The 288,358-nt window shown below is 33.2% G+C and overlaps 3 protein-coding genes and 2 long non-coding RNA genes across 7 annotated transcripts; 4 read left to right on the forward strand and 1 right to left on the reverse strand.

The window, feature by feature from the left end:
• Positions 1-19,059: 19,059 nt before the first annotated feature.
• Positions 19,060-20,855, forward strand: LOC126878773 (uncharacterized). The gene is made up of 2 exons (XR_007695776.1): positions 19,060-19,411; positions 19,867-20,855. It is a non-coding gene; the product is annotated as an uncharacterized LOC126878773 (long non-coding RNA).
• Positions 20,856-28,212: 7,357 nt separating this feature from the next.
• LOC126878772 (uncharacterized) lies at positions 28,213-30,173 on the forward strand. The gene is made up of 2 exons (XR_007695775.1): positions 28,213-28,730; positions 29,186-30,173. It is a non-coding gene; the product is annotated as an uncharacterized LOC126878772 (long non-coding RNA).
• A 12,564-nt stretch (positions 30,174-42,737) lies between these two features.
• Positions 42,738-52,190, forward strand: LOC126891830 (uncharacterized). Its single transcript, XM_050661139.1, has 2 exons — positions 42,738-45,552; positions 52,171-52,190. Exons 1-2 carry the CDS (start codon positions 42,738-42,740, stop codon positions 52,188-52,190), a joined length of 2,835 nt encoding a protein of 944 aa, XP_050517096.1.
• Positions 52,191-54,121: 1,931 nt separating this feature from the next.
• Positions 54,122-220,980, reverse strand: LOC126878774 (monocarboxylate transporter 3). 3 transcript variants are annotated; one of them, XM_050641670.1, is made up of 6 exons: positions 220,793-220,980; positions 80,217-80,557; positions 77,464-77,644; positions 64,195-64,420; positions 62,984-63,882; positions 54,122-57,582 (listed from the first exon to the last, which is right to left on the reverse strand). In XM_050641670.1, exons 2-6 carry the CDS (start codon positions 80,544-80,546, stop codon positions 57,305-57,307), a joined length of 1,914 nt encoding a protein of 637 aa, XP_050497627.1. In that variant the 5' UTR covers positions 80,547-80,557; positions 220,793-220,980; the 3' UTR covers positions 54,122-57,304. The 3 variants fall into 3 exon arrangements, with proteins under 3 accessions (XP_050497627.1, XP_050497628.1, XP_050497626.1); XM_050641671.1 differs by lacking the exon at positions 220,793-220,980 and adding an exon at positions 144,728-144,918; XM_050641669.1 differs by lacking the exon at positions 220,793-220,980 and adding an exon at positions 89,977-90,151.
• Positions 105,304-209,188, forward strand: LOC126878775 (uncharacterized). Its single transcript, XM_050641672.1, has 2 exons — positions 105,304-105,411; positions 208,502-209,188. The coding sequence occupies exon 2, from the start codon at positions 208,538-208,540 to the stop codon at positions 209,126-209,128; it is 591 nt and encodes a 196-aa protein (XP_050497629.1). The 5' UTR covers positions 105,304-105,411; positions 208,502-208,537; the 3' UTR covers positions 209,129-209,188.
• Positions 220,981-288,358: the final 67,378 nt, after the last annotated feature.

The following is a 288,358-nucleotide window of genomic DNA, read 5'->3' on the forward strand; positions in this document are numbered from 1 at the left end:
ACATAAAAAAACTTGAGTAAGTCCATCTGAATTAAGGAAGCCGTTGTACCCCCCTGGCCACAGGACTAGTTGCACCAACAAATAAACGATTGATTTTTTGATTTAGATTGCCCGTTTATTTTAAAATATAATAATTGTCAAAAAACTGTCAATTAAAAACAGAAATTTGGCAAATACCCAAGTAGATGGAGGCCAATAAACTGAAGAAGAAGAAGAAGAAAACAGAAATTTTAATGATTCTCCCGAAAAATATTAAATTTTTTACCATCAAATATAATAACAGAACACTTTTCTTTTCTTTCGAAAAAGGTTAAAATTTAATATTTTTTGGGAGAATCGTTAAAATTTCTGTTTTTAATTTGACAGTTTTTTGACAATTATATTTTAAAATAAACGGACAATCCAAATCAATCGTTTATTTGTTGGTGCAACTGGACATTAGAAAATTTTAAATACACTTAAAAAATTGAGTTAAAATTAGGTATGCCATCATAGGCGACTTTCCCCTACATCAAAGTCTAAGATCTTCGAGACAGATACAATTAAGGAAAAATACTGAACATAACAACGAAGATAATTAAAAATTAATTTTACGACAACATTTATTAAACGCAAGTTGTGTTATTACGAGATTATTAGCTTTTAAATAAAAGGTAAGAAGGACACATCATAATGTCCCCAATGAAGATATATTTGAGAATAATTCATAACAACATAATATTATGTACGTAGTACGTACTTGAATCAAAGTAGATCATATCAAAATTTTCATTGAGGGACAATTCAGGCAACGCCAAGGCACATTTCATATTTACAAGTTTAAAAATATGTAGAAATGTGCACAAATATACATTTTATTCCAATAAAAATACAACAACAATATTTGACAATATACAGTGTGTCAATTTGAAAAGGTACCACCCTTGGTCCCAAAAATATCCAAAAATATGCTAGAACACGTCAAATTTATTTATGACGGTGACATTTTGTAGACCAGTTTTCAACTAGATTACATCAACTCTCTAGTGAGGGCGGACACAACTCCCAAAATCTTTAATGGAAAAGGAGTTTGAGTGATACCTCCTTTAAAAGGTCGTTAACTACCTTTTGCAAAATATCACATACATTATTTCTTGTCAGTAGGTACTTTTGGAAAAATTTTGGTCTCAATACTCCAAAAAAAAGTTCTGACCTCAATACCTACTTATATCTTTACGGTTATACTTGATTTTTTCAAAAATACTCCAAAAAAATACTAAAAATACTATAATACTCCAAAACAAATTCAAGTTAAAGTTCAATACTCCAAAAATAATTTTGAAGATCTGAATTCAATATCTACTTAACATCTTTACGATTTTTCTTGATTTTTCCAAAAGTACTGAAAAGAAATATAATATAAATATGTAGTATTTTTGAAAATTTAGTTGAAAGACTTTTAAAATGAGGTATCACTCAACCGCCCCCTCCTTTCCATTAAAGATTTTATGGTCTCCGACTCCGCTAGAGGGTTGGTGCAATTTAGTTGAAAACTAATCTACAAAATGTCCCCTTCACACATAAATTTTACGTTTTTTTGCATATTTTTAGATTTTCAAAACAAATTCAAGTTAAAGTTCAATACTCCAAAAATAATTTTGAAGTTCTGAATTCAATACTTAATATCTTTACGGCTTTGTTCTTGATTTTTCCAAAAGTACTGAAAAGAAATATAATATACACAAGCAAGCAAGCAATTTGATTTGACCCGACCTGTGGGAGATGTCCACCCTATCGAAAAAGTACATTCGGGTAATCCATTGGGGCGATGTGTTTTGACCCGAGTAAAAACAGGCATCACCCCACCTCGCTCCAATGCCCCAGGCCATCCCTTTCCCCCCACAGCACGCTGATGCGCGATGGGGGCACAACTATCGTAGCCAAATGCTCTTCACAATGGAATCCTGGGTAATAAGATTCCAATGTGGTGCCCTAATCGAATTCAAAACTAGGCCAGCGTGAAGCGCTCTCTGCCTTTATCTTCTAATTACTTATCAGCAGAACAAAAATTGCTTGCTTGGGCCTTAAGTCATTGTACCAAGCCCCACTGAGCTCAGTCCAATGGCTTGGTGCTCAAGTATTTTTTTGTTTTTATGTTTTTCATATTTTTTTGGTGGCTTGCACCTTTTTTGGTTTTTTATATTTTTTTGATGGCTTGCGCCTTTTTCTTCTATTTTTTTATGGGCTGACTTTACCTAATCGTGGTGTTGGACCTACGCTTGGGTTACGTGTTTCTTCGGCACTTGGTGTTTCGAGCTACTATTTTTTATTTTTACTTCTTTATCACTTTACTTTCACTTTCACTTTATTCTTTGAGTCTTTCTTTATTTACTTTATTTATTTCACTTTATTTTCTTTACTTTATTCCACTATTTGCTGTTTAGAACGTTTGTGCTTCCATCGGTGAAAAGCGTCATACCCTAGCATCTCTCGCAGTATGGGGCTTGGGTGGTGCTCCAGCTCCGCGAATTTGACCCTTGCCTTGTCTGTCATCATTTCGGTGACTCTCACCTGTTGTAGCTCTCTGAACAGAAATCTTTCTGCAACGTACCTCAGGACTTTGGCTGCATCTCTTAGGTTACTGTTGTGAACCGCTTGAATCTTCTTTTTGTGTGTTTTGCATACTTGTCCCCATGCGAGAGATGCGTATGTTAGTACCGGTAATATTATGCTGTTTATTAATCTTAACCTCGTTTTTAGTCTTAATTTACTTTTCCTGCCTGTTAGTCCTCTTAATGTTGCTCTCGCCATGTTGGCCTTCTGGACTGTGGCTTCTACATGTTTTTGGAAGGTTAATCCCTTATCCATGATGACTCCCAGGTATTTGGCTTCATCTTTCCACTCGATGGGGTTGTTCTGCACCGTCAGTTGTTCTTCTGGCTGTTGTCTTCCTTTCTTGTATAGTACCGCTTGCGTCTCTTCGGAGTTGACGGCTATCTTCCACTTTATACTCCATTTCTCGATGTCTTATCACGCTGTTTGCAGGTTGGTCACTGCTATATCTACGTTTCTACATTTGGCCGCTATCGCTATGTAATGAGGTATCACTCAACCGCCCCCTCCTTTCCATTAAAGATTTTGGGGTCTCCGCCTCCGCTAGAGGGTTGGTGCAATTTAGTTGAAAACTAATCTACAAAATGTCCCCTTCACACATAAATATTACGTTTTTTTGCATATTTTTAGATTTTCTATAGGGCCCAAATTATAGAAGGTGGTACCTTTTCAAATTGACACACTGTGAATATTTATTGAATAAAATAAAAAAAGTATAAACGATTTTTCTTCTTGTTGTATTAGGCATTGGGCCTGTTCTTGTGTGATTGTAAGATTGTAGTCGCATTTCTAACTATATACAGAGTCTGTTGATTGAGATGCCTTAGAATCGTGTTTGAACTAGTCTCTCACTATCAGAGATCTCTCATTTGGTAATTTACTCTTTGCCTCAAGTTTAGCTTAACTCAGCTTATAGATAGGCAGGTTTACGTCTAACGTAGGTTGCACCATAATTTTCGATTCTTATCGATCCAATCCACATGGCAATCCATTGTGACAAGCTGAATATGGATCCAAGACTCGATGGTGCAACGCGTATGTTTTGTAAGCTGAGCTTAAGCGCTTGTCCATATGCAGGCGGTTACGCCGCGATTTACCAGTATAAACGCTGGTAAACTGGCGGTTGCATGTGTACGATGTTGAGCGGTTACATTTGTTTCTATGTTAACTTGAACCGCGGCGGTTGGGTTTTTCAAGTAAGGGCTTGTTTATATGCAGGCGGTTTGCCAACGTCGACTGAGCGGTTTACCTGTTTTCCCCCTGTTTTTCTTGGTATTAGGATGAAACTTCAAAGGCGGCATTAGGGTGAGATCAAGTAAAACAGGTAAACCGCGCAGTCGACGTTGGCAAACCGCTCACATATGGACAAGCCCTAACTGTGGCGTCAACGTTGGCAAACCGCCCTTATATGCACGAGCGCTAAGACACGTTTAAGCTTAAAATCTGTTGGTACAACCAGGCATCAATGTTTTCCCATCAACAGACCTAAAGGTGAGATCAAAGGACCTAATTTATGACGTTCTTAGTATTCTTCTTGTTTGTGCTGTATATACATTCAGTTCTGTCGCATATACCTACCATTATTGGTCTTACACATGATTTATATATTATACGTACTTGTCCATATATTCTCATATCCTTACTGTTCCAGATGCTATCCTTAGATATTTTGATAATATATAAACTGCTTTATTTGCTTGTTTTCTTACACTCTTTTTAAGACTGCCGTAGCTGAATAAGTATTCCTATAGACACCACTAAAATCATCTTAGATATTGTACATATTGTATGTACTAAGAGAGTGATAGGAAATAAAAAAAAACATCAAAGAAAAGAGATTTGGTGTAATGAAGAATTTAAACAAGCGATAGATAAAAGAAATGAACTATACGTCTGATACTTCTTTTCGTCAAGATATAAGAAATTTGACCTGACGCTGGTGGGATGTCCCTACCGCTTTAGTATCATAATAAATAGTTGACGTTACTAATCCCTCAATTGTCTTTGCGACGGGTGGCAATAGTTTTGGAATAGCTACTAGGGCCGTACTTTGTATTATTTACAGAACTGACTCGTTACCTATCAATGCAAATAAATTATTAAAATTAAAATTTCTAGACAATGTATTAAAAATTTTGTTAACTGTAGACGAATTCGTTTAGTCAACTGAAATTAACTTGCTTGGAATCAATTACAAACGATCACAAACAATTTTTATGTCCAATGCGCTCATTACGTGAATTTTATGGAGTTAGATTATAATGTGTTTTATATCGTTTTCACTTTAAACAAAATGGACTTCCGATAATGCAGCTTTCTATCTTTAAATAAAAAAATTAAAGAATCATTAGAAAGAGCATTAGTTAAAGATAAGATATACCTTTAATTATTATTCTATAGCTTTACACATAATTCTCGTGCTTATAGGTATTTAGGTAAAATTAAGTATCATTTATTTATCCAGAAAACATACATTATGGAACATTATGAAAGGGGGGCAAACATATTTAAGTTTGACATTTGCACATTCAGGCAGTTATTTTCTTGCATTTAGATAGAAGGTTAGATCGCGAGTATTCAAGTAAAATGTCTGAAGTCGGTGAAGCTAGTGCTAAGTGTAAAATACATGTACATTTATCTGATGATGCCAAAGAAATTATTAGGAATGTTTATCAAACTGTGAAAGAAGATAATCCAAATCCAGAAGACGGTAAATTCCTCATCAAGACAACATCTCGACTGACAAGGATGCCATATACAACAGTGTGGAAAATTGTTACGAATAGAATTCAACCTCGTAAAAAGCGGAGTGATTTTTCTACACATAAAGCAGTAAATGAAGAAGATGCCGAGGTAATTAGAAGAGCAATTTACAATTAATATTCAAAGAACCTAGTTCCAACGCTTAGTATGATCTACGATCAACTTGTTAAAGACTATTCCATTACGTATTCGAATTCAACTTCATCTCAAGATTTTTGAATCACATTGGTTTTCGATACAAGAAAATTAATAAGCGATCATCAATAATGGATTCTCCTCGTCTAATTAAATGGAGAAATGAATACTTGGATGCTATATCTAAATTTAGAGATGAAGGAAGACCGATATTTTATCTAGATGAAACATGGTTCGATACCCACGATACTGCTCAAAAAGGTTGGACAGACGATTCTATTAAATGTGCACCCAATTATCCAATTAATAGAGGTCAGTGAATAATTATTCTGAACATTGGATCCAAAAATGGCTGGCTTGGAGGGGAAAGTTTTTTACTATCGGCAAAAAACATTAAAGATTCAAAGCTGGACTACCATGCAAATATGACGAGTAGCTTGTTTAAAGAATGGTTTGAAAAGAAGGTGTTGCCAAATTTGCCTCCAAAAAGTGTAATTGTAATGGATAACGCAACGTATCACAGCGAACAAATTAGAAAAATCCCCGGTGTAGGTTCGACAAAAAACAGATATCTGATTTTTTGTATGACAATGATTTGTACTTTGAAGAAACATATACAAAAAAAGAAATGTTGGAAGTTCTTCACACAAAAGTGTTTGAGAAACAATTTGTTATAGACGAATTAGCCAAACGTGATGGTCATAATGTATTGCGATTACCTCCTTACTACTGTGTCTTCAACCCCATTGAATTAATCTGGAGCCAACTTAAGGAAAGTTTACGGCGAAACAACTGCTGTCCCAAATTTAGTAGCGAATCGGTGTCACATGTTGTAGAAGAAATAAAAAAGATTTCCCCAACACTGTGGCAAAATTGTGTTTCACATGTTATAAAAACGGAAGATCATTACAGAACATTAACCTCACATATTAAACCAATAATTATAACATTAGATAACGATTCTAGTGAAGATGACAGCGATAGTGACATAGAGTTGTAATTTGTATTTATTTTTTTCCGTCTAAACTTCAAATTTTATTTTTCTATGTTATTTTCTGTTATTTTTTATTATGTTATCTTTTTAATTCTGATTTTTGCTACCACTCTTTTAATCTTTTATTGTTATTATCATTAATTTCCTTAATTTCTTTAATTTGTTCATTTCTCTTATTTCATTGTACATAATAATATACCTATAACTACATAGATATAAATACGTAATAAATATAATGATATGATATTTAAATTTATATTTATTATTCCAACCCCATTAAAATATTATATCTACTTGAAGACTTGAATTTTTTTTTTGTTAAGGGGATGGGTACGAACTTTCGGCTTTAAGCCGTTACGTTATTACCGAGGGCCAAAAGTCCCTGAAAACTTCTATAATGTTTATTTTAATTAGTTACAGGGGTGAAAAACTAAGAGAAAATTTAGTGTGATTTTTAATTTCAAATATCTCATTCAAAAGAAACTTTTAATTCATTCCAAGGGACTTTCGGCCCTCGGTAATAAAGTAATTTTTCATTCTGCGTTTAAATTTTTCAAAAATACTTACATATTAGTTTTCTCAGGATTCGAAAAAAATGATTACATTTAAAACACATTGAAAATTTTGACAGGCGTCAAAATTTTGCATTTGTTCCTTTCCCCTTAATTTTAGCGAATCCGCTCCTGGAGGGTTTGTTGTTTGTTATTATGATACTAAATCGGTAGGGACATCCCACCAGCGCCAGGCCAAATTTCTTATATCTTGACGCGAAGATACCTAGCCTCACCGCCCGACGGTGCCACTATCATAAGAGAAATCTACTATAATGTAACACATTTTGAGACAGCAGGCATCTCAAAAGAAGACGTGAGTCAAATCCTGTATGAAATTTTGAGCATGACAAAGCAACCATAGGGACCACTTCAGAGCAATGTTTGACGCTGTTTAAGAGTAATCCAAAGAGTTTCTACGTTGTTTCTTAACCATCGGATCGTAAACACGGATACACTGGTACACTCCTGAGACCATGAAACAGTCAAAACAGTGGACATCACCCGAGAAACGTGCTCCGAAGAAGGCGAAGACGCAAATAAACGGCTATCTGCCAGAAAGGTGATGGCCATCATTTTCTGGGATTTACAAAATGTGATCTACATCAACTACCTGGAGTAGCTCAAAGCGGTCACAGGTCTCTACTATGTCAACTTATTGGGCCGATCAGACTCCGAATTGCAGAAAAACGCCATCCCCATGATGACTTAACTGCTCGAGTTGGGCTACTGCTTTTTCGTCCATCGTGTTCTCCTTATTTGGCCCTGTGTGACTTTTTTTGGTCTCCAGTAAAAACATGACACAACCAGCACATATTAGTATTTGGCTCTGAGCTTCGCTGGTGTCGCTCCTAGCGGTTACTAATTCAACTTTTACCGGTAATTTTTAAATTTATTATTTAATTGTTATCGCTTAATATTTACAACGCAAAAAAGTAATTAAATTGTAATCGATTTTTTTAAGATTTTTCTAATCATTTTGACGTTCTATTGATAAAATATCAATTTCTTACTTCGGATACTTTGACAATAATCGTGTAGATGGCGCTAAGATTATAATAGATTATTTATAATTAGATATTACGGAACATTAAAAAAACTTAAATTCAGTATTTAAAACTTAAGTATATTTAAGGTAAAAGTATATACCACAGCTTTGACCAACTAATATTGTTTATAATTAATGTTTTTAATTTTAATTTTAAATTAATCACTTTGACATTTATGTCAAATTTCCAGTAAACGTTTACAAACTTGTCACTACTGGCGTTCGCGAATTTGTAAATATCCCCTCTACGTACGAGCTCACAGCGTATAAACTACATTCAAATTTAAAAAGTATCAAGTTCCAAATACTTGGGAACTTTAATAAACAAAACTGGAGACCAAAACAATGAAATAAAAAGAAGTATCGAAATTGTAAGCTATTGATTATGTTCAAAATAAGAGAGCTAAAAGGAACTACAACGTTAATGGGATTTTATTGTCTCATATGGCCAATGGACCTCTATAATTAAAAAAACCGCGGAGTGCTACCATTTAAATAGGTGCGTTATTGAGAAAGGGGCGAATTAGTCCCTAGGCTCAGGGTGAATTAGGGTGAGTTCTATGCACTTTTGGTACAAACACAGGAAAATTGTTCCAAGTTAAATTTTCTATTGAAATATCACATTTTAGAGTTAAAAATATTTGTTTTACAAAAATATATTCAAAAGAAAAGCAAGAAAAAAACACCAAAGAAAGCAATTTTGTTTTTTGTCCCATAACTTTTTTCCTCGGGGATATAGGTATAGGTATTGCTTCAAAGAAAAATAACTTCAGTCCTTTCTCTTTAAAATAATGTTCAGTAGAAGTCACTAAGATTTACATTTTCCGAAATAGGATTTTTCAAAGTTCGCCGCTCACAGCATTTTTAGGGCCATTTCCCCCATTATTTCGCAAACATTGTTCTGTAACTTTTTTCTACGCATTTCTAGGTATATGTAATGGTACATTTAATAGTCAATTCCCTTTAAATGGTCTATTGTATAAGGTTGTGCGACTATTTTTAAGCAAGTTATGCTTTTTCAAGGCTTTATACTTTTGATGATTTTTGATATTTTTTATGATTATTGTTTAAATTTCTTCTTATGACTTTTTTTCTTGTACATTTAAACATATACATTGTGCAATAAAAAAGCTTATTTCCTTTACTTTAAAATGGTGTATTGCAAAAAATTCTAGGACTATTTTAAACAAGATATCCGTAGAATATCAAAGAGTATCCGTAATTTGAAAAAAATTTAAATTTTTTAATTTTTTTCAATTAGAAGAATATAGTTGCATATTATAACATAATTTTTAATTCCAAATAACTTTTCTTAATAACGCTTTTCGATATTATGTAATATAAAGGTACTTCACTCTTGAGCGAAATTCATATATTTAACGTACATCGTACACTATTGATAAAATGTTATTTATATCTGATGATTGCATCTCAGGTTTTAGATTATGCAGAGCATTTTATAAAGAATAATTTTTTTTTATAAAGTTAATAATAAAAATGTTCGCATATGGTTCCAGCTTACTGGAACCTGTGGCATGTGTATTGTGTATACATATGTCACATTTTGAGAACGTATATCTTGTTTAAAAATAGTCCTAGAATTTCTTATAATACACCATTTTAAAATAAAGAAAATAGGCTTTTTTTATTGCACAATGTCAATGTATATACCTAAATATACAATAAAAAAGTTATAATGAGAAATTTAAAAATAATCGAAAAATATATCAAAAATCATTAAAAGTATGCAATTTTCAAAAACCATATCTTGCTTAAAAATAGTCATACAGCCTTTTACAAGAGATGATTTTAAAGGTAATTGACTTTTCTTCCTAATAAATATCCATTGCATATACCTAAAGCTCCGTAGAAAAAACAGAACAATGTTTGCGAAGTAATAGGGGAAATGACGCAAAAATGCTGTGAGTAGCGAAGTTTTAAAAACCATATTTTGGAAACTATAAACTATAGAGATTTCTACCAAACACCATTTTAAAGAGGAACCGGAGGAACGATGGGAAGTTTTTTTTCTGTAAAGCAATACCTATATCTATATCCCCATGGGAAAAAATTATGGGGCGAAAAACAAAATTGCTATCTTTCTTGTTGTTTTCTTGCTTTTCTTTTGAATATATTTTTGCAAAACAAAATATTTTTTACTTCGAAATATGACATTTCAATAGTAAATTTATCCTGGAACTATTTTCATGTAGACGTGTTTGTACCAACAGTGCATAGAACTCACCCTAATTCGCCCTGTGCCTAGGGACTAATTCACTCCTTTCTCAAAAACGCACCACTTTAAATGATAGCACTCCGCGGTTTTTTCATATCTAGAGGTCCATTAACTATATTAAACAATAAAACCCCGTTAACGTTGTAGTTCCTTTCTATAATACATAATCAATAGCCTATTGCCACTTTCATAGAGATGAGAAAATTCTTCTGCAACATGGATATAGGCATCCCTCTCCGATTAAGGATGCTAAGATGCTACGTATTTAACACCTTATTATACGTTGTAGGTGTAGAGGCCTGGAGTTTAAACAGAACAACATACAAAATAACGACAGTTTCGAGATATGGTACTACCGTCGAATGCTGAAGATAAGTTGGGTTAAAAGAGTGACCCTGAAGTAATACGAAGGATAGGAAAAGACCCAAAAATTTTGATAACGATGAAACGAAGAAAACTTGAATATTTGGTCACCTGATGAGAGGACATAAATACGCATTACTTCAAAATATAATGCAAGGAAAAATAGAAGGGAAACGGAATCCAGGCCGTAGAAGAATGACATGGTTGCGGAATTTGAGAGAGTGGTTTGGCTGCACCACTAATGAACTTTTTAGGTCAGATGTAAACAAGGTCAGGATAGCCTTGATGATATCCAATCTCCGATAGGAGTGGCACAAGAAGAAGACGACTTTCTTTGTTTCCAAACTTAAGAAAGTCACTCTCCGGGCAGAAATTCGAAAGAGGAGATCATCGCCGCCACGAACGACCGAACGACTTTGCAGTCCTCGAGAAAACGTATTTTTCAGACGGATTAGAGAAGTTGGAGCCTCGTTGGGTCAAGTGTATGAAGCTAAAAGGAGACATGTTCCGAAATAAGTCGTTAGTTTTCCAAAAAATCTCGTTTTTATTTTGTAGACTAAGTACTTATCTGACCGCCCTAGTATGTCTCAGATGATGTATTAAATGTTTGTACCATTCGCTGTAGGTTATCTCCGTTATAATCAGGATTGCATCGTCTGTATAACAAATGATTTTTATTTGTAGTCTGTATCTAGTTTGTATCTAACTTGATCCAGCTTGTATCCTTGCACTGGCTTTTAAATTATTTCTTCTATGATTTTGTCCTTTATTAAGTTGAAAACTAATGTTCTAACTCTATCTCCCTACCGGTTCCCGAGCTAATATCTACTTCCGATGAAAGCTGATTCTTGATTAAATTTAATTTACGTTTTATTGTTAGTATTAGGGCCGGTTGTTCGAAAGCTGAAAGCTGAAACAATGATCATTATCAAATATTTAATTACTGTCCCCAACTGTCAATGTCAACTTTGTTTGGGTTGCTGAAAACATAATATGAAATTACTTAATCAATTATGTTAATAATTGTTATGTTAATTGAGTAACTAATCTCATAATTTTAATCAATTATGTTTTCAGCAACCCAATAAAAGTTGACATTGACAGTTTTGGTGACAGTAATTAAATATTTGATAGTGATCATTGTTGATTAGCGTTCGAACAACCGGCCCTGAATGTTTTTATTGATCTTTATTACCATCCTATCGTTGATAACTTCATCGCAAATGCCGGTCAACTTTGACCGGTTAACCGGTTATATCTCAGGAACCACTCATCGCAAGTAAACTTTTTTTTGCTTTAAAATAAGCGTCCTGCCACGTCCTTTCCAATACCGTTTTCTTAATTTAATTTAATCTCATAGTTGCCGAGATATTCTATTTGTTTATGAGCCAAAAAATTGTTTGAAACTTGGAAACATTCTTAAGGCCGCTCAAATAGTCCAATTTCAATTCCTTAAAGTACAGTTTGTCAAATATACGATGATATTTGGGGGTATTCAGGCGCGGATCTAGAAATTCATAATAGGTGGGGCTAGACTTACCTCAAATTCAAATATTATATTTTCCAGATTTAGTCATACGACTCACACTTACTCTAAGGATAAAATACACTATATAATCCAGATACCTACGGTATCAAAAGGATTGATAGACAATTCACGACTATTAATCTCACTGGTCGTTCTTTACCATAAAGATTAATCTTTCTACCATCAATGGGTAGGTAACCATGGATTATCTAGTAAAATACAAATTTTTATATCTTTATGGTATCGAAAATTTGAAACGTGACTTTTCATGAGATAAGGTTTATACCCGGTGTAATGTATTTGCATTTTAAAATATCATTTTTGTTATTCTTTGAATTGAGAAAAATATATCCGATGTTTATGATTCCACCGGTACCCAAGCAAATGCGCCTGCAGATTATTTTTCATGGAAGGGTGTTTTATTAGTTTTTATGGCTTCTTTCGATTCTTTGGAAGCGGTTGTCGTGTAATTTAGTGTTGTACTGATGGCTTAAAGTTTAGAGTTAACAGAAAAAAATTATAAATAATAAAAAAATACTTATAGACTAAATACAATAGGGGGGTCCATGGACCCGTTGACTTCAACCCCCCCCCCTGTATCCGCGCCTGGGCGTATTGATATTAGGCTCCACCTACGATGCGCAGTCAACAGAAACACAATTCACCCAATGCGTCCCCACTTCTTTTTCTACGCAAGTGGACAAAATCGCCATGTATCAATGTATATTTGGCAAGCTGTACGGTAGATGGTTTAGACAGTGAATGGCTTTTATACGAAAATCATAGTTATTCTTGGGTATCATAATTATTATTATGGTTATTGTCCGTAAATTGATAATTAACAATTAAGCTAAACTATTCGTTTAATTTCCACCGGCTTCTGGAAATATAACCTATATCTACTAAAAAAAGCCTTTATGTCACCAAGTGATTGAATTATTGATAAATAATTACTTACCTAAAATTTTAGTTGAAAATAAAAGATTTGGTTGGAAAAACCCGGATTTTCCGAGAAAAATTTTTGTCAAAGCAAATTTGAAGAAAAAAAATATTTAAAAAAATATCTCATAAATATGCAGAATTAAATTACGGTGAATTTTTATTGTGGTCTTTTGGTGTATGGATAAAATCTTCGGAGGTACAGCGCAATAATTGAAAAAACACGATTTCGGAGAGCTAATTTGTTTATAGAAAAAATAACACATTATCTGTGGACTTTGCATACCTATATTATTAATATATACAGTCATAGGATTCGATTCCGGTAAATAACTTTTCCTTGTTTTTTTCCTAATTTGCCCAGAGTACAAGTAGTCACTTAAAAATTACTAAAACGCGAAATCAAAATAGCGAAGCCCAATAAAATATAGTCTTTAGCAAATTGTCATAGGTTAAGATACCAATTCTTTAATCGCTCAATGCGATAGGCTTTTATATGTTCAACAAATAACTAACTTCTATTATAGAGCAGTAACCGTGGTCAAGATAGATCAATAATTTTTTTTTCAAATTTTATTACAGACAACCGAAAACATAAAAGTGAACAAATACAACAAAAGATTGAAGATAACAAGAGACTCAAAGTTCTTACAGAAAATTAACAAATGGAAAGAAAGAAATAATGAAGTTAAATACCTATATATACAGAATTATACAAAATTCAAAAAAGAGGAGATTTTCAAAAGAAAAAATTCAGGTAGACAAAACCATGATGAGCAACTAATAGAAAAGTGAGAAAATTCAGGAAACAGATTAATCAACTTATGCCTGCACCAAAGTGAAACACCTTCTAGATGGTAGTGCACTTACATGTATTGGATTATAAAACAATCCATCGAGGACAAATGTGAAGAAAAAAATAATGAAGTTAAATATATATACAGAATTATACAAAATTCAAAAAACCATGATGAGCAACTAATAGGAAAGTGAGAAAATTCAGGAAACAGATTAATCAACTTATGCCTGCACCAAAGTGAAACACCTACTAGATGGTAGTGCACTTACATGTATTGGATTATACAAAAATCCATCGAGGACAAATGGCAATAAAGAAATAACGAAGTTAAATATATATACAGAATTATACAAAATTCAAAAAACCATGATGAGCAACTAATAGGAAAGTGAGAAAATTCAGGAAACAGATTAATCAACGTATGCCTGCACCAAAGTGAAACACCTACTAGATGGTAGTGCACTTACATGATTTGATTATACAAACATCCATCGAGAACAAATGCCAAGAAAGAAATAACGAAGTTAAATATATATTATATATATATATATATATATATATATATATATATATATATATATATATATATATATATATATAACTAACTTTAACTGTAATTTTTAATAACTTTGACTTTAATTTTGAGATCTGATATTACTAATTTATGCATTTTATAAACAATTTGGTCTTATTAATTTTTTAAAATTTCACTAAATAGTATCAAAAGAAAAATATTTATAACATTCTAAATCAACGTTTTTTACATTACTATCAGTTTTTTTTTTCTTACTAATAATTATAACTTCAAATTTGCTTATATCTTTATATCATTATTTTCTACACTGTTAACTAACTTCTTTCCCAATCTATCGAGTTATTAAAGTAGTCTAACTACATTTGATTAATGTCTTTTTGACATATTTCAAAATTAATTTACGTTTACAATTTATATTTTTTAGAAAGAATTTTTATGGTTTTTTTATAAGTATGTTAGTTATTTTGTAAACCACGAACAGTAAGTTTTTATTTTTCTAGTTTTCATCTAAATTTAAACATTTGTATTTTTAGATTGTCTTGATAAAGGAAATAAATTGTCCGAAAGCTCGACAAAAGTTCAACTTTTAATCAGCCCAAAACACATTGACTGCATTCCCCAAAATTATTCATTTATATATATATATATATATATATATATATATATATATATATATATATATTGTTATATTTCTATTTGATATGAAAATTAAATTTTGATAATTATAAACAGAGTTCAATTTAATATAAAATATTTTCAATTTTCTCAACCACGGGTATATAAATTTAGAACAACCTGTATACAACAAATTGTTATATTTAATTTTAAGAAGTGATTAGAATAAGCGTACGAAACTCGGAACAATGTGCTTAGATAAACAAAGTGAATGACGCGTACCATTATCGTTCTTCTCGGAAGGTCGATCATTAGCCTATGCTAAATAAAACTCAGTGAAATAGATGATGGTTCATTATCGTTTTTCGCGGAAGGTTTCGATCATTAGCCTATGCTAAATAAGACTCATTTGAAAGAGAGAATAGGTCATTAAAATTTGTAAATAGTTAGAAAGTATTTTAGAATGGGAATTAAATATTTTCTTTTGAAATCCATTAAGCATATTTAGAAAGATTAAAAATTGGTTTTGAGGAATATTACGAATGAGAGTTGGTGGTGGAAGATTGATTTGTGAATCTGGAAGGGATATTTAGAAAGTAGGGGAATGGATGACAAAGTGAGATCAGAATGTTTTGAGCTGTCGAGAAGTGAAGTCGAGTAGTAGACGGTAGTGTTCGAGGAGTGAGATAGCCGGTGTAGTTCCGTGAGTGTGGAGTATCTATCGTGGAACGAGAAGTAGGCCAGGTCGAGAGTAAAAGAACCTCCTTGAGCCCAGAGTGTCCCGGTAGCTGATAGCAGTTTCGAAAAAGGTAGAACACAGCATCACGACAAAAGCAGGAACGAGAGCTATTCGAGCTAGTTTTTCAAAGGAGAACATCACTGGAAGCCAGGACGAGGTTTGATCGCAGCCAAGGATAGCAGGAAAGGGTTTTGTGTGAGGACATTTTCAGTTCACCAGGAAAAGGTCAGTCTCATTTGTTTGGACATGAATGTATGGGTTTTTCGTATTAAATTCCACATAAAAAATTGAATAACATAATCAATAATATCAGAAAAGCTTCATCAAACTTAAATAGAGTTGTTCCTAATAACTCCTAATAGTTAAATGTTAATAAAAACTTTCAATTGAAAACCAAAAGGAAATAAGATTCCCATTTGTAAATGTTATGTTTAAGAATAATAAGAAACAGCAAATATTAAGCATTGATTGCCTTTTAAATAAAATAAAAAATATTTTGATTATAATTGTAACCCATATGTGTATTTTTTTTTACTCTTTTCTTTTCTATCCCGATTAGGAACCATTAAGAAATATTTAGAAGCCACGGAAGTAAGTAATTAATTTATAATTCGCCCTGAGATTGAAAACATATTGATATGTGATCTGGTTAATTAATTGGATTAGTATTAATACATTGATTAAATTAAGTAACATATAAGAATATTATCTCATATCAATAATCAAGATCACATCAACTGTCGTCCAACGTGGAAAGCATTGTAAAGTATTTCTAGTGGCAAATTTGAAGGATAGAAAGAGTAAAGCCGGTATTTGAAAATTTATATGCCTGTGGTAAAAAGTGAGATACTTACATTTGATAACATAAAATTTTAGATCTCTTTAGGTACAAATTTTACATAACTGATTTAATATTTTATTTTTACGATATTTACATTTGATATATTTATTGACAATTTATAATATTTGGGTAAAAAAAAAGTCGTATTGGTAACATACTAGTAAAATTTCATATTTGGCGGGGATAATACTTCTTGAAAACAAATGTCTGTGACAAGAAGCCAAAGCAAGGATAACAAAAAACAAAAAGAACATTCAGACCAAGAAGATATTTTAGACACGACAATCATGGCATCAGAACAGCAAGAATTATCAGGAATAGATAAACTATTACAACTGATGCAACTCCAGTCACAAAAACTGGATGACAATCAAAGAGAAACAAAACAAGCAATGGATGAAGCAAAAAGGACGATGGATGAAAATCAACGTGAAACGAAACAAGCCATGGAAGAAACATCAAAGAAAATGGATAAAGTGGATCAAAAAATGGATGAAACACAGCAAAAAATGGATGACAATCAAAAAGAAACAAAACAAGCAATAGAAGAGAACAATAAGAAAATAGAGGAACGCATAGAAAAGTATGAAAAGGAAATAAAAGGATGTTTGACAACAATGAAAAACGAGATAGAACAGCAAGAAATGAAAATTAAAGATCACATGCAAGAACAAGAAATAAAAATGAAGGAGTTAACGAATTGCCAGAAAAAAGAAATGGAAAGTTTGGAAAACAAGTTGGAAAATGCTATTCAAGTAGACAGAGAAGAAGTGGAAAAAAGAATCACAGAAATAGAAAAACAAGTCACGGAAAACAGGACGCAACAGAATGTCGGAGAAAGAAGAGAAATGGTTATACATAGCACAGATGACGTGAAGATAAGGTTTGGCGGGGATGTAAGAAGATTACACCCAGTGCCGTTCATAAATAGCCTGAAAAAGAAAATACAGCACATCGGAAATTTCGATACAGCAAAAGAAACTATCAGAAACCATCTCAAATATGAAGCAAGCCTATGGTTCGATAGTAAAGAAGAAGAATTCGGCAATTGGCAACAATTTGAACAAAAATTTTTGAATTATTTCTGGGGAAAGGTCCAACAATTGGAAATTAACAAGGAATTGCAAAATGGGAAATACAATGATAGGATGGGTGTATCAGAAAGGACATATGCTTTGCAAATTTACAATAATGCAAAACATTTACAATATAATTACTCATCGGAACAATTAGTCGAACTGATTGCAAGACATTTCGAGGAAACGCTGGAAGACCATATCACATTGCAAAATTACAAAGACATAGATAGTTTATGCCAATTCCTACAAATAAGAGAATCACGTCTAAGAGAAAGAAAATCAAGAAGGTCGCGAGAAGATTACAGGCCCCGAGAAACACAAGATTACCGAGATAGAAATCAAAATAGGAGGGACTATACAAGACGAGATTTTAATCCCAGAAGGGAAAACGAAAATAGAGACAACGGAAGAGGAAATTATGAACAAAGAAATAGGCAATGGAATGAGGACAGAAATCGAGAATACCAGAATAGAAACACCACACGCTCAAATCAAGAAAACAGAAATAATGGTAGACAAAATGAACAGGGATATCGAGAAAACCGAAACAGATCCGACAGACCAAGAGAAAATAGAAGAAAAGTAAATAATACCCAGACAGATGAATATGACGGAGAGAGACATTATGACGAAAATATAAACAACGATGAGCAACCGGCGTCTTTTCACGACGGCGCTCACTAAAAACCAAAAATCAAACAGGAATCTTTTGTCACCCCAAGGAGTTTATTAAATTGGCAGGAAACAACGAAAAGAAAAATGGAGTTAATTTAAAATTTGTGGATGGATTTATCAACGAGAAACCAATTAAAATTATGATAGACACTGGATCTGAAATAACATTGGTCAACAGAAAACTAATAGAAGAAGTTAACTTAACAAATTTAATTTATAAAATACCTAGGGTAAATTTAGTGGGCGCAAACAAACGGACATTGGCAACTATAAATGAAGGCATACGAGTAATGGTACGACTGGGCAAGAATATGTATGCACTACAATGTGTAATAATGCCGAACATGTCACATGACATGATAGTAGGAGTGGACGAATTGGCAGAAAAACATGTAGTGATAGATTTTAAAAATAATACGATGAAACTAACAGAAGAAAAAGAAAAAGAACAGGACAAGGAACATGAGAAACAAAATACGGACGAATCAGGTAAAGAACAAACAGTGGAAATGAATTTGGCAGCGAAGCAAGGACAAAGAAGAAAAAGGAGAAAAGGTCAGAAAAAGATAAAAGAAAATGAAACCTGTGGCTCCTCAAAAGAAGAGTTGAGCCTGTAGCGACCACGCTACTAATTAAATTACTTTAATTAAAATTGGATTAAAATATACCCCTCTACAAAATCCTTGGGTGACGCCCGCGAAGATCCAACTACGATTTTTCGGTGCACAGGCGCGCCAATAGAAAGAAAATCGATGATTGTCGATTTCTAGTTTAGTTGGTCACGAACTCACAAAGAGGCAACACATCGTCATTACTTAGGTGACGGAGTTTGGGCAAAATTGGGAAAATATATAACTAAAAGACCTCGAACATCAGCCAATAACCCATACTAATAAAAATCAAGCAGTAGTTATATCTGGAGACTTATTTACAAGAAAGGAAAAAGGTTATAATACCGCCGATGTGTTGCTTTGCTCAAGTGAGTATATTGATATATTTCTCTTTATTTCTTCATTATAAAATCAAATTCACCATCCTAGATATCTCGTTCGTTATCTGTAGATATTAATTTCAGTTAAGAAATAATTTAAATGTCACATTATAAGTTATATTGCGGTAAGGATATTCATTTCCATTTGCAAAGGAACAGTCAAGGCCATATGTTTTAGTGCTAAAGTTAAATTCCAATTTCTCATTAGACTTTTCGCTCTAGGTTTTTTTGAGGTAATAATATAAAAAAGTTTTAACGAATATCAGACATGTCATGCGCATGTCCCTGCCATGTCTGATTTGATGATTTGAATTAGTTTCAGTTTGACATGACATATGTATACCTAACCTGAGTTTTTTGTTTTGGTTTCCAGTGCAGTGACCCTGTGCTGTCTACACATAGTGTTATAAATAATGTAATTAAATTGATAAAATTTATTTTAGATTCCGTCCCGTAGCTACTTGTCACATAGACACTTAGCCTAGTCAATTTATATAGATTGTATCATCATTTAATGTGCCATCATATAAATATGTGCCAGTTATTGTAAGCAGCTAGGGTATGGGTTACCCCTAGAGTTACTTTTGATTGGATTGGATAGTACCTATTTCACAACATCCAGGATTGGATTTATCACCACAGCAGCCCACTAGTTTTTGCCGTGCCAAGAGGAAATTCATTCCTATCTGGACCTTTTTAAATAGGACTTGTGGTTAAGATAAGTTGTTTAATCTTATTATTTACATATTTTGGGTACTCTATAGTTGCTTGCACTGTAAACTTCTTGTATGCATACAATTGAGGTAAACTAGGTACATATTTCTTGATAGATAGGGTTTTAGGTCGTTGGTTTTTTTTTTAATTTAATAGAAGTAGTAGTTTCCAATAAATAAAATTAGGTCTTGTTCAATAATCATTATAAATAAAAATTGTAGCTTAAAAATTTGATCGGGAAGGGGTCGTTAAAGGTTTGTCGCGGATTTCAAATAGGGAATATGTCTTGTAGGTTTTTACATTGTATATAAAGAGTAACTGACCAACTCATTTATACAACTCATTTATATCACTCATTTATATAACTCATTTATATAACTCATTATATATTTACTTATTAGTGTTTTTGCTAGGTGAGATCTTTATTATTTTTGGTAACCGTAGCGTTCTTGTTGTGGATCTCACTCTAGCGTAGTTCAATTTAGGAAATAATTACTAACTTTTTAGTTGTAAGGACTTAGTGCTATTCTGACGGACTTTTGCTTTGGATTTTGATTTTAATACCTTTGCTTGGCCAGTGATAGTGGATAATTGCTTGTTAAGTGGCCTTTGCGGTCCTATTTGATCTTCTCCCCATCCACTATCACTGTTATCACGTTGCGTTATATGTAAATTGTTAGTATTTAACATTTATTATTAATATATTTGTATGTATTAAGGTTGGTGTTTTATTTCAGTCTGTATTACCAGTATATAACATAGCAAGACAAGATCAGTATTTAGTATTTTGTATTTCAGGTGGTTGTAACCAGTGTCATAGAGTTCCCATTGTTCATTACTTCAAAATCTCGAACCTGTCCAACTTCTTGGTTCTGAGAGCCGAGTTGTTCGTTCGAGTTGGCGCCCTTTTTTCTTCTTCTTTCTTTGTTGTAACTCGATATTATTTTATCTCTAGCATTCTTATCTATTTTCCTTCCATTTTTGTATTAACAGTCTCATTTCCTTCCTAGTTACTATCATTTCATTACCAAATTTTCTTCTCATATCTCTAAAGCCAATATTCGGTGTATGGAAGCTAGCCCGAATACTCATACTTGAGATTTAGTGTCTCTCTGCCCTTTTGATTTTTTTTCCTTCTGAGCTAAGCCCCTCTTCTTTTGTCTTAAATCTCTTATCATTTATTTTACCCATCTTTATTCAGTTCTTCTCTTCAAAAATCTCTATACCCAGAGTATAGAGGTTTCAATTGGCGCCCAACGTGGGGCTTCTTTTACATTTCTGGCTTTAAAAATATTTTCTTTAATTTTTGGTTTTTATCTTGGTGATTTCAGTGATTGGGTTTGGTAGATTTTCACTTTGACGTTGAGTTTTGTACTTCAATTTGGTTTTTTTTTGGAGATTATCTTATATCTATATCTTGTATAAACTTGTTTTGTCATAGTATACTGTGTTGACTGAATAAATCGCTTTGTTTTGATTGGTTAAAGAACTATTTTGGTATTAATAATAAATTAAATTAAAATTAAAAATTTAAATATCTTAAATTTAACAATCTCATCGATGTTTACAAGTCCGGAGTAGCATTAATAGTGAATCACTACCTTGAATTAAAAGTATTATTCAATTTTAGGTTTATCGGGAGTGTAGCAGTACATTTCATCGGATTTCACGACTGGACCAAACAAATAAACATTGCTGGTATAGGTATCGACTCAGAACATTAACTTGAGGACAGAGAGTAAGTGAAACTTTACCTACTTACATTTTATCTCATTCTCGTGTTTACTTCCCAGTGGTGTGTAATGGCATCTTTTAAGGCAGAACATCTGTCAACCCCTGAATTGGATTACGAGTTGAAAATTCGTCAGTTAGCTGATCCATCGCTAACTACTGATAGGGCTAAAGTGATCGTTTTGACAGGTGCGTTAAAGCAAGCTTCAGCAAATCGGAGTCATGCTGTTCTGTCAGCTTTCCAACTAAATTTTAGTGATGAGGTCCGTGAAATAGAAGCTACCCTTGCAGATTTGAAGACCCAAATTAGCTCTTTTGTTGGCTCCCATAGTGATGTTTTATATGGTCGCTTGACTTCCCGTTTAGGTCATGTTTCAGGTAGGGTTCATTTGTTAGAGTCAGTAACCGAGGAAGAGGATGCCATCAAGAAGTCTCTTAACTTCAAGATACTTAATCTGGAAGGAGAACTTGAGTTTAAAGTAACTCCACAGGCTCACTCCACTCCTCATAACCCTAGTGTTTCGGTTAATTCATTTCCTTTCTTTAAGTCAGCTCCACTTCATAAATGGGGTGTACATTTTTCTGGTGGTTCGAATGAAAATGTTGTTAGTTTCTTAGAGAAAATAGAATGTCTGCGTCTAGCGCGTGGGAACAGTGAAGATGAGTGCTTTTCATCAGCAGGTGATCTTTTTAAGGATTCAGCCTTTACTTGGTACCTCAATAATCGAGGTAGTTTTACTTCATGGCAAGAGTTAGTTGCCAAACTTAAGTCTGATTTTCTTCCTTACAACTATGAAGACAACTTATTAGACGAAATTAAATCCCGGAAACAAGCTCCCCAGGAGAAAGTCACCATCTTCATCAATGAAGTTGTCAGTTTGTGTAAACGTTTGGAAGTCCCTCTTTCTGAGTCCCATATAGTGAGAATCATTAAGAAAAATTTGTTGCCGTCTTATCATCCTAGTCTGGCACTCACTGACATTCTCTCGATTGCTGACCTTACAGAAAAATGTAAGAGGTTAGAAGAAGTTTTGTCATGGTCTTCTGAACCTATATCTAGTGTCCCTAGTCGGTCAAGCGTTAGAAACAACGAATCTTCCTATTCTGGTAGGCCAAATTATTCCCGGTCTGGTAATGTCTCCACTTTTAACTCCAGAATTACCTGTTGGAATTGTCGTCAGCCAGGACATGGGTATTTTGACTGTTCTGAACCGAGAGGGTTGTTTTGCTATGGGTGTGGACATCAAGGAGTCCGTAAGTTTGAGTGCGAATTCTGTTCGGGAAACGACAGAAGGGGTGGGTCGTCTCCCCTGGCTCCCACTCCTCATCAAAATACAGGGAATACCCTAGAAAATCCTCAAAACCCAGGAAGCAGTTTCTCGAGTCAGGAGGCCCATGCCTCAACCACCCAAACATCCCAACCTCCACCGAAAGACAAAAGACCACGGAACGGCAGATACCAACCGAAAAGAGGACGTTAGTTGACCATGTCCTTTGTGATTCTTCTGTAGTTTCTTCAAGTAATCCCTTATCTTCCCTCATTGATATTGACATTAATTCATTATTAGTTAGAAAAAACAAGGATAATCGTCCATACCTTGAAATATCTATCTTAGGACATTCTTGTTTAGCTTTACTGGACACAGGGTCCAATATCTCTATTTTAGGTTCTTTAGGTCTGGAATTTCTCCAGAATTCTAATGTTAAGATAGGAATGGATGAGAGTTTGCAAGTGACTACAGCTGATGGTCAGGTCAAACCAATTTTAGGTCAGTTCACAACTGAGATTTCTGTTAGTTCATGTAAAAGTATGATTACATTTTTTGTTATACCTTCTGTTAAGAATTCAGTTATCCTAGGGATGGATTTTCTGAAAACTTTTAATAGTGAATTGAATTTTTCTGAATTTTCGTTATCTGTCTCTTCTTTTAATATCTCTTGCGTTGATGCAGGTAAAGATATGAGTAGACTTAATGCTCAGGAGTTAGAGCAGTTGAATAATGTCATCAGATCCTTCTCTTCTATCTCTTCGAAGAATCAGTTAGGCAGAACTCATCTCATCGAACATCACATTGATGTGGGTTCGTCTAAGCCCTTCAGACAATACCAGTATCCATTGCCTCAAGCCTGGCATGAGAGCTTAGTTAAGGAGGTGGATGAAATGCTTAAGCTTGGTATTATCGAGCGGAGCTCGTCTAGCTTTTGTAGTCCCTTATGGATGACAAAGAAGAAGGATGGGACTTTTCGTGTCTGTTTTGACGGACGTAAACTTAACCGCATTACGATGAATAGGGATGCCTATCCTATACCTCGTATAGATATCATCCTCACTAAGCTACAAAATGCTAAATACATTTCATCCATCGACCTAAAGAAGGCATTCCTACAGATCCCATTAAGCGAAGAGAGTAAGAAACTTACGGCTTTTGCAGTAAGTGGCAAAGGATTGTACCAGTTTACTACAATGCCTTTTGGTCTGGTGTCTGCTCCCCAGACTATGTGTAGATTAATGGATTTGGTAATAGGTCCTGCTTTAGATCCCTATTGTCAATATTATCTTGATGATATTCTAGTCATTACTCCTGATTTCGACACTCATATCTCTGTATTGCAACAGTTGTTTCAGCGTCTCAAAGATGCAAATTTGACTATTAACTTAGATAAAAGCAGCTTTTGTCGTGATTCTATTAAGTTTTTAGGATATGTTGTAGATTCTCATGGCTTACATACTGACCCTGACAAGGTGTCAGCTATTCGTGATTTTCCTGTGCCTAAAAATACCACCCAGGTCCGTCGATTGTTAGGAATGGTGGGCTATTATAAAAAGTTTGTTAAGTCTTATTCTACCTTGTTGTCCCCTATCACTGATTTGCTTCAAAATAGGAAAAAGGGACAAAACATTGCGTGGACTCCTGAAGCTAATGAAGCTTTCATTAAAATCAAGGAGGCTCTCACCAACTCCCCAGTTATGGTAGCCCCAGATTTCACTAAGCCTTTCTATTTGATGACTGATTGTTCAAACACAGCATCTGGTGGTGTACTCTATCAAATTGTCGATGGAGAGGAACACCCTATAGCCTATACAAGCAGGAAATTAAACAAAGTCCAGAAAAATTATACTACAACCGAAAAAGAGTTGTTAGCTATAATTACGGGTATTGAACATTTCAGATATTTTCTGGAAGGTCGTTCGTTTACGGTCATAACTGACCATAGTAGTTTGGTGTGGTTACAGAGTATGAAGAACCCATCTCCTCGTTTGGCTAGGTGGATTTTAAAATTGGCACAATATGATTATAAAATTGTTCATCGTAAAGCTGCAGGTGTAGTAGTCGCTGATGCACTATCGAGAACTTTTGATATTAACTTGTTAGATTTATCTACTTTACAACCAGATGACTGGTATCGAAAAATGTTGTATGATGTCCAGAATGTTCCAGGTAAATTTCCTGATTTTAAAGTTGAGCATGGTGTGTTGTATAAACATGTGTTAAGTTCTATGGATGCCCTTACTGGAATGTCGGAATGGAAGATAGTCGTTCCAACAGCAAATAGAGCAGAGGTTTTGGCCACTTTTCATGACCATCCTACTGCAGCTCATTTTGGCTTCTACAAAACTTACTGTCGTATATCTGAACTGTATTACTGGCCGAAGATGCGTCAGACTATTCGTAGTTATCTCGCCCGATGCAAAATTTGTGCTACGTGTAAGTCGACAAATCTTCCCCAACCAGGTTTAATGGGTAGTTATCGACGGATTGATTTTCCATTCCAACTTATATCTTTGGATCTTATTGGTCCTTATCCTAGGTCGTATAAAGGTGCTCAATATGCCTTAGTAGTTGTTGATTACTTTACAAAATTTCCTTTGGTGCATACTATGTCTAAAGCAACTACTTCAGCCATTATCAAGTATCTAGAGAATGAAGTTTTCCTAATTTATGGTGTTCCACAGATCGTGTCTTGCGATAATGGACCCCAGTTCACAGCCAAGGCTTTTCGTGATCTCATGTCTAAATATAATGTACAAAAGATCTGGTACAATGCGAACTATCATCCTCAAATTAATCATACTGAAAGAGTAAACAAATCTATCGTTACTGCTTTAAGATCATATTCATTTCCTGATCAGAGAGCTTGGGATACTCATATCCACTCTATAGTACAAGCTATCAAGACTTCTTCTCACGAAATAACCAAATGTCCTCCATCATACTTAATGTTTGGTCGTCATGTTCCTCTTTCTGGTGATTATTTTGGTAAAATCTCAGAAAATGCCACTAATTTTCCTGCAATATCAGATAAGTTACACCGCTTAGAAGATATTCAGCATCTTCCTGACATATATGTGGATGTTCGCAAACGTTTGAAAGCATCTTATGACAGAAATAAGTGCCGTTATGACCTGAGAAAGCGAGCCTTATCGTTCAGAGTCGGAGATTCCGTTTTGAAGAAAAATTTTGTCAAGTCAGATAAAGTGAATTTCCAATCTGCCAAGTTGTGTCAAAAATACATACCTTGCACTGTTATTAAGGTTATCTCTCCTTTGATTTATGAGTTGAAGGAAACTTCCACCGGCAGGAAACTAGGAAGGTTTCATGTCAAAGATTTACTTGAGGATAAGACTGTAGGTCCACATAACTTGTCTGACAATTCAGATGGTTCATCTTCAGATGAAGATTAAATTGTGAGGGCCAGTTTGTTATTTATGATCTGTTTATCTATTTTGTTTACCTGGTTAACATCTGGTGTTATGCCTTTTATCTTATTTTATCTTATATTATCTTATCTTAATGTTGGTTAATATCTTAGTTTATGGACTTGTTCATTTTGCTGTTGGTTGTCTCTTGAAAGTCCAAACTATATATCATAGGAGTGCAGGATGGATAATGGAAATTTTCCCCATCTTGAATTCTGGGTTAAATAGATATTTATAGGGATAGTTAGGAAACCGTTTCTATAATATTTTCTTTGATTGACGGTTGCATGAGCTCGTGGACCATGGCCATAAAGCTTATGCATTCACTTACTTACTGTGTCAGGGTTTAGCGTGGGTTCAGGACTGATCACCCTGGACTTGGGCACTTCACTTGGCTCAAAAATATATTAATATCTATAAGTTGTTCCTAGAGTATCTCTTAGGTTGAAATTAGAATGTGTCATGTAGAATTGGATCGTTCTGATATTCAGCAGTAAGTCAGTCTGTTTAACTTGGTTGTCATCTCCTATGCTGTTATCTTTTAAATGATTTGAGTTTTAACATATCTTATTACCGTAAGTTTGGTTACCTGTCTCTACCACTTGCTTGGATTAGTGGCTGTGAGTATGTGAGTTACCTTATTTGTCTCCCTACTGAGCATTATGTTAGTAGATGTTCTTCTGCCTTAAATATGAAAAGGTAGATGTGAGTTTATCTTTACCTTTAGTTTGAGTTTATCTCGTACCTTTACCTTGATGAGTTTATCTCTTATCTATATCTTGATTGAATGTATATCTTATCTTTATCTTGATTATTTTAAAGTCCTAAGAATCTGTCCTTCTCTGTTCTTGTCGTGAATATAGAATTGGATCACGTCAATAGTACAGTTTAGGTATTACAGTTAGGATTTTTATTACCTTTTACCTTTGTGCATACCACGAGTAGATGTGGGCTTGCAATTATCTCTTTTACCTTTTAGCATACCCTATACTATGCGTATAGTGCGCTTGCTAGTATCTTTACCTAGATTGTGTCTTCCTATCGCTACGAAAGCAAGTAGACGTTATGAATTATCTTTTACCTTGAGTTTTAGATGTTGATATCCGGAACCATATCATATATGTTTAGGTTTGTAGTAATGTAGTTTTAACTGGTCCTAATGAATTAGTCCCTCATTGAATTCTGGGGTGATTAATAGAATTTGTTCGCTCTAGTGTCAATGTTGGGTAAAGTTAATAGGATGCGTTTAGGTTAATTGTTGTTTATGGTTCTTAGTTATATTGTGTTAAGGGTTGTTAATACACACCTGTAATTTAGTTTTAATCATGGGTTTACTCACACTTGAGAATGTAGATAGTAAGTAGTGTTAAGAGTTAACTTACTCTATAAGGTTGTATAATTATATTTAGAATGTTAGTGATTAACGCGTAATTATTTGTTTTTCTCTATCTTTGGTTTTACTAAATTAAAGTAAATTATCTTGTTGAATAACTTATGTCAGTCAGTTACGTATGTCGGTTAGTTACACATCCCTTCTATGTTCTATACTTTCTGCAAGTACCATTAAAGATATCTCGCGTGGCCTCTATACTGTCTGTATGACTTCGTCCTGATTTTTGTTCTGTCTCCTCAGCAAATAGTATGGCGGTTGAGCCTACCATAATTATGGTTTTGTACCACAACGTTTCTCCTTTACCGTGTCCATCCTCAGGTTCGCCTAGCGTCAGTTAGTTCTGGAAAATAAAAAAAAAGGAAACTTGTAGAGTTTTCCTTTTTTTGCTGGAGAAGAGGGAGAATGTAGCGACCACGCTACTAATTAAATTACTTTAATTAAAATTGGATTAAAATATACCCCTCTACAAAATCCTTGGGTGACGCCCGCGAAGATCCAACTACGATTTTTCGGTGCACAGGCGCGCCAATAGAAAGAAAATCGATGATTGTCGATTTCTAGTTTAGTTGGTCACGAACTCACAAAGAGGCAACACATCGTCATTACTTAGGTGACGGAGTTTGGGCAAAATTGGGAAAATATATAACTAAAAGACCTCGAACATCAGCCAATAACCCATACTAATAAAAATCAAGCAGTAGTTATATCTGGAGACTTATTTACAAGAAAGGAAAAAGGTTATAATACCGCCGATGTGTTGCTTTGCTCAAGTGAGTATATTGATATATTTCTCTTTATTTCTTCATTATAAAATCAAATTCACCATCCTAGATATCTCGTTCGTTATCTGTAGATATTAATTTCAGTTAAGAAATAATTTAAATGTCACATTATAAGTTATATTACGGTAAGGATATTCATTTCCATTTGCAAAGGAACAGTCAAGGCCATATGTTTTAGTGCTAAAGTTAAATTCCAATTTCTCATTAGACTTTTTGCTCTAGGTTTTTTTGAGGTAATAATATAAAAAAGTTTTAACGAATATCAGACATGTCATGCGCATGTCCCTGCCATGTCTGATTTGATGATTTGAATTAGTTTCAGTTTGACATGACATATGTATACCTAACCTGAGTTTTTTGTTTTGGTTTCCAGTGCAGTGACCCTGTGCTGTCTACACATAGTGTTATAAATAATGTAATTAAATTGATAAAATTTATTTTAGATTCCGTCCCGTAGCTACTTGTCACATAGACACTTAGCCTAGTCAATTTATATAGATTGTATCATCATTTAATGTGCCATCATATAAATATGTGCCAGTTATTGTAAGCAGCTAGGGTATGGGTTACCCCTAGAGTTACTTTTGATTGGATTGGATAGTACCTATTTCACAACATCCAGGATTGGATTTATCACCACAGCAGCCCACTAGTTTTTGCCGTGCCAAGAGGAAATTCATTCCTATCTGGACCTTTTTAAATAGGACTTGTGGTTAAGATAAGTTGTTTAATCTTATTATTTACATATTTTGGGTACTCTATAGTTGCTTGCACTGTAAACTTCTTGTATGCATACAATTGAGGTAAACTAGGTACATATTTCTTGATAGATAGGGTTTTAGGTCGTTGGTTTTTTTTTAATTTAATAGAAGTAGTAGTTTCCAATAAATAAAATTAGGTCTTGTTCAATAATCATTATAAATAAAAATTGTAGCTTAAAAATTTGATCGGGAAGGGGTCGTTAAAGGTTTGTCGCGGATTTCAAATAGGGAATATGTCTTGTAGGTTTTTACATTGTATATAAAGAGTAACTGACCAACTCATTTATACAACTCATTTATATCACTCATTTATATAACTCATTTATATAACTCATTATATATTTACTTATTAGTGTTTTTGCTAGGTGAGATCTTTATTATTTTTGGTAACCGTAGCGTTCTTGTTGTGGATCTCACTCTAGCGTAGTTCAATTTAGGAAATAATTACTAACTTTTTAGTTGTAAGGACTTAGTGCTATTCTGACGGACTTTTGCTTTGGATTTTGATTTTAATACCTTTGCTTGGCCAGTGATAGTGGATAATTGCTTGTTAAGTGGCCTTTGCGGTCCTATTTGATCTTCTCCCCATCCACTATCACTGTTATCACGTTGCGTTATATGTAAATTGTTAGTATTTAACATTTATTATTAATATATTTGTATGTATTAAGGTTGGTGTTTTATTTCAGTCTGTATTACCAGTATATAACATAGCAAGACAAGATCAGTATTTAGTGTTTTGTATTTCAGGTGGTTGTAACCAGTGTCATAGAGTTCCCATTGTTCATTACTTCAAAATCTCGAACCTGTCCAACTTCTTGGTTCTGAGAGCCGAGTTGTTCGTTCGAGTTGGCGCCCTTTTTTCTTCTTCTTTCTTTGTTGTAACTCGATATTATTTTATCTCTAGCATTCTTATCTATTTTCCTTCCATTTTTGTATTAACAGTCTCATTTCCTTCCTAGTTACTATCATTTCATTACCAAATTTTCTTCTCATATCTCTAAAGCCAATATTCGGTGTATGGAAGCTAGCCCGAATACTCATACTTGAGATTTAGTGTCTCTCTGCCCTTTTGATTTTTTTTCCTTCTGAGCTAAGCCCCTCTTCTTTTGTCTTAAATCTCTTATCATTTATTTTACCCATCTTTATTCAGTTCTTCTCTTCAAAAATCTCTATACCCAGAGTATAGAGGTTTCAAGCCCAGAAGAAAAAAATTTGAGAGTATCAGAAACAAAGGAAACCTGGGATTCCTCAAAAGAAGAGACGGGCTCAGGAGAAGAAGAAATAAAGCTAAAAAATGAAAGTGAAAAGAATATGATTGAAACAGTGGTATTTGAAGAGGAGGTATATGCAAACGAGGATGCAGAATGCACGGTAAACATGTGTGAAGAATCTGAGAAAAAAGACAGAAAATTGATATGTGGAGAAGGGAAAGAAAAAGAATTGCGGTTGATGTTAAGACACTACGAAAATTTGATCAATGAGGAAAACAGAGTGGCTAAAAAGTACGAACATTCATTTGAGGTGAAAAACTTGGGAAATTTTCGATCAAAGACTTACCCGATTCCATACAAGTATCGACAAGAGGTGAAAGAAGAAATAAATAAAATGTTGGAAGATCAAATCATCGAAAGATGTGATTCACCGTATGTTAACCCGATTGTGATAGTAAAGAAAAGCAGTGGAGAATTGAGATTATGTTTAGATGCCAGGAATATCAACCAGCACACTGTATCACAATATGAATCACCTCTAAACATCGAGGCCATTTTTGGAAGAATCACCGGGTCACACATATTTTCGAAAATTGACTTAAAACACAGTTTTTGGTTGATACCGTTAGCTGAAAAGTGTAGAAACTACACCGCTTTTTCTATAGATGGTATTGTCTACCGGTTTAAGGTAGTGCCGTTTGGATTGCAGAGTGCTTGTGCTGCACTCGTCCGAGCTCTACATACCATTTTGAATCGCCACGAAGATTTCATAGTTCATTATATCGATGATTTATTAATTTTTTCACAAGATACTCAGAGTCATCTGAAACACATAGAAATAATTCTGGAAGAATTGGACACAGCGGGATTGAAATTAAACATTGAAAAATGTCAATTTTTTTAAAAAGAAGTCATTTATTTGGGTTTTCAATTGGACACCAAAACAGTAAGATTATCCGAAGACAGAGTCAAGCTCATAGATGAATACCCAAGACCAAGGAATTTGAAAACATTGAGAGGTTTTCTTGGCACGATTAATTATTTTAAAAAACTGATTCCCGATTTGAGCCAAAAGGAAATCCCTCTGATAAAGTTGCTTAAAAAAGGAATAAAATGGAATTGGAAAGAAGAACAGGAGGAAGCTTTCGAAACATTAAAACGAGAATTCGCAAAAGGAACGAAAATATACCACCCCATTTACAATTTACCTTTTATACTCCGAACTGATGCGTCCATACAAAAATTTGCAGGAGTTCTGTCTCAAATACAAAACGACCAAGAAGTGCCGATATGTTTTATATCGCGAGTGACTAAAACACATGAGAGAAAATATAGTGTTACAGAATTGGAGTTTGCCAGTGTACTATATTGCGTAAACAAATTGAGGTTTTACTTATTGGGAGCAAAATTCACAATCGAAACAGACCATGCAGCTTTAGTACATATCATGAAGAATAGATTAGTAAATAATAGAGTACATAGAGGCATTCTATTATTACAGGAGTATGATTTTGAGTTCCGATATATAAAAGGAAAAGACAACATAATAGCCGACGCTCTAACACGGGATGAGGACACGGGAAAAAAGGAAACAATTACTCTACAGGTGGGACTAAATAGATTAATACAAGAAGAAGGGATATATTCGTTAAATGAGATAAGGACAAACCAAGAAGACCTAGAGGAAAGAGAGAAAAGAAGAGCGGAAGTAGAAAATGACATATATTTTAAGAGAATAGACGGAAAGGAACTATATTTAGTGACACAGACATTGGCCGAAAAGATAATAAAGAAATTACATGAGGACAATGGGCATATCGGTAGCAGAAAAGTTTGGCTCGTTTTTAGGGAAAATTACATCAGCCGACAGGATTACCGCATTGCAAAGGAAATTACCCAGAAGTGCGATGTATGTCAAAAATATAAGAGTCGGAATTTCAAAAACGAAAATGTTGCCAAAAATATTGAAGCCCGAAACAAACTAGACATTGTAGCAATAGATATGTTAAGCGATCTAATTATGACCACTAAAAGGAACAAACATATTCTGGTAATGGTGGATGTGTTTTCAAAATACGTAAAATTATATAGTTGCCGCACCACAAAGGGGGAGGAGATATTAAGAAAAATCGACAATTTTATAGCCATAGTAGGAACACCAAAAAAGATTCTACTGGACAATGCAACGTATTTCCGAAATGATCGTTTCAAGGGACAACTTCGAGAACGAGGAATAGAGACAAATTTTGTCAGCATCAGGCATCCACAGAGTAATCCTTCGGAACGATTCATACAGGAAGTGACGAAATTTCTTCGCATTGCAACAGATGGTCAACATCGCCATTGGGACAGGAAAATGGCGGAAATAGAAAGGTATCTAAATACAATTCCGAGCACAGTAACAAAAGAGACCCCAGAATACATCATGAAGGGTGTATTGCCGATAAGGCCATGGGAAGACCAAGAGCCAAAAGAATATCAACAGGTGATTGAAACCGTACAGAGAAGATTACGGCGAAGCAACGAAAAATATATCCAAAGACAGGAACAAAATAGAAAAAGAAGACCAGTGACTTTCCAAAAGGGTGAAAAAGTACTCGTGAGGGCATTACGAGTATCAAATCTTCCTGGGGGCATTTGCGCAAAGTTGATGCCTGTTTTCGAAGGCCCGTACATCGTGAATAATGAAAATGGGATAAATAGTTATGAGTTGAGGCACAGGAACTCGGAAAAGATCCGAGGAATTTATAATATTCACGATGTATACAAATATCACGAATAAAAGACAGAATTACATGAAGTAGATAGTAAGTTAGGATATAAGACGTAGATTAAAGTAAGGAAATATACAGGGAGTTGGTTTTGCCTCGAGAAAATTTATTTAAAAATGCAGATAAATTTTATCAAATACAAGGCGGGGATTTGTTATATTTCTATTTGATATGAAAATTAAATTTTGATAATTATAAACAGAGTTCAATTTAATATAAAATATTTTCAATTTTCTCAACCACGGGTATATAAATTTAGAACAACCTGTATACAACAAATTGTTATATTTAATTTTAAGAAGTGATTAGAATAAGCGTACGAAACTCGGAACAATGTGCTTAGATAAACAAAGTGAATGACGCGTACCATTATCGTTCTTCTCGGAAGGTCGATCATTAGCCTATGCTAAATAAAACTCAGTGAAATAGATGATAGTTCATTATCGTTTTTCGCGGAAGGTTTCGATCATTAGCCTATGCTAAATAAGACTCATTTGAAAGAGAGAATAGGTCATTAAAATTTGTAAATAGTTAGAAAGTATTTTAGAATGGGAATTAAATATTTTCTTTTGAAATCCATTAAGCATATTTAGAAAGATTAAAAATTGGTTTTGAGGAATATTACGAATGAGAGTTGGTGGTGGAAGATTGATTTGTGAATCTGGAAGGGATATTTAGAAAGTAGGGGAATGGATGACAAAGTGAGATCAGAATGTTTTGAGCTGTCGAGAAGTGAAGTCGAGTAGTAGACGGTAGTGTTCGAGGAGTGAGATAGCCGGTGTAGTTCCGTGAGTGTGGAGTATCTATCGTGGAACGAGAAGTAGGCCAGGTCGAGAGTAAAAGAACCTCCTTGAGCCCAGAGTGTCCCGGTAGCTGATAGCAGTTTCGAAAAAGGTAGAACACAGCATCACGACAAAAGCAGGAACGAGAGCTATTCGAGCTAGTTTTTCAAAGGAGAACATCACTGGAAGCCAGGACGAGGTTTGATCGCAGCCAAGGATAGCAGGAAAGGGTTTTGTGTGAGGACATTTTCAGTTCACCAGGAAAAGGTCAGTCTCATTTGTTTGGACATGAATGTATGGGTTTTTCGTATTAAATTCCACATAAAAAATTGAATAACATAATCAATAATATCAGAAAAGCTTCATCAAACTTAAATAGAGTTGTTCCTAATAACTCCTAATAGTTAAATGTTAATAAAAACTTTCAATTGAAAACCAAAAGGAAATAAGATTCCCATTTGTAAATGTTATGTTTAAGAATAATAAGAAATAGCAAATATTAAGCATTGATTGCCTTTTAAATAAAATAAAAAATATTTTGATTATAATTGTAACCCATATGTGTATTTTTTTTACTCTTTTCTTTTCTATCCCGATTAGGAACCATTAAGAAATATTTAGAAGCCACGGAAGTAAGTAATTAATTTATAATTCGCCCTGAGATTGAAAACATATTGATATGTGATCTGGTTAATTAATTGGATTAGTATTAATACATTGATTAAATTAAGTAACATATAAGAATATTATCTCATATCAATAATCAAGATCACATCAATATATATATATATATATATATATAAAATAGATGAAATAGAGAATGTGGAAAAATCCCCTTACGAACAATTCACACATCCACCATTTCGGGCTGGGAAAAATTTTTCGAATAGAATCAAAGATCCAAACACCAGTTCTTAGAAATGTGTTTCGCCCTCTTCAACCTCTCTGGGCTCGTCGGTAAAGACAAGAGGTTGAATATCTTTAGACACATTCTAATCAAAAAACAACATTCGAGACCTAGACATAGAAGGTGCGTAAGTCTACGGCAAATCCGACAATGACAGTCTCAAGTTTTAATTCCCTAATTACTTAAAGTAAAATATATGTTTAAAAACATAAGATGTAGATCTTTGAAACACACTCAGTGAACCAAAGATCCAAGGTTATTGGTTCAACGACCACTCGTACGAAATCAAATAGATGAAATAGAGAATGTGGAAAAATCCCCTTACGAACAATTCACACATCCACCATTTCGGGCTGGGAAAAATTTTTCGAATAGAATCAAAGATCCAAACACCAGTTCTTAGAAATGTGTTTCGCCCTCTTCAACCTCTCTGGGCTCGTCGGTAAAGACAAGAGGTTGAATATCTTTAGACACATTCTAATCAAAAAACAACATTCGAGACCTAGACATAGAAGGTGCGTAAGTCTACGGCAAATCCGACAATGACAGTCTCAAGTTTTAATTCCCTAATTACTTAAAGTAAAATATATGTTTAAAAACATAAGATGTAGATCTTTGAAACACACTCAGTGAACCAAAGATCCAAGGTTATTGGTTCAACGACCACTCGTACGAAATCAAATAGATGAAATAGAGAATGTGGAAAAATCCCCTTACGAACAATTCACACATCCACCATTTCGGGCTGGGAAAAATTTTTCGAATAGAATCAAAGATCCAAACACCAGTTCTTAGAAATGTGTTTCGCCCTCTTCAACCTCTCTGGGCTCGTCGGTAAAGACAAGAGGTTGAATATCTTTAGACACATTCTAATCAAAAAACAACATTCGAGACCTAGACATAGAAGGTGCGTAAGTCTACGGCAAATCCGACAATGACAGTCTCAAGTTTTAATTCCCTAATTACTTAAAGTAAAATATATGTTTAAAAACATAAGATGTAGATCTTTGAAACACACTCAGTGAACCAAAGATCCAAGGTTATTGGTTCAACGACCACTCGTACGAAATCAAATAGATGAAATAGAGAATGTGGAAAAATCCCCTTACGAACAATTCACACATCCACCATTTCGGGCTGGGAAAAATTTTTCGAATAGAATCAAAGATCCAAACACCAGTTCTTAGAAATGTGTTTCGCCCTCTTCAACCTCTCTGGGCTCGTCGGTAAAGACAAGAGGTTGAATATCTTTAGACACATTCTAATCAAAAAACAACATTCGAGACCTAGACATAGAAGGTGCGTAAGTCTACGGCAAATCCGACAATGACAGTCTCAAGTTTTAATTCCCTAATTACTTAAAGTAAAATATATGTTTAAAAACATAAGATGTAGATCTTTGAAACACACTCAGTGAACCAAAGATCCAAGGTTATTGGTTCAACGACCACTCGTACGAAATCAAATAGATGAAATAGAGAATGTGGAAAAATCCCCTTACGAACAATTCACACATCCACCATTTCGGGCTGGGAAAAATTTTTCGAATAGAATCAAAGATCCAAACACCAGTTCTTAGAAATGTGTTTCGCCCTCTTCAACCTCTCTGGGCTCGTCGGTAAAGACAAGAGGTTGAATATCTTTAGACACATTCTAATCAAAAAACAACATTCGAGATTTATTATAAATTAAACATATATTTTACTTTAAGTAATTAGGGAATTAAAACTTGAGACTGTCATTGTCGGATTTGCCGTAGACTTACGCACCTTCTATGTCTAGGTCTCGAATGTTGTTTTTTGATTAGAATGTGTCTAAAGATATTCAACCTCTTGTCTTTACCGACGAGCCCAGAGAGGTTGAAGAGGGCGAAACACATTTCTAAGAACTGGTGTTTGGATCTTTGATTCTATTCGAAAAAATTTTCCCAGCCCGAAATGGTGGATGTGTGAATTGTTCGTAAGGGGATTTTTCCACATTCTCTATTTCATCTATTTGATTTCGTACGAGTGGTCGTTGAACCAATAACCTTGGATCTTTGGTTCACTGAGTGTGTTTCAAAGATCTACATCTTATGTTTTTAAACATATATATTACTTTAAGTAATTAGGGAATTAAAACTTGAGACTGTCATTGTCGGATTTGCCGTAGACTTACGCACCTTCTATGTCTAGGTCTCGAATGTTGTTTTTTGATTAGAATGTGTCTAAAGATATTCAACCTCTTGTCTTTACCGACGAGCCCAGAGAGGTTGAAGAGGGCGAAACACATTTCTAAGAACTGGTGTTTGGATCTTTGATTCTATTCAAAAAATTTTTCCCAGCCCGAAATGGTGGATGTGTGAATTGTTCGTAAGGGGATTTTTCCACATTCTCTATTTCATCTATTTGATTTCGTACGAGTGGTCGTTGAACCAATAACCTTGGATCTTTGGTTCACTGAGTGTGTTTCAAAGATCTACATCTTATGTTTTTAAACATATATTTTACTTTAAGTAATTAGGGAATTAAAACTTGAGACTGTCATTGTCGGATTTGCCGTAGACTTACGCACCTTCTATGTCTAGGTCTCGAATGTTGTTTTTTGATTAGAATGTGTCTAAAGATATTCAACCTCTTGTCTTTACCGACGAGCCCAGAGAGGTTGAAGAGGGCGAAACACATTTCTAAGAACTGGTGTTTGGATCTTTGATTCTATTCGAAAAATTTTTCCCAGCCCGAAATGGTGGATGTGTGAATTGTTCGTAAGGGGATTTTTCCACATTCTCTATTTCATCTATTTGATTTCGTACGAGTGGTCGTTGAACCAATAACCTTGGATCTTTGGTTCACTGAGTGTGTTTCAAAGATCTACATCTTATGTTTTTAAACATATATTTTACTTTAAGTAATTAGGGAATTAAAACTTGAGACTGTCATTGTCGGATTTGCCGTAGACTTACGCACCTTCTATGTCTAGGTCTCGAATGTTGTTTTTTGATTAGAATGTGTCTAAAGATATTCAACCTCTTGTCTTTACCGACGAGCCCAGAGAGGTTGAAGAGGGCGAAACACATTTCTAAGAACTGGTGTTTGGATCTTTGATTCTATTCGAAAAAAATTTTTCCCAGCCCGAAATGGTGGATGTGTGAATTGTTCGTAAGGGGATTTTTCCACATTCTCTATTTCATCTATTTGATTTCGTACGAGTGGTCGTTGAACCAATAACCTTGGATCTTTGGTTCACTGAGTGTGTTTCAAAGATCTACATCTTATGTTTTTATATATATATATATATATATATATATATATATATATATATATATATATATATATATATATATATACAGAATTATACAAAATTCAAAAAACCATGATGAGCAACTAATAGGAAAATGAGAAAATTCAGGAAAAATAGGTATTAGTCAACTTATGCCTGCACCAAAGTGAAACACCTACTAGGTAGTAGTGCACTCATATGTATTGGATTATAAAAAAAATCCATCGAGGACAAACGACCATTGGTCCCTCTTTTCGTAGACTTTCGGGAAGCATTCGATGCGACAGAAATTAACAGCGTAATGAGAGCGTTAGAGGAAAGTCGTACAGATTATTGGCACGTCAAACGGATCGCGAACATATTCAACAATGCAACCAAGACCTTACGACTACACAAAGATACAAAATGTATTAAAATCAAAAGAGGAAGGGAGGCACGTTGTCTCTCAAACTTGGACTGGGACGCAAAAGGAATAAATGTCGACGCAAAAGGAATCAATTACATGACATACTTGGTATACGAAGCGAAAATCCAAAAGTCGACTACAACGAAATAGTCATCAAATCCAAATTGCCAGGGACAATGAAATTGCCGAACTGCAAAGAAAAATCAAAAATCCCTTTAACATGGGCCGCACATGGAGCTCTATCAGACATCTTCAAGAGCAATATGCCAAATTATTTGAAAAAGAAGACGTTCGACCAATGTGTGCTTCCAGTCATGACTTTCCAATGTGCCGAAACACTTTCCAAGGCAGCATGACAGCAACCAAGCTCAGAGTGTAATACATTGTGTAGACCACGAAGTGGTTTTGGTCATAGTCATAATTTATTATTATCATAATAATAATATTATCATAGAATCATAAATTTGATCATAATTTATTATTTTGAGTTAAACTTTCTGTACCTATTACATCTACAAATAATAATTATTATCTATTGAAAATTTATTGGTCATAAACTTATATTTTCAACAATTTTAATAGGAAAATTATCAAAGCTAATAGTCATCATTTTTTTATTTTGAGTTAAATTTTACGTATTAAATCTAAAAAACAACCAATTATTATTTACTGCATAATTATTGTTTATAAACTTTGTAAGAGAAGACATAAATGCATGGATGGGTGACAAAACGGAAACAGGAGTGGAACGAACACATTAGTAGAATGGCAGAGGATAGGATAGTGCGAATAGCACGAAATAAATCACCAAATGGACGAAGAAGTATTGGCAGACCAAGAAAAGGATGGTGCGATAACTTAAACAATCTAGGAGGCTAATATTGAAGAAGAAACAGGCTTTAAAGCCTATATACAAGAAGGAAGAAGAAGAAGAAGAAACTTTGTAAGATTGATGGGAAGTAAAGTAAAAACAGTTCACTTCAATTCAAATATATTTTGGTGAGATATATGTTGATGTAAAACAATTGAGCATTGACAATAAAAGAAAATGCAGAATAGCTGCCGGACAAGCGGTAAAAAAAAATAATACCGGTCATTGAGTCATTGACATTACCACATTCATTATCTATTTTCTGTTAGGTTAAGTTAGCCGCTGAACTGTCACTTGTTAGTTTAAAGGCGCATTCACACATTCTTCTTGCTACATACTCCCTGTGTGGATCACCAAACCGAACCGGGTGTTATATAACAAAACAAGCAAGAAGGATCTACAGGTCCAAAAAGTGGCGTTTTTTGACAGGGCACTCGCGAGATCGATGCACTTCCGAAACTGGTGTACAAGATACACTATTGTTAGTCTTCATAATGATATCTGGATTCGCAGCGGGCGTTGTAGTAGTCTAGCAGTGTGGATCTGAAATTATAACTGAGTTCAAACCTTCGACCGTAGATGGACTTTGTTTTAGACGTCCGAGATGTCGAATGGGATGCTCCGCTCTTGAAAGAGGCGCATCAGGATCAGTGACAATTTAACTCTAAAAATTATATAAAGTCCATTTCTGCGGGGTGCAATCTTTGAAGTTATACCCGCTTTTGCTTTACTCAATACAAGGCTCTATACCAATACTAAATCTGGTAGTTGTAATGTGTAATCTTGACGTTTACTCTCAGCATATTTTTTCCTAATATATTGTTGGCTCTCATGAGTTTATTTGGCTTGACACAAGATACCAGCTAGTAAATGTAAGTAAGGCGTAACCTGAAGTACGAAGTTATCACTTTCAATTAGAGCTCGAAAATCTCGTTGAACATTATCTGGGGTACGTAGTTCCCGTCCGAAGATAAGATAAGCAGATGCAAAACAAGTAGACTGTCAAACATAGAAAAACGGATAAAGAGTAGCTTTTCATTTTATAGCTCAGAGAAATAAGGAAAAAAATATCCTGTTGGTGACACAACCCCCTCCAGGCCGAAACCAAATTTTTTAAGTAGTATGGACATCTATAATAATAACCTATAATATGTTTCCTGCAGCCGATTTTGATGATATACATAGTTATAAACAAATGAAAATCAAAAAACGGTAAATTTTCGCTTTTTTCGTCTATTACCAAAAAGTTAAGCATTTTAAACAAATTTGAGAGTCAGAAACTCATAAATCGTATAAAAAACTTCAATATGACGTTCGCTGAATATATCTGTCCTTATTGGTTGCTTAGAAAATTTCAAAATAAATCATAAATTTTGAGTGTTTATAAATATTCATAACTTATGTAAAAATTAACTTAGAATCTTCTTATTACACGGAATGCTGAGACTTCTGGTGCTTAAATCATACCCTAAATTTCAAAGCGATTGGTAAAACAGTTTAAAAGTTATTTAATTTGTTTTTCCCAAATTAATATAAGTCAGAAAATGATAAAGTTACAGTAATACTTTGGATAGTTTATGAAAGGAAAAGATTTACACTATTAATTTAATTTAAAAAAAATGACCAAAATTAATTCTAAATATTGCAAAATTATTTTGCAAGAACATGCGAATTCAAAAAAAGGGGGGCTAACTTCGTCCCTAATTGTCTAGGACAATTGTTTTTCTTTCTAAATGTGTATAAAAATTCATTCTTTTCAAATATGAAAAAATAATTTTTCTACGGGTAACGGCTAAAAAGTTATTCTAATTGTTTATAAGTAGGCAAAAAATCGACATGTTTTGCAAAATAAGTTTACACTGTTTAAAATTACTTTTTGTCATTTTCTTTTAATTAAGTTAATAGTATAAATGTTCTTCTTTCATAAACTGTCCGAAGTATTTCTGTAACCTCATAATTTTCTGACTTATAGTGTTGCGAAAAGAATGAATTTGGGATAAACAAATTAAATAACTTTAAAACTATTTTACCAATTGCTTTGAAATTTAGGGTATAATTTAAGCACTAGAACTCTCAGCATTTCGTGTAATAAGAAGGTTCTAAGTTAATTTTTACATAAGTTATAAATATTTCTGAAAACTCAAAATTTATGATTTATTTTGCAATATTCTAAGCAACCAATAAGGATAACCGTATTCAGCGAACGCCATTATTGAAGTTTTTTATACGACATGTGATCTTCTCACTCTCAAATTTGTTTAAAATGCTTAACTTTTTGATAGTAGACGAAAAAAGCGAAAATTTACCGTTTTTTATGTTCATTTGATTATAACTATGTATATCATCAAAATCGTCTGCAGGAAACATATAGGTTATTAGTATAGATCTCCATACTACTCAAAAAATTTGGTTTCAGCCTGGAGGGGGATGTGTCACGAGTAAAATCTTATTTCTCTGGACTATTCAGCTATTACGGTCAGTTGAAGTCAATATAGGCAATTGTCGAGTCATTATAAAATATGGCAGTGTCCTTGTTTAAAAGATATTTCTGCTTTATACATACGGCGAGCCATATGGTTTGTTTTTCGTTGTTTTAAGGTGAAGGGATGATGGGCGTACTAGCCAGCCCACTTGAGATTAAAACCTATGATATGAATGTATTGCAGTTTTAAGGAATGTGTAGATATTGGATATTATGTTTTTAAGTCAGTCGAGTTTGTAACATTCTTCGGATAACATCCAAATAAAAACTTTATTTTAAGCCACACTTGCGTATTTTTAATAGAGGTAATTTTCTGTGATCGAAAGTTATTTTCTATAATTTAATTTCGAACCAGGGATCTTTGCGTGAAGTAACTCGTGGACATCCCTACGTAACATTTTGGCGACCGTGACAGGACTTAGATATATACGGGTGTGCTTAAAAGTTAGTTGTTTCTGCGTATTTAGTGTACACTTTTTTCCGGCGAATAAATTCGTTTGTCGTGAGGCTCGGCCGAAGTTGTTACCCTTGTAAGCGAGAAATATGGCATTAGAATTAGAAACAAAACGCCGAACAGTGCTTCGTACTGCTTTTACGACAGCTGCTAATGTTTTGAACAATTTGTTATCTGAAACGGTGGACACTCGACCCTGGCAACAAATTAGTGTACAGTGGGAACTGTTACAAGTTAAGTACAATGAGCTTTGCGTCGTGGAAAGTGCGGTGTTTGAAGCTATGATCGAAAAGGCTTCCGAGGCAGAATTAATCAGTGAGATGGAGGCAAAGGATAGATACAGCACACGCTACTATGAACTGAAGTACAAATGCGAAGACAGACCCAGTTTAGTAAGTTCAGAGTCATCAATAAAAGGTAAGCGCAGTTTTAAATTACCTCCAATCGAATTCAAGAAATATTCTGGGGACTTGATAGATTGGCTTCCATTTTGGTCGCAGTTCAAAGTAGTGCATGATGATCCATCGATTGATTTAAACGACAAAATAGCTTATTTGAGACAAGCCACTGTAGACGGTAGTAAGGCCAGACGTTTAGTAGAGAGTTTTCCTGCAGTAGCCGATAATTACTCAAAAATTATAAAGAGTTTGAAGTCTAGGTTTGGCAGAGAGGATCTCCAGATTGAAGTATATATTAGGGAGCTCTTAAAGTTAATTTTGAGTCGAGTTTCTAGTAGTTCTTGTAATGTTTCTGCACTATATGATATGATAGAGAGTCAACTTCGTTCACTTGAGACCTTAGGCATAACTGCTGACAAATATGCGGCAATATTGTATCCCCTTATTGAGTCATGTTTACCGGAGGATATGATCAGACTATGGCATAGATCTTCACAGTTTTTAAGGCCTTCTGGTTCCGTATCCATGCACAATGTCGAAGAATCTGCAGAAGTTTCAACTTTGGAGACAAGATTAAGTGGGCTAATGAGTTTTCTACAAAATGAAGTTCAAAATGAACAAAAAATTAATTTAGCAACGGAAGGTTTTGGTTTATCGACTGAAAATAAATGTAAATCCAATAACCTGGTTGAAAAGAAGAATATAAAATCACCAAAGCAAGGAACTGATCAGCCATCAGCGACCGCTGCTGGGTTGGTAAATTATGAGGTTGACAGGTGTATTTTTTGCGAAGGACAGCATGACAGTATCAATTGTTTTAAAGCACAAAAATTGTCTATGAAACAGAAACGACGAACATTGTCAGAGAAGAAAGCCTGTTTTCGATGTTTGAAGGTTCGACATTCTTCGAAGAAGTGTAGAGCACGTTTGAATTGTATTTTGTGTTGTAAATCCCATGTTGTTTTGATGTGTCCTGATTTACCTGTTAACAAAATTCATACATCGACCTCAAGTATCAGCCGCTCGGAAGAAAATATTATTGAGGATCAGACGCTTGCGAATTTGAATAATACACAGGTTTTTTTACAAACTCTGCGAGTAAACATAAGAAGTGCACATGGTACTAAACAAGTAAGGGCACTTATTGACACTGGATCGCAGAGAACATATATTTTACAGCGTACCGCACAAGAAATGGGTTTTTCTGCTAAAGGAACGGAAAATATCGTACATACGTTATTTGGTGGTAAAAGTACTTCTGAACAACGACATAAATTATATAAGGTAACTGCGAGTGAAGGAGCTTACTCTTGTTCATTTGATGCCTTAGATCAACCAAAAATTTGTGCAGATGTCTCTCCTGTTTATCACGGCCCTTGGGTTGAGGAACTTAGTGACATGAATATTTCGCTCAGCGATGTCGGACATATAGCACCAATTGAGATTTTGTTAGGAGCTGATGTTGTAGGCAAATTGTATACAGGGAGGAAATATCAGTTACAGTGTGGTCTTGTAGCAGTTGAAACTTTGTTAGGTTGGACTCTTATGGGCAAGGTGCCGGCAGTTGCTTCTAATTTCAGCACATCTATGATGTCGATTGCGTTGTTTGTTGATAGTTCTTCTGTGGCGAAACTCTGGGAGCTTGATATTATTGGGATAACCAATCCTGTAGAAAAATTGACACGAGAGGTGGCGGCCAAGGAGACTAAGAATTTTTTCTATGAGACTATCCGATGTGACAACGAAGGTAGGTATGAGGTTATGTTACCTTGGTTGAACAAGCATCCTTTAATTTCAGATAATTTAGTTGTCGCTAGAAGAAGGTTAGATACTACTTTAAATAAGTTGAAAAAGTCCAATTTGTTTGAATCGTATAATTTAATATTCAATGAGTGGTTGAACGAGGGTGTGATCGAAATAGTAAATAATCCGGAAGAGAATAATTGTGTGCACTATTTGCCTCACAGGCCCGTTATTAAAAATACTAGCGAAACCACGAAAATTAGGCCAGTCTTTGATGCATCATCTCATGAACAGGGTCGTCCTTCTTTGAACCAGTGTTTAGAGGTAGGGCCTAATCTTATTGAACTTATTCCTTCTGTGTTATTACGGTTTAGACAACAAAAAATAGGTGTTGTGTCGGATATTCGAAAGGCTTTTCTTCAAATTTCTGTACATTCGAAGGACAGAGATTTTTTGAGGTTCCTATGGGTAAACAATGAAGGAAATGAATTTGTATTTCGACATAGGAGAGTTGTTTTTGGAGTCAACTGTAGTCCATTTCTTCTGGGTGCTACTATAGAATTTCATTTGATAAAGGCGCTGGAAAAGTGTTGTAATGATATGCCGTACTCTAAAAATACAATTGAAAGGCTTATGATTGGGTTCTATGTAGATAATTGTGTGACTAGTGTTACTGATGAGAATGAGTTGAGAAAGTTCGTATCAGAAGCAACTGCCATCATGGAGGAAGATAAGATGGATTTGAGAGGGTGGGAGTCTTCTGGTAGTACAAAAACAGTTGTCCCTGTTCTTGGTCTTCTCTGGGACTCCTCAAGAGACACACTAAAAATCAATGGTGAAATTTTTCAGGGAGTGGTCGGAAAAGAACCCATAACTAAGAGACTGATGCTTTCTGTAGCTCAGAGTATATTTGACCCTATTGGTTTTACCTGTCCAGTATCTCTGTTCCCTAAACTGTTGCTGCAGAAACTTTGGGAAAAGCGCCTGGGATGGGATGCACCAGTCGAGAATGACATGGCTGAGAAATTTTGTCAATGGGTTACTCATCTTCCTGAACTGTCGAGTATTGAGATTCCACGTTGGATCCAGGCTGGGCCCATTGAAGCTGACCATTGGAGTTTGCACACCTTTTCAGATGCAAGTAAGAAAGCTTATGCAGCCGTAGTGTTTTTGAGAGTTCTTCGGAATGATGGTGTTTCGATTTTTCTTGTAGCAGCTAAGAGTCGTGTGGCTCCTTTGAAGAAGATTTCTATACCTAGATTGGAACTGTTGGCAGCCACTATTGGTACTAGACTTTATCAGTCGGTCAAAAGACAATTTTCTCAGCATGTTGAGTCTTATTTTTGGAGTGATTCCACTACGGTTCTTTTTTGGATTCAACGTAAGGATGACTGGTCTGTTTTTGTTTTTAATAGAGTTCAGGAGATTAGAAATTTAGCCAATGCTGAGTGTTGGAAATATGTGCCTGGTTCTCTCAAACCTGCCGATCTTCCATCAAGAGGCTGTGGTGTTCGGCAATTGTTTGAATCTCGATGGTGGGAAGGCCCGGAATGGTTGTACAGAAACGAATATTATTGGCCCCAACAACAAGTAGAGGTTGATGAAGAAGAAGTCGGCACTGAGAAAAAGAAAAAAGCCATTTCGTCACTATTGAATATGACGTCCGACGATTGGCACCTGCATTACTTTTCTCAGTACACAAAACTGTTAAGAATGATGGCTTGGACGCTACGATTTTGTTACAATACGAGAAATTCAAATAGAAAACTTACCGGCGAATTGGTCGCGGAGGAAATCGACAAAGCCGAAATGTTTGTGTTGAAGTTAGTGCAGAAAGAAGCGTTCGGTTCAGATACGAAACGAATTTCCTCGCTAAACACGTTTGTTGATGAATTTGGACTTATACGTTTAAAAACTCGCGTTACCGAGAGAATTGACACGGAAGATTTTCGTCTGCCTATCTTACTTCCGGGTGAACATTTTGTAGTGCGCAAGTTGATTTTGAGCTTACACAAAAACTCTTGTCACGTTGGTACACAGGGACTGCTTAGTTTGCTCCGCGAAAAATATTGGACTTTAGGGGGTAGACGGATTGTGCGGTCCATTTTAAAAGAATGTGGTGTGTGCAAGAGACAAGATGGGAAATCGTTCGAAGTACAAACGCCTTCATTGCCGGCCGATAGAGCTCGAGATGCTGCAGTGTTTGAGATTTCCGGGGTGGACTTAGCTGGGCCACTTTACTTGAAATCGAGCGATAAGGCATGGATTTGTTTGTTCACTTGTGCCGTTTATCGCGCAGTTCATCTGGAACTCGTTACCTCCTTGTCAACAAATGCATTTATTCAAGCTTTCCGTCGCTTTGTTGCAAGGCGTGGACGCCCGAGAACGGTTTATAGTGACAATGGAACGAATTTTACGGGACTTGAGAACGCGCTTAAGCAATTGGACTGGAACATGATCGCGGAATATAGTTCCACACAACGTATTAAGTGGCGTTTCAACCTCCCTACAGCTGCATGGTGGGGTGGATTTTGGGAGCGATTAATAGGTATTGTGAAAGGACTTTTGCAAAAAGTTTTGGGTCGAGCGTCTCTCAATTATGAAGACTTTTTGACATTGTTGTGTGATTGTGAGAGTATAGTCAACTCGCGGCCGTTGACGTATATTTCGGATGATCCTACTGAGTTAGTCACGTTGACGCATGTATGTTTTTACGTGAGCAAGTCAGTTACGAATTGCCGGATTGTGATTTGCTAGAGCAGAATTCTCTCACACGCAAAATACGCCGTTTGCAAGAGTTGAGAAATCATTTGCGAAAAAGATTTCGTGCTGAATATCTGGCTCAACTCAAAGCGGGAACGAAGAAGACGAAAGTTTCTAAAGTGTCTATCGGGGATGTAGTTTTAGTAGGCAACGAAAACATCAAGCGTCTTCAGTGGCCTTTAGGAAAAGTTATTGAACTTTTACCCGGTAGAGATAATCAGGTGCGATTAGTTCGTCTTGCGACGGCACAAGGCCAACTTCTGAGACCGTTGCAAAGGCTTTACCCAGTGGAAGTCGTGGAGGCAGTTACTGCTGGCGAGAATATCCAGGGTATTACCCTACGGGATGCGGCTCCAGAGACAGTGCCTCACGAGAACGGTTGTCAGCTCCAGGCTGAGGACGAATCAAGTGAAATAAGTGCGGGAGTGACAAAAAGCAGAGCACCCGATTTAAATGAAAGATGTACGCGAAGTGGCCGGGTAGTTAAAACTCCTGTAAGATTCAAGTGACATTTTCTTGACTTGATTTTTTCATGACTCTGTTTGTTTTTGATATATTTTACTTTTCACTTTATTTGATATTTTATTGTAATTTTTCGTGACTCTCTGTATTTTTTGAGAAATTTTGTCAAATTCCCCAAGGTGGGAGAATGTCGAGTCATTATAAAATATGGCAGTGTCCTTGTTTAAAAGATATTTCTGCTTTATACATACGCCGGGCCATATGGTTTGTTTTTCGTTGTTTTAAGGTGAAGGGATGATGGGCGTACTAGCCAGCCCACTTGAGATTAAAACCTATGATAAGAATGTATTGCAGTTTTAAGGAATGTGTAGATATTGGATATTATGTTTTTAAGTCAGTCGAGTTTGTAACATTCTTCGGATAACATCCAAATAAAAACTTTATTTTAAGCCACACTTGCGTATTTTTAATAGAGGTAATTTTCTGTGATCGAAAGTTATTTTCTATAATTTAATTTCGAACCAGGGATCTTTGCGTGAAGTAACTCGTGGACATCCCTACGTAACAGCAATTGTGTTTTCTGGTCACGGTTCTTGGGATCAACAGGATTTGCAACAGAGTGATAAACGGTAATCAGACTCTGACTAAAGCTTGAGCTACATGTAGCATGATATCACTGATGAACTGTACTCCAGTATCGCTGATAATTTTCCTGGGAATTCCAAATCGTAACTGAACCTCATCAATAAGGCATCTGGCACAAGATTCAGAAGTCACATCCTTAAAGGGAAACATCTCCGTCGATCTAGTGGAGGTGTCTTCAACAATAAAAATCCAACTTTCACCAATTGGCGTCTCTGGTAGTCGACCAAAAAGGTCAATAGCAATAGTTTCAAAGCGCTGACTTTAAAACTGAGGTTTGAAGTAATCCCGCGGGTAGATTAGTTGCTTTGTACCTGGAAAATCGATAAATTTTGACACATAATCTGTTGACACACATAATTTTCTGTAAGGTGCGCTCTAAATAGACGCTCTTAGGATTTAAAAATTAGTATTTTGTATAACACCAGCAGAAAAATGCTCATTTTGGCGCTTTTAAACAGGGTGGCCTGCCTGTTCTCGCCGGCCCTGGTGAGGGATATCAGAGCTGTATAAAATTTAAGGAATCGAATGGTTTATTGTGTAACAGAAAGATTCCAATGAACATGAAAGGACATCTATAGGACCAACTGTACGGAACTAAATGTTAGGTAGGCAGTTAAAAACAAAGAGGAACAATGAACCTATTAAACATGAACAAGTATTAACAATCCATGAACAAGTAATAAAAAGAATAAAATTAAGAATGGATGTATTAGGCAAATATATGGGTGGTTCCAATTGATACAAATACGAGAGAGTATAGGGTATAAGTCAGGATGGTCAAGGCATGTTAAACATCGTGATGCTACTTACCCAATATAAAGAATTACGGATTTTATGTTTCTAGAAGGAGCAGGGAAGAAAGACCAAATAACACCTGTATGAATTGCTTAAACAAGCACCTCGGTAAAAGGTATTGATATTTATATGATCCAAAATAGCGACTTATGAAAGTAAGATTCCATGAAAGTACGATTATTAATTAGAAGTAGATTAGTTGAAGGTTACGTTAAGAGAACCCAATATTCAGCTCTAGAAAAAGAAGAATGTACCTTCCGTATGTCATTCATCATAATCCAGCCTTCTGCATCCAAAGTTGAACATAAGCTTCTCCTAATTTCTTCAAGTTCTGTCGGTCTTGGGCTTTCTGCAACCAATTCCCAGCAACCCTTTTGACGTCGCCCGTCCATCCGTCCGACTGTAGGTTGTCTACATATACTTCTTCTGTCTGGTCGTGGTCTCCACACTGTAATTTTTTGGATCCACCTCCCGTCCTTCATTCTGGCTACATGTCCCGCCCATTTCCATTTCAGCCATGCTATTCGCTCTATGACATCTGTGACGCCTATCCTTCTTCTTATTTCCTCGTTCCTAACCCTGTCTCTGAGAGTCAGTCAAGTAGTGACCGTTCCATTTTTCTTTGGACCATTCTAAGTTTGGTTGCTATGGCCTGGGTTAACGATAGTGTTTCGGCGCCGTAAGTCATGACTGAAAGCACACATTGGTCGAATGTCTTCTTTTTCAGATAATTTGGTATGCTGTTCTTGACGATGTCTGATAGAGTTACATATGCGCATAGATATAATAACAAGTAGATTGGGCAAGTATCTATTTCTCTCTACCGGCGCTTAGCTTTCTCTCTCTAGCATATGATGGACGTCGCCTCTGTGTCTGTGTCGTTCCATTACTCCCACCTCTTGATAGATACTCTCACACTCGTACGACAGACAAAGATAGCTAGACCACCGTACTTGATATTGACGTTACACCCCGATGCATTGAGTGGCTTATCCCAATTTGGATTTCATGTCCCAAGTGTTTATATTTATGGACATATTTATGGACCAATGATATTTCGTTGAAGTTGACTTTTGAATTTTGGACTTTTAATATTTTTACTTAAGCCATTACCTTGTAAATGTTATTATGTAATACTTATAAAGTCCAGACTGTGTATTAAAAAATTTTGGCACTTCTTCATCAAGTGAAGAAGTGCCTTAATTCTGTCTTACTCCTTAACATTGAAAAGAATCTATATCTTCTCACCAGCTATAATAAACTTCCACAATTATTTTCCCTGGCAACAAGAAATTTGAAGACACAAGTGCATGAAGGGTCTATGTGACAAATTTTTCAAAACATGTTTTTATGTTAAAAGTAAGTTGTTCGAACCTAAAAATCTTTCAAACAAGCCAAACACGTTTTAAAATTAATATTTTCTAAGTTACTAGAGTATAAAGGATTTATGTACACAGTAAATTTTAAAATGTAAGTTCATAAAGGATCTATGTACACTTAGATACAATATACAATAATATACAATAAATTTTTGAAGTTATACTTCTTTACGCGCGATATAAGGGTGAATTTTAATAGGATTAAAACCTTTGATCCCGGCGCAGTCGCATTACAACTTTGTTCTGATTGGATGTTCAAATGACATGACAAAAATTATCCAATATGGCAGCTGTGGGACTGTGGTTTGGTTATGTATGGTTGTTGCGTTTTAAAATTTGTAGGAAGAGAAACAACAAACAAAAAGTTAGTTAATGGTTATACTGCCTTTTTAAATAGTTTTCATATTATATTTTTGAACTTATTAACATAGAAGAGATGATTGTTGCATGCCAATGTGAAAGCCCATCAAACTGTGACTAGTATGAGTGCCAGTGGCGTGCTGGCCATATAAATGAATCGGTGCAATCACCGAGAGGCCGCGGCCTCTTGAGGCCGGTCAAATAGGTTTTAGCACAAAAAATTTAAGATGTAACAAAAAAAATATTTTTTAATTTCGAAAACAATTATTTACATAAATTATTGCTATATAAATTATATTGTACATAAATTATTGCTACAGATAATATTTATTTTCATACATACAAGTAGTATATTTATGATTTTACAATTTTCTTCAAACATCTAAATCTAAAATATGTACTCTGCAGAATAAAAAATGGAAAAACGTCTTGCAAATTTTTGACCGAATTATTGGAAGTATCGAAAAACGATTTGTCTTGGTCATGACGATTTGATCAAGACAAATCATTTTATGATAATATAAGCACTCTACATCTTAGAAATTTTGATAAAATGAAAAATGGTATATGTACCTTTAACGTCATTTAAATCATTTACTGAAAAATTAAAAAAACATTATCATATCATATTATCTGCGACTGCAATTAGAGAAGAACTTCTGGATTTTCTGATAAATTGATTGTATTAAAAAATAGGATTTTGCAAAATACTGAAATTATTTAGTGATGAATATGTTCAGTCTACAGAAAATATGAAGGATGATATTATTAATCTAAGTGATAATGAGCATGAAGTAACACATGAAAGTGTTGTTAATATCGTGAAAATTCACCTCCGTGTGGTACTAAAAATTGTAAAGATTGTATAGCTTGCTGTTACGCTGTTTTGCATAAGTAAAACGTATATTAGTGTGCTTATCCAAATTTAAATATAGTACAAATATTGTACATATATAAGCATTTATTCACTCTTTTAGTGACACAAGTATCTTGCTAAAAAAGCTTGTAAACGTTGAAATACATAAAAAATTTATGCTAATAGTTATAGAAAAAAAGTATTAGCTTTGTATGAGCTTAAAAATGATGAAATAACGTACGGATTTGCTCAAAGATCTATTTTAATGCGGAAATTATTGATCGAGAGCTATGTAACTATTTTATAAAATAATTGCAAAATAATGTTTAGATTATTGCGTTTAAGTGTTATTTTAAATATTGTTAAATTAAAGTATTTGCACTATACTTGAATTTGTACTATCTTGTATTATTGATTTACTAAAATTCAACTAAAAAATTCTCAAAACAGAAGGTAAAATGAGGATGGGAGGCCGCTTTTCTATAAAATCACCGGGCCGCTTGAAACGTTCCAGCACGCCACTGATGAGTGCCGCAAAATTACTGATAAAAAACCTATTAGCTCGAAGGCGTAGAGAACTGTGGATAACAACAATCAACCGGGACGATCTACGATCTGGCTTATTCAAAGCTAAAGAATCTTACACTGGTAAGTGTTTTAAAAATAGTTGATCAAATTTTGTTATGATATTGCACGATGCAAGTGATTGCGAAATTTATTAGTCGTTATACGGGCTCTGATTGGCTGTTGAAATGATCTGTCAATAAAAAATAATTGTTCAATGTGAAGGTAAACAAATGTATTAGTTTTATTGTTGTGAGGACAGAAACAAAGAAGTTTATAATTGTAGCGATTTTTAAATAGTTTTTAAAGCAACAGGTACGTAATAATTGTAAATGTATCATAGGTACCTACCTATTTGAACCTACCAAAATACATAGTACCTATGTAATACTTTTATTTACATAATTTGATTACCATCAAAATTTCTATCAATATTCACCTAATATATTGTTTTCTTACTCTATGTTTTGTTGTATTTTTTCAATTCTAAATCATTTCAATTCAAAATCAAAATTATTTGATTTACATAATTCAAAAATGTCAAAAGTTTAATCCGTTTAGTTAGTCGATCTTCGCACATAATGACACACTGTCTCCGTGGCGAAGCGTTTAATGCGAGTGAACCCCAATACAACGCCAATACCAGCCGCGCTGGTAAGTTGGTTCGAATCCCAAAGAAACTTTTATTTTTTTATTTTTTTTATACATTTTATGATTGTAAGTATATTTATTATATAATTTTATTTTCAGAAAATACGTATTTAGTTAAAAAAATTTCCGACAATTAATGTTCAGAAATCATTTGTGGCATTTTTAATGTGTTTGTGTGTTTTATTCTTTTATTATTTTAATTTTTGGCACTGTTTTAATAAAAATGTTTGAGAAGTAGTAAGTATAAATTAGTTTAATATTTAAATAAAATATAAATAAAAAGTATATTAATTTCGTTTATAATCATGTAATAGAAGTATAACTTCTTACGTGCGTACAAAGTACACACACATTCTTTTTTTTTAAGTTTTTTTTAGTGTTAATAAATATATTAGTTTTAGGACTACCATTTTTCTCAATGACTTGCAAATGTCACATAGACCCTTCATGCACTTGTGTCTTCATTTATAAAAACCTTTCATACCTTTACATGGCGATTTTAAGTTTACATTTTCTCTTTTATGCTACCATATTTTCTTGAAAGTGTTCAAGTTCTGCTCCATACGTAAACACTGACCCGATTAGTATTTTTAGACGGCCAGTTCCATTGTTCTGGAGAATTTTGAGGCAATTTGTCTTCTCAGAACACTTATTGCCAAGAAATATTCTTCTTTTAATTTAGTCGGTCGCGTTGTCACTAATAACGGTCTAAAATATTATTAATTTAGAACTTTAGTTTATTTTCTTTGTGCTATTAGGTTCCGATTGCAGTTAAATAATCTTTGTAAATACTCCAGGTTGTCTGAAAGCCAAGTGTATCTGTAACTTCAAATTATAAAGGAAACAAACAAGATCCATTGATTTCCACATGTTTTATATTTTTTACATAAATAAAAAACAAAATATATAAAAACGTTATATAATACTTGCAAAAACTTTCATTTTTGTTTTTGAATTAAGAGGTAAACATCTACAAAAATATATTCCTCAATGTTTTTAATTTTTTACAATATTACCGATATTCGATTTATCACAATATGTTCAGCCAATTCCAGAACATATGGAAATTATACTAAAAAATCGTTTTATAAAAAAGTACCCATTTCATTCTCATGGGGATTTTTCGATACGATATAATGAGTTTAATGAGAGTAAAGTAGAAGCTTACAATTTTGCCTTAAAAGCTCGTTTTACAAAATTTTCTTCTGTTGCCCTATCGGTACAAATAAATGCTATTATAGTCTTGTCAATGTTAAAAAAAAACATTATAAAAAGTTATTAAATGTTACGTTTATTTTATTTCAACACAAACTTAACATTATTGTAATTCATTGCGACTGAATATAAACACTTTTGGTTTTTACATATAATAAAAAATTGAATTTTTTTGAGCTAATAAGTAATTGGGAAAGTTTGCGTTCGAGTAATATGCGGTAATTGAGGTAAAATATCTTGGTATTCATTTGGACAGAAGTCTCACATGGAGGAAACATATCTGGACCAAGAGAAAGCAACTAGGTCTCCAATTCAGAAATGTGTATTGGTTAATGGGCCGTTCATCAAGACTATCTCTGGATAATAAATTGCTGCTCTATAAGGCAATACTTATGCCAATCTGGACATATGGGTTGGAACTATGGGGAACAGCCAGTCACTCCAACATCGAAATCATCCAACGCTTCCAATCAAAAACCCTCAGAACCATCACTAATGCACCTTGGTACATCAACAACAGAATTATTCATCGAGACCTTAAAACTGATACGGTACAAGAAGTCATCACAAAACGTAGCGCTGCTTACATTGCCAAGTTGGAGGATCATGAAAACCAGTTTGCACTTAACCTCCTAGACAATTCCCAAGAACAGCGTAGGTTAAAGAGGTTCAAACCATTGGACTTACCATTTAGAGTAAACTTTTAAACTAATGAGTTAGTAGTTATGAAATGTAATTATTTTGTACAGAACTTTATAAAAATTGTACTTTGATTTTGCCAGTGGGTAAAATCTTTCTTGTCCCTAGTCAATGTAATTACTTTTGTTTATTGTTGACACTCAACAGATTGCAAAATAAATTTAAATAAATAATAAAAAAAAAGTAATATGCGTTTTTGACAACAATGCAAAATACAGATTAGGTGTGTTTATGTTTTGTATTGACTTGTCTAAGCTTAATTGATTTTTTAATGGTGTAATAGTTTTAATAATAATAGAATCTACCCTGAACTACCAATGCTATTGCTATAGCTACTGCTATTAAGTCCCACAATGTTCAGATGATTCAGAGACTTCATATTTCATAAACTTCTACCGTTACTCATAAAGGTCACAGATTTGCGAGGTACAAGATAGTTTACATAAATATATAATATTTAAACAAATATTAACATATAAATAAGAGTTATTAGCCAAAAAGTATATTCCAGTTGATCGAACAGAATGCGAATTTCAAATTCTTTCAGAAGTGTATATTTCAAACTCTTCCATTTAGCTTCTCAATATTTTTGTGAACCTGTAGGTACCAGGTATCGTAAGAATATGTGAATATTTAATATTCATCAAACCAAGATGATTGTATTGAAAAGAAGTGAATATAAAGAATTATAATGAGCTTCTAGAGTCTAGAGTGTCTAGATGAGATAAAAACATTGTATTGATAACAGTGGTATAAGGGTATAATGGACTAAGGGTTGGCGGTCACAAGTCATGAAGTATTCAGAAAAGCAAAAAAGTAAAGAATAGGTATAATAAAAATACAAATAGTTTGTCTATGCCAGAACTAATTGAGCTAGTCGGATGCTAGTTCAGGTTTATCCAGTATTTCTTAATATAATATGATATCACTACGCGTAATTAAAGAAAGTTGGTAAAACACAGTTTCATGTCATACACCTCCATCTGCATCACCTACTACATCTTCCGATTATTACCGAAGAACTCACAACTCTTGTTATCTTTAAATCTGGGCCTGTTGTATTCAACACATGTTAAACTATTTTGTACTTATATTGTTGATCAATATTTAGGAATAGTAAAATAATATACCTATCACATAAAATTTGACGCAACTGATGTCTTATTACGAAGAAACTACATGTTAAAGAAACTGGTGCGAAATCCAAAATTTTCAAAGTATACCAATTCTGTATACTGAAAGACGCCTGATTTAGAAAAAGTTGCACAGAACTCGATAAATATGAAAAATCAGTCTATTTCAAACAATCAGTCCATTTCTTAGAAAATATACTTTTTCATTAATAACCATCTTTCTATATAATTTCGAGCAAAATAGTCAATAAACAAATAAAAATTGATAACAAAAATTAGGAATATAAGTATCTAAGTAATAAATATTTAAATATTTACGAACTACATTGTGGGGTTTAATAAAATACCATTTATCCAACAGAGGAAAATTTCCAAATCTGTTAATATTTGTACAAACGGCGATTTTAAAAGTCTTATCATTAATATGTACAATTTATATAAACAAAGACAACGATTGTCCTACTTAAATTTAGCCTATATAATCTATATGTACATTATACGTCTCATACTGCTCACCGAGAAGCGAAAAATTCGCATAGAATCTTATAAATTTTTCTCTTTAGTAGTTAAGTACAAAAATTTTAATTGAACGTTGTATTATGTTATTCTCCTAATCAATGATAATCTTTGCATGGTTTATTTCTGTTCACAATCAGTATTTTATTCCTTTACTACCTTGGCCAGCTGCTACTATATTCCATTCATTAACTTTCTACTTTTTTCCATAAAATCCAAATATTTATAGAATTAATACTTTTTTATCTGCACTATTGTAATCTCACTGGTGATGCATTCTCAGTACTATTCAATATTTCCTTATTAGTACCAATTTATTTGGAGGCAAAAACGAGTAGTATCATTCAAACCCAGTACTAGATTGCATGCGAGTTTTTCTACCTCGAAAGATACTCTATGCATACGACAATAATTTAATCATTCATCTTTCTCTAACAGAAAGTTCTCAATATCCTAAAACTACTATAAAAATAAATATCAAACTAGCGAAGACTTAGTTTCTAGATGTCGTCGTTTTTCCCATGTATTAATCCAATTAAGAGGATAACACAAAATAGCGGAGAACAAAATGAGTCCTCCTGAGAAATAGAAACAAGCGTCAATGCTTCCAGTGGCTTTCATGAAGGTACCCGCTAAAGGAGCACCCATAATTGCTGCAATTCCTTGGAACATCAGCAGAAGTCCAAAGGCGTTGGTGAGTTTTTCGAGACCAAGAAGGTCCACTACTACTACCGATCGAATAGCTGCGAAACTTGCTGAAAAAAAAACAAATATTTTTAGAATTTAGAATTATTGTAATAAGTTTGATATAGTGTATGTATACAGTATAATAAAGCACCAGTTCCGGATATGATAACAGCAGAAATGTTCAAAGCTATAGAAGAAATCGGCGTAAAATTACTTCATCTACTCTGTAACCAAATATGGCATTCCAAACAATGGCTTGAAGACTGGACAATAACGACAATACATAAAAAACGAAGCTTCCATAAATACGACAATTATAGAACTATTTCTCTTATATCACATGTCACTAAGATAATGCTACACATAGTCAATGAGACACTGAAAACATTCCTTCAAAGAGAAATTCCCCAAGAGCAAACTAGATTTACCAAAGGTAGAGGCACTAGAGAACACCTGTTGAATCTAAGATAGATAATCGAAAAATCTAGGGAATTCAATATTCCACTGTACATTTATGCTTTATAAATTACAGTAAAACGTTCGATAGGGTCAAGTGGAGACACATGATTAATATTAAAAGAAGTATAGTCGGTTCGCTAAACTCAGACACAACTGGCTATAGTTGATTTTTTAACCAAGAGGAGTAAACTAAAAAGACAGATTTACACCCAAGAAAGTTACTAGAAAAGTCACCAAATTCATCTTCTTTTTTCGTTGATCATATCAGCTTTCAATGATAATCCTTACATATTATTCGCAAAATTAAATTCCAACAGAGGGTGCTCAAAATTTCAAAGATGGACGACAACGCTAGGAAAACAATTCATTTTGTCATTTGAATTCACAGTTCTAAAACGTTAAATTAAAATCATTTACAGGAGCGTTTTTCCAAAGTAACCACTAAGTTTTGCAACTAAGACATCTTATAAGTTAAAGACGACTCAAAATTATGTTTAATCTGTATGCATTCATTAAAATTTGATGCTAACTACTGATTTGTTTTTACCTTTTTTTCATAAAAAAAATCTGGCCCCCGATAATCGCACAGCCTTCTAAAAATTATTAATCTATCTTAGGATTTCTAATTTTGTTTTTAATTTAATTAATAGGTGCATTACAGTTTATTTTACACCGACAGATAACAATTTTTAATTAAATAAAAACTGGAAACTTGGAAACTAAGTAGGTGAATTTATTTTATAATAATTGTGTTCTGGAAATTACAAAGTGGTCGGGATATTTTTCATAACAATGTACATTCTATGTACAGAATATATACTACATTTTATTCATTTATTTAATTTTGCAGTCGCTTAAACATTAAAAAATACTACGTTTAATACAAACGTTAAATTAACAAAATGTGTGATTTGGCATTGGTTAATTTAGGTCATTACGTAGAGTATAATAGGAATGAATACTGAGGAACACTGCAATAGTTTCTTTAAGTCGAAATTATTGTTAATTACAACATAAACTGACCGCAAATATGTACACAAGTTAATGGCAAAGTCAATGTTTTCCTTGAGTTGATGCTTTTCAATTTCGCCACCAGGCGTCGCCCACTTTGCGGTTCCTCGCCAATATTATACTAACACATCGCTAAAGAGTTCTAAAAACATCTGTTTTTATATAAAAGTAGACTAAAAATCAAAAAATTAAAGGAAGAATGCAGAAAACACAAAAAATCGCCGATATATTTAATTAACCTATAAAATGACAGAAGTGCCAAAATTTCATAAATGTCATTGGTGTCAAAATTTAATAACAGTGGAGTAAACTTGCGGTTGGACCAATTAGAAACAAGCATTACGGTGCGGTAAATTTGAATCACTCCTCTTGGTTAAAAAACAAACAATAGTGATTTTAGTAAGTAATTTTGCCAATTTGGTAAAATTGGCAAAAAAATAATTACTAAATAGTTAATATTTACTAAAGAGTTAGTAATTTTGCCAATTTTGGCAAAATTGACCAAAATAAAAATAATTCCTACTACAATCACTAGCCAGTTGTGTCCGAGTTTAGCGAACCGACTATACCTAGGCGTACCACAACACCTAATTTCGCTCATAACTGAACTACACGAACACACTACTGAATCAGTTAAAGTGCTTGACACACTTTTAAACGAGTTTAATTCAGAATGGGGTTATGTTTAGGAGATCACACAGCGCCCTTCTTGCAAATAGTCCAGCAGAGCTGATTGATCTTGACTGGTCGAAAACTAAAGTCAAATATTTGTTCTGCAATTAAACTTACCAAAGACAAAGCTTGCAAATAGTCCAGCAGAGCTGATTGATCTTGACTGGTCGAAAACTAAAGTCAAATATTTGTTCTGCAATTAAACTTACCAAAGACAAAGATCATAGACTACATAACAATTATTTACATTTAACCACGATTGACCAGTTTGAGGTTGTGAGCTCCTGCTTATATCTGGGATCATTGATCACAAACACAGGGTCATTACAGGAAGAGATTAAACGTAGATGTGATCTAGCAAAAGTTGCCACAGCAAAAATAACCACAATATGGAAAGACTGTCAAATTTCAAGATCGTTAAAGATGAGATTGATCAACTGCTGAATATTCCCGTTACTGACCTACGGATGTGAATCTTGGGCCCTGAGATAATGGGAAAGAAGATAGATGCCACTGAAATGTTCTGTTGTAGACGAATGCTACGAATTCCTTAGACCGATAAATAATTTAATTCAACTTTCCAGTAAAGTCCATCTCCAACAATTAAAATACTTTGGACATGTTATGAGAGCAAACACAGAAAGCATGGAAAGACTCATTATACAAGAAAAGGTGAAAGGCCGAAGATCAAGAGGAAGATCCCCAGCAAGATGGATCGATCAAATTACGGGAATATGCAAAAGACCTATGCCTGAGAAAAAAGAAATGACCAGAGACAGAGATCTTTGGAGACGGACGGCATCACGTCGACCACTACACTCCCTCCGGGGAGTCAGAATTGAAGAGAGATATCTACTGTATCTACAGTACTGTATAGTATCGTGAAGAAAGCTGCAAAGCTATCGTGAAATAGTCCAGAGAAATAAGATTTTTCTCGTGACACATCCCCCTCCAGGCCGAAACCAAATTTTTTGAGTAGCATGGACATCTATATTATTAACCTATATGTTTCCTGCAGCCGATTTTGATGATATACATAGTTATAAACAAATGAAGATCGAAAAACGGTAAATTATCGCTTTTTTCGTCTATTACCAAAAATTTAAGCACTTTAAACAAATTTGAGAGTAAGAAACTCATAAATCGTATAAAAAACTTCAATATGGCATTCGCTGAATATGTCCATCCTTATTGGTTGCTTAGAAAATTGCAAAATAAATCATAAATTTTGAGTTTTTATAAATATTCATAACTTAGGTAAAAATTAACTTAGAATCTTCTTATTACACGGAATGCCGATACTTCTTGTACTTAAATTACATTTTAAATTTCAAAGCAATTGGTCAAATAGTTTAAGTTATTTAATTTGTTTTTCCCAAATTCTTTTTTTTTTTGCAACACTATAAGTCAGAAGATTACGAGGTTACAATAATACTTCAGACAGTTTATGAAAGAAGAACATTTATACTATTACGTTAATTAAAAATAAATAACAAAAAATAATTTTAAACAGTGTAAAATTATTTTGCAAAAACATGTCGATTTTTTGCTTACTTATAAACAATTAGAATAACTTTTTAACCGTTACCCGTAGAAAAATTATTTTTTCACATTTAAAAAGACTGAATTTTTATACACATTTAGAAAGAAAAACAACTGTTCTAGGACATTTAGGGACAAAGTTAGCCCCCCATTTTTTTAATTCACATGTTTTTGCAAAATTATTTTGCAATATTTATAATTATTTTTTGTCATTTTTTTTTAAATTAAATAAATACTGTAAATTTTCTTCTTTCATAAACTATCCAAAATATTACTGTAACTTCATCATTTTCTGACTTACAGTGTTGCAAAAAAAATTAATTTTGAATAAACAAATTAAATAACTTTTAAACTATTTGACCAATTGCTTTGAAATTTAGGATATAATTTAAGCACCATAAGTCTCAGCATTCCGTGTAATAAGAAGGTTCTAAGTTAATTTTTACATAAGTTATGAATATTTATAAAAACTCAAAATTTATGATTTATTTGGCAATTTTCTAAGTAACCAATAAGGATAGACATATTCAGCGAACGCCATATTGAAGTTTTTTATACGGTTTATGAGTTTATTACTCTCAAATTTGTTTAAAATGCCCAATTTTTTAGTAATAGACGAAAAAAGCGAAAATTTACCGTTTTTTGATCTTCATTTGTTTATAACTATGTATATCATCAAAATCGGCTGCAGGAAACATATAGGTTATTATTATAGATGACCATATTACTCGAAAAATTTGGTTTCGGCCTGGAGGGGGTTGTGTCACCAACACGATATTTTTTTCCCTTATTTCTCTGAACTAAAAGGAGAAGATTTAAATAGCTGTTGTCACTAGTAAATCAAATCAAATATAAAACCTCCAAAATATGCAATAAATCTAGATTACCGAAGCTTATGTAACTATTATCAAGTATATACTAATGCAACGCTAATACTAAACGCATGTTCCAACCTTTGTGGTGCAGTTGTTACACTGAGAAAAAAATCAGCCATACTTTTGGGAAAAGTTAATGATAAATAATAAAATTAACCAATAAAACTTACTAATTAATTGTAAGTAGGGTCTAATCTAATTAATAATGATTATTAAGTAAAGCACAATCCTTATGGAAATTAGGTCCCAGTGGGTTTACTTCGTACTTTAAGAAAATACTCTTTTAAGCATACTGATAAAAAGTTCTCACGTGCACATCTCGATTCATATGGAGGATTTTCAAGATATAGAGGCACAAACTCGGAAAATTATAAGATTTACTGGGTATTCCAATTCCCTGAGTTACTGGTTATCTGGCAACATGTAGAAGTTTGGATCAACGAAAAGTAGGTCCTACTAGTAGTCTAGGATTTTTTCCTGGCTATCCAATGGCGACCTTTACTTTGACCGTGACCTTCAACGGACCTCATCTTCTAGAGTTTCGAGAGTTACCGGCATTAAATTGATATAAACAGATTACTCATGGGTTTTTGGGATCGCTAACCAGTACCGGCGCTAGGGTATAAAACGCCTGCCTGCAACACTAGCATGGGCGCCCTTCGGCTTTTTTGGTTTGGCGCCCGCCTGCAGTACATCCCTTGCAGGCCCGTTATCGCCGGCCCTCTAAACACGAATATGCCATCAGAATTGACCTCTGGAGCACGTGGTGGCCCGGGCCACTGCAAGTGACGTCATCTTCTAGAGTTTCGATGGTTCTCGGCATTTAATTGATGCAAATGAATTACTGGAGGGTTTTTTGAGGTCGCTAAACAAAAATATGCCCTAATATTAATATATTCAATATACTTACATATCGCAAGTCCAAATACGACGCAATAAGTGAATTGGTATTCTCTGGTCAAAGATAATCCACTGAATATTGTAGCCAGTCCGCCTACTGTTAACGCAATATTTGTAATTACCAGAGCGTTTGCCTTAGGGAGTGAGGTTAGCAGTCCATAAAACATTCTACCGACAGTATTGGCTATACCGATGGAAGAAACTAGCCATACTGCGTTTTCGATACCGGCATTTTTGGCTCTGTCGACCAAGAACATATAAGGCACGAAGAATCCCATCATTGTAAAGAAACCTCCTACGGCTAAAACTATAAATGTGGGTGACTGGAACAGGCTCAGATCTAACATCGTAGCTAGGACTCTTCGGAAAGCTTCTGGGCAAAGCATACACTTATGGGTTTTTTCTTCTTCGATATCGTTTTTAGTGGGTGCTCTAGTAACCGATAAATTGTATTCTACGGACGTTTGCGAAGTGTATTGAGGTAGATGTTTTAGGCTTTGATTAAAGAAAATGTCTTCTCTGTAGAGAGGACGAGTAACTTCGGATGGTTTGTCTACAGATCTCATTCGCTTCAACTTGTGGAGATGTGATACTTGCAGTTTTCCTTCAGTCTTACTTCTCTCTCTGGTCCAAGCCAAATGGGGTGTTTGCTTGGACGTAACGGTACCGTTTGGAACACAGATAGTGTGGTAGACATCTGACACTCTTGGATAGACGGAGTTGTTGTTTACACCTAATAGTCTTGGAATTGACGATTGATGATCGACTACAGATCCTGCGTCTGAGCCTCGTTTCATCATCCTCATGGCTAGTTCCAACTTTTGCTGAGCTACAACGGGTACTTTGAACTCTGGTTCCGGTTGGTTAAGAGGTTCAGTGGCAGAATCGATCTTCATAGCTTTCAGGGGCCTGTAAAAATATAAATATTTAGTAAGTGCAATTGCTACAATGTTAAATAATTAAAATAAATTAGATATCAGGTCTCTACTGGACAAATTACCCAATAAAAAGTAATGACACATGTAATGCAAATTAAGGAATTAAAGAAGAAAAATAGCGAAAATAAAACTATGATTCCAGTAGGAGTATAAAGTATCGAATTATGGATAATTATTCTCATACAATACAAATGTGATAAATATTAAAGAAACACAGGCAATAGACCTAGATTTAAAGCTCAACAATTATAATACATACTAAGGTTTTATTAAATTCTATCACCTGTATAAAATCCCAGATAAGGCACATATTAAAATCAAAGCAGCATGAACCAACATTGCTCCTCTCCAACCGAACTTAGTGATCACAATGTCTGTCATTGGAGCGTAGACAAATGTTCCTATTCCAGATCCACACACAGCAATTCCTGTCGCTAATCCTCTCCATCTTTCGAAATAGAATCCCAGGATTATTATAGACGGAGCATAGATGAAACCAAAACCAATACCTAAAAACAACCGTGATTAAGTATAAAGGTCAACTATGATATCTTTATGTTTAAAAATATAAAATTTGTGGATATTATAGGTAATACCATTGTAATACATAATAAACAATCAAGTAAACCCATAGTTACCGACAGTATGTGTTCAGTCGTACCTGTTTTGTGCAGTTTTGCAAAATCTGCATAGTATTCTGTAAACTTTAAAGATTTTACAGATACGATACCTGAGGAGCAGTTTTTAATGAGAACAACTAAGAGTTTTGTGAAGCTCTAAGAGTTTTTGCGCAGAAGGCTGTTATAAACTTTTTGCTTGTCTTTGTCCTGGAATATTTTCCCGGAAGACCAAAAATTAAGTTCCTTTGTTGTGTTTCGCCCGTTATTAAGAAACTTTTTGCAGTCTAAGTCATTACTAATTTATAATTTATATACCTACTTTAGAGTCTTCACTGTAGCTTGACTGTCATATTGGACAAATTAGAACAAGGAATGTTTTGGATAAATTGGAGCGTGTTCTAGCAGCATTAGTAAAGTAAAAATAAAGCTATTAGTATTTAGTATTCTGGTTTTAGAATTATTAACTCCTATTTCTACTTATTCTTTTGTTTTCGAATATCAGCATAACAAATTAGAGTCTTGCTGCTCTTTGGTGTGAGTTCAAAAAAGTGTTTCCTAGGCATAATATATGTGAGCGTATTGATGAATATGGTTGTTGCAAGGTTTAAAATCTCCAGATTTTCAGTAAGTTCGCCAGATTTTCTATACAACTCCTTACAAACGAGTCTAGTTTGTTTAAATCTCTGTTAGTTTCTTTTGCTACGTTATTTTGTTCCATAATCCAGAGATGGAAGCCCAAGGAAGTAGAACAAGAGGAAGGCCCCGTAAAAGATGAATAGACGACGTAGAGGGGGACAGGGGATGTTAAAACCATGAACATCAGGCAGTGACGAAGGAAAGTATCCGACAGGGCAGAATGAAAGAACATTGTTAAACAGGCCAGGACTCACAAAGGGTTATAGCGCCATTAGAAGAAGAAGAAGAATCAACGCAGCATCTCTCTAAGAGACCTTTTAATTTTTTCCTGATCTGGGTACCGCTGTAATTATTGTTTCTATGTTGGTTGTCATTTGCATAACTTTTTGTTTTTTTGATCTAAATACTTTTTTCTCTTTCCTAGTGTAGTTCAATACATTACAATTACAATGCGTACAATACATAAAGGTAAGTCCAGTAAAAAATATGAAATAAAGAAATAAGAAAAATACAGTTATAAATGTAATTAAAATGTTAGAAATACCTAAATGGACCTGGGTACAAATGTGATGAGACAAGGAGATAAAGAATGGATTGAACAAATTATATGTATAACGGAAATTAAAGCATATATCACGAAGTATTGGAAGACTCCGCAAACTATGTAGGTATATTAGGAGTAATGGGGAAAGACTATTACTAATAAAACGCATATCAATAAGATAGTAAAGAAAATTAAAAAAATATATTCGTACTTATCCTTAAAAGTATCATAAGTAAATTAAAATTTTACATTTTCCAATTACTTGGAGGCCAATGTGGGGGCCAAACTCTAGTACATATAAACAAACAAGTCTGGCACGGATTGCCAAGATTATTACTCGAGAGAATCAGAAGCTAGTAAAAACACGCGATTAGAAAATTTTCAAAATACTTTATTGTGACCAACCTACAACTTTACAGAAAATGTTCAATTTTCTAATATTAGCTCGAGGACTATTTTGACTAATACACTATTTATTTATTTTTATATTACATTTCCCGAATTCGCAACTAATGAACGTTTGTATGTCATGAGGAACATCTTATACAGGGTGTAACAAAAAGACAGGTCATAAATTAAACCAAATATGGGAGGTATTTGCTTTCAAACAACACGCTGTTAAGGTGGGTTGGTGAATTTTTAATTCAGCCGCTCATTGTGAGTACCGCCGCTGTTTGAAGCCGCCCGCTTCGGGTCAGACGCTTCTAGGTTTGTGATCTTATACTATCCTTAAAATCAAGGGTTGCCAACTCCGCAATCATCGCCGTACCGAAAGTATTCTTCGTCGCCTTAGATACCGTTTTGGACTTCATCCGTGATCCTGGACAAGAGACCCTTAGCAGGTGCTAGCTTCCCGGGTCAAGAAGCTGCTAAAATCTGCGGAAGGCAGGGATTGATTCACTTTCCTTGATAGGACTGTCAAGTAGAATTCAAGGGACTTCAAAAGAGTTCCTACCTGCTACCTATAATCAAATATTCTGGGACCAAAAATAGTTCGATTGAACCTAACTTCTTCTCTTCTCGATGTGCCTATCCGTGACGAATGTTGGCGATCATCATGGCAATATTTATTTTATCTGCAGCAGCGCGGAAAAGCTGCACAGATGTTGTGTTGAACCAGGTTTTTAGGTTCTTCATTCATTTCGCATGTATCCTAAGTATTCTAACTTTCGAGATTTGATGGTGGCCAGTACCTCTCGGTTCTTCTTCATTCTTCTGAGGATCTCCTCATTTGTGACTCGGTCAGTCCACGGGTCCACAAATGTGAACATATAAAAATATAGTCCTTTGAAGTTACATAATGAAAATCTAATTTTCCAATATATCGAAAACTATTAGAGATTTTTTTTTGAAAATGGACATGTGGCATTATTATGGCAGGAACATCTTAAAAAATAAGAGTGAAATTTGGGCACCCCATAAAAATGTTATGGGGGTTTTACAATTTAGGCCGTTATTAATCAAAATTCATAGTGGGCGCAATGATATGAAGTGATTATAATTTAGAGACGAATGTATTCATGTAAATTTTATTGCATTTGTGTCACATTACATTATCCAAAGATGTGTGCGATGTCCTTTACTAGACAGTTGGACTGATATTAGCGAACAGAGTAGGTATATCACCCAAATTGACAACCGGATAAGCCGATAAGCCATCCTTTAGTAACAGTAGTTGACTTCGGTTAGGCAGCTGAAATCTCAATTCCAGTAATAAATAGACTTTTCAGAAATAAAATTCATGAAATAAAACCCGCATTAGATAACATGTTGTTATCAGTAAATAAATATTTGGCAAGTATGTTTGTATTTACTAATCGCTTGTAGAACGATATTACAGTATTATACATTATTAGCACGTTTGTATGCTGTCTTAATACACCCACTGTTGTTTTATTGCAATTAAAGTAGTCAGTCTTGAACATGATACGTAACATTCATTAACATGAAATGCACAGTGATTGTTATTGAACCTTAACGAAAACTACCAGATAAGGACCAACGGTACCTGATACCACCACCTAGAGATAACCACCTATACATGTGAACTCGCATATTTATGTTAACAATCATAAAATCCAAGTCAATGTTTAAATTTTTTTCGTAAGAGCGAGTTGACACGATCCAAGTGTACTTGTATTCTAACTTACACCAAGTGCACTTGTACAAGTGTACTTGGACTAAGTTGGTTGGCACGGTTAAATGACTTGGATGTCAAATAACCAGATGGAAATGATTGTGGAAGGTGTTCGAGCGGTTACTGATATGTTGGTACATGAACTTGAAGTCTAGATAAAAGGAATAAAAAAAGGAAAAAGAAAGGAAAATCGATTTCAAACCACCCTATACTGGGCGCATTAATTTCTTCAGTTGCGCACCTGTTGTAGTTGATGCTTTAAGTTGATTCGTTGTAGGGTCGCACTTCTATCATCCCTATTTTTATATTCTTTTATTTTTATATTCCATAATGCTTCATCAGCTTCGTATAGCTTCATAAATCTAAAGCTCTCCCTTTCAGACCATTTCCTTTTTGTAATTACATCTCGTTTTAGATTTTCCGACAACGACGCCATTTTAATTTTACACTTTGACACTACTTGCATCCAAGAAAGTTGGCCAGCGTCCTAGTTAACTTGGATAGAAGCTGTTGATACAAGTGAACTTAGTTGAGGAATAGGTTTTCCTATAGGTGGGAACATTTCCTATAGGACTATAGGACTAATAGGATCGTGTCAACCCGCCTTTTAGGAAGCAATGTTTATGTAACAGTACAATGGATTTGGTTTGGTTTTATTCCATTTAATGATACTCTTCTTATTGTGCCTATCCCTTCCAGAAGTTAGCGATTATCATGGATATTTTTACTTTCTTTATCGCAGCGCGAAATTGCTCAGTGGTACTTAGTTGTGTCATACCATTTCACCTAGGATATACGTCTTATTGCTGGTCGCCCTTTGTCCTTTATCTTTTCTTCGAGAATTAATTGGAGAATTCCGTTAGGTTTTTACTGTACCACATTCTGCGCAAGACTTCTGCATTGGTAACTTGGTCAACTCATGATATACAGAGGATGTGTCTATAAGATCACATCACGAAAGGCACGAGCCGATTTATAGTTGCCAAAGTAAATGTACATGCATCCATTCCATTAGAACAAACAGTAAATATAAGAAACATTTAAGTAGACGGCATTTTGTTTTTAGTGATCTCTTTCGGTCCTTGAAAATGGATATCATCATGACAAATACCATTTTTCTATTTATTCTTTATTGTTTAATTTCTGTTGAATAATCCCATTGGCTATTATACCATGCTTGATTCTTTCGATATTCTGTTGAATAATATATTAGATCGACGTTTAGAATTAGACGTTTACTAATAATTAGTGTAGCGTGATTAGTGTAATTACTTCTAATTACAATAAAACCAGCGGTTCGTAATTTATATACGACTTTATTTTTATTTATACAAGTTTACTTTACAAACTTTAGCTTAAGACTAACTCTATTCACAAAAATTATGCCTTATATATCCTAGTCGTTATTCTCGATCATTCCGGGCTAAGCCAGCTCTTCGACTATCGTGTGACCTTCCAACAACCGCGCATCGGTTCCACGTATAGCGTGCTTCGCTCTAGACTTTTCTCGGCTTACGCCTTGCGGCTGGTGACTCATTGTTTTGCTACATTGCTCCCCTCTTAAGATCTGAGCGTCCCGATCAGCAACTCTAGATGAAGGCCCAGGATGGCGGAATCTACACGACTCTCCAGCTTTGCATACACCCTTCAAGAAGAAATAACAGTCTACTGTCTTTGAAGGACCCGACATCTTCGGGTTCATGCAACACACAGTAATTCGTACGCCAGTTTCTCTGAAGACCACTTCAAGCATGCTTCTCACAATCTTCCAATCCAGATTTTGTACTGCATGGCCTATTTTTGGTAAAGCCAAATCTTTGATGTCATAATTACACACGATTTTCTTCAAATTACATAGAGCACGCCATATGTTCTCATAGCTTGGCGTGTCCGTATAAGACTTCCTGGTCACCATATACAGCAAAGATCGAGGACCATCTTCCAATCGCAGTACTCTTCCAATTTTAGGCTGCTGATTTCGTAACTCGTCCAGGCGGCCGAACTTTCTATTGAATACGGACGAGATTCCTTTAGTCATCTCGAGGTCTTGGGCAACACAGTGGCTAGAGAGACGTTTTCTGGAACACCAAACAGATCTTGCTGAACTTCTGTGGTCACGCCGAATCTAGCACTCTTTCTTTCTGCGTAATTTGACATAAATTCCTTAAAACTTGGCTGTGCGGCATCTTTCATTTCCTGTTGGAGGACTCGGGCTTCTTCTGTTTCATTGGAGCCAGCATATGGTGCAAGACGATTTATGTGAATAACTTTTGTTTTACCGTTTGGCAACTTCTTAATTCTGTATATTACGTCATTTATTTTCTTCTTAACTTCATACGGACCTTCCCATTGTCTTTGCAGTTTAGGACACAGGCCTCGACGACGTTGTGGATTATAAAGCCAGACAAGATCACCTACTTCGAAGCTTTCATTCTTGCAGCGAGAATCATATTGATCTTTCATTCTGTCACTGGCTATCTGGATGTGTTGTCGGGCAAGTTCATGAATGTTGTTCATTCGTAACTTCAGGCGGTCTACGTATTCTTCGCCTGCAACATATTCCTCGGAAGGTCTGCAGCCAAACTCTAGGTTGCAGGGCAAACGAACTTCACGACCCAACATCAGGCAGGTTGGTGTTTGACCTGTAGTTTCATTCACGGCCGAGCGGTAGGCCATCAGGAATAAATGAATGTGTTGGTCCCAATCTCGCTGATGTTCAGATACAACTTTGGACAAGTGTTTACCCATCGTTCGGTTCATCCTCTCGACCATTCCATCTGATTGAGGATGCAGGGGTGTTGTTCTGGTCTTATTGGCACCAATCAATTTACAAACGTTTTGGAAAAGAGCTGACTCAAAGTTTCGCCCTTGGTCGGAGTGGATCTCCAAGGGAACACCAAATCGGCTGAAGAATTCTTCAACAAGTACCTCTGCAACGGTAGCAGCTTCTTGATTCGGTAATGCATAGGCCTCGGTCCATTTCGTAAAATAGTCCATGGCTACCAGAATGTATTTATTTCCAGCATCGGTTTCTGGAAATGGACCTGCAATGTCGATTGCTACTCTTTCCATAGGACTTCCAACATTATACTGTCTCATGGGTGCTCTCTTTTTACCAACTGGACCATTACCGGATGCACACAGTTCACATTTCCGGCACCATCTTCTTACATCATCTTTACAGTTCACCCAATAGAACCGTTCTCGAACCTTTTGCAGAGTCTTCGTAATACCAAAGTGTCCACCTGATGTACCGTCATGCAACTGACGCAATACTTCTGACACTTTACTTTTAGGTACAATCAACTGAAGCTTAGATTCTATACCATCATCGTTCTCAAAGGTTCTGTACAGAAGATCATCTTTTAGTATCAGGCAATTCCATTGGCTCCAGTAGGCCTTGACTTCCGGACTACATGCACTAATGTTTTGCCAACTAGGTCTCTCACCTCGACGCATCCAATCCAATACTCTTTTTATACATGGATCGTCTTCTTGGGCTTCTTGTAACTGTTGTGGCTGCCATTGCTCATTAACGACGGTGGTTCGTCTCACGGGGCAAAATCGTTCCTCTAATTTGGCTCAGTGATTACAATTTGCACTGCATGGTCGTCTCGAAAGGGCATCAGCATTTGAATGAACTCTTCCGGCCCTGTGTTCTATCTCATAATCATATTCTTGAAGTCGTTCCAACCATCTTGCCATCTGGCCCTCTGGATTACGGAATTGTATGAGCCATTTTAGAGCAGCGTGATCTGTTCGAAGAAGGAACTTTCTGCCGTACAAGTATTTATGGAAATGTTCGCAAGCCTTCACTACACCCAGCAGTTCTCTTCTGGTAACGCAATAGTTTCTTTCTGGTTTCGACAGGACTTTGCTGAAATAAGCGATGACTTTTTCCTGTCCATCCTGGATTTGTGAGAGAACAGCTCCTATGGCACTGTTGCTAGCATCGGTATCCAAAACAAATTTTCCTGCCTGTCCCGGGTAGCTTAATATCGGTGCACTGATCAGAGCCCTTTGTAGTTGTTCGAAAGCTTTTTGACACTCCTCACTCCATGTATATTCTTTGCCCTCCTCCGTCAACTTTGTTAGGGGCTTGGAGATATTGGCAAATCCTTTGACAAATCGTCGGTAATATGTACATAGGCCAAGGAAACTTCTAATTTCATGTTTATCTTTTGGTACTGGCCAATCTTTAATTGCATCAATCTTTTCAGGATCAGCTGTTACACCATTACTCGATACAATATGTCCTAAGTACTTAACTTCTCGTCGAAACATGTGACATTTCTTCGGACTTAACTTCAAGTTCGCTGCCCTCAATCGTTGAAAGACGTCTATTAGATTCTTGGCATGTTCATCAAAGGACCTTCCAACCACAATTACATCATCCAAGTAAACCAGGCATGTTTTCCATGTTAGACCTCTTAAAACTGCCTCCATTAATCTTTCAAATGTGGCAGGGGCATTACATAAACCAAACGGCATAGCCGTAAACTGCCAAAGCCCTGATCCTATCGAAAATGCGGTTTTCTCCCGATCGGCTGGCTCCATGTCTACTTGCCAATATCCACTTTTTAAATCGAGTGTGGAAAACCAACGAGAACCGGAGAGAGTATCCAATGTATCGTCTATTCTGGGCAAAGGATAACTATCTTTTTTTGTTACCGCATTGAGCTGGCGGTAGTCGATACAAAAACGCGTTGAACCATCTTTCTTCTTTACCAGAACTACTGGTGATGTCCATGGACTGTTCGATGGTTCAATTACCCCTTGTTTGTCCATATCCTTGATAATCTCTTCGGCTTCATCTCTTTTCGCAAATGGAAGTCGTCTAGGCCGTTGTCTGATTGGCTGAGCGTCTCCGGTATTTATTTTATGCGTTACTATGCTTGTTTTTCCCTTATCCTTCCTGTCAATAGCAAAAACATCTTGATACTCTATCAGCATAGATGTCACTTTTTCCGTTCGTTCATGATCAAGATCTTGGCATCTTTCAATGATCATCTCAACAAGCTCCTTTGGATACTTCGCCTTCGATGATTTCTCATTGGTATTCACAGAGCAAATTGAAGCCACGGGAACACACTGCCCGATCAAAGCTCCTCTACTTAACTTGATAGCAGTTTCCCTTAAATTCATAACTCTTACAGGGATCACATCTCGAACTTTTACCAAAGTTTTCGCCGTTAGGAACTCGACATTATCCACATCTTCGAACATCCTTAAACTTCCCTCTCGGCAGTGTCCATCAAGCATGGTCATCAGAATTTTCTCACTATTACCGGGTATGGTTACGTCGCATGTAGTAAGTAAGCGGATGACATCTTCTTTGTCGTCGTGAAAGGGCAACTCTTCACCATTGATCTTGAGAACTCCATTTTGAACATCCAATATTGCCCCCACTTTCCTTAGTACGTCCATCCCCAATATGAATTCGTCGGAGATCTCGGCAATTAATACTTGATGTTCAACTGTGGTCTGGCCAATGGATACTGACATATTAGCCTCGCCATATGTATTAATTAGCTCACCAGTCGCTGTTCTAAGCTTTACTGTTGCAGGTGATAATTTATTATGGTCTCGTACTACATCTGGACGTGCGATAGTTCTCGTTGCACCTGTATCCACCAAAAATGATCTACATCTATTACTGATACGACCTTCGATGTATAAGTTGTGGATTCCACCGGAGGACGTAAGGTTGACAGTTACTATGGGGGCTCTAGTTCTCGAGGTCGGCAGTTGCCCCTTGGTGTCGACCCGCTCTAGTTTTCCGACGGCTGTACGATCTTCTTACAATTACGACGAATGTGGCCTACGTCTCCACAATTCCAACATCTAGGCTCGCGTCTCTTTGGCATCTGATTACTTAATACTCTCCGTATCATTTCCTCCAGACGTTCATCGTTGTGTTCGTCACTTTCTTCAATGGTTCTTACTCTATGGCCTCGTGAAGTTTGACTAGCCGTTTCGTGTTCCAATGCAATAGCAAGTGCTTCATCTAAAACTTTCGGTCTTGCTAGTCGTAAAGCTTTCTGTAGTTCATTATCTTTCAGCCCATTGACGAAGGTATCTACTGCAATTTCTTCTAAAACGCTGTCTGGCACCTCTGGATAAGCCAACCGCACCACACGAGCCACATCTGCTTCAAATTCTTGCAGATTCTCACTTGCTCGTTGACTTCTACTTCGCAGTTGTGCTTTGTATACTTGTTGTAGATGGGCATCTCCATAGCGTTTTTCTAGACGAGTGAACAAGGTCTGGTAACAATTTTCTTGACCCTTGGGAATTGACCTTAATATATCTGCAGCATCACCTCGTAAAGCAGCAGTCAAGGAAACAGCCTTTTCTTGTTCGGTCCAATGATTGGCGGTCGCAATAGCTTCAAACTGTCTAAGATATATGGACCAAGAGGACTTTCCATCAAATGGTGGTAATTTTAATCTCATATTATGCGACGTTTCGTCTCTCGGTAGTTCATCTTTCACTAAAGGATCTAACGTTGCTGCATTAACTGATGGTTGTACTTTTGTATCGGTTATCCTGCTCTCTAGCTGTTTGATCTTTTCTTCTACGGTCTATACACTTTTCTGCATCTTATCGAATGTTCTAGAAACTTCTTCAAATTTCTCATTGTTCTGTTTACAAACTTCTTCTAGTTTTTCGTTGTTTTGCCTACAGACCTCTTTAATTATTTGAGAAGTCTCATCGAATCTTTTAGCAACATTTTCGAATTTCTCGTCGCTTTTTCTACTAACTTCTTCAAGTTTCTCGTCGCTTCTTCTACTAACTTCTTCAAGTTTCTCGTCGCTTTTTCTACTAACTTCTTCAAGTTTCTCGTCGCTTCTTCTACTAACTTCTTCAAGTTTCTCGTCGCTTCTTCTAGAAGTTTCATCGATCGTTTCAGAAACAGTTTTTAATTTCGATAAGATTACTTGTTCTGCTGACTGGAAGTGGAACGTCTTTGGGTCTTCTCCGTTCTTCGTGAGGACATCCTCGAGTCGTGCTTGTAGGACTATCTTGAGCCCACTGCTGTCCAGATCCCGTTCCTCGAGCTGTTCACGGAGCTGTTTTACTGTAAGTTCTTGTAGCAACATCTTTGGTCGGCACACACGTACTTTCCAAAATGTCTTTTAACAGTCTTTCCGAATACCGAACAATCAACGCACTTTAACTATTCCCGACGAATAAAGTCCAAAAGTATTTTAAAGTCTTTCCGAATACCGAACAATTAACGCACTCCGGTTATTCCCGACGAATAAAGTTCAAAAATCTTTTAAAGTCTCTCTGTAATTCACTTATTTATATCGCACTAAGTTAACCCCACACCTGACACCAACTGTAGCGTGATTAGTGTAATTACTTCTAATTACAATAAAACCAGCGGTTCGTAATTTATATACGACTTTATTTTTATTTATACAAGTTTACTTTACAAACTTTAGCTTAAGACTAACTCTATTCACAAAAATTATGCCTTATATATCCTAGTCGTTATTCTCGATCATTCCGGGCTAAGCCAGCTCTCCGACTATCGTGTGACCTTCCAACAACCGCGCATCGGTTCCACGTATAGCGTGCTTCGCTCTAGACTTTTCTCGGCTTACGCCTTGCGGCTGGTGACTCATTGTTTTGCTACATTAGTAATAATAAAATAATTATTATTGTGATAAAGTCTTGTAGTGCGGCCGATATGTGAAACTATTGCACATTTAATGATACAAGCATATAATTTGGACCACATATACTACACATATAAAGGATCAAATTAAGATATGAGGCCATCTCAGATTTTGCCTTTTACACAAATGGCGGGCATTCAAAATACATATGTGTTTAATAGTACCATAACTTTTGAACGAAAAGTCCGATTTTAACCAAATTTGGTATATAGGTTCTCTTTTTGATTTAAAAGATGGATATGGTGAACCAGAAGAATCGGTTTACCAGAAGTTGTGTTTTTACTGGTTGTTTATGTAGAAATATGTTTTTTTTTTTCAATTTTTCCCCCTGTATATATTAATTTTTCAAAATGGTAATACCGCAATTGAAAAGGGTGTAAAAATATTTTGTAAAAAATATTTTGAACTTTTTAGTTATGTTAATTACCATTTAATAAATGCATAACGTATCTTTACATGTACCTATGTGTGGCAGATTCGTGCAAATATTATAAGAATTATTGTGCATTTAATGGTAGAAGCACATAATTTGGACCACGTATACTACACCCATCAAGGTTCAAATTTAGATATAACTCCATCTCAGATTTTACCTTTTACAAAAATTGCGTGCATTCAAAATGGCGACTGTACATATGGGACTAATAGCACGATAACTTTTGAACGAAAAGTCCGACGTCAACCAAATTTGGTATATAGGTTATTTTTTTGATGTGTAAGACCAAGGTCTTGAACCAGAAGAGTCGATTAACAAGAAGTTGTGTTTTTCCTAATTTTTATGTAAAACATGTTGTTTTTTTACTAATTCTTTCACCCTGTATGTATTAATTTTTCAAAAAGTTAATATCGGCGTTGAAAAGAGTGTAAAAGTATTTTTTAGGAAATATTTTGAACTCTTTAGTTATGTTAATTACCAATTAATAAATGCATAACCTATCTTCATATGTACCTACGAACCCATGTGCGGCAGATTCGTGCAAATAATATAAGAATTATTGTGCATTTAATGGTAAAAGCATATAATATGGACCAGACACACTCACACTACACATACAAAGATTCAAATTTAGATATGAGGCCATCTCAGATTTTGTCTTTTACAAAAATGGCGGGCATTTAAAGTGAATTTGCCGCACATAGGTACATGTGAAGATATGATATGCATTTATTAAATGGTAACTAACATAACTAAAAATTTCAAAATCTTTCCTAAAAAATATTTTTACACTCTCTTCAATGGCGGTATTAACTTTTTGAAAACTTAATATATACAGGGTGAAAGGATTGAAAAAAAAAACAACATATTTTTACATAAAAAACAGTAAAAACACAGCTTCTGGTAAACCGATTCTTCCAGTTCACGACATTGATCTTGTAAATCACAAAAAGAACCTATGTACCAAATTTGGTTGAAATCTGACTTTTCATTCAAAAGATATCGTACTATTAGTCACATATGTATAGTCGCCCATTTTGAATGACCGCCATTTTTGTAAAAGGCAAAATCTGAGATGGCCTCATATCTAAATTTGAACCTTTATATGTACAGTACATGTGGACCAAATTATATGCTTGTATCATTAAATGTGCAATTCTTATAATATGTGCACGAATCTGCCGCACTATTGATCTTATTTATTGCCGATGTTTGTTTGTTAATAGTTCTTTGTTGCCCTCTTCCAGAGCTTTCCTAGAGTCGTACCTACTTCTTGCTCGTATCCTCCTCATATACTCCTCGCTCTTTTGCGATTTGATCAGTTAACTGATTTTCTATTTTGATTTTTGCTGGAACATGTTGACTAAGTCCTGTTTACATTTTAAATCCGTTATTATTTTTGTTTTATGTTTATCTTAAAAAAAACTTCCCGAAACATTAGCCGAACTTCTTCAGTTTGTAATTTATTAAGAATCACAATAAGAAGCTTACCTCCTATAACACCGTAGAGCACACAAAGGTAAGTAACACTGGTAGCAAAGTAGCAGAGGGCAAATGCTGCAGCACTAAGAAGACCGCCAAATATCACTACGATTCGGAATCCATATCTATTTGCAATTGCACTTACAAACGGTCCAGCTATTAGATAAAATCCAGACATCAATGATCCAACCTAAAAGAGAAAATAGTATATCAAATGATCAGTAAAAGATCCTATATATAGGTATATTAGAGCAGTATATTAATACTGCTTAATACAGACCGAGTAGCAATGTAGCTGAAAAGATTTAATCGGAAAGCAAATTATTGTGATCACTAAAAGTCAATAATTTTCACCATCTTCTAATTTTAATTTGTGATACAAAAATTTTGTATTGTTGAAAAAACAAAATTTTAGTGTTAAAGCAAATACTAATAGGGTGTGTGACAACTCCAACTAACGATAGAGCAAGAAAAAATACTATGTACATATTTAGAAGTAGTAATGTATGTATGTATTGAAATATTGAAGAGAAACTGTTCATTGAAAGCTGCCAAACACCAGAACCTTCGGCATAGACCACATTAATATAATGAGGGTGATGAATAATGGAACAATCTGTTGAATGGAATACACCCCTTTTCATGGTTTTGTTGATTTCGAGCGTGCCTTTGACAGCTTATCTCGTTGTGCTATATGAGAAATTTTACAGCTTAGAAACATCCCCCATAAAATAATTTTCATTACAAAGTTACTGTACAAAGGTGAAATGCAGCGTGACACACAATGAGACCAACAGTGACGAATTTAACGTACTTACGTCAGACAGGGATGAGTGCTTTCTCCGTTTCTTTTGGAGAGGCTATGTTCTCTCTCTCTCTCTCTCCAAACTAGACTCCAGCACAAGAAGGATACAATGGACTTTAACCACACGCATAAGCGATCTAGAATACGCCGAGGATATCTGCCTATTAGGACAAAGGTTTCAAGATGTTGCTGAACAATTGAAAACACTTTCCACTGAAGGCAATAAAATAAGTTTTGTAAATCAATATTAATAATACCAAATCCATGAGAATAAATGCAAGAAACAACATACTATTTACTATTAACAACATACAAATTGAAAATGAGGAAAACTAGGTACAGAAGAAGATATTCGTATGAGGATACAAAAAGGTCAACAAGCAGTCAGCATGATTACTAGACTTAGGCAAATATGCAAATTGCATATTTTGCATATTATGCATAAGAGAAGGAAAAATATCCAATTTTGCATATTTTTATATAAATGTGCATAAAGTGCATATCATTTGAAATGTTGGTTGTACTATATATTTTTTTATATTCATGTAACAAATAGCTTTGAAATCTCAATATTTAATTTTATTTTATAATCTCTTGGTATTCAAATTTTTGGTATCGGAACTAATAAAAGATAGCGGCTTATACATAATTTTGTCACGTTTTGTCCTTGATACGAGGGTTCCAAAATCTGCCAGTTTATATCACTAGGGAAAAATTTTTAGTTTGATGCTCTTTTTCACTAAGCCGTGAACAACTGTGTTCAGTGTCATTGATAAAATCAAACTATAGTTTCGTTCAGAAAACTATTATCCAATTGGATTCCTCGAAATTAACATTGTTAGACAGTACAGTTTTAATAAAAAAAATTTGAATCATTGTGTCAAAACGTTAAAAGTAATAAATATCAGAAAGAAAACTATCCAAACATTTTCCAACAACCATGGAAAAAATCAGTGTTTACCAGGTTCTTTCTGAAGTGGTTCAAGTAGTAGCTTGGGCATTTTCCGAACCACTTAATTTAGAGCCAACTATTATGGTGAATTTGAAAAATGCCCCAGTTACATCAGTTGATGTCGAAAGAAGTTTTTCTATGTACTCAGATAGAAGCCATATGTTTCTGTTAGAAAAAAAAGAGCATTTGATTATTTTGTTGTTACCACAATTCGAAATAATATCGTTTAGTTGTTAAAATACTCTTAAATATTTAATTACATGAGCTTAGTTTATAAAATACATAATGTTAATTAATACAACATGTGAAGATATTTTAAATATTTTTGTAAATTAAAAAGTGTTGTAAATATTTTTTTCTTACATGCATATTTTCTAGATAAACTTGCATATTTTTGAATAAAATACTGCATATTTATGCGCAAGTTTCATATCTTTTTATTTGCATATTTGGCTAAGTCTAATGATTACCATTGCTTGGAGGTCTGGCCAGTATACCACAAAGACAAAGATCCAAACATTCCTGTCAAATATCATAACTGTTCTACTATACGGATGTGAAACCTGGAAAGTGACAAAAACCCTTACATACAAACTGTAGAACTAAAGAATTGTTCGCATTTTCTGGCCTAACATCATCAGAAACGAAGATCTGCTACACCTGACCGAACAAAAGAGGGAGAAAATGAAATAAAGTCCAGACAGTGGCGTTGGACCGGTTACACATTCCGAAAAGATAGCTCCAGTATTGTAAAGACTGTCCTAGAGAGGAATCCTAAGGAAAAAGAAAGAGAGGTCGCTCAGCACAAACTTGGAGAAGATCCATCATGGACGAGGTAAGAGGTCAAGGAAAGTCTTGAAATGCGGTGAAGGCCTTAGCGCAAAATAGAACTCTATGGCGCGTTTTCACTGAAGCTATATGCTCTACTTAGAAGTTCAAGAACCTTCATTTCAGATCAGCTTCAAAAATTTAATAGAAATGCTAAAAACTTTCAATCTTACTTACCAGTGTCACATCAGCAGGATCAGCATCGAATTCTTTACTAATTATTTTAAGGAATGTTCCAAAAGAGAAAATGGTCCCGTCGACTATTAAATTACACATAAACGATCCTAAAACTACCAGCCACCCCCATCCGCCATCCGGAGGTATGACTATATCTGGCTGACTAGAGACTTCATTATTTAGGGGATCTTTTTCATTGTCATCTATCACAGTTTCATTTTTATCAACTCCGTTAAATTTGCACTTCTTTGTGTCTTTCTGTTCTTCTGGGCATATTTTTTGATATCCAGATTTGGATTTGTCGGAAGCTTCTGTAGTTGCAACAGGCATTTTGAAAATATCTGGAAGAAAAAAAAATAATCAATATTCCATTTAAATGCATCAGAAAGCCGAAAATCAGACACAAATCAGTTATTGGTTAGATGGGTATGTAATAAACGCAATATTATGCAAGAAATATATTTACTGTTTAATAAAAATCAGCTCCAAACAAACAATACAGAGACGATTGTTAGGTTCTTTGACAAACTTGTTTCGCATTGAGAAGCAACAACTTCAAAGAGTACACATGATAAAGATTCAGTATTACAAAGTACCTTCTGAAATTCCTGGGTGAAAATGATCAACGTTTTAATTTTTTAGTACTTTCCACTCTCAATGAAATGTATAACAACATTCCATTAAACAGTATTTATAATTTTACTACAAATTCTGTTATTCCTTTATATAGTACATAATTTTGCATATAAACACTGTTCTCAAGGCGTTTGGTTTAGTTATTTAGTCTACATCATCTTTTGGTGTATTAATACCATATAGTCTAAGAGCTAGTGAACCCTCCGACTAACTGTCTTCCTGTAAGGCTAGAAATTTGTATAGTGATAATTCATAGCACACCCAGGCTAAAAACCATGACCTGGCAGGCATCAGCCCTGCACGTGTATCTACCAGGTGAATCGAAAAGTGCATAGTTTAGGGGTAAAATAAACTTTCTCCTGTAAGGTTTAAATTTCAGTATGTGTTTGAGTAAGTCATTTAGAAGAAATGTGTACAATGACAGGCGATTCTGAACAGCATAAGACCTTGCCAGGCGAGGAAAAAGATTAGAGTTTTTTCCTAAAATTATTTTTTTTGCATCGTTTAAATTTTTTTTATATTTTTTGTATCATTCCAAACAGAAAAGGTCTTTAGGGATTTTTCTCTTACTTTCATAGTATTTGACATATAAGCGATTAAAAAGTTTAAAAATTGCGAAATTGGCCATTTTTAACCCTGAATCGGACATTTAATTGAAAATTTCAATGGTGCCATGGTAGGCGGATATTCTTTAAACATCGTTTGATGAAATTCCGAAGAGTTTTTTGCAATAAAATATCGAAAACCCCTTTGTTTTTTAATAGCTAATCAAGCGGGCGCGACACTGTAGTATAAGTAAGGAAGTTTGAGTTTGCATAAATTCATTATCTCGAGAATGGGCAAATTTGAAGAGATATCCTCAGACAGATCGATTTTTATTTTTAAATTAGGACTTTTTGGCATATATATAATACTAGTGCCGTCATCCATCTGGGCGTGATGACGCAATCGATGATTTTTTTGAATGGGAGTAGGGGTCGTGTGATAGCTCATTTGAAAGGTTATTTAATTCTCTATTCAGTAATATAAAAGTTAACATCATTATTTATAAAGTGTGTGCAAAAAATTTTTCTTTTTTTTTGTGTAAATTAATTCAATAATTTTTTTTGTACACACTGCATAAATAATTATGTTAATGTTTATATTACTGAATAGAGAATTAAATAACCTATCAATTGAGCTATCACACAATCCCTACTCTCATTTAAAAAAATCGTCGATTACGTCATCATCACGCCCAGATGGATGACGTCACTAGTATTACATATATGCCAAAAAGTCCTAATTTAAAAATAAAAATCGTCCTCACTTATACTACAATGTCGCGTCGGCGCCGGCTTGATTAGCAATTAAAAAACAAAGGGGTTTTCGATATTGTATTGCAAAAAGCTCTTTGGGATTTCATCAATCGATGTTTAAAGAATATCCGCCTACCTTGGCAACATTAAAATTTTCAGTTGAATGTCCGATTCAGGGTTAAAAATGGCCGATTTCGCAATTTTTCAATTTTTTAATTGCTTATATGTCAAAAACTATTAACCTAAGAGAAAAGTCACTGAAGACCTTTTCTGTTTGGAATGATTCAAAAAACCTAAAAAAACTTTATTCGATGCAAACAAAATAATTTTAGAAAAAAACCCTAATCTTTCCCCTCGCCTGGCAAGGTCTTATGCTGTTCAGAATCGCCTGTCTTTGTACACATTTCTTCTAAATGACTTACTCAAGCACATATGTACTTAAATTTAAAACTTACAGGAGAAAGTTTATTTTACCCCCTAAACTATGCACTTTTCGATTCACCTGGTAGATACACGTGCACGGCTGATCCCTGCCAGGTCATGGTTTTTAGCCTTGGTGTGCTATGAATTATCACTAGAAAAATTTCTAGCCTTACAGGAAGACCGTTAGACTAGCTCTTAGACTAATAGTGAAACTAACAGATACTTATTAAATATTCACTTTGAAATTTGAAGGAAAATATTATGATAATATATAACGTTATGGTCCAGGGTCTGGCTCACAATGATCTCTGTAAAAAAGAAAACAAGTAGGAGGTCTAAATGATATTCATATGACTCTTCTTCTTCTTCGGGTGTCCTGTCCGCTGCGAACTTTGCCTAGAAAATGGCAACTCTGGTCCTGGTCTTACGGTACATCTGAATAGTTCGACCTACGTGAGCCCGACCCATTTGTGCAAATTTTGGAGCCACGAGGGTCTCCACATGCCCGGCTTGCGCCTGCTGTCGATTTTTCCCTGGATAATCAAATATCTATGTTAGTGACACATATTGGTCACGATGTCAAGATGACCGATCCAAGATTAGAAAATGTATACCTAATTTAACTAGTCGTTGTTTTAGAAAGAAGAGACAAATCCTTGCTTATGATGAGGTTTTTCGTATTGTTAAATGTTGATCTAGTTCGTTTTATTATCGCCTTAATTTCTATGGCCTGTTCCCACTTTGCATTTACGTTGGTGCCAAGGTATAGGTATGCGTCATTCCACGAATATACGACTCTCTTGGATTATTGCGACAACGAATATTTTAGTGTACAACATATAAGAAAGTACGAAAGTAAATGGCTCTAATAATTATTCCAATAAAGAGCAATGTACTTTTCAATTTACTTTCATTCTTCTTATTTTACACAGCAAAATATTCGTTGTCGAAATAATCCAAGAGGGTCGTATATTCGTGGAATAGGGTATACATGCTCAATTAGCATGTTGGTTTTCCGTAACTACCGATTTGTTTTTTTTTGTTTATCAGCATCCATGTTGTCTTTTTGAAGTTAAGAATGATTGCATTAACCCATTACCTGTTTTAATTCATCTATGCTATTGGCAAGAATCAACGTGTCATCGGAATGTTGTTCGTAACGCTTTGTTTATTTTTATACGCTGTATTGTCTTTTCCATACATTTTTTAAATATTTGCTTGAAGTAGATATTAAAGAGGAGTGGCGATAAGAAGACCCCTGTTGGACACGTCACACCGCACCTTTGATCTCTACACTTTTAGTATGTTCAATGCCTATGTTTACGCTTTACGTTTAGACGAAAGAACCTGGAGATCGAAAACTCCGTCTAAAGTTCCAAGTGCTTTCCAAGTAGTTTCCAAACGCTTTAGTGATGTGATTGAATAAGCTTGGCATTTGTTTTCTCGGGATTGTACAAAATGTCAATTATATTCAGTCCTCCGAGATTTTTTCGCTATTAATGTTAAAAAAGCAATTGTTGATGAAAGAGTTTAAGTCTTAAGAGAGATTATACAAATTGTTCAAATGACATTAATAGACGAATTAATTTTGCCTACCCAGCAGTTCAATGATATAAAAAGTTGTCAAATCGAAGCACAAAAATCAGTACAATTCGAATAACTTAGATAAAACTGGACGTTTTATTCTTAAGATGATTTAAAAACTCGTGTCCGAAGACGCTTTTCGCTCTTCACATTTTCGTTGATCTTTTTCTGATTAATTCCCTGTATTTGTTTTCTCGTGTCTTTTCATACAAATTCCTTCTTATCCAAATCAAAAATATCATTCCCTTTCTTGGAATATATCTTCCAATTTTCTTAAATCTGCAATGCAATGAAGTAAGAAGTAACTAGGTAATTTGTCATATCATCGGTCCGCAATAAGAATGACGTAACTGCAAAAAACCAAATTTCTTTAGGAGGGTAAAAAACGATATTTAATTATTTAAAATATGGATTAACTGAGGAGTAATCGTCCAGGAGCATGGATATGGCGTTTATTCTTACAATGATGGCTTTTATTTTTATCCCTATTGGTTCGAATTTCATTACTTATCTTAATCTAATCCTCCCATTTTCAACCCATTTTACAGTTGCGTCATTCTTCATCTAAAATTTTTGAAATATTTAAAATAGTGATTAAATAAAGAGTATCCGTCCGGAGCATCAGTATATGACCTTTATTCTTACAATGATGGCTTTTAGTTTCATCCCTATTGATTCGAATTTCATTATCTTAATTTAATCCCCCCATTTTCAACCCTATCTACAGTTGCGTCATTCTTGACCTAAAAATTTTTTGTACAAAAAAACTATTTGTAAATATTTAGTAAGCCGTTTATTCTTGCACCGATGGCTTTTATTTTCATCCCTATTGGTCCGAATTTCATTATCTTAATTTAGTCTCCCATTTTCAACCCTATTTACAGTTACGTCATTATTCATCTGAAACAAGGTCTAAAATGGTGCGTATTTCAATAACGACGCAACTACCCTGTAGTGGCTACAGAACTGTAACTTATAGTTACAGTTCTGTCGTTTTTGTATCATCTTTGAACAGTATTTTAGAAGTTAATTACGCAATAAACAGGAATTGACAAAATTTGCAGTTACGTCCTTATTCCGGACCGGCGATATTATGTTTAGTTTAAAAAATATATATTGTTTTTCTTTACATAATAGTGTAAGAAGTTATCTAAAAACTATGTAAGTAAGTGTTTATTTTTTATGTTAAACTATGTAAGCAAGAATAAACTACGAATTAACGATTTATTTTGAAAGAAATCAAAGTGCAGTACGATTTTCTTATAAGTTCAGGAATTATTTTCGTATATGTCTTAATAAATTGATAAGGTATTTGTTATGTATATCGAAAATTATCTTTTCTATAGTGGTCACCAAAATTTTACAACATGACCTTGACTTGTGGTAAATATTTAAGGAAAATTTTAAAACATTGATTTAAAATAGAAATAGATCACTGGCGAAGCGTCCATGTAACCACTGTTACCATTGGTAACAGTTAAAAATCTTGCAAATAAATATTTTATGACTACTATGAAATAATTCCATTTATATTTTTGACCAACAGAAATATTTATTAATAGGTACATAGTACCTAATTCAGTAAAGCCAACTAGACGCACGAAAATATTGACTGGATTACATAATATGTGAATCCGTTGCACACTATTATACTTTGTTTCCACTTCTAGTTCTGGTAACGAAGGATGATTCTAGCTATCGCTCGGGACTGGCTTGTTTCTGAAAATTTTGAAGGAGCGACGCCTCCAGTATTGTAACCATTTTTTAATTTGGTAACGTTAGTTTAGTAGCTATTACAGATTATAGTGTGCGTGCATTTGAACATGGAAAAGTGTTGCTGCGTAATCGATCAACTACTTGAAAAGTCATTCTCCTTGTATATTTTTTTATATATAGGTAATTTTGAAGAAAAAAAAATGAAATTATTGAAAAAAGAAGACTTAAAATATAAATACTAGTTTTCAAAATATGTCCTGTTTCCTACTTGTTCATTTTTATGTTAATTTTATGGTAGAATAATCTGTTTAGTTTGTTTATTATTTATTGTTATACCTGTTACATAATACAATATAATTTGGGAATAGTGATTTGTTTAATTTTATCCCACAGGATTGAAAACAAAAACTTATATTTGGGAGGTTCAAAATAATTTTTTTTAAAAGATTTTTTTACATCTAGTTTTGGTAACACTTTAGAAAAAGTCACGCGTCGCCACTGAAATAGATATACAATATTAAAATTTTCTAATAAGTTGAAACTCGAAATCATCAAAAGAGTAGAATATGTATTAGAAAATGTACTTGTTGTTGAAAGACCTTATAATAAAAAATAAAAATCGGAATAGTGAAACAATAATTTTTAAGAGTCAGTCATTCCACAGAAATTTTCAATAAAAATGAGTTTTGTCCAAAATTACAACTGGTAGGTGCCCAGTAGATGCCCTGTAGCGTAGAAACACTGGTATTAAAAGAATGATAATAATATAATAAAATAAAGTAAAATTGCAATAGTCTGCCTTATGAGACCACTCAAAAATTTAAAATTATTTAAATACATACCATCAGTAATGGTAGTTACTGTAAAGAGGAAAAATATTCACCAATGACCACAAAGAAAAAGAAGGTGACATGACAACTACCTATTAAGTTACCTATCTACTAAGTAACTAAGAATTACAAATTGAAATTAAAATCAAGGTTTTTGAGGTTTGAAACTCATAAAAATTTACCTTACGCTTGTATGCAGCTACCACTGATTCAACTAAAACTTTTACAAAGGCACATACAACATAACATAACAGCAAAGAACTGAAGGGCTTCTGAAAGCTAAAATAACAATAAAATATTTTACCTGTCTCGCTGTCTCTTCTACGAATTTGCCGATCATAAAACATTAAAGTATTGGACAGAGGGCTAAGATAAGATAGATCAACCTATAAATTTCAATAAAGTCGACAAGTGGAAGAAACATTTTTTCCGGTATGTTATAAAGGTATGTAATTTTATTTATTTACCTAAATGATTTAGGTACACATAACTGAAACCAAAACGATCTTTTGATTTAGCAAATAAATTATATACATACATACAAAGAAATCAAATATGCCTACTTATATACAGGGTGTTTCATTAATAATTGGAAATATTTTGACTTATAGATTTCTGGGCTCAAAATATTAAGATTTAACGTTAACCTTTTTTATTAATCACCTAGTCCGAAAATGCTTCCTAAGGGAGATAGAGTTCTTTGATGAAGTATGTTTTTTTAAATAGCTCTAGAACGTTTCTATTTAGAAAAACGAAAACTGGTATCTACGTCTATTTAAGCTTCCAGAGATAAATCGATTCCATAAATGGCGAATTTCTAGTACCGGTCATAGGTGTCGCTTTTGTGTAAAGCAAGGGTTATTTATCGCAAACTTTTTTGTCTTTAACTTTTAGGCATTTTTGACACCGGATTATTAAATTGTGAGGTATTATAATACTAAAAGGTGCTCTTGCTTTAAATCAGTAGGATACACTGTGTTCTAAAAAAAATCGATTTGAAAATTTTTCGTTATTGAATTTGAACAAAATTTGAAAAAAAATTTTCAAAAAAACTGTGTATTTTACCGACTTTTGCTGAGAGCAAAAAATAAATATGTCGTTCTTTACTCCATGTCTTGAATTCTTTGTGTAACATTGGTTGAGCGGTTGTAAGAGTAACTTTTAGTACTGGAATACATCATAATTTAATAATCTAGTGTCAAAAATTCTTAAAAATTAAAGACACAAAAAATAATGCTATAAAATAATTGTTGACCTACCCAAAACGGACGCATATGACCGGTACTACAAATTCACAATTGATGAAATCGATTCATCTTTAAAAAATAAGTAAACGTACCAGTTTTCGTTTTTCTACATAGTTTTTTTTTGGACATTTTTTTTATAAATTTAAAAAACGCGAAATTTTCAAATCGAGTTTTCTAGAAAATTATGTATTCTATCTTCTATCGATTTAACGCAAGAATACCTTTTAGTACTAGAATACCTCACAAATTAATAATCCAGTGTCAAAAGTTAAATACAAAAAAAGCTTTGTTTTCGTTTTTCTACATAGTTTTTTTTGGAATTTTTTTTTATAAATTTAAAAAACGCGAAATTTTCAAATCGAGTTTTCTAGAAAATTATGTATTCTATCTTCTATCGATTTAACGCAAGAGTACCTTTTAGTACTAGAATACCTCACAATTTAATAATCCAGTGTCAAAAGTTAGATACAAAAAAGCTTTTAAAATAACCGTAGCGGTATCCAAAACGGCCGTCTAATAATTCGCAATTTATGGAATCAATTTATCTCTGGAAGATAAATAGGCGTACCAGTTTTCGTTTTAATAAAAAAAAACTGTTACAGGACGCCATCTTCAAAGAGCTATAGGTCCCCTAGATAGAAGCATTTTCGAACTAGATGATTTGGGTTAAACCTTAACATTTTGAGCCCGGGAATCTACAGTTAAAATATTTCCAATTATTAATGAAACACTTTGTATATGAATAAATTTAATTGTTTGGCAGTACGATATAATAATGAAAGTCCGTATTACGGCCAGAAAATAGGAAGCAAACAGGGATAGATTAACTGTAGATAAAAATGGCAATCAAAACAAAATGAAAGAAATTATACATTTAAGGAATAAATTATTGTAAACCAAACATTGCGTAGAAAATAGAAAAGGAGGAAGGGTTAATTTGTTTATCATTCTATTTTATTGATCATTTAAATAATATCCAAAATCCAAAATATACCTATCTCTTTCTGATTATTCTGATTATGAAATTCTAATGGAGGTGTAATAATTAATAAGAATAATGAATAATGTGTAATATGAATAATGCATAATTATCCACATTAGTTGATATGAACATAACAGAAAGCAAAGAACAGATATGATAAACAAAATCACTTCACAGTCTGCGTCTGCCCTGCCGTGCCAACTGCCAGAAACAGAAATAGTCGCAGATCGCAGAACCAGGAGGCAAAACTGATCAGTGATCAGTCCTTTGGCATTACCATATCTCTGGGAGATATGGTAATGCCAGGATATTGGTTTAATTAATGCTAGGCTATTCTTGTTAGGTAAGCAAGTACAGTAGAACGTCGATCAACCGAACGACCGCTTATCCGAAAATGTGTGTAAAAACTCGATTGAAAATGCCTAAACGAAAGCGTATTGTCCTTAGATTAACGAAACCGTTTCGTTAATCTAAGGCCTAAGGTATTGTCCTTTCTATGAAATTTTTTAATGCTATAAAAATCTTCATTTTGTTGCAAATACAGCACTTTTTTGTTTAATTTCTATCCTATTTGTCACTAAAGATATGTAAATAAGGCTTTCATTCGAATATGGATAAATAATATTACTATATCAATACAGTTCGATTATCCGAAAAAATCGATTTTCCGAACACCTCTGTCCCCCAATTAGTTCGGATAATCGACGTTCTACTGTAATACCTACCTTTCATGAGAATGGGCGGATTTAGCTAATAAATTAACTAAGTGTTGATACCGACTTAAATAAAGTAGAAATTTTTTTTAAATATCAGTTGGCAGTACTCCTTATTACAAAAAGTGAATTATAACATAAGTAGGTAATAATACATATATGTATCAGCATGTATTAAGGCCAAACTAACAACACCACAAAAAAATTAGCCACCGTTAGTTTTCAAATTGTGTAGGATACAAACTGTTTGTAAGCCGTAAGTCAAAATTATTATAGGATAACAACAGAATGGAAAATAATACATAGGTAACAGTTAAAAAATTAAACTTACACTTAATTTGAAATAAACCACTTAATTTGAATAAATTCGCTTCTAGCACGTGTTTAAAGCTCGTGTAATCCGAACTAGAATATTATCACTTAAACGCTAAACAAAATTCATCCCAAACTATCTATCAATTCGCGAACTATTTTGTTTAACACCGTACCGTAGACTAAATTTATTAACAAAATGTGATATGGCAACGTAATACCCGCCATAAATTAAAAATAGATTGATTCAGAAAAATGGATATAGTCAATATTTTTATTTCTTGCATCAGCTTTTACGTGCGGTAATTACGAGATTTTATGCTATTGTAGTTATGTTTTAGGCAACTTATTGTAACCATTTGCATTGCCAAGGCCGCGTTGGCAATGGTCATTTATTCACTTAATTACGATAATAAAAGTGATATTTTATATAATCTATTGTAATTGTGGAATTACTCTAATGTAAGTATTATTGGTTATGTTTTATTATATTCTAATCTTAAGTAAAACAGCAATGAGATTAAAGTATTAGTCGGCGCACACAGTGGAGGCGGTTTCCGCTAGCAGGCAACGCTAGCGGGACCCGCTTTTAAACGTTTTCAAAAAGAATGCACGTCTTTAAATGTACACGAACATAGTCAAAGCAGGTCCGCGCGGTCCAACCGCCTCAACCCGCCTGACCGCTTTTACTAGAATGAGAATTTAGTTTTTTTCCGCGTGGTTTTAATGTTTACTGCAATGATAATTTAGTTTATTCGCTCTTTTATAATAAGAATTAATAGTTCTCCATGGATTAATTTTATGAATAATTGTACATTATAATAAACAAAAGTAATAAAGTCAATCTTATTGAAACCGTAATTTTGTGTGACTTAGGTATTTCTAAAACCATTCCAGTATTAACTATTAACTAAATCAGTACTTGAAAAATAAATTTACAACAAAACTACTTACCTCAATGTTATAACAAGCCTTTCTTCCGGAAGGATAGCCTGCTTATGTAAATTACACCAGTTTTTAATTAAACTATACTCCTTCTTCTTCTTAAAGTGACTATCCGTTCCGGATGTTGGCGATCATCATGGCTATCTTGACTTTGTCTACCGCAGCGCGGAACAGTTCAGTGGTAGTGGTATTATACCACTTTTGTAAATTTTGAAGCCAGGAAATGCGTCTTCTTCCCGGTCCTCTTTTACCATTTACATACCTTCCCTTGGAGAATCAGTTGGAGAAGGCCGTAACGTTCTTGATTTCTCATTACATGTCCTAGATATTCTAATTTTTTTGTTTTGATGGTTATGAGAAATTCACACTCTTTCCCCATTCTACGCAGGAATTCCACGTTAGTAATTCGGTCAACGCAGGATATACGTAAGATGCTCCTATAACACCACATTTCGAAAGCTTCGAGCCGATTCATAGGTGTAACAGTTAGTGTCCAAGCTTCCATTCCGTAGAGCAAAACTGTGAATATATAGCATTTCAACAGACGGTATTTTGTTTTTAATGATATGTCTCGACTGTTGAAAATGGGTCTCATTCTAAAGTATGCTGCTTTCGCTTTTATTATTCGCTGTTTAATTTCTGATTAGTCCCATTCGCTATTTAAATTCGTACCCAGATATGTATATTCTCAACTCTTTCGATATTCTGTTGGTTGACTGTAAGTTGAGCGTTTAATATTGTTTTTAACGATACTCCACTTTCTCCAAAATATATTTAAAAGTCTCTTGAGTCATTCTCATATACTGGAAGAATCGTTCATTATCTTTTAATTTTTGAAATAGATGATGATATTCTCCATAAATTAATCTTTCTCGATTAATAGGATGTACATCAACTCTCTTTCTTTTCAGTTTAGTCAAAACAGAATCTAAAGCAATTATATCATCATCGGAAGACGACATTTTGCTACAAGTAGTAGACGCAACTGCCAGATTTGAACGATCTCTCTCGCTTTTACCCGTCTTCACTGTGTTACCATACCCGCGCGCGAGAACCGCGCGGTTTGCCCGCTAGCGGAAACCGCTTTCACTATGTGTGCCGCCTTACGGCCAACCGGTCATAATCCGCGATTTTTGTGAACTGTTATAATACCTATATTATTGTATGTATATTATGCAACGAGAATTTAATTATGGTCATTATAATGCGAGTATGACGGATACGACGCGAGCCGCAACGCGGCGTGTTTCATATAGAATACGAGCATCATAATGACAATTAAATACAAGTTGTATATATGATTTTTCTATGGATGCTATACAATGTGCCACATCTCTCACTACTTACATACATTCAAAATGAAACATTTCTCACACAGTGAGAAAAGTCGACCATTGCCGGATTTCCATATACATGATCGCCGTTTCCATGGTAACATGCACAATACAAACACAATTATTTTGTCAAACAAAATGTGTTGAAGCAAAACTTACCAAAAATTACCCTTTAAAACTGTTCAAATATAACTGAATTATAGTTTAAAATAAATAAAGTATACATATAAATGTTAAAAATATTAAATACCTACATATTCCTAAAAGCACCTAAATTATTTAATTTTGAAGTTTGAACTGTTGACAAAAACGCATCCATAGAAAAAGTACAGTGTACAATACGTGATAAAATGACATATTTTCCATCGCTTGATTTGCGGCACTCGTGAGAAATATGTCTTTTTCTCTCTTGTTGTACAATATACTATTTTCTATGATCATTCACAACAAAAAAATATATTCAAATTAATTTATTTTGTGACACAAACAAATTAAGTAGTTACATGATTACAAATTATTTTGTTGATAGGACATTTATATTTTGAATATTACAATTATTAAAATGAATTTGAGGTTAAATTTTCAAAATCTCTATCGTAGCAAAGTCTATGCATCATTTGACTTCAAAGGTGACACATGCTCGTTGCGCATGTGTCACCTTTGAAACCAATCCTCTACTCGCGATTCTAGTGTTTAAAAATCTGTACGGTAATAATGAAAATCTGTATCATGCCTATTATGATACAATATGTATTAAAGTGTGAGATAAGAAAAAAGTAATAAAAAAGGTTTCATGAGTTTTCCTGGAAAAGTGCTTCCTTTTTCGGATATTTCACGTTGAAATATTCGATTTTGAATTTGACGACTAAGAAAGTATTTTTCATGAGCTGTAACTTTCCTTTCACTGAGTCTATAGATTTCGTGAATACATACACTATTTTTTCGTTTTTTTTTGTAAGCTACATTTTTGTTAATAATATTTTTTTCGATAAAATACTTTTAAAGTTATCTGTAAAAACCGCCTGAATGCGTTTTTTTTTTTTGTTGAAAAATAAACATTTTCAACCGTAAATAACTCAAAAAGTATCGACTTCGTTAAAAAAAACTCTATACCTAAACAAAAGTTGCTTAGAATTAGTCAATTTATTCATTTCCTGACTTATTTTAAACTATGTTTTTTCACCCTCAAGTAAAAGTAACCAACGGCATAAGTCCAACTTTGAAGTGTAGAATAAATAGAACCTAATCCCAAATTTTCATATAATTCCGTGGTTATCTCCATTTTTATCACCATTTACTGGGTTAAAACGGTAATTTATATTATGAATGAATGGGAATTTTCCACTTTAGAAATTGTTATCAACACACAAAACATTAATTTTATTATTAACAGAAGCTGCAAAGAAGGACTTGTTATCTCCTCTTGAAAACCGAATAATCCCACCGAATTAAGATTATCTTTATCATTATCTACCTTCAAATACCTGGTTGTTATATTAATATAAATGGATTCCGAAGTTGAATAATATTTGTTTCAGTTTTAATAATTAAATACTCTTCCGCCAAACTTCAAGGAGTAATATCAATATCGCAAAAGCTAACATTACAGGACGTAGGTACAACAGATACATCTTCTTGCATTACTATTCAAAACTTTATTGATGAAAATGTCTTAAAACATCAGAAATAGATATAAAAAAGTCAGTCATATCTACTAAATAACATCGAAAAGTTAAGAATTTGCGAAAGTTTTTAGCCTTCTGATAGATAAATTTGTGATATTACAAAGAAATAATTTTAATACAGCGATGAAATAATAAAAGTGTTAATTAACATAAATGTACAGATGTATTTACTTATTTGAGAGAAATATGTTAATGTTTTTTACCGGAGAATATTTTGATGACGTAAAAAATCCAGTGGAATTCCTTAGCCACTTCATATATATGAGAATTCTAAATTATGTTTGACGTGCATAAAAATATAACAACTGCATGAATGTTGTTATTATTATTCTAATTCTAGGAACTCTTTAGAAGGTTTCTTGCATTAAAAAGTTCATGTGGTTTGATATTCCTTCAATTTGTGATTCATTTGTGTTATTAATCTTTTCTAAAATTCATTTGAGAGAGCTCTTTATTCTTTATTGCCCAACCAGTTTACCATTAACCATTCTAAATCCCTAAAAGACAGTATCTTCCAACTTCCAGTGTTCTAATAGGATTGATCTGCAATTTGTAGCAATTTTAAATTGCGAAAAAGGGAACGCCACTGTTCGTAGTTGTAACTTTACTTACAACCTGTCTACACTAAAAAGTCTTGGGAAGATGAAATGCTATTTTTAGAAAATTGTGCCGTTGCCGTCACAAAATCATTTAATACCAATACTTAAACAGAAGAATGCATCGTTCTTCCCCAGTAGGGGAAGATGGGGCAACATAACTAAACAATCATATTGGCCAGTTAGATCGAATCGTTTCTGCTAGACTGCAAAGGCTTACTTTTTATTGTGTTAAGAAACATTATTTTCCTGATATTCGATATTTTCGTGATATTTGGAGAATTCTTCAGATATTTTATTTAAAAACTGCTGGTGAAAAAAAATACGGGAGCTAGACCAAAATAATAGTAGTAAGAACTACTCTAAAATTTACAGGTGAAAATCATAAAAACGTTTAAGTAGAATCGATATACAGTGGAACGTCGATAACTCAGATTAATCGAGACCATGGCCGATCCGGGTTATCGAAAATCCGGGTTAGCCGGAGAATATAGTAAAAATTAATAAAATACGGTATACTTACAGATAAACTCAGTTATAATTGAAATACGACTGTACTTCTTCTTCTTAAGGTGCCGAGACCGCTTGTCGATCGTTGGCTCTCATGTTGCGCAGCATATTAATAATCATTGTCTTATTTACAGCCGCACGAAATAGTTCAGTGCTAGTTTTCCCAAACCATTGGCGTAGGTTTTTAAGCCAAGAAGTTGTACGGCGGCCCACACTTCTTTTTCCCATTATTTTACCTTGCATGACAAGGTGAAGTATGTCATATTTTTCTGGGTGACGCATTATATGACCAAAGTATTCCAATTTGCGCCTTTTAACCGTGTTCACTACTTCGCAACTTTTATTCAAACGTTGCAAAACCCTTTCGTTTGTGACTCTTTCTACCAAACTGATCTTCAGAATACGGCGGTAGACCCACATTTCAAATGCTTCTAGGTTTTTTAAAAGCGATTCTGTCAGTGTCCATGCTTCAACCCCGTAAAGTAGTACTGGGAATATATAACATCGGACCATTCTTATCCGAAGTTCCAAATTTAGATCATGACTGCACAGGATTTTCTTAAATTTCATAAAACTTGTTCTTGCTTTGGCAATTCTACTTTTTATTTCTGTACTAGGGTTCCAGCTTTCATTAATATGAGTACCCAGATATACAAGATTACTTACTCGTTCAATTGAGTCATTACCGATTGTTACGTTATAGTTATTATTATTTACGGCTGCCTGTTTACTAATAACCATAAACTTTGTTTTTCTTGCGTTGAGTTTGAGTCCATATATCGCGCAGAATGCCACCATTCGATTCAATAACGCTTGAAGATGTTCAATTGATCCAGTCAGCAACAAGGTGTCATCTGCGTATCTGATATTGTTCATAAGCATACCATTAATGAGTATTCCCTCTTTTGCGTTTTCCAAGACTTCATTTAAGATTGTTTCAGCGTAAAGATTAAACAACATTGGTGACAATATACAGCCTTGTCGAACTCCGCGCTTGATTTTTACTTCTTCAGAGCACTGATTCGCAACCCTAATACATGCAGCCTGGCCCCAATACAAATTTGCGATTATTCTAATGTCCCTACCGTCCAGACCGGTAGTTTTGAGAATATGTAGCATTTTTTTATGGCGAACTTTATCAAAGGCCTTTTCAAAATCAATCGCGCACATGAAAACGTCATGATTTACATCTCTGCATCTCTGAATTAAAACTTGGGTTGCGAATAGTGCATCACGCGTTCCAAGGCCACAGCGAAAACCGAATTGAGTACTTGAGATTCTTTCCTCAATTTTTCTATATGTTCTTTGATGAATGATTCTAAGAAACGTTTTCAATACATGACTCATTAGGCTGATGGTGCGATAGTCGCTGCATTTTGTGGCTCTGTGTTTTTTTGGTAGTACAACAAATGAGGATTTAAGCCAATCTTTAGGAATTTTTCCGCTTTCATAGATTAAGTTGAACAATTTCGTAAGTATCTTAATGCCCTCGACACCTAAAAGCTTTAGTGTTTCTACGTAAATCCCATCTGGTCCGATCGACTTCCCGTTTTTTGCGTTCTTTATAGCGTATTGCACTTCTTCCTTAGATATTGGAGGACCGCTTATGTCATTTAGCGTTTCTAGTTCGCTTCTTTCATCATCGAATAATTCCTTTATATATTCTGTCCATCGTATTAGTTGACCTTCGATATCGATTATAATTTTTCCGTTTTTATCTTCGATTAGTGGAGGATTACATTTTTTATTCAGTCCAGCAACTTCTTTCAGTTTTTTGTGCATATTGAATGCGTCATAGATACGCTCGTAGTTCTCAATTTCTTTACATTGTTGTTTATGCCACTCTGATTTAGCTGATCTTATTTTTCTTCGAATCATCTGTTTAGCTTTTTGTATTCTGTCAGATTAGCATTCTTATATTTTCTTCTTGCATCCATTAAATTCAATATATCTTCTGTCATCCACTGTTGCTTATTCCTACGCTGATTTTCCATTAGATGGTCTTCTTGGACTTTTTCCAATGTTTCTTTGCATGACTCCCATAATTGTTCTTCTGAATTTTTATTTCCCAATTTCTGAAACTGATCTTCTAATTTATCGGTTACTATTTCTTTCACTTCCGCATTTGAAAGTTTATCTTTGCTGATCCTAGGAAATATTTTGGGTTTTTTAATCTTTTTAAATTTAAGTAATACTTTAGCTGCTAGTAAGTTGTGGTTGGAGGGTACATCCGCTCCTGGATATGTTTTGGAGGACAAGATAGCATTTCTATATCTTTTTGATATACAGATATAATCAATTTGATTTCTTACTATTCTTCCGTAAGTGTCCATAGGAGATTTCCAGGTGTAAAGTCGTCGCTTAGGCAAGTCAAAAAAAGTGTTGGAAATTACTAATTGTTTTTCTACACAAAATCTAATCATTCTATCTCCACGGTCGTTTCTCGTTCCTAAACCAAACTTGCCAACGACATCTTCTTCACTACCTCTTCCAACCTTGGCATTGAAATCCCCCAATACAATGTTTATATCTTGGCTTCCTGTGAGTGATAATAAATAGTCTAGATCTGAATAAAAGCTTTCGACAACTTCATCGTCATATTGTTGTGTAGGTGCATATACCTGAATGATGTTTAAGTCTGTACGATTTGTTTTTATTTGTAACATTATTAACCTATCTGAGTATAGCACGATATTTTTTACTGATTTTGCGACATTTTGTTCTAAAATAAATGCCACACCATTTCTATGTTGCGGACCTTCTTCACCAGAGTAGTAAATTTCATAATTAACGACTGTACTAGGTACACATAATACGGTCACAATCGGAACGATGTTATGTTATTTAAGAACAGTGGAGACTAAGACCATTGTTTAAAAAATAATTTTTTAAATAGTCTTTTAGTCTTTTTAAACAATACTAAGACAGTTTGAAATAAATAAAGGAATAACAGGTGCCTGTTGTTTCCGATAATCCGAAAAAATGAACGCCGCCGTGTGCCATGAGTCATTTTTACTATCGTATAGTTCAAATTACACAAATACCCATTATCCCTCAAATATTACATTACATGCATTTTTATTGTTGAAATGTTTGTCTGATGAAAGTCGGTCCGGGTTAGCCGGACTTCCGGGTTATCGGGGGCCGACTTATCGGGGTTTCACTGTACTAACATTAGATTCCCAAAAGTGGTTGCCACTGTTCTTTGCGTCATTTTCAGAAAAAATAAACGCCTTTGTACGTATGTTTCGACTTACCGGACTCTGTGAATCGGCGAAACAATTGAAAGCTCTACAATCATTCAGTGGTGTATCTGTGAGTTGTTAGTTAGGTACTGGAAATATCAGTTAGTTAAGAGTTTTCACGATTATTTCATTCATAGGAGATTCTGACCAATAGAAAGCTACAGAAATCTGAATTAAACCGATAATTTTTGATAATCTCCCGTCGTTAAGTATATTACGCCTTATGCCCTTCGTTGCTACGAAAAAATACATTCAGTGACATTAATGACAATTAATGTTTTAAAAATTATAAAAGTGATGACTTTCAATCGTCAAATATTTATAAAAATGGTGTGTTTAATGGTACTTACATAAATAAATTACAATAAAATTTTGGTTTTGAACAGTTTTATTCATGAAATAATCGCAAAAAATGCACTCGACCTCTGAAATTAATATAGAATTTTTGCTCTCGTGACACTTTGACATAATTTCACTCGCCTTCGGCTCGTGAAATTAAAACTGTCAAAGTGTCACTCGGGAAAAATTCAATAATTTCAGAGCTCTTGTGCAATTACTACTGATAATTGGCGTTTGTCGTAGATCAGGGCTTAAGAATGATTTTAAGTCGGTAGTTTAGATCTATTAGATGGATTGTACCTAGTGATACAGCTTGAAGAGCTACAGTATATTAAAAATGAATACGACGCAGGGATCCTGAGGAAAGATAAAATTAGATGAACAGTGCCTTCCTTTTGATATAATTGACATCATACAAGCGGGATAATTATAAAAAAAGTAGGCTAATAGTTACAAAATATGTTTATTATTTGTGTCCATAACTGCAATTATTATTGATTATCGCCTATAATGCGCGCACTAACTGACCTGGGGCAGCACAAACACCAATGAAAGAGTTGAGTTATTGCTACAGTTTTTATGGAATAGGATTTAGACATACCTACTAAATGTAGGAATCAAACCAACTGTGGTAACTTCACAACAAAAGGAGGGAATTTTATGTAATATTAGCCACGACTCACGTGGCTAGAACTTTAAAAAAATGGCATAATGGAATGTGTAAGATGAGTTGTCTTGTTTAGACCATCGACACATATGTTTTGAAATAACAGGTGATGAGCCTATCAAAAAACTTATCATGACCCTCGTTATCGTAAACACACTAGGAGGCAAATTAAACAGACCCGGAACATTGTTTAGACAGTGCTTAAAAGAGTATAAGGAATCCACTGGACCTAGACATGGTTTCCAACCAATTTCAAGAGGTTATTATGCTAAAGGAACCAGCCGATAGAATAAATAACTAAAAGAGTGGTGGCTATGTTAATGGTAACCATACGAACTCATAGAAAAATGAAAAATTCAAAGACCTGCTTGAATTGGAATCACAGGAACTCTGAGGGGTACACCAACAGCAGCTATGAGGGCACTACTAGACGTTCCTTCTTTGCACATCGTTACAAGGGGGAGTTCCTTCCCTCGGCCCTTGTGACCATATGGTACCCAAATACAGGCCTAAAGTTACCTTTTTTAAGTAGAAATATGTTCATGAGAGCTATGAGGTAGAGGAAACACAACTCAGTCTTCACAGTTATTCCTGGTAAAAAGACGGATCTAAAACTGCAGAAGGTTAGTTATTTATTTATAACACCCCACACTGGTAGGTGTGGGGTGTGGGTGTATTCAGTAGTAGTGGACATGTTAACATTTCCTTTCCATGAGGAAAAGACACCTATAAAATCTAGGCAGATATTGATGCTATCTTGCAGTGTGCAAGAGAAATTACTATGGGTGTTCAAGCGACCATGGCCGTTTTTAGAAGCCCAAGATAGACTCTAGGCTAATGTGAGAATGCCAAGAAGAATTCGACAAACTGTCGTAACGTAACAGTGTCACACTGGGATGAGTAGCAAGTCGCCAGGGAATACACAGCTACAGAATACTTCTGTTCCGGAACTGGTCGTAGAAATGAGAAGGAATGGTTCCAAAGACAGTTTAATTCTTACTGGGAAAGTATGCCTGGCCAAGCACATGGCAAAACGTATAATGGTTGGTTCATTGTCGCCCAAAAAAATTTAATAAGCCACCTACCAATACAAGATGATAAAATAATTTAAAGCTCACTATGCATTTCTACAAGGTTTCAAGCTCTTCTTTTTGAAATTGTATTTTTACTAGTATAACCTGTTTTTATTTTACTTAAAACGTGGGTTAACTACTAATATATTGAGTATGGAAATATAAATATTTATGTGCATCTTAAGGCAATTTATTCTAGTTTTTCCAGTGTTTACATCAATATGTGTAATAATTAATGTTAATAGATGGGTATGTTAGAACAAAGAAGTATTAATGCATAGTAATGTTATAACAAAGAAATATAATTGATATCGGGACATTTAATATGTAATTTGTTCTACAATTAGTTTGTTACCATTTTTTAGTACAACTAATCAATTCTTATATCTTTATATATTCCATATATAATCATACCTATATTCAATCTGTAAAGTGAAGAGAAATAGCAAATCTTCATACGGACATATGGACTTCATTGCTTAAAATGGCAATTTCGCAGAACATATAAGTACGTACAAATCCAAAAACCTTTTCGCCGAAGAGACGAAATATGAAGAGAGAAGGGAGATTACACTACAAACATAGAACACACTACATGAATAGGGGTCTGGGGTAGTCAATCAATCGTTAAGGTGAGCACGTCAACATTACGACTGAGCAACGGCGCCTTCGAGACACAAAGTATATTAGTGTCCCAAGCCTAGTTTTGAGTAAATAATTATGTCAAATAATTATGGCCATTCAAATTGCAATTGAATCCAAATGATCCAAAAAATCTAAATAATATCTGCCAGGGCCAATTTTTTTTTAATTCATAAAAAAGTCATTTTTTATTTATTAATTAATTATAGTCGGAACAAAATTATATCGGGCACTCATTGTTTTTTATAATAATTGTTTTTTTCCTAAATTATTACTGTTCCTTAAAATTAAGAGCTTACCCCATAGCGTCTCTTATCTAATCTAACAAGATAGTGCACTATTCTAGCATACACACTAACGCGCACAAGCACTATGCTCTGCTTTTCACCTATCACTTAAACTAGTTCATAAAGCTTTGTCCTCTTCAGTCTTCTAACTTGCCCAGTGGTATCGAGGAGCTGGATCGCCTCAATATTCTCGTGCATATGAAGTCGTTGCTCGTGACTTCCTGCCATCTTCTTTATGATTGTATCCACAGTTTCCATTCCTAGGTCCTTATGGAGATCACTGTTTGTAACATACCATGGAGCATCTACAATATTTCTTAGTATTTTGTTTTGGAATCTTTGTATTACTGTTATATTACTTGGTCTAGTACACCCCCATAGTGGGCATCCATAAGTCCATACAGGTCTCAATATTGTTTGTAGATTAGTAACTTATTATGCATCGACAATGTGGAGTTTCTTCCCATTAGCCAGTACATTTTTTTATATCTTATATTTAGTTCTTCCCTTTTTTTCTGAACGTGCACCTTCCAGCGTAGTTTTGCATCTAATGTTATACCCAAATACTTAGCAGTATCTGCATATGGTACTTGGATATTGTTGATTATAACTAGTATATATTCTATTTTTTTGTTGGTAAAATTAACATGGACAAATTTAGCTTCATTCAGCCTGATTCTCCATTTTTGTGTCCATTTATGGATTTGGTTAACTGCTATTTGGACCTTGTTGGTCGCCTCTTCACTTGTCGTCCCTACTGCTTGAATAGCTGTATCATCAGCAAAGGTGGCAACTGTCTTCCAGTACAGGTATATCACACGTGTTTAGTAGGTATAGGACCGAACCCAACACACTGCCTTGTGGAACACCTGCTCTAATTTCTTTTAAGTCTGAAAAACAGTCTTCTTGCTTAATTCTAAAATATCGTTCTTTTATGTATGATTGTAAAAGTTTTGAGTACTGTATAGGTAAAAAACATTTTAGTTTGTATGTTAAACCTTCATGCCAGACTTTATCAAAAGCCTGTGCAGCATCAAGGAATACAGTTGAACAGACTTTCTTTTCTTCTAGGGATCTTTCGATAATATTTGTGATTCTGTGCACCTGGTCAATTGTTGAATGCTTATTTCTAAATCCGAACTGATGTGTCGGTATCAAATTTCTTGCTTCAATAATTGGTTTTATTCGCTTGAGGAGCAGTTTCTCAAACAGCTTCGATATTACAGGAAGCAGAGATATCGGTCTGTATGACGAAACCTCATGTACTGGTTTTCCTGGTTTAGGAATCATAATGACTTCCGGACTTCCGCCATCTTCCATATCATTGGTACATATTTTAATCTGAATGCACCGTTAAAGAGGTTTGTTAATTTTATGATAGCTCTTCGGGGAAGATTTTTCAACAGCTCACCCGTAATTAGATCATAGCCCGGAGCTTTCTTCGGATTAATATTTTCCCTTATTTCTTCAAGCACTTCTTTTAGTGTAGTTAGCCGAATTTCTTCCTCTAATTGAACGGGTTCCTCCCATCTTTCTTCTTCCCCTTGAGGTTCATTTGGTTTGAATGTATTTTCAAGATGTATGGCAAATAGTTCTGCTTTTTGTGCACTACATCTGGCGCAGTTACCATTTTCTAGTTTAATAGAAGAAGAGTGCATAATAGGTCTTTTCAGTATTTTAGTAGCTTTCCATAAGGAATAATCTGTACTACCGTCATCTGTTAGCTCCTGTAAGTAAGAATTAATCGAGTCATTCTTTAATTGTAGGATAGTTCTTTTGAGTTGTTGACATGCACGATTTAGTTTAGTCTTATCTTGAGGAGACCTTGTTTGTTGCCAAATTCTTCTCAGTTTTCTTTTTTCAATTATCATGTTCCTTATTTCCTTTGGATAATTATTTCATTTTAGCCTAGGTTTCAGTGTAGGAGTGTTTTCCCATGCTGCTTGCTGGATATTGTCCACCAACAATTCTGCTTCTTTACCTAATTGCTCTGCGTTTTGTATTGGTACACTTAGATTTATTCTCTCTTGAAGGCTCAGCTTAAAACTTACCCAATCCGTCCATTTATTTATTAATGTGGGGTTACTTTGTTTTTTAATAATCCTGTCACTCATGGTTAGTACTATAAGGGAATGATCAGAATTTAAGTCCCAACAGTCATCAATGTCTATGAAGTTAGTTGAAATATTCTTAATAACAAAGAAGTCTATTAAATCAGGGGTCTTGTTTCTATCCGTAGGCCAGTAGGTTGGTCTACCAGTTGATAGTGCTTCACACCTCTGTTCTTTAATGGCTAACAAAAGCTCCTTTCCCTTAGTAGTAGTGATTCTAGAGCCCCAGTGTGTGTTCTTTGCATTGAACTCCAATAATGAACCTTTCCCCTAAGCTTTTCAAGAATTCATTATACTGCTCTTTTTTAATGGAATGTTTAGGTGGGCAGTATATTGAACTTACATTTATTTCAAAAGCTTTAGTTTTTATGTGTACTGTAGTGGCTTGAATATGTTCAGTTTTATATTCCAACTCTTCATAATGACATATATTATCCTTTATGATGATTGCACTGCCTCCTTTGGCCGCATTGTCAGGGTGTATTGTATGATATACCTTATATCCTTTAAATTTGATGTAGGATTTATTTGTGAAATGCGTTTCAGAGACAAGAAACAAATCAATTTTTTCGATGTCAAGGATTGCTTGTAGTTCTTGTTGATGATTAAGCAACCCGTTGGCATTCCATGCGACAATTCTAAGATCATTAGCCATTTCTTACCTTTGGAATAACACCTTGAGCTCTATATTCCAGGGAAGTGACCCTTTCATTTAATTTTTTCAACTCCTGTAATATCATTTGTAGGGTTTGTTCTGTTTCTTTTTCAATCTCTGTTGTTTTTTGGTATTTATCATTCTGATAATTTTCATTGCGACCTTTAGTTACCGCACTGTATGTCTTATTACTAGTAACTTTCTGTGCCTGTTTTCTTTCACCAGCATTTGACTTGGTTTCAGTTGACCTTCTGTCTGGAGGGTGTGGCAAATTCGTCTTTTTCAGACCCCTGTTTTTTATTTTCTGCATTTCCTTTGCGACGATACGTCCTCGGTAGTTGGCAGAATGGTTTTCGCCACAATGAACACATTTTGGTTTAACATTTTCAGGTTTGTCGCAATCTTTAGTAAGATGTTTTTTTGTGCATTTAACACACCTTGGTCCTCTAGCACAGAACTTCCATGTGTGACCATATGCTTGACATCGTTTGCATTGCGGTATTAGTTTGGAATTTTTAAAAATTCTAAAAATAATAATTGTTAACATACTAAATTACATAATTAAATAATTTTTATTCATTAAACAGATCGGTGAAGTTCGACCTTAGATTCGATCCTTATTTAAAATAAGAACGTTGATCCGTCACTGTGGCATGATTGATATACGCTGCAGAAAAAGAATAAAAACTCTAGCTAATGAAAACAAAAAAAAATGTTCTCCGAGTCTATCACAAAACTGTGGATCTGTTCCTTAACATTGAATAATTTAATTTGCTAAGTAAATTTTGACGACCACAGACATTACATTAAAATATTTAAATTTTAATCAACAAATAAGGAAAAATTATAGCAATGTATAAAGATGATTTGCAAATAATTTTGAAACATTTTTATCAAACATTCTTAGGAACGATTAACACAAATTTCATTGTGAGTATGGAGCGAAACTATGCAGCTATTGGTCAAGTTTAAGGTTAACTCAGGTCACGATAATTAAGTATAAATATAGACAGAATTTTTAATCATATATTTTTAATTTATTAATGAAAAATACAGAGGTTTATCTAAAATTTGTATTAAACTTTTAATTATAAGCTTTTCTAGAAAATGAATTTTTGAAGTCTTCGCCAATAGATTATAGAACGGATTAAAAAATACTCATGTTTTTTCTTCGAATTTAATCTGATAAAAATATGGTAATATAATATGTAGGATAATTTTTACAAAAATTCTTTAGTTATACTCCATTTTATGAGGGATCTGCACAAATTTCTTTTTTCCATAATTTTCCGATTTTTAGTTTCAGCGTATTATTTATTATTCTTAGATTCCGATAATATTTAGACGTTTCACAATAATGATGTGGTAAGTAATAACTCTTTAAGACTTTTAACATGCCTTTTCCAAATTTCAGTTTCTGTAAGTGTTAGCACGTAGTTAGGACGTAGAGCTTAGGCTTAGAGGAACGTAGAGGAGAGTACCAGACTGTCCACTAGTGTTATTCTACTATTATAGTATTTACTAATTCACCTTTGATACTGCTGCACTAAATAGCTCAACAGTAGTTACCATTTGTACCATTGTCTCAAAATGTTTAGCTAATTTATATTTACGGCCTATGTTTCTTCTGCCCGGTATCTTTCCCTGTATAATGACCTACAGCAACGCATATTATGTCTCACCGCTGATGACATGATCCAGACACTGTAATTTTCTTATTTTAATTGTGTTTAATATCTCCTTTTCCTTGTTCATTATTTTGAAAACGTCGTTGTTCGTAACCTTACCGGCCTATTTATAAAATTCTTCTATAATTCTGTTAGGTACTTATATCCTTTTTTAGCATCCAAGCCTCTATCTCATAAATATAATATAACAGAAAATACATAACACCTCTGTATTCGTACTTTGAGTTGCAGACTCAGATCATTGCTACAAAGCGCTTTTCTCATATTATTGAATGTTGATTGGGCTTTTCGTATACGTGATTTGATCTCCTGTCTAAAATCGTTTTTTTTTTCATTACGATTGTTCCCAAGTATGTAGGTATATCTGCTCACCTCTTGAACAAGTTCGTCCCTAATTTATAATGTCTCTTGTTGTTGTTGCAATGTTAATGAATTTCGTCTTTTTGATATTTATTAGAACCTGCAATTCTTCAACCGACTTTGCGATTACTAACGTATCATCGGCGTATCTGATGTTATTTATAGGTTCTCCGTTCCCTTTATTGCTTCCTGAGCTATCTCTTCTGAAAATAGGTTCAACAGCAGCGGAGAAAGTATGCATTTCTGCCTTTTTCCCATGTTGTAATTCTATTTCTTATGATAGCTCGTTGAGGTAGCTATAGGAAGCGATAATGTAGGACTTTGTCAAACGCTTTGTTGTAATTAACGAGTAATATGATTAGGTTGGTTAACATCCGTACATCCATCCATCCATAAGACCTCTCTTGTACCCACGAATTCACTAATTATAATCAATTTAGAAAAATGTCATTTTTACAATACGTTTCCATGCCTTTAAACAACAAATTATCTAATTGGATATAGGAATTGAATCAATACTCGCAATCTTAAGTCTGTATTTTATTAGTTGTTACATAATCATGGGGCAACCGGTTTCGAGTCTTACAATTTATGACTCATCTTCAGGCCCAGTACAAAAAGTCTTCACAATACAAACTACAAGATATCAGGTACGGAAACCGTTCTCCAGCTAAAGATGTACGTGGAAGTCACCAACCCCATCAAAAACAGCTGACTAGTCAAATAGCTCTTAGGGTAAGAACAGAACAAGTGTGTCGAGGTGAAGGTGTAGGTCGCACTGGATGCTACTAGTTAAGTCGCGGTCGAATAGCAAGGAGGTCACCTGCGCTGTCAGTCGAGCTAGAACCACTATCAAGTGAAGTAGTTTAATGAAATTTGAATGACAAAAAGACTGTGCTTTTGCGATGTTGCGTCAGTCAAGTGATAATAGTGATGAAATGTCAGCTGTAAATAATCAGATCCTCCTTCATATTTCAAAAATTTACTGAATTTAATTACTTTGGAAATTCAAAAATAAACTGAACACAAAAAGGGATTATATAAAAAGTATCAACTCAGATAGCGCAGGTAATGACAACTTGGCTTCGAACGGACCAATCACAGGGAAGCATCCTCATCCTTGTAGGCCGCGCAGTAGACATCCATGTAAAACAAACTCATTTTATTTTCAAAGGCATCGATATAAACCTCCTGGATGGCATCGAGCTAAACCTCCACCGCGACTTACCTGCTCTGTTCTCTTCCATTCACTGCAATGTGTTTGTTTTACATGGATATCGACATCGACCGCGACCTCCACCTCCACCTTCACCGCGACCCACTTGTTCTGTTCTTACCCTAGTCTCTTAATTATTTGTTATGTTCAATGTGGAATTTGGTATTAATTCCTGTGTTCTTAGTGATGTATGTTTTTTTGCAATTAACAGTTGTTGTCTGTCAGATTTTGCAGTTGTTTTTTATTTTTATGTTTATGAAAGTGTAAAACACATTTAATAATTTAAAAATAGGACATCACTTACAAAAATTCACGTGTACAAATTTTAAAAAATTTGTGCACGTGAACACGTGTAAAAAACATTTTTTTTTTTAATTTGTGAACGTGAATTTTTGTAAGTGACGTCCCATTTAAATTATTAAATGTGTTTTACACTTTCATAAACATAAAAATAAAAAACAACTGCAAAATCTGACAAACAACAACAGTTAATTGCAAAAAAAAAACATACATCACTAAGAACACAGGAATTAATACCAAATTCCAAATTGAACATAACAAATAATGAAGAGACTAAGAGCTATTTGACTAGTCAGCTGCTTTTGATGGGGCTGGAGACTTCCACGTACATCTTTAGCTGGAAAACGGTTTCCGTAGCTGATACATATCTTGTATTTTATATTGTGATGGCTTTTTGTACTGGGCCTGAAGATGAGTCATAAATTGTAAGACTCGAAACCGGTTGCCCCATGATTATGTAACAACTAATAAAATACAAACTTAAGATTGCGAATATTGACTCAATTCCTATATCCAATTGTATAATGGACTCGCATTGACATTGGCAACCCTTTCATCATTTAACAAATTATCTGTTATACTTTGTATGAATATTATTGATAGCATAATTTTTATGACCCAACTCATTTTCATTGTATGTTGTAGTATTATATTCAAAATCGAGAATATCAAAGGCAATGGAGGTGACATGTAATCTCCTGTCGCCGCCTTATCGTTTAATTGAGGTAGTATTTTACTCCAATTATTTTCAGGAATGAAAGCAAAAAACTCTTTGTCGAATCGGTACCTACTCACCCAAGTACCTACAACAATCGTTGGGATATATTCTTTATATTCGGTATAATCCGATTCTTTGTAGAGATAAAGAAGCTGACTTTATTTAGTAACAAGGCAATTACTAAACACACTACACTGCAAGTTAATATTAGATATTATACAGTGTGGCAAAGCCAAATGCAATAAATTCATTATTTCGTAAATTTGCGACTTTAAGGAAAAATCCACGAAACTGGTCGATTTTATTTTTAAATTATGATTTTTTGGCACATATGTCATACGAGTGATGTAATCGATCTAGGCCTGATGACGTAATCGATGATTTTTTAATAAGAACAGGGGTCGCGTGCTAGCTCATTTGAAATGTTATTCAATTCTTCATTCAGTAATATAAACATTAACATAATTATTTATACAGATTGTCATAAAAATAATTTTGTTGAATTCAATTAATTGACACTAAAAGAAGAATATATGTAATTTATTAAATTCAAAATACATTTTATTGCTGTCAGAATTCTGAAAAAAATGTTTATTTTACAAATAAACATCGCTTTTCGCATAAAGTCAATGTTCAAACTGCCAACAGACAGGCGGGCGGCAGTTTGAACATTAAATTTAAGCGAAAAGCAATGTTTAGATATTTCTCAAATAATCATTGTTTTCCGACAGCAGTAAAATGTATTTTGAATTAAATAAATTATATTATATTCTTTTTTTTTGTGTAAATTAATTTAATTAAAAAAATATATTTTTCTTATTAACCTGTATAAATAATTATGTTAATGATTTTATTACCGAATGGAGAATTGAATTATCTTTCAAATGAGATAGCACACGACCCCTATTCTTATTTAAAAAAAATCATCGATTACGTCATCAGTCCTAGATGGATGACGCCACTAGTATGATACATATGCCACAAAAACATAATTTAAAAATAAAATCAACCTGTTTCGGGGTGTTTCCTTAAAAGTCGCCGGTTTAAGAAATAATAAATTCACTCCATTTGGCTTTGTCACAACGTATAAATGATAAATATGCGACTGCTAGTATGATTAGTGACCCAAGTGATAAAAAATTCAGAGGGAATTATGACTGAATTTAAAAAATGATTTATTGACTGAAAAATATTAAAAATTCAGTAAGATGTGAATGTAAGATGTTAAAATGAAGTGAAAATTAAAAAAGTATAAAGAATATTTTTTGTGACACTTGTTTGATTTTGACTGTACAAATTTAGTCATCTTCTAGGTCACTGAATATCACTGTCCTCAATATCAGACAGACTCAAATATAATTTCGTAGATGTCCTTCGAGGTCAATAACGACTTATAATACTGATGAAACTTATGTGGAATGACTCTTGATTGGCAGAGCTTTAATAAATCTTGTTTTTTATAAAACCGATGAGCCGAAGCCTTCGCTCAAGGTAACGTCAGTTGAAATTAAGTCAAAATAGTCCTTATACTTGAGTTCTTCTACAATATAAAATTTCTTACCATTCTACAATATAAGGTCTTTGCTATACGGAAAATCTTAAGAATGGGTTGATACTATCCAAGGATGCTTGGATTTCAACTTGGACGAAGTGCTCTTGTACAACTGTACCTACTTGAAGCAAGTTGGTTGCCACGGTTGACTTGGATGTCAAATAACCACGTGGAAAATGGAAGTGATTGTGGAAAGTGTTCGAGTGATTGCTGATATGTTGCTACATGAGCTTAAAATTAAAAAAAAAGGAATAAGAAAGAAAGAAAAACAGAGTAATTACTCGACCATAATACTTCCTCAGCTTCGTATAACTCCATGAATCTAACGCTCTTCCTTTCAGACCATTTTCTTTTTGTGTTTACTTCTCGTTTTCGATTTTTTGACACCGATGTCATTTTAATTTTACACTTCGACACTACGTAGATCCAAGAAATTGGCCAGCGTCCTAGTCAATTTGGATAGAACCTGTTGATACAAAGTGTACTTGGAGAAATAGGTGACACAATCAAAGTAGCTTACAAGTGTTGCACGTGCAGAGTCCAAGCAGACTTTGACCAAGTACACTTGGATCGTGCCAACCCGCCTTAATTAGTTTTGTATGGTGGAAACTGGAAGATACGTTTGCGCCTTTTCAATAATACTATCCATGCTATCTACCACCATCATGTGGCTATGTCCACTCTCGAGAACTTTCTCTTCTATCACAGAAAAGTTGGGGTTTGTTTTTAGTAAATACATAAGCAAGGCAGTTATATTCTGACGTTGCAGGTGTTAGACAAAAGAGAGAGTTTAGTTACAGCTGTGGAAAATTTATCGCTATCGCTATACCTTAGTAGGCATGTACGGATTTCCAGGCTTCCACTTTTTCCATTTAGAGTCCATTAAAAACAGTATGAGTTATTAGATATTGCCAACTCATACACCGTTAAGTTGTAGGTACAAAACTGTACATGGCTGTGATATATCAGACCTACATCACTACTTGGAATCTGCAATACGCATTGAAGATCTAAAGGGCAGCACATAACGTTACTCTCTCTAAGGACTCTTTCTTTAACTTCCATTTTGGCCCTGTAACAAAGTTTCTTTCGCATAAGTACTGTCATCAAACAAATGAAATAGAGAATGTGGAAAAATCCCCTTACGAATAATTCACACATCCACTATTTCGAGCTGGGAAATTTTTTTTGAGTAGTATCAAAGATCCAAACACCAGTTCTTAGAAATGTGTTTCGCCCTCTTCAACCTCTCTGGGCTCATCAGTAAAGATGAGATGAATAGAATCAAAGATCCAAACACCAGTTCTTAGAAATGTGTTTCGCCCTCTTCAACCTCTCTGGGCTCATCAGTAAAGATGAGATGAATAGAATCAAAGATCCAAACACCAGTTCTTAGAAATGTGTTTCGCTCTCTTCAACCTTTCTGGGCTCATCAGTAAAGATGAGAGAGGTTGAAGAGGGCGAAGCACATTTCTAAGAACTGGTGTTTGGATCTTTGATTCTATTCAAAAAAATTTTCCCCAGCCCGAAATAGTGGATGTGTGAATTATTCGTAAGGGGATTTTTCCACGTTCTCTATTTCATTTGTTTGATTTCGTACGAGTGGTCGTTAAACCAGTAACTTTGGATCTTTTGATCACTGAGTGTGTTTCAAAGATCTACATCTTTTGTTTTTTTTTGTTTTTATAAGTACTTTTATAAGTCAATTTCGTAATTATTTGTTCTTCCAATTGGTTTCTTTTTCTCAAAATCAGCTCTCTTATATTTAACATATATGTGACATTGATCTTTTTTACGGGTAAAATAAGACAAATTATAATTGTTGCAGAATATCCTTCTCAGCCAAAGCTATTAAGCTATTATACCGAACAACTATTGTCTACAACACCATGGCTAAAGTATTTCAACCTTAATTTTAAATAATCTCATCAACAACTTGGCGGTTATACACTTTTTAAACACAATTTGCTTAAGGGCGTATGGGCAAAATTTCGCGCCAATGTGTTTTAAGTGCATTCATTTTTTTAATCCTGAGAAAACTAATAAGTATTTTTGAAAATTTTAAACGCAGAATGAAAGATTTCTTTATTACCGAGGGCCGAAAGTCCCTGAACACTTTTATAATGTTTATTTTAATAAGTTACAGGTGTGAAAGAAAAGAGAACATTAAGTGTGATTTTTAAATTTTAACATCTCATTCAAAAGAAACTTTTTGGTTATTCTAAGGGACCATAGGCGTAACCAGGATGATCCTAAGGGGGGTTACAACTACCTGAAAGGGGGGTTACAACTACTGGAAGGTCTCTGAGGGCTATGGTGTTATGAATGTCTGATTGGGGGGGGGGGTTATAATCCCCAAAACCCCCCTGGTTATGCCTATGTAAGGAACTTTCTGCCCTCGGTAATAATGTAATCTGTCATTCGGCGTTTAAATTTTTCAAAAATACTTATTAGTTTTCTCAGGACTCAAAAACAAATGAAAGCATTTAAAACACATTGACGCGAAATTTTGCTTCTACTCCCTTAATAATCTATTTTGAAAACGATCTTCGGAGGGCAAATCTAAATGTCCTTTTTTATCTTTGATACATGTTTTAAATTATGTTTTGTTGTGATTTATAACATTTTTTGCGAATTTAAAATTTTATGCAAGTTCCCTATTGTGGATGTAAGTCGTGTTTTTACTTATGTCTGGTTATCAATAAATAAAAATAAATATATGTATATACACTCTGGTGCAAAAATACATTACAAGATATCGTTGAGAATGTTGAGATGCTATTTGTAGGAAAATATATACAATGTAACTAACGCACAACACTTGAATCATAAGAATTATCCAGGATATGAGTGCCAAGATTATTTAATAGTTTTTTTGAATATAAATAAAATGAAAGATGTGCCAAAATACGTTATGTCATACCAGTTACCTATGCATAGTCGTAGATTTGTGCAATAATTTATTGAAGCTAACGTCCTTGAACGTTTTGAGAAAAATATTTTTTATTTTTGCTTTTTGTATGACTAATAGGCGCCACTATATTTTTAGGAGATAAGCTAAAGATTAAGTTAAGCATCTATGATAATTTTCTTGATAGGAATTGTATCATGATAGGAATCGATAATTTATGAAATTGTAGATGTGAGTACTGTGAAATTAAGGTAGGAGTTTGAAGTATTTACTCTCTTAGACACTTTAAATAAGTACTCAATTATTTAAGTTGAAGTATATAAAATGAGTATTCCAGATGCTATAATATTAAAAGTAGGGGTACATAATAAGACAACTAACAACACTATTTAATTATGTCCTCGGATACTTGGTCAAAAGTGTCCAATACACAATCAACTTCTTTACTGTCGGAGTAGCTTTAGTCTATTTATATTATCTAATCAGTTTTCTTCTAATTTCTTATCATGATTATTTCATTTGGCGTTGATTATTTGTTTCGTTCACATAATTTATTTCTTGTTCACTAATACCAGTTACTAATAAATAAATATAAGAAATTGGTAAAAGTAGTTTCAGGTAATAATATTAGCACAGTCCAAACTTACACCAATTGATCGTTTTATTCTAAAACTAATAGACACATTATATTAAACACCCACATCTTCAAAAAATACCAATATTTATGAAACAGTGTCTAATTTATAATGTATTTATTCTCTTTGAAAAGCTACTACGTGTGTTGAATACGTAGATGTTCCGGCGCTAGTGCTAGTATGTACTTGTTTACAGAGAATTATTGTTATAAAATGTCGGTCACAATTACAATAAGAATAAATTAATACGAATATAATAATAGAGGGTGCAAGGACGTCAATCAAGATATACAGTGATGAGCTCTCTAATAACCGGCAAAATAACGCAAAAGATGGAAAACATAATACATTGTGAACTAAAAAGAGATGAAACTAGTAGAGGTGGCAATTATCGATATAAACGTATAAATTAACATTACATTACATAGTTTACCACCTTTAGACATATCGGAGGAGTATGACAACTGTCACTGTGACAGGAGAATTTTATAAAATACTTCAGTCATAGTCGTCTGTATATGCATGTGTTATTGACTATAAAACAGCAATCGACTAAGTACAACATGAACAATTAATACATGAAATCAAAGAAGATAGATTATAATGACCTCAGAATTTAATCGAATTTATACTATAAACAGCAAACACAAGTACGTGTTAACAAACAGCTGTCAGAGGTAATTGATTTCAGACGTTGGGTGAGATGTCTGAATGGGCGACGTCTGGGCGACCTAGAAGATTCTATTTAATGCATACTTGGAAGAGATCCTTAAAAAAGCTCTTGAGAGTGAAACAGCTGGAATAAAGGTAAATGGAGTACCCATTAACAACATTAGATATGCGGATGACACTGTCATCTTAGCCGAAAATATCTTCAGAGTATCTTCAGAGGCTGGCGGCCAGAATCGCGGAGTATGACAAGAATACGATCTAACAGTAAACATCAAGAAGACAAAATTTATAAGAATATAGAAAACTTAAAGAAATAACGAGAATCTTTTCATAAACGGAACCAATGTCGAACGAGTTGACCAATATGAATATCTTGGACCAATGATCAACTCCAAAAATCATTACTCTCGGGAAATCAAAATACAGAGTAGCAAATGCTAGAGCAAATTTTAGCAAAATAAGAAGAGTGATGTGCACAAGAGATTTGAAGTTGGAGCTAAGAGTTAGGCTGGCTAGGTGCTACGTTTTCCCGACTGTGGTTTATGAAATCGAAGCTTGGATCTTGAATGCGCTATCAATGAAAAAACTGGAACCGTTTCAGCTGTGTAGGTGGGTACACAGCAGAATTCTGAAAATATTGTGGACAGAACACGTCACAAACAAAGAGGTTCTGATAAAGATGAATAAAGAAATGAAATCTTATATACTATATACCATTAAAACAAGAAAATATAGCATCAAAAACATGGAATATCTCGGACATATACACGTGCACGGAGATACAACTTACTCCATTTGATTATGCAGGGAAAGATTCAAGGAACAAGAAGCATAGGGAGACGAAGAATATCGTGGCTGCGCAAGTCCGAATGGCGATGACGACTGCCAACCTTCGTCGCGGAGATGGCACTTCAAGAAGAAGAATATAAGGTATCTGAATGTAACTGTACAAGAAATATTATACTTTATAATTAATAAACTTGAGGTAATCCGTTAAAGATATAAAAATCTCGTGAATATTGTATTGTTGGCACCATACTTAAATGGAAACCGATTAAAGGAATCAATCACATCTTTGTTGATTGGTTTGTTTCTTCTTCTTCTATGGCACTACAGCCCAAATAGAGCCTTGGCCTCCTTTATGCCTCCACCCTTGTTTGTCTGTGGCTGCTCTTCTCCATACACGGACTCCTAAAAGGGCTTATGCGTCGCTGTTTACTGTGTCTTCCCAGCGCTATCTTGGCTTTCTAACCGGTATTCAGTGCTCTTTTTGGTAGTCTATCCTCTCCCATTCTTATCACATGTCGGGCCCATTGCAATCTTTATATTCTAATGAAGTTTAATGAAGGGGTGTTTTCTTATAAAGTTGATAAAGCTCGTTGTTGTATCGACTTCTGAAGGTTCCGTTTTCCCTCACAGGTCCTAGTATTCTCCTCAGTACTTTCTTTTCGGATGTGTCGAGTTTGTTTTTGGATGTTTCTTTCAGTACCCATGCTCCATTGCCATAGCATGCTTTTGGTCGAATTAAGGTTTTATAGATTCTCATCTTTGTATGTCGGTGGACACTTTTAGACCAAAATATAATATGGGAGAGGGCAAAATAAGCTCTGTTTGCCTGCGTTATTCTCTTCCGTTCTAGTAGCTAGCCTCCACTAAAGGAAACATCGCATCACCACAAGAAAAAGCAAACACTGAAAATCTGAATTCCCTTTTGTAGTTCTTTGTTCATCTGATACTTGACAGTTTTTGAAATATAATATTGTTGTTAGGAATAAAAACATGACATAAAATCTATGATCCTTCTGTATGTCTACTTTAAATCTTCTTCGAAAATCGTATGAATCTCCCAATGCTACTTCATCGTAACTTTAACATTCCCTTCCACTCATCTTCTTATCTCCGCTTTTTCCATCTCCAAATATAGTTATTTCCTTTTACAGTTACTCATTATTTAAAGTTTTAAACTGATATTATTTTTTTTGCTTTAATAATATACGAATTATTTTAATTTGAACTTCTTGGATATTTCATTTTTCTACTTTTAAATTACATTTATAAATTATCGATGGCCTAGAAGCAATACTTCGTAAGTACCAGAAATTCAAAAATCACGTTTTTTGCGCCGCAATACTGATATAAACCTTTTCTACCAATCATCAAAAGTATAAAGGCGCAAAGCAATGAATATCGTACTTTTGCGTGCAAATATTTGCGTGCAAAATATTTTGCGTGCAATAGCTCGTGTGTGTTTATTTTGCTATGGTAGTTAATGGCGGTTATGACGTAAAAGTTTGTTTGGAAATTTATATTATACAAGAAAAGACTAAGTTTTTCAACCTAATAAAAATATTTGTAAATTAAATATTTTTAAAAGATTTTTAATTGAAAAACTTTATGCAGTCTCTGATGAACCTCTAACAAGAGGTGAAATCGTCGATAAGAGTGCTGGCTGCACTCTCTGATCTGAGTAAAGATTAAGACAGTTTTGGTTTCGCACCGCAACTGAATGAATAAAAATGGTATTCATTTATGCGTGATTTAGAAAAACAAGAGATTATTTAAAATTTTACTATTAACTGTGTGCTAATGTATCAATACACTAATAGAAATTTGCAATAAATCCTCCATATGGTAAAAAATGTCTGATATAATACAGAAATATGGTTTAAATATAGAAAAATGCGAAGAGATTTTAAGGCTGACAGCCGAAGTGTGACGTCACGACTATCATATTGTTATTATATTATAATATATTTATATTATATAAACCGTCTAATGTTGATGATTTGATGATATTTTGTATGAGATGGTTTGACGCAATGACAACATACTAATAGCAAAAACTAAACATAGCATCGAAATATGAACGTACATAATAAGACGGATAAAAAATATACAGTAGGTAGTAGAAAAATGTAGCCTACTATAATTTATTTCAAAGAATCAATTTTTTAGCTGGGATAAACGCTCAAAAAGAAAGATGTGACTAAAAATATGTGATAAAACAAAATTGAAGTACCGTAAAACGAGGTCACTTTGTGACAGATTCAGGAGTTTTTGTAAATTTTAAGATATTTTTATGGAATTATTACATTCCTAAATTTACTTGAGAAACTTATAACTTTTAACTTCTAATTTAGCTGGATTTCACTGGGAAAAATTTACAAACAATACAACAATTTACAAAAATATTTGTCACAATCTTGCCCCTTTCATTGGGGTGACATTGTGACAACGTAAATTCTGCATACAAGTCGAAAGTCGGAGTTTTAATGGGTCGGAAATGTGACAGAGATCGCCTGTAATTATAATCTGAATATTAGATCTATCACAAAGCCGCCCATATGCATGTGAGCATATGTAGTTGGTCTGTCATAAAATCACCCCACCAGTTAAACAGAAAGCTTTATTAATAATAAAAACAAATGTTATTAACCACAAATATGTAATAAATAAAAGAAGTTAAATAAATCATTTTGAATCGGTAATAATTCTAATTATTCACATAAATGTCTATTTCAGGCACTTGAAAAATTGCTTTTCGAGAAATTTGGACGAGTGAATTTATTTTGGCTTATACAACATCAGCAAATTCATACATAAACTAGTCTTCCCAGTCTGGCCACTTCCAAAATCTTCCACATTTCTCCATGGCGCTAACATTCACACCTTGCTTTTCCACTCCAGTGGACCATTCCTGGAAACATAGACCCCTCGTATTGGATAATGACGTAGTCCCCTATATTTGGCTAATTTTCTTCTCCCTTTGCCAGAGCGGATTCCGGATTCTGGATGCAAGCCACATAAAACTTCTTTCTTTCCTACAGTGGTGGCATCTTCTTCTTCCACAGCGGCGGCATCTTTCTCTACCACAGTGGTTGCATCTTCTTCTTCCAGAATCGTGGCATCGTCTTCTTCCACAGCGGCGGCATCTTTCTCCCCCACATTGGTGGCATCTTCTTCTTCCACAATCGTGGCAGCTTCTTCTTCCACAGCGGCGGCATCTTTCTCTCCCACAGTGGTGTCAATTTTCTTTGACACTCTGTTCCCGGTAGCCTCTGGTATTTTCGGGGCATTGCTATTTACCTAAAAAATACTAATAAAATGTAAAAAAAAACAATGTCACAATCTCACCAACAACAACTATTGTGTCACAAAGTCATCTCATGTTTTGTCGAACTCTCATTTAAGGTGACGCCACTGGTTTATTAGTTGGAATATTGAGACAATGTATGCATGACTAAGCTATGACGTACTTTGTACATATTATAAATTCTGGCTACATGAAACAGTTGGAGCTCTACAAATTAGGATTACGGTGAAAAATTCAAGGTTCTTCACTGCGGCAATGGAATGTGCAAACTCAGCAAGCGGTTGCTTCCAACGCATCCTTGGAAACCACCGCTATTATTTTGCGTGGTACAGTTTTTTTATGACGTTATTCATCGCAGTGTTACGTTCGCAGTTTTTCGGTGCCGCTTTCGAGGAAACCGAGGCTTTACAAGACCACTGAAAACAACTGCGGCGCGTTCAGTCGGTAACTATGGACTCTATATTGGATTTAGTGGGGGTACTACATACTGTCACAAATTCGCCTGACTGTCATAAAGCCACCTCATTTTACGGTAAACTACGAATTTATCCTAGCCCAGTTGTTATCTTGCAGACTTAATATCGACTATTTATCAAGAAATTTTGCTTTATTTAATGAAAATATTTGGTAACCTTAAGTAACCTGGGTCCCATATCTCTCTATCTAGCCTTGATTCCAGTCGGGCAGATAAATAAAATTATTATTTACGTTAGTTCTGCTCAACTTCACCCTACCTTATACGTTGGCAATCCCGTTTAGAAAAATGATGCAATATCCATATTTTAGTCATCATATCCGACTGGAAGCTATATTACGTTAATTTTAATTTTTTTGTAGGTTTTGTGTTTTGTGAGTCTTGCTGATAATAATTAACGTTTTATGGTTTTTACGTTTGCAGAATGGCCTCTAAATTCTATTATTTTTCATTTAATAGGACGTCTTTTATGGTACTATTCAATACGTAAAGGTGAACGCCCTGTATATTAATATAAGAAGAAATAGCGTTACTACATATATTTATGTACTTGCAATAGTTCCACAAAAATAGGTACATACATCCCAAGTAGCACCGAACGGGTTTATTAAGTCTTTTAAGGATGCTTTAAAACTGTAGAATAAAACTAAAATTAAAACCATTTGGTTTTTAAGTAAACCTTAAGGTTGCAATAAAACCGCTTTCAGCGTAAAAGGGGCCCACTCTGAAAGAGGTCAATAAAACCAAAAATAAAAACCTTCTTTAACTTTGTTTTCTTGAGCAACTGGTTTTAAAGCTGCTGTGGAGGTGCTTTTAAAACCATGTTAAAAGACAGTTTAAGTGCTGGCAGTTTTATAGCTAACTTAAAAAGGTTTCTTAAATGGAGACTTTTAAAGATAATTTACCATATTAAATGATTCTTTAAACCCATATACTCCATCTAGGCCAACAAATTTTTACATGTGTTATGATAGGTAGATACGTATTTGTAACCATAAAATAATAAAAAGTACTTAATTATTTCGGACTGTCAAGGTAGAAAAACACTTGCGCATCCAACTTTATTGATAATGTTAATAGGTCTGGATCCCGCGTATGAAAAAAAAGTTGATTAATAGCAAGCTGAAAATTTGTTAATAGCTTAAGGGTGTCTAGTCGGACAAACTTTGATATATGGGAACACTGGAACAGGGGAAATTTTAATTGTGGAACAGGTTAAAAATTTGGAACGGTCAGACCACGAAAACGGCACATGTATTTTGTCCGACAGAACAGACTTAAACTCTCCGAACAGAGATTAAACTCTCATACAAAAATCAGACTGCTATTTATCACCAAATGGGCGTTTTAATAAGTAGAACATGTAGAATATGTCAAATGACAGGAATTATGACAGGTAATAAATATCAGTCTGATTTTTGCATGAGAGTTTAATCTCTGTTCGAAGAGTTTAAGTCTATTCTGTCGGACAAAATAAATGTGACGTTTTCGTGGTCTGACCGTTCCAAATTTTTAACCTGTTCCACAATTAAAACTTCCCCTGTTCCAGTGTTCCTATATATCAAAGTTTGTCCGACTAGACACCCTTAAGCTATTAACACATTTTCAGCTTGCTATTAATCAACTTTTTTTTGGTACGCGGGATCCAGACCTATAACAAGAATAGGTCTAAATAACTCAGGTGCCCTAAAATTTCTGACTTTTGGCGATTAAAATATAAAAATAATAAAAAAATTTATATCCGAAAAATATTAATTTAAAAGAAAAATAATAATTGTATCTACAATTTTAATGTTTCAATGTTAAATAAATCGAATTTATGTCTTTAAGTCGCTTATTTATAATTTTTATGTAAGTCTTATATTGTAATATTTTATGGCTTTCAGTATCTCCAGAAAGCAATATGGCCGAAATACAAATAAAACTATTTGGTCTATCGACACAGAATTGTTAAGAACAAATGGTTTTATTTTATACCTTTCCATGAGCATATATCCTACATAAAAGCAAGGTTGCCTTGCAATTAAAACCGTTTAATTTTAATGCTGCTGTCAATAATGCTACTCGGTTTTAATGTGAATCTAACCTAAAATTGAGGCGTCATAGTGTTGTGTGTGTGTTGTATTTTTCTTTTGAAATAACCAGTTCGTTTATATTTAAGAACTTGCGACTTATTTCTTCCATACTAACTGTACTACTATTTCGCTCTAAAACAAATGGCTGACCATTTGGACATGAAAGAAGAAATGATGAGTGATATTTTTATTGTTTCTAACAAGAAGCATAGTTTAGTCTTTACGATAACCAAATTGATTCAGTTAAGACCGTTTGGTTTTAATAGAGCCTACTAGTTGCTTTTAAGAAAGCAACTTTAAAGAAAACTAAAAAAATAGTTTTAATGCATATGTTTTACTGACATAATAGTCTTGGGATCAAGTAGTTTTAATAATAGGTTTTATTAGTTGTATTAGGAGAATCTTTAAAACTGCAATAAAACTAAAAGGTAACAAACTAGAATCTAATAAAACCAAACAGTCCGGAAGTTTTTCATAAAACTGATTAGTTTTAAAGTTAACTAAGAATAAACCATTTTAAAACTACAATAAGATAAATTATCTATTAAGATTAATTAGTCTTATTTGATACTCTTATTAGATACTTTAAAACTAGTGACAAATGCTTAACAGTTTTAAAGTTCTGGCAGTATATCTACAAGGTAACTTTAAAACCATTATCTTCTTATTTACCACAATAAAACCTCTATAAACCTTAAATACAACTAAAATGTTTTTATTGTGTTACTTGGGATATTATACCTAGCGTATGTCCTAAAAATTTTGGCACAAAATTCATTGGCTTTAGTTTTAACACAAACAAATTAATATCAAGTTGCATTTGGAAACAAAAGTTTCTTTTTGCCTACTACTATCAGTTGAGATTTATTTATTTTTAAGTTTTCGCCTTAAGGTGTCGTATACTCGTATACATTAGAAATATGTATAAGAAAAGTACATACCTACAAGTTTTTTGGGCGGGTACCCAAAGCTGAACTCTGTCGCAGAACCATTTATACAACAATAACGGAGTGCGAACAGGAAATAACATGGCTGAATCTACCAAAATGTGGAAGAAGTGGCCAGGGAGATTGGCGAGAAGAGCAAAAATCAATAGGAATTCTCATTGGAATTGAGAAGGATCTACCAAGTTGCTATCGTCAATTGAGGCGAGTAAACTTTTTCAATGAAAAAATCATTATTTCAGATGACGAAAAATATTTGACTTTGAGTGAGGGAAACAATGGATTTTATGTAGACAATGCAGAGGAATGTCCTGATAATGTTATAGCCACTTTACACGATGCAACTAATTGCGCAATTAATTGCACAATTTCTTGCAGCAATAGAAATTGCAACGTGTCATACGAAAATTGCACAGAAAAGCTGCAACTTCTTGCATCAATTTCTTGCTGTAAGAAGTTGCAGTCAAATAGAACATGTCCTATTTTTCATGCAATTTTTTCTGCAATTTGGTTATATTTCTAGTGACTTTTAAAGCTACACTGTTTGTTTTTACTACATTGACATTCTGTCATTCTAAATTTCAAACTGTACAAATTTTTAACAAAATTAGAGGAACTTTTTACCATAGAGTTATATATTAGCATACAGAGAGTGTCATTAAGAGCGAAGTGACGACACCATCTTTTTTATTTGGATTAGTGCTGTTTCACTCTTACGCATAGTAAAGCTGCGACAGTTGTCCTCCCCTTCCGTACCTATACTCACACTTAATGTCATCTTAGTTTCTCGATACAATGTGTTAGAAAGAGATGCCGCAAACCAGTCCATATGAGATCTTGTCGCCAGGAAGCGCGGAAGGTAGGCTCACTCTAGGTTAATAAATATACCTCTATGCTTTTTACCAATTTCACGCTGCACAGATAACATTATTCTGGTGGATAACTTTAATTTATGCAACATAGGGATTAAAAAAACTATTTTCTATTTGTACTTCTGACAACTTGTTTCGTTTTGTAAATGAATAATGTATTATAGGTATACTCTACTTGCATTAGGTATTAATTGATTTTGTTATAATACATATTATTATAATTTTCTCAAATTATAATCTAACATTTTTAATCTAATATCTGATAACTCTACTAAAAAAATTACATTTAATTTATAAAAACAACATAACCTAAAATTTATGCTATTTTGTCAAAGTTTCTGTCTATTTCATGTCAGTTTATGCAAGTGTTTGCACGGTGTAATCACTTCATTGCAGAAAGTTAGTTGCAACTTATTGCACAAGTTCTTGCGCAAGAAATTGTGCAATTAATTGCGCAATTACTTGCATCGTGTAAAGTGGCTATTAGATACAAACATAAAGCGAAACTTTCAGATAAAATCCTTGTCTAGTTCACAATTTCTAACAGGAATGTATCTCGACGTTTTGCGAGAAGAGTGAGGGGTGAAGTTTTGAATAGTCACAGGGCTATATTAATAACTTCCTTTCCGAATTGCTTTAGTTTGTTTACGAACATCACGCTAATGAAAATATTATGTTTTGGCCAGACCTAGCAGCATGGCATTACTCAAGAGATACCCAAGGCTTCGACAACACCACATATCTATCCTTTGTTACCAAAAACGATAATATTCCAAACTTGCAGCAGGCTCGTCCAATAGAGGATTTTTGCTTTACTGTCTAGGAAAGTTTATCATGAAGGCTGGGAAGCCCAAAAACCAAAAACTGAGAGAAATTGATCTGAATTCCATCCAGAACCTCACGAGAGACATTCGAAGAACTTTGCGTCTAGTAGAGAAGAATTAACCACTCCACATAATTCGATAGTATATATAGTTTAGCAGCTAAGTATTGAGTTGTAAAATTTATGATAACTAGTTAGTGCTTAAATAAATGTCTTTATTAAAAAAAATCCGATAAATATATTGTGCTAAAACTTTTAGGACATACTCACCTTATCTGGTTTTATTCAGAAATTTTACAACTGTTTTCTTCTCGTACAAAAGGAACAGTTAACACATTCCTTTGAGATTTTTCTCGTTGCAGATGCCGCATTCCTATTTAAAATCAAATATTTCAAGGCGTTTATATACATAGCAATAGTTGATAATATATTTAACAATACAGGTCTTAAATTTTATCAACTTGTCACCATATTTACCTTCAATCGTTTAACATATTTAGATTGGACAGCAAACACTACAATACAAACTAAATACATATTTATAAGGTATGTAGAGTCAACGCAGAGTTCGACAAGGATGAATTATTTTCCTCTTATTAATTAATATATATGTAAGTATATAAAGAAATATTTTTAATTAGGGCACTGAATACTAAAATAAATACTTAATAATAAAATAAACAATAAAATAACGTAATCGATGATTCAATTAGTAAAAAATAATAAAAAATATAGATTTTTTAAAGAAAAGTAAAGAAAGTAAAGATAGTTGGTCAATAGTCTGCTATTCTACCCACGAAAAAATTTGACCTACTTTCAGCATTTTAAATTTGGTCTATCATAATTTCACAAGTATTTTTCCTAAGCTAATGACCTTTGTCTGAAAATAAATGAAAATGCACCGAAAAGGTTTTGGTACACCTGTTAGTTCTGTTGAAAGATTGCCAAAAACATTGATATTTGTAGGAAACTATACATAAGTTCATTCATTTGTCGTCTACGGTCTACATATTGAAATGCCTACCACATTAGTATGTATATTGTATATCTAATATTTTCAAAAATAAATAAAATGTTTAGAATTCTTGCAATTGATGATGTCTTGAAATTGAACACGATCTACTTGATGTTTAAGCTTTTGGCTTATTATACAGTTTAAACTTTTTGTTTGCAATATTTAAAGGGAGTAAATCAGTAGCGTGGCCTTTTTTTTTGTAGGTGTCAAGACCGAAAATTTTCTCCTTTCGCATAAACATTGGCCACCCTTAACCGCTAATCACTAACCGATTGTACATATTGGATTTTTAAAGTAAAAATACGTTTTCTTGAAAATTATATTTTTTAAACAATATAAATTTTTATTGCTATACATACTTAGTATATATGTTACGGTAAAAGTAGATAATCGGTAATTGTATACAATTACCAGAGCCGACGGTAAACGTAGGAAATTGTTTTCAATTACCTACTTTTACCGTTAATTGTATACAATTACCAACAACCAGTGGTAAAAGTAATAGGTCTGGATCCCGCGTATGAAAAAAAAGTTGATTAATAGCAAGCTGAAAATTTGTTAATAGCTTAAGGGTGTCTAGTCAGATAAACTTTGATATATGGGAACACTGGAACAGGGGCAGTTTTAATTGTGGAACAAGTTAAAAATTTGGAACGGTCAGACCACGAAAACGGCACATTTATTTTGTCCGACAGAATAGACTTAAACTCTCCGAACATAGATTAAACTCTCATGCAAAAATCAGACTGCTATTTATCACCAAATGGGCGTTTTAATGAGTGGAACATGTAGAATATGTCAAATGACAGGAATTATGACAGGTGATAAATAGCGGTCTGATTTTTGCATGAGAGTTTAATCTCTGTTCGGAGAGTTTAAGTATATTCTGTCGGACAAAATAAATGTGCCGTTTTCGTGGTCTGACCGTTCCAAATTTTTAACCTGTTCCACAATTAAAACTGCCCCTGTTCCAGTGTTCCCATATATCAAAGTTTATCCGACTAGACACCCTTAAGCTATTAACAAATTTTCAGCTTGCTATTAATCAACTTTTTTTTCATACGCGGGATCCAGACCTATAAGTAAAATGATGAATAAAAATAATAAGTTCCAACATCTATTCAAGAAGTGTGATTTTTATTGAACTGAATTAAAACAAGACATGAACATTGTTTAACCTGAATTGAGCTCTTTTGCCTCAATTAATACTACTACTTTACTTACTTACTATTTGTTGTGACTTGGCAAACTCTCATGGAACTTGGAATTACACAACTTTCCATTTTTTACACTTTCAGTTATCTGTTTTACATTATTTACTTTTGCAAGTACAACGCTGATATCACTTACCCACCCGACAAAGACGTTTTTCTCGCGCATACTCGCAAACATACTCGCGCATTAAAAAATGTTTAGTTTTAGAAATATGTCTAAAGAAATGAATGATTCTTTGCAGATGGTAAATTGATTTCTGCTATACAACTCTAGCTCAGCAGTCGCCCTTCTTTAGTACCCAATTCGTATAACTCATTTTAAACACTCATAAAAACAGCCAAACTTTTTTGATATTTTAAGCATTTTCTTCGCTTGCTTTTCAAGGCCGTCCTTTGAACCTGTCCGTTTAATTGCTACAGAATCTCGCCTCTCTGAAATTTGATTAGAAAATAGTTCTTCTAGAATCGTCTAAGATTCATTCACTGATTGTTGTTCAGGTTTTTCTGGTTCTTGTTGTATTAGAAGTTCATTTGGTTCATCCACTTCTGCTTTTTCACGTTCTTCGGAATCAGGATCTGACTGGGTTTCTTCTACTTGTTCTTCTATTTCCAAATCTTCTTCAGTCAAAATATTTTCTAAACGATCTTCTGGTAGTGATGAAGTTTTGAAACCAATTTTGGCAGGAACAACAAACATAGCTTCATACTGACTGCACTTGATGCCATAAGGGTAAGCTTGGTTCTTGGCGAATTGTACAAATCGAAGACCCATTCACAACTTGTTTTTTTGCTTTCTTTCCAACTAGGAACTTAGTATATTTTCAATATATTTATTCACAACAGATCCTTGTTACTGACTGTGTCTTGGCTTACCGTGCAATATCTTTTATAGTGCACTATAGTTCTTCTATAATTTCGGAGAATTCTGGTCCATTGTCGCTTTGAAGAATGCTAGGAGCTCCAAAGGCACAAAATGTGCCAAGAAGAACCAACGCAACTGCTTCTTCACGTTTAGTTTTCAACGGCCGTAATTGTAGAAATTTTGTTAAGTGATCTTGGTATTGAGGCATTCCGCTTGCGTGTCGATCGTTATAATTTGAATTTCCTACTTTTACCAAGATCCTCTGGAAAATGTTACCTACAATTACCGGTAACAGTAGGAAATAAAGGGCTTTTAAAGAATATTTCCTACATTTACCGTTGACTCTGGTAATTGTATACAATTACCGGTAATTGTGTACTATTACCAGATTATCTACTTTTACCGTAACATATACATACAGTAAGATCTCGTTTTATGCGGTGTAAGCGCAGAACGGCGTATACCGTCATCATCATCATCTTGGTGCTACAGCCCTTAGAGGGCCTCGACCTTCTCAAGCTTTCTACGCCATTCTGTTCTGTCCCTTGCTTGCATTTTCCAGTTGCCGACTCCGATCTTCTCGGCATCCTGTGTTACCCCGTCCATCCACCTCAGCTTTGGTCTACCCCGCCTTCTCATTCCCACGGGTTGCGCTGTTAGAATCTTTTTTATCATTTTCGATTCAGGGGCCCGGGCTACATGTCCTGCCCACTGCAGGCGGTTTCTCTTAATTATAGTGATAATATCTTTTCCACCAAACGTATGCTTGTAGATATTCTGCAGTTCAAAGTTATATCTACGCCTCCATATTCCGTTCTCACAGACCGCTCCGAATATCTTACGTAGCACCTTTCTTTCAAAAATCGACAGAGCGGATGCATCTGTTTTAGTTAGCGTCCATGCCTCTGATCCATATGTGAGAACGGGGACTATCAATGTTCTATACAGCCTTATACGAGTTTTTTGAGACAGACGTTTGTTAGCTAAGTACTTTGATAGACTATGATAACACCTGTTTGCAATTATTATTCGTCTTTTTATTTCCTCTGATGTGTTATTATTGGGGTTAACCGATGTTCCTAGATATATGAACTCTTTGACCGCTTCGAAGTTTTGGTCATTGATGATTAGATCTGCGTCAATATTTCCAGCTCTTGTGTTTGTGTTAGTCGCCATGAATTTTGTTTTATTTCGATTTATATGTAACCCCATTTGTTCTGCTGCTGCTACTAGCTCGGTTAGGATTTCCGCAGTTCTCGCTCTGGTTCTTGTTATAATGTCCACGTCGTCTGCATATGCTAGAATTTGGACAGATCTATTGAATATTGTTCCCCTGCTATCTATATTAGCGTCTCGTACGACTTTTTCTAATGCTACATTAAAAAGTTGACACGCCAGCGCATCTCCCTGCCTTAACCCCCTATGTATTTCAAATGGGGTTGACGAGTCGTTTTGAATTTTTACTGCTGATATCATCTTCGCCATTGTCACTTTTATCATGCATATGAGTTTTTTTGGAATTCCTAACTCATTCATAGCGTTGTAGAGACTTGGTCTTAATACACTGTCATAAGCAGCTTTAAAATCGACAAAAATATGGTACATATCTATGTTAAACTCTTGCGCTTTTTCCAGGATCTGTCGTAGTGTAAAGATCTGGTTAATGGTTGAACGTCCACGCCTGAATCCTGCCTGATATTCTCCTAGAAACGTTTCGGTATAAGGCGTCAATCTCTCGTGCAAAATGTTTGACAATATCTTGTATGCTGTATTCCTAGTTATTCCGCGGTAATTATTGCATTCCAGTTGGTTTCCCTTTGTGTGTAACGGGCATATTAAGCCTAAGCTCCATTCTTCAGGCATTTGCTCCTCAGACCAAATTTTACAAACAATTTCTCGCATCACCTTGGTGAGCTGCTCTCCACCGTGCTTAAATAACTCTGCTGGGATGCCATCGCTGCCTGGGGATTTGTGGTTTCTTAGTTTTTCTATAGATATTTTCACTTCTTCTACCGAGGGGGATTCCACGAGTTCCTCATTTCGGTATTCCAGCTCTATATTGTTAGTAGGTTCCCCTTCCAGTAACTCTTGAAAGTGCTCTACCCATCGTAACAGGATATCCTCTTTGTTGGTATACCGTACAAAGTTTAATATTTTCGTTAAAATAATAAAAAATAAATACCAGATTTTGGTGCCCCCAGGTTGTTTGCACGCAAAACATATTAATCAACCGTATCCCATTATTTTCTCCATTTTTCATTCTTTGGAACATGATGACTATTTTATGTAGTCTAGATTATACATTTTAGGAACTTGTTGCGCAATTGACCAGTTGACTTATGTGTAGCAATATGAAAACACTTGTATGGATCGCATATGGATCGTATATATATTATTTATGACATGACCTTGACCTTATGATTTCCTGTTGTTCGTCTAATACTCCAGGGAAATAACGCAAAAATATACCATGTTCGGCACACTTGAGCAGCCAGATTGCAAATGGGTTTGTTGGGTACTATACATATACTATATGTATACCTAATACATTATACAGACAAAAATGCCCGTCACAGTTCGGACGAGAAATTTAGTTATTAACAAATAAGTGTCAAAAATGGCAGTTTTTTCGTTTAAATCGCTACGGGTAAACATAGGGTAATTAAATGTCTTATTTATACTGTTATTCTTTTAGTAGATGAGCCAAGGTTTAAAATGGCAGTTTTTGAATTTTGGTTCGATCATTTGTTGCTTCAGAAATTGCAAAATAAGACTAGTATTTCGAAAATAAAAAAATTGCTATAACTTTTGTTAAAATGACCTTAAGACTTTCATATTGCACGAAAAGTTGAGACAAATAGTCCATATAATACACAAAAATTTTTAAGACGATTCGTCAATTAGTTTAAATTTTATTCAATTTGTTTATCCCAATGAGTTTTTTTTTCGAAATATTATTGTTCAGAAAATAATAATGTAATAGCAATTCTGTGAAAACCACATGAAAGAAGAAAAGTCATGATTTCAAAGTATTTTAAAAAAATCATTAAAAAGTCATTTTTATCATTCCGAAAACATTTTACTAAAGTAGGGTCATTTTTAGTTCATAAACAATTTGAATAACTTTGTTAATATTGACTGTAGATTAAAACTGCTTTGGGATTTGAAAAGCTGGTATTTTTATACGAATTTTCAAAAAAACACTTTTTGTCTAGGTTAATTACAGTCAAAGTTAGCCACTTTTTTATTTAATTGACAGCTTAAGAATTAAGCAACCCAACTAGCTCCATTTCGAAGTTGAAGGTATGGTTTGTTCAACAGTAATTGGTTTGAGTTCAATTAGTGCGGTCGTAAATATTATTAAATTTATCTGACCTGGCCCATTGTTAAGACCCACCCGAAGCGATAAGCCACCGAGGTAGACAGAGTTGGTCTTTTGCAATTAACACTGACTAGACGGTACTCCCATAATAAAGCCTAAAATAAATTTTACCTGAAACCGGGCCTTTTATACTATTATCGGTTAATCCGGGCTGTTTATAGTGGTAACTAATTGAACTTAACCATTTACTGTTTAACATACCATATATAGTTTATGTGTAAAAGTTTAAGTAAACTTTAAACTTCAACAGAGTTGTTAATAAAGCTTTAAAAATAACGTTCTAACGAAATCGATTTGTGGTCGGTGGAAATGAATTATTAAAATCAGTGCACTCAAAAAATGAAATTGATTCTTCAAACATATGCTGCGATTAATATCTCCAGAGCTTGTTGATGGATTTTGATCATAATTTTTTTAAATTGTATGTAGTCGTAGTCTTGTAGAGTACGTTATGTGCGTAAATCCCCACCTAACATTTCAAAATGTTAGGGGGAGTTCCCCTTATCACTCAGGGATAATTAAAAATAGATTACGACCGATTCTAAGACCTACCGAATATACATATATAATTTCATAAAAATCGGTCAAGCGGTCTCGGAGGAGTATGACAACTAACACTGTGACAGGAGAATTTTATAGATGTAAATATATAGATGGGTATAAACAAATAGGGGTTGGTGATGGAAAAGTGTAAATTAAGGGTTGTATGTATTTTTTAATCCTACATCATATAAAATTAAGATAGACAATTTTGTCCACAAAAATAAAAAAAAATGTCAGGGGGCAACCCCCCTTATAACTTATGGGTATGAAAAATAGATTAAAACCTATTCTCAGTCCCATAGGATATACTTGTAAAACTTCATAAAAATCGGCAAAGCCGTTTCGGAGTAGTATGGTAACTAACATTGTTACAGGAAAATTGTATGTATATTGAAGTAACTGTGAATTAAATAATAAAAGTGGCTAACTTTAACCGTAATTAACATAGGCGAAAAGTTTCTTTTGAAAATTTGTGTAAAAATACCAGCTTTTGAAATTCCAAGGTAAATTTACTCTACAGTCAATATTAACAAAGCTATTCAATTTGTTTTTAAGCCAAAAATGACTCTACTTTAGTAAAATGTTTTCGTAGTGACAAAAATTACTTTTTAATGATTTTCTTCAATAATTTGAAAACAAGACTATTGTACTTTCATGTGGTTTTCACAGAATTTCTATATAATTATTATTTTCTGAACAATAACATTACAAAAAAAGCTCTTTGAGATAAACAAATTGAATGAAATTTAAACTAATTGACGAATTGTCTTATAATTTTTTGTGCAGTATATCAACTCTTTGACTCAACTTTTTATGAAATATAAAAGTCGTAAGGTCACTTTCGCGAAAGTTATAGCAAATTTTTTATTTTCGAAATTTTAGTTTTATTTTGCAATTTTCGAAGCAACAAATGATCTGACCAAAATTAAAAAACTGCCGTTTTAAACATTGGCTCATCTACTAAAAGAAGAATACTATAAATAAGATATTTAGTTATCAAATTTTTACCTGTAGCGATTTAAACGAAAAAACTCTCATTTTGGACCCTTATTTGTTAATAACTAAATTTCTCGTCCAAACTGTGACGGGCATTTTTGTATTTATAATGTATTAGGTATATAGTACCCAAAAAACCCATTTGCAACCTGGCTGCTCAAGTGTCCCGACAAAAACCTTATTTCCTTGGAGTATAATGTTATCGACAGATAGCTCATATCCGTCTTTCGTTTTATAAGAAAATCTATTACTATCCTCTTCACTGTACGAACATTAAAATTATGGTTTATTCTTATTAAATATAGTAACTCATATAGAAATGAAATAAAAAGTAATGAGTTCAACAAATACCCTTAATATTCTTCTTATTTACTTAAAATTATGGTCCTTTCGGCGTTAAATTGGAATTATCATTTTTTTATCCTAAATTTTCCAAGCTTTTTCACAAATCAAGTGTGTTCAACACAATACAATAATAAACAAAAATAATTACATTACATAATTACATAAATAATTACCTAAACGGGATTTTGAAGGTTCCTATGTTTTGGTGTGGTTATATATTTATGTCGAAAAACAATCAGTAAATAATCACAAAATTAGTTATGATAACAACAAACAGTAACGACAAAACAAGAAGATAACAACTAACCATAAAATCGCGTTTCTGTGATAGACAGAAGCAACGGATTACTGCTTTGAATGTGAAGGTCGAAATTAAATAACGAAAATCGTATCTAACCTGCAGGATACTTCCTACAAAACTCATTATTTCTATTTTTCATTTAGTTTTATCTTATATAGTTTAGTAATCTATACCATTAATGATATATTGATATGGCAGTTTCAGATATGTGAATGTAATGTATTACAACAACTATTTATTAGTGTTATTGTTGTGACTGCCTCTTGTCCTCAACATGAGACAAGAACCAAACTAAGCTGTTGATTACGAAAGACTCTGAAATCTGATTAATTATTAATCTGCGTCGAAGCAGGTACAACAGGACAATATACATTTTTTTATTACATAATAATGTTCAGTTTTGTTTAATAATGAGATTAAAATCTTCATAAAATCTTCTGTGTATTGAAACCATTTCAAACGACCGAAAAAGCTCGCGAACACTTGTGACGTCACATCATTATATTTTATAATGACATTTACTGTATGTCATTGTAATAATACCTTAACATATACAGTGAGCACGTAAAGGTTGGAATAAATTCATTTTCTCAAGAACGGACGATTTTGGAAAAAAATCCCGAAATAGGTCAATTTTTATTTTTAAATTACGACTTTTTGGCATATATATCATACTAGTGACGTAACCCATCTGAGCGTGATGACGTCATCGATGATTTCTTTAAATGAGAATAGGAGTCGTGTGATAGCTCATTTGAAAGGTAATTCAATTCTTTATTAAGTAATATAAACATTAACATAATTATTTATACAGGGTGCCCAAAAATTTTTTTTAAAATTTTTATTGACATGAAAAGAAGAATGTGTGTAATTTATTTAATTCAAAATACATTTTACTGCTATCAGAAAACAGGAAAAACGTTTTTTTGGCAAATAAATATTGTTTTTTGCTTATATTCGAGATTAAAGCAGCCACCCACCAGCCTTGTGACAATTTGAGCATTTAATTTAAGCGAAAGGCAATGATTATTTTTCAAATATACATTTTTTTCTGTTTTCTGAGAGCAGTAAAATGTAGTTTGAATTAAATAAATTACATGCATTCTTCTTTTTATGTCAATAAATTTAATTCAAAAATGTTTTTTTCGGACACCCTGTATAAATAATTATGTTAATGTTTATATAACTGAATAGAGAATTGAATTACCTTTCAAATGAGCTATCACACGACCCCTATTCTCATTTAAAAAATCATCGATGACGTCATCATGCCCAGATGGGTGACGTCACTAGTATGATATATATGCCAAAAAGTCGTATTTTCTAAATAAAAATTGACCTGTTTCGGGATTTTTTTCAAAATCGTTCATTCTCGAGAAAATTAATTTATTCCAACCTTTCGTGCTCACTGTATAATGTCTTAAGGTTATGGATGGGTACATAATTCGTAAATATTTTACGGCTTTCCCTACTTTTTCTGTCTTTACACGGCAAATTACGTGTAGTAAAATTCACACTGGTATGGATATGTAAACATTACTAGAATGTCATTCTACTTGAAAATGTCATCATTAACTTAAAGAGATGGCTTTTGAATGTTCTTGGATAACTGCTATTTGTATAATTGCTAATTATTAATTCAGTTAGTAAATGTGATAATTTTTTCACCAACTATGTATTCAGTGATTGTAATAATTTATAAGTAAAACAAAAACTAATACTAAATCGAGAAAAGAGGAAAAGTGTATATTGTTACTATGGAACGCTTACAACTTTGAACATCTTTAACAACAAAATACTTGGATCACAGAATATTATTATCCTGATGTACTCTCTGCTTGGATCTTCCACAAATAATACACAATAAATAACTTTCTATTAATTTCACGTCTTAAATCAATTATTTATCAAATACACTATAAATCAATATTATTTATTCAGCAACTCAAAATATTCCCGATTCCATGTCGAATATGTATTTAAAACTGTCACTGATGGTCACTGACAATATGCTGACCATATTCTATTCGACTGAGTGCGTTGTAAGACAAAGATAGATTTGGAAAATTACCACGGACATTGTGTTCATTTTTTTCGAATCCTGAAAAAACCAATAAATATTTTCGAAAAATTTAAACGCAGAATGAAAGACTAAATTATTACCGAGGGCCGAAAGTCCCTTAGAATAAATAAAAAGTTTACTTTGAATGAGATATTTGAAATTAAAAATCACACTAAATTTTCTCTTAGTTTTTCACCCCTGTAACTTATTAAAATAAACATTATAGAAGTTCTCAGGGACTTTCGGCCCTCGCTAATAACGTAATCTTTCTTTTTGCGTTTAAATTTTTCAAAAATACTTATTAGTTTTCTCAGGATTCGAAAAAAATGAATCCCCATTTGAATAGCATTGCAGCCGAAAATACGTACCCATCCTCGGAATAGCAACTATCAAAATATTTATAAAACCGAGTGTCATACCGAATGCCAAACCTAATGAATTAATATGTCGAGGACATCAAATAGGTAATATAATGATATGACGTCACGACCAATGAGGGCGCGTTTTGGGCTGCTTGTTATATTTTGAATTTTCTCTTGATTTTAATTATCTTTAGGGGCCAAACGAAAGACCAAAAAACTTTTTCTCTTTGATAACATGTGATTTATAGCATTTTTTTCGAATTTAAAATTTTATGCAAGTTCCCTATTCGATATTGAAGTACCTAATAGTTGATTGTGAGTTTAAAACTTTTTATTTTATTCGAGCACAGTTAATTTTACAAACACGCTACTCTTTCCAAATTTCAGTACCCTTTTTCAACCTATTACATCTAGAACCTGCTAACATCGCCTTCCCATTAAACCACCGTATATGACTCTTCTTATAATATAATGAAGTAGTAGTAATAATAGTAGAGCTCAAATCTAGGACTTATATTCGAGAAAAAGAAAGCAAATGGATTCCAGAATGAAAATATACCCAATGGATGTAAGAGTGAATAGTGTTGAATATGTGTTAGACGCAATTTCAATAATGGGTAAGATACTTTAAAAAAGAAGAAAATACATTACAGCAACTAGTTGCATACATTGTTTTGCTTAATCAAGATTAATCAAGATAATAAATCACATAATTAAAAAAAGCATAAGTCATTAAATGTAATTTAACAAGATAATATAACCACAATTAACATAATAAGATTAATTATTCTTTCTTCGTATTTTTATGTTAAAATTATAGTATAATTTGCAATTAAATATATATCTTTTATTCGTGTGTACAACTAATTATTTTTTTTACTATATAATTTACTGAGGTTTTTAGTATTGTGTTAAAAGAAATAACCTTGAACATGGACGATGAAAAAATGATCAGTTACTAAATAAGAACAAATAAATAATAGTAGATTATACAGTAGGTATGGTGCAAATGAAAGAAATAAATTAGTTATTTCGTAAGCTGGTGATTTTAAGCAAAAATCACGAAGGAAACAGGTCGCTTTTTATTTTTAAAACGTTGTTTTTATGGCATATATTAGATAATAGTGAGGTCATCCATCTGGGCATGATGACGTAATCGATGATTTTTTAAAATGAGACTAGGGGTCGTGTGCTAGCTCATTTAGTAATATAAACATTAACATAATTATTTAAAATAAACATTTTTGGACACCCTGTATAACGAATTTATTTCTTTCATTTGCACCATATTGTATATTTTGTACCATAATCCTGAAAATATACTGTGCAAACAGAATAACTAATACCGAACTATGGTAAAGAACAGAGCAAACTTACATATCTACTACAGTCAAGGGAAAAAATGGAAATGGATTGACCACACTTTGAGGAAAGACCAAAGCAACATAGCAAGACAAGCACTTGAATACCAACCAGAGAAGAAAAGAAAGAGAGGAAGACCAGATAACAGCTGGAGAAGAACGACGACAAGAAAACACCAAAGAATTTGACTAAGATAGGGTGAAGTCAAAAAGAGATAAAAAAATAGAAGAGAATGGAGGGAACTAGTACACAGTTTATCCAGAGAATAAAAACAACAGAAGATGCGCTGTCCCAGTCAGACAGCAATCTAAAGTTGTGCTCACTACGGAGAGCAATGGATTGTATCTTCGCTCCGACCCTTCCTCCCTGGTATTTATATTCGGTATATTCGTGAATTCTCGCATTTTACATAGCGATCGGTAATATAGTTTCGATCGCTATGTAAAATAAATACATTATTTTAAATGCGAGAATTCACGAATATAAATACCAGGGAGCAACGGTCGGAGCGAGGATACAATCCAGTACTCTCCGTAGTGAGCAAACCCTTACACTTTTGGCCAAGAAACGCATAAGCGTCCAATATCTACTGCACAAGGAGGGATGGAACTAGCGAGAAAGAGTATTTTTTGTAGAATTATTTCAAGAATAATTAACACGTAAGTTTTTGTGAAAGTTTGGGTTATTTCATTTTAATAAGTATTGGACGTAACACATAATTGATATATTTATAAAATCCACGAGGAAATTAAATTCCTGTAGCTGGCTGTATACCATAAATCACAAAATATTATTAAAATCCTTTAAAAAATATTTTATTAAAATTCCTACAAAGAGCTTGTAACGGTCCACCCATTATAATATCATTTTTAGCTCTTTAATTATTTTTATAATTATTTTCTCTTGACCTCCCAATTAATTTTCTTTAATTTTCTCGTAAAGGACTCCTTACGTGACGTCACACTTAGGGCTGTACGGAACATAGTTTTTGAACCGTTCCTTGTCGTTTAATTCGTGTTCCGTGAGAGTTTGATGTTTTCCTCGCTGAATGAGAGAGGAATGTTCTTGACTTGACTGTTGGCTGTGGTGTCGAATAGGTACCATAAAATGGCGGAGGATTTCCATCCTACTTATTTGATGTAACATCAATTTTAAAGTTTAAAGTAAAAAGTTACCACCAAGGATTGTATGGAGTAGGGAGATACGTGTGTGACAAAACTCCTGTTGGAGACTGAATAGGAATCATTCGCCAATTTGGAGAAACCACATGGTGAATTCGTAGCCCTTTGACCACCTAGGGAAACCATTACAGCCACAGTCAAGTCATCATGGGAATAGGTCTATTTGGGAACAAGCGATGGGACGTTCCAGTCCCATTTTCAGTCGTCTGTACACCTGTACCTACAGGAAACATGGTTCAGCACCTCCTCTGGTGCTAATTTTATGGATTTCAGCATCGGTCTTCACCTTGAGGTCATTCGATGAAAGGATTGGTTTGGGAACATTTAGTGTTGTGCTTTAAGTAAATATTGGTTTTTACTTTTCAGACATTTGGTTTAATGCACTATGTTTTTTCAGATTTAGTTTACCTTTGTTTTTTTATATGACATACTTATATTAATATTTGATTCCCAAACTATTGTATTACTTATCTATGGTAAGGTACTTGTGTGCACAAGGTAATAAGCCTAGAAAATTAGGTTTTTATACGTTATTGGTTTGATATTTATTTTGTAATATTACTTGCTTGTTTCCCAAATATTTATTTGTTTATTCGCTTTATTCCATTGTTCGGTTAAATATATTAGTCATATTTTTCGGGTTTTAATTTTAGTCGTACGTAGCAAGCGTACTATAACCATTTGGTAGAAGACTCATGTGAGTTGTACCCTATATATAAGTAAGAGGTATTACTTATGTAATTTTGTAACAGGTAACATTATGGTTGTTATCTTAGAGAGATATAACTTTTTGTATAACTTATGTCATTTCAGAGTCATATGATATGCACTTTGTGTAACTCAGAGATTGTCAAAGATCTAGTAGTTATTTTTAATAAATATTTACTTATTTTGTATATCATTTATTTTTATTATTCCTTTATGTTCATTATTACAGGTTTAATATATTTAATATTTGACAGCAGTGTAAGATACCTGGGAGAATGATCGAAGATCTTTATACCACTTTCCTCCACCAATACTACTGGAAAGTAGTATTTTTCCTACTGCGGCTTCTCCACGTAGAAGCCAATTCACTCTCTTCTTTACATCCCAAGCCCCTTCATTTTTGTACTACTAGTTACTCCCTTTTTCCTTACTTCTGTTGGAGTATATCTTTCTTTTTACTTTCACTCCAACAGAAGTTTTCTTTTTTTTTTGTTATAAGCTAAATCACAGAACGGTTTCGGAATAATAATTAAATCATCAGTACTTTTTACAGGTTAAATGACATGTTTGAACCACCCAGATATGTGAGTGAAGGCGAAGGCCCTTTAGATTTTATATATTTATAAAATTTTTACATAGTTGTATTAAACTTGACGTGATGTTTAAAATATTCCTGGTTTTAGCATTAGCCTGAACTCTCCCACGAGGGCCTGTCCATAAGATATAACCACATCACGGACATTAACTAACAACTCAGTTATTGACTTATAGACGGAGAGGCAGCGCTGAAAAATCTCTTTGAATTTACTAAAGCTAGATTTTTCACAGTTAATTACTGTGAGTGTGTAGAGAAATATACTGCGGTCGGTCAAGCGAAACGTAGAACAGGGGTTACTGATAGGGTATCAAAGTTGCTTTCCTACGAAGGTAATTAAATACATTTACTAAGGCTAAAAATCGGTACACACATTCTAAATTAAATATAAATAAAAGTTATTATAGTCGGTCAGCTGTATGACGGGACATAGCCAGTCGGTCGGCCCCAATAGTCGATTGAGGAAATGAAGCATTTTGGCTCGCAATTTTTTCGTCCAGCATGGATTTACTTGAAATTTTCACAGAAGGTAAGGAATAGTCTAAGGATCATTTTCTATATCATGCCGCTATCATACGCTAAAACCTTGGAGGTGGTTGCCACCCCATCTCGGGGCTGGGAATTTTTATTACATTTTAACCATGTAATTCGATGGAAAAAGTGATTATTCTGTTTTTACATTTTCTTCGTAAAACTAATATTTTTCGAGTTATACGCGCTTGAAAATAACAGTTTTTCGACGAAAAAATTGACTTTTTTTAGAGGGTTTTTTGAGAATACCTCGAAAAATATGCATTTAATCAAAAAAACTGTAGATAATTGTATCTTTTAGTAACACAAACCAAATTCTTTTCCAATAATATCTTTGAGACCAATACAAACCGAGATACGGCATGTTAAAGGTTAGCTTTTTTCGTCAAATGCATAATTTGAAATATTCAAAGCCAAATTATGGGAAAAATTTGCATTTTTCGAGGAAAACTTAAATATAATTTTTTCAAGTATACAATTAGACCTTTCAAAAAAAATAATAAAAAGTTTCTAGCATAAAAATTAAGCGACTTATAATCAAAAAGATGCCGGTACCTGCTTTTCTCTACGAAAAAATCAGTGAAAACAACCCCCAACTACCTTCCAAATTCAAAATTGGTCTTCACCTTTCTGTAGTTCCTTTTATATTTATATTATCAATACACTCAAGCAGTTTGATCTATTTAAAAAGCCTAATTTTGAAAAAATTGGAGTTTAAAAGAAAATTGATTTTTGCAATTTGGTATTTTTCACCTTTTACTTCAAAATATCTCCGAAAATACTGAAGATACGAAAAAAAGTATAAATCACTAAATTGTAGTTTTTTAATGACTAAAATTATCCTGTGCATATATTTTTATTACAGTGAACAGTTAGCCAGATATAGCTGTTTAAACCTCTATTTACCAGCACACACACCCCCTTATTCGAGCCCTTTAAACCCGCCCCAATTAAAAACTAAGGGATCTTACGGAATTTAATTTGCACAGTCTTATAGCTCTTTAAAAATCATACAAAATCATTTTTGAAGAAACTTTTTATCGCCAAAAATATATAGAATATTTTTCGAGGTATTCTCAGAAAACCCTCTAAAAAAGTCGATTTTTTCGTCGAAAAACTGTTATTTTCAAGCGCGAATAACTCGAAAAATATTAGTTTTACGAAGAAAATGTAAAAAACATGTTTTTCTTAGAATCACTTTTTCCATCGAATTACATGGTTAAAATGTAATAAAAAACTTCCACCCCCGAGATGGAGTGGCAACCACCCCCAAGGTTTTAGCATATGATAGCGGCATGGTATAGAAAATGATCCTTGGACTATTCCCTACCTTCTGTGAAAATTTCAAGTAAATCCATGCTGGACGAAAAAATTGCGAGCCAAAATGCTTCATTTCCTCAATCGATTATTGGGGCTGACCGACCGGCTCTGTCCCATCATACAGCTGACCGACTATAATAACTTTTATTTATATTTAATTTAGAATGTGTGTACTGATTTTCAGCCTTAGTAAATGGATTTAATTACCTTCGTAGGAAAGCAACTTTGATACCCTCTCAGTAACCCCTATTCTACGTTTCGCTTGACCGACCGCAGTATGTTTCTCTACACACTCACAGTAATGAACTGTGAAAAATCTAGCTTTAGTAAATTCAAAGAGATTTTTCAGCGCTGCCTCTTGGTCTATTATTTTACACGGTCAAATCCTTTATTTTGGGAAAGGCGAGACCCAAGCGATTCCATTTTCAAACAAATAAATATTTAAAAAAATTATGGTAGGTAAAGGCATTTAATAAAATATTAAATGCCTTTACCTAAATGCCTTAATTAAATGTTAAATGCCTTTACCTACCTTTATTTTGCTATTTCAATGTGATCAACACCGAGAAAGTTGTCCGCAGTTTTGGATTGAAGAGACGAAACAGTTGCAGAAGCACCTATACTAAATTTACAATCAAGATGCAGTAGAAATAAACAAACCAAGACACGTTAAATGCTACTAGGAGCACTCCCGAATCATAATTTACAAAGTATAAACATTGGAAATCATGATTTGGGATTTACAATTCTATATACATTGTAAATTATTATTCGGGAGTGCTCCTAGTAGCATTTAACATGTCTTGGTTTATTTATTTCTACTGCATCTTGATTGTAAATTTAGTGTAATGTTTGGTATGAAGTGATATGGTTGAAGATCGCAAAATAATATAGTTAGCTCCTTGCTTATTTAGGTAGTTTATCTCACGGTGCAAAATATGCAAACATTATTAGTGATTATGCATTATGATTATGGATGCACCGCCGAATGCTAAGAATAAGCTGGACCATCAGAGCTCCGAATGAAGTAGTACTGGAAATAATGAACACACGTCCTCATCTGGTCAATACAATCAAAATTAGAAAGACGTCATATCTAGGACACATAATGCGCCATGGGGAATTTGAGCAGCTCCAGGTAATATTAAAAGGCAAAATCTAAGGTAACACTATACCTCTTTTATCTTCTGAAGAAAGAAAAAACCCGGACTCCGAAACATCAGAGATTGGATCCGCACAACAGGGAATGACTTAACGCATCAAGTCCAGAACAGAGAAATTTGCCATATTGATCGCCAACCTCAATAGAGAGAAGGCACTTAGGAGGAGAATGCAAATATACGATTATCCATATTTATATATTTTTTGCACGATTTATCATTTTTGACTGTTTACCGTGACAGATTTTACGTCAGTAGGTGACATTTACTAGCAACTCGACGGTAAGTAATCCAACTCGACGGTAAGTACTCCAACTCGACGGTAAGTAATTCACTTACCGTCGAGCTAAAAAATCTCTTAATTTCAATTTATTTTTTGAAAGAATAAAGAAAACTAACGAATTATTTATTAATATTGAAACTTATGGTACAATTTGTTAAATTATTTAATGAAATCCCACTTGTTTGGGCTGTGGTTTCACTTCTAACAGAAACTCCTGCAGAATCGCATACATTAGTAGTATCCAACATTTTTTCTCTTCAAATACGCGATCAAAGTTGAAAACTTGGAAATATCAATGCCATCATAAAGAAAAACGGTGGATTTAATCATTGAATATTCTGCCCAGAGGCTTCCAGGAGCTTTCAACTGCATATGTCTTGAACGAAATATGCCAATAGAGTCTTTTCTTCGATTCTTAAATTCTTGCCTTCGCACCATTTTTTAAAACTTTGGTAGGTATTTTGATAACGGATTTTGGATTTTTCGGGAATAATTGCGGAACACCCTTCTTCCCAAGCCCGTTCAATTTCTTCAAATTCACTTTCGCTCATATTTTAATTTATAATAATCAAAATTGTACTTAAAATTATTGACAACTAAATAAAAACTCAATTCTCCATTGTTGTTATGCACCCTAGTTACTACCTAACAACCAAAGTATCTATCTTGATAAAATGAATGAAACTAGTCAATATGACGAAAATGTTTAATTTTATAATTTATAATGGTATCAATCGTGCAAAAAACGTTATAAGCATGTCGAACGTTAAGGGTAACCGATCTCAGACAATAATTGGAGTCGTCGCTCCACTCCTCCTCCAAACAATTGTCTTCGATCGGTATAAAACCCTTACCGTTCTCCATACTTAATATACTATTATGTTTTCTAAATTTGTTAGTTCATGTTAGCCATCAACGACATACATGTATTTCGCGCCTAATTGCTTGTTAAAAACGTATACATTATTTTAATTGTTTTTTTTTTTTTTGATAAATGGAGTATAGATAATTTAGGCGCTTATCAAGCACTGAGACTTTTTAGAAACTAATGTCATATTGAATTATTTAGATTCGAATATGAGGCTTAAACCTTTTCTTAATAAAGAAACTGGTGCTACAGATGAATTCAGAGAATATTTTGGGTTGGTCACATCACTAACATGGAAGTCCTTACAAAAATGGGAAAAGAGTGCGTTGAACAATTTGAACACAATTCAAATAACCAAGTCGCACGTATTTTTTAAACATGTGTTAATTTCTGGATTACCTTGAGAGAACCACTTATACAGACTGTTTCAATTGGTTTTACAAGTAAAAGCTTATTTCAAAAGAAACTAGAAAGATGAGAAATTTCTTAGGTTCAAAATTTGAGAACTTGGTATAACATGAAACTATGAAAGTTTCGTATAGAATTGCGTTATGTGCTACTTGCTTGATGACGATGACCAATAGTATCCGGAACGTATAAACACCCAAAGAAGACATATCTTATTGTTGTTTTGTAATTTTATAATTATATTGAACAATTATCATATTGAACAACAAACATTTTTATCAATTGCCTTGTGATAAAAAAACTAAAACAAAAGCAAGCAGCAGGTCCAGACAAAATCACAAACGAGCTAATAAAACGAGGCGGAAATGAACTACAACGAAAAATATACGACCTAATAATAAGGATTTGACAAGAAGAAACAACGCCCGAAGAATAGGAAACAGAAAACAGGATGGATATTTCCTATTCTAAAGAAAGGTGACACGACACAACGCAACAACTATAGAGGACTAACATTGTTAAACAGCTGCTACAAAATATTGACCTCAATAAGCAGACAAAGACTCACAAAATACATTGAAACTAAAATAGGAGACCACCAGCAGGGGTTTAGAGAGGGAAAGTCAACAATAGACGCAATACACATAAGCACGCAGTCAAGTGTTACGAACATAATATCGACTTGCACATCCTGTTCACAGATTTCAATCAAGCATTTGACAGTCTAACAAGACTCGACCTAATGAAAGACATGAAAACCTAGGTATCCCAAAGAAACTTATAAAGCTTACGAAAATGGCATGGAAGGATCGACGGCAGTAATAATAACAGATGACGAAATCACCAAAAATGCAGAAATACCGAAATAAAAGGTAGGTACAATTATAACACCAATGTCGCAACTTATGGCGTATGCTGAAGCCATATCTAAACAGTTTAAAGGAAGAGTTTGCGAAGTTGTGCAAGGAAGCATCCAAAGGGGTTTAGCAATAATTAATCAAAACAAAATACCTAATATACTCAAAAAAAAAAAAAAGATTTAATGTGACAAGTTTAAATTTTAGTTAATGAGTTTGAAAAGGTAGAACACTTTAAATATCTTGGGGTCTCAGTTAATGGAACTAATGATAGAAACATATTTATCAATGAAAGGATCCAGGCAGGAAACAGAGCCTACTGGAAATACAATAACTTCCTCAAAGATAAGAAGCTTACTCAGAATACTAAACTGAAAATTTACAGAGCAGCAATTAGACCAGTAATCACATACGGTGCTGAAGTAATGTATCGGACATAGAAAGATGAAAAAAGATTGAGGATCCTAGCGAGAAAAGTAATTCGGAGGATAGCAGCCCGGCTAAACTTAGGTAATAATGAATTTGGAAAACTGATGAATTACTAAGTAAGAGAACTTTTGAAAGGAGAAGACATCGTCAGATTTATAAAGGCGAAGAAACTCAGATGCATGGGACGTATAGAAAGGAGAAATCCAGGAGCAGTTATCAAGAAAATCACCAAATAGAGACCAGTATCAGGCAGATCACAAGAAAGACCGAAAACCAGATGAGAAAACCAGATAGTTGAGAACCTTAAGACGATAGGAGTTAGAGAATGGGTAACCGTAAGCAAGAACAGGAACGCATGGAGAGAAATTGTAGAAGATGCCGAGTCACACAACCAATTGTATAACCAAATGTTAATGCGGAGTTATTCCCCACAACAAACGAATCGGAAGAGCCCAAAGAGGGCGGCAATCACTCCGCTAGGAGTGTAGACGTGTAGAGTCATTACCATTTATTACCTATTTTTTATATAAAGTAAATAATACTCAAAAATTAAATAATCATACCTTGAACTTAGTTAGAAATTCTTCTCTGCCAGTTTTTCGCGATAGTTATTAACTGATCACTGATCACTATGTTATAATTACTTTTTACAAGAATCCAACTCGTTAATTTTAGGGATTATTTTTAAAACCCGATGTGAACTGCCGTTCAAAATCTTAACGCAACCATCCTACCCTACCACGGGAACAGCGCGAGTGAAGATAAATAATTGGTAACGACTAGATTATCAACAATTATCTATAAAAATATGTAAAGTAATACTACCAATCACTTCTCACAGGATTTTTAAAAACTAAACTTTGTTGAAATTATACAGATAAATCGGCTGTACATGGAGAAGGTACTTAGGAAATGAATAACATGTTTTTAATGTATTCTTGAACAATTTAATAATATTAGTTGTTAACAAATATTTTTGGTATAACATTATGATTTATGTAGGTATTTACGAGGTAAGTCTATTTTTATGATATGAAATCTATGCTCTCATAACATGACCCAAATGCTGCAATCTTCTTATTTTGATTATATTCAAAATTTCCTTCTTTCTCATTCTTTTCAAAACGTCGTTCTTGGTAATTTTATCCACCCAGCTTATTTTTAAGACTCTTCTATAAGCCGACATCTCAAACATTTCTAATCTTCTAGCTTTTACAGAAGCCACTTGCAGAAGGCAGATATCTCGAACTTCGTCAAATGCCTTGATATAATAAAGGAACATATTTATAACGGCTTGTTAACAACCACACATCTTTGTACCAATACATAAGGGTAATCAACGCCTCCGTTGTACCCATTGCGTTTCTGAAGCTAAACGTTACCAATATCTTGCTTAAGTTTCCTGGAAATCATTTAATGTATGATTTTCAAGAATATTTTGAAAGCGTGGCTCATTAAGCTGATCGTACGATAGTCACTGCACCCTCTAGTATTAGGTTTTTTGATAAAGTTATGAACTTCCGCTTAAACCATTTTTTTTATAAAGACGCCTTTATCATACATAATACATATATGGTGTTGTACAAGTATTTTAGTATTTCTATTTAATCTTCCGTGATTCCATCCATCCTATAATAGATCTACAGCCCAATTCGTGCCTTGGCCTCCCTTTTCTGTGATTAGTATAGTGATTTCTGCTAGTATCTCGTCAGGGACTGCAGCTTTATGTTTTGCCAATTTTACTGCATGTATGACATCTTTGATTATATTTGACCCAGTTTCGCTACGGTTTTATAGTTCTACGTCTATTATTTGCATCTCTCTCTCTCTCTCTCTCTCTCTCTCTCTCTCTCTCTCTCTCTCTCGTTTCAGCTGCGCTCAGGACCAAGACTTTTGATGAATTCGCGCACATATAAATTTACTCCCAACGCTCCTAAAGAACTATAACTTCAAAAAATTACTTACTTTTACAAAGTAGAATTAGATTGTCTTGGACCGAAAATGTATGTATCTTCAGAACCAGAACTATACACTCTACCCACTTGGCTAAACTATTCTATGAACTTCCGTTAACACCAAATCTAGCCCACTACCAGATATATTGTAAATAAAAACATGTCAGTAGATATACTCTTATTAGGATATTATTTCGATAACTTCCTATGTTGTTAAACACAGATCTTAAAGACTACTTCCGATCCCAGAGGTGATCGGTGACTAATGAGCTTCATCCGACCCTGTAAATGGTAGAATTTATAGCTTGCATTGTATAAATTAATTATTACCTTTTACAACAACCAAACATGTAGAAATCGATTAATAAGTTGTAGGAGATTTATTAATATGCATAGAAGACGGAAATATAGTCATTACTAGGTTGTATGTTTGGCATGCAACACGATCTTGACAAGACTAGCACGTGTATGATTTGAAGTGAAAATTGTTATGGAAACTTTGTTGCTTTGGCCTTTATTTTTTGACTACTAGACGTACGCCTGTCATATCTGTATCTATAGTGATATGTCTTATGGTTCCGCTAACCACCTGTTAATTAACCATGGTCCACATTTTACGTTTTTTTTTATTCTGGCTACATCTTGATTTTAATTTTTCACTTGTATTTTACTTTATTGTGTCCGGACAATAGAGTTAGAAGAAGAAGAATGTCACATCATACAGGTATATGCACCGGTAGAAGGAACAGAGCATGAAAAAACAGAACTATTCTATGATGAGATACAGAAACTTATTGATGAGATACAAGAGGAAAGCAAAAACATCATTTTACTAGGAGACTGGAATGCACGAATAGGAAATTATGAAAATATGGCATCAGGCTGCTTGGGAAGGTATGGAGAAGAGACGATAAATAGAAATGGTAGAAGAATGATAAGTTTCTGCCAAATAAATGACTTGTTTATAGGTAATTCTTTCTGGTATCAACCGAGAAACGAAAAATATGCATACGTAGCAGAAGAAAGAAATGCGAGAAGCATAATTGACTACATAGTATATCCTCGAGGCGCAGAACTAACGATACAAAATATAAAAACAGAGAACGAAGCCGAACTCGGTACCCAACACAGACTAGTGACAGCAGAGATAAACATGAAACTAATGGAAATAATAGAGAGTCCTGAATATACAAGAATAGCAATACATAAGATGAAAAATATGGAAATGAGGAAGTTATACCAAAGAGAGACAGATAAAATACTGGAACAGCATGAAAACAATGAGGAAATATGGAATATGGAAGGGAGATGGAAAAAATTGAGAGACACGTTATGGAACACTGCAAAACAAGTATGTGGAATCAGAAAGAATGGGAAGAATAATAAAAACTGGATGGTGGAATAAGGAAATATAGCAAGCTATAAAAAGAAGACAGAAATGTGGAAGCGATACATAAACACAAATGAAGAGCAAGACAGAGACTAATACAGAAGACAGAGAAATATAGTGAAAGAACTAGTAAAAGATGCGAAGAAGAAGAGCTGGAAGGAATTCGGTGAAGAATTGAACGAACGTTTTGGGAATAACAATAAACAGTTTTGGTATAAAATAAGAAGCATGAAAGGAACAAAAAGGAAACAAATAAGAGGAATTAGAAATGAGCGAAATGAATTGAAAACAAACATACAAGACATACTAACCATATGGAATAAGCACTATAAAGAAAAATTCGAGGCAAGTAACCAACAAAATGAGGAGAGAGGACAGCAGGCAAGAGAAGTGGACAGAGACAATCGAGGAGACGAAATTCATATCAAAGATATTGAAGAAGGATTGGCAAGAATAAAGATTGGAAAAGCGGGAGGTGCCGATGACATAGATCCGGAGATGATGAAGTACGTGGGAGAACGAGGCAAGCTTTGGCTACTGGAAATAATGAGGGAAGCATAGAGAACAGAAAAGATACCGGAAGACTGGGAAGAAAATTTATTGATACCAATACACAAGAAAGGAGATGAAGCGGAATGTGATAACTATAGGGCTATATGCTTATCATCAGTGGCATATAAAGTCTACACCGGGATAATATAAAGGAAGCTCAGGAAAGAACTGGACGGAAAACTAGAAGAAGAACAAGCGGTTTTTAGGAAAGAAAGAGGAACAACAGATAATATATACATACTGAGAAATATAATTGAAGGGAAAAACGAAATAGGAGAAGACTTATATATTACGTTTATAGATATTAAAGCTGCTTTTGATTATATAAATAGAGAAGTAATATGGCCAGTAATGGAAGATCTGCAAATCCCGCAAAAGATAGTAAGCGTGGTAAAAAGTACATATAGAAACGTACTTGCTAAAGTACAAATAAACGGAAACAGATCGCCAATAATAAACCTAAGGAGAGGAATAAAACAAGGGGACAGTCTCAGCCCAGTTTTATTTATATTAGTAATGGATAGAGTAACGAAGAGCGCTAAAAGAAGGTCAAGGCAATTACAGTCAATAATAGGGTACAGGAATTTAGTACCAGTGAGAATGGAGGGAATACTATATGCAGATGACTTAGTAGCAGACAATAAAGAGAAAATGCAAAAATTAATCGAAAAAAGCAAATAAGATCTACTATGCACTAAATAAAACAATATTTGGAAAGGAAGAAATAGATAAAGAAATAAAACTGAAGGTATACAACGCAATATCTGTACCAACTTTAATATATGCAAGTGAGACATGGGTAAACAATGCAAAAATAGACAGTACAATAAACGCAGCGGAGATGAAGCAGCTAAGAGAAATAGCAGGAAAAACGAAATTGGACAGAATAAGAAATGAAGATATTAGACAAAGACTGAAACAGGAATCGATAATAACCAAGATACAAAAAAGAAAATTAAAATGGTATGGACCAGGGAAGACTACCAAAGCAGGTGATGGAATCGAAAAGATGTGGTAAAAGAAGGAAAGGGAAGCCAAGGAAGAGATGGATCGATCATATTATAGAAATTGGACAGGAAAAAGGAAAAACACATCAACAAATGAAAGAGTTAGTAAAGGACCGCAAGAAATGGAAGAGATGGATAGAAGATGAATAAAACCTCCGACGCCCCTGAGGGGCATAAGGAGTTTCGAGAAAGAAGAGAAGAGAAGAAGTGTCCGGACATGTCATTTATAGAATTTCGGTCCAGTATCGGGCTACGTCGGTCCCATCTTTGTTGGCGAGGCACCAATCTTCGAGGATACAGCGATGATGACAGTTTCTGCATGTAAGAAGATGTTCCATATATTCTGTATTTCTTCATAGTCGCAATTCGCATCACCTTGGTCTATTTTCCTCTATTTTACCATGTTTGATTTTACTGGAGCGACCCCTGTTCTTATCCTATTCATAGTTTTCCACGTTTTAAAGTCTAGTCTGGAGATTGGTCGGTCCATAGGGCATGTCGCTCGCCCGCAATCTGTTTAATTTTCTGTATGAGCTCTGCAATACCTCTGCGTATCGAGGGTTCTACAAATCCCGCTGCTCTATAGAGATTTGACAGTGGCGTTGGTTTCATGCACCCCGTTACTATCCTGCATGTCTCATTTAGCGCAGCATCAACTTGTCTGGTGTAGGCAGATCTGCCCCAAACAGGGCACGCATATTCAACAGTTGAAAAGCACAGTACCTGTGCCGTTGTTCTTAAAACACCAGGATATGCTCCCGATTTACTTCCCGTTAGCTTTCTAAGGATGCTGTTCCTAGTTGTTACTTTCCCTCCCGTTTTTATGAAATGTTGTCTGTAAGTGAGGGACTGGTCCAGAGTTACTCCAAGACAAATAGGTTGGTATGTGTGTTCTAATTTTAATGTATTACATGGTATTACCATTCCATTCAATTTGGAGTTTTCGCTTGGCTTCCTTTGCGGGAAGGTGGAAGGCGCAGACTTTGGTTTTAGAAGGCTTGGGTCTCAGGGAATTCTGCAGGTAGTATGCTGTCATTGTTTTTAAGGCAGTTTCTCCTCCACTTATTCAAAATGATTTCCTATACATTGTGAGATCGTCAGCATAGAGGTTCGTCAGTTGTGAAGCTCTATGTCAACGTGATTGTTACTCGGTCCCTTAGCATTGGGTATTGGCCAAGTCGAGAATAACTTACACTTGCAATACATCAGATATCAGTTTTAAATATACATAACCTTAGGACACAAATATTTACCATTTGTATAAAGAGTAGATACTTTAACAAAAACTATACCTAAAGAACCGCAATGCATCTATTAGTTCGAGTGGAAGGGTGGTTCAGAGCCCACTCATATTGAACCTAACCTAAGCTAATTATACCTAATAAAAGACTAAGATTTAAGTTCCTTAAGAAATCATAGTTTTGACCAATGAATATACAATGCGCCCATAAAGTAACGCATACATTAATTTATTATTAGCCAAATTAACAACATTATTAGAAATTCCCGAAACAGGCCGGTTTTTATTTTTAAATTATAATTTTTTGGCATATACAGGGTGTTAGTAAATAAGTATGAAAAATTTTAAGGGCTAATTCTACATGAAAATTTAATGCCAGTTTGCTCGAGAAACATATGTCCGCAAATGCTTAGTTTCGGAGATACGGGGTGTTGAAATTTTTATTTCAAACTGCCAATTTATTTATTTCTCTAAGACCAGTTGAGCTATGAAAATGAAATTTGGTGAGTTTTAGGAGGTAGTTATTACGAATTTTATGACATACAATTAAGAATTTTGTATTCATCATTGGCGCGCCTACGGGTAATCGTCTGAATGATTTTAAAGAAAAAAATAGTACGCCACTGAGATATTTCGAATTAGAAATTATTTTTAAATTCCACGTCTAATTTATGATAAAAAACCTTTCTTGCCTTTTTTTCATATGATGCACCGTTTTTATTCAGAAAAATAAAACATCTTGGCGCATATTTTTCATTTCTTAATACATCATCAAGAACTATCCAATATAATAATACTAAACTAGAACAATAAGAGAAAATATTACTAATATCATTTCAACTAGGTGCAAAGCTGCAAGAAATGTTTAAAATGATCTCCTTTACAGATAACAGAAGAATTTTATATTCATCATTGGCGCGCGTACGGGTAATGGTCTGAATTTTTTGAAGAAAAAAATAGTACGCCACTGAGATATGTCAAACTAAAAATCATTTTTGAATTCCTCGTTCAATTGACGACAAAAAATCTTTCTTGCCTTTTTTTCATATGCGGCGCCGTTTTTACGCAAAAAATTAAACATCTTAACGTTTACAAAGTATTTGAACTAAGGTTCTATGCATATGGAAACTACCTCAAATACTTGGTAAGTGTTAAGATGTTTTATTTTTTTGTATAAAAACGGCGCCTCGTATGAAAAAAAGGAAAGAAAGATTTTTTGTCGTAAATTGAACGAGGAATTCAAAAATGATTTTTAGTTTGACATATCTCAGTGGCGTACTATTTTTTTCTTCAAAAAATTCAGACCATTACCCGTACGCGCGCCAATGATGAATATAAGATTCTTCTGTTATCTGTAAAGGAGATCATTTTAAACATTTCTTGCAGCTTTGCACCTAGTTGAAATCTTACTAGTAATATTTTCTGTTATTGTTCTAGTTTAGTATTATTATATTGGATAGTTCTTGATGATGTATTAAGAAATGAAAAATACGCGCCAAGATGTTTTATTTTTCTGCATAAAAACGGTGCATTATATGAAAAAAAGGCAAGAAAGGTTTTTTATCATAAATTAGACGTGGAATTTAAAAATAATTTTTAATTCGAAATATCTCAGTGGCGTACTATTTTTTTCTTTAAAATAATTCAGACCATTGCCCGTAGGCGCGCCAATGATGAATACAAAATTCTTAATTGTATGTCATAAAATTCGTAATAACTACCTCCTAAAACTCACCAAATTTCATTTTCATAGCTCAACTGGGCTTAGAGAAATAAATAAATTGGCAGTTTGAAATAAAAATTTCAACACCCCGTATCTCCGAAACTAAGCATTTGCGGACATATATTTATAGAGCAAACTGGCATTAATTTTTCATGTAGAATTAGCCCTTAAAATTTTTCATACTTATTTACTAACACCCTGTATATTATACTAGTGGCGTCATCCGTCTGGGCGTGATGCCGTAATCGATGATTTTTTTAAATAGGAATAGGGGTCATGTGATAGCTCATTTGAAAGGGTATTCAATTTTCTATTCAGTAATATAAATATTAACATAATTATCTATACAGGGTGTCCAAAAAAATGTTTTTTTTGTTAAATTAATTGACACAAAAAGAAGAATGTATGTAATTTATTTAATTCTAAATACATTTTAATGCTGTCAGAAAACAGAAAAAAGATTTATTCGAAAAATAAACCTTGATTTTAGCTTACATGAAATGTTCAAACTGCAAAGAGGCGGGTGGGTGGCAGTTTTAACATTGAATTTAAGCGAGAAAGAATATTTATTTGTCAAATAAACATTTTTTTCCTGTTTTCTGACAACAGTAAAACGTATCTTGGATTAAATAAATTACATTCATTCTTCTTTTTGTCTCAATTAATTTCATTAAAAAATATTTTTTGGACACTCTGTATAAATAATTATTTTAATGTTTATATTACTGAATACCCTTTCAAATGAGATATCAGATGACACCTATTCTCATTAAAAAAAATCATCGATTACGTCATCACGCCCAGATGGATGGCGTCACTAGTATGATATATATGCCGAAAAATCGTAATTTAAAAAATAAAAATCGACCTGTTTCGGAAATTTGTAATAATGTTAATTTAGCTAATAATGAATTTATGCGATACTTTATGGACGCACTGTATAGCTTCCGTAGGGCCGAAATGAATAGAGAAACTTATTAAAATATGTTTGAATTAAATGCAGTCACATTTTGCAATGTGACTGCATTAGATAATAACGTTTTAATGAGTAAGTAACCAGCATGGATCTTGTTCTTCTTAGCCTTCTAACGTCCAGTTTTGGAAATAGGCCTATCCCAACTCCTTCCATCAATCTATATCCTGAGCAACTTACTTACAGTTTGTTCCGACTTTTTGATATCATCAACCCATCTCATCCGTGGTCTCCCTCTTGCTCGTCTACCTTTGAAAGGTCTCCATTGTTGTATTGTGGCTGTGGCGTTCTAACGTTGGTCCATTTGTCCAGCAGCGTTGACTGCGAAGCTCCATTTTCCCAACATGGGTGAGTTAGATTTTTTAAACCATTTCAGTTACTATGAGGTAAGTTTTCTCCTAGTAACTGAATTGAACTTAGTAAACATTCCATTTAAGTCTGCGTAATTCATATAATTATACAAAGACTCCGATAATATAAATGAAATATTTTTCACTTTTATAGACTAAGAGCCGGTATAGGTGAAATTTGCTAATCGTTTTAGGCACGATAACAGTCGATATTGTTCGTCCGCTATAACTTTTCCCATGCGTCACGATTCATTTTCAAACAAATTAAGTCAAAACATAAAGTGAAACGTACGCCGATGTGTGTAGTACATAGTATACAGTATACAAAATGTAGATACACATCGATGTTCGTTTCACTTTATGTTTTGACTTAATTTGTTTGAAAATGAATTGTGACGCATGGGAAAAGTTATAACGGACGAACTATCACTTAAATATACCTACTAGTAGAACCTAAAAGAAAGCGTATGAACACTGTGCCTTTTTAATGGTATATGCGTCGACAATGGCGCATCAAACTTTCCACTTATGGACGGGATAAATAAATTAAAAGGTATCCTCCCTCAGTCACAGAATTCAATTTTCTTCATATTTTTAAGTTCTATGTGATTAAAAAATAAGTCTCAGCGTAATTTTAACCCACCACTTCCTTCCCCCTTCCCCCACCATCAGAAGTTTCATTTTTAGTTTTTATTTTTCTTAGATGGGATGCAATCAATTTTAAAATTTAAAAAAATTCGCTCCTAAAGCTTTCACAAAATAGGTATATCAATTTTTTATAGACCTGTAGGTTTTGTGTACATAACATCAACATTTTTTTTCTTGGAAAAAAGCGCATAACTTTTTTTTGGAGTCGACTCCAGGTGTATTTTTTTATTTTCTTTTTTTTTATATTCTTAAGGATTTTTTTCAGATTTTTCCGTAAGGATCGCCACCTTCAAAAATCCGAAAAACTGGTTTTTAAGGGGTTTTGAGGATTTTTCCTATTTTATAGGCTTCAAAATATATCAAATCATTGTTTTTTATAGTTTATAATATATGTAAATTGAATTAACTAAGTCCTTTAGAACATTTAAAAATGGGAGAAACATGTTCAAACCCCCCAACAAACCAAGTTGTATTGGATTACTGAAGGAGGCAAACCTAACGAAAATATCTGAAAAAATTAGAAATAATATAGTGTTTGATAAAATACACAAAATAAAAAAATAGACCTGCAGCGAACTACAAAAAATGGTTATACGCTTTTTAAAAAAAATAATTTTTTTTGAGGTATTGTACAACTCCACCTACGGTTCTATAAAAAGAGACATATTTTGTGAAAGCCTCGAATATGTGTGTGAATTTTTTGGAATTTTATAATTGATTGCATCCCACCTAAAAAAAATATAAACGAAAAATGAAGTTTTTGGTGTTGGGGTAGGGGGAAAGGGGTGTAGACTAAAATTATGCTGAGTCTTATTTTGAATTACATAGAACTTTAAAAGAAATTAAACATATTAAATTATGGGAGTGAGGGAGGGTACCTTTTTAATTTACGAGCATTTTTATCTCGTCCATAAGTGAAAATTTTAGTATGTGCTACTAAAAAGTGACGGCTTAGTGTTCATACGTTTTCTTTTAGGTTATATTTAAGTTATAGACTTTTATCGTGCCTAAAATGATTATCAAATGTCACATATACCGGCTCTTAGTTATATGAATAATATCTCAATAGTTTTGTCTCTGGTAATATCAATCTTCTTTCTTATGACTTCGAAATCTTTTCACGTAATAGCTTTCCGTGCATTTATAAGAAAATTCGCTTTGTGTGAAATAATTTTAAATGTGTGTGGGTATTAATCGTATCACAAGGATTTAACGCCTGATGCTTGATTCACACACTTAAGATAGTAATTATACAAGTTACGAACTTCCATCTATTACCAAATTAATTTTAACGAATATCGCATAGATCTAATTAAGGAAGTACGCCGTCTTTAGTCATGTAATGATTCACTTTGGCGGGAATCTCTTCAATTAAATAAATTAGAAGATTATATTTTAGTTTTTTATTTTGGTCCATGTTTCGAGACTGTTCCCGTATGAAAAATTTTCGATTTGCGGATTCCTCTTCAAAAATGTCCCTTTTAAGCAAATCAGAAGGGCGCCGGCCGAAATTTTTTAAACAATTTTTTAGAACAAATTCAAAAGTTCACCTTTTTGCTCCGGAAAATAATTTATAGGTAGTTTCGAGCAATAAACAAAACAAGATCTCTTGATTTTTCTCAAAAGTGATAAGTTTTAAGTTATAAGCGATTTAAAATCTGATAAATGCGAAAATATGCTTTTTTGAGACTTTAAAACTCATATGTAAATTATTATTTTTGAGGTTGCCAAGTGAGGTTGTCATTAAATTTCAAGATTCTGAGGAGTAATCGGGGCTTATTTTAATATAGACCGTTGTTTTTTAATTGTTAATTATGCGCATCCACTCGACTTTCAATCCTTCCAATATGATTGGCATATTTAATTAGCACATTGCCAATAATTAATGGAATACAGTGAACTCTCCCTTGAACGGACAGTAGTCGTTCCGCATAAAGTGCCCGTTGAAGAGAAAAATAAAACATATTATATTATGTATTTTCAAATTATTAAAAATAAGTGCATGTATATATGTATGTATATGTAATAATGTTTTTAACCGTCAAACTTTTGGTGAATAAAAACTTAATTGTGTTTCTCTCTGTAAGAAAAGGAACTTTATTATTTTACGTACAATATTAACGATTTACAAATACATTACCTGTAAGAAAAGAAACAACATTTAAAGCTTATATTCTAGATTCTAATTTATTCTAAACAGGTAACAAATATTATTTCAATAATGGAACATAATTAATTGTCACTGTCAAAACACCTCACAAGTCATAAGTCAACATAAAAATAAGAAGAAGAACTTAATGTTTTGACAGTGGCGTAACAAAATGAGAATATAAATAAATATTAAAGAAAAAATAAACAATAGTTTTTCTTTACACACATATATATATATATATATATATATATATATATATATATATATATATATATATATATATATGTAACTCGTAAAGTTTGGGGACAGTATCGGTTACTTAATGGTGAGTTTGAGGACATTAGTCAAGTTTGGGGACCGTCCTCAAACTTTTGTTTTGGGAAACGGTTAGTTTGAGGACATGTCCCCAAACTGTTGTGCCTATTGACTATTGGTGATTTTGAGGACATATCTGACAACAGTAATGTTTTTAGAGTATGTAAGTTCTCACGGCTGGAAAGTTCAGGATGGGTGTTGTTTTTTGGGCTTATAAGTAAAAATTGTAATTGGCTGACGTTTAGTCTGGAACTTTATCAGACTTTTTCAAAGTATGGTAAACGTTTGTATTACTAATTTAAAAGTTGTTAGGTCATAAATTTTGTGAATTATAAAACATTATTTATATGTTATTAATTTCACTATGTCCAACCAATATCTTCAGAGCACTAAATTTATTTGCAAAATTGGTTTTACATTACAATCTTAGTTGTTAATAAGCTACCTAGTGGTGTTGTAATACAAATAAGGAACGAAAATTGTCGTGGCCGCGCCAAATTTCAAAAGTTGTCATTTTGAATCGAATTCAGTCATGTCTGGGTTTTAAAGCTATAAGATACCTTATCAAAAATTAAGATACTAATATGTCTGTAAACCTGTATTGACCCAGTTCCCAATATATTTTTTCACAACTGTAGCAGTTAGTGCTAGGTTTGTTCTAGTTTGTTCTGTAACTTTGAAGTTTGTTCTAAAAAATAAAAGAATTATTGAAAAAAATATGTGGCTTTTTAACTTGACATAAACTTGTATGGCCCACTCGAAAACAAATACTTTCCGGAATATTCAAACAGATGATAGCCACTTAGTGCTAGGTTTGTTCTACCTCCCGGCGGAAGCGAGTAATTAGTTTCCCATAAACAAAAAAGTTATTCAACATAAAATGTGGCGCTCCAATTTTACGTAAAGCTGTACTGCCCCATATATAATATAAACGATTAGAGAAAATCTGAATAAACCACAAGTTAGTGCTAGGTTTGTTCTGCATTTTTACCAAAACGTGTAATTTATTCTGCATTAACAAAGAAGATGTAAAAGATAAAATGTGGCGCTCCAATTTTACGTAAAGCTGTACTGCTCCATATATAATCCAAATGATTAGAGAATTGTGTGTAATTTGTTCTGCATAAACAAAAAAGATATACAAGATAAAATGGAGCGCTCCAAGTTTACGTAAAGCTCTACTGCCTCATATAAAATCCGAACGATTAGAGAAAATGTGAGCAAACCACAAGTTAGTGCTAGGTTTGTTCTGTAGTGTTGCCAAAGCGTGTAATTTGTTCTGCATAAACAAAAAAGTTATACAAGATATAATGTGGCGCTTCAATTTTATCTAAAACTGTAGTGCCCGCATAAAGTCCAAACGTTTACGGAAACAATATGATTCGGGGCTCGTATAGCACTAAATACAATGCCTTTAATTTGGTATGTTTTGTTTTTTAAGGTAACTGTTGTTGGAATGTCGGTTAACTCGACAAATGTACAATTTTCCAGACAAAAACCTGGATGGGAGCAAAAAAATTGCTTAAAAACGTAGCAACAATTAAAGTCTCTTCCACAAACGGAACACATAGATATGGTTACATTTATTGCATTTTGCTAATTCTTGATTCCCTTCCTTGACAAATACTGTGTGTCACAGATAAACTGAATTTTTATTGATCCTAAAAAATGCAAGTTTTGCTGCTGAATTTGAAATTTCTCATTATTTCAGTTTTTATTTTGTTATAGATATCGCATCTCGAAAAATGTATCTGTATCCAGAAATTTAGTGTTTCAATATAAAAGTTATTTTAATAACAGCTGTAAAGCTGAATAGCTGAATAATCCCTTGTAAAAACTCTATTGTTGTATAATCATCAGAGTTACCCAAGCTACCAAGACCGGCTTATTGCCAAGTCAACTGTAGGTACATAACATCAGATCAAATAATATGTATTATCATTCAAGCGTAATTTCAAAAGACTCTCATTAGTTTAAGTCTCAACAAAGAAAATGAGCCCAAAATTATAGACTATTTATATTTAGTCAAACTGACTGGACCGGCTGTGGAAATTGTGCAAAAAACGGGAGAAACAATTTGAATTTGGAAAGATCGATCAGGCGCATCTTTAGCGTACTTTTTAGCAATAAAACTCACAAATTTAGATACACTTAAACAGATGTTAGTCAATATGCAGGGTGTTTCAAAAGTAAGGTATACTATTTAAGCGGATTCTTTGGTTTATTTTATATGAACGTATGTCTAAAACGTTTTAAATTTTTAGATACAGAGTAATAAAATAAATAAAAGCGGTAGCTTATTAATAAATATAATAAATTATCATCATCATCAATGGTGCTACAGCCGTATGAAAGAGCCTCGACCTTCCCAAGTCTATTACGCCAGTCAGTCCTACCCATTGCCAACCGTTGCCAGTTTGCTGCGACTATTTTTCTCCCATCCTCATCTACACCATCCTTTCATTTGAGTTTTGGCCTACCCCTATTTCTACTTCCCACAGGTTGTGACATAAGAGCTCTTCTAGAAGGGTTGTTCTGCTGTGATCTTGCTAGATGTCCTGCCCATCTTAATTTTTCTATTCTTATAAGAGATACTACGTCTTTACCACCAAATTTTTGTTTATATCTGTGGTATACCTCGTAGTTGTACCTCATCCTCCAAATGCCATTTTCACAGATGCCACCGAATATTCCTCCGAGGATCCTTCGTTAAAATATAAGCATAAGGTTTTCGTCTGCCTTGGAGATGGTCCATGTCTCTCATTCATATATCAACAATGGTTGTATAAGGGTTTTGTATATGGTTATTTTTGTTTTTTGGCCTAAGTTTTTGCTTTTCATATGTCTACTTAGTCCAAAATAGCATTTGTTTGCTAGGATTATCCTTCGCTTGATTTCTTCCGTCATGACGTTCTCCTTTGTGATCAGGGAGCCTAAGTATGTGAATTTGTCCACCACTTAAAAGTAGAGTTATCAACCGTGAATTGGTGACCGATGTTTCTGGCTCTATTTTTGGGTGTTGATGCCATCATCTTAGTTTTCTTCTCGTTTACTTGCAGGACCATATTTTTTGAGGAGTTTAAGAAGGTGGTATACATTTTTTCTAGCTTGCGTGTTGTGCGAGTAACTAGGTCCACGTCATTTGCATATGCCAAAATTTGGGATGACTTATTAAAAATATTTCCTCTGTTGTCTATTCGGGCATGTCTGATCGCCTTTTCCAGAGCTATGTTAAACACCCCAGCACATCTGGCCAGTACACCTTGCCAGCAAGGATGTGGACATTATCCATGACTTCATACAATTTATTTCTTAGGACAATTCATTGGTTTTTTCCAGTATTTGCCTTAGCACAAAGATCTGGTATGTTGTTGATCGACAACTTAATAATAAATAAATAAAAAAATAAAAGGTAATATTTACATACACAACGTTTCAAAAGTAAAGTGAAATATTTAACGGGGTGAATTTTGGGTTTATTTTAAGAAAACTTTATTTGAGATGTCATAAAGGTCTTAAATTTTGAGATATACGAAAAATCTCTAAATCCCTAGGGTGTTTCATTTAAAATAAGTATGTTATTACAGCTTCAATTTGTTAATAGAACAATCTAATATTTTGACCACCATGTACAAAGGCATAGGAAACCCTAAAAAAGATTGGAAGCTAAGTAAATTTTACATACGATAAACTAATAAAAGACAGGACGTTTCATTTAACATAAGTACCTTATTACACCTTGAATTTTGTTAATAGAACAATCTAATATTTTGACCACCCTATACAAAATTTTGCTACAATAAATATCTATTTAAAACGCTGAGTAGGCTATTATTAAGATCCAAAAAAAAATTTGTCACTGATTCTTAGATTCATAGATATTTACTTTTTTCTAAAACGTTACATTTCTATAAAAATCGAAGTAAATCAAAACACCCTGAATTTAGGTATTCGCGGTGTGCAAGTACTTGGAAGGGATACGAGAAACGATCGTGCGCGAATAGCGGAGAAATATTGCAACTTTCTTAAATAATTCATATCGTCAATTGAAATTGTCAAATTGACGTACATTTCATACCTACTCTCGTTGAATAAGAAAAATTATATATTGCTCCACAGTATTGATATTATATGCAATTATTATATAAAGGTAAATTTAATTAACTGTATTTTGCTTTCAGTACTGCGTTTTAATAACTAATTTTATTTACTACATACAATTGTTTACGTTTTAATAACATAACCTGAATCTTATTTTTTCTTCTTATTATTTTTTCTCCTTATTATTTTTTTGGACTATGGCGTTGACAATTGTCCAGTAACCAGGACTAATATAATTGGCCAATATAATTAAAAGTGCGAATAAAGTTGCAGAGCGTAGAAACCAGGTGTCGCTTTGCCGAATTTGCACGGTTCCAATGGAGAACCCTTATGCCCTTATAAAAGTATAGCTTATTTTTTAAGGGAAATTCAAAAATGTTACCTGATATAGGGTGTTCCATAAGAAAAAATATAACTTTGATATACTATCTTTTGGAGCACCCTGCATAATTCACATTATTTTTAGACTGTAGTGTTAATGGTCCTGTATATTTCTATGAAGAATTTTTTTTTAAATATCAAGTCGTTTTCCGTACAGAGACCGAGGCGAATACAATAAACCACCCTGTATAATATTTTTCTATGAAATAAAATGAACACTCTTGTCACAAACTACTTTTCGTCAATAATTGGTTATTGTCGTATTTTTGATTATAAAATTATTGTAATATTCACTTTCTTCCCTTACATAAAATATAAACTATAATAATTTATAATTTAAACACATTAAAGTCAGAATTTGGTATTATTTTTTAAAAGTAAATTAAATGTAAGACCAAATTCTTGCCATGTCGGGATAGTATCAAGAGGTTTTTTCCTGGTTTTCCCTCGTGATTTACTATGGAATCTCTAACGCGAGAATTTTACTGCCATCGTTGCATTTGGTTGTCTTTTTAAAGACAGATCAAATGCTATGATTTTTTTTGTGACGGATATTATTGAGTTGGGGTTGATTTTATGTAATCGAATGAACTATCTTTCAGTAAAGTCGTCCCAGGAACGCAACTTATAAATATTGGCAATATCATTGTAAAGTCTTCTACTTTAAAATGTATGTCTGAATTGCCAATATAAATAAGTCAGATTAAATAAATTGTTAGAAGAATTTTTTACTTAGCAACAGCATTTTTGTTTAATTTAGTAGTATTTTGTTCTGACAACGGCACGCGATTTGGGCGTCGAAACGTTAATAAAATTATTTTTTTCAATTTAATTGTGGCTTATTTCCCATCTAAATAGTTAATCACTATTTTATTATTTCACCTGCAATTTATTTAACAACAAAAATTGTTAATAACTTTCAAAATTTGGATATAAAGAATAGACACAGAAAAATATAATATAAAAATGTATACCATTTACCAAAAATATAATAATTGATTAATCCTAATACTCCATCAGTTTCTATATTTTTCCCTTAATTATCTAGATATTTATTTAAAATAAATATGTATGTAATGCTAAGTACCTATGTAAATACCAAATGAAATATAAAATTTCTTAAGCCGGCCCTTTTCCCCACTTATTACCTGATGTGGCAGAGGTCCCTTTATCGTTTCGACTTTATCAGCGGGGTACTCTTAAATTCTGCAAAGTAAATTCTTATAATTATTAGGCACTTATTAAATTATTAAAGTTATCACTTACTAGTTGTTGTCTATTCAAATTTTTCTTTGGATTTTATATGGGGCAGTACATTTTTAGGTAGAATTGAAGCAACGCATAATATATTGTTTAAAAATAGTTGAAAGACTGATAAGTTTGTACACACTTGAATGAATAAGGGAAAATGAAAATGTAGTATGTCAAAGTGTGTAAATAATTTTATTTCCTTAGCTGAGCGCTTTCGACATAAACGTCATCATCGGAGCTAATGGTCAAATACTAAAAAAGTACCGCTACATAGAGGTGTAAACAAGTGCATCTTAGGAATGTACATTTGATTTTTAAATTTTGAATGCTAACTTAGTCCTCCGTACAACAGCAAACAGCAAAAAAACAGAAAGAAACGGCCACATACACGTTGCACAAAAACATATAAACTTTTTTCATGGTCCGGGTGTCGATATCACCCGTCCATCCTTGGCCTAGTAACAACAGCTGACTCAGCTGTTGTTACATAGTTGGAGTCAGCTTTTGTTACTAGGCCAAGGATGGACGGGTGATATCGACACCCGGACCATGAAAAAAGTTTATATGTTTTTGTGCAACGTGTATGTGGCCGTTTCTTTCTGTTTTTTTGCTGTTTGCTGTTGTACGGAGGACTAAGTTAGCATTCAAAATTTAAAAATCAAATGTACATTCCTAAGATGCACTTGTTTACACCTCTATGTAGCGGTACTTTTTTAGTATTTGACCATTAGCTCCGATGATGACGTTTATGTCGAAAGCGCTCAGCTAAGGAAATAAAATTATTTACACACTTTGACATACTACATTTTCATTTTCCCTTATATATTGTTTAACTTTTTTTTTAGCAAATTTCACGCTTTGGCAGAAATGCAAAACAAACACAGCACTAACTTATGGTCTATTTAGATTTCCTCCAATCGTTCGGATCCTATAATAGATGGCAGAGCGCTATACTGTATCTGGAATAACTTTTTTGTGTACGCACAACAAATTACACGCTTTGGCAAAAATGCAGAACAAATCTAGCACTAACTTGGTGGTTTATACCCTATTCCACGAATATACGACTGTTTTGGATTATCTCAACAACGAATACTTCACTGTGCAAAATATGAAGAACGAAACTAAATTGCATATTACATTGTTGATTAGTGAAATAATTATTGGAGCCATTTATGCCCGGTTGCACCAACAGATCTTAAGCTTAAGTCGAGAATATCATTAGAATTAATATAATATAATTATAATACAGTAGAGCGTCGATAATCCGAACTAAGTGGTACAGGGGTAGTTCGGATTATCAATTTGTTCGGATTATCGAACATATGTTAAAAATACATACAAAGCTCATAAACATAGTACATATTATGTACATACGTTTTAGTTACAAGGAATAAAACACCTGCATAATAAACAAATACTTATATTGTATGTATTTCTGCATAAACAAAACAAAAATCCGTGATCATATTTTTTAATTTTACAATTTTTTTGCGTTCGGATTAGCGATCGTTCGGATTACCAGGGTTCGGATTATCGACGCTCTACTGTATATTACAATAAGAATACCATAATATAATAATAGATATAATTGATAATAACGTAAGAATCTAAAATTATGGTGCAACGTAAGTGATACTCAAGGAGGCCCTATGTATAAGTAGAGCTTAGCTAAGCTGGAGCTTTAGATCCGTTGGTGCAACCAGGTATAAATTTCGTACTTTTTATGTTGCACACTAAAATATCCGTTGACTCGATAATCTAAAACAGTCATATATTCGTGGAATTACCTATATTCAGATTTTATTCAATGGTTTGGATTATATATGGGGCAGTACAGCCTTACGTAAAATTGGAGCGCAACATTATATCTTGTATATCTTTTTTGTTTATGCAGAATAGATTACACCCTTTGGCAAAAATGCAGAACAAATCTAGAACTAACTTGTGGTTTATTCAGATTTTCTCTAATCGTTTGGATTCTATATGGGGCAGTACAGCTTTACGTAAACTTGGAGCGCCACATTATAACTTCTATATCTTTTTTTTTGTTTATGCAGAACAAATTACGCGTTTTGAAACAAACTCAGCACTAACTTGTGGTTTATTCAGATTTTCTCTAATCGTTTGGATTCTATATGGGGCAGTACAGCTTTACGTAAACTTGGAGCGCCACATTATAACTTCTATATCTTTTTTTGTTTATGCAGAACAAATTACACGCTTTGGCAAAAATGCAGAACAAACCTAGCATTAACTTGTGGTTTATTCAGATTTTCTCTAATAGTTTGGATTCTTTATAAGGCAGTACAGCTTTACGTAAAATTCTCTCTTTCGCCTGGTGTTAGAACAAACCTAGCACTAAGTGGCTATCTGTTAGAATATTCCAGAAAGTTTTTGTTTTCGAGTGGGCCGTACAAATTTATGTAAAGTTAAAATGCCACATATTTTTTTCAATAATTCTTTTATTTTTTAGAACAAACTTCCAAATTACAGAACAAACTAGAACAAACCTAGCACTAACTGTGAAAAAATATATACGGGTAACTGGGGCAATACAGGTTTACGGACATGATACTAATGTGAAAACAATTTCATTTTAGGTCAAACGGTTTAGATTTTGTAAGCAATTTAAGTACCAGAAATTTCACTTTTCAAACCTCGATTATTCAAAATTTGGTTAAAGATAGAAATAGTAGATTGAACATGAGATGTATCTAAAATAAGAATATTCTGATAATTACAAAAATAGTATAATATACAGGGTATTGTATTTAAAATAATAAAGTTGGTGTTGGCCACTGCTACACGACACGCTCTGTATGAAAAGTTTTTATTGGAAAAAATGCACAACTAAAAATAACAATCGACCTGTGTGAGCGTTTTTTAACTACGGCCCCATTTATGTATAATCGAATTTATGGAAACCCTCACTGTATATAAAAAATCTACTGTGGAAGTTGAATTTATAAACATCAATCAAATTTGGTATATATGTAGTGATTTTTTCGATTACAACTCATTAATCCGATATCAGATTTACAACAAAAGTTGATGTAAAAACGTGGAAATCCCTCCATCACTATCTAAACCAATGGGATTTCAAAAAATAAACGTGACAACTTATTGAAGCAACTTAATACAGTTATGCCTGAAAACAGAAAAAACTTTTGGATTAATTTGCCTGTGCGTGATGAGTGAGAAACGAAAGTTAAAGAATATACAGTATGTCCCTATAAGTTGTATCTATCCATATGGAAAACTTTTTTATTATTAATTTTACGAAAAAAGTTATTCTTTATAAAAAGTTCTGCATGGTCCAAAACCCAAGATTCAACCATATTATATCAAATTTTATGAATGTTATACGAGGTATGTCAAAAAGTTTGAATTTAATTCAAGAGTAAAGTAGCTTTATTTTTCACAACATTGAAAATTGATATTATGCAAAGTTGTTTGGAATTAAAAACTATATTCTAATATGCAATTACATCCTTCTAATTGATTTTTTTTAATTATGGATAACTAACATTATTTTCAGTTATTTCAATTCTGATAACCCTTTTATTATTAATTTTACGAAAAAAAGTAATTTTTAAGAAAAAGTTCTGGATGGTCTAAAACCTAAAATACAACCATCTTATATCAAATTTTATCAATGATATAGGAGGTATGTCAAAAAAGATAAATTTAGATCTAATGTAAAGTACCTTTATAGTTCAGAATATTTCAATTAAAAGGACGCAATTGCATACTGAAACATAGTTTTTAATTCTAAATAACTTTTCATAATAACAATTTTCGATATTGTGAAAAATAAACGTATTTTATTCTTAAGCGAAATTCATACTTTTTACATACCTCGTATAAAATTGATAAAATTTGACATAAGATGGTTGTATTTTAGGTTTTAGACTATGCAGAACTTTTTATTAAGAATCACTTTTTTCGTAAAATTAATAATAGAAGAGTTATGTGAATTGAAATAACTGAACAGGCATCCATAATTTTTCAAAAAAAAATTAATTAGAAGGATGTAATTGCATACTAGAATATAATTTATAATTTCAAACAAATTTTAATAAAAGCAATTTTCAATATTGTGAAAAATAAATCTACTTTACTCTTGAGTGAAATTCAAACTTTTTGACATACCTCGTATAATATTCAAAAAATTTGATATCTGATGGTTGAATGTTACGTTTTGGATCATGCAAAGCTTTTTATGATGAATAACTTTTTTTCGTAAAATTAATAATAAGAAAGTTTTCCATATGGATACAACTTACAGGGACATACTGTATAATATCAGGGCCGGCGATAACAGGCCTGCAAGGGATGCACTGCAGGAGGGCGCCCCTGTTTGGGGGGCGCCAAAATGAGCTTTTTTATTGGTGTTTTACAAAATACTATTTATATTATTATATACTATTTATAAAAAAACGAAGGGCGCCTTATGCTAGTTTTTGCAGACCCCTTATACCCTAGCGCCGGTATTGTATAATATCAAAAACAATTTGTTTAAAATGTATGTTTGTTGAAACTATTTTGCTGTTAAAAAAATAGTTGTGTATTTACAATATTTTCGTATCTGTTTAAGTATTTACTCTTTAAAACTAACTTAAATAAATGTTTGTTCAAACTATCATTAGTATTATTATTAGTTCTCCTCAACTCCTACTGTATTTTTCCTAAAAAAATTTAAATTATTCTAGACAGAGTTACTTAGCGAAAATGCAGTAACCATTTTTTATATATCTCACCGCATCTTTTCTAAGCAAACCACACAAGGTAAAGTCTCAAATTGTTAGCACTAACACAGTATCTGTCTTTTTTATTGATAAATATGAAATATTTTGTATATTAATTAAAAACCAAATTTTCTATAAATTCAAACTTGCTAATAAAAAAAACCTTGACAGATGGGTAACTTTCAAACTCAGGACAGCTTTGCAAAGTTAACCTAATTTTCTGTTATCTTGTGTAGATACTGCGTTTTTGCTTACGAGTTCAGATCTCCGGTAGTAGTTCGAAGCCTTGGTTTATCATTTTCTTTGAAACCGCTTCTCTCAGATTATTTTGATTTTTTTTTATTTGGCAGATCCAATATGACGAACATATTTTTTGAAAATTAACCATTGTGCTCAAAATTTGGCACACGGAGGTATTTGAAATCGGTGATCACGAATCAGAGGTCATATTTGCACCCAATATAAGGGATTCGGTTACTCTGTTTCTGCTATATGAGTCCACCCTTGAATTTTGTAAATTTGATTTCAGATTCGTGATTGTGTATACAAAATCGGGAACAACTTGGTTGAGTTTCAAAGACTCCCCCATAGATCCCCAGAAAGATCCCCCATATTGGATTTTTGACCGCCATATTTGATGTGCACCAAAGTCGACATCGGGGGGTTTTTGGCGTCGCTGATTACGAATCCGTATTCAAATTTACAAAAATCAAGATGGTGGACCCAACATAGCTGAAACTCAGTAACCGAATTTAGTATCAGCGATTCCAAACACCTCTATATACCAAAATTTGGTGCTAATCGGTTGATGTTCACAAAATAGATTCCAATATTGGATCCGCGATTTTGAATGTTGTAAATGTGATCTCGTGTTAATGATCAGCAATCCCAAAAAACCCCGTATAGTACCAAATTTGGTTGATGTTGTAAAATTCGGCCTCCATATTGGATTTTTTTATATATACATATACAGGGACAACTAGGTACGCCACTCGAAAGGATATATTGGTGTCCTCTCTAATTATCATCATAAAGTTGCACCAATATTACACTTATATTTACAAAAATAAAGTTATAAACAGCTCACTCTTTAAAACCCCTTTTTTACAACAGTTGTTTTTACCGCAAGAGTTATAAATACTATACCGCCAAAATAAAGTTACGTATCCAGTATTCACATGACTGAATTACTTATAAAATTACCTTTTCAACGAGGTGTCACACTTAGTATTTTCCCTTAGTATTAAAATTGTATGACTGACAGTCACCTGTCACCGAGGGGCGGGGAGAAAGGTATGATAGTTGAGGTTATGATAGAATGTTGATAGATAGAAAGATAGGAATAATAATTGACCTGTTTTTAAATTTTTTTCTCAGCACATGTATCTTGACGGTCCCTGTTTCGTTTTCGAAGCCTCAACCTGTATAGGTAGACTATTGTAAAAATACTGTAACATAAATTCTCACGTTAACTTTAGGTACATATGTGTCTATATTCGAGTTAAAATGGTTAGATTTATTTTTGAGTTAAAATTAGTTAGCAGAGCAGAAGTATAAAAAATTCATTTCAAAATTGTTAAAATTATTTAAAAAATTTTGAGTTTGGTAATAAACGCAAAATTTTTGATCAAATCCTTATAAAAACAAAGATTTCTACTTGTGAAAATCAAAATATACATATTCAACATGCTGGACGACCATCGGCGTGGACTTTTTCGCCTTTGTAGGTTTTAGAAACTCGATGAGGAATCCAACAACATTGTTGGAAATCAACTAAAATTAATATAAATAGTTTACATTATCTATATACATATAATATATCGAAAACTACATCGATTTGTATTACACGATATTTATAAAAATTGGTTAATCCCCACAAAGTTATGACGAATATAAATTATGGCTTCAGAAAATATTTTGACAGACAGACACGCCCCTTCTGTTTATACAGTTTATACCTGTTCCACTCTTTATACTGTGCCTGTTCTGTTCCGTTATACCCAGAGCCGTACGGTACATAATATTTTAAATCCGTTATACCCAGAGCCGTACGGTACATAATATTTTAAATACAGTGCATTTATTATTTCGTAAACCTGCCATTTTAAGGAAAAATCCTGAAAGAGGTAGATTTTTATTTTTAAATTAGGATTTTTTGGCATTAGTAGTGGCGTCACCCATCTGGGCGTGATGCCCATTTGAAAGCCTAGCTCATTTGAAAGGGTATTCAATTCTCTATTCACTAATATAAACATTAATATAATAATTATTTGTACCTGGTGTCCAAAAAAATGTTTTATAAATTAAATTAATTGACATAAAAAGATGAATGTATTTAATTTATTTAATCCTAAATGCATTTTATTGCTCAGAAAACAGAAAAAAAAATTATTTGAAAAATAAACATTGATTTTCGCTTAAACGAAATGGTTAAACTGCTAAGAGGCTAGTGGGTGGGAGCTTTAACATTGAATTTAAGCCAAAAACAGTATTTATTTGTTAAATTACCATTTTTGTTCCTGTTACGTGACAACAGTAAAACGTATTTTGAATTAAATAAATTACATACATTCTTCTTTTTTCTCAATTAATTTAATTAAAAGATATTATTTTGAACACCCTGTATAGCTAATTGGGAAGACGAAGTCGATGAGGATGCCAGGAACTTCCTGGGAACGCGTTCATGGAAAAGAACAGCGGTAAATCGAAATGATTGGAGAAGCTTATTGAAGGAGGCCAAGGCTCGATTTGGGCTGTAGTGCCATTGGATGGATGGATGGATGTATAGCTAATTATGTTAACGTTTATGTTATTGAATAGACAATTGAATACCTTTTTAAATCAGCTATCACATGACCCCTACTCTCTTTTAAAAAAATCATCGATTACATCATCACGCCCAGATGGATGATGTCACTAGTATGATATATGCCAAAAAATAGTAGTTTAAAAATAAAAATCGACCTCTTTCAGGATTTTCCCCCAAAGTTACCTGTTTACGAAATAATAAATTTATGCGTTACTTCTGTATGATGGAAGTCTTTGAAATGCCGCCCCTTATACAGGGTGTTTTTAAATAAGTATGACAAACGTTAATGGGCAGTAAAGTACGTGAAAAAAATAATGACAGTTTGCTCGATAAACATAATATGTACGCAAATGCTTAGTTTCCGAGATAAGAGCTGCTGAAAATTGTGATTACAAGCTGACGATTTATTTATTGATCTAAAACCGGTTGAGACATGCAAATTAAATTTGGTGGGTTATAAGAGCTAGTTATTGTGCATTTTTTGACATACAATTAATAATTTTATACGCACCATTGGCGCGCATATTGGTAATGGCCTGAATTCTTTATAGAAAAAAATAGTACGCCACTGAGATATTTCAAATTAAAAATAATTCTCAATCCCTTGTTTAATTTGTGACAAAAATATATCTTCTCTTATTTTCATACGACGATGCTCCGTTTTTATGCAAAAAATATCTTAACGCTTACAAAGTTATGAGTTTCTAGAAGCGAAAATCGATTAATAAAAAAATTAAGAACATAGGCGCAAATTTGCTTGCAATGCTTTTTAAATGCATTTATTTTTTTCGGATTCTGAAAAATCTATTAGATATTTTTGAAAAATTTAAACGCAGATTGAATGACTGAAAGAAAGAAACCGAGGGCCGAAAGTCCCTTAGAATAAACAAATGTTTCTTTTGAATAAGATATTTGAAATTAAAAAGTAGACTCAATTTTCTCTTTTTTTTTTCACCCCTGTAACTTGTTCAAATAAACATTATAGAGGTTTTCATGGACTTTCGGCCCTCGGTAATAATGTAATCTTTTATTCTGCGTTTAAGTTTTTCAAAAATACTAATTAGTTTTTTCAAGCTTCGAAAAAAATAATTGCATTTAAAAAGCATTACAAGCAAATTTTGCGCCTACCCACTTAACGGCACTGTCATAAAGCCGGCCACTAACGATACTGCGGCGTCGTTCAATTTTGTCGAATTCCACCTAATCTGCAAACATTTTGATCGTGTGTGACCATGCATCCAACAAAATCGTCACAATTTTACCACAGAAAAACTGGTTTCGATAGTGCAGTACTGCAGAATTGATATCATCGACGATTTTGTCGAACAACACCGCAGTACCGTGAGTGATCGGATTAAAATATAGATGAACAAATTCATTTTAAATTTAGCTCCACCTGTTAAGACCTGCTCGTCCAAAGATTTTTCGTAATCAAATAAACGCTTTTCCTCCTGGCTCGAATTTTCTTTTTCAGCTGGAAATTCGGAACTTATATCAAGATTTTCTGCAATTTTATTAAATTTTCATTTGCTCATTAGCCATATTGTCTCTAACTTTTCAGTTTTTCTATAGTTTCTGACAACATTTTTACACAATCTGACACTTTAATTTTTGATTTACATACTGATTATGCCGCCTCACTTTGTAATGCCGCCATGCTATGACTGCCTCGCCGCATCATAGCACGGCACGGCCCTGTTATACCCCATTCTGTTAAGTAAATACCTGTTACTGACTGACTTTATTGCAGTTATCTCAAAGACGAATAATCCCCTTTTTCCTTTTTGTATCTCTTCGGAAATTTACAATACTATGTGAATTGAAAAGAATATACTGATCTGGAGCTTAATTATTGTATTGTTACATGCTTAAAAATTTTGGACTTTCGGTTAATTTTAAATTTTAAAAATTTAGTTACGAGTTTCAGTATTGTGAGATATAACTGTATGGACCTTTGACTAATTGTATTTGGTACTAAAATGAAAAATGTGAATTTTAAGTAGAGATATAAAACTAATAAAAATATACCGGGTGATTCATTAAGCGTGGCGACCGGCAATATCTCAGAAACTAACAGTCGTAAAACTATGGGAAAAATCCTTATTGTGAAATTAACAAAAAAATATTAACGTGGCACCAACCTTTTTAATATGAATTTATACATACACATTTTATTACATTACACTAAATGAAATACGAATTAATAATACATTTTTCCCTCACAAAGAACAATACAAATACACATTTGAAAACACTAGAGGACAAAGATCTATAATAGACTATGTTCTGTCGAACAGAGTGTTACACCCGTCTCTAATCTTGGATGTAAGAGCACTAACATCAGCAGAAATAAGAAGCGATCATAAATTGGTATTGTGCAAAATCAGAATGAAAACACATATATGTGATAATAAAACAGCAGAATACACCACCAGAAGATACCTATTCCAAAAAAGACTAACGGAAAAAAGCAGCAACACGTATATCACAGAAAGTGACGGAGTCGAAGAAAGCTGGGCAAAAATTAAGTCTAATATCTTAGCCTCAGCCAAGGAAGTTCTTGGTGAAAGAAACATTAATAAAAATAAATCGCTTCCAAGACGAAGAACTCCATGGTTTTGTACAGAAGTGAAGGAAAAATGTAAAGCGAAGAAAAAAGCTTACCTAAAATACATGTCAACTAAAACACAAGAGGCATAGGATTATTATAAGACTATCAGAAACGAAACACATTCATTAGTAAGAATAATAAAAAATGATCACTGGGAACGTGTTTCGAAAGAAATGGAACATGATTTTTATGGTCTCCAAAAGGAAATATGGCGCTTTATAAGAGGTCAAAGAACGGAGGTAAAGGAACTAATAGAACCAAAACACATAGAAAAGGATACATGGATTGACTACCTAAAAAAGCTCTATGCAGAGGAAGAACAAATGATGCTAGAACCGGAAACACCAGAAATAACCACAAATGAAGATGTTAATATAAGTGCACAGGAAGTACGAAAAACACTCGAAAAACTGAAGAACAGAAAAGCTGCAGGTAAGGATGGAATACCACACGAATTACTGAAATATTGTAGAGCAGCAATGACAGAACAATTAACAACATTAATTAACAAAATCATAAAATACAATAAAATACCGGAAGAGTGGAGAACGAGAGAACTAATTCTACTATTCAAAAAAGGAGATAAAAAGCAGCCAGAAAACTACAGAGGTAACAACTTGTTAAATACTACCCTAAAACTTACAACTAAAATCTTACAAGACGTAATGAATCAGAGGATAAGTTTAGCAGATGAACAACAGGGTTTTTGTACTGGAAGATCGTGCACAGATGCAATATTCGTCATAAAGCAAATTACTGAGAAATCACTAAAGTATAATAGACCAGCATTTCTATGTCTGATTGACTTAAAGGAAGCATTTGACAGAGTAAGACTCAAAGATGTAACTCATCTTCTGTATAATAGAGAAGTCCCTCTAGATATCATAAAAACTATTGAGAACATCTACCAAAATAACAAAATGGAAGTCAGAATAGATGGACAACTTACAGAACCTATAGATATAGGCAGCGGAATAAGACAGGAAGACTCATTGAGTCCTATGCTTTTCAATTTAATCATGGATGAAATCGTTAAAAACGTCAACAAAGGAAGAGGTTATAGAATGCGAAACAAAGAAGTAAAAATACTCTGCTACGCAGACGACGCAATATTGATAGCGCAAGATGAAGATAGTCTGCAAAGATTAGTCCACAGATTTAACATAAGAGCAAAAGAATTCAATATGACAATTTCATCTCAGAAAACCAAAACAATAGTAATCAGTAAAGAACCAATCAGATGCAAAATAGAAATTGATGGTATCAGTATTGAACAAGTAATGGAAGTAAAATACCTTGGAACTACATTGTCAAGTTACGGAGACCTAGACAAAGAAGTGAGAAATCAAGTACAAAAAGCAAATAGATTGGTAGAATGCCTTAATCGCACTATATGGCGAAACCGACATATTAACACTGAGATGAAGTCAAGAATTTATAAAGCCAGTGTAAGACCAATAATGACATATACATCAGAAACAAAACCCGATACAGCCACAACACAAAGACTATTGGAAACGGTAGAGATGAGAGTACTGAGAAGAATTACAGGAAATACACTAAGAGATCGAAAGAGGAGCGAAGATATTAGAAGACAATGTAACGTACAGTGTATAAACGAATGGACACTAAATAGAAAAAAAGAATGGAACAACCACATAACCAGAATGGGGGAGACACGTGTGGTCAAAATAGCACGAGATAAATCACCAATCGGCAGAAGAAGTATCGGCCGACCGCGCAAAAGATGGAGTGATAACCTTCCATAGAGGTATCAATCCGCCAATGAACAAGCAGAATTGCTTATAAAGAGGAAGAAGAAGAATAAGACATTTTATTACACAAAAAATAAGTGAAGGGTTTCTCAGAGGCTTCTTTCAGTGCGTCATAGTTTTTCGATTTCTTTCTAACCCATTAAGTTGGATATGACGGAAAAAGCGGTAGTTCTTGATTAAATATGAAACTTTTGCAGCATAACATAGATAAGCGGTCTATTTCTAACCTACGTTTGATTCGTTGATATTTAGTTGTCGTTCAGGTCAGTATTTGTGTACGACTTGTAGTATTTCGAGTTCAACTTCCGACATAATAATATTTGATATTTCATAGCGTTGTGCAGTTGTGTATTATTTTGCAGCTAACAAGTCAAAGAAAAAAAGTGATATTGTGACGACGTGTGCTTTTGCCCTGGGGGTGACTTTCACCCCCTCTCGTGGGTCAAAAAATATATTCCAAAATAAGTCCGGAAATCTATAAACTGACTAATTCTAAGCAACTTTTGTTTTATAGAGTTTTTTCACCAAGTCAATACTTTTCGAGTTATTTGCGCGTAAACATGTTCATTTCTCAACATAATAACCAATAATAAGCAATACTTGTATGACCAAATGTACCTGGGTAGTTATCCCGGGCCTCTGAAATACGCAGCCGCGAAGCTGCCATTCTCGTCTCTCTTTTAACTATCATCTCAATAAGAGGCAGATTAAGCATCGCCTCCATGGCTGCAATAGGAGTGGTGGGCATTGCCCTCAAAGCATACAGACAGGCCAATATCTGTACCGAGCTGGGTTTTCACCCGTGCTTGAAAGGTTTTTGTTCACCATACAGGCGCTATGAAGGTAGTGTTGGGTCTTATCACTTATCATCTTAAGATGTATCCAGTGCAGTGAGGGTTTGAGTTACCAATTTTTTCCTACTATCCGTTCTCAATATGTGAGTTCCAGGTGAGTTTACTAGCAAGGGTCACCCCTAGGTACGTCACCTGCTCTTCAAACTTTAGGACAAGCTGGGGCATTTTAGCCTTCGCCAATTTTTGCTGTTTCGTAAAATGAATGAGGATAGTCATTTTTGGGATTTACTTTTATGTTCTGGTTACGGTACCAATCCTCTGTCAGCGCGACAGGGTTTTTCATTACCTCAAGCACTGTTCAAGAAACCTGCCTGAGATAAGGACAACTATGCCATCCGCATCTCCCAGACAGAAATACCTGCTCATGTTCAAGAGAGTGTCTGTCCCTTTTTTAACAAAAATAATCTGATATTAAGAATCGTAAATAGAACAGATTATATATATTCCCATCGTTTTGAAGTCTGTACCATAGCAATTCAATTAAAGTAAAAAAGTGCTGCCATCTATTGGCAACCTTTTGAGATGAACAAATAGGACCCGTTCCCATTATTTTTATCTAATGTTATAGTTTTGCGCAATAATAGGTCTGGATTCCGCGTATTAAAAAAAAGTTGATTAATTGCAAGCTGAAAATTTGTTAATAGCTTAAGGGTGTCTAGTCGGACAAACTTTGATATATGGAAACACTGGAACAGGAGAAGTTTTAATTGTGGAATAGGTTAAAAATTTGGAACGTCAGACCACGAAAACGTCACATGTATTTTGTCCGACAGAACTTCCAATTGATTTGTTACCCTTTCATTAAACTCTCATGCAAAAATCAGACTGCTATTTATCACCTGTCATAATTCCTGTAAATGGACATGTTCTACGTGTTCCACTCATTAAAATGCTTATTTGGTGATCAATAGCAGTCTGATTTTTGCATGAGAGTTTAATGAAAGGGTAACAAATCAATTGGAAGTTCTGTCGGACAAAATACATGTGACGTTTTCGTGGTCTGACGTTCCAAATTTTTAACCTGTTCCACAATTAAAACTTCCCCTGTTCCAGTGTTCCCATATATCAAAGTTTGTCCGACTAGACACCCTTAAACTATTAACAATTTTCAGCTTGCTATTAATTAACTTTTTTTATACGCGGAATCCAGACATATAATATGTTGTTTGATTGCTATTTTTATGATCCTGCAGCATTATTGCTAAAAACTAAAACAATAATATATTATGTCTGATGGCTGTTTCAAGATAGCGGAAAGATTACAAAAATTGATCATTTTTATATATTTTCGTGATTTTGCTGCAATATTGCTACAACCTTGTGCAACAATATATTATATTTGAATGCTGCAAGGTTGCAGCAAAACTAAAAAACGAATGATTTTTATTTATTTTTATGATATTGCAGCAATATTGCTAAAATCTTGCAGGATAACATATTATGGTATTTGAGTGTTGTAAGATTGCAGCCAGACTTAATAAATTGGTGATTTTTATATATTTACATAATCTTGCCGCAATATTGCTACAAGTCTGCGCAAGAATATATTAGATACGGTATTTGAGTACCGCAAGATTGTTGCAAGATAAAAAAATCGAGGATTTTCATGATCTTGCTACAATCTTGGGCAATAATATATTATGGTATTTGACAGCTGCAAAATTAATTCAAACAATTATTTCTTTGCTTTGCTGCAATACTGCGACAATCTCGCGCAATAAAATTGATGGTATTTTACTGCCGTAAGATAAAAAATCTATAAATTTCATCTATTTTCATGATGTTGATGCAATATTGTTAGAATCTTGTGCAATAATATATTATATTTTTGGATTGCTGCAATGTTATTGCAATCTGGTTAAGATTGTTAAAAGTTTGCATATATATTAAGTGCTATTTAAATAGCAATTTTCAATACAAAGGGCCGTGATATAAAAAAATATTTGTTGGATAAAATCATCCTTGCTCTTTTATTGAGACGGAAGAACAACTTGATTTTTGTAGTAAAGTGATCTTTAGTGTTTACAATAAAACACCAGATATGATAAAACTAAATGTATATCCAAATATACAAAAAAATACTGTTAAAAAAATAGTCCTCATAGTTGACACTTTACAAAAACAAATGTACTCAAACTTTACAGTATATGACCATTTCTTTAAAATACTGTATTTTTCAAAAATTCGTATTTTTTTGTGATGACAATATAAATGTATACGAATGTATACAACAAAATTTCGATTTGTACAATGTCCCCAAACTTTACGTTTTACAAACATATATATATATATATATATATATATATATATATATATATATATATATATATATATATAATATATATATATATATATATATATATATATATATATATATATAAAGAGATACTAGTTTAATATTACATAACACAAGTTGTGGATGACCACGCAGCATTGTCTATGAACATTGATTATTGAACTTTTCGATTTTCTCTCTGCATTCTTCTATCAAAATATCACACTGGTACAAAATGGAATTGTGATCCTATCTTTAGAAGCCTTGCCTTCAATGCACCTTTCTCCTTTCAGGGTATAAGTTTTCTAGGGTAATGCTCTAAACTCAAAAAATAATCCCTTCTCATCTGCGTTAATAATGTCTCTGTCTTCCAGTTAAAAACTACATAGTATTAATAAATCTACAGCAGCTGCTTCGCCACATACAGATTTGAAGGAAATATTGTGTCGCTTACAAAATTTCTGGAGCCATCCACCAAAAGCTTTCATTTCAACGCTTAGTTCCCTTGCAAATTCTAATGCCTTTTCTTGAATTATTTTACCAGAAACAGGAATATTTTTAGACCGCACAATCGAAAACAATTTATTTATGGGTCTAATGCAGTACCATCGGTTTTCAAAAATTTTCTTTTTGCTTCCAGGTTTCCGTTCTCAGAAAACTGATTGATTAAATTACTTTTATGTTTCAAAATTTCAGTGGTTTGAGGTTTTCAAATTTTAAAATTTTCAGCTAACTGTCTAACACTTAACTTATGGATCTCTCGATAATGAACCACATCGACTTTTTCCTTCAAACTTAAAAAAATCTAAAACTAGACACAAAATTTATTATGAAATTTAATCCAAAAATAAAATTTTTAAGAAAACACTCAAAAAATACAACGACGTCTATTGGATAGGCTTAATCAGACATTCCGGTTAAAATTCTTAAATCCTTGTTCCAGTCAAAACACAATAATTAACAATTTCATGGTGTAGCATTTCTTTCACTGACCAAAAAAAAAAACATTAAATTTTTAGTACATACTTATGTAATTTTGATAACGTGAACAGTATCAAATATCAGGTAGTGAACATTTGTATTGATTTGAAATAATAAATACAGGGTGTCCCGAAAAGATACCATAGAATTGTCATAAATTGTCATAAAATGTCATAAATTATACCATAGATTCTGGGGTTAAAAATATGTTGATTGACCCTAACTTACCTTAGTACAAATGTGCACATAAAAAAGTTATAGCCCTTTAAAGTTACAAAATGAAAATCAATTTTTTCCAATATTTCGAAAACTATTAGAGATTTTTTATTGAAAATAGGCATGTGGCATTCTTATGACAGGAGCATCTAAACAAAAAATTATAGTAAAGTTTGTGCACTTCATAAAAATTTTATGGGGTTTCGTTCCCTTAAACACCTCCCAAACTTTTGTGTACGTTTGAATTAAAATATTATTGTAATACCAATAGTTAGACACAATATTTTTAAAACTTTTTTGACTCTTAGTATTTTTTCGATAAACTCAGTTTTTATATGATTACGTACTTTTTTAATATGATTACGTAAAAATTGTATGGGGGTTTCGTTCCTTTAAACCCGCCAAAATGTTTTTGTACGTTCCAATTAAACTTTTATTGAGGTTAAATAACAATTAAAGTTAAATAAAATTAACATTAGTTAAACACAGTGTTTTTAAAACTTTTTTGCCTCTTAGTATATTTTCATATTATAAAAATGTAAATTATAGATTTTTCATATTATTACCAGGTCTCTATAATCATATTTAACCATATACAAATAGGTAGTGGATTTGACAAATATTCAAAATATCTCCATAAAAACTTACTTTTCGAGAAAGTATTAAGAGGCAAAAAGTTTTAAAAACACTGTATTTAACTCCTAATGAATACTTTAACAATAATTTATTAAGAACATACACAATTTTAGGGGGGTTTAAGGGAACAAAACCCCATACAATTTTTATGGGGTGCACAAAATTCACTATAATCTTTTGCTAAGATGTTCCTGCCATAAGAATGCCACACGTCTATTTTCAATAAAAAATCTTAATAGTTTTCGAAATATTGAAAAAAATTGATTTTCATTTTGTAACTTCAAAGGGTTATAACTTTTTTTATGTGCACATTTGTACTAAGGTAAGTTAGGTTCAATCAACATATTTTTGACCCCAGAATCTGTGGTATAATTTATGACCAATCTTTTCGGGACACCCTGTATATTAAATACATATTTTATATTGTAAAATATTTGGAAAAAAAATGTTAATTTTTTTCATTTACTGTCCGCATTAACACATCATTTACTGTCCGCGTCCGTTGTTGAGAGTGTCCGTCGAAGGGAGTTCAAGGGAACATGTTCATACATGGCCGAATAATTTTTGTTTTAAAAATTGTCCGTATAGAGGAGGTGTCCGGCGAAGAGATGTGTTCGTTAAGAGAGAGTTTACTGTATATAAATTTTCGAGTGAAATATGCGAGTGGGCGCGCATAATTACCAAATACATTTAAACGGTCTAAACTGAAATAAGCCCCGATTACTTGTCAGAATCTTGAAATTGAATGTTTAGAGTTCAATTTAGGCACTTGACAACCTCAAAAATAATAATTTAAATATGAGTTTTCATGCCTCGAAAATGCATGTTTTGACATTTTTCAGATTTTAAATCGCTTAGAACTCGAAAACTATCAACTTTGAGAAAAATTATACGAAACCTTTTTGTTTAAAATAACCCAAAAAACCAAAACATATTTTCCGCAGCAAAAAAGGTGATTTTTGAAATTTGTTTAAAAAAATTGTTAACAATGTCTGCCCCGAAATAAGCCCCGATTACTTGTCAGAATCTTGAAATTGAATGTTTAGAGTTCAATTTAGGCACTTGACAACCTCAAAAATAATAATTTAAATATGAGTTTTCATGCCTCGAAAATGCATGTTTTCACATTTTTCAGATTTTAAATCGCTTATAACTCGAAAACTATCAACTTTTGAGAAAAATTACACAAATAGACCTAGAGCCAGTCTGTGAAAAAACGTCTATTTTTGGATGTGAGAGGTAGCATTCGGATTTTGGCAGATAAAGTTAGGTTACACCTTCAGTAATAATAATTGACTTATGCTCCTTCTCAAATATACCCGGAACATTAATAAAAAAATTAAAATATTTAAAAATTTCGAAAAACATCGATTTTTTTCTAATTTCTTTGCTTATAACTTTAAAACGATTCGTTTTGAAACAAAGTCGTACAAAAATAAAATAAATATAATTGAATTTTGTATGATACACGACTGGTCAAAAATGTCTTAAAGTATTACCCTTTCTGCAATATAGCAATAAATACAAAATAAGGGGGCAAAATACGCCTGTTGTTATTCAATGTTTTTTTTTTGTCATTCAATGTTTTTTAACCACTTTGGTGGCACTTAGAACCTAAGTAATTCGCTCATAAAATTCTTATACCATACTTAAACCGTCTACCAAATTTCATTAAAATCAACCTAATAGATTTTGCATAATAAATTTGCAAGCTAGATGTTTTTAAAAAAGTTCAAATTTTTTAAAATCTTTCTGAACAAAAAGTAGACCATTTAGCAGCTGGCTAATTTTTTTACATATAAAGAGGCGCTCTACCTATCTAATACACTTTATAGAATTAAAATCGGTTTATTTAAGGGGCTTCAGCAATGTTTCAAAATTATAAACAATTTTTTGGCTTATAAACAAATAGTTTTGTTTAATAATAAAAAAATTAATTTTTACCACTGCAAATAATCAAAACTAGTATAATTTGAATTAAACTTTCAAATGCTGTCAGCAGAATTGCTATTTTATTTTTTAGTCAAAAGTTATTCCGGTTCAAACATTGCAATTTTTCGAATTTTTGAAAGTTTAACCGCGTTTATCTTGAAAACTATGCATCCTACGAAAAAACTTGTATAAACATTTTTTACTTAGAATTACCCAAGAAATACAAAAAAATGTTTTATTTTGCGAAAAATCGATGTTATGTAATTGCTCAAGTTCTTTGTTTATAACAGACTTATCGACATCCGGATCAACTGTTACCCAAAAAATTCGTGTGCTACGGGTCAAAATACATAAAAAAAAACTTGGGTAAGTCCATCTAAATAAAGGAGGCCGTTGCTCCCATTCCTGGCGACAGCACTAATTTGTTTATAAGCCAAAAAATTGTTTATAACTTTAAAACATTACTGAGTCTGCTTAAATAATCCGATTTTAATTCTGTAAGGTGTATTAGATAGGTAAAGCGCCTGTTTATATGTAAGAAAATAGCAAACTTTTAAATGGCCTACTTTTTGTTCAGAAAGCTTTTAAAAAATTTAGATTGAAAAATTATTATGCAAAATCTATTAGGTCGATTTTAATGAAATTTGGTGGACGGTTTAAGTATGTTATAAGAATTTTTGTGAAGTGGTTGAAAAACATTAAACAAAAACAGGCTTATTTTGCCCCCTTATTTTGTATTTATTGCTATTTTGCAGGAAGGGTAATAATTTAAGACATTTTTAACCAGTCGTATATGATACAAAATTTAATTATCTTTATTTTATTTCTGTACGCCTTTGTTCCAAAATGTATCGTTTTAAAGTTATAAGCAAAGAAAGTAGAAAAAATTAGATGTTTATCGAAATTTTTTTAAATATTTTAATTTTTTTATTAATGTTCCGGGCATATCTGAGAAGGAGCATAAGCCAATTATAATTAATGGAAGTTGTCACCTAACTTTATCTGCAAAAATCCGAATGCCATCTCTCACATCCACCTCAAAACAGATCCGCTCTGATCTAGAAAGCTCTTTGTTTAAAATAACCCAAAAAAAACAAAACATATTTTCCGCAGCAAACAAGATGATTTTTAAAATTTGTTTAAAAAAATAATTGTTAACAATGTCTGCCCAAAAATTTCGCCTCTCTGTCATCGCTGTAAAATATCATTGGTTAACTTTAGACAGCTATCTATATAATTAACAATTAATATAAAAAATAAGAAGAACTAGATATCACTTTGCGATTTAAATAATTAACAACTAATATAAAAAAATGATGTTAGCTGATTTGCTATATTGCTGTTGATCTTTGACTCATAAATCCAAGTTTCTGTATGTCACATAGTACGTTTATAATTTGGTGTTGACAAATTTGGTATAGAGTTATTGATAAACTATTAGGTAATGCTGTCTTAAAAATAGCTACAAAATGGAATCGAGGATGGATATCAGTCGCTATATAATATATAGTAAAAATTTACCAAGTTCTGCAATGAAGCAGTCATAAAAAAACAAATAAAAATTAAACAATATTAAAATATTCCATTAAAAATAAGTTCAGAGTATCGAATACTAAATAATAATATTACAACATCAAAAGTTGATAAAATTTAATACTGAATATCAACACACAACATAATTACGAGGGTTGACTCCAGTTGACTAAGCCGTGAGTTGCAATGGGAACAAAAAATATACATTTAAAATTTGTATCCAGTTATCTGCAACCCAAGTGCTGTTGTAATCTTGTAATCCACCTTGTTCCTGCATGTATGATCGTCACTCTATCTTATTTAAGTCTTCATCTTCGGCATCTTCCGGTATTGTATTGTAACATTTTTAAAACTTTTTAATTATTTTATACTTTTTTTCGACATACTGAGTGTCCAGGCGCTCTGTAATTTTTGAGCAGCCTTTGATAACTTATATAAAAAACTTTGATAACTAATATAAAAAAGAGATGTTAGCTGATTTGCTATATTGCTGTTGATCTTTGACTCATAAATCCAAGTTTGCGCTGTGCAATTTTTGAACAGCCTTTGATAACTTATATATATATATATATATATATATATATAAAAAGAATGTGTGTGTACTTTGTACGCACGTAAGAAGTTATACTTCTATTATTATGATTTCAACGAAATTAATATACTTAACAGGTTATTTGTTTTTTATTTAAATATTAAACTAACTTTCTTTATCTACCACTTTTAAATTTTTTTTATTAAAACGATACCAAAGATATAAAAAAAATATGAATCGTCCGGGATTTGAACCCGGGACCTCTTAATCTCCGGTCACATGCTCTACCACTGAACTATATCCCTTTTGCTTTGACAGGTTACAAGATTTCTCATACATACTGACAAATTTAATACAAAAATACTTTAAATATACTTACTTTTATTATAAAATATTTTATTCCCGAGGAAGACAAATCCAAAGACACAAAAATTATAATAAATAATACATTTACTAAAAACACTAATATATTCTCTTCACATCTTGCACTGATATATTTATACATAATTTGAAAGATTCAGCAACTAAACGTCATACTGTCTGTGTGCGCATGCGCGCAGTATTATGAAATTTTACTCTCAATCGCGCCTAAAGAAGTATAACTTCAAAAACTTTGGTAACTAATATAAAAAAGAGATGTTAGCTGATTTGCTATATTGCTGTAGATCTTTGACTCATAAATCCAAGTTACTGTTTACGTCACATAGTACGTTTATAATTTGGTGTTGACAAATTTGGTATAGAGTTATTGATAAACTATTAGGTTTAGCTGTCTTAAAAATAGCTACAAAATGGAATCGAGGATGGATATCAGTCGCTATATACAATAGTAAAAAATTGACCAAGTTCTGCAATGAAGCAGTCAGAAAAAAACAAAAAAAATTAAACAATATTAAAATATTCCATTAAAAATAAGTTCAGAGTATCGAGCTATTAATACTAAATAATAATATGACTAAATAATATCTAATATTACAACATCAAAAGTTGATAAAATTCAATAATGAATATCAACACACAACATAAATACGAGGGTTGACTCCAGTTGACTAAGCCGTGAGTTGCAATGGGAACAAAAAATATACATTTAAAATTTGTATCCAGTTATCTGCAACCAAGTGCTGTTCGCTGTTGTAATCTTGTAATCCACCTTTTTCCTGCATGTATGATCGTCACTCTATCTTATTTAGGTCTTCATCTTCCGGTATTGTATTGTAACATTTTTAAAACTTTTTAATTATTTTATACTTTTTTTCGACATACTCATACTGACTGTCCAGGCGCTGTGTAATTTTTGAACAGCCTTTGATAACTTATAAAAGTGTATCACGAATTTCCGTCCTATAGGTACCTACTACAGAAATGGTATCGTCTAAACTGCGGGCCGTAAATTTGAAACTCCCAATTACCCTTTTTTTAAATAATGGATTAAAAATTTGGTTGGAAATGGGTTCCGACTAATTACTTTCTGAATCGAAAATTTTCACTTATGAGTGGTTCGTTTAGGGAACAGACGCGTTTAGGTATTTCTATTTAAAAATATATAGTTATAATAATAGTTATAATAATAGTTATAATAATAGTTATTATGTCGTAGAAGCCCACACATTAGAGTATCTGCACATGCTAATCTACTGTGCAGCAACAGCAATTGCTAATGTAATGGGCATTAAGATCAGAACACGACGGGGTACTAATAACGGAAGGACTGGTAGCAGAATTGCACCCTGGGAACAAAGACTACTCGGAAAGATTGAATTGCTGCGTAGGGATATTGGTCAAGTCACAGAATATATACGAGGTGTAAGAAGTACAAGAATCATCAGGAGAGCTGAAGAAATAATACGGAATACTGCAAGGCACTCAAGATACGATCCAGAAAACAACACAGCCCAACAGTGCCTGGATACATTAAAACAAAGACTCTCAGTCTATTCAGGACGACTAAGAAGGTACAAAGTGAGTAACAACCGAAAATCCGACAATACCCTTTTTGAGACTGCTGAGAAGGCGTTCTATCGAAAACTTAATTCCACCGTAGAAAATCTCGATAAGTCTTATCCAAGCCAAGAAGAAATTCATGAGTTTTGGGGAAATCAACTTTCCACACCAGCTGCTCTTAACAACAATGCTGGATGGATAGAAGATGCGGCACAGAACTGTCAACACTACACTACTACTCTCTACGAACCCTTCACCACTGAAGAAGTCTCAAATATCATCAAAGAGCTTCATAACTGGAAATCTCCTGGACCAGACGGAGTTCAAAACTTTTGACTAAAGAAGTTTTGGAGTGCTCATGAATGCTTATCAACACTAATTATTTATGTTATTTCTAATCCGCAGGATATACCATCATTCCTAACTCAAGGAACTACTTATTTAACACCGAAGGATCAAAATAACACCCAAGATCCAGCAAAATACCGCCCAATTACTTATCTTCCAACTTTGTATAAATTGGTCACATCCTGTGTAGCCCGGCGTATCTACCAGCACTGTGCTCTGAACAATATCATAGAGCCTCAACAGAAAGGATGCGCTAAGGGTTCCATGGGTTGCAAAGAACAACTTATCATCGACTCAGTCATTTCTAATCAAGCATATTCCAAAAAGAGGAACCTATTTACTGCTTTTATTGATTACAAGAAGGCCTTTGATTCAGTGCCGCATGAATGGCTTATAGATATATTGAGAATATATAAAGTCGATGATAATATAGTGACCTTTTTACAACATATATTGACAGAGTGGAAGACTAGAATTCACCTTTAAATACCTGGTGAAAGTAACATCGAAACTGAAAATATCGTAATCAGCCGGGGCCTGTTTCAAGGAGATTCGTGAAGTCCTCTGTGGTTCTGTCTAGCTATGAACCCACTATATCAGCTATTGAACTCCACAGATGCAGGTTTTAGCATCAAAAATAACAACAATGTGGTGGTGAAGCTTAATCATTTATTGTACATGGATGATTTGAAATTAATGGCTTCCACTCGAAACCAACTCGACGAGATGCTAAAAACTGTAGAAACTTTTTCTAATGATAATAGTATGCACTTCGGACTAGACAAGTACCGTATTTTAAATATAGTCAGAGGAAAAGTACAGCCCGGAGGATTCGATATGCAAAATGGCCAGAACATCGAGGCCATGGGTGAAAACGATATGTATAAATATCTTGGAGTAAAGCAAGCGCGGAAAATTGACCATAAACAAATGAAAACAGAGATAACTACTGAGTTTATACGAAGGGTAAAACAGCTGCTTCGCTCACACCTTAACAGTAGAAATTTGTTTAAGGCACTAAACACCTACGCATGTTCCGCACTTAGCTACTCATTTGGTATTGTTAAGTGGACAAAAACAGATATAGAAGCTCTTCAGCGAAAAGTACGAACACACCTCACAAATGCACAAAAACACCATCCTAAAAGTGCAGTAGAAAGATCAACATTACCACGGAATCTAGGAGGAAGAGGACTTATGGATATAGGTGAGCAATTAGATAAACAAATTGCTAATTTAAGAACTTATTTTCAGATGCAGGCTGAGACATCTACTCTACATCGCGCTATCTGCGCAGTAGATGACACAACACCGATCAAACTGAGGGAACCAGAAATGCGCATAAACCACCTTACTAAGGACGAACAAGTGCGCGCCTGGATGGGTAAACCTCTGCACGGGCGACATCCCAATGAGGTCAGCCAAGATTATGTCGACAATATTGCGTCGAACTACTGGTTGACATCAGGAAAGATGTTCCCTGAAACGGAGAGTTCATTACTGGCCATTCAGGATCAGGTTATACCAACCAGAAATTACCTGAAATATATCATCAAAGACCCTCAGATTCAAAACGACAGATGCCGATATGGATGTCAAGCCCAAGAAACCATCCAACATCTTACAGGGGGCTGCCAGGCATTTGCTGCAACTGAATACAAGGAACGGCATGATGCAGTGGGAAAAATCCTTCATCAAGAGATAGCTATCAAGCTGGGACTTCTCCAAACAGACCATCTCCCGTATTATCAATACGTCCCTGAGAGTATGCTTGAGGATGGCAACTACAAGCTATACTGGGACCGCACTGTGCTCACAGACCAAACAGTGGCACATAATAGACCAGATCTCGTACTAGTTAATAAATTAACAAGACAAACAACACTAATTGATGTGGCGATACCTAAAAACAATAATCTACGTAGTAAATTTACTGAAAAGATCGCCAAATACAGAGATCTAGAAATTCAAATACGAATGCAATGGAGAATGCAAAGTACCCAGACGATATCGATTATTATTTCTACTACTGGAGTCATTCCGAAGACCCTCCTCGAAAGCATAAAAAAGCTCGGTCTGAATGAACATCTTTATAAGACCATGCAGAAAGCTGTACTACTCGTGACGGCCAGATGCGTACGAAAATTTCTGGGAGATACACCTGCATTCCAAGTCACCTAGGGCTCGATAACACGGAAAGAGTCCCACCAGAGCTCAATCCTTTTAATACCGTAGGTATCTGGGATGAGTCAATTTTCCCCTTAGAGGGATTGTGAGCCGTATGGCTAAATCTGGTTATAATAATAGTGAGAGTGGATATTTATATAATATATCGTTTTCCTGGTGAGAGTGGCTGAATCTTTGCAAATTCAAGTCTTTGTCACCTGTTAAATTAATATTAAGTACCAGAGTAATTAAAGAAAGTTACACGAACTTCACTAAGTCACTGCATATTGGTAAAAACAGTGCGACATTTAATTCGATAATACAGTGCACTTTGCAACAAAGATTTTTTTATATTGTAAGGCCTTCACCTCATTCCAAGACTTTCCTTGACCTCTTATCTAATCAATGATGGATCTTCTTCAAGTTTGCGCTAATGACCTCTCTAGCTACATCAACATAAAAAAGGTTACACTACACGTTAGTATAGTGTTTCTATTATATTGTATTCCATAGTCGCCAAAGTATTATCTCCTAATTTCTGCTCTCATATTTTTTTTTCAGTGGAATAACATCCAGATTTTGTTTCCAGTCTCTAATTTTGCCTATTTGTGGAAGCTAAAATATTAAATAGTTACGTGATTCTGGAATGCATTTGGTGACTTTTATCCACAATCTAGGATATAGAAAGATGTATGCACCACATGATTTTTTTTTGTTTTCAAAATTAACAATCGTTATGATTAGCAATTTTTTGCTAAAAATTCGACTTTTGCATAATTTTGTCCATTTTATTTCAGAGCTGAAATATAGTTTTCAGATTGTGGAAGTATAAATATAAAGGCATTTTCGTATAAATAACCAAATTGGTTCTTGTACATATCTTCATTAAAAAATAACAAATTGATAATAAATTAACATTTACCGATTTATTTCTTGGAATGTGATTGAATACTTTTTTTAATATGTATCTAACACCATATCCTATTGTTAAACATTAAAATATAATCAAACAAGTTCATTAAAGTGAAATCGTTGTTATACATACCAAACTTCACCTATATTTAGATACCTTGTTTATCAAATCGATAAACTAATAACAGTTAATTGTTGATCAAAGTAAATCCCTAGTTTCTACAAAATTAGATCATTACAAATCATGACGTATTTAAATAAAATGTTTGCTGTGATTTTCATGTGAAACTAAGAATTGCTATTTTACTCTGCGCACATTAGGAAAAAACAAGGAAAAGTTAATTACCAGTTCTTTTATTACTGAAATCGAAACTTATGATTGTACCTATATTATAATATATGTATGCAAAGTCCGCAGATAGTGTACTATTCTTTATGAACAAATTAGCGCTCGAAATCTTTTTTTTTTCAATTATTGGTCGGTAACTCAAAAGAATTTAACTTAATTCCTTAAATCCTTAATTTTCCATTAAAATTTTAGAGACGTAATTATTTATTAATAATTAAATAGCTTGGTGATATAAGACATTTTTTGTAGTAGATTATATTTCCGGAAGCCGGCGACAATCTAACAAATAATAGTTTAGCATCAATTAAATTGTTAATTAAAAATTTACGATCGCAATAATAACCAGAATAATTATTATCACACATTAGAATAACTATAATATTCGTATAAAAAGGTACCTACTATACCCATCTAACGTATCTTAGAGAATTGAAATTGGACTATTTGAGCGGCCTCAGGAATGTTTTAAAGTTATAAATAATTTTTTGGCTTATAAACAAATATAATATCTCGGCAAATAATAGAAAAAATAAATTAATATTATAAGAAAACGATACTGCAAAGAACAACGCAGCAGGATTTTTTAAAGATAAAAGTGAACAAAAAGTCTTTAATAGTCTTAGATATATTGAAAAAAATCGATTTTCATTTTGTAATTTCAAAGGGCTATAACTATTTTTATGTACACATTTGTACTAAGGTAAGCTATTAGGTTCAATCGAACTATTTTTGGTCCCAGAATATGTTATTTAATTTATGACCTGTAGTTTTGTTACACCCCGTATATTCAGTAGCGATTGTAGATTTCAGAGTAAGCATTCAAAGGCATCTTACTTTAGACTTTCGGTGTCCTTCCACCGATTTCTCGATCTTAGTATTCTTTCAAATTACACTCTCTCTCTAAATGTTATTTCTACATATCTGTTTAGTCATATTTTTTTGAATACCATCTATCGAGGTAGACATCTAAGTCTTAATCATTAAATAATTTGTCATTATTAATACATTAATATTTAGCTTTTTCTTCATTTTATTAGGTAGGTACTTCACCTTCTTAAAGCTCATAATCTTTTTCTGTGATTCCATTAAAAAAAATTGTTATGACATTAGGTCAGTGCTGTAGAACATGTTGAAAGACAGCATTTATTATAAGAGTTGATGATTCAAAAAAATGTTGGTGATTTAGGATTCCATAGCCGAAAAATTTGGGAACCGCTGCTAGCGCACTACTAGTGGTATCAGTATCAGTATACTTATTTGCAATTTTTTGTTATATTCCTATCACAGAATTAATGAAATGGCATTCCTCGATGACTTTTTATGCTAAAATTTATTATAATGCATAAATTCGAATGTGCATATTTATATTGTCCTCACGTAAGTTATTTCATTTTTCTGGTAGTTTTTAAAGTGTTTGTCCAGCTAATTTAACAAATATAATAGTAATGAGTAATGATACAAAATATTGTACTGCTCCGGTTCAATAAATTTTATCAACGGGCTTTATTATTTTAATAATTGTCCATTGTTCTGCCTTAATTGTTCGCGTTAAAAAGGATATGCACATGCACGCTGAATCTGAATATTTATAAATTATAAAAGGTAAGGTAGTGCAGTTACTGAAGGTGGGTATGAGCTATTACCTCCGATTTCGTTGAACCTCCATCGATTTGCATGAAAATTGGTGAGTACTTAGAGGATACCTCAAAGAACAAAGGTGACATGGTGCCAACTTGCGCTTATACCCTGGGGGTGGACGCCAACCCTTCTCGGGGGTGAAAACTGTTTTATTAAGAATAACCCCATAATTCGATAGACGGACAAATTCTAAGCAAAATTTGTTATATATAGTTATTAAAATAAATCAAATCTTTTTAAGTTATTAAAGATCAAAGATTTTAATTTTTCGTTAGAAAAATGCATGTTTTTAACCGATTTTTCACAGATAACTCAAAATCTGTAAGTTTTTACAAAAAAGTTATATTTACCAAAATTGAAGCTAATAAAAAATTTAATAAACTCTTTTCTAGAAAAACCTTTTAATGTTAACTAAAAGTGAGTTATAGGTAATTGAATTTATATTTTTTTCGGCGAGTACTTAAGTCTAAATATTCAAGCTTAAAAATAACGGGAAAATGATGCATTTTATGACATAAACTTATTAAACATTTGTCAAAGCACTTAGAAATATCTATCAAATGAGCTCCCGAACGAGTCGATAGCATTAAAATTTATGCTCTAAGAATTGTTCAAAATTTATCTTTTAAAAATTTTTCCAAAAATGTTATTGTGTTTTTTAAATAACTCCGTTAATTTTTACGAGATCAGATTCACCTAAACACCATTTGAAAGTTTCCAAGGGCTATTAAACCACGTTGAATTTAATCTTTTAAACCCCTTACTTTCTTAAAACTAAAAGTTTAAATGGACCCGGTTACATGGTTCTCACAGCAAAATTTGAGCTTTAAAAGTTTCTATCTCAGTAAATTTTTACCCTACAGAAATAGTAAAGAAGGTAAAATATTTGTTTCAGAAAAAACAAAAATTTGGTTATATATATCCTTTTTTACGAATATTGAATATTTTTGGAGTTATTATCAAAAGAAAATGATAGTTACGATAATTTTAAAAATTCTGATTTTTTAAAGTCATCTTTTTTTTTTCAAAAATATGCATTCTAAACCGGTCAAAATTGTTGAAATGATTACTTATGCTAATATAAAAAAATTCTTGTAAGGATTACAATAAATTTTAATTTTTGTGGAAATGACATATGTTTTATTTTTCACTTTTTCCTAAAAAATTCAAAAGGGTTCTCTTATTTTCATCATAACTTGCTTAATTTTGAAGCAATTAACTTCTTCTGGTGCATATTTTAAAGGTATCTTGCAGTGCTTTGACAAAATGTTTAGCAGGTATATTTGATAAAATGCATCATTTTCCCGTAATTTAAGCTTGAATACTTAGATTTGAGTACTCGTCGAAAAAAACATACATCCAATTACCCATAACTCACTTTGAATTAACATTAGTTTAGTTCTTTAATTGAGAAATGTATTAAATTTTTTATTATCTTCAATTTTGGTAATAATCACTTTTTTGCAAAAGCTTATAGTTATTGAGTTATACCTCAAAAAAAAGCTTTAAAGCGTGCATTTTTTGCGAAAAAATAAAATCTTTTGTCCCTCTATCGACTTATGGTATTATTTTTAATAAAATAATTTTCAATCCAGCCCCAGGGTAAAATCGCAAGATGGCATCATATCACCTTTGTTCCTTGAGGTATCATCTAACTGCTCACCAATTTTCATGAACATTGATGAAGTTTCAACGAAATCGGAGGTGAAAACCTTCAGTGACTGCACATATAAAATTGTTGATGTTTCGATGGTAGACTACGATAATAACCTAGATATTTTGTTTTATACGAGTAAATGTGTGTTGTTTGTAGTTTACGTTGACAATATTTACAAATCATACAAGGTTTTAACTTCATTCATACTGTGTAGACGTTATGATTAAAAGATAAGAATATTTACTATCAACACGCTCGCAAGTTTTCAGCAGGACTTGCCCGAGGCGCGTCCTAGAATTTGTTTACTGTACAATAACTGTAAAAATAAAAATATCCCTTTCCGGATTTCATTACGTAGATACTTCGTAAAAAACATTGTTTTTTGCGCATGACTCAGTTTATTGTAAATCTTTCATCACCTTTGTAGTTTGTTTTATTTGAGTGGCCTTGCATCTGTTACTGTTTGGAGAACAGAATCGCTAATTGTAAAAAGTGATAAAATCGTTCATAATATGAAATTATTGATACCACATGACGAACTAACGGAAGTTTACTTAATTACTGAATGCAGTAATTTCATTATCCTTGAATATTATTCGACATTGACATTTCATTGACAAAGACATTCAAGAAAATTGTCCGACTCTGACGGAAATTATAATTTCCTTCTCAAATATTTGCCTATTGCCAATAATTAAAAGTTGTGTTAAATAATTGTTCCTTGTTTTCTTTAGAAATGAGATCAAACCGGTTTAAAACGTCTTATTAAAACATATTAACTATATTTTTACGGTATTTAGCGATTTTTTAGTTCCTAATCTGTGCAATCTCTTTTTATATAATGATATAATTATATACTTCTCCCTCTTTCGGCTTGCCGCTAATATGATATTTTGTAGCTGACTTTCTTTTTTAACCCTTAAGCTCCTAGTGTTACATATACAGAGTGGGCCAAATAAAAGGAGCCACCCCGATATTTGGCAGTATTTATTAGATTTTAAGAAAATAAAAAACAGGTCAATTTTTGATCTAAGGGGGACACATTTTTACGGTACAAACATTTGTCATTTGTCAACTCCCTCCCTTCCACTTCCCCCACCCCTTATTTTTAAATAGGGAATAGGGGTCGTGTGCTAGCTCATTTGAAAGGTTATTCAATTCTCTATTTAGTAATATCAACATTGTCTTAAAAATTTATACAGGGTGTCCAAGAAAAATTATTTTAAATTAAATTAATTGACACAAAAAGAAGAATGTATGTAATTTATTTAATTTAATACATTCTACTGCTGACAAAAAACAGAAAAAAATGTTTATTTGATAAATAAGCACTGTTTGTTGCTTAAATTCAATATTCAACCTACCAAGAGGCAGATGGGTGGAAGCTTGAACATTAAAATTAAGCAAAAAGCAGTGTCTATTTATCAAAAATCATTTTTTTCTGTTTTCTGTCAGCAGTAGAATGTGTTCTGAGTTAAATTACATACATTCTTCTTCTTGTGTCAATTAATTTAATTCAAAATAATTTTTCTTGGTATACATTTTTAAGTCGATGTTGATATTACTGAATAGAGAATTGAATAGCCTTTCAAATGAGCTAGCACACGACCCCTATTCCCTATTTAAAAATAAGGGGTCGGGGAAGTGGAAGGGAGGGAGTTGACAAATGACAGATGTTTGTATCGCAAAAATGTGTCCCCCTTAGATCAACAATTGATCTGTTTTTTTATTTTCTTAAAATCTAATAAATACTGCCAAAAATCGAGGTGGCTCCTTTTATTTGGCCCACGCTGTATGTAACGCAGAAACCGCTAAAATCTTAAGCCTTAAATTTGGAAAGTGATTCTAATTTTAACTAGATGGTGATGCGAGACTTTCAAGGGACACTTGTTTACTAGTTTTCAGCAGTTGGTTCGAGGATTTGATCTAATCTGTTTATTAAGTTGAGTGTTTTATTTGACAATGTTTATTATTTATGGTAAAAATGGATCTCAAGTTTGGGTAAGTATATTTTTACTATTCTTTTGTTATTATATTAAAGTGTTTTCAATTGAGAATTAATTAATGTCTTTTCTTATCGATAATATAAATTTTTAGAAATTTTATCCTGGTTTTGTAAAAAATGCCTTTAATTTTTGGTGTTACGGAACTTTTAGAATTATAACGAATCTTTTGTTCCGAAAAAGGGTTTTCTCTTCAAGAAGCCCTGGAGATGATTGATGCCGTTGAAACTTTAGACGTTGATGCTATGTATAGGTACTGAATCTCCAGAATTGAATGTGCTTGCAGACGAGGAGTCTGGTGATGAGGAATATAATGATTTTAACAGGCTGTCCGAGAGAAATCTTAGAGCAACTGTTGAACGTGTTTTACGAAATAGTGAAAGAGATTTCGAAATATATGATGATATTGAGTAGGCTCAGACTTTCAGATCATCAGCAAAAGCTAAAAAACTAGTGAAAGAAAAGTTGAAGTTGATCTTATGGACCAGAATGTAGCTAGATACCAATTAGGAATTTGCTCTAAAAAATGGTGATGGTGTCTATTTACATTGATGCTGGACATAACTATGAACATAATGGTCTATTTACATTGATTCTGGACATAATAGATCCTATGATCCTATGCCACAACTAGAATTTCGAAGGTATCTAGTAACATCGTGTCTTACGAAATATAGTATCGAACCAAAAGATGCAGGCAGGCCATCTTCGTACAAAGTAGCCGTAGATATAAGATATGATAAGATTGATCATCTCCTAAGCTATATTCCTGAAGAAAAGGAGACGTTTTGCAGATAAATACTGTAGTTCATATGTGCGTACCATGTGTTGCAAGTGCAATGTGGGAGTGTGCATCAAGTGCAACATAGATTTTCATCTACAATAACTTGATTATGATTTTTCATTTATCTAGTTTTGTAATTGTTTGTTATTTTGAAATTTATAATGGAAAATATTTTAAATATTTTTGCTCCTATATCTTCCTAGCGTTGCATATATTATATAACGGTAATTTTCTAAAAAATCAAAAGTAATTAAGAAAAAAATGTATGTATTTTGTTTTAAAACCTTCTCCTGAATACACCAAAATAAAAAAAAATAAAATTTTCTAAATAAATTAAAAATCACGTTCTTAAGGGTTAAGTACCGTTCCCAATCGGGTTTGGATATCATCATCTCTCTCTTGACTCATCTACCGCTACTCTAAGCAGTTCTATGGAATCTAATAGCACATAAAACAACATCCAAAAATACTATTCTACATCCTACCAGACTGAAAACAATGGGATTCTTCTCTGGTAACACCTCCGAGGCTTCTACATTTTGCAAGCCATAATGGATACTGAGACTAAGGAAGATGAGGGAATTTTACAATTTATAATTCACGTCCCATCTGCTCAGCGCGGTAAAGTTCCAACGAGAATGGTTCCCTTCGTACTCCAATCGGAGTAAACATGTAAATCAAAAATGAATAACCATTTTTAATTTCGTTGCAAAACGAAACTACAGCCACATCATTAGGAACTTTGCTCGTTGGAGCTCGTTGGAACTTTACCGCGCTGAGCAGATGGGACGTGAATTATAAATTGTAAAATTCCCTTATCTTCCTTAATCTCAGCATCCGTTATGGCTTGCAAATTGTAGAAGCCTCGAAGGTGTAACCAGAGAAGGTTCCCATTGTTTTCAGTCTGGTAGGATGTAGAATAGCATTTTTTGATGTTATTTTATGTGCTATTAGATTGAAAACGTTTTTTGATAGCAGTTGCCGCTAGGGCATCGGCTGTAGTTTCGTATTGCAACGAAATTGAAAATGGTTATTCATTTTTGAGTTCTATGGAACTTCATTTAAATCAGTTTTTTTTTAATTTTCAACCACGACACTCTGATTCTTCCTATGCTCTTTCCTCCTCTTATCTTTCCCTGTATTATCAGTCTTGGCGTTTCGTATCGCTGTCTCTTCATTCATTACGTGTCCCAGATATTTTATCTTTCTTATTCTTAATGTGTTTATTATTCGTAATATTTGCACATTTCTCACAATATTTTCGCGTTCGTATTCTTCTGTGTCCATGCTATTCTAAGCATCCTTCGGTAATACCACATTTCAAATGACTGTAGCTTATTCATGTGTTCCTGCTTCAATCCATATTGCAGTATCGAAAATACGTAGCATCTGGACGCTCTTACTCTCAGTTCTAATCTAAGGTCTTTATTGCAGAAAATTGGTTTCATTTTTCAAATCCATTTCTTGCTATTTATATCCTAACCGTTATTTCTGTTATTTTGTTATTATTTTCTAAAATCAAGGTCACCAGGTATTTGTATTTATCAACCCGTTCTATCGGTACATTTCCCAAATGTACGTCTGTTTGTATGACCTAAACTGTAATTTATAGTCATACGGTAAATATATAGATATATCAAAAGGCTCACTCTGCAAATACTTTTGTTAAAACGTTTGGTTTAGGGTTACAATATCTACAAGATTGACACACCAAAGGAGAGTATTGTCATTAGATAAACTAATATTATCTTGGGTAAATAAAAACAATGACCAAGGTAGAGAAATGAGGACACTCATTGAAATTCCAAGAGAAGCATTTATAAAAACGAAAAAAATGTTTGTTAATCGAGACCTTCATCTGGCGCTGTGGATAAAAGCCTTAAGATGCTGATGCTACGCTACGTGTTCTCGACTGTGTTATATGGAATGGAAAGCTGGATATTAAAAGTAGATAATATAAAGAAGTTGGAAGCATTTGAGATGTGGTACTATAGAGGGATTTTGAAAAAACTATGGATCCAACGAGTTACAAATGAAAAAATATTAAGAAGGCTACAAAAAGATTGCGAGGTCATAAAGAACATTAAAACAAGAAAGCTGGAATATTTAGAGCACATTACCAGAGATGCGAAATATGATATATTAAGGCTCATAATGCAAGGTAAAATGCAGGGTAAAAGGTCCATAGGTAGAAGAAGAATTCCATGGCTGAGAAACCCAATAAGGTACGGATAGCTGCGATCATTTCGTAATTCTCCCTCTTTTAGCTTTGTCGCTAATATGTTCGTTTGTAGCTGACCTAGTCATATAACAACATCATAAACCTCACTCTTCTATTCTAAAGCAAATTCTTTTGTTAAAAGCTTTGTTTTGTAGTTAAAGATCTACAAGATTGACACCAAAGGAAAACAAAGGAACAAAAAACAAAGGACACCAAAGAAAAACATTGTCGTTAGATAACCTAAGACCAGTAAATTAATCTTATTCCAAGATAAATATTTCGTAATTCAATCATGTAGGTATTATACTTCTAATATGTTGTAATATTATGTTTTTAAAAAAGTTTGGTATTTAAGAGTACATAGTTCAGAAATTGATGATTATCTTATTCAAAGGATTATGACGATGTTTAATTATCAGTAGTAATTGCACAAGAGCTCTAAAATTCTATATTAATTTTAGAGATCGAGTGCAATTTGTTGCGATTATTTCATGAATAAAACTGTTTAAAACCAAAATTTTATTGTAATTTATTTATGTAAGTACAAATTAGTACAATTAAACACACAGTTGTTATACATAAATATTTGGCGGTTGAAAGTCATCACTTTTATAAATTTTTAAAACATTAATTGTCATTAATGTCACTGAATGTATTTTTTCGTATCAACGAAGGGTACCTTACGTAATATACTTGACGACGGGAAATTATCAAATATTATCGGGTATAATATCACAAGAGAGTGAGAATAAATTGAAAATAATGCGACAGTTTTTCGAAAATTTGTTGTCTGGCAATAGACACGAGAGCCTGCAGGGCTCGAGTGGCTATTGCCCAATGACAACAAATTTGAATAAAAATTAAGCATTATTTTCTTATTTATTCTTACTGTCGTGTGATATTCGTAAGATTATTTTTTAATACGTATATTATGGATATTTTCTTAAATGTGACAGTTGTCAAAACTAGGAAACTGGTTGCCATTAAACAGAAACAATCTACTTAAAAAAATTCTGTCGGTAATTTTCTACAGTAGATAATTCTCAGTATAATTTTAATCTGATTGGACAGAATTAAACACGTGATCAAATATCTTACTATACGATTGGAAGTTAAAATCATCAAAAATAATCAGTTTAATTTAGATTTCTGTAGCTTTCTATTGGTCAGAATCTCCTATGAATGAAATAATCTACCAAATTCACAAACGTCACAAATTACCTAAATATCAAATGACATATTATATGGCATTAATAGAAAAGGTGTCACAGTTTACAAATATCATGAGTTGAATATGTTACAGATATTAAAATAATTTCTATCCTTGTGGGATCCATGCCAATCGCATTAGTTGTTGAGGTATTTAAGATATATAAAAAAAAAGGTAATAAAATGTAACATTGTGACAAATGCCACCTGATAGAATTTCTAAAAAAGGTGGAAAGGTCCTTTCATTTAAGTTGTTCCGGCTATTAAACGCTTTATAAAAATTTGGGGCTTGGCGAAGAATTTTATTCATCAAATGTTTTTTAATTGACAGTACATTCCAGGTATATAAATACCATAATAGAGATACGTTTGCAAATGGGTTCAATGTCTATGAAAGTTATAAAATTTAATTACGAAAAATGTATTTTACTTCCTTATGAATGAAACAAATGTTGCGGCTGTAAACTAAAAATAACCCACTAGGTAGTTTCTTATTTGATTTTGTAAATGTTATGTTTTAATTAAATATGTAAACATGAACCAGTTTTTTTATCGTGATCTAAGGAATTAACATTTCATAAATATTTCCAAGGAATCCAAGAATATCGCAGGTGTCTTTTTGAGATTGACCCTACTCTACTTCATCATGCAACCTCTTCTGTCCACTGCTGGACATAGGTCTCTCCCATTTTTCGCCACTCTCCACGGTTCTGTGCGTCTTGTTGCCATTTCTTGGACATCCGTTTAATGTCGTCCATCCAGCGTGGTGGTGGTCGTCCTCTGCTGCGTTTGTCTTCTCTTGGGCGCCAGTCAATTAGTATTATTCTGGTCTATTTTGGGTCTTTCATTCTCGCTATGTGACCTGCCCAAATCCATTTCAGCCTGGATATATGTTCGACGACATCAGTGACACCTGCTCTTTTCCTCAGATACTGGTCCATTATTTTGTCTTTGTTGTCAAGCCGAGAATCGATCATTCCATGCGCCTTTGTGCCACTCGCATTTTTAGTGCTGTTGTTTTTGTGAGCGTGAGAGTCTCTGCTCCGTATGTCATAATAGGAAGAACACATTGGTCAAATGTCTTCCGTTTCATAGCTATCGCGATGTTGCTCTTAAAGATGTCTCTTAGTGAACCATACGCCGCCCAAGCAAGTGTTATTCGTCGTTGAAATTCGCAGGTTTGATTGTCCTTTTGCCTATTCTGATTTCATGACCGAGATATATGTACTTTTTTGTCAATTTTGCCACTTGATTTTGGATGGTTAGGTGTTCGCTGGGAACTAAATTTGTCATAAAGTTGGTCTTACTGATGTTCATACGTTTTCTAATTCTTGTAGCATTTGTTGTGCTTCACCCAGATCTTCGGTAATAAGTACTATATCGTCGGCAAAACGCAGATGATTGAGCATTTCTCCATCTATTTTTATTCCTCTATTTTCCCACTTTAGCATTTTAAATACGAATTCGAGGACCGTTATAAATAATTTAGGTGAGAGAGTATCGCCCTGTCTCACACCTCGCGTGATATGAATTTCTCTGGTGGTATCATGTAGTTTTACACGAATTGTGGCGCTTTGGTATAATGTTTGTACTAGCTTTGTAAACCGGTAGTCTATTCTACTATTGTTCAGAGCAGTTATAATGCTGTCTAATTCCACAGTGTCGAAGGCTTTGTGAAAGTCTACGAAGATAAGTATCAGTGATCTGTTATATTCTATCGATTTTTCTATTAAGGTTTTTAGTGTTTGTAGGTGATCGTTGGTTCCGAATTTTGAGCGGAAGCCAGCTTGTTCTCGGGGCTGGTAGAAATCCCGCATATCTATCTACCTTGGCAACATTCAAATTTTCAATTTTTCACATAGTTTTTAAGGGTTAAAATTTCGCAATTTTTCAATTTTTAATCGCTTATATGTCAAAAACTATCAACTTTAGAGAAAAGTCACTAAAGACCTTTTTCCTTTGGAATGATCCAAAAAACCTAAAAAAACTTTGTTCCATGCAAAAAAACGTTTAAAAAATTTTTGACCCACTTTTGGTCCTGGCAACATGCAAATTTGTTGAAAGGGGCTCTTTTTGAGTAAGATTGCGCAAAAATCCGAATCGGAATATTTTTCCTAGAGGATGCACAGTGGCTTTCTGGACTATATTATTTTTAATTAATTACACATGATGTTTGAAGTAATAAAGTTTAGTTAGGAGTAACAAAATAAAGTTTGTAGTGTAACAGTTACATTCTTAAATTTGTTTATTAATATATTTGAAATTATTAAACATATTTCTTTGTTTAATTAAACAAAATTATTAAAAATTAAATAATTGGTTTGTTCTAGCATCAATTTTCAAACGGTTTGAAACCATCAGCGAATAGTGGACCAGCGCGAGTAGATGGGCTAGCACTGGTGACTGTATTATGTTCTATTACTGATCAACTGTTTGCTGACGGTTTCGGACTAGTTTGACTGTTTGCTAGAACAAACCTATTATTTTATAATTTACTCAGAAAAGTTCCGTTTAGAGATATTTTTTGAAAATTTCGAAAAATTAAAAAAATCATATTTTGTTTAACTTGAGTCCAAAAGTTAAAATGTTGCACTTTCTTTGCATGGAATTTACCGTCAGTTCTACAGGTGTGCTCATAATTTTTAAGGCTTGTGAAAAAATTCTGTTTGTAAACACCAATTATTTGAAAATTTCGTGAAATTAAAAAATTCATATTTTGCCCCATTTGTGTCCCAAATTTAAACTGTTACACTTCTCTTCTATGAAATTTGCCGCTCGTTCTTCTCGTGGGCTCAGAACTTTTCTACGGCGTACACAGGTATTCGAAAACCAATTGTGCCAAAGAAAAATTTTTAGGACGGTTCTGTTCAGAATTCAGCTGGGAGTACCTATACCTGCTTAATTTCGCACTTTTTACGTCATTATTGTGAGAGTTACGGTGTCACGGGCAAACCCGTTTGTGACGTACGGGTATGAAAAATAGATAACAACCTATTCTCAGTCCTGCCGAATATAGGTGTAAAATTTCATAAAAATCGGTCAAACCATTTCGGAGGAGTATGGCAACAAACACTGTGAAAAGAGCATTTTTTACATATAGATGTAAACATTTTGGTAGCTACTAAAAGAACTATATAAAACCGTATAAACCTTCCCTGAACTTCCACAAATAATTCAACATCAAATTTAGCCAAATCGGTCCAGCCATTATCGAGTTTTAGCGAGACTAACGGACAGCAATTGATTTTTATATGATACATAAGATGTAAATATTTAGATGGCTATTAAAAAATAACGGTTAGCGATAGAAAAGTGAAAAATTAGAGTTGTATTTATCTATGTTCCACATCATATAAAATTCAGAAAAAAATTTGTCAAAAAAAAATAAAAAATATATCAGGGGGCAACCCCCCTTGTAAGGTACGGGTATGAAAAATAGATAATAACCTATTCTTAGTCCTGCCGAATATAGGTGTAAAATTTCATAAAAATCGGTCAAACCGTTTCAGAGGAGTATGGCAACAAACACTGTAAAAAGAGCATTTTATACATATAGATGTAAAAATTTTGGTGGCTACTAAAATGACTATATAAAACCGTATAAACCTTCCCTGAACTTCCACAAATAATTCAACATCAAAATTAGCCAAATCGGTCCAGCCATTCTCGAGTTTTAGCGAGACTAACGGACAGCAATTGATTTTTATATTATTGTTGTTTTTCCGTATTTTCAATACTTTTAGATATAACAGCCTCTAACTTTTATATTTTGTTGTAACTGTTTTCTTTTTTCAATTCCGTTTTTACATTTGTTAATAAATAAATAAATTGATTGTTTGGTGTTCCTGTAGTTATATAATTATACACACGTATCTACCCCGCTACCCGTATAACATTTTTCGGAAATTTTTAATAAATAATTTTTTTGTACGGTAAATAAGTAATTGAATGTAAAAACTATTTTTATATTATATTATGTTGACTCCAAGGTAACTTTGAATTTAAACATTTCACACAGTTTTGAACTCATTTTTTTTTAGATTTATACGTAGATAAAAACGTCTACAATCTTTTAGACTTCGAATTTTATTGCTTATTATATTTTTTGTTGTACAGAATGTTTCCTGTTAAATTAGTTTTACGTCATTGCATATAAAATTATTTACTTTTTGATTTCTTTTGTTAGATTTGATGTTTGTAGTGTTTCAACGTTTTTCCTTACCATTTTCACGTTTTTTATTGTTTTTATTTTATATTTCACCTGATATAGTTTTATTTTATGTAAGGAGTCATTTCTTGCACAATTACTTTTCGTCAAAAGAGGTTAAAAGATACTCGACAGCAGGCACTAAAGCCTGTCCGAAAGCCACAAACAGGTAAAGGTTATAGGTACCGTAAAATGGGGTGAATAAGAACGGTTTTCAACTTTCAACTGAAAACAAATGTCACTAACACATATTGCAAACATAAAACTTATGCATTGTTATTTGGGTCTTACCTTCCTCTTTTGATATTTAGATGTTAATAAATTAAAAAGTTAATAAATTAAAAGATGTTAATAAATTAAAGCCCCAGGTCCAGATGAAATACCAACGGAAATCCTTATACTGATAGAAGAAGACTCGATCCACATTTTAGTTGAACTTTTCAATAGCATTTATACATCAGGAAAAATACCACAAGAATGGCTTTTATTCACCTTTGTTATTATAGCAAAAAAGATGAATGCCAAACAATGTAGTGATTACCGTACAATCAGTTTGATGAGCCATGTACTGAAAATATTCCTGAAAATGATACACACTAGAGTACACAGAAAACTGGAAATGGACATCAATGATACCCAGTTTGGATTCCGAAATGGACTCGGAACAAGAGAGGCGTTGTTTGCACTGAACGTTATGTCTCAAAGATGTCTTGACATAAATCAAGATGTATTCATGTGTTTCATAGATTATAACAAGGTCTTTGATAAAGTGCGGCATGATCATCTAATCAGACTCCTGGCAGAAAAGAATTTAGATAAACGAGACATCCGACTAATAGCAAATATGTACTACAACCAGAAAGCAGTAGTGAGAGTAGAGAATAATACCACTGAAGAAATTGAAATAAAGCGAGGTGTGAGACAAGGGTGTATACTGTCACCAACCCTGTTTAATCTCTATTCCGAAGACGTAATGAATAGAACACTCTCTGAGCAATCCATAGGTATTAAAATAAATGGTGTTAGATTAAACAATCTGAGATTTGCCGACGACACCGTTCTGATCGCAGAAACACTTGAAGAGCTACAGACATGGGTGAATAAGATAGCAGACTGCAGCGAAGAATATGGACTATCTTTGAACATAAAGAAAACTAAATTTATGGTAATATCGAAATCAACACGAAATGTCCAAAATCTATATTTATATACACAATGAAATTATCGATCGAGTTAGCAAATACAAGCATTTATGCACTTTTGTAAATGAAGACAACGATAGCTCTAGCAGAAATCAAAATAAGAATAGAAAAAGCCAGATCCATATTCACTAAAATGAAGAGAGTGTTCTGTGGAAGAGATTTGAGCCTTGAAATGAAACTTCGCCTGATGAGATGTTACGTACTTTCTGTGCTGTTCTACGGAATGGAGTCATGGACGCTGAAAAAGATTGATATCAAAAAATTGGAGGCATTTGAACTGTGGATGTATCGCAGAATCTTGAGAATATAATGGACGGAGAGAGTCACAAACGTCGAGGTCTTGAGAAGAATGAATAAAAAAAAGGAAGTCATATTTACGATCAAAAAACGAAAACTGCAATATTTGGGACACATCACAAGAGGCGAAAGATATGAACTGCTTCGAATAATTATGCAGGGGAAGATAGCAGGAAAAAGGTCCATAGGAAGAAGACGAAACTCCTGGCTAACGAATCTACGGGAATGGTATAGCTGTAGCAACAACGAATTGTTTCGGTCAGCAGTTTCGAAAATACGTATAGCCCTGATGATCGCCAACCTTCGGAACGAAGATGGCAGTTGACGAAGAAGAAATTAAAAAGTTAATACTTTAATCACAAAAAAATCAAAATTTGGTGTTCCATTCACCCCACCAAGTGGGGTGAATGGGAACACCTGTATTAAAAACTATTGTGTTCCTATTCGTACATTTGTAGGGTCAATAGAAACAGGTAAAATGTGTTATAAGGTGTAAAGTAACATACACAAATAAATATAAAGTTTGTATTGTTGGAAAAATATATTGTTGAATGAAATGAAAAATATTTTTTAAACTCTAATTTGGCATTTTTCTCTGAAAGACTATTAACCAGTTTCTTTAATAGTCTAGGAAACTTGTCTTTAGATATTGTAGATTCATTCCTGTCTGGTCCTGTTTTTCATTCCTCAACTATTTTGCGCCACATAATCTTCATGGGTCTTGTTGCGTCTTGACATACATATAAACTTTTGCACAACAGTTCTGATGATTGCAGAAAACCGTATAAATATTTATTTCAAATTTACGGAATCCACATTTGGTCCTTCGAGCCGGATGCTGATAATTAGTGCCCATAATAATTGAAAAAATTGTATTCATTAATACCACGCGTGGTTGAGAACCCTGGTAGAAGTTTGTTTTAAATTGGATACGATAGCTAACCGTAGAAACACGTTTTGCAAAGCATGGTTCTTTCTATTCTCTTTGTGTGGATCAATATAATGTGTATAATTTGTTGTTAGATGAGATATTGTTTCACTGTATTGTTGTCTTACTCTATGGAGATATTAGATAAAAAAGTAATTTCTAATATGTGGGGTGAATGGCAACACGGTAAATATTATGTTTCTATCCACCCCACATATCTCAAATTCATGACGTGAACAGTAATAATTGTTGTTAACAAAAAAAGTTTACAGATAAATCAAAATACCATTATGTTATATTGTTGTAAAGGTTAGAATAAACAAAAAAACAATACTCTTTAATCTAGTTTGACACACATTTTGTACTTACGGAGAAAGTTTTTTAGGATGAGAAATATCCTCAAAATTAACGACTTTGTTTGCACGCCGAGAACATAGGAACCAGTGACGCCAACAACACAAACCTAAATTTCCTAAAGCCATATCACGTTAGCTAACTTGAAAAAAATTAAATAGCCCAACGAAAGTGATATATATGTTTAGGAAGATTATTGTAATTGTTTAGTGAAGTTTTGTTCCTATTCACCCCATTTTACGGCACACAAAATATCGTTTAGATCGTAGTCTGAAAATGTCTATGAGGCGAAACGACTGCTTTATCTACAATCATAATATTACTGTTAATCTGTTCAGGATCTATCTGACTTCAGGATGTTAAGATCGCAACCCTTCTTATTTTATTTGCATTGGTCGCCAATTCATTATGCTTACTTATGTGATCTTGCTTCAGTGTCCAGCATTCAAGTCCATATTGCAGTATCGAAAACACGTAGCATCTCATCTTACTTTCAGTTCTAATCTATTAAGGTCTTTATTGCAAAGAATTGTTTTAATTTTTACCACACGCATTACTGACTAGTTCTCCCCTGGCTTTTATTTCTATTGTTTGATCATTTTCTTAAATCCAGGTTCCCAGGTAGTTGTATTTATGAACCCTTTTGATCGATACATTCCTCAAATCTATGTTTGTGTATTTTTTGTTTTCTTAGTTGTTATCTTACATTTAGCCTTTTTTATATTCATTTTTAGACTATATTTTTCACAGAAACCATTTGTTTTAAGTAGTTTAGTAGTAGTTGGAGTGTTCAACAGAGCTTGCCAGTACCAAGGTGTCTTCTGCATATCTTATGTTGGTAATAGTTCTTCCGTTAGTTATTATTCCTTCACTTTCAGATAGTAGTTCTTCTTTTTCGGTATATAAAATCATCTATATTTAATGTATGATCACGGCAGAAGTAGTAATGTGCTGCGTTATTAATGTATAGTAAATATTATCTTCGAGTCTGTTTTACTGAGCACGTCAATCAATTATACTCGGCTACCAAGAGCTTATTACAGGGTCTTTGTTTTTAAAATAAACAAACTATGGGTTCTATGGTGTTACAAGAGTATTATAATTGTATCGGGCAGTGTATGTTATGAAATTCCGAAAGTAGTCGAATTAACAAGATATATGTTCTTAATCTGAAACTTTTTTTACGTCATCTCATTGATTACAGTTTTGCCATTTTGCTACCCTAGAGCGTTAAAGTTATGATGACTCGATGGACGAGTTCTTTTGGGCTAATCCGAAAATATACACTGCTTTCGCTAGATCGCGACCTTGACGACCTTCACGGTCAATAAACTAGAAGGCACCAACATGCTATGCGGATTATCTGCGTCTTAAGTATGTAATTCATTACGAGTTTGCTACCGGCGAAGAGGTCTTACAAAAAGTCGGAATGTTACCGGCGTCACAGAGTTAGAAGATTACTATTATTATTATCTACGACTTCGTAAAATCCAACATTTATAAAACAAACAAAATAGTTAGTTTTATTTTACGTCATAACTAGTTTGACTAATGGGGAAACTTGAAGTGGTCTAGGGGGCTAGGTCACCGTGGTCTTTTTAATTCTGATGGGTCCACCCAAGTTCTTTTAATGTATTTTTGGTTACTGATTACGAATTTCGTGGGTAGATTTCGATCCGAGTGGTCAAAAAATTATTATAAACAATTTAATTGTTTAATAATTGTTCATAAGGTTCTAGCTCGTAGACTAAAAGATAAAAAAAAATCAAATAAAATTTGTTCCATACAAAAAAAAAAAAGAAAATGGTGGTTACTAAACTTTAATTCAATCATTAGAACTCGACACATGTATTATAAAAATAGTGAAAAAAAAAATGATAAAATAAGTATTTTTCAAAGTTTTTTCAATCGTTACTCTGCTTTGAAACATGCAAATGAGCTTTACAAAGTCTTATTTTAAACCTTAATTTATACCTAGGCTTTAAAAAACAATTTGTTAAATTTCTTTATTGATATTAAAGTTATACCGGTTTGCAGTTATAATTTGCTTTAAAAAAATGTAAATTAATTTGTTTATAAGGGTTTTAAACTAATTTTAACAATAAACATTTCTACTTGAATTAAGAGTAATGATAGAAAAACTCAAAAGGAATATTTTGATATGGGAAAGTGATCGTAAGTTTATTTTTGTCCAAGATATCAGTATCTTAGTAGCGCGCTCTGACGCGCAAGATTGGCTCTTATTAATGTACTAGCAGGAATACTGAGAAAATAATGTAGGTACTTGCGATATAAATCACCCTGTATTCGATATAAAAAAAAATTAGCAATATCATTCATATTTAAAAATTTTGACAATCAATAAAAATATGGCAGCAATAATAGTACATTGTTTACCGGGTAGGAAAAGCTTAACATTCCTGGACGACTGTGAAGATTGCTAAGTCGAGGCGCAAGCCGAGACTTAGCAACACAGAGTCCAGGAATGTGGCTTTTCCTACGAGGTAAACATACTATTTTTCCGCAAATCGTTTAAAATTCGACAGATATTGATTGATTTAAAAAAAACGCGATAATTTTATTCCCAAATAAATGGTGCTTTGAAATTCCTAATAAAATTACTTGGGTTACTATGGAAACGTATTGAGGTTGAATTGTCAAACTTGACGCTTATAAATTTAATTGCTGGTGTTCTCGAAAGTAAAATGATAAGTGATGATGAAATTTCCATTCCTGGGACTCCTCCAGAGCTGGTTGAGGCAGTGAATACTGCTTCATTAGAATTATTGCCAAAGAAATCAAGAGAAAAGTACGAAAATGCATACAGACGTTTTATGGATTATCGCATGAGTAAAAATACGAGTTCTTTCTCAGAAAATGTTGTAATGGCATACTTCCTAGACCTTTGTTTAAAGATGAAATCTTCAACATTATGGGCCAATTATTCAATGCTGAAGTCAACCCTTGCACTTAAACACAATGTAGATATATCTACATACTCAAAACTTCGTTCTTTATTGAAACGGCAAGCTCAAGGTTATAGGGCAAAGAAATCTAAGATTTTAACGAAGGAAGAAATTGAAAAATTTATCCAGGAAGCTCCAGATAAAGAAAATTTAATGATTAAGGTAATAAGGTTTTAATTTCTATTTAGATTATAGCTTTATTTATTTTTTAGGTGGCTGTAATATTTGGTATTTCTGGGGCCTGTAGAATGGATGAGTTAGTCCGAATGACTGTACACGATATAGAAGACTTAGAATCTAAGCTTTTAATCAGCATACCTGATTCGAAAACCAACAAACCAAGATCATTTGTAATTAATCAGATCTACTTGAATGTTTATCGAAAGTATGTTTCGTTAAGACCAGAAAATATGAACAGTGACCGATTTTTCTTTAAATATCAAAGCGGAAAGGGTTGTAGACAAGTGGTAGGAATTCATCAATTTAGAAAAATGCCCAAAATAGTTGCTACTTATTTGAACTTGGTAAATCCGACAGAATATACTGGTCACTGCTTTCGTCGGTCTTCTGCAACAATATTGGTTGACGCTGGTGCCGACATAACTAGTTTAAAGAGGCATGGCGGATGGAAGTCATCAAACGTTGCTGAAGGATATATCGAAGAATCGCTTAACAATAAGGTTGAGGTGGCAAATAAAATTTTCACAGTACAAAATATTCAACAAAATGACCCGTCCACCCTGCATGTTGTCCAAAATGTTTCTCATAGTTCTAAGAGTGTTCCTCCAATGTTCAATAATTGTACTAACTGTCAAATTACTGTAAATATAACAAATTGATCTTAAAAATGTATTCAGCAATGACTTGATGTTTTCAAAATATAAATTAATTCCTTATAAGCAATGTGTTTTCTATCATTTATGTAGAACACTAACAACTGTACGGAAATATCATTTTCCACCTACCTCTACCGAAAGTATACTTTTCCGGACCTGATTGTAGGGAGCAAAGTTGTACTTTTCCTCCCTAGGGAGGAAAATATTTTTCCTCCCTAGGGAGGAAAAGTAAAAGTGACGTCATAGTATTTCATTCATGAAATATAACTTATTGACGCCCTGTATAATATCTATTTTCTATTACGAAGTATCTATACATTTTAACGTTTATTTATAAAACACCCTCTATTTTGCAGAATGGTAAAAAACAGTAAATTGTTATTTTGATTTAACAATGTTTACATTAATAATTTGACTTATATTTGACAGTTGACAGTTACATTGTACCTACTTGTTGTTTTAGTTCTAATAAATTTTGTTGGTTAGTTACATAAATAAATTAAGTAAAAATGAAAAAATTACTTGTTATTTGAGGAAGGTGGAAAAACCATATGTATAACATGGGAGTAAAGTGCCTTTTCCTCCCTTGAATGATTACTGCCCTCCGCTACGCGTCGGGCAGTAAACTTCATTCTCGGGAGGAAAAGTTACACTTTCCTCCCTTGTTATACAAATAGCTATTCCTTACAGTAAGGAAATGACATTTCCTTACAGTAAGGAAGTCCTGACTTTTTCTTCAAGAAATTTTGACAGGAATGTCAAAATTTCCTGGCGATTTGCGGAAAAACATTGTTATTATACTTATTTTTAATTAGGCAGGTAGGTACTTAGCTCGTAAACTAAAAGATGTATAAACGATAAATTGTTACGATTTTCATAGAAAATTGGTTATAACTTTGTAAATGCCCTATACAGGGTGTTTCATTGGGAAAGTAACATACGTTAACTGTAGAAAGAGGGCACTTAGGCGGTCTCAAAAATACCATACTTAATGGGTCCTACTTCATTAATAACAAAGATACTGGGTGTTTTATCTATTTTGCCATTATCTTATTTGGTTCATAAATTTCTAACCACACTGTATATTCATTTTATATTTGGCACGCCAATATTCTTTAAGGTGTACAATAAATTAATTTATTTACAATCGTAAAAAATTCAGGTCTGGATTAAAAAATATTGGAAAAATGTTCCGACCCAAAAACAACACAATGTACATTAAATTTTTTTATAATGGATTTTGCATTTGAAAAGAGAATGAAAAACAAAATTTACTGGTATACTTTAAATTTTCGGCAAAATGATTTTTCTGGTAAAATTTTGAATTGAAATTATGAAATTATGTGAATTGCGAGATCCCTAAGTAGAAAAATTGAAATACGACTTACAACTCGTTAACCACACTGTATATTTATTTTATATTTAACACGCGAATATTCTTTAAATTAATTTATTTACAATTATAAAAAATCCAGGGCCGGGTTAAAAATAATTGGAAAAATGTTCCGACCCAAAAAAACACCCTGTACATTATTTTTTTTTAAATGGATTTTGCATTTGAAAAGAGGATGAAAAACTAAATTTAGTGGTATACTTTGAATTTTCGGCAAAATGATTTTTCTGGTAAAATTTTAAATTTGAATTCTGCGATTAGGCGATATGCGAGAGCTCTGAGTAGAAAAAAATTAAATTGTGACGTAATTTTAATTAATACCATTATTAAACCTAACTTGGTAAAATGCTAACATTTCAGTGTTAATTTTTTATTTGTGACAAATAGTTTACAGCGAATATTCATCTTTAAATAATGAATAACTAATAAATAGTCAATAAAAAATACATCACTTTAATCAACAAAGTATTTAAAAATGACAACAACACACAGAAAATTTGCAGGATAATAACTATTCAAAACTAAAGTACTTATTCAGAATTACCACCATCAAAAATGTTTGGTGTCAAAATGTTAATACTGTACCAATTTAGATCAAATAACGGTAGTAATTAAAATTAAGTCATATTTTATTTTTTTTTACTTCGAGCTTCGCAATTCACATAATTTCAGAATTAAAATTCAAAATTTTACCCGAAATAGTTATTTTCCTAACAAGTGCAGAAAGTCATACTTTTCCGCACGCGACTGCAGTTTGCCGAACGACGCGAAGCGGGAGTTCGGCAAGCAGTCGAGTGCGGAAAAGAGACTTTCTGCAAGCGTTAGGAACAATATTTTTTCTACGAGTATTTAAAAAATGACCAAATCTTAATCAATTAATTTAATTAATATGAAAATACATACACAAATTAATACTTTGACAAGGTTGTCAAAACCAAACTTTCTGCATAATTGGTTAGCATGACGACGATCTTGGTTTCCATGACGACGATTTAAAACCACTGGTATTGTCTACTGATTTGACTTTCGAATATTATGTCAAAATTATTTTATTTCATCGAATTCTCGCGTTAATTTCATTAAAACATGAACACAATAAGATATATTTGAAATAAATTAGTAAATAATATCTAAATATTAGTTTTAAGGCCATATTAACATATCTAAATTAACACGCGTGCGGAAAAGTAAAACGAGTGCGGAAAAGTAAAACGCGTGCGGAAAAGTAAAACGCGTGCGGAAAAGTGCGGAAAAGTAAAACTTTCTAAACTAAAACGCGTGCGCGAAAGTAGACATTTTTGCACGCTCGTAGAATAAATCATTTTGTCGAAAATGAAAAGTACATATACCACTAAATTTAGTTTTTCATCCTCTTTTCAAATGCAAAATCCAAATTTAAAAAAATTTAATATACAGGGTGTTATTTTGGGTCGGAACGTTTTTCCAATATTTTTTAATCCGGACGTGGATTTTTAATAATTGTAAATAAATTAATTGATTGAACACCTTAAAGAATAGTGGCGTGCCAAATATAAAATGAATATACACTGTGGTTAAAAATTTATTAACCAAATAAGAAAATGGCAAAATAGATAAAACACCCAGTATCTTTGTTATTAATGAAGTAGAACCCATGAAGTATGGTATTTTTGAGACCTCCAAAGTGCCCTCTAACTACAGTTAACGTATGTTATTTTCCCAATGAAACACTCTGTATAATATTATAACAAACTATTATATTGTTGTGATGGGGAAGTGAAGAAGATTTCAAATATAAAATAAAATACAAGTGTTCCATTAAAAAAAAACATAGTCTGTCACTATGTGATCGAACACCCTGCCCTATAACATAACTAATTTTTTAAGGTGACCCTCAAAGTTGACTACAATTTTTGTTATTAACTTTTATTCCTACGAATTAATGTAGCGGGTCTACTAAGCTTCATCACACCAATCAATCACCCTGTACCTATATAAATTTATAATCTCTACTTCCTTTTCCTAAGGCTTTAAGGTTACTTATTATACGCTTATAGCAAAACAAAAAATAAATTATAAATATTTACGAATAATCGTTAAAAACATCTGTAAGCTTTGTTTTTTCTTTATTTTTAGAATACAATATTGTGAAACATCGTTTTTTCATTTATTTACCGATTATAAATATTTTTAATGAACATGTCTCGTGTCATCCCATTGTTAATAAATATGCCACCTTCTTAAAAAACCAGTTATTTCTAGTTATACTTTTTTCATTTACACCAGAGATGTCGGATCTCCAGTAATCCATATTTAAAGATTTTAAATATAAAGAATTAAAAAATTAATTCTTTAAGAAAATTTTATTCAGCAAAGTTTTATTAAAGAAGGATTTAAATTAAAAAATAGTTGTAATACATTTATTGTAGTTATTTCCATAGTGTATTAATAGATGTAATATTGTGTATAGTAAGCAATGTCATTCTTAATAGTCTAAGAGCTAGAGCCGAAAAATCATCGTCATAAGTAATATGAGTTTGGCATGTGAAATGTGTCTATTGTATATTGATAATTATGACCCCTTTCAGCATGACACCTCAGTGGATACAGGAAGTAGCAATAAGGGATGAAAGGGGAAAGTTAGTGTAGTCTTTAAAGGTTTTCACCTCCTATTTTGTTAAACCTCCAACGATTTGAATGAAAATTAGTGACTAGTTAGAGCATACCCCAAGAAATAAAACTGATTTGGTGCCAACTGGCACTTTTACCCTGGGGGTGGATACCACCCCTTCTCGGGGGTGAAAACTATTTTATTAAAAATAACCCCACAAATCGATAGAGGGACAAAATATAAGTAAAATTTGTTATATCATGTTATTAAAATAAATCAATACTTTTTGAGTTATTAAAGATCAAAGATTTGTCTGTTTAAGAGCACATGCGTGAAGTAACGGATGATAAAAAACATATTAATTAATTGTATGTTACTAAAATATTATTTTTTATAAATTTAGCAAAAGTGTATTCGAATAATATGTCAAATGTACCCATTATTGGACACCCCCAGTTTCTGGACATATTCAGTTTATATTGATAGAAAAAATTCAATTAAATATCTAAATAATATAAAAATAATATTTTACTAACATACAATTAATTAATATGTTCTTTTTATCATCCGTAACTTCACGCATATGCTCTTAAATAGACAAATCTTTGATCTTTAATAACTCAAAAAGTATTGATATATTTTAATAACATGATATAACAAATTTTGGGATTATTTTTAATAAAATTGTTTTCATCCGCGGGATAGGGTGGTATTCACCACCAGGGTAAAAGTGCAAGTTGGCACCAAATCAGTTTTATTTCTTGAGGTATGCTCTAACTAGTCACCAATTTTCATGCAAATCGATGGAGCTTTAACAAAACAGGAGGTGAAAACCTTTAATGACTACACTAACTTTCCCCTTTCATCCCTTATTGCTAAATCCTGTATCCACTGAGGTGTCAGCCTGAAAGGGGTCATAATTGTCAATATACAATGGACACATTTCACAGGAAAAACTCCATATTACTTATGACGATGATTTTTCGGCTCTAGCTCTCCGTCTATAACATTAATATCACCGAGAGTGAGAATAAATTGAAAATAATGCGACAATTTAAGTGTCAAAAAAATAGGAAGGAGTCAGAAAAAAAAGGAGGGGTCAGCAAGAATAAAGAAAGTCAGAAAAAATTGGAGGGAGATAAAATAGTAGGAAGTAAAAAAAATTTAATGCGGTGAATGTAGGGGCAATTGATTGTATCCCCGTCTCGCATGTCGACGGGTAAAATCACTAGTCTACAGTAAAAAGAAACTGATTTAATTTAAAAAATAATAATAAACGTCAGGGTAGAAACCAGTATTATGCCAAAGCAAAAAAGTGGAAAAAAATATAATATGATTACGAGCTTTAAAACATGAATGAATCCAAATGTCAATAAGATAAATATGTTAAGGAAAGGGTAACAAGGGTAAAAGGGCACAAGTAAAATAGCCTAAACCGTTATTTTGAAATTTAAAATAAAATAAAAATTTAAATTATGATTTATGATCTTTGCAAACTACATTCCTCGTCACTTTCAAAGACTGGAATGGAATGGAAAAATACTGATTTTTTTAGCTTACGCCTTGAAAACTAATGGCCATTGGCACTGTGCAGTTGATTTTGCACCTAGTGTCGTGTGTACTGTGTGTGTTGAGTAAGTGTCTTATTACTTTGAAAAGTCGATTTCATTGTCTTTACAAAGAGACGCTAATTGTAGGAATGGAAAAACTGAAATTAATTATAAAGTTAACCACACCTACAAACAATAATAATCATTGATTACAGATTTATTAATAAATTTATTTTGATAAGCGTTTATTATTAACCTAAAAATTTTGTGATATCAAGTAGGCAGGCACCTTAGAATTGATTAGGTATACCAATTATAAAACTAATTAGATAATCTCATGAAAGTAATCGCAAAAAATAATTCTAAAAATTTATTTACTTGAATACTTGACCTACACCAACCGGTAAAATTTCTCGCGTTATCAGGGGTTTCAGAAAACAAATAAGTAAAGATTTCACTAGCCTCGTTTAAATTAGAAGAACAAATGACATAATAAATAATACATTAATAAGTAATACTGTAACGTTTATGAATAGATTTTACCATTACGTCTATTTAGATATTATATTATTTTGTTAATCCTCCTTACTACTTCTGTAATCATTTATAAAAATCTAAATATCACATTTAATTTTCTATATTATTCTATCATTTATAAAATTTTAAAGTTCATTAAGATTTCTGTAGAGTTAGAACGCATGAAGAGAATTTAAATACAAATATTAAGATTGAGCGAGGTATGGGGTATGGTAGCTAGCCCGATACAGGAAAGCAACAAATCAATAACCACCTTATTACTTCTCTGGAGAATATTGATATATCGAAAGAAAGCTACTCCGAAAGAATAGCGCCAATAGAGCTTAAAACTAAAAACGTAATACTCAGCATCATAAAAGTACATGAACCCACAACAGACAAAAAACAAAATTAAATATAATTCTCTGCCAATGGCCATTACAAAACGCATTTTTTTAAGAGGGGATTAAAACACAACGCTCATTTTACATAATAAGAATTTGAAACGTGCGAGGGATAGAACGTGAAAGTTACCATGGGATTGCTTGAGCAACCATTGGAATGCCATCGTGCGTTCTAGCGATCGCACGTTCAAATTCTTAGTGTGTGAAAGAAGCGTAAGGTACCTTTCTCATTAACGGCGCGGCGGTTAGAACGGTCGGTGTAATGTGAAAGTTATATAGGATTGCTTAACCATTCTAGGTATCGCACGTTTATTTTCTTAGTGTGTGAAAGGAGCGTTATAATTAATATTACTTTTTTATTATGTTTTGGCGTTTGACTTCGTTTTCAAAAACCATAAAATAAAAATTATGAAATAGATCTTTAACCTTTAATATTAAATCGAATTTGCGGTGGAGAATACAATTTGACACTTGACATACTTGTGCACGATCTTAAACGCATCATTCATATTAAACGTTTTCAGTTGGAATTGATATCAAATTCTGATCTTTCTGTGCTTGTTGTAATGGATTATAAATGAAGTCTCTGACCTGCTGTTAGTGAACTCGTTAGTGTTGGTGTAATTTACAGGTATTTACAGGTCTTTCAGTATTGGTAACTAGATCGTATTTTATTCTATTGATAAGTTTCCGACATAATGCGTTTCATTTAGTAGTATGATTGCTACTTCCTTGATCTTCCTCTTATTATCTACTAGATTTTTCTTTCATAACAACTATTGATGCACCTTCATTCTATCGAAAGTCTAAACAGATCTATCGAAGTCTTCGTTTATATTGTGGTCTTGCAGTTTTCTTGCAGTATTCTTGCAGTTGCAGTGCAGTATCAGACAAAAGTTGTTGTATTCACAAGATATTATATAAATTCAGTTCTTTGATGTTTTGTTGTGTGTTATTGGGTTTGGTTTTGGATAAAATAGATATTATCTAAGTGTAGTGGTTATTTTGAATATTGTAATATTGTATTTATTTTTTATCCTTTTTAATTTTTCTGATACGCGTTTTACATACAGTATGGTGCAAATGAAAGGAATAACTTCGATATTTCGTAAACCGGCGACATTAAGCGAAAATCCCGAAACAGGTCGATTTTTATTTTTAAATTATGATATTTTAGCATATTACATCACACAAGTGACGTCATATATCTAGGCGTGATGACGTAATCGATGATTTCTGTAAATGAGAATAGGGGCCATGTGCTAACTCATTTGAAAGGTTATTCAATTCTCTATTCAGTAATGTAAACATTAACATAATTATTTATACAGGGTGTCCAAAAACAATTTTTTAAATTAAATTAATTGACAAAAAAGAAGAATGTATGTAATTTATTTAATTCAAAATACTTTTTACTCTTATCATAAAACAGAAAAAAAATGTTTATTTTAAAAATAAACATTTTTTTCCTGTTTTCTGACAGTAGTAAATGTATTCTGAATTAAAAAAATTACATACATGCTTCTTCTTCTGTCAATTAATTTAACTTGAAAAAATTGTTTTTGGACACACCGTATAAATAATGACATTAATGTTTATCATACAGAACAAGTAAAAACTTCGTTTGTTGGTAATGTGAAATGTGAAATGTTGGTATAAAAAGTTTATTGAAAAACTATTAAAAAGTCATCCCTAAGGATTCACAAAACGTTTTCGCTCTAGATCAGATCATCTTCAGTGCGTTCTGCTTAGTAGATGAAACTAGCAACCTTACAGAATAGGTGACATCGAGAAATATGATTCACATTTTTAAAAACTGATGTTAGTATTTAGTAGCAACTTCAAGCCGATGATAAAAGATAAATTTAAGAGTGCTCAAATGGCAACATGATTCACTGCTCGATGATAACGTGTGGTTCTTGCCAGTTCAATTGACACAGATCAGCCAGGTATATATCGAAATTAACATGTTACCTAAATTTTCTGGCGGTTATGTTAAATTGGTGCAGCATACGTTGTAAATCATCTTCACTTTGAGCGATTAGTATTGCATCTTCTGCATAACAGATTATTTTAAGTTGTTTTTTTCCCATTTGATATCCTTTTTTAGTTCTTACTTTTTTAATTATTTCATCCATAATCAGGTTGAACAATAAGAGACTCAAGGAATCCCCCTGTCTTATCCCATTTCCGGCTTCAATTGGGTCAGTTAGTTCATCTTCTACTTTTACTTTTATTGTGTTGTTCTGGTAGATGTTTTCGATCGTTTTAATTATTCCTAGAGGTACCTCTCTTGAGTATAACAAATGGATAACGTCTTTTAATTTGACCCTCTCAAAGGCTTTCTTAAGGTCCACGAAACATAAATACGCCGGTTTGTTGTATTCTAACGATTTCTATTAAACCTTTAACAATATACATATAGCGTCAGTGCATGATCTTTCCGACCTAAAATCTTGTTGTTCTTCTGCTAATGTAATAATTTCATTCAGTTTGTTATCACTTTGGTTGTTAATTTTAATGTTATGTTTAATAAGTTGATTCCTCTGTAATTCTCCGGGTCCGATTTGTCTCCTTTTTTTAAGAGAGGTAGGTATTAGGATGCTTAATCGTCATTCTTGTAGTATTCTGTTTTGTTCTATTATTTTTTGTATTAGTTTTAATAGTTGTTTAGTCAGATCTTGTCCTCCGTACTTTAGAGATTTTCTATTTTTAAATTTTCTTAATGCTTCCTTTACGTCTCCTTCCTCGATGTTTATTTCTTCGTTTGTTGCAACTTCAGGTGTTGGTGGTTCATTTTAGCAAATAGAGATCGGAAGTAGTCTGCCCATGTTTCCTTCTGAATGTGTTTCGTTTTTATTAATTCGTTCATCTCCTTTCTTTGTCCTCTGATCCTTATCCATACTTCTTTATATTCTCATACTATATTGCAATAATATATTTGCAAAAACAGATATCACGAAGAAATGGGCAATATTTGGAAATACTTTGTATGAAAAAAAGCTACATATTCATATCAAAGCTTTCCACAAAACAATCTCACCAGGATTACCAAAACAAGGACCAGACGTTAAAAAGACAATAATAATTATAAAGATAAACATAGTTGAATATCATAAACATAGTTGTTGTGTATGAAAGAATTATGGGAAACTACCAATCAATTATAATGGGACGTACTCGTATGATTTTTAATAGAAACAGCAAAATGTTATTGTTGATACACAATGTGCTGACGATGTGGATATTATATGCAGATTAAAAAATTACTTTGATTAAATACCTGAATGTTTTATAGAACCAGTAAAAATGCACGGATTAAAAATCTACGATTTGGGTCAACAATATAATTTATGAGCTAAAAAACAGATTTATCAGCTAAACTCTGTGGCTTGGTGGTAAAAGGCACAATGTCAATTTATTTCTGTTTTGTTTTGTCACTGTTATATTCAACCAAAAGTTGTGTAATGGTGCTTCTGTTTGCTCTTGTACACTTGATTATAACAGTAATCAATCTATTATAATAATAATCAAGTGTATAATATAAGACCAAGTAGAAGCACCATTAGTACACTAGCATACCTACCCACTGCTTTTGGTTGAATTCAACATTGACAAACCAAGACAGCAAATAAATGACATTGGCCTTTTTAGCATTAAGTTACATAATTACAGCCAGAACTTCGGAGAAACCTTTAAAGTATTAATATATAGGTATCGCACCATAAAACAGCTACAATTTTTACCACTGTAATTAGATACAGACGTTCGGAGAAGTAGAAATTTGTAGGAGAGATAGACAAGGATGTGTTTTGTCACCCCTACTCTTATCTTTATTCCCAGAATTTCTATTTAAAGAGATACTGGAGGATTCCAAGGATGGAGTCAAGGTGAATAGTGTAAACATCAACAGCATCAGATACGCTGATGATACGGTATTGATTGCGGATTCCGACTTAAGTCTACAACGACTCATCGACAGGACCAACTCGGTCTGTGAACAATTGGACACGAAAGTACATTGTCAATCCGAAAAAACCAGAATGTACCTCAGCCTTGCACAATAAACGGACACATTTTAGAAGAGGTCAATAAATTTACATACTTGGGATGTTGGATGGATAGCAGCCTAAATCCTGATCTAGAAATAAGATCGAAAATAGAACAGGCCAGAAAATCTTTCGAAGAAATCAAAAGACTGCTATGTGATTCTCGAATAAAACTCGAAATTCGTGTACATTTGTCAAAATGCTACGTCTGGTCGACTTTTCTCTATGGAGTTGAAACGTGGAAGTGGACCCTTAAAACAGCAACCGTAAACAAATTGGAGGCCTTTGAAATGTGGATCGGAGAATCCCTAAAATTTCATGATCATCGGATTTCTCAATCGAAGAAGTTCTGCATAGAATATGCAAAGAACGAGAAATTTTGCAACGCATTGAAAATTAGAAAAACATCATACCTAGGCCACATAGATACTGATAAACAATAAGTACCAATATGCTCAACTAATAGCGAAAGAAAAAATCGAGGGAAAGAAAAGACTAGGAAGGAAAAGACTATCGTGGCTAGAAACATCTGACAATAGACAGGGCTAAATTTTGAACAGCTAATAAGAACAGCTAAAGTCAGATTAGAGTTTGCAATTATTGTAGTAATGTAGTAGCCAACCTCCATTGGGGAGAGGGCAGAGGGCAATTTAAGAAGAAGAAGAATTAGATCCATAGTTTTGTAGAGACCATCTACAGAGACCATCTTTTGTAGAGACCATTTTGTAGAGACAAGATGCAAATGGCAAAGGAGGAATGAATCAGTGAATCGGCGAACGAAGTTGGTGAATAGATCTTAGATTATTAAAACGCAAGTAACCAACATTTTTGTTGGTCTAAAACCCAAAGGTATAAGAAGTATGTAAAACTAAAAGAGAACGGATAAAGGGAGAGCCCGTGCTAAATTCAGAAAAAGAGATATCAAAATAATTTTTTATGAAAATAATACAACAATGGTAAAAATTATTGTATTAACTATAAAAATAATTGACAATGTTGTCATAACTATAACTATTTTCAAATTAAAATCTGTATGAAAATATTATATTCAAATCCAATGTTTGTTATTCAAAACATTCCACTGTTATTCATTTTATTACCAAACACCGGCATTTTGCGGATTAAGAATAAATATAAAGTATAGGATATAAAATAAAACACTTACCAACAATCAGGCAAATATCCAATAATTAAATCTTACAGGAAACAACACTCATATACGACGTTAAATATAAAAATAGATGTTTGTTTATTTGATAAAGGTGGTTAGTAGTAAAAGGTGCGCGGGTCAAGATTTTTTGTTTCCCGCGCTTTCGATGTCAAACTCGAGACGAGACTGAACTGAAATCGAACGGCGCGTGGTTCTCTATGTCACGTTAATAGAATTCTATCCCCTCTTTTGGATTTTAAAACACGAGAAGAAAATTTTTAAGCCCGTTTTCTTGGTTGATATAAAGAGTCAGTTTACGTAAATAGATCAAAAGGAAAGAAAAAGCTCTATATAGAATGTTGTTGTATAGGTATCATTGACGCACTTGTGAAAGGGATCACACGAGAATCTTCATTAGAGCTGGGATTTACTTTGTTTTGTGTATGTGTTTGTGTATGCTGTGAGTGAAATAAAGTTAGTTCATATAAGCCAGTACTTCCTAATTTCAATATATCTATTAAAATGTTTTATCAAACCCGCAACAGAATGCTAAGGCCAGCCCCAGCCACTGACATTACGATATACCGGAGAAATATACATGCGTAGTTCACTACGCTTTTAGAATATATTATGTAAAAGGGCAAGACTGACCGACAAGGTCATGAACATAAACCAAGAAAAGCTTAGCCATCTGAGGTTTGCAGATGATATTGTGGTAATAGCTGATAGGATAGATGAGGAGAAAGAACTTTTAAATCAGCTCTACATTTCTTCGCTAGAACGGTGATTGAAAAATATATAAACCAGATGATGACAAATCTTGTAGTCAGCGAAGATATATGCGTAGGAATAAGATCTATAGAACATGTAATGGCCTATAAATCCTAAGCCCCATAGGTCACGAAATTCACATAGGAAAAGAAAACCACACAGCTGAGCTTCTCCGTCACTGAGCTTCTCCGTAAAACTGACAAGCAGCCTTCGGGAAGTTGAACCCCAGGCAACCAAATAACGTTTAAAATACGTTGAAAAAACGTCATAATTATCACCAAACGACGTCAGTTTATCACGTTTTTTCGACGTCGAAGATCACGTGAATATGTCCCACCATAAGTCACGTCATTTTTATCACGTTTTAAATACGTGATATGAAAAACGTAGTTTTTACGTCGATTTTGCGTCGTTTTTTAGATTTAATTTTCATTTTATGGTTTTAGAAATACACAATAATTGAATGTGTCCACCACATGGTTTGTTTTTGAGAAGTCAAAGAAAAAGTTTTATATTGTGATAATGGTGAGTTTATACATTTTAAAGGTGAGTAATACAAGAAAAAAAAAGTGAGTAATACAGTTTGTATTTTGTATTTAAAAACTGTATTACTAACCCTTAAAATGTATAAACTCACCATCATCACAATATTAAAACTTTTTCTTTGACTTCTCAAAAACAAACCATGTGGTGCTTACAACGTTATTCGGCAGGCCCATTCAATTATTCGTATGGGCATTGTTAGTATTGCAATTTTTCCATTTAAGTAAAACCAAATGGAAGGCTTGTTAAAATGCATAGAATTACAATATCCTCAATGCAACATATATAACATACGTAGAATTTTCACTTTTTATATTATAAGTATTTACTGTGTCAAAAGTGAAACAACATATAAACTAATAAATCATTTATTAACAAATTAAACATTTAAGTCACAATGTAATAACAAACTTGAGTTTAAACCATTTAAGTTATATAATATATATATATATATAATTATTACCTTATATACCACACACTTTAAAGGTACGATTCCGACAACGACTGCAGATGGCAGTTACAGTTGTCACCATGACAGACGTCATTATTTTGCACTAATAATTTGCATAATTATTAGCAACTGACGTTCTGCCAGACAGCAGTTGCAGTAAGATGTCGGAATCAGTCTCATACAGATAAATAGTGCAAAGTAGTAACGTCCATAACGCCGAGAACTGCAACTGATGTTTGCAGTTGCTGTCTGCTGTCTGCAGTCGTTATCGGAATCGTACCTTTAGTCAAAAATGAATACATACAAATAAGACCCAATATATTGAATTTCAATGAAAACGATCTGCTTTATATTTATAAATTTTAAAGAAGACGATTGAATGATAAAAAATAGGACAAAACTATAATAGTCTGTGTTCTCACATATATTTCCATACTCTTATAATCCTCAAAATGATTTCAAATAATTATTACAAATTTTTGCATACAAAAAGATCCACATACACCTGAAAAATATATTTTTTGATTAAGGGACTGTAATGACCAAATTAAAATGATAAAAACAATTTACATGTGATATCTGATAATACACACTTAAAAGACTAATAGGGCTTTTTATCAACTGTCATTTGTTTCGTGCCATCATTCGTATCATCTGTCATGTATCACATAATATTAATATATCTACGCCATATGTCTTTGGTGTGTATCATTGGTATATACCAATAACGTATGATGTAGATATAATATTAATATTATGTGACACATGACAGAAGCTCGAAACAAATGACTGTGAATGAAAAGCCCTATACATAAATACTCATGATGAAGTACATTATAATTAAAAATGACTAACCATTTTCATATCACTGCAACATGAAGCCAGAGCCGTCTTATATTTCAGTTCGTTTAGAGAGCGCAACAAGCACTCTGACCGAACAGCTTGAAAACTCATTAGTTTTTCACCAGAGAATGTACATAGCTGTAACATCTGTACATGCATTGGGTTCTTCTTCTTCTGTCTTGCTGTGGGCATACTCAGCTGCAAATAAGATTGCTGAAATATGGCTAAAAACTTCACTATTACTGGCCATACACATACAATGTGCATTTGCTATGCCATTGGAACTGGCTATCACCGAAGCATCTAGCGGTTTAGCATTAGCTTTTTGGGAATTCTTCAGCTAAAAAAAATATTTTATCTTTGTGCGAATGCTTCAACTACAAAAATTTATTTTCATTAGAGTATTTGCGTTCTTTACAATGATTGAGAATATTTTAAAATCAGACATTCACATAATATAATTTTAGAACAAACAATCATGACTGTTTATTATTCTCTTTTCTATCATAGCAATTACATGTAGTCGACCTAATCTGTAAACTGTGTAACTCCATTTATCCAAATTTTACACAGGCACAAAAAATTATTTCTCTAAATATGACTAATGCGAATACTACGTATCTCCCATTTTAAAAGATAAAATGCTAAAATGGAATATTTTATAGATAGGTACTAACATTTGTACCTATATTGTTTAATGAGTGTATTAATATTATTTACCACCAACTCTTTTCTTGAAAATATCACTTTCTAAACAGTGAGGTCAATCGTGTGGTATGACAAACTGGGGAGTTACATATTTTTCGTACTAAATTTGCTGCAAGGGAGATACAGTGTATACGAAGATGTCACTATTTACTCTTCTGGTAAAAATATGCATGTGCATCCTTTTTTAAACGAGTAGGGATTTTTTCAAATAAATGGCAGTAATAACTCATTTTCAGAGAAATATGGAGTTACACAGTTTACAAATTAGGACGACAATAATATGTATGGTTTCATACAGATATATATAAACGTAAATAAATCTAATATTTAAAACCCATTTATCCGAAAGACACTAATACTGTTATCCATATATTTCTTAATGGTGAATAAATAAAATAAAGACTTACCTTTCCAACAATAATATAGAAATCATCAAAACATCAATGTTTCAAAACAAATCCAGTTGTGAAGGCTTTTATGTGCCTGAAGGCTTTTGTATGCTTTCATCTGCTGCTTAAAGTAGTAACTGTGAGACTCTACCAGTCTATCTATAATAGCATTATAACAGTAATTGATGGAATGCACTGTAAAATCCAATTCTGATGACTGAATTGTATATGGATCTAAATCTCCAATTATTTTCAGCTTCAATGAATATCTAAAACAATAAAAGAAATAATGTTATTGCTTGCAAAATTCATCATTATTGATAAATTTAATATCAGGGAAAAATGAATAGTAAATAAAAATTGTTTCGCCCACCTTTCTAAAACATCTGCAGAGTTTCCATTAATAATTTCCTTAAATAATCACTTTGCATTGTGGTAAATTTATAAAATTTACAAATGACAAACAGAAGTTTTAAAAAATACACACAAAACAGCCAACAAAATCCAAATGAATCCAAAATAGGCAAAATACTAGGACAAACAAACAATGAAATGAAACGACAAACGACAACGATGATACAAACATAACCTTAGTTTTGTAACTTTTAAGCTCCAAGCTCCTCCCAATTTCGTGACGTCAGACTTAGGCTGGCTGAAATGAAAACGTCTTTTAAACGTATTTTAACGTCATTAATCTTACGTATTTAAAATCACCTACAAAAGACGTCGATATGACGTAATGTTCAACCACGTGTATATATTCCACCAAATACTGACGTTTCCTCGACGTTGTTGACGTCACTTGGTTGCCTGGGACATTTTCACATCGTCCGATATATCAGTCATACCAATATCTTAAAAGAAAAATCTTTAATCAGTGTGTTTTGTCAGTGTTGACTTACTGAGCGCAAACGTCGACCAAGACAAGGAGAACAGTTCAAAAGATCCATGTGGCTCAAAGGGCAATGGAGCGTACTATGTTGGACATTTCACAGGGAGATAAGATCCCAAAACCGCCAGCCTCGACGAAGATCAGTATCTAGTGGCTGACGCTGTAGAGTGTAGAGAGAATAGCAATCCTGAAGTGGGCAGGTCACGTGGCTCGAATGACAGAAAACAGATGGACAAAGCAGATGAATGTAGACTAGAAGATGATGCCTACCGAAGCAAAGGTCGTCCACCAACACGTTGGACTGACTATCTAAAACGTTGCCATAGGAATTGGATGCAAGACAAGATCGAAATAGATGGGAAATTATGAGGGAGATCTATGTCCAGCAGTGAACAAGCGAAGATTGAATGATGATGTTACCTGTAAAGGCAAACCTCCCCGGAATACTTGTACAGGTGAAGTTTTCACATACGTTCCAATTTGCTCTCGACTACGTCTGCGAAATAATGTTTCCAAGCATGGATGATGCGAACACGATGGTTGATTTGGTAGGCGATTAAAAAAAACCTTCGAAGATTATGGTGCAGACAATGGCTGTTAAAGAGAAATCAATGTTCCAATATAAACTTGGTAGGAGAGTTGAGAGATGCTGGAGACTTCCGTAATTACTTACGAACGAACGACGCATTATGCGAAAAATTGCTATCAATGGTGACTTCGTTAATTACGAAGAACAATACAGTAATGAAAGCTGCAATTTCTTCACACGAAAGACTAACAGCTAGTTTAAGATTTCTTGCAACAGAGCGGTCATACGAATGTCTTAAATATTCAACTATTGCAGCTTAGTCACGGCCAAATAATTCAAGGCAAAAAAGAATTTTCAAAGTTAAATATAAAATGATGAAAATTTTTTAGTTCAAACAAAAAATGATAGGCACATTATATCTATATATCGCACCCCGACTTAAATGGTGCCATATTTAACTCCAAAAAATGGAAAATCTGTTTTTTGGCCTGACACACTTTGAGCGTTAACTTCATTGTGGAATAATGTCATATAATTTAGTTATCTTAGTCATATAATTTATTTATCTGCATAGTGCGCCTGTATCGTTATTACCATTTCCGGTTTTGGTTCTGTCAGCATTATCAAGAGCGCCACAAGAAAAATTTTGCGTTACCGTGATAAGTACCACTCATTTTAAATATTACCCTAACATGTGATAATGCATTTGTTAGCCAAGAAAAATTACTCAAGTAAAACTTCTTTCTTCTAAAACCATAACATGCGAGGGATGTGGCACTGGGGAACCCAAGCCTCGAATTTTGAATATGGGTGCCTTAGGAATAACGCCTGATCATATTTAAGGGTAAATGTCAGAGTAAAAGCAATGTCAATAATTAAAAATAAATACTAGCATTAGATAGATACACACATAATCAATGTGAGTGCAGAATTTGGTTAACTTAGATAAGGAAGGTGCAGAGAAAAAATGAAGAGTTCACATAAAATCTTGTTTTTGCTCTCCTGAATAGTTGGCGATTTCAGGGTTATGGCAGTAATTGAAGTCGGGGGGCGATATATACATATTGTTATAATTGAAATTTACTTTACTGAAATTTTCATCTATTACTTATCACAGAAAAGTTGAAAAATTAATCAAGTTTACAAATTAATCTCTCAGGGTTATTCTTGATTCATATTTATATCTTACTTCTGTATTGTCTTCAGTCACAGACGCTAATTGGAAATAAAAAACGAAATATAAAAAAAAACAATTTATTAAAAAAACAAAACTATGAAATTTACAAAAAACAAAAATTCATACAAAATAAGCTTATGCTTTATAAATGCAAAAATAATATAAAATATGTATTCCTGATCTGACCTACAAAACTTCATAATCATAGCTATATTTCCTATTATTTCACTAATAATAATAATAATTAATCGTCAAAATGTAAAAAATAAACTATTAGTAATTGTTTTTTTAAATATACGTTTCCATAGAAAACTAAATTTGTAACCACATTGAAAAACTCAAATACTAATATGAAAAGTGTTTTTTTAAAAAAATAAAAAAAATAAAAATAATTAAAAACAAATTTCCATTGTTCCACAGTTCCACTGTTCCATTAAAAATAAAGCTTCCACCCTGTACATTTAAATGTATGTAAAATGTATGTAAAAAGCTCACATTTATACAGGATGATTAGTAAAGAATGAGCCATAGCTTAACCTCAGATTGCTGAGCTTAAAATAGGTCGATTTAAGCTAGCTTACCTTAAGGCGGGTTCTCATTAGTCAATCTCATTGATCAATATCATTGATTCTATGCTATGGAAGAAAAATAGATTTATATGAACGTCGATTCAGCGATATTGTTCTATCATATGGTATTTCAATAAAAGTGAAAAGCCTTCCTACTTTTGATAGATCAATGGAAATGATTCTATCAAATAGAACAGTGCTTGACAATGAAAACTAGCGTTCAGTTGCGTTGACTTGTATTTTGTGGAGTTAAATATGTATACAGTAAGCATATAGATGAGGTAAAATTCTTTGTGAAAACCATAGATGTATTATAATTTCGTGAAAAATGTCAAATTTTAAATGGAGAGACAACCATATCGAATGTTAATTCCAATAGTGTCACTAAACAAAATATTCTAATTTTAAATTTTACCGCCATTTATTAGCCAATTTCGGGCACTACAACCTAGTAAAATTCGGTAAAGTAATTTACTAACGTGACTCGAGAAAAGGCATCAATGTCACTATGACCTTTATAGCAAGTTGCCAGAAGCGTCAGTACTAAACTGTCATTAAAACGATAAGTACGCTTTAGTTGTGGATAATAGTTCGAACGTTAAGTGGAACAATGTCACCATTTGTGTAAGTGCACTTTTCCGTTAAAAGTGTAGGTAAGTTACTGGTGAATAATTGAATACAATAACGACACTTTAGATTTAATGTCAGTTTTCCATACTATTTTTTGTTTAAGGTCATTATAGCCTACAAAAGTTAGATACAAATGTTTAACAACTAACTTGATACAGACCGATCTTTTTCGTTTAATGTCACTTTTTCGTTGTTACTATAATGAAAATTAATAAAAATTTTAATAAGACAAGGTATTTTCGGTATAAAGACGTTGTACATAAAATTTTTCCAAATAAAGATTTTGAATTAAAAAATACGGTGCTACTGTAGTTTGCGGTCTACCGTAGCGTTTCTAGCTTGTGGTCTACCAAGAGATGCTGTGTATAAGCTGTAATATATTACAATGCCAACAAAAGAGTCTTTACATAGTTAATAAAACGCGTAAATTACAAGAATTATTATTTTAATTTTACAAATTAATAGGTAGGTACTTTTTTTATTTATTTAAATTTATGTGTCTCGGCTGCAATGACCATTGACAGAAACAATATTGGATATACAATAATTAATTAAAAGGATGACTTATAACTAATTATTATTACAGTTAATTACTAATCCTTAAATACTAGAATAAACTTGTGACAAAAATATTGGATCCTACAATCATTATTATAGAGACTAACTAATTATTACAATTATTAATCACTGAGTTTTAAATAACAGATAGAGATTAAAAAGACAAAAGATCATATTCTGTTAAATAATTTAATGCCTTTCAAGAACTAATAGGTACTTAATAATAATAATTTAATTTTTCAAATGAATTTCCTATTTTAAGTTTAGAAGAAGCCTATTTTGTTTCGTATTCACAACTAAAATACTTAATTGATATTATGACAAGGTATTCACTTGTAAAATTCTATCTTTTTAAAGATTGTTTTTGTCGATGTATATGTGTTAGGTATATCAGCATGTCGGTTTATTACCATAATTTTTACTCAGAAGGGTTTGAACACAATGATGAAAGGCACTTTTGTAGGAGAAATAATGTTTATTACTAAGTACCAATAAATATTACAATGTACAATAAATTTTATGCAAATTTAATTTCTTTACTAATATTCAAAGAACACCGTAATCCTCTCCCAGAATATGCGAAACCTTTCAGGTAAATCACACCCTCGAGGTAGACCGCATACTATAGTAGCACCAAAAATACATTGATTACTTAATTATACAACCAATATATTTAGTCCAGAGAAATAAGATTTTTCTCGTGACACATACCCCTCCAGGCCGAAACAAAATTTTTTGAGTAGTATGGACATCTATATTATTAACCTATATGTTTCCTGCAGCCGATTTTGATGATATACATAGTTATAAACAAATGAAGATCGAAAAACGGTAAATTATCGCTTTGTTCTTCTATTACCAAAAAGTTAAGCACTTTAAACAAATTTGAGAGTAAGAAACTCATAAATCGTATAAAAAACTTTAATATGGCATTCGCTGAATATGTCCATCCTTATTGGTTGCTTAGAAAATTGCAAAATAAATCATAAATTTTGAGTTTTTATAAATATTCATAACTTAGGTAAAAATTAACTTAGAATCTTCTTATTACACGGAATGCCGAGACTTCTTGTACTTAAATTATATTTTAAATTTCAAAGCAATTGGTCAAATAGTTTAAAAGTTATTTAATTTTTTTATCCCAAATTCATTTTTTTTGCAACACTATAAGTCAGAAAATTACGAGGTTACAATAATACTTGAGACAGTTTATGAAAGAAAAACATTTATACTATTACCTTAATTAAAAATAAATGACAAAAAATAATTTTAAACAGTATAAAATTATTTTGCAAAAACATGTCGATTTTTTGCTTACTTATAAACAATTAGAATAACTTTTTAAGCGTTACCCGTAGAAAAATTATTTTTTCACATTTAGAAAGACTGAATTTTTATACACATTTAGAAAGAAAAACAACTGTTCTAGGACATTTAGGGACAAAGTTAGCCCCCCCAGTTTTTTAATTCACATGTTTTTGCAAAATTATTTTGCAATATTTATAAGTATTTTTTGTCATTTTTTTTAAATTAAATAAATACTGTAAATTTTCTTCTTTTATAAACTATCCAAAATATTACTGTAACTTCATCATTTTCTGACTTACAGTGTTGCAAAAAAAATTAATTTTGGATAAACAAATTAAATAACTTTTAAACTATTTGGCCAATTGCTTTGAAATTTAGGGTATGATTTAAGCACCGTAAGTCTCAGCATTCCGTGTAATAAGAAGGTTCTAAGTTAATTTTTACATAAGTTATGAATATTTATAAAAACTCAAAATTTATGATTTATTTGGCAATTTTCTAAGCAACCAATAAGGGTAGACATATTCAGCGAACGCGATATTGAAGTTTTTTATACGGTTTATGAGTTTATTACTCTCAAATTTGTTTAAAATGCCCAATTTTTTAGTAATAGACGAAAAAAGCGAAAATTTACCGTTTTTTGATCTTCATTTGTTTATAACTATGTATATCATCAAAATCGGCTGCAGGAAACATATAGGTTATTATTATAGATGACCATATAACTCGAAAAATTTGGTTTCGGCCTGGAGGGGGTTGTGTCACCAACACGATATTTTTTTTCCTTATTTCTCTGAACTAATTGTGGTTTCTTTTATATCGAATATGTCGAGAAGCCGTAAAATACTAGGACTTCTACTGTAATTTTACTTTTAGTTTTGATTTTTTGTTTCTGTTACCAGACAATACAGGTTTTGTTTATAAATTAATAAAAAATTACATCTACATTTTATTTTTGTGAGTTTATATGAAGAATTTAGCTGTATTTACTACAAAAGTTTGCTACCCCTTTTTTAACAAATAATGAGTTAAACAAAAGTCCCTATAATATTAATAGGAAAAACGACACTATAGTACTAAAACCAAAAATTACATAATAATGAAATCACATACATGTTTTTTGTATACAGCATAAAATCATAATTTCTTATATTAATTAATATCTGTGAAAGCAACAAGAATGGTTTAGTTATTTTTCAAATATTGATATTTCTATAACAACCTAAATCTAATTTTGTATCTCCTGTAAAATACATGTTTTTGTTTAATGACAGTATAGAAATTAACGTGCGATATCTACAAGTTTCTATAATTATACCAGAGAGAGGAGTGCTATAGAATATTAGGAGTGAACAATATAAAAATATAATAAAGCGGGAAAAAGCTAGGAAGATAATCGTTTTGGAATGGAAATAGAAACCCTGACTCTAAACGATATTAAAAACTAAAATTAAAAGTATCCGGACAACCTACAAAGTTAAACTGAATAAAATATTAAAAGCAAATAAAAGTGGTACAGGAACGGATGATCTGTATAAACCATAAACCCAAATTGTTTTGGTTCGACCAAGCGAATTGGCCGAACCAAAACGTTTAAGAGGTGTTTCCGTTTCAAAAGACATTCAGAGATGTTCTTGTTTTCCTATTTTTAATTACGTTTTTAAATATTTACACACAATGCGAACGCCAGCATGGATAATTATCTTCTTTACGGCCATTTTTAAAGTTAGTACTTTGTAGACCGAATTCAATATCCTTGAAATAGTGTGAATTAGCATTCTATGTTCAGTTGCATAGAATCAGCGCTATTGATCAATGAGGTTGACTAATGAGAACCCGCCTTTAGTACGAAAGTTGATAATAACCGAAATACAGGGTGTCAAAGTTAAACTTTAATTTTATTTATTCTTGAATATTTCCTGACAGGTATGGGATAAAAACACGAAATTTGTTAAGGGGAGGTTTTTTTGCACGAGAAATCTAAATTCGCCACCATAATGTGTTACACAGAGGGCGCCGCATACGTTTATCAGCGCTCATTTAATACGTTTAATTTTTTTTATCCCCCACTCTACATACTTTTTTAATCAAATTTTTTTTCTCTTAATATTTCTACTTAAAAAAGGTATACTTCTTTTATCTCCCTAAACTCAACCGTTTTCGAGATAAACGCATTTTAAATCTGCGATACAACATAATTCTTTGCATAATATCATTATAGTTAGACTCGAAAAATAAACTTGAAACCATAATAATTGTGCCAGTTCTCATATTTATGTCGTTGCATCGCAAATTCTATTTGAAGAAATTTGCGATACATTTTTGTAAATTTTTATGGTTTTAAGTTATTTTTCGGGTGTAACTACAATGATATTATGCTTATGCAAAAAATTATGTGGCCTCGCAGATTTAAAATCTGTTAATCTCGAAAACGGTTGAGTTCAGGGAGATGAATGTAGTATACCTTTTTTAAGTAAAAATATTAAGAGAATGAAAGTTTTGATTAAAAAAGTATGTAGTGTGTATTTTGTCTATATTTGGGTGTCATATGCAGCAGCTTAACTTTTAAACTTATTAATTACTAGGTAGACTATGCATTTGCAATTTACTTAAATTTTGCAATTGATTATTTTTGTTAACTTCATTATTATTGTTATTATTGTAAATATATTGACGATTTATGTAATTTTAGTAAATTGGATTGTTATTGTTTTGTTTGCTTGACTTTTTATAAGCTTTGTCGATAAAATTGTACAATTTTTCATGATTATTTTTTTCACCTGTCAAATTCTGACGTTTTTGCTTTTTCAGCCAATCACCACGCGTCGTTCTAGCCAATCATTGAGTGTAATACTGATAAAACAGTATTCTCTTGAAAAATTCTCTAAAGCCTCTTCCTTGATAAAACAGTCTCTTCCCTGATAAAACTTAAGGTACCCTAAATTTCACATAATACGTACATACCTGTGTTAACTAACTTAATTTATGAACAGCCGTGGTACATAGATATTTTAAAAACACTAACTAATGGTTCATTTTTAAATCATAAAATAATTTATCTATAACCTACTTAAGACATTGACCCTAGTTGTCTTAAAAATATTTCACAGGTGCCCGTATTTACTAATAATACATATTGGTTCACAAAATAATCTTTTCAAATACCACTCGTCCTCTAAATTTTGCTTGATAAATTTTTTCGTTTTCATACTTAAACTTCTTTATTTAGGGTAAAATCATTCAAACAAACCGAAATGGATAAAATCACTCGTCCTTCGGACTCGTGATTTTATCATTCGGTTTGTTTTCGTAATTTTACCAAATAAAGAAGTTTTCGTGAAAACAAAAAAAATTATAGATAAAATTTAGAGGACTCGTGGTATTACCTTTGACAATAAAGCATATTTCTATTCTATTCTATTCTAGAGTGGGTAATAAAAAAAATTTAACCTATTAAATGAGCGCTGAAAGGCGTATGTGGCTCCTTCTAGGTAATACATCATTTTTGGTGGCGAATTTAGATTTCTCGTCCCAAAAACCCCCGCTTACCAAATTTCGTGTTATGATCCCATGCTTGTTAGGAAATATTCAAGAATAAATCAAATAAAAGTTTAACTTTGACATCCTGTATTTCGGTTATTATCAACTTTCGTACTAAGGTGAGTGAGTTAGTTTAAATCGACCTATTTTAACCTCAGGAATCAAGCTTAAGCTATGGCCCAATCTTTACCAAACACCCTGTATACTAAAATCGAAGGGTGTCAGCGTTTTTTATAATTTTTTTAAAAACGAGGACAGAAATAATTTTATTTCATAACTGGTTTCCACTCTGTATATACTTTGTTACAAAGTAATATTTCATATGATTTTGAGAAAAATTAAAATATAATAATATTAAAAACAGTATAAACTAGATACTTTTAATTATTATTTAGTGAATGTAAACTTTAATGTAAAGTACACTTTAATTGCCAGTTATTACCATTCTTGATAATAAAAAGAATAAGTGGAATATTATTTAATAGTATCTATAAAATATGTGTATGTATAATAATTTAATATTTTCCTAATTTTTATATGAAAAATTATATAATATAATCATACTTACAATATCAGAGTTATACAGTGATGAGCGCGCTAATAAGCGGCAAACTAACGCAAAAGATGGAAAACATAATGCATTGTGAAATAAAAAGAGATGAAACTAGTAGAGTGGGAAATTATCGATAAAACCGTATAAATTAACATTACATTACATAGTTTGCCACCTTTAGACGTCTGTCACAGGAGTATGTTATAAAATTCTCCTGTCACAGTGACAGTTGTCATACTTCTCCGACACGTCTAAAGGTGGAAAACTATGTAACGTAATGTTAATTTATACGTTTATATCGATAATTTTCACCTCTACTATTTTCATCTCTATTTACTTCACAATGTATTATGTTTTCCATCTTTTGCGTTATTTTGCCGGTTATTAGCTCTCTCATCACTGTATATAAGTAACTAACCGAAAACTAGATTAACAACAAACTAATAAATACCTATTCTAAATTGTTTACAAATCAAAAAAATTAAAAAAATATTCAGTTCGTGATAGATTTATTACTTTATCAGTGATGACTGAAACTAATAGAACATTCCTTATAACGTATGCGCCGTTCGATTCGAAGAGTCTTATGAAACGCTTCCACCTATAAATGATATACAGTATGATGCAAAAGTATGCAATAAATTCATTATTTCAGAAACAGACGGCTTTAAAAAAACTTAAACACATCAATATTAATATTTGAATGGCCATCAATTGGTATACAGTAATAGCCACGCTACTAGACACACGGGTACGTTGACCTACACAGTATTGGACCCTTCACTTGTTGCACTTTTATTTATGTCTAGTCAGAAAATGTATAGAAACCAATATAAACATAGAAAGTTGACAGTTTATAGAACATTAGTTGTATTTGACGTCTATAGTTGTCATTGTGTTAAAGTTGTAAAAGTTATAAAGTTTTGTAATATTGTTAGTGTTTGAATAAAGGTTTTTTTAAAGCAGAATAATATTATTAATTAATGTATTTTTTGTATGCAACAACAATTATTATTCTGAATAACAATAACTGGACAAGATCTCTTTGAATTTATAGAGAATAAACTTGAAGAATTAAATATAAATATGAATAATGTGCTTGGACAGAGGGTTACCATAATGGAGCCAATATGCGCGGTAGACACAGTGGATTGCAGAAAAAATCTTGGAAATTCATGTGTTCTGTTGTGGTGTGGCAAGATATTTTAAGTAAAATAAACGTAATTAGAAAGATCCTTTAACGTACAAAATTTAACATTGTAAAAATTTCACTTAATGCATTTGATAATTTAAAAAAATATTTCACACATAAACGTTCTGACGATCATTTCAAAATTTTGTAACCGAATCCAAAGAGATATCTACAAAAGCTAATATTACAGAAGATCTTTCCCTACGAACGAGTTAGAAAAAGAGAAGTGCATTTTGATTATGAATGATCTGATGAGCCTATATTATCTCTGTAATAGTTTTCATTTGAAATAAATATTTATTTTAAGATTTTGGATGCTGCCATAACAACAATTGAAGAACGGTTCCAATTATTTTAACAGCGCACAGACTTTTTAGTGTAATCTATGGCATAACCAAATTTAAAAAGATGAACTTAAAAACCAATTGTGAGAAAGTGTATAAAGCCCTTACGGACATAAACAGCTCAGAGACTGACATTAGTGCAATCGATTTATATAAAGAAATTCAACCATATTTTACCACAGAAGAAAGTCCTGGTGATATTCTTGAATATATTTTTACGAAAATAATCTTTTATATTATCAACATTTTCAAACTTAACTATAATCGTAACTCTACCCGTTACTGTAGCTAAGGCTAAGTACTCCGGTCAACTTACCCATCCGAGGCTACAAAAATTACCATCAAGCTGAAAATTGACAGGATTGTTAAAAATACCATCATACATGAAATCTAAAAAGTCCTCATAAATCTGACCCCTGCTAAAAATTTTATGCGGGGTCAAAGGTCACCAAATATGGTTTTTATCGATTTTCAGCGAAACGGTAAGTTTTATCGTAAAATTAGTTCTAACAAAAAATGTAGACTAGATAATTATCTATAAAAAATGCCTTATTACTTTTTTTCCTGGGAGCCACCATTTTTGAGATATAACGATTCAAAAAGTGGTAATCGTCATAATATGCGCACACGTTTCCACACCACCTTTGAGGTAGTGTACTTAGCGCGTTTTTTGAACGTGGTTTCCCCAGTAGGCCTATTCCACGGATCTGTTATGATTCTGTTTAATTTAAACCTATTTAATAATTGATATTGGCAAGGGTTAAAAATGATAAAACTTTATATAAAGCGGTATAAATTAAAAAAATGGGAAATTTATCAAACTGGTTCATAATTTTCTAATACTTCTGCTTCCCTTGTTCTTCTTCTCATTGTTCTTCTTCCTCTTCTTCATCTTCTAGTTCTTCTTCTTCTTCTTGTTCTTTTTCTTCTTGTTCATCCTGGGTTTTTTTCACGCTCTTCATTACATTCCTGGCCGCAAAATAAGCATTGTTTTTTAAAACAAAAAGCTGGTTCACTTACACGTGCTCTAGTAAGAGGAGGACTTTTGGTCGATGTACTGGCTTCTTGTTTTTCATATTGTCTTTTAATAGCTGCAGCAATAGAACACTTTCGAGTATAACTTTTACGACACTCCACATGTATGGTCACAGATTTCTGCTGTTTAAGAAATTCTAAAAATCCATCAGCTCTTTCAGTACTTGCATTGATTAATGTTTTTATACCACGTTCAACGGTAACAATTTCACCTTCAGTTAAAATTTTAACGCAAATAAAACAATATTCTGATATTTTTGTTATAACAATGAAAATAACACGAAATACACGATAAATAAAATATAGGTTTAACACGTATTTTCACTCCGGAGTAGTACTCTAATAACTCTAGTAACACTAATTAATACCTCGAGGGTGTCATCTACCTGAAGGATTTCGCCACCCAGGAAAATTACGGTGTAATTTGCATAAGTATTTATTAGTAGTTAGCAATAAACATTTTGCCTAGAAAGTTGTCTTTCATTATTATGTTTAAACCCTTCTGAGAAGAGAATAGGTAGGGTGATTAGATTAGCTGACGAACGTGTTTATTCCGACAAAACCCATCTTTGCAAATTGAACTAAGGCGCATAAATAAAAAGAATTATTATAAGTTAATACTTTGTCATTTGTTGTATTTTGTTGTGTATTTTTGTTGGGATTAAGCCGTAAAATTCAAATAATTCTTATTATTTTCGCCTTACATTCACTTTGTAAAGATTTTTTTGTTGGCACTGTAATATAATACAGCTTATACATTGCATCCCTCGGTAGACCGCAAGCTGTATAGTAGAAACATTATCATATTTATAATCTTATATTATTATGTGTAATATAAGTTAAGTTGACCGTAGAATATTATGTTTACTTGTTACAGCTTCAGTGATGTATACACCTAGTGTACTAATACATTATATTATGACGATTAGAAGTCTTTCAACTCTTTGAATCGTTGTATCTCAAAAACACTGCCTCTTAGGAAAAAAACTATTAAGATATTTCTTATAGATAATTATCTAATCTACATTTTTTGTTAGAACTAATTTTACGATAAAACTTACCGTTTCGCTGAAAATCGCTAAAAACCATATTTGGTGACCTTTGACCCCGCGTAAATTTTTTAGCAGGGGTCGGATTTATGAGGACTTTTTAGATTTCATTTATGATGGTATTTTGAACAATCCTGCCAATTTTCAGCTTGATGGTAATTATTGTAGCCTCACTCCTATTTTTGAGTCTAACTAGACCGGTCTAAAGGGTGAGCAGTCGTTTAGACTTTCTGCTTTAGCAACGTTATCTATCGAACATGAAGTGTGTGCGACATTGGATATTAATGGTAGGGGAGCAAAGTATGCTAAATGTGCAGTCACTCGAGCGCTTTGGAGACCTATTGGGTTGTAAAGAGTAGGTCCTAAAACCAAAAAAAGTTAAGTAACATTTTCCATTTTAGTGGGCGCTTGCCATTTTTTAATTTAATTTTCCATTTCCAACAATCGTTTTTTCCGATTATAACGCCATCTATGCATAATTCGAAAAATTGTTTCGAATAAAAGTTACTGATTTTTTCGAAAGGAATCCAAATCTGCAATAAAAAATGGAGGCTCCTATTTAAGATTTTAAAGTAACCCCCCACCTCCGTGGGGGTCGTGTTTGGTGCCATTCGATATATTTTTTAAAAATATTAAATAAGTGTATTTTACAGTTTTTCGATCTGATGTTCAGTTCGCAAAATATCGCGGGATTCGTATTTAAAATATTAAATTTACCTCCCACCCCTCTCCGTGGGAAGTCGTGTTTGGTATCATTCGATAGATTTTTAAAAAATATTGAGCACATATTTTTTAGTTTTTCGATCTGTCATTCATTTCGCGAAATATTCGCTTTTTTCTTGTGAAACTTTGGGACTCGCCCATTTCCTTACGTCCGGCTCAAATTGTCAGATTTTTGAAATATACACTCTTTTGCATGTACTTAACTTGCCTTATCTTAATCTGACAATTTCGAGTTTTTTTAAGGATAGATTTTTTTTTCGGGCCCCCCTTAACGAACTCCCCTGTGTTAAGGGCCAATATATGGTAGAGGTACTTCTGCAGGGTACCAGGTTTCTCCCCATATGATAATCTGATGCGCTCGAGTAACTGCAAAAATCCCCGCTTGGGCTCCCCTACCATAAAGACACTGAAGACAAAGACATTGTGCAAATGTTTCCCGAAACGAAAGCCAGCAAAGTTCGTTTTCAGTTTTTTTATGTGTTTGTTATATTATTCACGGTTTATTTTAATTAAATGGAAGTTTAAATTAGGATACACATACAATAGTCCTGTCGCCAGGGGGGGTACAACGGCCTCGTTAATTCAGATGGACTTACTCAAGTTTTTTTTATGTATTTTGACCCGTAGAACACGAATTTTTTGGGTAACAGTTGATCCGGATGTCGATAAGATTGTTATAGACCAAGAACTTGAGGAATCAAATAACAGCGATTTTTGGCAAAACAAAACACTATTTTGTATTTTTTGGGCCATTTTAAGTAAAAAATATTTCTACAAGTTTTTTCGTAGGATGCACAGTTTTCGAGATAAACGCGGTTGAACTTTAAAAAAATCGAAAAATTGCAATTTTTGAACCCGAATAACTTTTGATTAAAAAATAAAATAGTAAGTCTGCTTACCGCATTTAAAAGTTTAAGTCAAATTATGTCGGTTTTGATTATTTCCATTGGTAAAAATTTATTTTTTTATTGTTTAACAAAGCTATAAACACGTAGGGTTTCCCGTGCTTTTACATGTGTTTTAACGCATGTAACGTAGAAATAGTCTTGATTGCACTAGTACCTATTCTACCTACTCGTTCGATTTTAAATGAGAAATCATAGAAACATCACTCACGCACTAGTTGTTTGTAGCTTTGTTTAACAATAACACAATAAATTTTTAGCAATGCAAATAATCAAAACCGACATAATTTGACTTGAACTTTCAAAGGCGCTAAGCAGAATTGCTATTTTATTTTTTAATCAAAAGTTATTCGGGTTTAAAAATTGCAGTTTTTCGATTTTTTGAAAGTTCAACCGCGTTTATCTCGAAAACTGTGCATCCTACTAAAAAACTTGTAGAAATATTTTTTGCTTAAAATGACCCAAAAAATACAAAATATTGTTTTGTTTTGCCAAAAATCGCTGTTATTTGATTCCTCAAGTTCTTGGTCTATAACAATCTTATCGACATCCGGATCAACTGTTACCCAAAAAATTCGTGTTCTACGGGTCAAAATACATAAAAAAAACTTGGGTAAGTCCATCTGAATTAACGAGGCCGTTGTACCCCCCCTGGCGACAGGACTACAATGGACGTTGGATCATGGATGTTAATCTAATTGTTCAAGTATTTATCGGTTTACAAATTATTATTGTTATGCATCTTCTGCACATTTCTTTAAATACTAGTATGTACATGTTTCTATAGTGTCGGACGGTGGGCGGCAAATATTAAGTTGCACACGAGCGGCCAACACCTTAGCGGCGGCCCTGCCAGCACTGAAAACCCGACTTAGAGAAATCTAAGACTTAAAGAAGACTTAAAGAGACTTAAAAAAATCTTAAAACACGTCAAAATTAATGTTTGAATGGCCATCAATTGCTTTATATGTGTTGGATATAACGTTATCAATGTTGGCGTAATCAAAAAGTGATTTCCTGTATTCGGTTGTACACCATAAATCACAATAAATTATTAAAAAATCCTTTTAATAAAAAATAAAAGGTATATTGATATTAAAAAGGCCCTTTACGGGCTGCACCACAGAACGTTTTCAGAATAACAATTCCATCATCAATGCTGCTTACACGTATACACGCTTTGAGTCACCAAAATATCTTAATTGAGTAATCTAGTTTTGGGTGGATGTGTTGAAAGGCTACATATTAAAGGTGGAGAATTTTTCTTTATGCAATTTTAGTAGGTTTCTTTGAAGCTGTTTGTTGTTATAACCGATCGTACTGCAGCCAGCCAATTAGGTTATTGGACATCTCCTATTTGTGTAACCTTCATGTTACATTTACATAACTCTACAGTTGAGTAGAGAGTATGTAGACACTAATACATACACTGTATACATAAATTATAAGTAGTGAAGTATGATATCAGCTCAGGCTCAGTACCAACAACTACTTACGTAACCAGGACCAACAGCTTTACGTGCCCTCCAAAGCATGGTGACGTATCAGTTAAATTAGAAAGTTTCTGGTATCTGTGCCGGAATTGAATCCAGACCGTCCGGCTTGCTATACACACACCTAGTCATTGAGCAATTAGACAAGGCGAAAATGGCGGGTTCCTTGGAAAAAATATTCCCATGAGATTTTCTTGTATAATCACATTCGTGAGACACCCCAGAATAAGGTTCAAGAAGTCGCCCACGCGAAAAGTGGTCCAATTTTTTTTAACAATTTTTTTTAACCAAATTGCAAAAATCAATATTTTCGGCCCGGACAAATTAGTTTTTAGATTTTTCGGACCATTCCGGACAGAAAAGGTCTCTTGTAATTTTTCTCTAAAGTTGATCGTGTTCGAGTTATAAGCAATTTAAAATTTGAAAAACGCAAAAATGGTCATTTTTAAGACTTAATAACTCGGTTAAATATTATTATTATGAAAGTCAGAAAGTGATTAAATCAAATCTAAAGCCCCCCCTTCATGATCCTGAAGAAATTTGTGCCATTAATTTATTACTAAGCTGTTATTTTTATTTATTAATAATAAGCGTTAAGATCGTATTGACGCGGCTGTAAATGTAAGTGTGAGTGAGATGCGCCATTCGACTGCCTGAATGGCATCTCTTTCGCACTCATCATGGACGGCCGCCTAATACGTGCATGGCGCTCATTATTTTTACTTAAAAATAACAGCTTAGTAATCAAATAATGACAAAAATTTCTTCAGGATCTTGTAGAGGGGCTTTAAAATTTGATTTAGTCATTTTCTAACTTTCATAGTAATAACTTTTAACCGAGTTATTAAGCCTTAAAAATAATCATTTTTCGATTTTTTCAATTTTAAAATGCTTTTACCTCGAAAACGATCAACTTTAGAGAAAAATTATAAGAGACCTTTTTTATCCAGAATAGTTCAAAAAATCTAAAAGAAATTTGTCCGGGCCAAAAATATTGATTTTTGAAATTTGATTAAAAAAAATTTTTAAAAAAAATTTGGACCACTTTTCGCGTGGGCGACTTCTTGAATCTTATTCTGAAATGTCTCACGAATGTGATTATGCAAAAAAATCTCATGGGAATAATTTCTCCAAAGAACCCGCGTTTTCGCCTTGTCTAAATGGCCGCTACATATTTGTTTGTAAAATAGGAAATGGTTGAATGCTCGAATATATTATGATTTTTACGGAAATAAAATCGAGGAAATAAAAATATCCAGGACTGAATTTATTAAATCTTGACGCTCTCCCAGAGCGTCATCAGGGGCGTCTAAAGGTATCCTTAAAAATTTCGTACCTTCTTGATTTGACGAAGTAAGGCTACAACGTTATTGTATATTTTTTTATTACAAATCATCTTCGAGTTTTTGTCAAAGTTTTGCTAGGCAACTAAGGCAGACGTCTGCCACTTGGCCAAGTTGGCTGTTTAAGATTTCGGGTAGGGTTTTTTCATGTTCCCGGAAGGTATCCACTAACATCGGCTTTAAGCCTTTACAATTTTACAATTTAAGAATGTAAATTGAATTCTACATATAACCACTATTTGGTTTTGGGGCTATTTTTCAAGTACAAGAGTCCACTGATGATGGACTGATAGGACTTACAACGTTCGTTCTGAACACATTTATGTAATCCATTTGGATTTTTAAGATTTTTAATTAAATTATACTTACTACTAAGGAGTTTTTTCTTCGATGTTAGAGATTCTTCTTTTTGTTTGTATGCTGATGTTCTCATCCCACAGTACCATGTTAAATTTTCGTATGCAGTCTCTTGTTTGACCTAGTCTATTTTTTATATCTTTTCAGCTGTTTTATTTCTGTATTCTCCGTTGTTAGGTATTCAGTTTTCTTTAGCTTTATAGCTTTTTAGCCCATTCGTTAAAGTCAGGCCATGGAGTTGGGGTGTTTTCATTGTAAAATGACGTGCACCCTACCCTTCGTGCTATGGCATGCTGGACGAGCCATACAGCCTGTAGTCAACACCCCGAAGTATGAGCGGGAACACAAAGTGTATTAATACTCATACGCTTATGAAACGCACCTGGCGGATCATAAGAGCCTTCACATTTTACTTTTTTTCAACTAGTCTTGAGTGAAATGTCTTTAATCTTTCCTATCGGCCTCTCTTGGCTACCTCTTCTTCTTCCGACCCCGAATGGTTATTAGGTTTTCGAGGGCAGACGGGTCACTATATTTCTTTCTACAACCTACCTGCTCTTCACCGAATGATTGCCGGTATAAGCAATCCCCCACTTACTGACCAACGGCTTCGGGCGGATGAGTTGGTAAGTGGCAGGGCACTCTCTTGTCCTGAGACTGAGAAATCGGTCTCGAAAGCGGATGAACCCTACAGAATGGTCAACGGTATAAGAATGCAGAAGGCAACGGGAAACCACTGCATTAAAGACTCTTGGAGTATCCCTAGAAATCGTCATGGCTTGCAGAAATGACAATCAACAACCTACTAATCATGGTTCTCGGATGCCAAGATTCGGCAGGGGAAGAAACAACAGTAACGACAGGGCTTCCCAGGCCGTTAGTCAGCGAAATCCCTGTTCCCTAAATATATACAAATCCACCTACAAAATCGCTACATGGAATGTAAGAAGTATGTATGAACCTGGGAAACTGAGGAATATACAGCAAGAGATGATGCGACTAGATATCGATATATTAGGAATAAGCGATACAAGATGGATCAGTTCTGGCGAACTCAATACAGGCAATGGGCGAATCTATTACTCTGGAAGCAGCGACACCCAACACAGATATGGAGTTGCTATGATCCTCAGTGAAAAAGTAAAGAGATCAGTAACAGGCTTCGTTCCGGTGTCCGAAAGAATTATAATGTTGCAGTTATTGACAACTCATGGAAAAATGAACCTAATTCAGATTTATGCGACAAAACTGCTGACAAAAATGAGGAAGAAATAGAAAACTTTTATAGCGAACTTCAAAAAACATTACAGTTCACAGCATCTAGAGACATAACAGTGATCATGGGTGATTTCAATGCAAAAATTGGCGAAGGAAAATGCTACCCTAATGTAGGGCCATATGGACTTGGCGAACGAAATGATAGAGGGGATCGCCTAATAGAATTTTGCCAGGAGAATAATGTTATAGTCGCAAATACATTCTTTAAATTACCTAAACGACGCCTTTATACATGGAAATCGCCAGCTGACAAAGACAACAAAATCGTCAGAAATCAAATTGACTACATCCTAATAAAGCACAGATATCGAAACTCAATTCAGGCAGTAAAGGCATATCCAGGAGCAGACGTATCTTCTGATCACAGTCTTCTTATTGCTAGGTTTCAACTTCAACTAAAAAAGACGCAAAAAAGCCACAACAACAATAAACTTAACATACAGAAACTTAAGTCAGAAGAAACAAAAGAAAATTTGAAACATGAAATCAATACAAATCTAGATAGAAACTCAGGAAATAATTGCAACGTAGAACAGCAGTGGCAATTCTTCAAAACCTCGATATTAGAGCCAAGTAAGAAAGTACTTACAACAACCAAATGTAAGAAAGAAGAATGGATGACGGAGGAAATTCTAGAGTTGATGAATGAAAGAAGAAAAAACAAAATAAATAAGACCCGTTATAAACAGCTTCAAAACCAAATAAGAAGAAAAATTAGGGAGGCTAAAGAAACCTACTTCTCTGAAAAATGTAAAGAAATAGAAGAACTTCAAAACAGATATGACACTTTAACCTACATAAAAAAGTCAAAGAACTAGCCGGAATAGGAAATAGAAGAACCTCAAATATATTGCTCGACAAAAACGGAAATATTATAATGGAGACAGAACGAAAACTACGACGATGGAAAGAGTACATCGAGGAACTATTTCATGACCAGAGAGAAGCTAGTACATCCGTAGATAGCCAAACCGGAGACGTAGGCCCAGAGATAACCAAATCAGAGGTTAGTCAGGCAATAAACTCTATGAAAACTAATAAATCTGCTGGTCCAGATGAATTACCTAGCGAGCTGATAAAGTTGGTCAACGAGAAAAACTTGGACATAATAGTAGAACTGTTCAACGCTATCTATACTACGGGAATCATCCCTAGAGAAATGTTGACATCAGCATTTGTGTGTTTGCCAAAAAAAGTGAATGCCAAAGAATGCAGTGACTACCGAACCATAAGCTTAATGTCACATACCTTGAAAATTCTGCTGAAAATTATCCACGCCAGAATACACTCTAAACTGGAGCTGGATATTAGCGACACTCAATATGGCTTCCGCAATGGTATAGGCACCAGAGAGGCATTATTCTCCTTCAACGTGCTGACACAGAGATGTTTGGATGTTAACCGTTCTCTTTACGTCTGTTTTATAGACTACAATAAAGCGTTTGATAAAGTAAAACATGACCGACTCATGGAAATTCTAAAAACTAAAAACCTAGATGAAAGAGATTTAAGACTAATAACACATCTCTATTACAATCAGCGAGCAATAGTAAGAATAGAAAAAGAAACATCTGAAGAAATGGAAATAAAGAGAGGAGTCAGGCAAGGCTGCATACTATCACCTCTATTATTTAACGCCTATTCTGAAGAGGTAATGCGAGAAACTCTGGAAAATGAAACAGTCGGCATAAGAGTAAATGGAGTCTTAGTTAATAACATCAGATATGCAGATGATACAGTAATAATAGCCGATAGTTTACAAGACCTGCAAATACTCATGAGTAAAATAGTAAGGTGTAGTAGGGAGTACGGACTCTCTCTCTCAATATCAAAAAGACGAAGTTTATGAAAATTAGTAAAAACAACCATAATACTAACGAAATCTTGATAGTAGAGGGCCAGCAGATCGAAAGAGTAAAAAAGTACACTTACCTAGGAACACTTATAACCGAAAATAATGACTACTCTGCAGAAATCAAAGTCAGAATCGAGAAAGCACGTTCTAATTTTATGAAAATGAAAAAGGTCCTATGTAGCAAAGATTTAACATTAGCTCTTAAAGTACGCCTAATAAAATGTTACGTATATAGTGTACTATACTATGGACTGGAATCATGGACGTTAAATGTAGAGACAATGAGACGACTTAACGCCTTTGAAATGTGGACCTATAGAAGAATTATGAGGGTTTCCTGGGTAGATAGAGTTACGAACAATGAAGTACTGAGAAGAATAGGTAAAGAGAAGGAAGTTGAACTTACAATTAAAGAAAGAAAACTACAGTATCTCGGACATGTGATGCGGGGCGAGAAGTATGGCATCCTGCGACTCATAATGCAGGGAAAGATAGATGGCAGAAGAAGCATCGGCAGAAGACGAATTTCATGGCTGAAGAACCTCAGAGAATGGTTTGGATGCAGCTCAAAACAACTATTTAGAGCTACTGCCTCAAAAATTAAAATAGCTATGATGATTGCCAACCTCGGTAGCGGAGATGGCACCTGAAGAAGAAGAAGCCCATTCGTTGTATACTCCTGTTCCAGTTTTCTTATCATAAAACTGAGGTCATCTTCATCTTGTGCGATCACTATTTGGTGGTCAGCAAAACTTAGGGTACCTAGGTATATAGATATTCGTTCCTTACTGGTATACCCATATCCATTCTTTGGCATGATTTTTTCTTGGCCTTTAAGTGCTTTTCTTTTACACTTTTAACTATTTCTGTAATCTGTTTGAACATTTATTCTTCGTTCGATTCTTTCCCGTTTGCAGTTACTTTCTCGTTTAACTTGGCTTGAACCCTCATTTTCATATTAAGGTTTTTTAGCATATTATGATTATGTAGATTATATAATTATTGTTCTTTTTCTGCAATCTTTTGAGTTTGACTGCTTTTGAATGCTTTCACAGAGAAACGTGGAATCTCCAAGTCTGCTCCAGGATAGATCTTAACAGATTTTCTGTATCTACTTTGTTTACAACATAAACGTCCAATGAGACCACTCTGCTAAAATCAAGCAACGCATAGGAAAAGCAACATCAGATTTCGTGAAAATGAAGTCTCTGTTCAGAAGTCACGATTTACCACGTGGTACCAAAATCTCTTTGCACGAGCAATGCTTGGCATATCACTAAGGACAGGAAAACAAACACATGGATAAGACAGAAAACCAAATTCACCGATGTGGTACAAAGATCACTAAAATTGAAATGGGAATACAGTGGACATGTAGCTAGGAGCGATCTTAACAAATGGCACAGAACAATTCTAACCTGGAGACCATACGAACACAAAAGACCCAGAGGTAGACCTCCTATGAGATGGACAGATGATCTGAAACGAACTGCCGGGAAAAATTGGCTACAAGTAGCGTACATTAAAAAACAATAAAAAGGAAGACTTGAAGAGGCTTATGTTCAGATGTGGACGTGAATGGCTAGACGAAGCAGAAGAAGAAGATCAAAATCTCTATCGTCAAATATGCTATTTCTTTTCGACATTATTATACAAAAAAGAGGCTTAAACTTTCTGAAGCTTCTTTAGGAAAGCTCAGGACCTCCGAGATATAGTGTTCCAGAAGCATCTTAAGAGTTCCATAAGTATATCGTATGTTTAAGTCCTATGTAGAACAGGACTGAAATGCGAGCTTATTAACGCAATCAAAGAGCGAAAATTAGAATTTCTTGGCCGTGTTATGAGAAATGAACATATACATAGATATTAGGTATACTGTATACTTAATTGTTTATTTATGTAAAACGTGTCCTATGCTTAAGGGGATTAAGTTTCCTAAATTTTGTTTGTTAGTACTTTAAACTTAAACATGAAAATTATTATGATTGTACTTAACTGTGTTTTTATGGAAAAATCGACTAATTGTTGGCGAAACTACAAACCTCTCTCGACTGAACTTATTTTTTGTGTCAAAATAACCATTCTCAGAAGAATTCATTATTACACTAAGTTCCAGTGAATTCTTTATATAATTCGATAATATCGCACCCACCAAAGTTATAGCATAAGGAGGCCAATTAAAAAAAAAATGTAACTTTCACAGACTTTATTTATTTTGCTTAAAACTAATGGACTTCAACACAACAAAATACGTAGGTCTTATCTATAATTGTTTCCGATACTGTACAAAGGTCAGATTAGAATTATTTTACAAAATTAAACTATCTTCGGAGATAATTTTGGAGAAGTATTTGAACTTTATAGGTATGGAAATATACACTCAACCAAATTTATATAGAATCACTATGTATTTGAAACATGCAACTTTTGGAAGCTATAGGTGTAAATGTTTGAAACGATAAGAAGGAGCGTTGGCGTGCCCGTGGAATATATAGCAGAAGGAAGTTACGGGATGCCGGGTTAACCAGGCAACACAATATTGATCGCGTAAATTGGTGTCCAATTTACGCGATGGACAGCGTAATAAATGTGCAATAACTACGTCTGAAAATCCACCAAATTTCATTTGCATATCTTAACCAGTTTTAAAGCAATAAATAAATCGTCAGTTTGTAAAAAAAATTGTACATCCCGTATTTGGAAACGAAGCGTTTGCGGACATATGATTATAAAGCAAATTGTCATTATTTTCTTATGTAAAATTACCCCTTAAAGTTTGTCGCACTTATTTAGAAAACACTCTGTACTGATGACGAACATGGCCAGTTGTTAAAGTACCTAACTTTTTTATTCTCCAACATAAGCGAATGAATCGAAAGACAAAATATTAAGAAAACCTGAGGCTATAGTTGTGTTTTAATTTTATTATTATATAAATGATAGAATAATCCACAAGGTGATCCGAACTTTGAGAAAAAAGCACAGTTTGATTCGTACACCCGGTATACAATGACAGTTTGACTGTCTAGTAACAATATTATTACAGCGATATTGTCAATGAATAAGGCTATAACGTGGTAAAAAATCGCTTAAATCGGACAACAGGTTTAGGAAATTCGAAACATCAAAAATGACCAAATTTTTAGAAGATCGATTTTTTTGCACCGCAGTGTAGTATTTTAAACAGTAGACAACTTAATAGACAATACTGTAAAATAATAAAGAAGGGCACAAAAATATTCAAATCAAGATTAAATTTGAGTAATAAAGAATATGAAAAAGAAATCTAATCATATATTCGATATAAGCATTGACTTTATATTATATCTTTTTATTATATTACTTCGGATATTCCATTATTCTTGTTTGCCGTTCTGTTTGCCATCTACTTTGACTTTGGATGGATCACACTATTCCTAAACCATTTACAGTTAAAAACATTATAACTTAAGAAATATTTTTCTGAAGTTAGTTTCTTGTGGCATCTTAGTGCAATTTAGTATTGTTGGTGGGACTACAATTATTTTACAATGAGCCTTAAAGTCGTTACAAATCAGAGGTATGGTGACATATGATAGGAGGAAATATTTTTGGAAATAACAATAAATTACAAGGAATTAATATTCTGCGTACCAGATAGAAGCTTTTTCGAATCTAATACCACAAATAAACAAATTTACCAATATAATAACTGCTTAAGGTTTAAATATGTATATTTTGTTTTGATTACCTTGATTAGCCACCAAGAATCTGGTTTTTCTTAATGAAACCATGCGTGGCTTCTGAATTAAATCATCTTGTTCGTGAATTATTTTAATTTACTTTTTTTAGAATTTAACTGTTGACCACAAACAAATTATTTTTATAATAACTCGGTAATTTTCATTTTTCTGCGCATTTTTCTGAGAATTGTTACGTGTCAACCGTAATCAAAGTTCGCTTTACTGTTATTATTATAATCATCATGTAATATTTCATGTGGGAGTTCTAAAAATAAATAAACAGCTTAATTTTGTCGATTATCCAATGTAGGAGCAGCGAATCTTTCTTGATAGTGTGCCTCTAAAGCATGTCGACGAAAAGGCTTTCTTGCCTTAAAAACTTCTATACCTAGCTCAAATCTATAGAATGAACGAAATAAAACAAACAACATAGTATGGCTCTCTACAATACTTCCATCCGTCCTTGTGGAGTATTGAGCACTAATGTATTTCTTGGCCAAAAGTGTAAGCGTGTAAGATTCGTGACTGGCCGAGTCAGTGCATCTTCTTTTGTGTTTATTCTCTGGATAAACTGTGTACTAGTTCCTTCCATTCCCTTCTATGTTTTGCTCTGTTTTTGACTTCACCCCATCTTAGTCCAATTTTAGCGTGTTCTCTCGTTGTAGTTCTTTTCCAGCTGTTGTCTGGCCTGGCCTTTCCCTCTTTCTTTTCCCCTCTGGTTGGTATTGAGGTGCTTGTTTTGCCATGTTGCTTTGATCTTTCCTCATAATGTGGCCAATCGATTTCCATTTTTTTTTCTTGACTGTGGTAGATATGTTAGTTTGTTCGCTTCTTTCATATAATTTTGTATTAGTTATTCTGTTGAGCCAGTATATTTTCAGGATTTTTCTTAAAGATTTATTTATAAAAGCTTTCAGTTTTTTGTTTCCATGTTTCTACTCCGTAGAATAGTCTACTTTTGATGCAATTATTAAAGATTTTAATTTTTGCTATTTCCGATAGTTCGTTTGGTTGCCAGATTCTATTTAAAGGGTTGAATTCATCTTGAGCCTTTATTATTCTCGTCTGTATATCCTTTTTACACCCCGCTCGCAAATTTGTGAACTTGTATACGTCTTCTACTTCTTTACCGTTTATCATTATTTTACAAACTATTTGGATGATTCTTATTTTTTGGTTTTCTCTGTGTTTACTCGGAGACTGATCGTGTTGGATTACTATGACAATTAGTCCATTTTTGTTTGCATATGATTTCGGCGTTCAGTTAGAAGATAGATGTTATCCGCAAATTCGAGATCTTCTAACTCTTTGAATATTTTCCACCTAATGCCTGTTCGATCTTCAGTTAATTTTCTCATTACCCAATATATCATAATAAGGACTAGGGTAGGGGATAGTGCACGTGCACAACCCTGTTTGACTCCACTTTCTACAGCTATTTTTTCCGTTACTTTACCTGAATGTTCTAGTTTGGCTTTGTATTTTTCGTAGAAAATTTTAATATAGTTTATGATTTTTAGTGGTATTCTATAATCTTAAGATTTTCCACATCTGTGTAACGTTACAAACGTCACATGTCACAACTTTGCTATTTTATTTTTAAATAATTATTTCACTTTATTTTCTTTAATATATCATTAATAATCTTCTTCTATTTGTTTTACCTGTTTTCTCCGTTAAAAACTCGTTGCCGCCCTCTTTTGTTATCCTCTATTTACTATATCTCTTTTCATTTAACCTCTAAGTCATCATACTGAACATACTTCATATATTCTTACTCTGTAAGTATCTGTCTTAATACGGAACATACCTGCCATATCCTACATTGCGCACGGTTATTAGACTTTATTACGGTTGTCTTGTCCGACGGTGGTGGGGAGACTTATATTTTTGACCTTACGTCACAAGAGTTTACATTCCCATATTTTTAAATTATTTTCGATCATTGAATGTGTGTTATTGTGTATATATGTGTATTATTTGTGTTATTATGAAATAATAAGACAAATAGTACACCTTTTATCTTATACCGGGTGGTGAATCGTAAAAAGGGCCATAGGAAACTCAATGTAAAATTCTGAATTGTTGAATTCCTGCTTCCCTAATTATTCTACATCAAAAGTCATGAGATAATACTTGTAGAGAATTAAAATCTGTATTCAAATCAAAAGTTAAAATTGTTCTACGATTTAAATGCATTCCAAAATTTTGAAAAATATGATACATTTGCCACAATAGGTATGCGTGTAAAAGTAAGGCCACACGTTACTATTTAACTGACAGTGCTCACACCATTGACTGAATAAAAAAATCTTTATTATTAATCCTTTCTCCGCAACTGAGAGTATCTTATCAACTGTATTGTTTTTAAACAATAGATGATAAAATAAAAATATTGACAGTTCAAAAATGTGAAGATTATTGCATTGTGTGTGGCCTAAGTTTGGGCTGAAAACTAAAATGTATTACATTTTTACAAAATTTTGGAATATGTTTAATTACGTAGACCAATTTTAACAGTTATTTCCAATACAGATTTCAATCCTCTTCAAATAGTTTCTAATGTCTTTTGATGTAAAATAATTATTAGGGAAGCTGGAATTCAACAGTTCAGAATTTTACATTGAGTTAATGCAAAACCTTGACGCATGTCAAAATTCCCAATGTGTTTTAATTGTATTCATTTTTTTCGAATCCTGAGAAAACTAATAAATATTTTTGAAAAATTTAAACTCAGAATGAAAGACTACATTATTACCGAGGGCTGAAAGTCCCTGAAAACTTCTATAATGTTTATTTTAATAAGTTACAGGGCTGAAAATAAAAGAGAAGTGTGATATTTAATTTCAAATATTTTATTCAATAGAATCTGCTTGTTTATTCTAAGGGGCTTTCCGCCCTCGGTAATAATGTAATGTTGCATCCTGCGTTTAAATTTTTCTAAAATACTTGGTTTCCTCAGGATTCGAAAAAAATCATATTACGATTCAAATGACAGTAAACTCTCGTGACGTAATCTCACCCTTAATGTTCATTGGTTAGTCGATTTAGGCTACCGTAGTAATGTCTAAGAACCGTGTACATTGCGCTATCATGACAGTGACACTTCATCCCCACTCGCTGACACAAACTGAAAGTGGAAGGGAATACTAGGGGTAAGAATTCTAATTATTACATTCATTATATTCCTGTATGTGTACCTAGTTTTTTGTAATAGTTTTTATAGTATTTTCTTTACCTAACCTCCCATCTTCTAAAAGCATGTGTTCTGATATTTTAATTTTATTGTGTAACCTGTTTTCTCCCTTAAAAACTCGTTGGCGCCCTCTTTTGTTATCATCTATTTACTATATTTCTTTTCATTTAACATCTAAGTCATCATACTGATGGTAGGGGAGCCCAAGCGGGGATTTTTGCAGTTACTCGAGCGCGTCAGATTATCATATGGGGAGAAACCTGGTACCCTGCATATGTACATCTACCATATATTGGCTCTTAACACAGGGGAGTTCGTTAAGGGGGACCCGAAAAAAAAAATCTATCCTTAAAAAAACTCGAAATTGTCAGATTAAGGTAAGGTAAGTTAAGTACATGCAAAAGAGTGTATATTTAAAAAATCTGACGATTTGAGCCGGGCGTAAGGAAATGGACGAGTCCCAAAATTTCACAAGAAAAAAGCGAATATTTCGCGAAATGAATGACAGATCGAAAAACTAAAAAATATGTGCTCAATATTTTTTAAAAATCTATCGAATGATACCAAACACGACTTCCCACGGAGAGGGGTGGGGGGTAAATTTAATATTTTAAATACGAATCCAGCGATATTTCGCGAAATGAACATCAGGTCGAAAAACTGTAAAATACACTTATTTAATATTTTTAAAAAATCTATCGAATGGCATCAAACACGACTCCCCACGGAGGTGGGGTGGGGGTTACTTTAAAATCTTAAATAGGAGCCCCATTTTTATTGTAGATTTGGATTCCTTACGAAAAAATAAGCAACTTTTATTCGAAATATTTTTTCGAATTATGCATAGATGGCGTTATGATCGGAAAAAACGATTGTTGGAAATGGAAAATTAAATTAAAAAATGGCAAGCGCCCACTAAAATGGAAAATGTTACTTAACTTTTTTTAGTTTTAGGACCTACTCTTCACAACCCAATAGGTCTCCAAAGCGCTCGAGTGACTGCACATTTAGCATACTTTGCTCCCCTACCATGAACATACTTCATATATTCTTACTCTGTAAGTATCTGTCTTACCTGCCATCTCCTACGTTGCGCTATCATGACAGTGACACTTCATCCCCACTCGCTGACACAAACTGAAAGTGGAAGGGAATACTAGGGGTAAGAATTCTAATTATTACATTCATTATATTCCTATATGTGTACCTAGTTTTTTATAACAGTTTTTATAGTATTTTCTTTACCTAACCTACCATCTTCTAAAAGCATGTGTTCTGATATTTTAATTTTAAATATATCTTTTTAATTTACATATATCCATGTAGTTAATCAAATTATTTAACTAGTCCACGTCAGTATTAATTTTATCTTACCTTTCAATTTTATCAATTATTATTATTTATTTATTATTTATTATTATTTATTTATTAATTATTTATTATTTTAACTTTACCTTTCAATTGCCAGATGACGCTAGTCACCTAATCCATACACGTCAGTTGCAACGTGGGGATAAACTTTCATTGTTTGGTCACTTCCAGCAGAGAGCAGCAGGCCTACGCCGCTCCGATGATGACTCCAATAAGAGTCGAAAATCGTCGATTCAGAGTGCTGGACTGCGCTTCCTGTTCTAAGTGAAAAATAAGATTGTTTTGCCTTCGCACTGCAACTGAATAAAAATGGTATACATTTTTATTGTAATTTAATTTTATTTTATTCCTTTGCCAATTGCTAATTTTTGGATACTATTTGGCAAAGGTACATTTTGGTTTTTACTTCTTGATGTTTGATATGTATTTTATCTTCTAGTTTTTGGGAATAAAACCAGTTTTCTCCCTCCGGCAGCTTCAAGCATCCTCAAATCGCCGGCGATACAACAACGAGGACAAAATCATCTAGACTGCATTAAACAGACAGCAGCACCCAACATCTCTAGTTGCAGCGACCTAGGGCCACAACATCTGCCCAGGTCTACAAGTCTACAGCAGTACCATTCGACATCAAGAAATTACCATCGAACCAAATACCAAACGCCATAAGTATAATCTACAAATTGTTAGTTTTTTGCAAGAATTTGAATATATTTGTTATTGCATTTACTAAGTCATATTTCATATTTTTATTGAACAATAAACATGATTGGCTAAGATATTGTTTTGTTTGCTTCCAATCCAGATTTTCATAGTTCATATTTAAGATTAGGACAAGACGAACACACACCTTGGGAGACTGAGATAGACCAGGGGGAACAAAGGCTTTCATGGACGATTGAAGTATTATTATTCAATATTATTTCGATTGTCTGGGGTAGTTTATCGTAAGTCGTTTCATCTGTAGTAACTCTTTATCTTTCTTCCATTCATCCATTTATTCCAATTTAGTTCTAAGGGTGCAAATGTGGTCAATGCTGCTTGGTTGCTTTTCAGTATTTTATCTATTAATCTAGTTCTGACTTCAATCTTTCCAATATGATTTTGGCCAACACTTTGGATGTGACGCTTAATATTATTGCACGATAATAATATTATTGCACGCCAATTGTTACATCTACTTGGTCTTCTTTTTTGGGTATTTTTATTATCAATCCCTCCTTCCACCCCTTTGGCAATTCTTCGTTAGTCTATCTTCTTCTTCTTAAGGTACAGTGCATTTCTGCGTAGGCGTCCACCGTAAATTGTCTTTTCAGACGAAATGTTAGATATTCAGGGTTAAATAATTCTGTTTTTAACAGCATTGCGAAGCATTTCATAGCTGTGGATTCCTGCGTATTGGCCTCTTTTACCCTCTATCAACCCTTCGAGTATTAGTTGCTGAAAAGTGTATCGTTCTACTCGTAGTAAATGCCCCAAGTATACAGTCTTCTTACACGAGCGGGACACCCTCAAAAAAGCGCTTAGTTTCCGAGATACTGACCACGGAGGGGTGAATGGCTAATTTTATTAATACTTTATATTTTCGAGGGTGCTGAAAAGGAAAATAAGGTTTATTTTGAATTTCATGTGGGGAAACATTGTCAAAATCGCAATTTTACCACAAAAATAAAAAAAATAAAATCTCGTTTTTTGCGTTTACCTAGCTACAACTCTGTTCTATTTTAACATTTTTTTCTGAAATTTTTTACCTGTTTCAAGCTTTTATTCTTATTCTGATAAAGGTTATTATATGAATTTTTCAAAGGAAAAGGTGCAGATTCGTGAATTTCAAAGTTTAATCGCAAAGTTTGACTGACATAATTTGAAATATAGATCTTAAATTAAATCATTTTTAAAACATTAGTACAAAGAAGTTTTCTGGAAAGTTTTGTATCAAAATGTTTTATAGAAAACAAATGGTGCAACTTTTAACATCGACGTTATAAATCTCCAAAATAACACTCATTTTTCGAGATACTGATCATTGGTGGTGAATGGCTAATTTTGATCTTACTTTATGTTTTTGATGCTGCTGAAAACGAAAATCAAGTTTATTTTGAATTTTAGGTAAGAGAACATTGTCAAAATCGCAATTTTGCCCTAAAAATAGAAAAAAAAGAAACTGCACGTTTGATTTTTTTAAATTCATAACTTTTATGAAGAAAAGACCAAAAGACCACAGTTGCTTCATAGTCTTCACAAAGGTGAGAAATATACGCTGTAGAAATTTCAGAAAAAAAATATTAAAATAGAACAGAGTTGTAGTGAGTTAAACGTAAAAATTCGTGACTTCATTATTTTTTTCATTTTTAGGTTAAAATTGCGATATACTTACATAAAATTCAAAATAAACCTCTTTTTCATTGTCAGCACAAAATTAGCCATTTACCGCCCATGGCCAGTATCTCGAAAAATAAGCGTTATTTTGGGAATGTATTCGCGGTGTGCAAGTACTTGTAAAGGGAAACGAGAAACGACCGTGCGCGAGTCGCGCAGAAATATTGCATCTATCTTAAATAATTCATATTGTCAATTGAAATTGTCAAATTGACGTATATTTCATACCTTCTGTCAGTGACGCAGAAAAATTATATATTGCTCCACAATATTGATATGATATGCAATTATTATATAAAGGTAAATTTAATTAATTGTATTTTGCTTGCAGTACTGCATTTTAATAACTGATTTTATTTACTACATACAATTGTTTACGTTTGCTAAACATAACCTGCATCTTATTTTTTCTTCTTATTATTTTTTTGGACTATGGTCTTGACAATTATCCAGCAACCAGGACTAATATAATTGGCCAATATAATTAAAAGTGCGAATAAAAGTACAGAGCGTAGAAATAGAGGTCGCTTTGCCGAACTTGCACGGTCCCATATTAAAAGTTGCGCCATTTTTTTTTTCTATAAAACATTTGTAACTAAAGCTTTCCAGAAAACTTCTTTGTACTCTATGTTTTAACATAAACGTGATTAATAAGATAAATTTCAAATTTTGCCACTCAACTTTTGTGATTAATGTTTGCAATTCATGAATCTAGACTATATTAAAAATCATTTGAATATAAATAGAGTTTTTGATGTCAAACTACTACAATTCTACAGGGTGTGTAGAAAAACCTCATATTTTAAGAAAGCAGACATCCAGGAGAATCCAAAAATGTAAAAATATACAGGATGTTCCATTTAAAAAAACGAAGTTATAAGCCACTTCCGGTGTAACCGGAAGTAGCAAATCGATGAAAATATTTTCATCAAAGAGATCACTCTTCAAAACCCCTTCATTCCAATTTTCATGATTCTGTTTCCTTTAGTTCTCGAGATATTTCTAATAGGACTTTTATCTGCCTCACCCTGTATAGTTTCCTTTATCTTTATAGCCTGTTTTTTACTTCTGCGTCTATTTCCTTTCAAGTACCTTCTTTCTTCCGATCCTTCCTTTTGTAGGATTTCTTCTTTGATTTTTTTTGCTTTCTTCTTCTTTCCCTCTTTTTTATTAATTTGTTTGGGTTCGTTTATTATGATCACAATATTTTTTTGATTTTACTTCATTCATTTCATTTTTGATTTTATTGTTTTGTTTTTTGTCACTTCTCAGACTTCATCAAGATGGTTCTTGAAATTTCGGGTAGGGTCTCATAATGTTACCGGAAAGTATCCGCCAACATCGGCTTCAAGCCTTTACAGTGGCGACGTGTGGCTTTTTCTAAAGTGTTACCAAACCCAGATGAAAAAAAAATTGTTTAAAAGAACCTCGCAAACATAAGTTTTTGTTTATTTTTTCTGGAAAAATGTTAATAACAGAATCGTAGAAAGAGGGTTCTGTCGTTAATCCATTTAAAAAGCGTTATTCAATGAAAATTAAAGAAAATGACGACATTCGATCTTGCAATTGACTATTTCTTTGGCATGTTTTAATCCGTTTTATTGCTGAAAAACTTCTTTCAACGGATGTACTTGTAGCCGGAATTATTAAAAATAGGTTTGCCAATTTAAAGGGTTCCTGAAATGTATCATCAATTTTGAAGAAGTTAAAATATTGATGCAATTTTTGTACATTTTTTTTAATATAATTTGGATCATTATAAAGAACTGGCAATTCTGTTTTTTAACTTTACTGTGTCAAATTTTTGTCCATATAGCTGTACAAATTGATGAAAGGCCCTATCTGAAAATTTTTTGCTTTAAATTAGAAAACCTATTTTTAAGTTGGATAATAATCATAGTGTCAAAAATTTCAAAAAAAAAATCGTCAACGACACTCATCCATGTTTAATTGGACGCGCACTGTAATAAGTAAGTAACCATTGTAACCATTCCTAAATATGGTAACTGTTAGAATATATTCAACTATAAATTATGGTATTTTTATTAGTGTTAAAATGGACATATGCAGTCTAAGTGGGCGGGCTGATTCCCCGAACCTTTTAGGTCGAACATTCTTACGTAAAATTGCGAAAAAGTGTCGAGTTACATTATGAATGCGGAAACGATGTTAGTAGAGTTTTGAGTTTGATTTTTAGTCTAGAAGTATACGTTGTATAAGACACATCTTAATTTCTCTGTTTGTATATTATTATAATACGGTTCGGTTATAAAATAAATAGTTTGTTTACGTTTATTTGTACCTTTTATTATCTGCTATTTCTAATAGGTTATGGGCCTCAGTTACGTTGTTAGCTCACCTAAGATAATAATTAAAAATGTACAGTCGCGAAATTTTCGTGTTAACCGAATACATAATGGCGGAGAGTGCGAAATAGAACGTCGAAAAGTTGAACGGCAAGAACTATCAATCGTGGAGTTATTTAGTGAAAATGTTACTCATCAATGCTGATCTATGGGAAATAGTTTCGAGTGAGTTACCATTAGAAGCAGATCGAAGCAGTTCTTGGAAAAAACAAAATAATAAGGGTTTTTTGCTGGGAATTTTGCTGGGAAGTCTTCCAGACTCATACAGTTTTTTGATTACAGCGCTGGAAAGTAGGCCATCGAGTGAATTTACTCTAGAATTTGTTACGAGTAAATTAATAGATGAGTACAGGAGACGTCAGGGAGGTTTGGGAAGAAATCAGGAGGAGTCGGTAATGAAGTCAGTATACGAGGGTAACAAAAATAATAGTACTGCAAGGGCAGAAGCAAGGCAGTGTTATTTTTGTAACCGGAAGGGCCATCATTTTAAACGAGATTGCTTTAAGTACAAGGCGTTTAAAAAGGAAAAGGCCAATAAAGTCACTGAAGGTACTGATGATGCATGTTTTATGGTCAATTATAGCTCAAGGGACGGAAAAAGGGATTCTGCTTCGTGGTATGTGGACTCAGGAGCTTCGAGCCACATGGTTAATTACAAAGGATTCTATACCCAATTTGACGGTAGCAGAAAGGGCGTTGTAAGTTTGGCGGAGAAAGGGCAATACTCCGAGGTTCAGGGTATAGGTACAGGACTTATTGAGTGCGTGACTGGATCGGGAGTGGAAAATTTAAAAATCGACAATGTGTTGTATGTGCCGGGATTAGACTCAAATTTGCTTTCGGTGAAAAAGCTAACAAGTGCGGGACATAATGTGCAGTTCGATAAAAACGAGTGTAAAATCGTTTTACACGGAAAAGTCGTCGCGAGTGCGGTGCCTTCACCAGACTTATACAAACTTTCAACCATGGTTCATGGTTTGAGCGTTTTGGAGCACTACAGCAACTGTCAACATACATGGCATAGACGGTTTGGACACAGGGACATGGATGCAGTCAAACACTTAATGGAAAAGAAAATGGCAGTCGGGATTGATATGACAGACTGTAGGATTAGGGAAACTTGTGAATGCTGTATGAAAGGTAAAATTTTACGTAAGAGTTTTCCAAAATTTTCTCATAGCAATACATTTAATATTCTTGACTTATTACATTCGGATATTTGCGGGCCCATGAAGACTGTTACTCCAGGGGGTAAACGTTATATTTTGACTTTAATTGATGATTTTTCTAGATATACAACTATATATTTATTAAATCATAAAAATGAAACGGTAAAATGTATAAAAGAGTTTATAGAATTTGCGAGTAATCAGTTAGGTAGGGTTCCAAAAGTAATTAGGTCGGATAGGGGTGGCGAGTACGTAAATAATAATTTAAGGGAATTTTTAAAGGGTAAAGGTATAACAATTCAATATACAGCAGGGTACTCTCCAGAACAGAACGGGGTTGCAGAGAGAAAGAATCGATCTCTAGTTGAAATGGCTAGGTGCATGTTAATCGATGCGGGTTTAGCAAAGAAATTTTGGGGGGAAGCGATAGTGACAGCCAATTATTTGCATAATCGATTACCTACTAAGTCGAAAGAAAAAACGCCCTATGAATTGTGGCATAAAGTAACACCGAATGTGTCGAATTTGCAAATATTTGGGTCTACGGTTTATAGCCACATTCCCAAAGAAAAAATGAAGGATAAATTTGATCCAAAAGGTGAGTCACTGATATTTGTAGGTTACTCTGATGAATCAAAAGCATATAGATTGTTAAATGTAGATACAGAACGTATTACAATTAGCCGTAGTGTGGTGTTTTCCAAGAGAAATATATGCGTCGAGAAAAAGGAGGCAAAAAGTGAGGAAATATCCATTGGGTCCATGATGGAACGGAACAGAATAGAGCCAAACGACGTAGAAGACAGAGAGGTTGCAAATTTTGAAAACACGGAGGAAATAGAAAATTCTACGGATACATCTAACACGTATGAGAGCTTAAGTTGGGAAGAATCCCATGACGATGACGGTGATTCTAACTATCAATTAGATACAGGTCTCGATATAGAGAATTCAGGTGATCGTAGATCTAGCAGAATAAATAAAGTTATTCCACCTGAGCGCTACATAGAAAAGTTGACAGAACTCGAAGAAGTAGAACCTAGAAACTTTAAAGAAGCGCTTAAAAGAAGTGATAGTGAAAAATGGAAGCAAGCTATGGAAGAGGAAATCACGTCATTAAGGAAAAATAAAACTTGGGATTTAATACAAGCACCAAAGGGAAAGAATATAGTCTCATGTAAATGGGTATTTAAGTTAAAAACAGGCGAAGATCAAAGCTCGAAGAAGTACAAAGCACGGCTGGTCGCAAGGGGTTTTAGCCAAAAATTCGGCGTAGACTACGATGAAGTGTTCGCTCCGGTTGCGCGGCAAGCTACTCTTCGAATTTTATTAACAGAGGCATGGAGTAAAAATCTCATAGTAAGGCATATAGATGCAAAAACAGCCTTTCTAAATGGAGAACTGTCAGAAGAAATTTTTATGAAACAGCCTGAGTGATTTGAAGAAAAGGGTACAAGTTGTGTTTGCAAATTAAATAAAAGTTTATATGGTTTGAAACAAACTGCCAGAACTTGGAACAAAAAGCTTGATGAAGTTTTATCTAAAGAAAATTTTTGTAAAAGCAATATTGATACATGTTTATATATCAAGGTAATAAATAATGAAAGGGTTTACGTACTTATATACGTGGATGACATTTTAATAGCAGCAAAGGACACACAGGTAATTGATACATTTGAAGAGAATCTAAAATGTAATTTTGAAATAACGAGTTTGGGATTATTACAAAATTATCTAGGTATGAAGATTGAAAGGTGCGATCAAGGGATATATAGTTTAAATCAAGCCAGTTATATTGACAAATTGCTGAACAAGTTTAAGATGAAAGATGCAAAAGAGTCCAATATACCGCTGGATGTTGGATACTACAAGCTTAGCATAGAAAAGCCGATGAAAAACAGTGAAATATACCAACAACTGATTGGTGGTTTATTATATATTGCGGTAAATACTAGACCGGATATATTGGCAAGCGTCACCATACTAAGTCAACAGAATAAAAATCCAAAAGAAGTAGATTGGAACGAAGCAAAGAGAGTGTTGAGATATTTAAAGAAAACTAAATATAAAAAGCTTATTTTAGGACAACAAGGAACAGATAGTGCATTATACGGCTATGCAGACGCTGACTGGGCAGAAGACAAAGGGAACAGAAAATCAAATAGCGGGTATATATTTTTATTACGGGGTTCGCCTATAAATTGGGGATGTAGAAAACAGAATTGCGTGTCTCTATCATCAACTGGAGCAGAGTACATAGCATTGGCTGAAGGATGTCAGGAAGCAATTTGGTTAAAACAGGTTATAAAGGAATTTGTGGGTTTAGAACCGGAATTAGTCACATACGAAGACAATCAAAGCTGTCTAAAACTTTTAGGAAATCACAAATTCAGTAATCGGACAAAACATATCGATACAAAGTACCATTTCGTAAAGGAATTGCATGAAAAAGGGGTTGTTAACTTTAAGTATTGTCCTACCGAGGATATGACAGCTGATATGTTGACTAAGCCGCTGAATAGGGTTAAGTTAGAGTACTTAAGTAGTAAAGGGGGTCTGTTTGACTAATTCAAAAATAATTTTAGTTGCGAAAGGGATGTTAGAATATATATATTGGCTTTCCAACCGGTCTCTTTCCATGCATTCTAGCATTCAGTGCTCTTTTTGGTAGCCTATCCTCTCCCATTCTTATCACATGTCCGGCCCATTGCAATCTTTGTATTCTAATGATCGCAGATCCGTAGGTTGTGTGTACATAACATCAATTTTTTTTATTTTTTTTTTAAAGCGTAAGTATAACTTTTTTTGGGATGGCTGTAGGTATATTTTTTAATCTTGTGTATTTTATTAAAAGAAAGTAATTTTAGTAAGTACTAGACCCATTTCTAATTTTTTCTGACGTTCCCGTAAGGTTCGTCACCTTAAAAAATCCAAAAAACTGATTTTTATGTGATTTTTGGTGGTTTGAACGTGTTTCTCTCATTTTTAAATGTTTTAAATAATGGACTCAGTTAGTTCAATTTACATATATAACCTATAGCCTAATAAAATAGAAAAAAGTCAAAATGTAAATTCGTACAGGTTAAAACAAATTTTATATCAAAGTTTAGGTGGGTACAAAATATATTTTCAAGAAAGTATCCAAATCATACAAGGGGATCATTGTTTAAATAATTAAACAGGGGTCATTTTTGCAAAAAAAAAATACTTTTTTAACTGCTGAGGTAATTCACTTATTAACGAAGGTTTATGGGATTTTTTTCTGCAAAGTTGAAGGGTAAATCTTTCACACAAGACTTATTAAATTAAATTTGACCCCCTATTTATTTAAATAATTGTATATAAAACTTTAAAAACAAATTTGCAAAAAATTATTTTTATCGTTTTAAATAAGCACTATAAAAAATCTTATTTTACAGACTAAGTTGCGCTATGTTACCAGTATTAATAAAAAAAAAATTGGTCGAAAAATATTTAATATTTTTTGAGATACTGAATCTGTTAATTAAATGTTACTATATTTTCAATTGCAAAACGCGGTTGTTGCCATTATTTTTATTTTTATGCATATTTTCGATAAATGTATTGATACATTCAAATTTCAATTAAACTCCCCCCTAAAATGGCATTTGAAAATTATTCAAATTTGTTTATAATTTGTTTTTTAATAACGTCGCGGGGATTAAGTATTTTGAAATGCTGTTTCGATAATTGGGTTCCTGGGAATTTTTTACTAATTAACAAAATTTTTTTGTCGTTTTGTATTCTTCTTTTTTTGTTCTTGGAGTTACATTACTACGGGCCCTTTTAAGGTTAAATTTTATTAAGAATGTCGAATCTCTGAGTTATAGACTCTAGACTTAAAAATATTAAGATTTAACTAAAATCTCTTAAATAAAACTGAGTTACTGCTACTTACTGAGTTACAGGGTGTTTTATTTAAAAATTTAAAAATTATTTTACCAAGTACTTTAAAACTATTTGACGTATCCTTATCATACTTGGCATAAAGTGTGGGTATTTTACACCCTACTAAATTGTGATTAATAAACGTTTCTAGCTAGTGCCAGAGGCGTACGACAGGGGATAGTGAATGATTGCCCCTTCCCAAATTCTACGCCACTGAGTGAATTACTATTTTAGCGAAATTTTTCGATTCTCCAATACTTTGTATGTAAATAACTTTATTGGTATCGACAAAGTCATTTGAGAGATATTGGAAGTTTAAAATGAATGAATAAATGAATCAAAATAACTATGCCGTTTCATTTTTAACGTCCAATATCTCGAAAACTAATGACTTAATCGTTACCAGTAAGGAGTATATTATTTACATAGAAAGTATTGGGGAATCGAAAAATTTCGCTAAAATAGTAATTCCCTCAGTGGCGTAGAATTTGGGAAGGGCCAACCATTAACTATCCCCTGCCGTGCGCTTCTGGTAGTAGCTATAAACTTTTATTTATCACAATTTAGTAGATTGTGTAGCACCCACACTTTCTGCCAAGTATGATAAGGATACGTTAAATAGTTTGAAAGTACTTGGTAAAAATAATTTTTAAATTTTTAAATAAAACACCCTGTAACTCAGTAAGTAGCCACATTTTATTCAAGTGATTTTACACCAATCTTAATATTTTTAGGTCTAGAATCTACAACTTAGAGATTTGACATTCTTAATGAAACTTAACCCTAAAAGGGCCCGAAGTAATGTAACTCGAAGAAAAAAAAAAGAAGAGGAAAAAAAGACAAAAAAATTTGTTAATTAGTGAAAAATTCCCAGGAACCCAATTATCGAAACGACATTTCAAAATATTTAATCCCCGCGACGGTATTAAAAAACCAAATTATAAACAAATTTGAATAATTTTCAAATGCCATTTTAGGGGGAAGTTTAATTGAAATTTGAATTTATCAATACATTTATCAAAGATATACATAAAAATAAAAATAATAAGATTTAATACGGGTGAATATTTTTTTGGCAACAACCGCGTTTTTGCAATTGAAAATAGAGTAACATTTAAGAAACAAATTCAATACTTATCTATATTTTTGGACCAATTTTTTTATTAATACTGATAACATAGCGCAACTTCTCCTGTAAAATACGGTATTTTATAGTGCTTATTTAAAACGCTAAAAATAGTTTTTTGCAAATTTGTTTTTAAAGATTTATGTATAATTATTAAAATAAATAGGGGGTCAAATTTAATTCAGTAAGTCTTATGTGAAACATTTACCCTTCAACTTTGCAGAAAACAATCCTATAGACCTTCATTAGTAATTGAATGACCTCAGCAGTTAAAAAAGTAATTTTTTTGCAAAAATGACCCCTTTTTAATTATTTAAACAATGATCCCCTTGTATGATTTGGATACTTTCTTGAACATATGTTTTGTACCCACCTAAACTTTAGATATAAAATTTGTTTCAACCTGTACGAATTTACATTTTGATTTACATGTAGTGAAATTTTATTTTACTAGACTACTATAAAAACATTTATTTGAACTATTTTGAAGTCTATAAAAAAGGGAAAATCCCCAAAAACCCCTTAAAAATAGTTTTTCAGATTTTTGAAGGGGCCGAACCTTAACGAAAAAATCTGAAAAATATTAAAAATACAGGGTGTCCAGAAACTCTACCGACAAACTAAGACAGGAGATTCCTCAGATAATTTTAAGACAATTTAACCCAATTATTCATCTAGTCCAAAAATGCTTCCTAAAGGAGCTAGAACTATTTAAAGACGGCGTCTTGTAATTAGTTTTTCTTAAATATCTCCAGAACGCTTCTATTTAGAAAAACGAAAATTAATACGCATATTTATCTTTCAGAGGTAAATCGATTCCATCCATTGCAAATTTCTAGTACCGGCCATAGGCGTCCGTTTTGGGTAGGGCAACAGTTATATTATCGCATAAGTTTTTTGTTTTTAATTTTTAAACATTTTGAGTCTGGATTATTAAAACGTAAGGTTTTGTTGTACTAAAAGGTACTCTTACTTTAAGTCGATAGGGATACACCGTTTTTTAGAAAAATCGATTTGAAAATTTTTCGTTTTTTGAATATCAAAAAAAAATTAAAAAAAAACTATTTAGAAAAACTAAAACTGGTACGTTTATTTATATTTCAGAGATGAATCGATTTGATTAATTGCGAATTTCTAGTACCGGTCATATGCGTCCGTTTTGGGTTTGGGTAGGTCAACGGTTATTTTATCGCACAACATTTTTGTCTTTAGTTTTTAAGAATTTTTGATACTACATTATTAAATTATGAGGTATTCTAGTTACTCTTGCTTTAAGTTGGTAAAATACACCTTTTTTTTGAAATTTTTTTTTTTCAAAATCAGAAAACGAAAAATTTGCAAATCGATTTTTCTAGAAAACGGTGTGTCCTACCGACTTAAAGAAAGAGTACCTTTTAGTACTAGAATATCTCACAATTTATTAATCCAGTATCAAAAATGCTTAAAAGTTAAAGACAAAAAAGTTAAGCGATAAAATAACCGTTCCCTCACCCAAAAGGGACGCCTATGACTGGTACTAAAAATTCATAATGGATGGAATCGATTTATCTCTAGAAGATAAATATGTGTACCAATTTTCGTTTTTCTAACTAGAAGCGTTCTGGGGTATTTAAGAAAAACTTCAAGACGCCATCTTCAAAGAGCTCTAGCTCCCTTAGGAAGCATTTTCGGACTAGGTGAATTTGGTTAAATTGTCTTAAAATTATCTGAGGAATCTCCTGTCTTCGTTTGTTGGTAAAGTTTCTGGACACCCTGTATAGTGTTTGATAAAATACACAAGATTAAAAAAATAGATCTGCGGACATCCCAAAAAAAAGTCATGCGCTTTTTTCCAAAAAAAAAAATTGAAGTTATGTACACTCAACTTAATAATAATAAAAAACTCTAACAAGAAGTAAAACCACTTCTATGTAAATTGGTATATTTATTAAAACTTAAAAAATCCCAATGGATTGAATAAAATATGTCCAATTCAGAACGTTTTCAGACTTATCGGTCCATCATCAGTGAATGTGCATACTTGCTAAATAGCCCCAGAACCAAACAATGATTGAATTTAAAATTCAATTTACATTATTTAAAAATAATATTAAACAGGCTAAACGCCGATGTTAAAGGATATAGCCTATGGGAACATGGTGAAACCCTACCAAAACCTCAATCAACCATCTTAGGCCAACTTTGACTATAAGTTGGCCACTGACTACAACTTTTTCATAGTCAAAGTTGGCCTAAGATGGTTGATTGAGGTTTTGGTAGGGTTTCACCATGTTCCCATAGGCTATATCCTTTAACATCGGCGTTTAGCCTGTTTAATATTATTTTTAAATAATGTAAATTGAATTTTAAATTCAACCATTGTTTGGTTCTGGGGCTATTTAGCAAGTATGCACATTCACTGATGATGGACCGATAAGTCTGAAAACGTTCTGAATTGGACATATTTTATTCAATCCATTGGGATTTTTTAAGTTTTAATAAATATACCAATTTACATAGAAGTGGTTTTAGTTCTTGTTAGAGTTTTTTAACTATATGGTATACAACCAACCTAGGGAACTTCCCTTTTAGTTTAATAATAATAATAATAGTCTCCCGTTTTATACCGCTCACGTGGCTTTGGGAGTATAGCAGGGTAGTCTGCTATATCTAGGGCCTACGGTATACAAGGAAGGTAACAGGGCCAGTGCTACGCTTCAACCGCCTATTATTACCCCTGGTTTTACCCAAGGTACTCATTTTATTCAGGCTGAGTCGACCTGGGGCCTATAAACATTTTAAAAATGTCTAGTTGTTCTTGCCGGCGGTAGGATTTGAACTCCGGACCACCGGCACGCTAGCCTAGCATACTACCACTCGGCTACGCCGGCGCCGGCCCCCTTACCGGTCTACTCAACTTACGGGTCTATAAAAAAATAGACATGTTTTGTAAAAGCCTCAACTATGCGTGTGAATTTTTTTAAATTTTAGGATTGATTGCATCCCACCTAAAAAAAATAAAAAACGAAAATTGAAGTTTGGATGGTGGGGAAGGAGGAAGAGGGTGGTGGGTTATAATTACGCTGTGTCTTATTTTTAATCACACAGAACTTAAAAAAAAAAAGAAAAAAATTGAAGTATGGGAGTGAGGGAGGGTACCTTTTAATTTATTTATCCCGTTCATAAGTGAAAAGTTTGATGCGCCACTGTCGACGCATGTGTCACTAAAAAGTGACGGCACTGTATTCATACGATTTCTTTTGGGTTCTACTATTTAAGTTATAGACTCTTATCGTGCCAAAAACGATTATAGCAAAGGACCCCGCAACACTCCTTCTGGAAAAGTGGTCCCGGTCAAATTTAACGAAACTTTGGTCAATGATAGTCCTCAGTGAGTAGATTAAAAGTCCATGGCACCTAGGTCTGAAAAACTACTATTCTTGAGCTACAGCCTTCTGAAGTTCATAAAATCCGGTACTCAGTTTACATTAAGTGCACTAATTCACGGTCTAGTGAATGAAAATATCTATTACTAAAAGAAGACATAATTTTCTTCATGCATATTTGCGTGTTGCATATGAATTCGTAGTTAAAAATATATGCATCGAATTTTAGTCTTCAGAAAACCTCCGAAAAGTACTCAGAAAACTGAAGAAGTGCTATACAAAAAGTGTTGCAACAGAAACATAAGAATTATCATGTTTTCATGAATGGTTCAGTCAGACCTATCCAATACCAGCATAGCTGCAGTTCCGCCTTATCTTTAGAAAACTACTGAACATTGGCGGATTTAGGGAGCGAATAGGGGAATTCCCCTAGTAACACAGAATTAAAGGAAAAATTTTTGAAACATGATTATTACACGTTTAAACATGTTAGCTTACATGCATCTTACTACAAACAGACAAATTCAACCCAATTAACTCGACAGTTAGGGACATATAGGGAACTTATTACACATATTATTACCTACATCTTTCATGTATTTTATATATTATCTATTTTATCTATTTTATATATTTTGGGGTTGGTGTTTTATTGGAAGTCGCCCCCTCCCCCAAGGCAAATGTTCCGTCATTGCTATGGAAGTATCCCGATAGGTCGTTAGTTAACACGACATAAAATAATATATTGTATGTTACATTTAACCAAAATCAGCAAAATCCTACCGTAGGTACATATAGTCGAAGATGACATAAACCCGATTTTTAGAAGATAGTAATTAGTATTTCACGTTTACTTACTACCATGTATGTACTTTGTTTTTTCTTTTAGTATTGAGATTAAGTCCATTTAATCTACTCATATCTGATATGCTGGAGATTATTCTTTGCAAATCATCTAAGCTATTTGCAAAAACTACTGCTTCGTCGGCATATCTAATGATTATTAGAGGCACTCTATTCTGCTCTAGCAGCACTTATTGTGGTTGTTCCTTAATTTTCTAAAGGCGCTTCAATAGCAGTGGCGGAACATTTGCCTTGGGAGAGGGGGCGACTTCCAATAAAACACCAACCTCTAAATACATAAAATAATATAAACCCAAACTACAAGAGATAGATAATAGCATGTGCAATAAGTTATTACCCTATTCTCCCCTAGATCCGCCGCTGTTCAGTAGTTTTTTAAAGATAAGACGGAACTGCAGCTATGCTGGTATTAGATAGGTCTGAACCATTCATGAAAACATGATAATTCTTATGTCGCTGTAGCAACACATTTTCTATCGCACTTCTTCAGTTTTCTGAGTACTTTTCGGAGGTTTTCTGAAGACTAAAACACGATGCATCTATTATTAACCACGAATTCATATGCAACACGCAAATATGCTTGAAGAAAATGAGTCTCTCTTTAAATAATAGATATTTACATTCACTTGACCGTGAATTAGTGCACTTAACATAAATCGAGTACCTGAATTTAAGAACTTCAGAAGGCTGTAGCTCGAGAATAATAGTTTTTCAGACCTAGGTACCATGGCCTTTTTTAATATACTCACTGAGAACTATCATTGACCAAAGTTTCGTTAAATTTGACCGGGACCACTTTTCCATAAGGAGTGTTGCGGGCGGGGTCCTTCACCCATACCCGCTGGCTCTTAGTCTATAAAAATATATTTTTATAAAAATCAAAGTTAAAAATAAGAGGTAACTAAAGAAACGTATTTTTGAAAGAATAGCAGCGAAACTGTGACAAAACAAGTATACTTTCAAAAAACCAGCTTACGTGATCGTTTTCATGTATAGAGAAGAAATTTATCTCCCAAACATTTGCTATAAAAACACTTAAGAGAGATTTATTACTTTCATGGTGGTCCGCGAAAAGGGACCAACGTAAATGGTCTTTCAGTTGTCCTTTATCAGATTATTTGAAAAGTAGGTATAAAAATTATAAAGACGTTTAGACGATTAAAAAAGACGTTTTAATTAAGGGATATCTCTAGGTGCGCATTCGCCAAAACATCATGAAGGTATGTATCAAAGTGGTTCATGGTATTCTTCTTAACGTGCCCTATCAAGTCCCTTGACGTTGGCGATTAACATGGCGAAACTGTCTCTGTCTCGAGCTATTCTAAATAGGTGTTCTGCTTTCTTTATTCCTGTCCACTCCCGGATATTCTTCAACCAAGAGCCCTGCTTTCTACCAATTCCTCTGCGTCCTTCGATTTTACCCATCATAAAAATTTGAAGAATATTATACTGGTCTCCCCTTACTACGTGTCCAAAATAGGCCATCTTTCTATATTTGTTGTTATCAAGTAGCTCTCGGGTAGAATTTGCTCTCTTAAGGACTGCCACATTTGTCAGCATAGCCGTCCATGGTATTTTCAGTATACGTCTGTGCAGCCACATTTCAAAGGCCTCCAAACGGTTAATGGTGGATATTTTTAATGTCCATGCTTCGACATCATACAAGAGAACTGACCAAATGTAGCATTTAATCATGCGCTTTCGAAGTTGAAGTTGCAAGTTATCATTACAGAAGAATTACCTCATTTTTAAAAATGTCGTGCAGGCTATCTGGATTCTACATTTTATCTCTTTATCTGGATCTAGTTGTTCAGTAATATGGCAACCAAGATATTTAAAACTGGGTACTCTTTGAATTATATGACCATCAACATATAACCGTGAATCTTGATAGTTCATGGTATGCTATCATAAAAAGTTTACTGAAGAAACATATATAATATTTATAATCTTATAAAAAATTTCATTTTTTAATTTGTTTTTAAATGCAATCTTTTACATCACACTAAGTAACACTAACCATTTTTGTTAAACGAACATGTGTAATAGGAGTTTTAGTCCAATAACTATCAACTCCTAGTGGGTTTATTACTTCTTCTTCTTCTTCCTTCTTGTATGCAGGCTTTAAATCCTGTTTCTTCTTCAATAATATTAGCCTCGTAAATTGTTTAAATTATCGCACCATCTTTTTCTTGGTCTGCCAATACTTCTTCGTTCATTTGGTGACTTATCTCGTGCTATTCATACTATCCTATCCTCTGTCATTCTACTAATGTGTTCGTTCCACTCCTGTTTCCGTTTTGTCACCCATTTATTTATGTCCTCTACATTGCATGATCTTCTTATGTTTTCGCTTCTCTCTAAGTCCCTGTAAATGTCTGCATTTGGAATGAACCCCGGTGCATTTGTGATGGCACGAAGAACCTTGGATTGAAATAGCTCCAGTATTGCTAGATTGTTGTCTGCTGCAGTTCCCCACAGTTATATCCCGTATGTCCAGATGGGCCGGATGATTGCTTTATACACTAATATTTTGTTAGATAAAGATGAGGTGAATTTTCCGCCGAGTAACTTTTGAAGTTCATTCCATAAAAACTTTTATAATAAATTACTTTTAATGGGAAATAAGCCACAATTTTACCAAAAAAAAATGATTTTATTAACGTTTCGAAGCCCAAATCGGGTTTCGTTGTCAAAATACAAAATACTACTAAAATAAAAAAAATGTTGTTGCTAAGTAAAAAAAATTCTTCTAATAATTTATTTAATCTGACTCATTTATATTGGCAATTCAGACGTATATTATACATTTTAAAGTAGAAGACTTTAAAATGATATCGCCAATATATATGAGTTGCGTTCCTGGGACGACTTTACTAAAAGATAGTTCATTCGATTACATGAAATCAATCCCAACTCAAGAATATCCGTCACAAAAAAATCATAGCACGTGATCAGTCTTTAAAAGACAACCAAATGCAACGATGACAGTAAAATTCTCGCGTTAGAGATTCCATAGTAAATCACGAGGGAAAACCAGGAAAAAACCTCGTGATACTATCCCGACATCGTAAGTATTTGGTTTTACATTTAATTTACTTTCAAAAAACTAATATGTACCAAATTCTGACTTTAATATGTTTAAATTATAAATAATATTAATAATACATAGATATACAATAAGTAATACTAAAATATAAAATTTGACTCGATATGTTATTGACTTACTAATCGTGGTATTTTCTTTCTATGGACTTCCTCTTTCAGTATGGGTAACCACACCTTACTGCATTCTACCGAGGAATTTGCGACACAATTGGTTTCATTTAGCATAATTAGAGCCGCTTCTTTGATTTTTCTCTTTTTACTATCTGATTCTTTCAGGACTATACTTGAATCTCTCCACTGAACTCTATGTTCATTATCCCATGCATGTTGACATATTTGAGATCTATCAAATTCTATATTTTTAATATAAGACTCATGTTCACTTACTCTAACGTTTAATGGTCTTGATGTTTCACCTAAATAAAATTGTTCGCATTCACAAGGTATTTTATAAATACAATTATTTGTTCTTTCTTGTTCACTGTTAGGTTTAGTTTTAGATAGAATAGATCTCAATGTGTTTGTTGTTTTGAATGTTGTTGAAATGTTGAATTTATTTCCTATTGTTTTAAGTTTCTCGGATAGTCCTTTTATATATGGTATTGATATTTTCCTCGTATTATTTCTTGTGGATGTTATAGGATCCCGTTCTATGTTGTTCTGTTCTATTCGATCCAGTCTTGACAGTTCCTTATTTATAAACGATAATGAATAATCATTTTTTAATAAAACAGATGTTAACAATTGTTTTTCTTCTCTAACAATGAATTTTCGTTAGAACAAGTAATTTAATTTTCCAGTGGAGAGATTCAAGTATAGTCCTGAAATAATCAGATAGTAAAAAGAGAACAATTAAAGAAGTGGATCTAATTATGCTAAATGAAACCAATTGTGTCGCAAATTCCACGGTAGAATGCAGTAAGATGTGGTTACCCATACTGGAAGAGGAAGTCAATAGAAAGAAAATACCACGATTAGTAAGTCAATAACATATCGAGTCAAATTTTATATTTTAGTATTACTTATTGTATATCTATGTATTATTAATATTATTTATAATTTAAACATATTAAAGTCAGAATTTGGTACATATTAGTTTTTTGAAAGTAAATTAAATGTAAAACCAAATACTTACGATGTCGGGATAGTATCACGAGGTTTTTTCCCGGTTTTCCCTCGTGATTTACTATGGAATCTCTAACGCGAGAATTTTACTGTCATCGTTGCCTTTGGTTGTCTTTTTAAAGACTGATCACGTGCTATGATTTTTTTGTGACGGATATTCTTGAGTTGGGATTGATTTCATGTAATCGAATGAATTATCTTTTAGTAAAGTCGTCCCAGGAACGCAACTCATAAATATTGGCGATATCATTTTAAAGTCTTCTACTTTAAAATGTATAATATACGTCTGAATTGTATAGTATTTTGTATTTTGACAACGAAACCCGATGTGATAGGGCATTCCGAGTTCACATCCCAGCCATCCCAATATATTTTTGCAATATAATTCTTTGTGTCCATCGGATGTACACTAGTGATGTTGAAAAAGTAACTATTCGTTACAAAGTACTCGTTACTTACGAATACCGAAAGTAACGATTACTATACAGAGAGACAAATCGTTACTTTGATTACTCTGATTACTTCCTACCAATCGTATCAGAGCGAGTAACGACTATTGCATCTACTTTGATTACTCTGATTACTTCGTACTTCGTACCAATCGTATCAGAGCGAGTAACGACTATTGTATCTACTTTGATTACTCTGATTACTTCGTTACAAAATACAAAAGAAACAAAAGTAATCATAGTAATCAAATCATTTTTATCCCTTAAACAGATCGGTGAAGGTCGTTGTTATATCGGAATACCTATACAAAATACCTACCTAGTGAGAAATACGATTCTCGATATGATTACCGGTACTCAAATACAAAAGCAACAAAAGTAATCATAGTAATCAAAGTAACGAATACTGTAAATGATTACTTTATACAAAATAACTGCCTACTGAGAAATACGATTCACGATATGATTACCAGTACTCCAATACAAAAGTAACAAAAGTAATCATAGTAATCAAAGTAACGAATACTGTAAATGATTACTTTATACAAAAGTAACAATTTGTAACGAATACTCTAAAATAACTATAATCAACATTACTAATGTACACTGTATTTTTTTCTACTCAGAATAGATTTAAAAAAAATGGGATGACTGGCAAATGAACTCGGATTGTCCGATCAAGTTTATCGTCTAACTTCTAGACTCTAGAACATTTTGACGATCACGTTTAAATTGATTATACTTTTGAAGCTCGATAACTTCTAAACAGTTTAACCGATTTTAATCACTAAACATCAGTTTAGATATTGACAAGTAGTGTCGTCTGACGTACCTATCCAAGGTCAAATAAGATATCTGAAGGTATAATAAGATTTAGTGAGCTTGAAAAACCGTATTTCCCATAGGAAATGGAATTGATCATAGTTATGAGGCCTGTAACTTAAATATTCGAATTTTACCAGATATGAGGTTTACACCGTTAAACACGTCCGGAGTCCTTCTACAAACGCTCAGTTATTGTTGCAATTCGTAGGTGGAAATTTTGCGTACCTAATTATCAAAAATCCAAAAGTTCAATTTTTCAGTTTTTTCAGTGCGTATGTCCGATTCTGACCACTTAGACACCATATGAAAGCTGAACTCTAGCTTTATTTATTTGGTGTATTTGCAGTTTTCCTATCTCTCTTTGAACCTGAGATTTATTTACCCAAAAAATATGCCCCGTTGTACTTAACCAGGCCTATAGCTGGCTTATGGATAGTCAAAAATCACAAACTACACCGCTTCTGAAATGGCCCCGACCCCCTCTTGCAACATAGAAAAAAATTCAGATCTGTATAACTTTTCCACATAAATACATACAAACATTCTCCCCTTTTTAAATAGAAATTGAGTCAGATTTCTGAGCTCCCTAACTTTTGAATGGTACAACGATTTTTAAAATTAGACATGCGTTGGAAGGGTAATGATCAGCACCAACAGCAAGCCTTAAATTTTCGAAATTTTGGGGAGCTCTGGGGACGAGAATAAAACACAGACCTCAAATAGGAAGGTCCGTAAAACCCACACTCTTGGACCAAAATGGAATGTTGACATAAGGATTGGTGAGTCTTTTCCTATACTTTAAGATGGGATTTGGCCGATTTTTCAATTCAGTCAGGTTGACAGAATCGAAAACTTCGCGTATATATTTAAAGTGTCTAATGTAGGGGGTGCGCGCCACTGGTTCTCTGGGATTTAAAATGAATTAACTCAAGAAAGTAGAATTTTTTTAACACTTAGAAACATTGTATGTGGGGTACCTCAAGGTTCAGTATTGGGTCCTCTACTTTTCCTTACATTTATTAATGGCATCACTAGTTCAAAAATCGATGGAAAACTCTTTGTTTTTGCTGATGATACCAGTATCACCTGGAGCAACTCACATATTGCAACTCTTCATGCTACTATAACTTCTGTTCTACTTACAGTAAAAACCTGGCCTGACTCTAATTTACACTCGTTTAACGTAGATAAACAGTAGCATTATCTTATAAAGGAGCTCTTCAACCCTTACCTCTTAATAACAGCCATATCAGTACCGTTGATTCTGTAAAATTTCTTGGTATTTTTTTAGACAGCAACCTTACATTAATGGTTCCTTCATATCGATTTGTTAAGGAAGAAACTATCTTCAGCTTGCTATGCTATACGATCATTACGAAGGAACTCAATTTAGCATCTTCCAATATAACATATTTTTCCTTGTTCGAGTCGCATCTTCGATATGGTCTTCTTTTTTGGGGTTCTGGTACAGCTACCTAATTCGATGTTATTTTCAAATTACAAAAAAGAGCAATACGATATCTGTTTGGCCTCAGAAGAATAACACATTGCAGAAGCTACTTCAAAGATAACAGGATTTTAACTCTTCCTTCTTTGTATATTTTAGAAACTGTTTGCTTAATTCGTAAACATCTACATTACATCTACATCTACATGTCTTTTCAGCAAGACCTAATTATGACTAGGTACGTCACGAGAAATTCTACCTTTGACGTCTATTTACCGACCCCGTCCTCTGAGTTAGTAAAGAAATCCATATTATATTCTGTATAACTTAAATCTGCAGCATCTTTCCCCAAATTCCGTAAAATGACAAAAGCCTATCTACGTGAAAGACAATATTATTCATTAGTAGAGTTTCTTAACCAATAACTAAGAAATTACAGTATAGTCCATTCTTTCACGGTTTTTGCTCTAAATTTTAAAGAACCGCTTGGATTGACATGAAATTTGGCATTCGTATAGCTTAAATGTCAAAGAAAAAAAGTGATATTGTGCCGATGTGTGCTTTTGCCCTGGGGGTGACTGTCACCCCCTTTTGGGGGTGAAACAATATATGTCCAAAATAAGCCTGGAAATGGGTATACTGACTAATTTTAAGTAACTTTTGTTCTATAGAGCTTTTTCGCCAAGTCAACCTTTTCGAGTTATTTGCGAGTGAATATGTTCATTTTTCAACAAAATAACCATATTTTTAAACGGTTTTTCGCAAATAACTCAAAAGTAAGTATTTTGTCGAAAAAAAGTTCTTAGCAAAAATATAGCCTATAAAAAAGTAAAAAAAATGGTGTACGCGTTAGGTCTCTGAATCTCGTAGAACCAAAATTATAGCCAATGAAAAATATATTCTTATTCACCAAATTTCAAATAGAATATTTCGACGTGAAATATCTGAAAAATTAAGCTTTATTTCTGTTTTTACAAAACGTTTCTAGTATTAAATTTAAGCAAGTTACGCTCAAAATAAAGTTGGTCCCTTTTGTTTTTGCAAAAAAAAATCGGGAAGACCACCCCCTAATTAGCAACTTAAATGAAATTAATCGTTACCGCTCCACAAAATATTTTACTTATGTTGTGTTTATATGATCTGTAAGTTTCATTGATTCAAAGTGCTTATTTTTGAAAAAATTTGGTTTCAAAGTAAAATTTTTAAAAATATAAATTTGGAAAAATATGCTTTTTTTCAAAATAACTTAAAAATTGTTAGAGATACCAAAAATCTCGAAAAACAAAAAAAGTCAGATTTGCTTTTTTGAATATCATGTATGTTTTTGTTTTTCTGTTAGACAAAAATTGATTAAGATTTGGTGTTTCTAAATTTGCATACGTTCGTGATCAGTGACTCGTTCAACCCCTTTTAACTACAGCCCTTTCAATAATAAGGACTTTGAACCGATGAAACTTACAGATCATATAAACAATATATACACGAGTCAAGAAACTTGTGAATTCGTGACGAATAAGTTCATTTAAGATACTAATTAGGGGGTGATTTTCTCGATTTTTTTACCAAAACAAAAAGGGACTAACTTTATTTTGAGCGTAATTTGTTTAATTTTGATGCTAGAAATTTTTTTTATAAAACAAAAATGAAGCTTTTTTTAAACACTTTAAATAAGTTTTAATGAGTTTTCCCCGAAATGTGCTTCATTTTTGGTTATTTCACGTTAAAGTATTCCATTTAGAATTTGACGAATATGAACCTATTTTTCATTAGCTATAACTCTGCGTCTACTAGGTGTAGAGACATGATATATACACCATTTTTTTAAATTTTTTACAGGCCATATTTTTATTATGAATGTTTTTTCGACAAAATACTTACTATTTGAGTTATTTGCGAAAAACCGTCTTAACGCTTGGTTATTTTGTTGAAAAAATGAACATATTCACTGCCAAATAACTCGAAAAGTATTGACTTAGTGAAAAAACTCTATAGAACAAAAGTTACTTAAAATTTGCCAGTTTATCCATTTCCTGGCTTTCTTTGGACGATAATTTTTTCACCCACAAGAGGGGGTGAAAACCACCCCCAGCGCAAAAGAACATATCGGCACAATATCACTTTTTTTCTTTGACTTATTATCTATGTGTATGCCAAATTTCATGTCAATCCAAGCGGTTCTTTAAAATTTAGAGGTTTTGCAATATTTTACCGTTAAAGAACGGACTAGTATTCTTATATATAAGTAGAATTTTAATCTATATTTGAGTGTCATATGCAGCACCTTTACTTATTAAATTTCTTAAGGTAGATTATGCAGTTTGCAACTTTTTTAAATTTTGCAATATGTTGTTACTATTTATGTTTCACTTCATTATATTTTATTTATATTGACGATTTATATAATTTTAGTAAATTGTATTTGTTATTGTTTTTATTTATGACTCTTGTAAGCTTGGTCTATAATCTATAAAATTAAAATATCAATAATTGTCTTTACAATAAAGCATATTTCTATTCTATTCTAAAACTATCACTGTGACATTGGCAGTTGCCAAACTCATCCGATACGTCTAAAGGTGGGAAAAAATAAGTAAAATGTAAATTTATAGGTTTTTATCGCTAAATCTCCCACTTCCACTAGTTTCATTTCTTTTTATCTCACAACTTAATGTGTTTTTCATCTTTTGCGTTATTGTGCCGGTTATTAGCGCTCTCATCACTGTATAAATATGATCCTATCTCTCAAAGTAAAGATGATTTACAACGTATGCTTCACCAATTTAATATTGAAAGAACTAATTACTTTATCTTTGATTTAGGAGAATTTTGCGAACTACATAATAATATGGGCTGATCCATAGTGAAAAATTGTATGAGAAAGTTTTAGAGGGTAGAGAGAAAGAATATAGAGTAAATTATTTTGAATAAGGCTGTTTAGTTTCAGTTTTGACCAATTTTAAGATCACTCTTTTTTTAGAAATACTATGTTTTCGTTTCTCATAATCTTTTCTTTGGACATGTCCTAACCACTTCCTAACAATTCTTTGTGCTCTTCTGCAATTATATGAGGTTCCTTTTATAATTATTCTATTTGTTTGTTCAACTGATTGTTTATAATTTTCCGCCAAATATCCTTCTAAGCATTGGAGCCCCTAATGGTCTGAACTATGGGCGCCCATATAAAATTTTTTAGGGGGGACAGACGTGAATATGTTGGCCATTACATTTTGTATACTTTAGATGACAATATATGGTATAAAGCACCTGTGGGGACCTTGGGTATGGACGCCTATGCCACTGAGATATTTCAAATTAAAAATCATTTTCAGATTCCTCGTTCAATTTGTGACAAAAAAACCTATCTTCCCTTTTTTCATACGACTCTATTCGCGGTGTGCAAGTACTTGGAAGGGATACGCGAAACGATCGTGCGCGAATAGCGGAGAAATATTGCAACTTTCTTAAATAATTCATATTGTCAACTGAAATTGTCAAATTGACGTATATTTCATACCTATTGTCATTTAAGAAGAAAAATTATATATTGCTTCACAATATTGATATGATATGCATGATTATTATACAGTGAGCACGTAAAGGTTGGAATAAATTCATTTTCTCGAAAATGGACGATTTTGGAAAAAAATCCCGAAACAGGTCAATTTTTAATTTTAAATTACGACTTTTTGGCATACATATCATACTAGGGACGTCACCCATTTGGGCGTGATGACGTCATCGATGATTTTTTTAAATGAGAATAGGGGTCGTGTGATAGCTCATTTGAAAGGTAATTCAATTATCTATTCAATAATATAAACATTAACATAATTATTTATACAGGGTGCCGAAAAAATTATTTTTTGAATTATATTTATTGACATAAAAAAAAGAATATGTGTAATTTATTTAATTCAAAATACATTTTACTGCTCTCAGAAAATAGAAAAAAATGTTTATTTGAAAAAAAAAACATTGCTTTTCGCTTAAATTAAATGCTCAAATTGTCAAGTAGCAGTTGGGTGGCTGCTTTAATATTGAATTTGCAAAAAACAATAGTTATTTGTCAAATAAACATTTTTTCCTGTTTTATGATAGCAGTAAAATGTATTTTGAAATAAATAAATTACATAGATTCTTCTTTTTATGCAAATAAATTTAATTAAAAAAATGTTTTGGACACCCTGTATAAATAATTATGTTAATGTTTATATTACTGAATAGAGAATTGAATTACCTTTCAAATGAGCTATAACACGACCCCTATTCTTATTTAAAAAATCATCGATGACGTCATCACGCCCAAATGGGTGACGTCACTAGTATGATATATATGACAAAAAGTCGCAATTTAAAAATAGAAATCGATCGGGATTTTTTTCCAAAATTGTCCATTCTCGAGAAAATAAATTTATTCCAACCTTTACGTGCTCTCTGTATAAAGGTAAATTTAATTAATTGTATTTTGCTTGCAATACTGCATTTTAATAACTAATTTTATTTACTACATACAATTGTTTACGTTTGAATAACACAACCTAAATCTTATTTTTTCTTCTTATTATTTTTTTGGACTATGGTCTTGACAATTATCCAGTAACCAGGACCATATGATTGGCCAATATAATTAAAAGTGCGAATAAAAGTTCAGAGCGTAGAAATAGGTGTCGCTTTTCCGAACTTGTACGGTCCCAATAGGAATCCTAATAGGTATTATGAATAAATGGAGGATCTACAATAAGCTAATATACTGCAGTACAACCGATTTATAACAGACAGCTTCTAAAAAAGTATGGCGTCAATTAGTACCAAAATAAGACAGTATAACGTATAATATAGTACGTAATATACGTAATATAACGTATAATATATAATTATATTCAGCTTGCTGAATAACAATTATTCCCACTACAATATGACCTAAGAGCGTAAAAAATGGAAAATAAAAAGTCTTGAGATGATTAGTTGCGTCCTGTATACAACACACCAAAAATGCGAGAAAAAAGGATATAAGCAAAAAAATACCAACTTCTCAGCTTTCGGGTACTAAGAAAAAATATAAAAATTGAAAATAATAAGGTTAAAATGGCACTATCCGATAAATTTCCAGATTATTTATTCCAATAATAGCTTCTAATAGTAGCAGAAAAAAAGGTTTAATGCCCCTTCTGCTGAATTATATTTGTTTTAGATAAAAACAACTGTTTTCGTATTTAATATAAAAGGTTATCGTCCAAAAAATGCAATAGTTAACATACGTACGAGTACTTACAACTTTCGTTATCCAATTAAAATAATATGGCAATTTTATAAATTATTTAGATATTACCATGTGCGTCACAAATGTTTTACGAAACATGTAAAATTATTGTTAAAAATTCTTTCGTACAACAATTAAGTTATTTTGATGAAAACACCTGTACTTTTTTTTGTATAATAATTGTTGTCTATATACGGGTGATCTAATTGTTCTTACTTTTTATGGTTATAATTAATAACATGTATATTTTCAAAGCTGTCATTATCTATTAGCTTCTATTATCTGTCATGGACACAAATACAGCATAGACACTTTGTTAGTTCTCTACTTACATACAAACTATTGTACAGTGCGTCCATAAAGTAACGCATAAATTCATTATTAGCTAAATAAAAAATATTGTCAGAAATTCCCGAAATATGTCGAATATTATTTTTAAAATGAGATTTTTTGGCATGTACACCATACTAATGACGTCATCCATCTATAATGACGTCATTCATGGTAAAAAATTAACATTGTTGTGATGTAAAAGTTTATCAGGATCGCCCCTCAATGGAAGACACTCAATGGAAGACACTCGTTTTATTACATTTTTCCAATGACGAGTTTCTGAATTTGGAACTTTTTGTGTTTCTTAGTCTATGGTTTTGCCCGACTTTAGTCTAATTGCTAGTTCTACCACTGTCGTTGTGACTGTAGATGAGCTGCAGACTTAGCGTGGCTGGACAAAGTTTCAGCCGTATTATGTTTCCAATTATTATATCCTTTCTCAGTAAATTTATTTTTTAAAGTGAATTTCAGTGAATTTAATTTAGTTCTGATCCCACTATTATTATGCGATGAAGAAGAAGGCGGTGTTGTCAATTTCCCGTCGAATGAACCTTGCAACTGTTATTGTTTCACTTATATAATTCTCGTTTTTACAGTTGCATTTTTGCCGCTCTTGTTCATAATATTGATTTTTATCATATTAAAGACATAATTTATTATTTGTTCAATTTCAAAAATTGGCTGTCCCCTAAATTTTTTCGCCCTGGGCGGCCGTCCAGTTCGCCCACCCCTGGGGCCGGGCCCGGCTGTGATGATACGCATTTTTATAGAGATTTTTAATAACCTATCGTTGATGTATTCGATATCTTCGATGCTTTGCGTGTACTTATCCTGCAGCAAAATTCGAACTCCTGAATGCGCTCTTTCTTGTTTAGCTTTTCCGCTATGTGAGTGTAAATTCACCGTATTTTGATGTTCCTTGGCCCTTTTTCTTTGTTTCGGAGATTCCGCAGATGTCAATATTATGTTTCTTCATTTCTATTATGATCTCCTGGTCTCTTCCGTTCCACGACGTTATGTTCCAGCACGCGATTCGTGTGATGGGGTGTTTAGGTTTTCGTTTACCAATTCGTTTTTCCGTTGTCATAGCGTCTGTCGTCATCTGATAGTTCCGTCCGGTATCCGAGGTTGTATCTTCAGTTCTGTGAGCCAGTATGGGTTTTTCCCCCAGGTAGGTGGCTAACCTCAACATCGGAATCCTCCTCCTTTATCCGGGCTTGGGACCGGCGGTGTCATCCGATGAGCTACTCAATCCACCCATCAGACAACCCAGGCGGAGTTAGTAGTATTATTAGTAGTTATTAGGCGGATTAATAGCATTATCTGTTAATTCTGATTCACTACTCTTATTATCTGATAGAAGGATTTAGAACTAGCCCATTTATGTTATTGATAATATTTAGTGGAAGGTGTGGGAGGAGAATATAATGCCTTTATCTATTTATTTTTGGGCTTGGGACCGGCGGTGTCATCCGATGAGCTACTCAAACCACCCATCAGACAACCCAGGCGGAGTTAGTAGTATTATTAGTAGTTATTAGGCGGATTAATAGTATTATCTATTAATTCTGATTCACTACTCTTATTATCTGATAGAAGGATTTAAAACTAGCCCATTTATGTTATTGATAATATTTAGTGGAAGGTGTGGGAGGAGAATATAATGCCTTTATCTATTTATTTTTGGATTTGAGACAGAATAAAATTGGACCTAACTGCCTTGGTGGCGCAGTGGTAAGAGCGAAGCGCCAACTTACTTGACCTAAAAACTCAGGGGTCATGAGTTCGAATCCAGGTCGAGATTAGATTCTACTAAATAAACCAACTTGTTCATGTTTCTACTACAATTGTCAACATTTCACCACGGCTATCATTCGGTGCAATTAATTTACCTTTCGTAATTTTTCGTAGAAGTGTAGGAAGAAAACAAGTTTCTTGGTTAAAAACATCCGTGAATGGGCTCAGATATGAAATGCAGGACAATTATTTCTTATTGCAGAAGGTCGAGAAACCTAGTGATCGCCAACGTCGGATAATTCTGATATGGCACGTGAAGAAGAAGAATTTTCTAAAGACTTCCTAGTTGACTACCTTATGATTGTGAAATCTTGTCAGACCTTTTATTGTTATTCTTTGTACATTTTTTTAATTTTTTGTTAAGCTTTGCTTGGCCACAATCTGGTGCTTTTATATTTTAAAGTATCTGCATTTTATCTTGGTACTAAATAGATCGAATGAGCTCTCCTGTTATATTGTCGAATTGTTATAACAATTCCTTGCGAATTCTTTAGAAATATCTACCATTTTCATCGTTTATTTTTTTGTGTTCGAAAACTTTATAAATTTTCCACGACATATTCCAACAAAAAAATTTATTTACTTAAAACCTTAACAAAACACAGCTGTGTAACGTCACCACAAATGTGGCGTATTTTATAATACATAATAGCAAACTGAAATTACATGGTATCACTACAATATTTAGTTCATATTTTTAAATGTATAGGTACTTAAATATAATTTCTTATTTTCTTCATAACAAAATACCTTTTTTAAATTAAATGTAAGACCAAATACTTACGATGACGGGATAGTATCACGAGGTTTTTTCCTGGTTTTCCCTCGTGATTTACTATGGAATCTCTAACGCGAGAATTTTACTGTCATCGTTGCATTTGGTTGTCTTTTTAATGACAGATCACATGCTATGATTTTTTTGTGACGGATATTCTTGAGTTGAAGTTGATTTCATGTAATCGAATGAACTATCTTTCAGTAAAGTCGTCCCAGGAACGGAACTCATAAATAATGGCAATATCATTTTAAAGTCTTATACTTTAAAATGTATAATGTATGTCTGAATTGCCAATATAAATGAGTCAGATTAAATAAATTATTAGAAGAATATTTTACTTAGCAACAACATTTTTGTTTAATTTAGTAGTATTTTGTATTTTGACAACGACACCCGATTTGGGCGTCGAAACTTTAATAATTTTTTTTTCAATTTAATTGTGGCTTATTTCCCATATAAATAGTTAATCATAAAAATGCCACAAGGAAATAGCTTCAGAACAACATTAAGTATACTCATTCCACAAAAAAGTAAAAAGTTCGCAGAACTTAGTTTATCCAAATATTAGTTACAAGACTGCACAAACAACATAAAAGTAGCAGTTGACGAATATGTTGAAAAATGTGTAGCATTTCCATAGCATTGAACTACAGCACTGGCATTACTGGTGCGGGAGCACGCCAAATAGAATTCTATTTTGCTGACGTCACAAAATAGAATTTCATAATGGGAGAATCATCGAATGCTAGGCAACGTGACGTCACTAAAATAGAAATCTATTTGGCGTGCTCCCGCACCTGATACGGCACACCTAACAATGTTTATTAAAAGTGTTTCTCTAGTAAAGTTGATTTTAGGAGTAGAAGTAGAGGTAGATCTTCCAGGAGGTTTGGTCTCAGTTTGACCGTTGATTGAATACACGAATCGTGTATTCAATCAACGGTTTGACCCATGAAAGACGAACCACCTTTGAAGAATTTGGATATATTTTTATCATAAATATGTTTAGACCTACGACCTACGATGTAGTAAGAAATAAGGTTGTGGTTGTTAAAATGAAAATCATAATTATCAAAGAGAAATACTGGCACTATTAATCTCTTCATTCATTCATTCGTCGAGAAAACCTCTTTGCAAAATTATTATTCTTCTTCTTCATGTGAGTTGTCCGTTGCGGACGGTGGCTATCATCATAGCAATTTTAATTTTGTTTACTGCGTTTCTGAATAACTCGATCGTTGTTAGTCCAAACCATTCGCGTAAGTTTTGAAGCCATGAGTGTCTTCTTTTACCCTGTATTATCAGTTGGAGTATATGATATTTGATATTTATCATGTCTCATAATATGACCGAGGTATTCAAGCTTCCGTTTCTTATTTGTGAAAGAGATTTCTTTTTGTTTTCCGATTCGGCGCAATACCTCTACGTTGGTGGTGTGATTCGTCCAGGATATTTTGAGAATACGTCGGTACACCCACATTTCGAATGCCTCTAGCTTCCTCATTAATATTTCCGTTATTGTCGTTTAATTATATTATTAATCGTTATTAATATGTCCGTTATATTAGACTGGAAGCACATAGCATTTTAGTCGCCGTATTTTTAGTGGGAGAGATATGTCGCAATGGGTGAATATATTTCTCATGTTGTTAAATGTTGCTCTGGCCTTTTCAATTCTAGATCGTATTTCGGTTGTTTGGTCCCATTTCGAGTTAACGACTGTTCCAAGGTATATATACAAGTCAACGTGTTGAATTAATTGTTTTTTTATTTTCAATTGTCTGGCAGGTTTTTGAGTTTTGATGAGCATGTATGGATGTTTTATTTATGTTGAGGTCCTCTTTCTTCACTCGCTCTTTATACCCTGTCCATAAGATGCTAAAGTTCATCAAATTATTATTAAGCATAATTATTAGCATTTATAAATACAATGCAGACGGATGTGTGGAGTGTAAATTTTGTTAAATCAAGAGGCTTGAATCACCGGCAGTTGTAGCAATGCCTGTAGAACTTGGAATCGGAATATGGAAACGTAATTTTTATATCAGTTTATATCAATTTCACCAATTTTAGAATCGAAGATTAATCACCATATTAACATTATGTAGTCCATTATATCTAAGTTCATTCTCATTTTTTCCTAATCTCTATGTTATTTATTTTGTTTCTTATTGTTACTCTGTAGCTTCTACTTAGGAATTCCATCTCTGTTGCTCTAATTTTGTTTTTGGTTTTCTCATTTATTATTCAATTTTCACACCAATAAGTCAGGATACTTCTTTCGCAGTTTTTTCTATTTGCTTTCTTATATGTTGACGTCATTATGCTTGAGTCCATTCTGCCGGTAAGTATTCTCCATTCAGTGCTCTCTCAAACGGTACCCCGTCAAAATAGCCCCGTCAAAAAAGCTCCGACAAAAGAGCCCCGACATAATATCCCGCACACAAAATAGCTCCGACAAAATAGCCTGCAGACAAAATAGCCGAGGAATAATAGCCCGCCGACAAAATAGCCCCGAAAAAAAGCTCCCTTCAGAATTCATCATGAAATAATTCCTTTAAAGTACATTTTTTCGGAAATGGTAATTATCCTCTATTCAGATGTTTATCTTAACCTCATTAAATAAAAATTGTCTTTTCAGAGAACTCGAGTCCTGTCCTTCCTGCCTCTTGGAAGTTTGAACATTTAAGTTAGCGAAAATCAATGTTAATTTATGATATAAACATTTTTTTCTGTTTTCGGACAACAGTAAAATACATTTTAAATTATATAAATTAAATACATCCTTCCTTTTTGTCAAATAATTTAAATTAAAAAAAGTTTTTGGACACCTTGTATAAATAATTATGTAATTGTTTATAAGAGGCTATTTTAGCCGGGGCTGTTTTGACCGGGGCTGTTTTGTGTGCGATCTATTTTGTCGGGGCTATTTTGTTTGAGGGCTATTTTGTCGAGGCTATTTTGTGTTCGGGTTATTTTGACGGGGCTTTTTTGACGGGGCTGTTTTGACCGGGCTATTTTGACGGGTCACGCTCTCAAACATATGCGGAATAGCTTTTTCCACCTACCTCTACCGAAAGTATAGTTTTCCGGACGTTATTGTAGGGAGCAAAGTTGTACTTTTCCTCCCTAGGGAGGAAAATATTTGTCCTCCCTAGGGAGGAAAAGTAAAAGTGACGTCATGGTATTTCATTCATGAAATATAACTTATTGACGCCCTGTACAATATCTATTTTCTATTACGTAAGTATCTATACATTTAACGTTTATTTATAAAACACCCTGTATTTTGCAGAATGGTAAAAAACAGTAAATTATTATTTTGATTTAACAATGTTTACATTAATAATTTGACTTATATTTGACAGTTGACAGTTATATTTATACCTACTTGTTAGTTTTAGTTTTAATAAATTTTGTTGGTTAGTTACATAAATAAATTAAGTAAACATGAAAAATGACTTGTTATTAATTTGAGGAAGGTGGAAAAACCATAATGTATAACATGAGAGTAAAGTACCTTTTCCTCCCTTGAATTATTACTGCCCTCCGCTACGCTTCGGGCAGTAAACTTCATTCTCGGGAGGAAAAGTAGCACTTTCCTCCATTGTTATACAAATAGCTATTTCCACCTACCTCTACCGAAAGTATACTTTTCCGGACCTGATTGTAGGGAGCAAAGTTGTACCTTTCCTCCCTAGGGAGGAAAAGTAAAAGTGACGTCATGGTATTTCATTCATGAAATATAACTTACTAACGCCCTGTACAATATCTATTTTCTATTACGTAAATATCTATACATTTTAACGTTTATTTATAAAACACCCTGTACTTTGCAGAATGGTAAAAAACAGTAAATTGTTATTGTGATTTAACAATGTTTACATTAATAATTTGACTTATATTTGACAGTTGACAGTTATATTGTACCTACTTGTTAGTTTTAGTTCTAACAAA

Source organism: Diabrotica virgifera, chromosome 1 (genome assembly GCF_917563875.1).
Source record: "Diabrotica virgifera virgifera chromosome 1, PGI_DIABVI_V3a".
Classification (NCBI taxonomy): Eukaryota; Metazoa; Arthropoda; class Insecta; order Coleoptera; family Chrysomelidae; genus Diabrotica; species Diabrotica virgifera.

Coding starts and splice junctions, on each gene's coding strand:
- LOC126878774 (XM_050641670.1), bottom strand. CDS start 80,546: ATGCCTGTTGCAACTACAGAAGCTTCCGACAAATCCAAATCTGGATAT. Junction 64,421..77,463: donor GCTCTACGGTGTTATAGGAG/GTAAGCTTCTTA, acceptor GGTTGTTTTTAG/GTATTGGTTTTGGTTTCATC. Junction 63,883..64,194: donor TTATCTGGGATTTTATACAG/GTGATAGAATTT, acceptor ATATTTTTACAG/GCCCCTGAAAGCTATGAAGA.
- LOC126878775 (XM_050641672.1), top strand. CDS start 208,538: ATGGATGAGTTAGTCCGAATGACTGTACACGATATAGAAGACTTAGAA.
- LOC126891830 (XM_050661139.1), top strand. CDS start 42,738: ATGGCATTAGAATTAGAAACAAAACGCCGAACAGTGCTTCGTACTGCT. Junction 45,553..52,170: donor GAGAGGGTGGGAGTCTTCTG/GTAGTACAAAAA, acceptor TCACTCTTTTAG/TGACACAAGTATCTTGCTAA.